This window comes from Pipistrellus hanaki, assembly GCF_964339955.1.
Source record: "Pipistrellus hanaki genome assembly, chromosome: 5".
NCBI classification, from domain to species: domain Eukaryota; kingdom Metazoa; phylum Chordata; class Mammalia; order Chiroptera; family Vespertilionidae; genus Pipistrellus; species Pipistrellus hanaki.
In genome coordinates, this window is record NC_140507.1 from 1,702,206 (window position 1) to 1,907,285 (window position 205,080).

A 205,080-nucleotide genomic window follows, 5' to 3' on the forward strand; every position below is an offset into this window, starting at 1 on the left:
GGCTAAGGTCACACTGCTTTGGCTAAGTGCTCAAGGGCATCATTCAAAGCAATCAGACTCATTTTCTTATTAATTTCAGAGAGGAACAGAGAGAGAGAGAGAGGAAAAAAAAAACACCACACACATTAGTGATGAGAGAGAATCATTGATCGGCTGCCTCCTGCACACCCACTACTGGGGATCCAGCCCGAAATCCTGGACACATGCCCTTGACCCAAATCGATCCCAGGACCCTTCAGTCCATAGGCCGATCTCTATCCACTGGGCCACACCAGCTAGGGCCAGACTCCTTTTCTAAGGGGACACCGGGGCTGAGAGACCTTAGAGGGTGAAGCCAAATTCAAGTCCAGACTCTCCATGGGTGTGGGGGCTTGGATTCAAACAAACAAACCAACAGCAGGCGCTAGAGAAGACAGGCAGGTGGCATCAGTAAGAACCGAGCTGCTGGAATCTGCTGGGGTGAGGTGACTTCCCGCGTGGGAAAACCCGCCATGTCTGCGTTTAAAGGACAGAAAGGTCACGTGGAAACTCTCCCCGCCTGGCGTGGGGCGGTCAGCAGGCACTTTTGTTCTGTGAGTGTGAGAAACACCAGACGCCACGTTATCTAGACAGGTCCAGACCGACTGTGCTTTTCTCAGCGCTGATCCTCACCCGGGGGATGGGAGGGGGAGGGGGTGGGAAGTGGGGAGAGAGGCCGGGGCCGGCCGGCCGGTCCAGCCGCTGGCAGTGTGTTTTCTCAAATAGCCCACACTGTCTGTCTGGGCCTCAGGATCGTTTCTGAAACTGTTTCACTAAAGCAGAGCCACAGCACAAGAGGAGCAGAGCTGGAGGAGTCGTTCTCCCTCAGCTCTGACTGGCCCTCTCTCCTGGCCTCACTCACATGCCAGCCCTGTCCCATCCGTCCCATCCGCCCCAACCTGTCTCCTGGTTACTGGACAACCCTCATCCCAGGCCCCCAAGACAGGAGTGGAAGCCCGGATCCAGCCTTGGAGGGTGCCCGTGGGTCTAATTGCTGGGCCTTGCTGCCCTCTGGTGGTCAGAAGTAGAATGATCACCGTTTAAAAAACAAAAAAAACGGGAGGGACCAGGCAACTGGCTCTGGTGGGGCTGAGGGTGGGGGACAGGGGCGGGGGTAGGGGGGCCCTTTTCTAATGAACACCCAGGGAGTTCCTCTCCAGACCCGCCTGAAACGTGGGGAGCAGGTGGGCCGGTGCCTGCAGAGGTGACAGTGGGAAAGGGAGAGAGATCTGAAGAACGAGGGGCTGGAGCGAGGCCGGCCCAGGCGGGATGGGGAGGTGAACACAGTAGAGGCAGGCCCTGGCAGGCCTGGGGAGGAGCTGGCTTTGACGGAAAGGGGGTGTGGAGGGTGTCCATACCCCATCCCTCAGGATGCCTCCCAGCCATGCTCTATGGGGCCCCCGTGGCCGGTTACGGAGGAGGTGCCGGACCTGGGGGGCGGGGCGGGGGTGGGGAGAGGCCAGGTGGCTGGTTTCTAACTGGATCTGGGAAGAACCTGCCTGTTTGCTGAGGCTGCGGAGACAAACGTGCAATGGGCAGTGCACACAGCAGTGCAGAACCTGCCCGCCCCCTGCAGTGACCAGCCCGCAGGCCGAGGCCACCGCCATCGGCCCCAAGGTCAGCAGCTTTCCCGTTGTCCTCTGCTGCGAGGACTGACCGGGACACCAGGCATGCTCCTCCCTGGTCCTGGTCCTTGTCCTCGTCCTCAGGGCCCACGAGGCCCTCTCCCCTGCCGGAAGCTTCTCCCGCCTCCGCACTCTGAGCAGTTCCCACCCTGAGCCCCCAGGCGGCGGGCACGGCCTGAGAAGGGAGGGCAATGCGGCACACTGCAGGGAGCGGTGGCCGAGCGCTGGGCGGGGCTGTGGGGAAACTCCGAGCCCATCGCAGGGTCCGTCCAGTGGCCGCTGGCTGCAGGCACAGGCGTCACAGGAGCAAGGCCGGTCCCAGGCTCACGCGGAGCGCACAGAAAGCAACAGGATTTGGGCCAATGGTAGCGCCCCAGCTCAGTATGTTGACGGCAACTTCGCTGCTTCACGTGGGAAAGACCTCTCAGGCTGTTGCAAGCCTCTAGTTACTGTCCAGGGTTCCAGGAGAGCCGACCGGGGTCCCTTTGTCCGGTTCTCTTTCGCCTGATGCTGGGCGAGCAGGACAGGGAGGCTGTGCAGCCGGCAGCAGAGAGCGCGCCCCCGCGTGGCGGAGCCGGGCCCCGCGTGGCGGAGCGGCATGCGCTTCGGGGCCTGCCGGCTGTGCTGGGAGCGCTCCCTCCCTCCGGGCATCTTCCCCGTGCCCTTGTGACGTCACTGCTGTAACCCTTGTTCTTGCCAGGAAACCGGCGCTCAGAGAGGTGAGGTGACCTACCTGGGACACACACCTTGGAGCACCTGAGCCAGGCTGTGGACTCAGTGCCCTCTGGGTGCCATGTGGCCTGGCCTGGCCTCTCTCCCATGTCTCCCTCGGGCATGTGCCTCCCCCTTTCACTCCAGCCCTCGGCTTCCTCCCTCCCCCCTGCCCCAGTGGCCTGGAGTTGAGGTAGGGAGGTGAGGGCCCCCGGGAGCGATTCCCATCTCGGAATGGTGCCCACGAGACGGGCACCTGCCAGGATGGCTCTGCTGTAACGGCAGCAGGAGGGAGGCACCGCCTCTCTCTGGGGTTGGCACCCGGCCAGGCACCTGGGGAATCCGGATGCGATGACAGAGGCTCCTGAGCATCCTTCTGCCCTCCACAAGCCGGCAGGAACTGTCCTCAAGGTGAGCTGGGGCAAGGGTCATTCGTGAGTCACACACACAGGTCCAGCTGGCTGGCACAAATCCAGCATGCTCTCCGACAGCACTTGTCCTTGCTTCCCAATGAAACCCAGAGAATGAGGGGAGGACTGGAAGGGAGGGGGCTTGGGTACTCGGCATGCGCTGATCGCTGGTTTCATGTAAGGCACATGGTTAGGCACTTAGGGACTTAGGAATCGGGGCTGAAGGAATTTGGCAGGTGCTGATTGTACAGTGCATATGAGGTGCCTCGTTAGGTGCTCAGGATTGTCCGGGCCACAGGTGCAGGTATGTCATACTCCGTCCACCAGTTGGGGGAGGGAGGAGGTATCAGAATTCACCTCCTCATGCACCCTGTGACTCAGATGGATGGCAGGATGGCCTACCTAAGACTCATCGTGGCTCCAGGGAACACAGCACGCCCCGTGAGTGGGGGTGTCATTCTGCAATAGACGGCCCGTGCCTGCCACCGAGGGATAGTGGTGTTTCCTTGCATATGTGAACGAAAGGAGCCACATGCTGACCTGACCAGCTCGGGGGAGGCCTGCGTGGCGGTCCTGCAAACTCAGAGACCGACAATAACCACAAAAGAGGGTTTGGAAATTAAATTTTTAAACTACAAACAGGTTATAATGGGTAGTCATGTCCTAGACTGATATTTTCCCAAAGATCATCCTAGATCTTTACCAAGCCCATTTGCCTTTTCGCCTCTAAGATAACATATCTGTGAGATGTCTGGTTAACTTATAACTTCCCTTTTTCCGGAGCCCCTGAGGCACAACCGAACGTGGTGGTCGCCAGGACAAATGCCTCAAATTCCTTCCTTATCATGTTAATTGTTCCTGCACTCACTTAAGTATGCGCGTCCATCACTTAACTTTTTATCCAATCCCAGGCGTTTCCCACCGCTTTGCTTTCTCCCCGCCTCCTTAACCCATCACCAATGAATTTCATGTAACCCACCTATGTCCCTCCTCTGATGGCAATGTATAAACAGAAACATAACCCGCCATTTTTTAGAACATTATCTCAATCCACTGAGGTTCTGCTTCCCGGCTTATGTCGACAGTTTGGGTAAAATAAACTCACAAAATTTTTTTACAGGTTTCAATGTGTGTTTTTTTTTTTTTTTCCTTTTCCGTTAACACATATTAGACTTAATAATCCCATTAAAAGATTGGTTGAATTTGAGATTCTAGTTCCCCAAGGACCCCCTATTACTCCAAGGAACAGAGTCATACTCCTGGTAAATTGAAACTTGTGCGTCTAAATAAAAACAAATAAATAAAAGGCTGGTCCCAGTTGTGGGTTCAGTCTTAAAACAAAACAAAAAAAAAAAAAAAAGGAAAGGAAAAAAAAAAAAAAAGGGAAAAGAAAAAAAGAGCCGAAATCGGTTTGGCTCAGTGGATAGAGCATTGGCCTGCGAACTGAAGGGTCCCGGGTTCGATTCCGGTCAAGGGCATGTACCTTGGTTACGGGCACATCCCCAGTAGGGGGTGTGCAGGAGGCAGCTGGTTGATGTTTCTCTCTCATCCCTCTCTCTTCCTCTCTGTAAAAAAATCAATAAAATATATTTTAAAAAAAAGAAAAAGAAACTGGTATAGCTACCTGAGAGCTAGTTTGGTGTCTTCATTTGTAGAAGGCAGAGAGAAGGGGTTACTAACCTGGATGGAATAATAAGATTCTGATGAGCAAGAAAACAATTGAGTGGCTTTTCAAAATGAAGTCCAGGAATGTACACACGGTGATTGACACATGGCGGGTCCTTTAATATTAAAAAAAGCGATGAGGGTGTACCTAGCGCTTACTCTCCCCCAAGCGCATGCGCGGCGCTCCAGGCGCCCCCCCCCCTCAAGCCCCGCCCAGCGCGCCCCTGTGCGTCCCCACGCTTGCGCGTGTTTGACCGGAACCTTAACCCGGGCCAGAGGTGAAGGGGCGGGACCTCCGCAGCACGCCTGCGCCATGAGAGGCCCGTGCGCCGAAGGGGCGGGCCGCGCACGCGCGCAGAGCGCCCCGGCTCCGGAGCATAAACAAGAGCGGGGAGGGATGAGGCGGCGATTGATCCCGGGGCGGCGGACAGCGGCGACTCCGGCGGCGAGCGGGGCCCGGCGCCGAGCCTGAGTGCACGCGACCCCCGCCCCGCGCGCGAGCTCCGGCCGGGGCCCCCGCCCGCCGCGCGCCCACCATGAACCTGGCCAGTCAGAGCGGCGAGGCCGGCGCTGACCAGCTGCTCTTCGCCAACTTCAACCAGGACGTCACGTAAGGCCGGGCCGGGCCGGGGGCCGGGGGCCGGGGCGGGGGGCCGGGGTCGGAGGGCCGGGCCGGGCCGGGGCCAGGGGCCGGGGCGGAGGGGCCGGGGTCGGAGGGCCGGGGCGGAGGGGCCGGGGTCGGAGGGCCGAGGCCGGGCGGGGCCGGGGCGGAGGGGCCGGGGTCGGAGGGCCGGGGCCGGGCCGGGGCGGAGGGGCCGGGGCCCGGGCGGAGGGGCCGGGGCCGGGGCCGGGGCCGGGGCCGGGGCCGGGGTCGGAGGGCCGGGGCCCGGGCCGGAGGGCCGGGGCGGGAGCCCAGGCCGGTCCCTGGAGTGGGCTGGGGCGTCACGGGAGGGGCGCCCTCCTCGGGGACCCTCGGGGCGCTGCCCCCTCCGGGCGGGGGGAGGGACGGGCACACGGAGGTGTTGCGCCCCCCGGCTGGAGGCTTCCTCTCGGCGGACCCCATTTCTCCCAAAGTTGGGCCGAACTTTGTGGCCCGACCTGTTGTCTCGCCCCCTCCGCCCCGGGGGGAGCGGGGAGGCTCCCACGCGCCGGCAGCCCCTTCCCGCCCGCTCCCCCCTTGCAGGCCCTTCTCCCAGTCTCCTCGCCCTCCTGGGGCCCCTCTCCCCGCTTTCCCTTCCTCCTCTCTACGTCTCGCTCTTCTTTCTGGCAGGAAACTTTGATGCCCTCCCCGGGCAAGAAACAAATTTAGCAATAATCCAATAATCCTGGCCTCCGGCCGGGAGACACTGAGCCTGGGGGTGGGGTGGGGGACAGGAACACCTGGGGAGCCGGAGCCGCGCCCAGGGGAAGAGGGGCCCGACGCCACGCCAGGGGGTCAGCCCGTGCCGCCTGGCGGACCCGGCGGTGGGATGGTACCAGATGAGGCCGGGAGCAGGAAGGATGAGTTGCGGGGCGGCCGGCAGGAGAGCCATCCTGGGGCGTGAGTAAGAGGAAGTGATGTAAGAGGAGGAGTGGGTCATTGGCTTTCCAGTGGGTAGTTGGTTGAGGTGTCACTGGTTGAGTGCAATCCCCAAAGTAGAAAACCAGGGTGTTGTTTTTTTTTTTTTTTTTTTTTTTTTTTTTTTTTTTTAAATTAAAGCTTGATTGTAGGCCAAATAGGTGAGGGAAGGTGATTTGACTTTAGGTGGGGGGCACGCACTGCGACATACAGGTCATGTCATAGGGACATACACTTGAAACCTCTGTGATCTTATTGGCCCATATCACCCCATACATTGAACTTAAAGAGCCATTAACTAAATTGGGGGGGGGGGGTTGGAACAACTTGGTTGGAGAAGGGCCAGCCCCAGGGCCGTGGCAGGCAGGTCCCCTGGTCCCTGGGGTTGTGACGGGAATGCAATGCCGACAGTCGCAGGCCGGGGCTGCATGGAGGTGGGAGGGAACAGGTGACTGCTCCAACCACAGGTGAGGAAACCCACGTGCAGAAAGGGCCCTGGGTCTTAGGATTGGCTAGTGGTGCAGCGGGGGCAGGACTGACATCCCTTTCCAGAATTCTCCATCATGTTCTTTCCACTGGACCACACCGATTATTCTCCCGCAGAGTCGGATTCTGAGGGGAGTGAGTTTAGAAGTCAGACTGTTGCAACCTTTAAAGATTAAAGCAGCCAAATACTACAATGGCCTGTGTGACCAAAATCCAGGACAGCAGAAGCAATTGGAAAATCTGGACAACTTGTTGCATGCGGTTGTATTTGGGATGGGCCCGTGGTCGGCAAACTCATTAGTCCACAGAGCCAGATATCAACAGTGCAACGACTGAAATTTCCTTGGAGAGCCAAATTTTTTAAACTTAAACTGTATAGGTAGGTACATTGTTATTAACTTAATTAGAGTGCTCCTAAGCTGGCCTTTGCTAAAAGCTCAAGGGGCCACAGAGCCGCCGTTTGGCAACCACTGGGAAAAGCTATGGTATCAAGGTAGGGAATAGGGCATTTCAAACCAACTGTGATTTGCTTTTTAAGCCCTTAGCATCCTGAGACCAGTAAAAAAAATGAAAATAAGAGTGGTAGATGGGTGGGGGTTTTTATGTCTTGTATAAATTAGAGAATTTGCAGAACATTTCCTATCATTCTTTCACTTCTTCACTCCGCATCATTTATATTGAAAGGAAGTAAAATGTGACCAAGCATTTTCTTTGCTGTCGTCTCAAATGGGCACCAAATTCCCTATATGATAGAAGAGTGTCGCTCTGTCTGCACTCTTTCACAGCTAGAAATCCTGGGCTTCCCCACCTTCTGGGCATCCTAAGTTATTAGTACAAGAAGATTTCTGTGTTATGATTGTTACTAGCCAAAGAGGCCTTGATAGAGTATGAACATAAGTCATAAGGGATAGCAAGTTAGGATTATACAAAACGTCTGTTGATCGAAGTGACTAATTTGTTTTAAATCCATACTTGGAAGAAATTCAGATGTCCCTGAGGAACAGCCTTACAGTTTACAGCGTTCCCTCCCCTGCCCGTTTACAGAATTATTTTAATAGAGGAACACAGCTTCTCACAAGATGAAGAACATGGGTCTGGGGCCCACACTTCATAGGAGACGTGTACATGACACAGTGACACCTAACATAGCACGCCTCACATCCCCACTGCTGCCTCTCATGTCCTGCTGATAATGGTTTCAGTGTTGTGGGTTTCCCCCTGTGACTCTTATCCTAAAAGTATCAAAAGTTTTATTTATTTTTTTGCCTTTTGTTTTGTTTTTAAGTAGACCAGAGACAAACCCAACAGCAGATGATCCCCCTCTTCTTGACCTTACGTGGTTAGTTCTGGTCCTAGATTCTGAAAGTAACACTGTGGAAGGCTTATGTTGGAGGAATTTTTGGCTTTTTGAAAGGGAAGGTAACAAACTAATGGGGCAGATATCAGTTGAATCTCAAATGGAAATATCGAAGATGGAACTCCTCCAGGGGGTACCACTGGTCTGTGGGAAGTGACTCGGCCATGTCTGGTTTAGCTCCATTTCTAATTGGGATGGGACAAAGAGAGGAACTTGATTTTCCCAGTCTTCAGTTTATACAAGTGATGTGCACATTTGGAAAAGTTAAGGTATAGAGATGATAGGGGCTCTTGTTAGAATTTATTGCTTTCTTCAGCCAGGGCTTCTCTAGGTTACAGGTATCACTCTGAGTAGGTCACTTCTGGCCTCCTTTTCCTCAGCAGTGAGTTGATGGGCTAAGGAGCAGGTGAATTTTAAGGGCTTTCCATCTTAAAGATAGAGCTCATTTTGCCCGCTGCGGGAAGTGTGTGAGGAGGCCGGGGGAAAGGGACTGCCTAGCTGTCAGGACATGGTGCGACCTGCTGAACATGTGATGTGTTGAAGGGAGAAGTGAGGGTTACCCCAGTCTCTGGTTTGGGTTTTGAGGAACAGTGATAAACGACATTATGGAAGAAGGATCACGAAGGAGTCGGTTTAGGAGGAACGCTGCTCTGGGAATCCCGCTGGAGGTCTATGATGGGAGTGGCTGAGCCGGAGACGAGCCTATGTGGCGATCAACTTAGTGAATAGTGCGCAGGCCCACCGGGTGGATGCCTCTTCATGAGTGTGGCACTTTCCTCTTAACACTGTGCTCTCTAATCTCTCTGACAAGGAAGGTAATGGGAAGGAAAGCCTCTTCAGACTGATCACTTGGAGAGGGTAGAGAAAAGAAAAAGGAGATAAGAAAAAGATACATGGAAGAAACCAAGATGGCGGCATAGGTAAACACCTAAATTGCTGCCTCGTGCAACAATTTCAAAACTACAACTAAAAGACAAAACGTCTATCACCCAGAACCACGGGAAAGCTGGCTGAGTGGAAGTTCTACAACTAGAAGAGAAAAAAGCATTGAGACGTGCATAAGCGCTGAAAAGCTGAGGTACGGAGGCTCGTGAACTGGACGCGCTGCTTTTTTCCAACCCAAAAGGAGACAAGCTCCCAATTACTCTGAACTCCAGTTTCTAGGGAGACGTGGGGGACCCAGACTCCTATGGGGAGAAGCTGGACTGTCGGCCATTGGGTCGGAAAGTGAGGGTGGCTTTCTTGCAGAGATGCGCCCAGCAATCATTGTTTACTGCAATGGAGCATGGGACATAGGGACTTGGAAATGCAGAAACACAGAGAATGCTGACTGGCAGCCATCGCTGTTTGCCACCCCCTAGTCTACTGACACCCTAAGACTCTGTCCCACACGATCTACAAATACACCCAAGCTCCATGCAGCGGCTTTTGCACATAAATGGCCTGCCCTGTGGCAGCTTAACCAAACTAACTGCAGCTCCAGTCAGACAGCTCTAAAACCTCCAAACCCCAAGCAAAGAGAAGAAAACTAGTTCTTGCTGTAGTTCCTGCTGGGTGGCCTCAGACAGTAGCTGACCTGCACCCCATTGGAGATCCAGAAGCTAGTGTATCTAATGGTCTGTGTGAGACGACACCAGATTTCAACTACTCATAAGGGACACATTCAAGAGGCAGACTCAGTGAGCACCAAAGCCCTACGGGAACAAGTCCTCTCCCATAAACGTGTCTCCAGCACAGCAATTCTCCCATTATAGGCACAGCGGGTCCTCACAGCCAATTGGCTTGGAGATCAATTCCTCCCAGTGACACCAACTATATCCACTGGTTTGGCTCAGTGTCAATTCCTCCCAGTGACACTTAACTATAACAAGGCTGTACACACAGTCCACAAAGGGGTGCACCAAAGTGTCCACCTCAGGTAACTGGGAGGCTGACCCATTGGACCACATAGGACACCCAGCACACAAAGCCACCCTACTAAGGGAAGCAGTGAAAAATGAGGAGACAAGGAAACAGATCACAAACGACTGGACATAGAGTTCAAAACCACAGTTATAAGGTTTTTCAAGAATTTCCTAGAAAAGGCCGATAAATTTAATGAGACCTTTGAGAATATGGAAAAGGACCAACTAGAAATTAAACATAAACTGATGGAATTAAAAAATATTATACAGAGACCCAACAGCAGACTAGAAGAATGCCAGAATCAAGTCAAAGATTTGAAATACAATGCAGCAAAAAACACTCAACTTGAAAAGCAAAAAAAAAAAAAAAAAAAAAAAAAAAGAATCCAAAAATTTGAAGATAGTGTAAGATAGTGTAAGAAGCCTCTGGAACAACTTCAAGTGTACCAACATCTGAATTATGGGAGTGCCAGAAGAAGAGAGAGCAAGATACTGAAAACCTATTTGAAGAATTAATGACTGAAAATTTCCCCCGCCTGGTGAAAGAAATAGACTTACAAGTCGAGGAAGCACACAGAACGCCAAACAAAAGGAATCCAAAGAGGATCACACCAAGACACATCCTAATTAAAATGCCAAGAGCAAAAGAATATTAAAAGCAGCAAGAGAAAAAAGTTAATTACCTACAAGGGAGCACACGTGATTGTCAGCTGATTTCTCAAAGAAACCATGCAGGCCAGATAGGAGTGGCAGGACATATTCAAAGTGATGAATAGCAAGAATCTATAACCAAAATTACTCTACCCAGCCAAGTTATCATTTAGAATTAAAGGTCATTAAGAGCTTCACAGATAAGAAAAAGCTAAAGGAGTTCATCACCATCAAACCAGTAGTATATGAAATGCTGAAAGGTGTTCTTTAAGAAGAGGAAGAAGAAAAAGTAAAGATAAAAATTATGAACAACATACATATCAACAAGTGAATCTAAAAATCAATTGAATTAAAAATCTGAGGAACAATAAACTGGTGAATATAATAGAATCAGGGGCATAGAGTGGGAGTGTATTGATAATTCTCAGGGGGGAAGAGGTGAGGGGGTGTGGGGGGTACGGGAAGAGGCTCGACAAAAATCGTACACCTATGGATGAGGACAGTGCGGGGGAGGTAAGGGAAGAGGGTGGAATGGGAACCGGGTGGAGGAGAACTATGGAGGGAGGGGAGAAACAGTTGTAATAATCTGAACAATAAAGATTTGTTAAATTTAACTTAAAAAAATATACAGTTTACATTTTCATTTTTTAGTGCAAGTCACTCTTAGATATTGAATACTCAAGTTTAAGTGCAGCGACAGACTTGCAGAAAAAAATGGTGGACCAAAGACAAGCATTTATTTTGGCTCCCTCCCAAAACACTAATAAAATGTCAATCAATAAAGTATCAAGAAGATGTTTATAGGATTTTTTTAAAAATCCTCACCTGAGGATACTTTCATTGATTCTGAAGAGAAAGGAGTGAGTCGGGGTGGGGGAGGAGAAACATCAATGTGCGACACAGATCAGTTGCCTCTGCATGCACCCCGACCATGAGTCAAACCCACAACCTGTGGTGCACAGGATAATGCTCAACCACCCGAGCCACCTGTCAGGCTCACAAAGACACTTTCGGAGGATTCAGGATGGGGAGAACGAGAAGGAGACACAGCAGCAAACTTTGGAAAGTAGCAAGTGGCCAAGGGGAGAGGCCCTAAGTGCCGGAGGAGAAGGCGGAGGGCCCGCCGCGTCTGCACCGAGGGCCCCAGGCGCGGGCTGGCAGCGGAGGGAGCTTCTGGAGTGGAGGGAGGGTGCTATGCAGGGATCGGCTCCGATGCACCTCAGGAGCAGCCACTCTCTTTCCAGGGCCTCTCCGAGGGTGCGGTGTGTCTGTGGGTTTTGACACCGGGCAGCTGAAGGCAGGAGGGCAGTAGTGAAATGGGGTGGGTGTTAAGCAAATGGATCCTTTTTTCTGGTAAGGTTTGCTACCCTCCCCTTGGTCAGTAGAAGGTATTCATTGTGTTGCCTTAAACAAACTTACCACATGCACATCATTCGGGAGTAACCCCTCAGGCCATTCGGGAGTAAGATTGTTGGGGGAATCTCAGACTTCCTGTCACTGTTCCTCTCGCATTAATATGCCATTGTATGGTCAGGAGAGTCCTGAGGGGTTACAAAGCAGAATCTCCACATGAGTGTGTGAACGTTTTTAACTGTTGGTGTAGGAGCTGAAAATACTTAACATCACCATTTAAAAAATATACACTCATATTATACCGTATACACATATCAAGGAATAATTGGAATATTTTTGTCTATATTTCTTACTGACTGCAGCGTACTGTTGCTTGGTAGACCACGTGGTTATCATTCTAGCTATGGATTTAATGCCCTCAATCGGTTTCAGAATATTTGGAAGGACGCCCCAGTTCTGATGTTCATCAGCGGAGTGCAGTGTCGAATCCTGCCTGATTGGAGAGCATCTGAGAACCAGATAGATCAAGAGCCAGGCTCTTATTAACGAATTCCAGCTCATCATTTGTCCATGAAGAGGCTTATTTCATCTATAATACTAACGAGCTTGGTGACTTGGCTTCTAAGTCAATAAGAAATTAGAAAGGGAAGGGGCTATTGGTGGTAGGGTCACAAGGGAAATCGTATATAATAAAAGGCTAATGTGCAAATCAACCAAACAGCAGAATAACTGGTCACTTTGATGCGCACTGACCACCAGGGTGCAAATGCTCAACCCGGGCTGCCCCTGGTGGTCAGTGCGCTCCCACAGGGAGAGCCATTCGGCCAGAAGCTACAGTGGCAGTGGCGGGAGCCTCCCCGCCTGTGCAGCAGTGCTAAGGACGTCTGCAGGGAGTGGGCCTACGCTGTCAGTCAGACATCCCCAAGGGCTCCTGGACTGTGAGGACACAGGCCAGGCTGAGGGACGCCCCCCTCTCCCCAGTGCATGATTTTCATGACCCAGCCCTCTAGTGATGATATAAAAATGGCTTAAATCAGAAATGGTGGGGGCAGGTTTTGGTGCTGCGCTAACACCCTTAGTTAGCTGGAAAAGGAAGTTCGCGGAAGTCGCGAGCATGGAGATTTTCTTTTCAGCCTCGGTTATTCTGGTGTTTGTGTTGGTTTCTTTATTACTTTCGAAAATTTACAGGTAACACTTGGTGATATAATTAATTCAATGTGTGAACTGTTTTCACAAAAAGGATGTGAGCTGAAGCAGGTTTGTTTCTGTCTCTGAGATAAACCAGGGCGATCCTAAAGGGTGCGCGCTGAGAGCTCTGTTCCTGGGCCCCGGGCGCCCTTGAGCAGCACAGGCTTCCCCAGAGGGAGCAGCAGCCCCTCTCCCTGGGCCCTCGCAGGTCGCAGCATCTGGACGTGTGGCTTCTGCCCACTTTCTGTAAGGGACCCGGGCCGCTGTGGATGTGGATCCATGTGGTTCCTGGAACCGGTTCCCTCACCCCCATTCCGAGGGGCGGCTGAGATTTGGGGGAGTCGGAGGCTATAAGCATTGTTACTGTGCGGGGTGGGCGCCCCTATTGTTCAGGGGCAGCTGTAGGTTTACGTGGGGAGAGGTGGGAGTCTGGGTTTTAGAAATGGCTGGAACCCTGTAGCACCAAGTGTCTGTCCTCACTTCCTGGGCTCTGGCTTCCCTTCCCCTCGCCTCCACCTTCGTGTCCTCCAGCACTGAGGACACCGGCCCGGCACCGGTTCTTTGCATGCCCACCGCTTCCTGCTTTCCTCCTCTTTCTGGAGGCTGTGCTTTCTTCTTTCTTCCCGGTCAGTCCCGTCCTGGCGGCAGGGGTCTGCTGAGGGCCCCTTCGGTGGGGTCAGCTCTGCTGGGGAGGGTCTGGAGAGCCGAGGCCCCCCGAGCCTCATGCAGAAGCAGCAGCGCCTCGCTGTGTCCTTGCGGGCCGGCTGTGCAGTCTCTCCTCAGTTAGCTTTGGGTCCGCTTTATTGCCTCCCACCGCCCGGCCACACGTGGTGGTTGGACTGCATTGGCGAGCCCGCCCTGCAGCGCAGAGGCCCTGTCCGCACAGGCTGTGAGCACCGTGGACAGAGTGTGCCCCCCGAGCCTGGGCTCCACAGGCCGGCACGTGCATCGCATCGCCTGAGAGACGCTTTGTTTTGAGGGGATCGTTAACTTAGGGCGTCATTCGTGTCACACTTACAGTTTAAGTTTTAAACAAGGGCACTATATGTTATTGACCCTCACCTTGTCCTAGTTGCGGGGCGTGTCAACTTCTTGCCCCCCCTTTTCTGCTCAGCCACACTCACCGGGTACAAGTCCAGGCATGCTGGTGCTGACCGGGGAGAGTGGCACTGTGACATGGAGCGGTGTGTGCATTGTCTGTCTACAGCATCAGCTCTTATTTCTGCATTTGGCTTTTTTGCAGGTCCCTAGCTGTTGGTAGTAAGTCCGGTTATAAATTTTTCTCCCTTTCTTCTGTGGATAAGCTGGAACAGATCTATGAATGCAGTAAGTGTTTGCTTTATTTTCCCCTCTTAAACCATATAGACACATTTAACGGGAATTGATGTGCATTCTTAAATCAGACACTGACTCACGTCCAGGTGCCCTGACCATTCTCTTCTTCCCCCTCAGTCCATCGCGCGGTGGCTGCTGGGAACAGTTGCGTGTGTCCTCCCAGATCTTCTCTGTGTATATGCATACTTACACATGTCCATATCTGATTTATGGGTTGGTTTTTCCAGTATGACATGGCGTCACACTATGTATATTACTCTGTAATCCCCCGTTTTTCACGCCATTCACACGCTCAGGTTTCTGCCAGGCGGGCTCCGGGGGTGAAGGTTCACAGCGTAGGAATGAATCGTTTTCTCCGGCTGCCGTTTCCTGGGATCTGCGAGGCCAGCTGGATTGTGAAGGGGCAGGACTGACTTCTTGCTCGTCACTGTGTGACTTTGGAGGGGTTACTTCACCTCTGGCCTCGGGGCTAAACACCTCATATTTGTTCTGGTTCCATCCACTGGGCAAACATTGCTGAGGACCTGCTGCCCGCCGGCCGTTGTGCCGGTGGAGACCGCGGTAGTGAGAGTTCTGCTCTCGTGACACTTACATTTAAACGGAGGAAGCAAAACCAAGTGCGCGTTTCTGTGCAGGCGGGCGGGGACACAAAGGCCAGCAGACACCAAACACACGGGCCATAGCGGGAGGTGAGGACCCCGGAGAAGGCGGAGTCTGGCCCGCCAGGAAGTGGGCCAAAGCCTCGCAGTCAGTCAGCTCCTGACTCCATTCCGCCTGGCAGCGCAGCTGGCTGGTTCTGCCCTCGGCCTGCCCTGGTACTCCCAGCTCCTATTCCCGCTGGAAGCGGACATGTGCTCTGGGGGCCCATCCGGTAGCTGCGAGCTGGCGCGCGCGCTCATCTCAAGTGGGTGTTCGTGTTTCCGAAACCCCCACTGGCTGCCTCACGAGGCCCGCGCAGGATCGCTCCCAGGAGGGTGTCCAGAAGGGCGGCTGGTCTCCGGACAGAGGTTCCCTGGGCTCTTCCAGTGACTGAGCAGTTATGAAGCTCACGCTGAGCAGTTATGAAGCTCACCGGGGCTGGGTGGTGCCGCTAATACACGGTTGCTGTGGGGACTGATCCTAGCTCTGAGACCCGCAGTTTCCCGTGTGGAGACCCAGTGCTTGTGAGAGTGCTGAGCTTCCCGCTTCCTCCACGGAGTCTGTTTAGTGACCAGTGTGTCCTCGGGAAGCTTATTCCCTGGTGCCTGGCACTTGGTTTCCCAGTGGTTTTTGGTGGAACAAAAGGTGTTATCTTGGTAGCATTGTTCAGAGAGTGTGTGATTGCCACAGACACGGTGATTTCTTTGTTCTTCTTGGTGATCTTTGGCCTTTAAAAACTAGGTGGCGAAATGGATGGAGAACTTTTTGGGGGTAAATACTTTATTTTTTTGACATTTTTTTATTGCTTTTAGAGAAAGAGGAAGGAAGAAGGAGAGAGAGAAACATGGATCAGTTGTCTCCCGTACACACCCCACTTGAGAATCAAACCCAAAACCCAGACGTGTGCCCTGGCTGGGAACGGAATCACGACCTTCCAGTGCGTGGGATGAAGCTCAACCAACTGAGCTACACCAGCCAGGGCTGGAGGGTTCATATTTGTTAAGTCCACATTCACTGTTAGGTTCTTGCCTCCTAGAACTGCATCCGCCTCTCCACGTTCACACTTGCCTCGAGTTAGAGAGAAGAGTTTCTCTTAGAAAACATTAGTTGCTGAGCCAAGATTGTTTTCTGGCAATTTTCTACACAGACTCAGAGCAAAGGAGAGGGTTTGAGGCCTCAGAATTCAGCCTTGGCTCAGTACTGGCTCACCCTCCCAACTCCTGACCAGCACAGGCGTCGGTCTGCTCTCTGCCCCTTGGCTGTTACCTAAGCGCCAGCCAGGGCTGGGCTGGGGAGGGCAGACTGCCGGCTGCCGGGTCTTTGTTTAGTGAAGGAAGGAAGCCTTTGCGGCTGCAGCGGGAGGTGGTGGTGTTGTTTTATGCGTCTGCATTGTGATTCCAAACTGAAAGGGGGGTTGGAGGACTCCCACTTACGCTGTGCTGTGCTTGGCTGTGGGCGCCCGTTTATATTCCTCTTTACGGCCTTTGTTAGTCAGAAGGTAAATAACATGCAAATCTGTGGTATCCCTTCCATGGAAGACTGCAATGAAGTCCTACCTGTTAGGCAAAATGTCCTTGCCTTTATTTTATAAGGTGCTGAGCTGGGAACCATCCCTCAGGAAGCAGCAGCTCGGAGTTAATAGGAGCAGGCTAATCCTTGCCTCCGCCAGAGTGACCAGCGCCTGCTTCCCAGATCAGAAGGCCTCCGCCCGGCCGGGTGGCCCAGTGGTTGAGTGTCCACCTGTGAGCCAGGTCATGGGGTCAGTTCCGGTCAGGGAATCACATGCTCGGGTTGCGGGCTCGATCCTTAGTGGGGGGTCTATATGAGGCAATCTCCTCATTGATGTTTCTCTCTCTCCCTCTCCCTTCCTCTCTGGAATCAATAAGAATATATTAAAAAAGTCAGAAGGAAATGCCTCCGGAGACACATGCGCCTTTTATCACGCAGGGAGCCGTCTCTGCCTTCATAGGCCTCGTCCTCATCGGGGTCTGAGAGGTGCTTTTTGACGTCGCTGAGTGACAGGCCGTGCCTGTCGGCACGTTTCAGTGGGACTTATAGGAACGGTCGTGCAGGGGGAACTCCAGCAGCCTCTGCTTAGATGGCTGTAATGGAAGCTGGGTCTCCCGGCCCCGGCAGCCGGAGTGCCGACTAGCTCTGTGACTTGGTAACGGGCCATCTTCCGTGACTGCAATGTCAGCCTTGCTTCTCTTCTTCCCGCGTGACAGCCGCCCCCTCGGTCTCCAGCCTGGTGCCTCACGCACCTGCACTTCCCCTGGCAGGGAGTGACTGCTGGGTGCATGGGTCTGTGTGTGCTCGTGTGTGAAATGTGCCTTGGATCCCAGATGGTGTGGCTTGGGGGTTGAGTATCAACCTGTGAACCGGGAGGTCACGGTTTAATTCCCAGTCAGGGCACATGCTCGGAGCTCGGCCCCCAGGTGGGGCTGTAGAAGGTAGCTCATCAGTGATTCTCATCACCGATGTTTCTCTCTGTCTCTGTCTCTGTCTCTGTCTCTGTCTTCCTATCCCTTCCTCTCTGAAATCAATAAAAAGGTGTGTAAAAAAAAAAAAAAAGTTCCCTGGGCCCTGGCCAGTGTAGCTCAGGGTTAGAGCATCATTCTTTGAACTGAAGGGTTGTGGGTTTGATCCTTGGTCAGGGTGTGTGTGAGGCAACCAATCAGTGTTTCTCTTTCTCTTCTTTCCTCTCTTTCTAGAATCAGTGAAAACATATCTTTGAGTGAGGGTTTAAAAATTCCCTGGGCCCTGGCTGGCATTGCTCAGTGGTTAGAGCATACCCCAGCATACCAGAGAGTCGGGTTTGATTTTTGGTCAAGAGCATGTACTTGGGTTGTGGGTTTGTTCCCCTGACCTGGTCAGGGCATACGGAGAGGCAACGGATCATTGTGTTTCTCTCTTTTTCTCTTCCTCTCCCTCCTCTTTGTCCCTCTCACTCTCCTCCCTTCTACTGTCCATTTAAAAAAATAAAAAGTCACTGGAAAAACTGTCCTCACTCCTTGGGTGAGGACTGACAACAGATTCCCAGGAGTTGGTGTAAGGACACGGGGAGAGCAAAGTGCTCGGAGAGAGGCAGTGAGCCTGGGCCGGCCCCGTGGGGGAGGGAGGCTGCTCTCAGGCGCCCCCTGGGCTGGGGCCTCGCAGGGACCCTTTGTCTGGTTCTCCCTGAGTGACAGGGATGGGTGGCCTTTGTCTGGCTCCTGGAGTTGAGGACACTCGGGTGTTTCCCAGGAAGCCCAGTGTTGGGGGTGTGAGTTGGCCCTGAAGAGCCCTCTGGCAGGCGAGTGTCCTAGGACCCAGGCTCTGGTCTCTGAGGAGACCCGGTGATTCCCGCCCTGACCCCTCGCCTCTCACTGTCCCTGCCGCTCATCCCCCCAGCCCTGCCTCCCCGGGCTTACATCCGATCTTAGTTAATTGGCCAGAATGCAAATGTCTGCAGTAGTCTGCCTGTGTGTGTTTTTAACAGTTGAGTCTAAGATAAGAAATATGTTTGTTGCCTCTTTTAAAAATACGTTTTTGTTGATTTTAGAGAGGAAGGGAGAGGGATGGAGAGAAATGTCATTTATATGCTACCAGAATCACCAGTTTTAAGTGTACAGTTCGATGGGTTTTAGTGTACTTACTAAGTGGTGCTGCTTCATAACCTAATTGAAAGCATTTTTATCTTTCCCCAAATGAAACATGAGCCCATCAGCGTCACTCCCCATTGCCCTCCGCCGCCTCACCCCTGGGCAAGTGCTGGTCTGCCTCTGCCTCTGACTCTGGAGATTGGCGGCTCTGGACACGGCAGATAAACGGAGCCCTGTCCGCCTGGCTCCTGGTACTTAGTGTTTGCAGGGTTCCCGTGTTGGAGCGTGTGCCAGCACTCCGTTTCTTTTTACCCTCAGTAACAGCGCGTTGTGTGGCTAGACCGTGTTTTGCTGATGGGCATTGGGTTGTGACTTAAAGAATGCTGCTGTGAACGTTTGGGCACAAGTTGTTGGGTGGATGTGTGTGTTCATTTCTATTTAAAAATATATCATGTTTTTGTTGATTTTAAAGAGAGGAAGGGAGGGGGAGGAAGAAATATTGATTGCCTGCTGCAACCTGGGCATGTGCCCTGATGGGGAATTGAACGGGTGACCTTTTGATACACAGGGCGACGCTCAACCAACTGAGCCACACCGGCCAGGGATTCATTTCTTCTAAGTAGATGGACAGATGCCAGGGGAGTTGAATTGCTGGGCGAGCATCTTTGTTTTGCCTGCTTGTGAGAACAGCTGTTAGGAAAACCAACAGAGACACTTTACAGTCGGTAGATAGTGCAAAGTTGTCCTTAAAAGGGGCAGGACCATGCTTTTATTAATGGTGCCAGCACCTTCCTCCTCTTTCCTGCCGCACAGGCATTACCAAACGTTTTAATATTATACTTGGGAGACGAGTCTAAGATAAGAAATATGCTTGTTGCCTTTTTTTAAAATTTGTTTTTATTGATATTAGAGAGAGGAAGGGAGAGGGGTAGAGAGAAATGTCAGTGAGAGAAACATCGATGGGCTGCCTCCTGCATGTTCTCTCCTGGGGATTGTGCCCTGTCTGTGAACCGAACCGTGACCTCCCGGTTCCTGGGCAGACACGCAGCCACCGAGCCACATTAGCTGGCTGTTCCTTGCCTTAACTGCGGGATTCTTTCCTTTGCCTGCTTTTCTGTTGGATTATTGGTCTCTTACTGATCTAAAACAATTGAACCATTGGCCGTGGGTTGCCAGTATTTCTTCTGGATTGGTGCTTGCTGTTGACCTTGTTGATGGTCTCTGCCGTTCTGAGGTCTGGAATTTCTGCCGATCAAGTGCATTTGTCTTCTCTTGTACAGCTTCTCTCCGGACAGCTCATCCTGACCCGGGCGGCCTGGGACGGGCTCCTGCGCCGTCTCCTGGTCGTTGGGGCTCTCTCCATGCAGCTCTTCTCCACCTGGAATTCACGTGATGGAGGTGTCTTCCGTTTCTAGTCACAGACTGGAGGGTGTATTTTTCCTGTGTCTTACCTGTTTAGAGGGGCTTACCAGACTGACTTACGGGGAAAGGTCAGGATGATGACCTTTGAAACTTTAGAAAAGAAAAAACAGGCAGAAAGTGAGTGTTGTTTAAATCAGGTGATGGGCCTATGGAGGGGTTCAGTATACTGTTCTCTTTAATGACTGTTTGCAGTTAAAAGTAGCTTTGCTGCCTGGCCAGCATGGGTCCGGGGTTGAGCATCGACCTATGAACCAGGAGGCCATGGTTCAATTCCCAGTCAGGGCCCAGGCCCAGGTTGTGGGCTTGAGCCCCAGGGTGGGGTGTGCAGGAGGCAGCCGATCGGTGATGCTCTTTCATCATTGATGCTTCTCTCTCTCCCTCCCTCCCTCCCTCTCTGAAATCAGTAAAAATATAGGAAAAAAATAGCTTTGCTGCCTCCATACACACACCCTCTGTTTTTAAAATTCTAGGAGTTCTCACCTGCTTTTTTTTCTTTTTTTCCTTTTAAAATTTCAAACTTGCTGTTGGGTGGGGAAGGTGAACAAACACCTGGCCAGTAGACTCCCTGTGACTTCCACGTGAGGAAGCTGGAGGCCGGCGTGGCCGTCTTCTTTGGGGGAGTTCACACACGGGCGTGTGCAGACCTGGGTGACCTCGTACGGCAGTTTGTGGGGTCTCTGCTTCACGGCCTCAGGGCCTTCCAGTTTTGAGCTGTTAAGATGAAGCTGCTGGGAGCATTCAGGCGCAGCTCCTCGGTGGACGCTGTCTATTTGCCTTAGGTGAACATCTAGTTTCCTCCCTGTGTGCCTTGTTCTCACCCCTGCAGTGCTGTGTGCAGGCCGGCGGCTGTGCCCTCGCCAGCACGGGTGGCGTCAGCCTTCCACAGCAGCCGTTCTGAGGTATGTGTGGCGGTTCTCACTGTGCTTCTGACTTGAATTTCCCTGATGGTGTCGGCACGTCCGTGTCCTTGCTAGCCGTTTGAATAGCTTTTGTGAAACGTCTGTTCAGATCCTTCGTTCCGTTCTAAGTCTGGTTGTTTGTCTTCACTACCCAGTGGCCAGAGTTCCTTAGCCCATCTGGTACCAGTCCTTGGTCAGGTAACGTCGTGTGAACATTTTTCCCTGTTCTGTGGCTTGTCCTATCTGTGAGGCAAACATGTTGACTTTTGATGAAGTCTGATTTTTTTTTCATTTATGATCTCTGCTTGCTGTGTCCTTTCTGAGAAACCTTTGCGAGCCATCCGGTCGTGAAGAACTTCTCAGTGCTCTCTGAGAGCTCGGGATGTGGCGTGTGACTGTCGGCAGTTAGAGCCGCTTTGCTGCCTGGCCAGCACGCTTAGTGTTGACCATTGAACTTCGTAGCTTCAGCTTTTCCATCAGCGCAGTGCTCCCCCCCTCGGTTTGTTTTGCTGGATGGTGTGAGGTGGGCGTGAAGGCTGACTTTTCCTGTTCGGCCTTTGAAAAGGTGTGTCTTTCCTTTGGATTGCCTTGGTGCTGAAAGGGCCCTGTGGTGTGGGTCTGCTCTGCGGCTCACTCTTTCCCAGGGGCCACGCCGTCTGTCACAGCGTGCTGTTGGGTGTAGCTTCCTCTACACACTACGTGTGGAAGTCACATGGCGTAAGCCCTTCCATCCAGTTCTTTTTCAAGAGAGCCTTAGATATTCTAGATGCTTTGCCTTTCTGATTTTGAAAGCAGTTATTGTCAACAAAAATGTGTGCTGGGATTGCGTTGACGGAAAGATTGATCGGAGGAGCCTTCTTGAGTGAATGGATGGGCACGTGCTCAAACCTGGCACTGCAGCCCCCAGCTCAGGAGACAGGCTGCAGGGAGAGGCAGTCGAGATGAGAATTCTCTTTGCATCTGGATCTGAACTTCCCACAGCGGGAAGGAGAGATTGGGGTGAAGGCAGACGGGGGCTGTATGAAGGGATGTCTGTGGAGGGTCCACTGTATCTCCGGGCAGGATGCTGTCTGCACACGTGTTTCACCAGTCTTTTGAGTGGGTGTCCCCTCTCATGGGAGCAGGGGGGTGGGTGGGGGTGGAGCTGACTCGGCTGGCATCTGCCACCCCTCCTGCAGGTCTGAGTGGCAGTCACCCCCTTCACACACGGAAAGTGAGACTAGGAGTGAGTTGTGGGAGCCTCGGAGGGGCCTGGCGTCTGTCAGTGTCGCTACCGAGGCCAGGGGACAGCTGTGAGCAGGAGGTGCGGCCCCTCCTCATGGGGCGTACAGCCCAGACCGTGTACAGGGGCAGCGGTGGGCAGATGTGCATGAGGACAGGTGGCTGCCGGGAGGAGGGACAGGGTGATGTGGAGAGCAGCCAGGAAGCCTCCCTTGGACAGGGAGGCTGCTGCAGGGCAGCGTCGGAACAGAGGGGCCCTCCGTGCAGAAAGCAGGGCCTTCCCGGCAGGGGGACCCCGAGAGCGGTGTGTCCGTGGCTCCTAAGCGGTGACTTAGACTCCGGTGCTGCCCTGGGACCGTCCCACAGCCCGGCCTGTCGCCCGCCCACCGTGTAGCCCCCCGCTCTGCTGTACATAGTCTGCACTTAGACACGTGTTCGCCTGCTGATGGTGCGTGTGTTTCCTGCTACAGCTGACACGGAGGACGTGTGCATCGTGGAGAGGTTGTTCTCGAGCAGCTTGGTGGCCATCGTCAGCCTCAAAGCTCCTCGGAAGCTAAAAGTTTGTCACTTTAAGAAAGGAACTGAGATCTGCAACTACAGCTACTCCAACACCATCCTGGCCGTGAAGCTCAACAGGCAGGTGAGCGCCAGCGCTGGGCACCAGGCTCGCTCTGCCCGGCGTCAGGGTGCGGGCGGCTGTGGCTGCGCGGTCACTGCCCTCCCGGGGGCCTCCGGCGCCTCCAGGACAGACGCGGTCCTGAGCCAGCGTTTCTGGCCCAGCCCCTGCTCGCTCACCCCCACCGTGCCTCAACACGGGCGCTCTGTGTTACTGGGACCACCCCCGGGGAACGCCCCTGCCCTCTGCCGCCCGGCACCCTCAGCCTCCGGCATGCGTGCCTGCAGCGCCCTCGCGGGGTCCTGCCGGCGCCGCGACGAGGTGCTGCGGAGCACGGCGCCTGTGTCCGTCCTCCCCCGGGAAACGGGCGCCGTCCACGTCCTGCAGGTGCGGGCAGAGCTGTGAGGCTGACCGATGTCCCCACGCACGGCATCCTTGGAGCTGAGTCCTGGTTTATTCAGCTTCCTTTGCTCTATACGTGTCCCTTTAAGAAATCTGTTAGCATCTTCTTCCTCCTTTTTTAAACTTAGTTGAACTTTTTGTTTAAGATGATGCACGCTTATGCCTCGGCCAGTAGTTCACAGTGGTTAGAGCATTGGCCCGTGCACCAGAGGGTGGTGGGTGTGATTCAGGTCAAGGGCACATACCTGGGTTGCAGCCAACCCATCGAAATGCCTCTCTCACATCGATGTTTCTCTCTCTCTCCCCCTCACTCCCTCCTCCCCACTCTCTGAAAAGCAGTGGGAAGATCATCCTCAGGAAAGGTTAACCACCCCCCAAAATATTGTTGTACTATCTTCCCCCAAACAGGAGTGTGGGCCTGGGCTCCCGGGGCTGTGCTCACAGACACGGCACCAGCTTACGGTTCACGGCGGAGGGCCTTGTGCAGGGCGGGCCGAGGGCCGTGGACCGGGCTGGGCGCTGCTGGCGGCTCCTGCCACGTGACCGCTGCCTGGCTGATTCGGGATCCGTCTAGTGACTGAAAACAGTGGTTAAAATGGGAGCTTATAAGGCATGACTTGTTGAACCTTTTTAAAGCTTAAAACACGTGGGTGCCCAGGGCAGCAGGTACTGAGTGCGTGCGTGCCAAGTGGTCTTTCCCTGACGCACCCCGCAGGGACAGCGTGTTGAGGTGCAGCGGGCACAGGGACCCCGAACACCAGCCGGTGCGGGAGGGTGTTTACCCTTCCCGAACTCCCCGCTGTCACTGCATCTGGCCGCGCCCAGTTCAACCTCAGGCGTTCAATCACCAACCACCCACGGCACCCAACGTGGTTTTCATGAGGGGCAGAGGGTGAGGGCTGAGAGGCAGACAAACCAGAAACAAATCACACTTTCTTTCCGCATTGCCCGTTTCTGTGACACGGACCCCCTGGCATGGCCAGCGGTGCTCTGTGGGGAACGCAGAGCGGCTCTTCACGCCCGCCTCCCCCTTCCCCTCCAGCGGCTCATCGTGTGCCTGGAGGAGTCTCTGTACATCCACAACATCCGGGACATGAAGGTGCTGCACACCATCCGGGAGACGCCCCCGAACCCGGCCGGTGAGCGCGCCGAGGAGGGTGGGCTTCTCGGGGTCCTGTTGAAGCCGGGGAGGGAGGGGCGTGGGGGAGCACTCTCCTTCAGAGCCCACAGAGGGAGGCAGATGGAAGTGTATCGACCTTAAGCCAGCCTCCCTTCCCCTGGCGCCGGTCCTGTGACCACACCGGTCAGTGGTTTGGTCAGCCTCCAGTTTTGAGGTCACTAATCACTTCCCACCAGAGGCCTTCAGTCTGCTCACAGCCCCGCTCTCACGGCGGGGGCCCTGCCCAGCCCTCCCCCCGCCCGTGGCTAAGTGAGTGCGCTGCTCAGTGTGTCTGAGGGCCACAGAGCAGCCCTCAGCCATGACCGCTCTGCCCCTGCTCCTAGGCCTGTGCGCGCTGTCCATCAACAACGACAACTGCTACCTGGCCTACCCCGGCAGCGCCACCATCGGAGAGGTGCAGGTCTTCGACACCATCAACCTGGTGAGGCTCCGGGGGAGTGCCGTGGGCCGGGCGCCCTGGCTCCTGCGGCTCGGCGCTGCGGTGCCCGCGCCGCCGGCTGGGGGGCAGGCGTGGCCGTGCTGCCCCCCACAGAGCTGCCCTGGTCCCCGGGGGCGCTGCCCGGGGGGCGCTGGAGGAGCTGGGGAGTCACGTCTGCTTCTCCTCCCACCAGAGAGCTGCCAACATGATTCCCGCTCACGACAGTCCTCTGGCCGCGCTGGCTTTCGACGCCAGCGGAACCAAACTTGCCACCGCTTCTGAGAAGGTAGGTCGGGCCGTGGGGACCACCCGGGCAAGCCAGGTGCCGGCGGAGCGTCTGTCCCCAGCCCTCAGCCCCAGAGGAGCTTGTGACACCCGGCAGCTGCCCGCCCAGGCTCGGTGCTGCCTGGGAGCGGGCTCCGGTGGGGCTGGCACGGGGGCAGGAGACGGAGCACCTGCCTAGCACACGCTCAGCACTGCCCTGACGGGACCGCCACAGGCTGCGGGAGCGGACGGGGGGCCGAGGTAAGGGGCTATGGGCCGGGCACATTCCATGTTCGCCTTTCACTCCCTCACAAAGCCGTGGTCACACTGTGTGTCATTAGCCTCCTTCTCCACTCTGCGTCCACCTTTCACACACAACCCCGGGCTGAGGGGTCAGACCACCTTCCCTGAGCGAGGGTGCCGGTAACAGTGGGCCACGCTCCCGTCCTCAGAGCTTAGCCTGTAGGCGGGCGGGCGGGCGTGTAAGTCCTGCCCCGAAAGCGGGTGTGCACAGCCCTGGTTAGCAAGAGAGGGGTGAGAAGAGTTTCTGGGTAAGAGCCCTGGCCTTGTCCGCTCGCGGAGAAAAGGCCTCATCAGTCCCGTCCGTGTGCCCCCGTCACACGGAGGGCCCCATACTCCCCCCTCACTGAACGGCTGCGTGGTTCCCTGCCCTTCCTCTTCTCAAAAACCCCGCCCCCTCTCGTTCTCCTGGCCGCTCCGTCCTCTGAGTGCCCGCACCTGCCCCTCAGCTGCCCGCTGCCTGGGTTCAGCCCTGGGTGTGCTGGCAGCAGGGGTGGGTCCCTGAGATGCTTCGCACCGAGAGCCTCAAGGCCCCGCCCCTCCGACGTCCCCGGTGCACCCCTGGACACCCCGCCGAGGGAGCCCCAGGCAGCCGCTCCGCTCCCGCTCCCTGCCGCTCTGCATTCTTGATCCTCGGCCCCATTTCTGCAGCAAAGATGCTACTGTTCCTGTCCCTGCCCTGAGTCCACAGACCCTTCCAGTCATTACCTCATTGACCCCTCACCCAGGGGTGCATTTCCCTTCCACGGGGAGAGCTCAGAGGGCGAGCAGTTTCCCAGGGCAGCGCTGGGCGGACACACAGATCGGACTCCCAGCCGCCTGTGCTGTGGACACAGGCCTCCCAGCACCACCGGCCTTGTCCTCCGCGGGAGCACAGCCGGCCATGAGGCCCTGTCCCCCTTGGCTCACCAAGCTCTGCTTTTCGGTTCTTACTGGTCTGGGCCATGAAGAGCAGACCCTGGTTAGCTCTCACACACAACCCCGGGGGAGGGCTCAGCCCACCGATGGCCTCTCTGCCCGCTGGGGCCTGGCTGGGCTGCCCTCCCTGCAGGCTAATCCTGCCTCGGCCGCCATCCGCTGCGAGCAGCAGCTTGTGGTTAGGGCTGCACAGCGGCCTGGCATGAAATGGAAACACGTCTAAGGAACCTGAGCGCTTAGGCTGCGGAGACAAAGCCCCTGCACGGTGTTTGCACGCGGTCCGACCCCCTGCTCCCCGAGAACCACAGCCTCAGTGGGTCCTCCCACCCCAGGACTCCGCTTACGGGGCGGCCACTCCCTCACCTGTTCTGACGGCCGGGCAGCACGGCCCGTCTGCTGCTGTGGCGCAGGCTCCGAGTCCTCACCCCGGTGGGCACCGCCCTCTCGGGTCCCTTCCTGGCAGGTCTCTCTCTCTCTCTATCTATCTCTCTCTCTCTATCTCTCTCTCTCTCTCTCTCTCTCTCTCTCAGACCCGGTGGGCACCGCCCTCTCGGGTCCCTTCCTGGGCAGGTCTCTCTCAGTCCCGGTGCTGTCGTGTCTGCTTTAGGAGGAAAGTGGCAACAAGGGCCACAGTGGGGTCTGAGACGGCAGACCAAGCATGTCAAACTCACGGCCCATCAAGTTAGGAGGTGCCTCCCAAAGCGTTCAGTTTTAATGGTTTCAGCTTCAAATGATGTAGGAAAAGGTAAAACTGGTGCATTCCATGTTTGACTTCAAGGCTAACAGCCTGTTCTCTCCGGCGCAGGGGACCGTGATCAGGGTGTTTTCCATTCCGGAGGGGCAGAAGCTCTTTGAGTTCCGGAGAGGAGTGAAGAGGTGAGTGTAGAAGCCTCCAGAACGGGATCTGAGTTCTCTGGGTTCAGTTTCCCATTCTCTGTGACCAACAAGTGGAAACGTGGCCACAGGGCACCAGGTGAAGGACAGGCGTGTTCAGCCCGACTGGATGGCTGAGGTGAAGGGACATGACCAGGCCGGCTCAACGCAGAGCGATGGCCAGATAGGGGAGCGGAGGGACTGGCCGAGCCGGGCGGCCGGTGCGCCCTGCCTGCCCCCGAGCAGCTGTGGACTCTGACCTGGTTCACAGGCTCCGTCCTCACTCTGCCCAGAAAAGGAGCGACCCTTCACCGCCCTCCCCCCCAGCCAGGGGGCGGCTCTGCCTTTAACAAGCAGAGCGTGGCCCGCGTGCCTCCCTCCTGCTCGCGGCCGCCTGCAGAGCTTGCTGGCCGTGCCGGTCACCCTGGGTCCTCTGCCTCAGGACCCGCAGGAGATGGGATCCAGGCTCCAAAGCCAGATCCCGGGGCCCCGCGGTAGCCGTGTGGCCTGGCTCAGCGGGACCTGACCTCTGGGCTCGGCTCCAGCCCGGGCAGCTCTGGTAGCCCGCCTCCCGGGCTGAGGAGGTCCTGCAGGCCCGTCACCTGTCCTTGCACCTCCTCCCTGCCCACGAGCCCGCCTCTGCTGGCACCACTCCCTCCCGCGGGCGGTTCCCGCAGGCGCGCAGTCAGCGTGTGTCCACAGCGAGGCGTCCAGCCCGCCCTTCCTCGCGGTGCCCCTCCCTTGCCCCTGCCCCGCTCTGCATCCTTCCTTCCCTCCTGCCCCGTCCCCGCGTCTTACCGCTCCAGGGAGGCTCTCCCCCGCAGCCACAGCCTCCCAGACGCGTCCCTGCCTGTGCCCATGTTTCTCCCCCGCCCCTGCCCCCTCCCGCGCCCTCAGTAAATACTGCCGCTGTCCCTCCAGCCAGAGGGATGCCTTTCTCTCGTTCAGGCACCTGTGAGGCCCGGGCACGTCGGCTTTCCCAGGGCTGCCCCCACTCCCCGTCTCCTCTCTGTCCCGTCCGTCCTCCCGCCCAGCTCACGCCCCCTCTGACCTCGCGCTCCTGTGGTTTCTGCTGTTGGCCCCGCAGGCCTCCCCTCAGATGCAGCTCTGGCTCTTTGGGGGCGAGAGTACAGGCAGAGCACACCCAGCCTCCCTCTGCCTGAGGCCTCACTCCAAACTCCTCATCCTCAGTGCACCCAGCCGCTGGCCGTTCATTCAGCTGTTGTATCTCCTTCCTGTTGCTCCCAGTCCCAGCCACTCCACATTCGGTTCCTCAGATGGCAACCCGTCTCCAGGGGGACGTGGCCTGTGCGGTCCCCGGTGCCTCTGAGTCTGCATCCGGGGTCCCTCGGGCCAAGCTTCCGGCGGAAGCACACCTGCCCCCCACCACACCTCTTCTGTAGTGTCTCCCACATGTGCCCCAGCGCCCCTTCATGGCAGGGCCGGGCGCGGGGCGCTCCTCGAGTCTGCACCCCGTGACCAGGGCCTTCCTGTGCGGCCGCGAAGGCCCCCGACTGGGAGGAGATGCGGGCTGTTTGCTGGCTTTAGGTTTTTACGTGACTTTACGGCGTACTGTAGGGTCTAGTGTGTTCAATGTTGAAGTTTACTTTGTTAAACATCACCAAAGTGGCCAGTTTCCCTCAGCATGTTAAGAATTGCTGTAATTTAAATGAAAGAAGATGGGCTGCTAAGAACACATTAAAGAATTGCTGCCACGTTCCCGCCGTTTTTCTCTCCATTGTCTGAGGAGGATGAGGAGGGAGGAGGGAGGAGGCTCCGGCGGATGGGTGGCTGTCGGGAACTTGCCTCCCCTCAGCGCTGGGCACAGGCCCTCGGGAGGTTGTGGTGGCCCTCGGCCCGGTGACAGCTAACCCTCCCGCCCGCAGGTGTGTGAGCATCTGCTCGCTGGCCTTCAGCATGGACGGCATGTTCCTCTCCGCCTCCAGCAACACGGAGACTGTGCACATCTTCAAACTCGAGACCGTGAAGGAGAAGTGAGTTGCCGGCATTCGGTGGTTTGGAAAATAGCGGAGACTTTGTCCGGCGCACACGGACGGTGCGCCTGGAGCCCAGACCCCGCTGCCTCCTGCTCCTGCCGGCGCAGGCCCCGGCGGCTCTGGACGGGTGTCCCCTGTCTGCCCGCGGCAGGGAGGGCCTGTCCCGGGAGGCGCTCTAAGCGGGAGGTGCTGTGCGTGAGGCTGGCGGCAGGGCGGGGGCCACCTGGTCAGTGCAGACGTCCGCCTCGGCACATCCCTGCGCACGGAAGCCCGTCTGGGCTCACTGCCCGCCCGGTGGGTGCCTTCCTGAAGCAGGTGATGTGGGCGTGTGTCCCTGCCGCGGGCGTGTGCGGCCCGAGCGCTGCTGCTGGTTCCCAAACGCCGGCCTCCCGGCCAGGCTCGCTCAGGGCTCCTCCTCAGGGAGCACGAAGGGCGGTGGGAAAGGAGCGGCTCGGAAGTGCGCAGAGGCTCTGAGGCTTCGTTAAAAAGACCCAGGCGGCGTGCGTGGGGCCTGCACGTCTGCTGTTCGCTGCTAATCGTTTCACCAACAGCCTCGCGGGAGGGGCAGGCTGTTCAGGCTGTGGTTCCTGCCCCTTTTCCTGAAGGAGGGGGTTCTCTGTAGATCTCGGGCTGGTCCCTGTCTGGTGGGACATGGTCCCCTCCGGAGGAGTCACGCTTCCGCTGCCCCCGCAGGCCGCAGGAGGAGCCCTCCACCTGGACCGGCTTCTTGGGCAAGATGCTCCTCAACTCCACCAGCTACCTGCCCTCCCAGGTCACAGAGATGTTCAACCAGGGCAGGGCCTTTGCCACCGTGCGCCTGCCCTTCTGCGGCCACAAGAACATCTGCTCCCTGACCACGTGAGTGCCGCAGCCTCCTCCCACCCGCCCAGCCTGGGAACAGCCGCAGCCTTCGGCCTGTGATGCAGCGGGGACTGCACAGGGGCACCGGGGTCGTCAGAGGCCAGTGCTCCTGCAGCTCCTCCTGCAGAGGGAGCTCCCTGTGTGTCTGGAGCCCTCGTGGCGATGAGTCAGGGCCTCGAGCCCTCGGGGAGCCTTGCTGCGTGGCTGGGAGTGCGCTGCCATGGCCTCGCTGTGACTCTGATGTTAGACTTTGTGTTCATCCTTTCCGTCCGCTGCCTGGTGGGGAAGCCTTGTGAAGCCGCCCGCCCTTAGTACTCGGGGAGCCGGGAGACCCAGTGCCGCCGCCTGCTCTCCCGGCCAGGGCGCCCTCGGCTTCCATGCTGGGGCCGCCGCAGCGCGGTGGGCAGGCCTCGGTCCCGCACACGCAGTGTCACTTGGCTGCATCTGCTCGCTCTGGGACAGGGACTCCCCTGGCCCAGCCAAGTTAGTAACTCCGTCACAGTGTGGTCCTAGAACGTGGCTGCTCTTCTTCCCACAGAATCCAGAAGATCCCCCGCCTGCTGGTGGGCGCGTCCGACGGGTACCTGTACATGTACAACCTGGACCCCCAGGAGGGCGGCGAGTGCACCCTCATGAAGCAGCACAAGTAAGACGGCCTCTTCCCTCCCACCCGCCCCCGGCTTTCTCAGCCAGGCTGCCGTCGGGCCCTGTGAGCGTGCGTTTCCTGAGAGACCGTGGCCCAGGCCGCCCCGAGCTCCGCCTTCGCAGACAGACAGTCCCGGTGTGGGCGCAGACGCCCGCTCCCACCCGTCTGCCAGGGACCACGCGCTGCCGGCGGGGATGGCGGAGGCGGTCAGCCCTGCGCCTGCCCTTCCTGGGGCGGGGCTTCCCCTCCCGGAGGGATGGGCTGCAGATGGACGGACGGAGGGGTTCACACTCACAGAAAGGGTGTCAGCCGGTCCGCCCGCACAGTCAGGGCGCATTCTGAGGGCCTGCGGTCTCACTGCGAGAGGCTTTCTCTTCGAAAGGAGGAGTTGGTGTTGGCTCACGGGGAAGCAGTGCATTGTGGGCTTTTGCTTTTCTGCTGCTTGTCGCCTAGAAGCGTCCCAGCCGTGCTGATGGTTGGGTGCGCGGGGAGTATTCATAGGGACTCCTGTTTGGCCACCAGCCCCCACGTGCACTAGCTGGTCTCAGAGGCCTGAGTCTTCCTGTCAGACTTCCCATGTAAAGTCCGAGTGAACACACACACACACACACAGACCCGTCCCCGCAGTGTTCGAGCGCACGTGCGTGTCCTGGCGAGTGGCCTCCGGCCCGAGGCCCTGCCATTGCCCGACGGTCCTCACTGTGTGTGTTCTGGTCCGCTTCACCAGGTTGGATGGCAGCATGGAGACAACCAATGAGATCCTAGACTCTGCCTCTCACGACTGCCCCTTGGTGACTCAGACCTACGGCACAGCCGCAGCCAAAGGCCCGCACGCGCCTGCCTCTCCCACGAGACTGGGTAAGGCTGAGGGAGACGGCCTGGGGGCGGTGAGGCCGGGACCTCCCCTGTGCTCGAGCTGCTTCCCTCCCCAGAGGCTGCCCAGCCTGAGGCGGGATCTGTTCTCTTCCGCTTTGAGAAAACAGTCCTGGCTCAGGCCGTTTTGGGTGGCTGCTCGCTGCCTCCCCAGCATCTGTGCTGGGGCCTTGCCCTCCACCTGTCTGACCTTCCTCCTGGCCCCGGGCCTGGGAGGAGGCGCGCTGTGGCAGAGCTGTCGGCGTGCGGACAGACAGGTGGCCAGTCTGGCCATGGCTGTTCAGCTGCTGGGAGTTACCTTCCCCCAGGCGTCAGCGTGCCTCAGGCTGCACGCGCTCCTCTCTGCAGGAGGCTGAGTGTCGGTGGTGTGAGTGTGGAGCACCCACGTCAGTTCAAGGCGCACTTCCGTGCTCCCACTCCCGGGAGAGCACAGCCTGTCCCGGGAAGCCCGTGCTCTCTGCAGACCCAATGGCGCCTCCTGACTGCCGCGGCTGCAGAGGGCTCTTTAGTCACAGAGGGAGCAGAAGGCAGTCTGCGCGGGGGGCCCCCGAGGGCCCCTCCAGCTCTGGTGACCTCTCTCTGCAGCCTACACGGACGAGCTGGGGGCCGTGGGCGGCGCGTGCCTGGAGGAGGAAGCCAGCGCCCTGCGGCTGGAGGAAGACAGCGAGCACCCTCCCATGATTCTCCGGACGGACTGAACTTGATCTGTGAACTCTGACCCCGCAGCAGAGAACACTGGCTGACAGGACTTTGTGTTATGCTGCTATGAACTTTGACCCGAGTTGGGGGAGAGGATGGCAGAGACTTAAGAAGAGGAAAAGGTGGTAGTTGTAGTCTCTTTCCTTCTGAGAAATACATGGTTGTCACTTCAGTGGCTTCTAATCTGCTCTGGATTTTAGCTTTCTGTTTGTTTTCTCTTTTTGCCAAAATTAACTGGTGAAGCCCTTGAACTCCTTGCTTTGTTTGCATGCATTCATGTGCCAAGCCAGCACAGGGCACCGGAGCCACGAGCTGCCAGCAGCTGTGGCTCCTCAGCCGGGCACAGGGCACAGTGCAGGGCAGGCCTGCCGGTCCAGCTGGTCCTGCTCCACCAGGGCCCGGCCCGGGCGGGGCGGGGCGGCAGGGGTCCTCCCGGAGCCCGCCTGGACCATGTTCTCCTCTTTATTTTGTTATTAAATTTTTTCCAAATTGGACTCTGGGATTTCTTCCACGGCGGGTTCTGCTTCCCGTCTTGTTTCCCACGTGGTGTGGACAGCGGTCCTTCCTGTGCTCGCACCCTTTCCCCTGCCGGGGAGCGGACTCGAGGGCCTGCCTCGGAGCTCCGGCCTCCTGTGACCCCTGGGTGTGCAGTGTTCTGTCTCTGACAGCAAGCGGAGCAGTTCCCACGTCCACGTGTAGCACAGGCTAGTGTCACGGCCCGAGCTGTCCCCACCGTCCCCCGGGCCCTCACCTGTGGGGGTGGGGACGGAGGAGCACCTTTGCGGGGTGTGTTCCTTATATTTCGAGCTTCCCGAGCTGTGCAGACTGAGGGGGCAGAGGCACAGAATTTAACCTCAGGGACCTTGCACTCTTCCAAACCAAGACGCGCAGGGCAGGGCTCCGGGGCATTTGCGTGGCGTTGGTGGCGTGGAAACGTGCTGGGCTCGGGACGTGGCCGCTGAAGGCACCGGCAGGAGAGCGGGCGTCCCGGGGGCGCCTCGCTGTCCCCTTCGCCGGGCCCTGGGCCCTGTACCAGCCAGCGGCTTGGAGGGGGGTCTCGGAGCCAGAGCTCCGTGCTTGCTCATACGTTCCTGGGCGGTGAATTACTATACAGCCACGTGTACAGCGTGGAAACAAAACCCCAACCCAACAGGCCAGGCTGTCCTGTCCCCACCCCTGTGGACGTGCCGGGAGGGGGTAGGAGCAGGAGGCGGCAGCAGGGCAGGTCGGAGTCTCTGCCACTGGCGGGCTCCAGCTCCAGCTCCGGGCCTCACAGGCAGGGACAGGGGCAGAGGGGGCGAGCACCTGCCGGGGACACAGCCGGTGCCAGGCAGTGCTCTAGCCCGGCGGGTGGGGCGGTGCCAGGACAGCGCCACTGTTTGCGCAGCATTCGGGAACAGATGGCTCATCGCCCCCGCGGAGCCAAACATTTTCCCTGGCTCCTGCTAATGGCTCAGCCGCCTCCCGCAGACCTGCCAGCCTCCTCCCGCAGACCTCCCAGCCGCCTCCCGCAGACCTCCCAGCCGCCTCCCGCAGACCTGCCAGCCTCCTCCCGCAGACCTCCCAGCCGCCTCCCGCAGACCTCCCAGCCTCCTCCCGCAGACCTCCCAGCCGCCTCCCGCAGACCTCCCAGCCGCCTCCCGCAGACCTGCCAGCCTCCTCCCGCAGACCTCCCAGCCTCCTCCCGCAGACCTCCCAGCCTCCTCCCGCAGACCTCCCAGCCGCCTCCCGCAGACCTCCCAGCCGCCTCCCACAGACCTCCCAGCCTCCTCCGGCAGCGAGGGATCCAGTCCCCGGAGCACCCCCCTGGGGGGAGGGGCGCTGGCTCGGCCCTAGGGCGTCTCTGGTCAGGCTCTGCCCGCCCAGCCCGGCTGGCCGCCCCGCCCCTCACGCTCTCCGTGCCGCTTTCCTGGCCAGGAAATGGGTGTTTTCAGAGCGCCTGGCGGGCGCTGCTGGGTGTGTGCCTGGGACTGGGGGCGCTTGTGAGTCGGATCCCCCTCCCCCTCCGTCTGGGGTCAGCACAGAGGGGAGCAGGCCTTGAGACTATGTCATTCTGCCCCCCACTCCTCTGTAGCCCCCAGCCCCCAGCCCCTCCCCTTACCAGCCCTCCCTCCGCTGGGCAAGTACCTCCAGCTTCCTGGGCCTGGGCCCCACTGTGAACGGGGTGTCGTGAGCCTCCCTCGGGTGATGCCTGACCCCCAGGGGGTGCCGGGCCCTCCGCCCCCTCGGTCTGGGAGGCTCCCTGGAGGAGGGGCTTCATAGGCATGGAGGGTGGGGTGGGGGTGTTGATAGGCAGGGGGAGGGAGCTAACCATGTGGGTAAAGGCTGGGGAGAGTTGCCTCTCGGGGGTGAAGCCGGTGGGAATGGGGTGCTGCTGGTGCACGGGGAGGCTGGGTGGGGGGGCAGGGAGGTGCTGGAAGGTGGTTTGGGGTCGGGATGGGCAGGAGCAGGGAAGGGTGGGGGCAGAGCGAGGGAGGCGGCAGGACTCCGGGACAGCACCTGCCCTGGGGCTCTGCCCCCCCCCCCCCCCCCCCCCCGCAGCACCTCCTGCAGAGCGGCCAGGGGCAGAGCTTCCTGCTGGGCTCCCAGCCCCAGGTGCTCCCGCCACGGCCCCCCCACCCCCCAGGGCCGGCCTCCAGCGCCCAGGCCCCTTCCTGCTGCACCTCTGGCCAGGGCGTCCTGAGCGGTGGAGACCGAGGCCACACGTGACTGGGGCACCCCGATCCCGGAAGCCTGGCTGGGTGCGAGTCCCTGTGACCTCAGACCGGGGGCGGGGCAGCTGCCGCCTCTGTGGCCTCCCTCCCGCGTGGGCAGTTCCCTCCCCAAGTCCCCATGGGGGGGAGGGGGGGGGCTGGGACTCACCAACCCCACCCTGTCCACTCAGCACTCGGTCCCTGCCCCTCTTGGGGAGGGGGGGGCTCATTGAGCTTCCTCCAGGGTCTGACTGCGATGGGTGCTGGGACGGGTGCTGGCGGTGCTGGCAGAGGGGGCGGACCCTCTGCCCTGGGAAGGGACGTTCTATTTTTTTAAAATATCTATTTATTGATGTCCGAGAGGAAGGGAGACAGAGAAACATCCATGATGAGAGAGCATCACTGACCAGCTGCCTCCTGCACACCCCCAACTGGGAATGGAGCCCACAAGCCGGGCCTGTGCCCTGACCGGAATCGAACCCGGATCTGGTTTCTAGGTCGATGCTCAGCCCCTGAGCCAGCTGGCCGGGCAGGAAAGGGACTTCTTGTCTTGGGCAGCTCCGGGGTCTTCTGTTCTGGCTGGGAACCGGGCTTTGCACCAGGGAGATGGGGGCAGGAGACCCCCGCCCTCTGCCACCGGCGGGCGGCCCTCCGCCCAGACAGGCCCGCGTGGCCTCCCCTCCCGCTGGGCGCGCCCTCCCCGTCTGGCTCCGCTGGGGTGCGGGCTGACGGGAAGGTTCTGGGCTGTGAGCTAGTAAATTGGGGATAATTAGGTTTGCGTGGCAGGAACACGGCCCGGGCGCTGGGGCCTGCCTCTGCCCGGGCAGCAGCGGGGCGGGGGGGGACCCTGTGGGAGGTGCTCGCTGCCCGCCGTGGGTGCGTCTGCGTCTGAGGGCGTCCGTCTCCTCACCCATCGCCGTCCTCTCCCCCGTGAAGGCCAGAGCCGGTCACAGACTGTGCGCTTGGCCGGAGCAGGCCTGGCGCCAGGCTGCGGTCACCTTCGCCTTCGCTTTCGCTTTTGGCTGTTTTGCTTTGTTTTAGACAAAATGTACCGACAGCGAGATGCGCACCCTAAGCTGAGCGTCTGCCGAGATGGGACAGGCGGACGCTTTCTCCCGACGCAGAGTGCACCCTTACCCCGGGCCCCCTCGCCCCCCCTCCCAGGCCATGGCCGCCTCGGCCACCGCGGATCCAGGCGGCTGGTCTCCAGTCCCGTGAACCGAGTCTCAGGCAGGTTCTCCGTGTCTGTCTGCCTGTCTCGGCGCCGGGCACGTGAGGTCCGTCCGGGGTTGGGGCCTCCGGGGCCCATTCCTTTTCTCATCACCCATCTCCCACCCGCTCCCCCTCCCCAGCACACGGGCTGCTCACTCTGACCTGAGGGTCAGGGGTCAGAGGAACAGACCCCCCCAACAGCGCGTGGGTGCGGCCCACCATGTGGACACATAAATTAGCCATCACGCACGTCACTGCGCCGTACACTTCTAGTTGTATTTTTAAAAAATGTTTCTAGCCGGAACCGGTGTGGCTCAGTGGATAGAGCATCGGCCTGCAGACCGAAGGGTCCCAGGTTCCATTCTGGTCAAGGGCATGTACCTTGGTTGTGGGCACATCCCCAGTGGGGGTTGTGCGTGAGGCAGCTGGTCGATGTTTCTCTCATCGATGTTTCTAACTCTCTATCCGTCTCCCTTCGATAAATATGTTTCTACTTATTTTAGAGAGAGAGGGAGGAGGAGGAGAGAGAGAGAAACATCGATCGGCTGTCTCCTGCACACCCCCTGCCGAGACCGAACCTGGAACCTGGGCTTGCGCCCTGACCGGGAATCAAAGCAGTGACCTTCGGTCGGTGCTCAGCCCGAGCCACAGCGCCAGGCTGCGCCCCACACTTTAAGAAAAACAACGATGCCTCTTGTCAGTCGCTCCAATCGGCACAGGCAGAGCCGCCTTCTCCTGGCGGCTGCGTGGTGTGGTCGCTCTGGCATTGCGGTGGCTCCGGTCTGCTGCCAGAGAAGGCCATCCACCATGTCCGGCCCCGAGAGGCACGCACGTCGGACGCTGTGCAGGTTCTCACAAGCAGAATCGGTGAGTAAAGGGCTTTCGCGTTCACACTTTCGACGGATGTGCCAAACCTGCTTCCAGAGCAGTGGTCGGCAAACTCATTGGTCCACAGAGCCAAATGTCAACAGGACAACGACTGACAGTTCTTTGGAGAGCCACATTTTTTAAACTTAAACTTTTTCTAACGCCACTTCTTCAACATAGACTCGCCCAGGCCGTGGTATTTTTTTTTTTTTTTATCAATCTTTATTGTTCATATTATTACACAGGTTCCTCATTTCTTTTTCTTTTTTTTTCTTTTTTTCTTTTTTTATTTTTTTAAATCAATCTTTATTGTTCATATTATTACAAAGGTTCCTCATTTCTTCCCCCTCCACCAGGTTCCCACCCCACCCTCTGCCCCCTCCCCATCCCCCATTGTCCTCATCCATAGGTGCACAGTTTATGTTCAGTCTCTTCCTCCCTCCCTCTCCCCGATAGTAAATCCCTTTTCAGATAGTAAATCTGTTACTTAGCATTTTCTCATATCAATAATACCTCCACATGCCCAATGATACTTCACACAAAAGACATTTCCAAATAGGTCAACCAGCCTCATCCAGGCCCCACCCAAGGCACTCACAGATCAACACCCCAGCGCTATACTAACTCAACACATCCAGATCTAAGCCTTCATCACTTGATTCAGCAGACCCTCAAGTTCCCGCAAAAGTTTCCAGCCATGTCTGAGAGGCAGCCGTGGGCAGGTACAGGCGAGGAGCGAGCTGTTTCGGGCCTGGCTGCTCCGGGCCTGGCCTCTGTTGCTCTGGTTCGTTCCACAACCAGCTGCTCCGGGTCTGGTCACTGCCGCTCCCGACCTAGTTGCTCTGGACTTGGCTGTTGCTGCTACAGGCCTGGCCGCACCCGACCCGGCTGCTCTGGGACCGGTTGCTCCGGTCCCGGCCGCTCCGGGCCTGGCCGCTCCCAGCCTGGCAGCCATTGCTCCTGGCCTGGCCGCACCAGACCCTGCTGCTCCGGGCCTGGCCGCTCCCAGCCTGGCAGCTGCTGCTCCGGGCCTGGCCGCTCCCAGCCTGGCAGCCGCTGCTCCTGGCCTGGCCGCACCAGACCCGGCTGCTCCGGGCCTGGCCGCTCCCAGCCTGGCAGCTGCTGCTCCGGGCCTGGCCGCTCCCAGCCTGGCAGCCGCTGCTCCTGGCCTGGCCGCACCAGACCCGGCTGCTCCGGGCCTGGCCGCTCCCAGCCTGGCAGCTGCTGCTCTGGGCCTGGCCGCACCAGACCCGGCTGCTCCGGGCCTGGCCGCTCCCAGCCTGGCAGCCGCTTCTCCAGGCCTGGCCACACAAGACCCAGCTGCTCCGGGCCTGGCCGCTCCCAGCCTGGCCGCCGCTGCTCCAGGCCTGGCCGCACCCGACCCGGCTGCTCCGAGCCTGGCCGCTCCCAGCCTGGATGCTCCGTGCTTGGCTACTGCTGTTCTGGGCCTGGCTGCTCCCAACCCGGCTGCTCTGGGCCGGGCTTCTCCGGGCCCAGCCACTCGGTGTCTGGGTGTTCCTGGACTGGCCACCCTGGGCTTGGCCGCCTCTGCCTCAGGCCTGGCTGCCACTGCCCCAGGTCTGGCTGCTCCAGTGCTGGCCGTTGATGCTCTTGTTCTAGCTGCTGCTGCTCTGGGGCCTGGCCACTGCTGCTCCGGCCCCAGCTGCCACTGCCTTGTGCCTGGCCACTCTAGGCCTGGTCGCCGCTGTTCCAACATTCTGTCCCTTTTTTCTTTTTCTTTTAAAAAAACAAAACAAAACGCATTTATGTTGCAATGTTGGCTGGTGCGTTGAGTTCTGACTAGTCTTTGATTTTTCAAGATCTTCTTTGTATTCTTTCTTAAGTAATTTTACTATCATTTGCTCTCACTTGATTTCTTCACATTGAGAACTTCTTTGGTTTCTTCCTTCTTGTCCTGGGAGCTCAGCAGGTTGGCCTGTGGCACCCCTTTGTTCTCCTTGGGCTCCCGCGCTGCTCCAGCCTGTTGCCGGGGTCGGCGCCGCCCAGGAAGCAGCCCCCGTCCTTGGCTCCGTTGCCAGCGCTCAGCAGTCGAAGGCTCAGGGGCACCCCCCCCCACTGGGGGCCCCGTCGCCCGGCTCCTTGCTGGCGCCCGGCTGGCCGGTGTCCGGCAGGGGCTCCTGCTCCTCGTGGCGTTCCTCCAGTCTGGGGCTTTCTTTCTCCCTCCCACTAGGGGAGTCCAGGATCAGAGTCAACAGACTGTCCTCTGCGCACAGTGTGCGCGACTCCGGGTGCTCGGCCTTTCGCTGCGCTCCCAGGACTCCACCTCACAGCTCCGTCTCCCCCTGCCCGAGCCTGGGTCCCCAGGGACTGGCCCAGACCTGGAGTTCGGGGCGGTCTGGACTGAGGCTCAGAGCTGCCGCCGGAGGCTTTGTTTCTTCCGGCTAGGGTAATCCAGCATCAGAGTCAACATTCAGTCCTCTGCGCGCCATGTGCGCGCGACTCCGGGGGGCCCCGCATTTCGCCGTCCCCCGGGATTGTCTCCCCCTGCCGGAGCCTGGGTCCCCAGGGTCTGGCACATAACTTGGGGCTCAGCGCTGCCGGTTCGGGGGTTCAGCCCAGGCTGGGGGTTCTATTTCCTTCCTGCTAGGGAACGCCTGGCAGCACCCAGCCCTCTCCTCCTCTCCGGCTGCGACCTCTCCGCGCGCGCGTGCGTGCGAGCGCGCAGCATGTCTCCGTACCTTAGGCTTTTTTTCAGCTCCTCTGATTTTCCTTCTGGTTTTCTCCCTCCTTCCTATTGTAGAGTTTTCAGTCAGTCGACTACCTGTAGCTCTGGGCAATGTCCACTCTACATTTTAGTTGTATTCCCTTGAAATTGTTGTGAGCTGCTGCGGCTAGGTGTATACCCGAGCAGCCATCTTGGATCCTCCTCCCACAGGTTCCTCATTTCTTCCCCCCTCCACCAGGTTCCCACCCCACCCTCCGCCCCCTCCCCATCCCCCATTGTCCTCATCCAAAGGTGCACAGTTTATGTTCAGTCTCTTCCTCCCTCCCTTTCCCCGATAGTAAATCCCTTTTCAGATAGTAAATCAGTTACTTAGCATTTTCTCATATCAATAATACCTCCACATCAGGCCGTGGTATTTTGTGGAAGAACCACACTCAAGGGGCCAAAGAGCCACATGTGGCCCTCGAGCAGCAGTTTGCTGACCAAAGGGGAGTATTTTTTAGGCCAATTTGCTTTCTGGAGAGTTGTTTCAGTTTGCACCCCAACCAGCAACTTAGTTTTCATATCTCAGGTCCCCGCACGCCCCCTCCTCCCAATAAGACGCCCCCTGCTGCCGCCGCCCCCTTGTACCCCCCACCCAGTGTCACTCCGGGAGGGCCTCCTCTGTCCCCCGCACCCTTCGCTCTGTCTTGAGTTCGAGGCGTGTTTCTGGCTCAGGAGTTCACACTGGCTCCTCCCTCTGCCCGGAATGCCCCGACCACAGACCTGCTCACACGGTGCCTCTCCGTCCCCAGGCCCCGAGCTCGTGTGTCTCTGTCTGAGGGAGCCTTCCTGGCCACGAGGGAGGGCACGCAGGTAGGAGCCGGCACACACCCATCCCCAGCGGCACACGCCTGCCCAGTCCACCCTGGGCAGCCCATCAGCTGCCTGTCTCCCCGGCCAGATGCCGCCTACAGGGACGGCTGGTTGACTGCCAGGGCCCCGTCTCAGACTGACACCCCGATGCGTCCCCTGCATCACGTGCCGGGCCGGGGAGGCCCAGGTGCTGGCAGGTCCTCACACAGCCAAAAGGTCGCTGGTTTGATTCCGGGTCAGGGCACGTGCCTGTGTTCCGGGCTCCATCCCCGGTAGGGGGGGTGCAGGAGGCAGCCAATCCATGATTTCTCTCTCTCTTCAAAAGATCTTTATATAGACAATAAATATAATATAAATATAAATATAAATCTCTCTATATAAAACCCTAAGTGACCGGTTGACCTTGTGACCAGTCACTATGACGTGCAGGCAAATGCTCAACGCGGGAGCTGCCCCTGGTGGGCAGCAGGTGCAGCGGGGCCAGGATGAGCCGGAGCGGAACGGCACCTGCGGGGCCAGGGCCCTCCCCGCCACCTGCGCTTCCCGCACTACCACACGCTCAGGGGATGTCAGACTGCCGGTGTCGGCCCAATCCCTGGCCAGCCGAGAGGCAGTCCGACATCCCCTGAGGGGTCCCGGGTTGGAGAGGGTGCAGGCAGGCTGAGGAACCCCATGGGGCGTCTAGTAAATAATAAATAAATAAGTAGATGATAAATAAGTAAAGCCGCCTGTCACACACAGCGAGTAGTGGTGACCCACCCCCAGGACAGCTCGGCATGGCTTCCGGCCCATCTCCAGGCCCAAGGCCTCAGACTCCGCCCTTTAGGGTAATGGCTTGGCCCTGGGCTGTCTGGCTCAGTGGAGAGCATCAGCCTATAGCCAAAGGGCTGGATCCAGGGCACACACCTCGGTGACGGCTCCTCCCTGCCCCGCCCTGGTCTGGTAGGTGGTGGCTATTTCTGTCCTTCCCTCTGAAAATCAATAGGAAAACACCCTCAGGGGGATAGAAACCAGTAAGGACCCCTGGCCCAGCGCGCGGGGGACATGCCCCACGCACACAGGCTGGGTCCCCGGCCGCCTCTTCACTGGCAAACACTGGCTCCTGTATCTGCCAGGCCGCAGCCCCGGCCTCTGCTCTGGGCACAGCACGTGAGCAGGTGCTGGCTGAGCTCAGGCAGAGGCGGCTGGGAAGGGGGGTGGGGGCTGCTGGGGGGCTCCCTGGAGATGCGGGGGGTCTAAGGCAGGAGGAGGAGCCGGTCTGGTGGAGGTGTGGGGGGGTGCACCTGACAGCACCTGCGGGACCCACCAAGCGGGGAGGGACCCAGCTGCTGCCCATGCTCAGCCTCAGCCGGGAGCACCGGGGGGCCCACAGCCCCTAAATCTGACAGGATCCTGGGCCCCCCCCTCCCCCCGGCACAGGGGCTTCCAAACTCGAGTCTGTCCCAGGACCATCCCACTCCCCTCCCCCCGCTGGTCTCCCGCGGACAGGGGTCGGAGGGCAAGGTGTCCCAGGCGGAGTTGGGGTGGGGGCGGGCCAGTCAGCCAGGGACTGAGTCACTGCACCCATCTGGGGTGCTGGGGTCCGGAGACCTCAGCCTCTATCTGTGTCCCCCCCCCCCCCCCCCCGCCTGTGCGGAGCCGGAGCCGCGGGCGGGAGGAGGCGGGAGGCAGGGGCCGGGGTGGGGAGGCGGGCGGGGCGGGGCCCCTGCTGTGCTCGCCGCCTCTGCACCCCGGACACGCAGGCGGACCCGGGCCGCCGACCGGACCCACGCAGGACGCCGGCCGCGCGGGGCGGGTGCGGAGGGGGCGCCGGGCAGGCCGGCGGGCGAGGTAAGCGGTGCGGCGGGCGGGCGGGACCTGTCGGAGCCTTTGTCTGCGCCCCGCTCTGCCGCCCAGTCCGGGCCGCGGGCGGGCGGGACCGGGGACCCCGAGCCCCACCACCCACCCCGTCCGGGAGGGCCTCCCCCCCCCTCCCCGCCGCCGGGGTGGGGTCCGGACCGGGCCGCCCCCGCCGCCCCGTCAGCCGCTGCGGGCGCCCACCGGCCGGGGAGCCGAGGCCCGGCCTGCCCTGCAGGCGCCCCCCCTCCGGGCCCAGGCTCCGGTCCCTCCACCTGCGGCTCCCGGGCCTCCATCGCGCCCCCTCCCGCTCCGGGAGGCCGCGGGCAGAGGCGGCCTGTGCGCCCAGGGCGGGGGGGGGGGTGCCTCGCAGTGGGGGCTGCCCTTTGGGGGGCCGGCCTGGGAGCCAACTTTGCTGCCGATGGGGATGGGGACGGGTCGGGGACAGGGACAGGGACGGGCAGACCGGGGGCGGGGGGCGCGGTGCCGGAGCGGCAGCTGCAGGGCCCGGGGTGGGCGGCTCCGGCCCCAGCCAGCACTGGGCGGGCACCAGCTGCCCCGGAAGCTCCGAGCCCACTGTCCTTGGGCAGGATGGGGGCGGGATGGGGGCGGGATGGGGGGAGGGGGGGGGGCTGGATGGGGACGGGATGGGGGCGGGATGGGGGCGGGATGGGGGGAGGGGGGGGGCAGGATGGGGGGGGGACGGGATGGGGGCAGGATGGGGGGAGGGGGGGGCGGGATGGGGACGGGATGGGGGCGGGATGGGGGGAGGGGGGGCTGGATGGGGGGAGGGGGGGGCGGGATGGGGGCGGGATGGGGGCGGGATGGGGGCAGGATGGGGGGCTGGCGCTGGGAGAGCAGCAGAGAGCTCCCTCCCGCCTGGGCACGGGGCGGGCTGCGGCCACCGGGTGCGCGGCCAGGAGGCCCTGCTGGTGGCTCTCCAGCCTGGCGCCTGGACCCTCGGTGGGCTCTGGGGTGGAGCAGCCCCCGAGGGGCCAGCCTGGCCGGGGGCCGGGCGTCCTGCATTCTCAGTGCCCAGGGCACCCTCAGAGCCAACATCTGCTCAGTCACAGCGAAGCTGGGGCCAGGGGGGTGGGTCAGTGCCGAACAGGCCCCGGGGTGGCTCTGCCCAGCTCCCTCCCACCGAGGTAGGCAGGAGCCCTCGGCCCCCTGTGCCTGGCCGGGGGCCGTGTGACCCCGGGCTGCCCTGAGGCGGGGACACTGGGGCCCAGGGGTGGCCGGGCCTCTCGGGGCTCCCTGGCAGGCACGAGGGGTGCCGAGGAGGGGGGGGCAGAGGAGAGCCCCGGCCAGTCTTGCCTCTTTCCGCCCCTGTGCACGCTCTCCACTGTAATTATCAGGGGGCTGGGGGGGGGGGGCTGGGCAGCCTGGGCTCTGAGCCTGAGGACCTGGGAGGGAAGGGAGGGCTGTGGCCTGGAAAGGAGGGGACGCCTCCTCAGTGCACTCCCCCCACCGCCCGGGCAGCCGTGATGTCGTGTTGGGGCCATGGGTCAGCGGCCGGGGAGTCAGGGCCCCCCCCACCAGGAGGGGCCGGGGCCCGTGTGCGTGGCGGCTGCCGGCTTCCCCCCTCCCCCCCCAGACCCGGGCAGGATGGGCCCTCCGGGCTGGATGCGGGCAGAGGCCTCAGGGTGGCGGGCGTGTCCCTGGGTGTCTCCGGTGCCCAGCGGGCCGGCTGCAGGGGGCAGCGCCGGGCCTCCGTCCAGCGGCAGAGCGGTGAGCTGGCCCGGCCGGCCCCTCACGGCGCAGGACTGAGGCCGTTAGAGGAACCGAGGACAGACGCTTTAACAAACAGCCCACAGGTGGGCGGCCAGGCCGCGGGGGCCTCTCCCTCGTGGACCATTAGCCCGTTCTGAGGCCAGGCCAGAGGGACTGGCTGCGGGGATGGGTCTCCGTGCCCAGGGCCTGGCTTTGCCTTGGGCCCCTGTTGCCGCCTGTGCAACCGGCGGGCGGGAGGGCGTTCACCCCTGAGGCTCAGGCTCCTCGGCCCCTCTCCCCGGAGGCCTTGTGCTCGGTGGTGTCTGTTCTGATGGCCGCCCAGCCGGCACCGAACCTCCAAACGCTCCCCCTCCACCTGTTCCCTCGTGCCCGCCACCACCCCCCGCTGGCCTCGCCGAGCCGGCCTCGGGGGTCCGAGGTGGCACGGAAGGCTCAGTGGGTGGAGAGCAGTGAGGATGGCAGGGGGCGGGGGCGGGGGCGGGGGCGGGGTGCAGGCGTGGGGCCCGGGCAGCAGCAGGGCCCCCCTCCCGGCCCCTCAGCCCCCTCTCTCCGCAGCCCGGGCCGCCATGGGCTCCGTGGGCAGCCAGCGCCTCAAGGAGCCGGGCACGGCGGGCAGGAGCGTGGTGACGAGCTTCAGCTTCGAGGGCTGCCGGCTGGAGGAGGAGGCGGCCGCAGGGGCAGCTCAGGGCGGGGCTCCGGCCAGGGGCACCCCGGTTTTCACGGACTCTGGTGAGTGAGGGTGCGGGCGAGGGGTGGCCGGGGAGCCCTCGGGAGGCAGTGTGGGCACCCCTGGGCGCGGGGCCGCGTGTGCGGGCAGAGAGGGGTGCGGCCATAACCACAGGCCAGGTCTCCCTTCCCCTCCGGCCGCCGCTCCGGGTGAGGGGCCCTCTGGGGGGCGTCCGTGACCCCGTCCAGGTGGGAGGTGCGTGGCCACGCAGGCGCAGCCATACACTGCCCTCGGGGTGACACGCCGCCTGGCACATCCACTGGCCACGGCCGTGCCTCCCTCAGCGGAGGGAGGGCCTGGGGAGGCCGGCGGGCGGGGCACAGCCTGGTTCTGGCTCTGGCCCGGCCACGGACCTCGGCCACCTGCCGGCCTCTCCGGGCTTCGGGGCCGGCCTGAGACCGGCGTGCTGAGCGGCGGCGTGTGGCGTGTGGTTCGCAGCGTGTGGCTCGTGGCGTGTGGCTCGTGGCATGTGGCGTGTGGCTCGCGGCGTGTGGCTCCTGGTGGCCGCGGGCTCACCGCCGTGTCTCCCACAGAGGGGCGGGCGCCGGACGACCGATACCACGCTGTCTACTTCGCCATGCTGCTGGCGGGCGTGGGCTTCCTGCTGCCCTACAACAGCTTCATCACCGACGTGGACTACCTGCACCACAAGTTCCCAGGTGGGCCCCACCGGACTGGCCCGGCTCCACCGCGGCCCGGGAGAGCGCTGCCGAGAGCTGCGGAGTGACCGGCCGCCCGCGCCCTCGGGGACATCCTAGTGAGGAGGCGGGACCAGGGGCTCCCTGAGCACTGCCCCCCCTTCCTCCCCACCCCCAGGGACCTCCATCGTGTTCGACATGAGCCTCACCTACATCCTGGTGGCGCTGGTGGCCGTGCTGCTCAACAACGCGCTGGTGGAGCGGCTGAGCCTGCACACGAGGATCACGGCGGGTGGGCCTCTGCCCGGGCCCCCCCGGCCCCTGGCCCCCGGCCCCTCGCTCCCCGGCCCCCCGCTCCCCGGCCCCCCGCTCCCCGGCCCGCACCTCGCCCTCCGTGGGACGGTGGGGACTCCAGGGAACGCGGCCAGGCGGTGGTGTGTGGGGGCCGCGCCCAGCACGTTGTGGTCCTGGGGCCCAGCTCTCCCTCCGCCCGTCTTCTCCCCTTCCCCCTCCTCCACGCTGACATCTGCTTCATGAGCCAGCACCTCCTCCAGGCAGCCCTCCGGGCCCCTCTCAGGCCCCAGGGCGTCCCGGCACCGGGCGTGAAGGGCGAGGGCAGAGGGAGGGGAGAGCAGAGCCCGCGCCCGCCCCCTGACCGCCCGCCGCCCGCAGGCTACCTCCTGGCCCTGGGCCCCCTCCTCTTCATCAGCGTCTGCGACGTGTGGCTGCAGCTCTTCCCCCGGCGCCAGGCCTATGCCATCAACCTGGCCGCCGTGGGCACCGTGGCGTTCGGCTGCACAGGTAGGCGGGGAGGGAGCAGGGCCGGGGGCCCTAAGATCCGGCCCGCCCCAGCCCCCTGGGTGTGGAAGGTGGGAGGCCCAGTCCCTTCCTTTCCCTCCACTTGTGCGACACCAGCTTCAAGGCCAGGAAGCCATTGGGTGTGAATTAAACCAAGGCTGCTTTTTAAAACATTTTTTTAAATTTTTTTATTGATTAAGGTATCACATATTTGTCCTCATCCCCACATTCCCATCCCACACCCCTCCCCATGCAGGCCCCCACCTCCTGTTGTCCTTGACCTCTGGTTAGGCTCATATGTACGTACCGAGGCTGCTTTTAAAAAATATACGTATATGTTTATTATTATTATTGATTTCAAAGAGGAAGGGAGACTGAGAGAGAGTTAGAAATATCAGTGCTGAGAGAGAATCACTGATCGGCTGCCTTCTGCACACCCCACACTGGGGATGGAGCCAGCACCCTGGGCATGTGCTCTGACCGGGAATCGAACCGTGACCCTCTGGTTCAGAGGTCAGTGCTGGGCAGACCCAGGCTTCCGGAGTAACGCCTTGCCCAGGCAGGGGCTCAGGTCTGTGTTGAAAACACAAGTGCGGCAGGTTATCCTGAGCCCGCAGGCATGGTTTTGAAGAACTCCAGAATTAATCATGTTTAGAGACACTGCAAGCTACCTTGGGTCAATCTGTTCCTTCTTGTTTCAATTAAACTGAATTTACACAAAAGAAAACAAAACACAGTGTGGGGGGAGCGGGCAGCCGCTGCTCGGGGCTGGCCCTCGGCAGCCCGCTCCCCCTCCCAGCCGCGTCGGTGAGGAGGGGAGCGGCGACGCTGGTGACCGGTGAGCCAGGAAGCTCAGCCGCTTAAAACCAGACTCACCTCCGGCTCCTGCTCCACCTTCCACCGGTGGGTGGAGCGTCCAGCACCGCCAGCCGCCCGAGACCCGCTTACCTCGGGGCCCTCCAGCCCCGCTGGGCCGGGCCGGGCGTCCCGGGCTCCGCTGCCTCTCACAGAGCGTGGTGTCCTTTCACCGCAGACGGGCCGGGCCCCTGCCGGCGGCCGGTGGAGGAGGCAGGTCTCGCCCAGCGAGGTGGCCGGCCCTGGGCCTCCTCCCAGCCGGGCTGACAGGACCTGTGCCCGCGCCCTCGCCCGCAGCGCGTCCGCCCTGGCAGTGCCAGCGGTGTCACGGCTGCTCCTCTCTCCCTCTCGCCCTCTCCCTCTCTCTCTCTCTCTCTCTCTCTCTCTCTCAAGTGCAGCAATCCAGCTTCTACGGGTACACAGGGATGCTGCCCAAGCGGTACACCCAGGGCGTGATGACCGGAGAGAGTGAGTGCGGGGCCCCGGGGTGGGGGCGATGGGGGGGCCTGGGCTGCTGGCCTCTGAGGCTCCTCCCAGGGACACGCCTGCTTGGCCTGCCTGGCTGGGGAAGCCGTGTCACCGTGTCTGTGTGTGTGTCTGTGTGCATCTGTGTACCTGTGTGTGTGTCTGTGTGTGCGCCTGCCTGTGTGCATGTGTGTGTCTCTGTATTTGCATGCATGTGTCTGTGTGCACACATGTGTCTATGCACGTATGTCTGTGTGTGCACGCCTGTGTGTGTGTGTGTGTCTGTGTGTGTGGGGGTAGCTCTCCTGTCCCACAGGCGCCGCTCCTCAGCTGGCTGTCCGCGGAGCAGGCCCACAAGCCCCGCACCCAGCACTCCTTGCTCCTCAGACCCCTTTCCCAGGCCGCCCGCCGTCTCCCGCCTAAGGGCGGCCTGGTCCCCGCTGCCCCCGCCACCCTGCCACCGTCCACATCCTCTCCATTGAGTCTCCACTGCCGTGTGCCCAGCTGGCACTGGGGAATGCTCTCGGAGCCGGCACACGTGGCAGCTCATTGCCTGTCTGGGGCCGAGCAGGGCTGGGTGGACTGGAGTGGAGGCAGAGGGCCCGGGGCCCAGGCAGGAGAGGGGCCGACGGGCTGAGACCCCAGGACCGGCAGGGCGGGGCGACTGTGCAGGGGGCAGTGGTGGCTGGGCGAGGGGGTGGGTGCAGGTGGGAGCACTGGTGGTGGGGGTGCAGGTGAGCGCAGTGGGGTGGGTGCAGTGGGATGGGTGCAGGTGGGCGCAGTGGGGGGGTGCAGGTGGGCGCAGTGGGGTGGGTGCAGTGGGGTGGGGGTGCAGGTGGGTGCAGTGGGGGGGTGCCGGTGGGAGCACGTGGTGGGGGTGCAGGTGGGCGCAGTGGGGTGGGTGCAGTGGGATGGGTGCAGGTGGGCGCAGTGGGGGGATGCAGGTGGGCGCAGTGGGGTGGGCACAGTGGGGGTGGGGGTGCAGGTGGGCGCAGTGGGGGTGCAGGTGCAGGTGTGCGCAGTGGGGGTGGGTGCAGGTGGGCGCCGGGGGCGGGCTGACGGGCGGGGCCCTCCCCGCAGGCACGGCGGGCGTCATGGTGTCCCTGAGCCGCATCGTCACCAAGCTGCTGCTGCGGGGCGAGCGGGCCAGCACGCTTACCTTCTTCCTGGTCTCCGCCGGCCTCGAGCTGCTCTGCTTCCTGCTGCACCTGCTGGTGCGGCGCAGCCGCTTCGTGCGCCACCACACCGGGCGGCCCCGCGACGGCCCCGCCGGGCCCCGGGGCTACTGCGTGCACCACGACGTGGCCGCCGGCGACGTCTGCTTCGTGAGTCCCGCCCGGCCTCCGGGGCCCGTCTCCGGACCGAGCCGTCCGCAGCCCCCGAGTCCGTGCCGGGCCTCCCGGGGCCCCGTCTCTGTGCCCGGGCCCTGCATCCTGGGATGCGGCTGAGGAGTCTGCCACCTGGTGGGCGGGCGGGAAGAGCAGGGTGCTGGCACAGACGCTGGCCCAGCACTCTCCCCTCAGCCAGGACAGGACAGTGAACCGGGACACAGAGACCAGGATGGGCAGCGAGCGGTGCACGGAGACCAGCCCCGCGCTGGGAAAGGACGGGGTTCCCCAGGGGGCCCAGGGCCGAGCCCCGTCTGTGTCCAGGGAGGGGGTGAGGGGCCGGGGCCGCGCTGGGAGCAGAGGGAAGTGGGAGCAGCAGGGCCCCCCAAACCCTGCCGCACCCTGTCCCCCAGGAGAACCCGGGCCCGGCCGGCGGGTCCCCGAAGGACAGCCCGGCCCACGAGGCGCCCGGCGGTGAGCGGGGAGCCTACACGCGGTTCGACGTGCCGCGGGCCCGAGCCGAGCGCAGCTGGCCCTCCGTCCGCGGTGGGTGCAGCTCCCGGGGCGGCGCGGGGATGGGGGGGGAGAGGGGGGAGCTGGCCCTCCGTCCGCGGTGGGTGCAGCTCCCGGGGCGGCGCCGGGATGGGGGGGAGAGGGGAGGAGGGGGGCAGGTGCTGACCGGCCGCCCCCCAGCCCTGCTGCTGCAGCGGTACGCGGTGGCCCGCGCCATCTGGGCGGACATGCTGTCCATCGCCGTCACCTACTTCATCACGCTGTGCCTGTTCCCCGGCCTGGAGTCCGAGATGCGGCACTGCGCGCTGGGCGAGTGGCTGCCCATCCTCGTCATGGCCGTGTTCAACCTCGCCGACTTCGTGGGCAAGGTGCGCCCGGCCGCGGGCCAGGCCACGGCCACGGAGGGCAGGCCACGGCCACTGAGGGCAGGCCGCGGCCACGGAGGGCCAGGCCGCGGGCGCGGGGAGCGGCCAGCCTGGAGGGCCAGCTGTGCCCGGGGCGAGCGGGAGCCCGAGGGGCAGGCCCGGAGCCAGAGCGGCTGGGCTCCGAGGGGGGGAGGTTAGGTCCGGCTGCCGTGGCCTCTTGGGGGTGGCCGTTTGCCGGAGGCCACACAGCGGGGGGGTCTGGGAGCCCAGGGGCGCTGAGGGGACCCCAGTGGTTCTAAGGTTCGAGGGGCCTGACGCTCTGGGCCCCGTGACCTCAAGCCTCAAGTGGGTGCCAGAGCTGCACCGAGGGCCCGGGGGCTGCCGGGACCCGTGCCGTGTGCGGACGGGTGGGCACCCGCAGGGGCTGCCACATGGGCCTCTGGGTTTTCGGGGACCAGGCGGGGCCGAGCCGGGGCTGCCGGGGCGGGGGGCGGCGGAGGCCGCGGGGCGGGCGGGGCCCTCACACCTGCCCCCGCAGATCCTGGCGGCGCTGCCGGTGGACTGGCGGGGCACGCACCTGCTGGCCTGCGCCTGCCTGCGCGTGGTCTTCATCCCGCTGTTCATCCTGTGCGTGTACCCCAGCGGCGCGCCCGCCCTGCGCCACCCCGCCTGGCCCTGCGTGCTCTCCCTGCTCATGGGCATCAGCAACGGCTACTTCGGCAGCGTGCCCATGATCCTGGCCGCCGGCAAGGTGGGGCCGCGGCAGCGGGAGCTGGCAGGTAGGCGCGGGCCCGGGTGGGCACCCTCGGGGGCGGGCGGGGCGGGCCTCTCGGCTCTCCCTCCGCCGCCGGCCTCACAGCGCCCGGTGCTGGCGACGCGGTGGTGACAGACTCCATCGTGCGTTTCCGGCACCGACGGGCAGGGGGACAGACAGACACAGAGTGACAGTGAGGCAGAGGAAGGGGGTGGCTGGCCGGGCGGGCGTCACTGCGGAGGGGCCTCTGAGAAGGGCCTGAGGAGCGGGGGGCAGAGGCGCGGGGCCTGGGGCGGGCGGGGGTTGGAAGGAGTGCTGGGCTCTGAGTGGACAGTGGTCCCCACGGCTGATGATTGGGCGGGGCGGGGGGGCGGGGCAGAAGGACTCGGGTTCGGGCCGGGACGATGCTCCAGGCGAGAGGCTCCCTTGCCCTCAGCGGCGGGGAGGGAGCTCTGGGGGAGCGGGGCCGGGCTGGGCTCCGGCTGCACCGTCCAGGCGCCCAGCACCCGGGGCAGCTGGAGCGACGCCCTCCGCCCGGTCTGTGTGATGCCCTCACCCAGCCCTCCGAGCGGCCGGCGCCAGGCCCGGCCCGGCCCGGCCCGGCCCGGGGGCAGGGGGGCTGTGGGCGCCCGGCCGCCCGGCCCGCACTCAGGCCGCTCCGCCCGCAGGGAACACCATGACCGTGTCCTACATGACGGGGCTGACGCTGGGCTCGGCCGTGGCCTACTGCACCTACAGCCTCACCCGGGGCGCCCACCAGAGCTGCCTGGAGCCCCCCACCGCCAACGCCTCCCTCGCCGCCGGCCTCTGAGCCGGCCGCCCGCCCACTGCCGCCTGCCGCCTGCGGGCCGGCTCCTCCTGTGCCAAGACCGCCACCTCCCGGGCCGCCCACCCGGCCCCGCGGCCCCGGGTCCCCCGAGGCCTCAGCCTCGACGCCACTGACCCGGACCCGCCCACACTGTGCCCCGCGCCTCCCGCCCTCGCTGCGTCCAGTCTGGTCCCAGCCGTCCCGCTGGGCGGGCGGGCGGTCACCAGCCATGTCCCTCCTGCGACCCCGCCCCCAGGTCGGCTCTGAGGGCCCCTCTGTCACCCCAATCACAGCGTCACCGCCCCCGAGCCAGCCCTTCATGTGGGCCCCCACCTAGCCTTAGCCCCGGCTTTCCCGAACCCGGGTTTGCAGGGAGGAACGGGGTCTGAGTGCAGGCCAGAGCCCCTGGGCCCCTCCCTCACCCTGATGCCACAGGCTTGGGGTCCGCCCGCCCAGGACCTGCCCCTCCGGCTGAGTGGGGCCCCCGGGCTGAAGTCCACGCCAGCCCTAAGCCTGACCCCCACCCGGCAAAGCCCAGGAGGGCCGAGTCCCCCCAGCCGGACACTCCGGTTGGCTCAGGACCAGTTGAGGGGGCTCTGGGGTGCCGTCCGCCCTCCACACCCACCAACCGCGTGGCGAAGCCCCTGCTGTGTCCCCCCCCCCCCCCCGTCTGTCACTGTACCGCACCGGCCATTAAACGATGAAGCAGAGCCTGCCCTGTGTCTGAGAGCGTGTGTGTGTGTGTCTGTGTGTGTGTGTGTGAGCGTCTGTGTGTGTGTGTGTGTGTGCGTGTGAGCATCTGTGTGTATGTGTGAGCGTCTGTGTGTGTGTGTGTGTGTGTGGTGTGGGGGGTGGTGGTGTGGGTGTGTGTGTATGTGTGAGCGTCTGTGTGTGTGTGTGTGTGTGTGGTGTGTGTGGGGGTGGTGTGGGTGTGTGTGTGTGTGTGAGCGTCTGTGTGTGTGTGTGTGTGTGTGTGTGAGCGTCTCTGTGTGTGTGTGTGTGTGTGAGCGTCTGTGTGTGTGTGTGTGGGGGGGTGAGTGTGTGTGTGTGTGTGTGTGTGGTGTGTGTGTGTGGGGGTGAGTGTGTGTGTGTGTGTGTGTGTGGTGTGTGTGTGTGTGGGGGTGTGTGTGTGGGGGGGGGGCGCACGCTGGGGGCAGAAGGCATGCCGCCCCCCCAGCGTCAGCCGGACTGCGGGCAGCTGCCCGCCGCTCTTGTGGCTCCACCTCCCGCTCTGGCCTGAGGGCTGGGCACACTGCGGTGGGTCCCTGGGAGGACAGTGAGGAGGAGAGACCAGGCACGGTGGCCAGGGGCCACCAGGGGGCGCCAGCACTCCGCTGCTCCTGCGTCTTGGGTCTGAATGAGCGGCTTCCCGGCCTGGGGCAGGGCTCCCCCTCCACCTGCGGCTCAGGCCATTCCCACCCCCCTCACCCCCGCGTCTGCCTCTGCCCGTGGGAGCGCCAGTCTCTGATGGAAAGAGAAAGGAGCTGCTGCTGGCCACACGCGCGCGCGCACACACACCATACACACACCACACACAGTCACACAAGCACACACACACAAGTACACACACCACACGCACACACAAGCACACACACACCACACACAATCACACACCACACAAGCACACACACACACGTACACACACCACACGCACACACAAGCACACACACCACACACAATCACAGAAGCACACACACATGCACACACACCACACACAGTCACAGAAGCACACACACATGCACACACACCACACACAGTCACAGAAGCACACACACATGCACACACACCACACACAATCACAGAAGCACACACGCACGCACACACCACGCACACGCACGCACGCGCGCACGTGCACACACAGGCGCCCAGAACCTCGGCGCTCGTGGGCGGGCCGGGCCGCTGCCACGCCGGCTGGTCACCGGTGGGGACGTGGCCGGTGCAGCCACGAGCTTTCCTCGTTTAAATGAGCTCCCACGGAAAGGGCCACGCGGGGGAACCCCAGCTCCTGCCCGAAGCCCGCGCCCCGTGCGCCCATACCACCCGTCCGGGCGGCTCCAGCTCAGCTTCTCTCTCCAGGAAACGTTCCCACAGAATTCGCCGCGAACAGCACCCCCAGAACCACAGAAAAGACAGGGTTCCCCCGACAGCCTGGCAGCCGCTCTGCTCCCTTAAGGGTGCCTGGGCCAGGGTCAGGGTCAGGGTCAGGGCCAGGGTCAGGGTCAGGGCCAGGGTCAGGGTCAGGGTCAGGGTCAGGGCCAGGGCTAGGGCTAGGGTTAAGGGATAGGGATAGGGTTAGGGACAGGGTTTGGGTTTGGGTTAGGCTAGGGTTAGGGTTGGGGTTAGGGATAGGGTTAGGGTTAGGGTTAGGGTTTGGGTTAGGGCTAGGGTTAGGGCTGGGGATAGGGATAGGGTTAGGGTTAGGGTTAGGGCCAGGGCCAGGGTTTGGGTTGGGTTAGGGATAGGGTTAGGGTTAGGGCCAGGGTTTGGGTTGGGTTAGGGATAGGGTTAGGGCCAGGGCCAGGGTTTGGGTTGGGTTAGGGATAGGGTTAGGGACAGGGTTTGGGATAGGGTTAGGGACAGGGTTTGGGTTAGGTTAGGGATAGGGTTAGGGCCAGGGTTTGGGTTAGGTTAGGGATAGGGTTAGGGCCAGGGTTTGGGTTGGGTTAGGGACAGGGTTTGGGTTGGGTTATGGCTATGGCTAGGGTTAGGGTTAGGGTTAGGGGCTATGGTCATGGTCATGGCTCTGCACTAGGGTTAGGGTTAGGGACAGGCTTTTCCTATTGGGGTCCTGGTTAGGGCCGGTCACTCTCGCCATCATTGAACCGCTAATCGCCTCCTGTTCCCTGTGATGCGGCCGTGGGGCAGCCAGCCTCAGCGCCATGGTTATGTGACTGGTTGTCAGGCAGGAACTTGGGTCCGGCTGGACCTGACCTCAGGGACAGGAGGGTGGCAGCGCCAGCACCAGGGCCTTCCTGACCCCACCCCACCCCCACCCCGCAGAGCTCAGAGCATGTCTTCCGGTGTGAGCCCAGCTGGGAGCTGTTTTAAATGTTAGTGAGGAGAAGTGAGCCCAGCCCGTGTGGCTCAGTGGATAGAGATTGCTCTCAGGCTGCAGGCTCTGGGTCCATTCCGGTCAGGGCACATGCCCGGGTTTTGGACTGGATCCCCAGTAGCAGGTGTGCAGGAGGCATCTGATCAATGATTCTCTCATCACTGAAGTTTGTCTCTCTCTCTCTCTCTCATCCTCTCTGAAATCATTAAAAATAAAAAATAGCCGGGACTGGTTTGGCTCAGTGGATAGAGCGTCGGACTGCGGACTGAAAGGTCCCGGGTTCGATTCCGGTCAAGGGCATATACCTTGGTTGTGGGCACATCCCCAGTATGGGGTGTGCAAGAGGCAGCTGATCGATGATTCTCTCTCATTGATGTTTCTAACTCTCTATCCCTCTCTCTTCCTCTCTGTGAAAAATCAATAAAATATTTTTATAAAAATTTTTTTAAATAAAAAATAAATAAAAAGCCGAAACCGGTTTGGCTCAGTGGATAGAGCGTTAGCCTTCGGACTGAAGGGTCCCCGGTTCGATTCTGGCCGGGGGCATGTGCCTTGCAGGGGGGGGTGTGCAGGAGGCAGCTGGTCAATGATTCTCTCTCATCCATGTTTCTAACTCTCTATCCCTCTCCCTTCCTCTCTGTAAAAAATAAATAAATATGTTAAATAAATAAATAGAAAACGCAGGCCCTCCCGCCCTGGCGGAGAGCTCCCGCCCTGATAGGCCGGCAGGAGCCGTGACGCCTGCTTTCCCCGAGGGAAACCCGGGTGCACTGGCACTCCTCCTCCTCCCCTTCCGTTAGCCATGGAGAGCCGTGGCCAGTGACTCCCGCTCCTGTGCCCCGAACGACCAGCGCTGCCCCCCGCCCCCCCAGCCCCCCGCGGAGCCTGTCCCCCCACCCCCCTTCCCCGCCCACCCCCCCGCGGAGCCCGTCCCCGCCCCCCCACCCCTTCCCTGCCCCCCCACCCTCCCCAGAGCCCGCCCCCCCTCCCCCCGCGGAGCCCATCCCCGCCCCCGCACCGCCCACCCCCCCTCCGGAGCCCGCCAGCCCGAAAGGAACCATCCAGACAACGTGCTTTCCAATTACAGCTTTTTCTTTTCTTTTTTGCTTTTTATGAAAAAGATCACACAGAATTCGCCAACAAACAAAATTCCAAAAGAAACTGAACAAATGAAACAATTCCCCCAAACGACAGAACCGAAGTCTGGCTTTTCTTTCCCTTAAGATTGTCTGGACAGCGCCGCCTCCGGGCGGGCTGCTAAGTGCTTCCGGCGAGCTGGGCGCTGGCCGCAGCCTCTGCTCCTCCTCCTCCCTGTGGGGGTGTACAGTACACCTGCCGGGCGGGCGGGGGTGCGGGGGACGGGGTGTGCTGGGACAAGGGGGGCCCGTGAAGCTGGGTGCTGGACACTCACAATCTAACAGGAAATAAAAATAATATTCTGCACGTCAGAAGGTTCGCTTTTTTTTTTTTTTTTTATAATTTCATAGCTATTTTTCACAGTTTTAAAAAGTTTATATTTATATATATTTATATATATTTATCTTTATATATAATTAAAAAGTGGACTCCGTTTAAGGGTGTATCATACAGGGGAGCGTCTCGGTACAATAAAACTGTACAGGTAAGAATGCCGCCTCCCTCGGGCTGGCCGCCAGGGTTTCAGCACCATGGGGTTGTCTGTAGTGTGAGGTCCGTGCCAGGCGGGTGGCCCTGGCCGGGGTCTCCGGGCACGCAGCCCCCTCCGCCTGGCGCTCGGCCATGCTCGGGCGCCCTCGCCTGGCTCTGCCCCGCGTCCAGGGCATCCTGAGAGGGTGGGGGCCGTCCCTGGCAGGTGCCCGCGCAGGCCTGGCCCGGTCAGTGAGGCCGGTGGGCGTCGGGCCGCCCCGCCCACGGCGGGAGGCTGAGGGCGGGCCCACGGCGGCAGGAACCGCAGAGCGAGGTCTGGCGGGTCCACAGAGTGTCCTCCATCTGAGGCACGGGCGTGCGGGCCCCGGCCTGGCCACGAGCTTCCCGGTGAGGGCGGCGAGCTGGGGCTGGGCAGAGCCCCGATCGCGGAGAGCGGCCCCCTCTTGGCAGGCACCGAGCGGGGGGAGCGGGGCTGAGACGTGTGCACATGCGTGCGCACACGTGCATGCACACGTGTCCGTGGCACGCTCGCACGGGCACCGCGAGGCCCGCCGGCAGCGGCACTGGCGCTCAGCAGAGCACGGGCACGCCGTCCGTGGAGAAGATCATGCCGGTGGTGGGCTCGTAGGTGCCGGCCAGGTAGTACAGGCCCTCGCTGTCCTGGTGCTTCTTGGTCTTGAGCATCTGCTCGTACTGCTCCAGACCCACCACCAGGCACTTGTGCGACACCGTCTGCACGTCGTTCTCGTCCACGTGCGAGGACTGGTACAGCGCGCGCTGTGGGCGGGGTGGGGCGTCAGCGAGGCCGCCAGGAGGGACCCCAGACAGACCCCGAGAGGGAGACCCTGAGGCAGAGACCCCGAGAGGGAGACCCCAGACAGACCCCGAGGCAGAGACCCTGAGAGGGAGACCCCGAGGCAGAGACCCCGAGAGGGAGACCCCCAGACAGACCCTGAGGCAGAGACCCCGAGAGGGCGACCCCGAAGCAGAGACCCAGAGGGACCGCGGAGAGGGAGGGCAGGACTAGAGGGACCCAGAGCCTGAGACAGAGACAGGAGACTGGGAGACCGAGAGACAAACGAACGAACACAGAACACAAGTGACCAAAGACAGACAGAGAATGAGACACAGAGAGACAGGCAGACAGACAGGACGGGGAATGACACCATGAGAGACCCGACACTGAGTGGCAGGCAGACAGACACAGCTGCTGAGGCTGGTGGCACGGGGCCGCCCTGGCCGGGGCGAGGTCTGAGGAGATGCCCCCCCCCCCCCCCCCGCCCTCCTACCTCCATGAAGTCCTTCCTCTGGCTGGAGGCCCGCAGCGCGGCCGGGAGGCTGCGGCCAGACTTGGGGTCCCAGTGCTGCAGGCAGACGCGGGCATGTGAGCCGGGCCCCGCCGCCCCCACCCCCGGCTGCCCCCCACCGCCCCCCCGGCCCCCTCACCGCCCCCCGGCCCCCTCACCCCCCCGGCCCCCTCACCCCCCCGGCCCCCTCACCCCCCCGGCCCCCTCACCCCCCCGGCCCCCTCACCCCCCCGGGCCGCCCCCGCGCCCACCTGGCCCTCGTGCAGGCGCCGGCCGGGGCTGGTCTCCTCGGGGTGGTAGAACCACTTGACGCGCACCACCATGTTGCTGCCCCAGGACTCCCACATGCTCTGGATGCGGCCGATGTAGGGCAGGTTGGGGCGGCCGGCCGACAGGAACACGGCGCAGTCGCCGATGTGGATGGTCTCCTTGCCCCGCACGATGGCCTTGTAGAACAGCTTGCGGGCCTTGCCCTTCATGCCGCGGCGCTGCGGGCACGGGGGGGGGTCAGGGCAGCGGCTGCCCCCCCTCCGCCTCCGCCCCCTCACCCCGGGCCTAGGAGGGTGAGGGGAAGCGGCCCCCCATGGCTCTGACAGGGACCCCCCACCCCGCCTGTGCTGAGGACCTGGAGCCCCGGCCCAACCCTAACCCCAAAGACTCCACGCCTGCTGCGGGCCCGGCAGACAGGAGCCCCGGGGTGTGGGAGAGGGGCTCGTGGCTGGGCCCCGACAGCACATCACTCAGCCCGTGGCTGCCTCAGGGGGGCCCAGAGCCCCCGGGCTGAGCCTCAGGGCCCGTACCCCTCGGACAGCACTGACATCACCCGAGGCAGGCCACTCCTCGCAGGGCTCAGTGCACCCTTTGTGCTTAAATCAGAGACACCCGCACACTGCCTTCCTCCGCACCCAGCGGGCCTTCCTCCCGGGACCCCGGACCCTGGGGGCGGCTCTGACGTCCAGGACACTGACCGCTGTGCCCACAGTGGCTCATTTCCTCCGTTCTAGGCCCAGCGAGAGCCGGTTCTGGGTGAGAGGCCGCGGCGGCTGCTGAGCCAGCTCATCTCTGACCCCAGTATGTCTCCGGCATTGAAAGGCTCTGCCCTTCCCACACCCCCCCTTCCCCCCGCGGAGCCACCCCCCGCACCGGCACAGGACGTGGTCTGGCTGATCCTGACCCCCACCCTCCTCCTGGCACCGTGAGGGGCTCAGAACCCAAGCCAAGGCACTGCACCAACTGTGGCGTGAGCCGGGAAGGAGGCCCTGTCCTGTCTGCGCTGGAGAATACACTGGAAGCGCCTGCTGCCCCAGGAGGGGGGGCTGCTGGGACGGAGAAACTGAGGCCGGGAGCACGGGTCGGAGAGGGGCTGAGGACGCCTTCAAACCCCTGGACCCAGCCGCACCTGAAGCCGCCCCCGCAGAGCAGAGCCTCAGCCACACCACGGGGCGGACGCGGCGGGTGCTAACACAGGAGGAGCTCCGCCGGGGGGCGCAGGACAGCAGACGCCTGTCCCGGGCCCAGAGGCGGGCGCCGGGGAGCCGGGTCTGCGTGTCCGCCAGGCGGCCTACCTGGGTGGGCTTGCCGAACCACTTCCAGAGCTGCCGGGCCGGCAGGAAGGCGGCGATCTTGGGCCGGTTCTCCACCGAGGGCAGGCGCTGCCGCTTGGCCAGCTCCTTGGTGGTGGGGAGGTGGACGCCCTCCCTCTTCTTGGGGCGGCTCTTGGCCCCGGGCCCGGCCTGAGCCTTGGGCGGCGGGGGCTGCGGGGGCTGCGGCGGGGCGGCCTGGGGCGGGGGCGCCTTCCCGCCGGGGGAGTGGGCCGCGGGCCGCGCCTTGCCGGCCGGCTTGGGAGCCTTGCCCGGGAGGGCGGGCGGGGCCGGGGTGCCGGCCGCGGGGGCGGGGGCCGCCTCCTCGTCGGAGCTGCAGGAAGACTCGTCCGTGGTGGAGGAGGACGAGGAGGACGAGGACGACGAGGACGACGATGAGGACGATGATGATGACGACGATGAGGAGGAGGAGGAGGAGGAGGAGGAGGAGGAGGAGGAGGAGGAAGAAGAGGAGGAGGAGGAGGAAGAGGAGGAGGAGGAGGAGGCCCTGGAGCTGGAGGCGGTGCAGCCGCGGCCGCCGGCCTGGCCATCCTCCTCGCCCTCAGTCTCTGAGCTGCTCCCGCTGCCGCTGTCGCTGCTGCTGCTGCTGCTGCTGCTCTCGGACTCCTCGGCCCCGTCCTGCTCCGCCTGGGCCTTGTCCGGGCTCTTGGGGACCCCCGAGGCCTCGAACGGGAGCCCGGCGCCCGGCTCCGGGGCCAGGTCGCCGGCGGCCGGGGCGTAGCCGCCCCGCCCCAGGAGGCCCTTGTCAGGGCGCCCGGCCGGCTCCTCGCGCTGCAGCAGCAGCGCCTCCTTGGCCTTCTTGCTCTTGGGGGACATGACGCCCTCGCGGTCCAGCTTGACCAGCAGCTCGGCCTCCTCGCCGGGCCTGCGGGCGCCCTTGCCGGCGGGCTCCTCGGCGGCCCGGGCCTTCTTGGGCTTGGGGCGGGTGGCGGCCATGGTGACGGGCCCGGCGGCGAGGGGGGCGGGCGCGGGGGCCGGGGCGGGGGCCGGCGGCTCCCCGAAGGGCTCGGGAGCCGGGCAGCCGGGGAACGGGGGCGGCGCGGGGCCGGGCTGGGGGGGTGCTGGGCGCGCCTTGGGGGCTTTGGTCCGCTTGTCCGCAGGCTCCGGGGGGCTCTTCTTGGAACTCGGGGTGCTGACTGGCTCCAGGGCCAGCGGGGCGCTGGGAGCCTCCTCCGCGGGGCCCCCCTCCTCCAGGGCGGCGGCTCTGTCTGGAGGAGGCGACAGGTGAGAGGAGGCCCAGCCCCAGAGCCCGCCGCCCGCCCGCCGGCTCCACAGCACGGGAGCCTCCGCTCAGCCTGAAGCCTGAAGGCCTTTCCTGCAGGCTCTGGAGCACTCACACCTGGAGCACTCACACCTGGAGCGCTCACACACCTGGAGCACTCACACCTGGAGCGCACACACACCTGGAGCACTCACACCTGGAGCACTCATACACCTGGAGCACACACACACACACACCTGGAGCACTCACACACCTGGAGCACTCACACCTGGAGCACTCACACACACCTGGCTCTGCCTCTGACATGAACGTGCCCTGAGCTACTCCCCAGCTGTGGGGGTCTCTGTGAAGAGCCATGTGCAGCCAGCCCCCACACCCGTTGCCAACGTACCACCCTTGGCTTTGGTGCTGGGTTTCCGCCCGCGCCCTCGCGCCTTGGTCCCCGGCTCCTCGGACCCGGGTGCACCCCCGTCTTTGCCGTCCCCGGTGTCTTTGCTGGTCTTCCGGCTGCGGCGCTTGGCGCTGGGCACTAGCAAGGCCGGGGATGGCTCAGCACCTGCAGGCAGGACAGAAGGGGTCAGGCCTGGCCTCAGAGCAGAGAGGGCAGGGGCGACAACACCAAGGAGCGGACCCCACGTGGGAAAGCCTGGGGGCAGATGGAGGGCCTGGGGTGCAGTGGGAGGACTGCGGGCAGACGGAGGGCCTGTGGGACAGATGGAGGGCCTGGAGGCAGTAGGGGGGGCCAGGGGGGGCAGGGGGAGCAGGGGGAGGGCCTGGGAGCAGGGGGAGGGCCTGGGGGGCGGATGGAGGGCCTGGGGAACAGATGGAGGGCCTGGAGGCAGTGGGGGGGGGCTGGGGGAAGGACCTGGGGGCAGGGGGAGGGCCTGGGGGCAGATGGAGGGCCTGGGGGCAGTGGGAGGGTCTGGGGGGCAGCAGGAGGGCCCGGGGGCAGCAGGGAAGGATGGGGGCGGGGGAGGGCCTGGGGCGGCGGGCACAGGACCGCTCACACTGGATCTTGTAGTCGGGAGGCAGGAGGCGGATGTGAGAGAGGGGGATCCTGCCGGTGTCTCCATCGTCGAACTCCACAGTGAGGAGGTCCCCATCGTCCTCCAGGCCCAGCAAGCCTGTGGGAGAGGCAGGGCAGGGCAGGGCAGGGCAGGGCAGGGCAGGGGCAGATCAGGGGCAGGGGCAGGGCAGGGGCAGATCAGGGTCAGGGGCAGGGCAGGGCAGGGGCAGGGGCAGGGGCAGATCAGGGGCAGGGGCAGGGCAGGGGCAGGGCAGGGCAGGGCAGGGCAGGGCAGGTCAGGGCAGGGCAGGGGCAGGGGCAGGGCAGGGCAGGGCAGGTCAGGGCAGGGCAGGGGCAGGGGCAGGGCAGGGCAGGGGCAGATCAGGGGCAGGGGCAGGGCAGGGGCAGATCAGGGGCAGGGGCAGGGCAGGGGCAGGGGCAGGGGCAGGGCAGGGCAGGGCAGGGGCAGATCAGGGTCAGGGGCAGGGCAGGGGCAGATCAGGGGCAGGGGCAGGGCAGGGACAGGGCAGGGGCAGGGGCAGAGCGCCCGGGCCGACCACCGACAGCCGGGTGAGCGCCCAGTCACAGGCCAGCCCGTGACAGAGCGGGTGTGGGGGGAGGAGGCCTGCGGGCACGTGGGCGGAGCGGGGGGAGGAGGCCCGCGGGTACGTGGGCGGAGCGGGAGTGCGGGGGGGGAACACGCACCTCGGACCACGGTGCCCGGGTAGAGGCACCGGTACTGCTGGCTCCAGTACGCCGCGATCCTGGTCCCCTGCGGCAGGTAGCGTGTGGAGGCCGGCCGCACGTCGATGATCTGAAAGGCCCGGGACTGAGCACCCGGCGGTGACCAGACCAGCCCGCCCCCCGCCCCATCCTCGGCGCCGCCCCTCACCGCCTCCTGCAGCAGCTGCTCCAGGCAGTAGATGTGGGGCCGGTTCCCGCGTTCCCCTTCCACCACCACTCGGTATCTGCAAGGCCGGGGCGAGGGTGGGTGGGCGGGCAGAGGCGGGACCCCGGACCCTCCCGCCCTGCCGGCACCAGGGCCCCTCCCAGGATGCCCTCTGGGCCTCAGTCTCCTCATCTGTACAACCGGGGGCTGCAGGTCCGAGCCGGCCCGCTGGCCCCCTGCCCTCCCCGCTGAGCCCCAAACCTGCTGCCCCTCCGAGAGGACTGTCCCCCGGCGAGCGGGCACCATTCCATCCGCCCGCTCCTCCGGGGGGCTGCTCAGAGGGGAGCCCGGCCGCAGGCAGGACGGCGAGGCCTGGGGCTCGGGCGCTCCCCCACCCTGCCCGCCGCACTCACATGTCGGGCGAGTGCACGGTCTGCCCGGGCCCGGCGTACACGGTCTGCCCGGGCCCGGCGTGCACGGTCTGCACGGGCCCGGCGTGCACGGTCTGCACGGGCCCGGCGTGCACGGTCTGCACGGGCCCGGCGTGCACGGTCTGCCCGGGCCCGGCGTGCACGGTCTACAAGGGCCCGGCGTGCACGGTCTGCACGGGCCCGGCGTGCACGGTCTGCACGGGCCCGGCGTGCACGGTCTGCACGGGCCCGGCGTGCACGGTCTGCACGGGCCCGGCGTGCACGGTCTGCACGGGCCCGGAGTGCACGGTCTGCACGTGCCCGGTGTACATGGTCTGCACGGGCCCAGCGTGCACGGTCTGCACGGGCCCGGTGTGCATGGTCTGCACGGGCCGGCCGCAGGACGGTGAGGCCTGGGGCTCGGGCGCTCCCCCACCCCGCCCGCCGCACTCACATGTCGGGCGAGTGCACGGTCTGCACGTGCCCGGCGTACAGCAGCTTGTCGTCCAGGGGGATGAGCACACGCAGGCCGTCCTTCAGCTCGTCCTTGTCGATGATGCAGGAGCGCGGGGCTGCGGAGGCGGAGGCAGCTCAGAACCTCCGTCCCTCCCTGCCCCCTCCCTCCAGCCCCCCCAGGCCGCCCAGTGCCCTGCGGGAAAGTGTCACGCACGTGTGCCCGGACAGGCCAGTGCAGGGACGTGCATGCAGGCACTTCTGGAAAGGCCCATGTGGGTGCGAACTGGATGCAGTCTGCTCACGCCGCCCCTCCCCATCCCAAGACCAGCACCCTGAGGCCAGGCATGAGGCCTGGGGTCGTCAGCACCCTGCTGCCTATCAGCCGCCCTCCCACCTGCCGTCCTCGAAGCCATCTGTTCTGCTGGAAAACAGCCCAACTGGCCGCCAGAGGCCTGAGGCCTCACCGGCCTCCACTCTCCCCGAGCCCCCAGCACACACCGTGAGCACACACCTGGCCCCTGAGCCCCAGCACATGGCCCCGAGGACACACCTGGCTCCTCTAGCACACGCCGTGAGCACACACTGGCTCCTCTAGCACACGCTGTGAGCACACACTGGCACCTCTAGCACACGGCTGTGAGCACACACTGGCTCCTGAGCCCCAGCACACGGCTGTGAACACACACTGGCTCCTCTAGCACACGCTGTGAGCACACACTGGCTCCTCTAGCACACGGCCGTGAGCACACACTGGCACCTCTAGCACACGGCTGTGAGCACACACTGGCTCCTCTAGCACACGGCTGTGAGCACACACTGGCTCCTCTAGCACACGCTGTGAGCACACACTGGCTCCTCTAGCACACGGCCGTGAGCACACACTGGCTCCTCTAGCACACGCTGTGAGCACACACTGGCTCCTGAGCCCCAGCACACGGCTGTGAGCACACACTGGCTCCTCTAGCACACGCTGTGAGCACACACTGGCTCCTGAGCCCCAGCACACGGCTGTGAGCACACACTGGCTCCTCTAGCACATGCAGTGAGCACACACTGGCTCCTCTAGCACACGCTGTGAGCACACACTGGCTCCTCTAGCACACGCTGTGAGCACACACTGGCTCCTCTAGCACACGCTGTGAGCACACACTGGCTCCTCTAGCACACGCTGTGAGCACACACTGGCTCCTGAGCCCCAGCACACGCCGTGAGCACACACTGGCTCCTCTATCACACGCTGTGAGCACACACTGGCTCCTCTAGCACACGCTGTGAGCACACACTGGCTCCTGAGCCCCAGCACACGGCTGTGAGCACACACTGGCTCCTCTAGCACACGCCGTGAGCACACACTGGCTCCTCTAGCACACGCCGTGAGCACACACTGGCTCCTCTAGCACACGCCGTGAGCACACACTGGCTCCTCTAGCACACGCCGTGAGCACACACTGGCTCCTCTAGCACACGCCGTGAGCACACACTGGCTCCTCTAGCACACGCCGTGAGCACACACTGGCTCCTGTAGCACACACCGTGAGCACACACTGGCTCCTCTAGCACACGCTGTGAGCACACACTGGCTCCTCTAGCACACGATGTGAGCACACACTGGCTCCTCTAGCACACGCCGTGAGCACACACTGGCTCCCGAGCCCCAGCACACGGCTGTGAGCACACACTGGCTCCTCTAGCACACGCCGTGAGCACACACTGGCTCCTCTAGCACACGCCGTGAGCACACACTGGCTCCTCTAGCACACGCCGTGAGCACACACTGGCTCCTGTAGCACACGCCGTGAGCACACACTGGCTCCTGTAGCACACGCCGTGAGCACACACTGGCTCCTCTAGCACACGCTGTGAGCACACACTGGCTCCTCTAGCACACGCTGTGAGCACACACTGGCTCCTCTAGCACACGCTGTGAGCACACACTGGCTCCTGAGCCCCAGCACACGGCTGTGAGCACACACTAGCTCCTCTAGCACACGCCGTGAGCACACACTGGCTCCTCTAGCACACGCCGTGAGCACACACTGGCTCCTCTAGCACACGCCGTGAGCACACACTGGCTCCTCTAGCACACGCTGTGAGCACACACTGGCTCCTCTAGCACACGCTGTGAGCACACACTGGCTCCTCTAGCACACGCTGTGAGCACACACTGGCTCCTGAGCCCCAGCACACGGCTGTGAGCACACACTAGCTCCTCTAGCACACGCCGTGAGCACACACTGGCTCCTCTAGCACACGCCGTGAGCACACACTGGCTCCTCTAGCACACGCCGTGAGCACACACTGGCTCCTCTAGCACACGCCGTGAGCACACACTGGCTCCTCTAGCACACGCTGTGAGCACACACTGGCTCCTCTAGCACACGCCGTGAGCACACACTGGCTAGCCCCCGGTGCAGAGGAGCGAAGTGGTCCATGCGCCCGGGAGCCTGGCCATCCCATAAACACGCCAGCAAACCCAGCCGGGCCAGCTCTGCCCCTCAGAGACGGAGACGCGTCACGGCGGCCGCTGACCACTGCACCCCGATGGGGGCCCAAGTGCTCCTCTTGCTCCACATGTGCCCCTAACATGCCACCTCCCCTCCGTCCCCCTCCTCCCGCTGCCCTCAGAGCTCCACAGCCCTCGCTGGATCCTGGCCACAGCCCCCCTGGACTTCCTGCCCCGGCACCACGCAGTCCCTTCTCGACGCGGCTGAGAGACTCGGAGCCCCTGACCACGCTGCCCCGCCCCCACGGGCGACCTCCGCAGCGGCCTCTCCTTCCGGAGAAGCCACAGGCCTCAGGGATTGGGAAAGGCTCTTCCCCAGCCCAGCCCGGCCTCGCTCACCACTCACTGCTCACCCCCGAGTCCAGCCCTCACTCACTGCTCACCCCCGAGCCCGGCCTCACCCACTGCTCACCCCCGAGCCCGGCCTCACCCACTGCTCACCCCGAGCCCGGCCTCACCCACTGCTCACCCCGAGCCCGGCCTCACCCACTGCTCACCCCGAGCCCGGCCTCACCCACTGCTCACCCCTGAGCCCAGCCCTCGCTCACTGCTCACCCCCGAGCCCGGCCTCACCCACTGCTCACCCCTGAGCCCAGCCCTCGCTCACTGCTCACCCCCGAGCCCGGCCTCACCCACTGCTCACCCCGAGCCCGGCCTCACCCACTGCTCACCCCGAGCCCGGCCTCACTCACTGCTCACCCCTGAGCCCAGCCCTCGCTCACTGCTCACCCGCAGCCCCCTGAGCCCAGCCCTCACTCACTGCTCACCCCCAAGCCCGGCCTCACTCACTGCTCCTCCCGAGCCCAGGCCTCGTTCACCCGCGGCCCCCCAAGCCCAGGCCTTGGCTTCCTCTGTCCACCGCAAAGCGGTGCCCTCTCGGCCCCTGCCCCTCGCAGGCCCCTCACCTTCCCAGGGGAGCCCCGCACCCCGCACCGCAGGCCTGGCCACGCGGCGCTGTGCACTCACCGGGCGTCAGCGGCCGCTCCGCGGCGGCCCCGCGCGGCAGGTGCTCGTCCTCGGAGAAGCTGGAGTCCTGGTTGGGCTCGAAGTCCTCCTCGGCGGCCATGCTCTCCATCAGCTTGCTCACCGCGCCGCCCTTGCCCCGGTTCTGGGGACGGACACGCGGGACGGGCTGAGGACGGCCGGCCTGCCCTGGGAGCTGGGGCAGCCGGGCAGCAGCGGTGTGGGCCTGTCCCGTGTGTCCCCGCCGGGTCACCCGGAGGCCGAGGGAGGACAGAGGGACCTCGCACGCTCAGTGCGGACGCCCAGTGCCGGGCACTGAGTTGGGCTCATCATCAAGACAGGCGCCGCGGGGCCCTCCTTGGGGAAACTGAGGCAGCCTGCCCCATCTGCGACGGACCCGAGGAGGCTAGCCGGCGTCTGGGGCAGGCACACCCGCACGCACCGTCTGTGCGCGGGACAGGCACGCAGCCGCGGGGGGACCCGGGGACCCGCGTGGCCCGGCCTGGAGCTCACCTCCTTCTTCACCTCCTTCCCCTTGGCCTTGGCCTTGCTCCTCTTGGCGGAGGCGGCGGGGGAGCCGGCGTGCGGGGCCCGGGCCTCGGGGGGCAGGACGGGCGTGCGGGGCGGGGGCAGGGCGGCTGCGGGTGCCGCCTCCTTCCCCTTCTTCTTCTGTGGAGGGAGCGACAGAGGCTGTGGGGGGCGGGCAGGGAGGGGGCCCGCCTGGCTCCTCCCCCGCGGCCGGGCCCCGGGCGCCCCCGGCGTGCCAATGGCAGCCGCACTGGTGACGCCGAGGCGGCGTGTTCCGGGCCATCGGATTCGTGTCTCCAAAGGACAGCACCGGGCGTGTCCGAGCGTCCGTGCGTGCATCACAGAGCCCTTCCGGAACCTTCCACAGCGCACACCCCGTGAGCACGAGGGCTGTGCGGACACAGTGCTTTGTAAGACGCAGCGGGCTGTTCAGACACAGATGGAAATCTACCAGAAGTCCCGTTGGCAACCCCCGGCCGGTGTGCCTGGCAAACACCGAGGGGCCTCTTAGTTTTAGCAGCTGCCACCGGCCCCGCACGGGCGTCCCAAGCAGCCGCCCGAACGGCACCTGTGTTCTCGCTCTTCCGAAGGCGCCGGAGCGGAGAGGCCGGCCAGCCTGGGCCGCCTGGCAGGAGCGGAGAGCGGGCCACCGCTGCCCACGCCTCCTGGAGGTGTTTTCCCGCCCACCAGCCCCGGGGCCAGGGAGACCACACCCCCTCCACGCCCCCCTCTACCCCCAACTCGACCCCCACCCCCGCTGGTGAAACGGGCAGGCCCCTTGGGGAGACTGGACGTGGCCCAAGGGCACATGCTGTGCACAGCTTCACCATCAGAGCCAGCGGCTGGAACAACCCAATGCCAGCCCCAGCCCGAGCCCCAGCCCCAGCCCCAGCCCCAGCCCCATCCCCAGCCCCAGCCCCTGCCCCAGCCCCAGCCCCTGCCACAGCCACAGCCCCTGCCACAGCCCCTGCCACAGTCCCCGGCCACATCCCCAGGCCACATCCTCAGGCCACAGCTCCTGCCACAGCCCCTGCCACAGTCCCCGGCCACATCCCCAGGCCACATCCTCAGGCCACAGCTCCTGCCACAGCTACAGCCACAGCCACAGCAATGCCTCGCGCCTGGGGCCGTCCAGCTGTCACAGCGGAGGGCCCTTCCCCGCAGACACGCTGTCCGGGAAGGGACACAGGGCACGTGCGCAGGAGCGATCCAGGGCGGCCGTGGGCAGCAGGGAGGTGGGGGCGGGGTCACCACATCAAAGGACTGAGCAGGTGGAATATGAAGAGAGAGAAAAGCTAACACTGGGCAAATGTTACTATGACAACAGCAAGGAGCGGAATGCAAAGCAGCAGCATTAAAAGGGACAAACGGAACGTCACAGGGACGAAAGGCAGCCGGCTCCGCCCGCGTTGGGGAGTATGTACAGGTCTGTGTACACATGGTTTCTGTCTGACGCTCATCTTGGGTCAAGGAGCGTCTTTAACGTGGGTGTCCCCTCCTCTCTCTGACATCTGTGATCTGGCAGTTCATCCCGGGGAGCACGTCTTTGAGCGCCCGAGGGAAGGGGGGTGACATAAAAAACGTTATACAGCCGGAACCGGTTTGGCTCAGCGGTAGAGCGTTGGTCTGTGGACTGAAAGGTCCCAGGTTCGATTCCGGTCAAGGGCATGTACATTGGTTGCGGGCACATCCCCAGCAGGGGGTGTGCAAGAGGCAGATGGTCGATGTTTCTCTCTCATCGACGTTTCTAGCTCTCTAACCCTCTCTCCTCCTCTCTGTAAAAAATCAATAAAATATATTTAAAAAAAACATACAAAAAGTTCGCTCAGTGGATAGAGTGTCAGCCTGCGGACAGAGGGGTCCCGGGTTCAATCCTGGTCAAGGGTATGTGTCTTGGTTGCGGGCACATCCCCAGTAGGGGGCGTGCAGGAGGCAGCTGATCGATGTTTCTCTCTCATCGATGTTTCTGACTCTCTATCCCTCTCCCTTCCTCTCTGTAAAAAACCAATAATAAAATATATATTTTTAAAAGTACTTAAAAAAAAGAAGTTATACCTGAGTGAATACATTTTGGTTAATCCTCACTAGAGGATATTTCTCCATTTATTTTTTTTAGAGAGAATGGAAAGGAGGGAGAGAGGAAAGGAGGGAGGGACAGGGCTTTCCGTCCGCCTGCTCTGCCTGCTGGTCCATCAGTGGGACTGGTCACTGGCTGCCCGTCGGGGAAGCCTGGCCGTTTTTTGGAGGAAGGCTCCATGTGTGACAGTGTGCACAGATGGGTGTGGGTTGCTGCGGGCATCGCAACAGCCCAGACCACCACCCGCCAAACCAGCAGCGGCAGGCGGCTGGCGGAGGCGGCGGGGCCCGGGCTGGCCAGAGGGGGCTGCTGTCCGGCCGCTCAGAAACACTCATTGTAAAAAGCACGACGACAGCTCTGCAGGGAACCACGACCAGAACGCACGCCTGCAGACAGGACGCGGAGCCCGTCCAAAGCAGCACGCGGTGACGGGGTTCGAGTCTGCCTTCTCCTGCTGCCCACTCCTTCGCCTGCTCTGGCCCCCTTCCTGCGCCCGGGACAGGCTGGGGAGCCTGCCCTCCCACCAGAGGCGCCGGGAGAGCCGAGGCCGGTGGCTGAACGCCCACAATGCGCTCTGGCCGCCCGTGGGGCCCTCGGGGATCAGGGACGCGCAGCTGCTGGGAGCCACGGCGTGTGGGCCTGAGCGCCCAGCCGACGGGAGACACGCTGGCCGCGCCCTGTGGCCCCCTCCCGAACCCCGGGAACTCCCTGGGTCTCCGGGGCCCGTGAGGCCACTCCTGGTCCCTGCTCTGGGGCCAGGAGCGAGGCTGGAGGCCGAGATCGTGGGGGGTCACGGCCATGTCATGAGCCTCCAAACGCCCGAGGGTGGGAGCTTCCGGGTGAGCACAGAGGTGCCGGAGGGCGGCGCCCTGTGGGTGGGCGGGAGGGGGGAGATGGGGGCTGCGGTGGCAGTGGCCTCGCCCCCTGCCCTGGCCTGCGCCTCTGTGCGGGCTGCCCCTGAGCCGTGTCCTCTATAATAAATGCCCGCACAGTGTTGTCCGGGTCTGCGCTGTGCGGAGTCCGCACACCTGGGCCTGGGACTCCCGAGGGCAGCGCCGGGGCACAGGTGCCCGGGGCCGGGGGCGTCCCCGAGGGGCGACCTGGGCTGAGCCTTCCCAGGGGCTCCGCGCCCACCCGCCTCAGGGTCAGAGTCTGAGGAAGGAACCCAGGTTTCCTTCGCCAACAAACCCGCACCGGGGCGCCCGGAGGAGGCACCGCCCCTCCCCCCCCCCCCCCCCCCCGGCTGCCTGGGTGAGGCCGTCAGCGTCCACCAGCCCTCCTGCCCGAGCCCGGAAGCCTCAGCGGACGAGCAGCAAGGGGTGCGCACGCCCCGAGGTGCCTGGGAGTGACCCAGCTGCGGCCCCGCCTCGCCTCACCCCTTCCTGCCCCCCGCTTCCTCCAGGCCCGGGCGGAGGCCCCAGGTGCAGCCCACTGGCCGGAGCCTTGAACGCGGCCCCTGAAGGGGACACCTGCCACCAGCCTCCTGGCAGCCGAGCGGAAAGGGCCCATGCTCTGGGCCCCCATGGGCGCTCTGGGCCCCCATGGGCACTCTGGGCCCGTGCTCTGGGCCCCCATGGGTACTCTGGGCCCGTGCTCTGGGCCCCCATGGGCACTCTGGGCCTGGGCACTCTGGGCCCCCATGGGCACTCTGGGCCTGGGCACTCTGGGCCCCCATGGGCACTCTGGGCCCGTGCTCTGGGCCCCCATGGGTGCTCTGGGCCCGTGCTCTGGGCCCCCATGGGCGCTCTGGGCCCCCATGAGCGCTCTGGGCCCCCATGGGCACTCTGGGCCTGGGCACTCTGGGCCCCCATGGGCACTCTGGGCCTGGGCACTCTGGGCCCCCATGGGCACTCTGGGCCCGTGCTCTGGGCCCCCATGGGCACTCTGGGCCCGTGCTCTGGGCCCCCATGGGCGCTCTGGGCCCGTGCTCTGGGCCCCCATGGGCGCTCTGGGTCTGGGCACTCTGGGCCCGGGCGCTCCACAAGCCACAGCGGTATGGACGGCAGTGCCTGGGACTCTGTCACCGGCAGAAACCCCGCCGCATGGCACATGGCTGTGCCGTGGGACCTTAGCACATCGTGTGTTACCACGTGTGCTGGGGCAGCTCTGGGCGGATCTCAGCGCCAGGAGAGGCACTGCGGGCGCCGCCTCACAGAGGGAGGTCTGGCGTCTGATAACTGCCGTTTCCTTTGGGGTCAACGCCCCTCACACACACATGTGCATGCATGCGCACACACATGTTCGCACGCGCACACATGCTCACACACGCACACATGCACACGCACAGACACACACACACGGACACACGCACACATGCACATGCACAGACACACTCACACACACATGCACACACACACACACGCACACACACGTCTGGTTGTCACTGAGTCGCGGGCAGAGGCCTGTGCGGGGAGGGAGGCCCGGCCGGCTGGGGCCTGTGCAGACACCGGGGCCACCTCCCGGGACGGCACGGAGTCCTACCTTCCGGGGGTCCTTCCGGTCGCGGGCGCGGGCCGTGTCCTTGCGGGGGCTGGGCGGGCCGGCCCGGGCGCCGCGGGGCTTGGCGGCGGGCGCGGGGCGGGGCGGGGCGGCGGGCGCAGCGTCGTGCAGGAAGATGCGCTCGCTGCGCCGCCGCGTCCACAGGTCGTCGTCGCTGGCCTCGGGGCCCGCCTCGAAGCCCGGCTCCCGGGGGCCGCGCAGCCGGCGGGCCTTGCGCCCCTTCTCCGCCGCCGCCTTGGCCTTGCCGGGGCTGGCGGGGCCCGGCTCCCCCAGGCCCTTCTTGGGCCGCAGCAGCCCGGCCGGCGATCGCTTCCGCACCTTCACCTCGCTCTCCGAGTCCGGGTACTCCAGCTCCGTGCCTGGAGGGGAACGAGGAGGGGCTGTGGACGGCTCCGGGCCCACTTCCCACGCCCGCTGCCTGGCCTCCGCCCGAGGCCACGGCCCTCTCCCTCCCGAGGACCCTCTGCCCGCGGAGCCCTCTCCGCTCCAGGGAGGAGCCTGAGGCGGAGGAGCCGGAGGGCTCACCGGGCGGCATGCCCCGACGGCAGGCCCTGCCCGCCCTCGCCCAGGCTGCCGCCACCCGCTCCCCAAGAGCCTCAGACCCGGAGTGTGGACGCCCCTGCCCTGTGCCCGTGGGAACCAGAAGCCGGGACAGGTGAGCGGGTTGGGCCCCCAGGACACCAACTCCCGGGCGGCGGGCGGGAAAGCCCGGGCGAAATCCCCGGCCAGCGGGGCCCTCCTCCGCCCCGGACCCACATCCCAGCCGGGAGTCCCTGGCACCACTCCCTGTACAGGGGTGGCTCACATGAACCCACGCCACCCTGGGGCCCGGCCCCGCTTCTCAACTCAGGGCCCGCCCCTCCCCTTCCTACCCCTGAGGGGCAGCCCTGAGCCAGACCCGCGAGGCCAGCCCGGAGGCTCAGGCTCTGACCGCAAGGCCACTGAGCTCCCAGCAGCCCCTCGGCCTTCGCTTCTGCCGGCCCCTCCGCCGCCGCCTCCCCCGGCCTCCGCCTGGGCCTCCGCCCGGGACTGCACTGAGGACCTGGGCGTGGCCCTGGGAGTCTGTGTGCTCGCCTCCATCACCATGGCCCTCACCACGCCCGCTCCATCCCCGTCTGCCCGGCCCGCTGCTCCAGCCCAGGACACAGCTCCCCGACCGAGACCTCCTGGAGCCCGACTCGTGGGGCTCAGAGCTGCCCAGCGCGGTGGCCGGGACCGTGCTGGGGACCTGCTGCGGACTGTGCTGGAGGCTGTGCGGGGACAGGATGGCGGTGACAGCCAGAGCAGACACGCGCACGGCCCGTGAGCCGAGAAGCCGGCCGAAGCCCGGCACAGGCAGCGCCCCGGCCCAGGGTGGACAGCGGCGCCCGCGGAGGGCCGGGCGGGCGGGGGCGGGCACACTTATGGGAAGGAGCCACTGCAAAGCTTAATGATCCCGCTAATTCATCTTTTGTTAACAGACCGCCCGCACAGGCAGGCAGCTGGGGGCTTTCACGGATGATTAGATGCGGCCCTAAAACAGGCTGCTGTTCTGCCGGGGTGAGGGAAGGACCCCCCTGCCGCAGCCGCCCCGCCCCCCAGCCCAGATGTGCAGAAAACTGCAGTCACTGCGCAGGGGCAGGCGATGGCGAGACTGACACGCCTGCAGGAGGAGAGACTGGAGCTGGGGGCGGGGGGTCAGAAGACAAATACCTCTGAGATGGGGAGGGGGGGGCATGAATGGCCTGAGACAGAGGGACCGGTCCCTGCCAGAGTGCCGGGGTGAGACAGGGAAAGGGCGCCAGGGCTGGGAGCAGGGCCCACGTCCTGACTCCCACCCAGCACCACGGGCTCCTGTCTCCGCCCACAGCCTGAGGCTTAGAGGAGGAAAAGGGGACAGAAGAGGGACGACACAGAGAGCTCGACTGTCAGAGGGTGAGGAGGAGAAGCCACATAAACAGGGGCCACGCGCCGGGCGGCCACGCTAATGACATCAGACAGAAGCCGCTCCTTTACACGGGAGGAGCACGGTTAACCCGCCCGGGAGACGTGACAATTACAAACACAGAAAAGAGATGAGGCATCCTGACCAAACAGGAATTCCCCCAAGAATGCCAGGTTGATTCAACACACCAAAAAAAACCACACACAAATCAACGTAAGGTTCCATATTAACGAAGAACAGAGGCCACGTGAACACCGGGACAGACACAGAAGACACTCCATGTTCACGGCCACGGAGACTCGCTATTGTCAGGGCGTCCGGGACTTCCCAACTTAATCACGGCGTCAATGCAATCCCAGCCCCCAGCCTAAGAGCTCAGTGTGTGGGTTCTGACGACCTAATCCTGACGTTTCTGTGGAGACGGAAGGCGCGGTCACCAGGTGGACACGGAAACAGAGCAGCAGTCTGAGGGCTGCTGCCACCCGACTTCCAGGCTTCCTGCAGAGCTTCCTGCAGAGCTGCGTGGTCAGGTCAGGGCCGTGCTGGCGAAAGGACAGGCAGGGAAAGCAACGGGATAGAACGTGGAGCCTAGAAACAGACCCCAAAACACAGTCCAAGAGCTGTGACAAGGGAGAAAGGACGGTCTTCTCAACAGATGAGCCGGACATCCACACGCAATAAAAACCACACACACACCACAAAAAGCCAGGAGGTCACCGTTTCATTCCTGGTCAGGGCACATGCCAGGGTTGGGATATGCAGCAGGCAGCCAATCGATGATTCTCTCTCATCATTGATGAGCTTCTCTCGCTCCATCTCTCTCTGAAATCAGTAAAAATATATTTTTCAAAAACAAAGCAAAAACACACACAGACCGTACTCCCTTCACAAAAAGCAACTCAAAACGGATCACAGACCGTAAGATGCAAAACGATAAAGCTTCTAGAAAACGACCTTGAAGAAAACCTAGGGGGCTTTGGGGGAATTTTTGGACACGACACCAAAGCACAGCCCAGGAAAGAAAGAGCTGATAAACGGGACCTCATTAAATCTAAAAAATTCTGCTTCGCAAAAAACGTCGCCAAGAGAATGAAAAGACAAGACGGGGCGGGATATCTGCAAAAGATACCACTGATCAAGGACTGCTATCCAAAACATGTCAGGAACTCTTAAAACCAACATCAAGAAAGCAAACAACCTGACCAGAAAGCAGGCGCTTCACGGAAGTCATCCCGTGGGCAGGGAGCGCCTGAGAAGATGCCCCCTGTGGGTCCTCGGAAAACGCAAACAAGGCGACCCACACCGCACCCCGAGGACACCGGCACCCCGAGGCCCAGACACGGACTCCGAGCCGGATCGGGGGCACCGAGCACATCCCCCGGGGAGTGGGCTCGGAGCAGCCTCTCTGGGACATGGTCTGACGGCTCCTCGCCCTCCGGCTCTCTCACCACCCGGCCCAGCAGCCACGCTTCCGGGTGTTTACCCAAAGGAGCTGCAACCTCAGCTCCACGTGAAACGTGCACACGGGTCTGCAGCAGCGCGGTGTGTGACGGCCATGACGCCTGATACGCTGTGCACGTCCAGGCCACGGAACACTGGGAGCCCCAGGGAGAAAGGCGCTCTCGGGCCACGAGGAGTGGCCACCGGCCTGGCTAACCGCGGAGCCGACCCCTTCCGCCGGTGCAGGCGGCTGCCCTGCGGGGCCTGCCCGTCCACCCCGGCCAGCTCCCACATCTCTCCCGGGTCAGCAGTGGGCTCCTGGACTCGCCGTGCTGGGTCGTGGACCCCGCACAGCCCACTCCCGGGTGCAGACCAGAGGTGCCTGCTTCCCAGACCTGCCTGCCGTGGCACCTGAGGGGTGGGCCAGGCCACGCTGGGCTGAAGGTCACTCTGCCCCGCTCTGGGGCCCCTCCTTGGGAACAGCACACCGGGGCTCACGTCACCAGCCTCTGCTCCGGGCAGGGCCGCCCCGCCGAGGGGCCCTGCGGGCTCTGCCCTGCCTCCCCGGGGCCTCTGTCTCCTCACCTGCAGGCTGGGCACGCGGCCACTCTGGCAGCACCGCCCCCACTTACCCATCAGACTCTGTCGCTCCTCCTTCTTCCGCGCCTTCTGCTTGGCCTCCAGCTGCACCACGGACAGCGCGGGCCCCACCGTGGGGCTGGGCAGGGCGCTGGCGGCAAAGCGGGCCAGCAGGCCCAGCCCGCTCTCCTCCAGGCCGGGCGACAGCGCTCGCTCCCGGGCCCCCAGCCTGTAGCCTCCGGCCTCGTCCTCCTCGTCCTCCAGCTTGTCCTCGCCCTCGTCCTCGGAGCTCTCATCTGGATGCAGAGAACAGGGGTCAGAGCCCGGCGGGGCCTGCGCCGCCCGCCCGCGCGCAGGAGCTCCGGCCTGGCTCCTCGCCCCTCGCCGGCTGGGGCGGGTCCCCCCACGGCCCGGTGCCCCGTCTACGCGAGCCCAAGCCACGGGCGTCCGGGCGGCCCAGAGCGGGCAGCGGCTTTGGGAACTGAGTGGGTTTCTGTCGGGGGACGGCAACATGCACGTGTGCTGTGGGAGGACACGGACAGGACTGCAGACAGCGCTCTACGGTCTCACACGCACACACACACCCCGTGAGGCTCAGGAAGGAGGCAGGAGAGGAGAGGACAGCGGAGGCCGCAGGAGGGAGGAGGGGCGGGAGATTTGGGCAGCCGGAGGCCTGGGGCTGGCGGCAGGAGGAGGTGGAGTTTGGCTCCTTCTTGGGGGTAGGGGGCACCCACGGCTGAAGCCCTGAGCGGCTCTGGGGTCCAAAGCTGGCTCCCATACCACCCCCTCTGGGACACCTGGGGCAAGTGCCTGGCCTGCCCAGAGCCCTACTTTCTTATCCGAGCACAGGGTGACCCTCCAGCCCACCCCAGGGAGGGAGGGTCCAAGCAGGACAGCACACCTGTAGGTGCAAGCGCCGTGCAGGCACGAAGAGAATTAGACACGCACAGAGCCGCCCTGTCCTGTGGAAACTCCCGCCATGGAGGGGGCCACGGGCCAGCCACGCCTCTGGGCCACGGGGGAGGGGTGGACAGGCCAAGGATGCAGGCGGGCTGCTCTGCACCGGGAGACGGGGGCCCAGGGGCTCAAGTGCTCAGGCAGAGAGGACTCAAACCCGGGGCAGGCTGGCTGTCCTGCCTCCAGGATTGTGGGAGAACTCTAAGGAAGCACCTGTGTCTCCAGCTGACGATTGGATGGACCAGCGGCCGCCAACCTTTCGGACCTCACGGACCACCGGTTGGTTGGTGACCGCTGACCACTGTGCCTCTCCCAGGACCTGGCCCTGCCTCCCAGGCTGTGCGGACAGAGGTGACGGGCTGAGAGGCAGGGGTGGGGCGCTCCTACATAGGAACCTCCACCACGAGTCAGTCTAGAGACACAGCTCGCTCTGACTTTCCCGGGCTGACCCAGGGCAGGTGGGGACAGAGCCCCCGAGGGGCCTGCCCGAGCGCACATCTGCTCAGAGCTCCGGGTGCCTGAGGGTCCCTGGGGGCCTCTGGCCAGGCAAGGGGGCGCGGAGGTGGTGCCTGGGGCGGGCCAGTCTGGGCCGGGCCAATCCCATGTTCTCCTGCCAGTGCCCCAGGCCGCCTGCTGACTTGAGTGCAACCAGCGGCTGAATGTGGGTGCCGACAGGGCCGAGGAAGGGCTGATCGGAAGGAGCCTCATTTCTGCCGAGTGACCCCTGGGCGCGGGAGGGGGTGATGAGGGTAAGCGATCGGGAAGGGAGCGGAGAGGCGGGAGGCAGAGCGAGATGCGTTAGGGGGGAGGCGGGCTCGGAGCGATGGATGAAGCGATGGAGCGGGCGGGCGGGCGGCAGGCAGGCAGTGCACACTTGCGGTCCATTCACAGTGCGGACGTCACGTTCTGTCTCCGCCCCAGCGGGCCACAGCGGCAAAGCAGGCTAAGTGTAGGCAGACTTTCGGCAGCGCCTGGGTCCCCCACATCAGGTCCCCTGGGGTGGCGGTGGGGGCTGGCCGGGCTGGGGATCGGGGTGGACAGGGGCCAGCCTCCCTGCTGCAGCTGCTCAGGTGTGGAGGCTCCGGGACCCGCTCCCCCGGGCGTCTCCACCGCAGGGCCCGGGGGGGAGGGCTGGCTCTGGTGTCTGGATGTCGGAGCGCCCACATCAGACCCGGAGAGCCAGTGCAGCCCCGTCCCGGCACCCTGAGCTGGAGGGGTGTTCGAGAGGCAAAAGCCAAGAGGGGGTGAACCTATCACCACTGGGGGCCACAGGCCTGTGGCCTCCCAGGCCCTCCCGCCTCCCCGCGGAGCCCGGCAGGCCCTGCTGGCTGCTCCCCCTGGCTATGGGGGGACCGGGCTACAGGGCGGGGGGACCCAGAAAAGAGCCTCTCGGGTGCTGTCCACACCTGAGGCCACAGCTCGCCAAGGGCGGGGGGAAAAGCCCCAACGGAGAAAGGCAGGAAAATGCAGAGAAACTTTTATTTAAAAACCAAGCGGAACAAAAAATTCCCCTCCTCGCTGTACGTGGGGTTGGCTGCTGTGACTCGGTTTGGTTTTCCAGAACCTGATCGATCAATGCCAAGCGACCCGCTGCTGCCATAGCCGATGGGGGCAGCCCCGAGGAGGGAGGGGCAGGGGGGACACGGGGGGGGGGTGCCTACCTACGGACCCACGAGCCAGGCTCGGCCCAGCTCTGACCCGCGGCGCCGTCTGCCCTACTCCCAGCCTTCGCTTTGCGTCCGAGTGCAGCGTGAGAGCGAATGCAAGAGACCAAAACAGACATTCAAAGCATCATGGGTAGGGGGCAAGGGTGAAGGTATGGTCAGGCTGCTGGGGGAGAAAGCAGACACACTAGAAAAGCCAAGCCGATTAGGGGTTTAGTGCTGTGTCAGTAAGGCCCTATTACCCAAATATCCCTGGGCAGACCCCTCGCCATGCGCAGTGGGCCCTCCCGCGCGCCCTCCACACCCTGTCTGTCCTGTCACACCCGGTCCTGGTCTGGGGTCCCGGGGCCAAGAGCCGCTTGCTGGACCCAGGGGACTACGGCTTCTCTACGGAGTGTGAGCTGAGGCGGGAGCGCCCCACAATTTGGAAGCTGGTGCCCTGGCTTGAGGAGAAGGGGAATATGTGGAAGGGAGGCACTTGGGGACCCAAGTCCAGGGGAGAGAGGGTGGAGGGGAGAGGGTGGTGGCAAACCGGCCAGGAGGGAGGGCCCATGTGGCCAGGAGGGGGGTGGCCCTGGGAGACGAGGCTGGCTGGCCAGCTGCCCGGGAGAATGTGCGCCCCAAGGGCACCTGGCTCCTGCGGTGCCGCCTGCTGGTCACCCAAAAGGGCTCTGGGCCACCCCGAGGGGAGGTGTGGGAGGAGGCAGACCAGGCGTGTGAGAGCCAGGCTGGGAGCAGGCGGCACTCATCCCGGGGCCGAGCAGGGCCGGTCCCAGCGGCTTGGACACGCCTGGGCTCTGGGTCCCTGTGTGAATCCACCCGGAAGCAAACCCTAACCCAGGGCAAGAAACACTGCGGAGTCTGCTGGCTGGGCGCTGACACTGACCTCTGACCTCTGACCCTTTGGCTGAGCTGGACTTGCGGCCGGAGCTCCCGCACAGCGCTGAGCTTTGCCCCTCACTTGACCCTGCCCTGCCCACAAGCCCCTCCTGGCAAAAACGTGTTAGCAAACGGGTTTGGGAGCGTTTCGAAAGCACTGATGCAGAGCAACTGAGCTTTAAGGAAACAAAACACAAACAAGCAGCTAAAAAAAAAAAAAAAGCAAAAGATGATGCTGGAGGTGAAAGCAGCTGGCTTTGGACCCGAACATGAAATGCATGCCTGCAGCTCCAGGGATATTTGGATAATAGGGAAAGCAGACTGCGTTACTCGGCTGCCCCTTCCGGGCGGGGCGGGGCGGGGAGGGGAGGAACGAAATGAGGGAAGCGGCACCTAACGGTCTAAGTCAGGACACAGCAAGAGAGACAAGGCACACGGTTTAGTTAAAAAGAACTCGATACGTTTAATAAAGCTTGGTGTCCCCGCCCGTACAAACATGGAGCCACACGCCCACACGACATCCCGTTTACAAAAGGTCCCTGGGGCCCTGCCGCGCCCACCCCGGCCTGCGTCCGGGACCGGGAGGCCAGGATGGGGCGGCGGGCGAGTGGAGGAGGTGAAGACTAAAATCAGTCCGTATAACGGCTCAAAAAGAGCCAGCCCGGCATCGGCACGGATCCAGGTAAAACACCCAGCAGAGCTGAACGGCAGGCTACCCGCCAAGACCCGACGGCCGCCAGCGGCGCCATCGCTCGCACCCGGTCGCTCGCTCCCGCACGCACTCGCACTCACGCTCACCCGCTCCACTCTCGCTGTAAGACACGGAAGGAGGGTGTGTGTGGAGCTAGTAACCTTGGTCAAACGAGTCCTCCGACGAATCGCTGAAGGAGGAGCGGGCCTCGACCTCCTGGAGCAGCAAGCAGAACGGCTGCTTCCTGCCCGCCAGCTTGGGTTTCAGAGTCCGGGCGGCCGCCAGGCCCCGCTTGGGCAGCGTGGGGCCCCCGGCCGGCGTGCCGCTCTTGGCCACCATGCCACACAGCAGGGAGGACGTAAGCTTGGAGCCGGAGGGGCCCTGGGCGGCCCACTCGTCCTTCAGGAACTCCTCCTCCTCCTCCTCCTCCTCCTCCTCCTCCTCCTCCGAGTCGGTATCTGCGGGCAAGGCAGTTGGTGAGAAGGTGAGTCGGGGCGGCAGGAGGGGCTGGTGTGTCTGTGGGTGATCAGCCGGCGCCCGGTGCTGCAGCTGAGAGGCCCCGGCCTGCTGGCCGTGCAGCGAGCGGCGGGCACCTCTCCCCTCAGAGCCGCGGGCACCACGCAGCAGCCACCTGGGCACACAGCCCTCCCAGGCCCGAGCGGGAGGAGCCCGCTCTCAGGAAACTCTCCCCGGCCACGGCCACGGCCACGGCCACGGAGGTCACCTCGGCCCGCCATCCCACAGGGCCACAGCAGCCCGGGGAGGGCAGGCCCAGAAGGGGACGGGCTCCAGTACCCTCCCCTGCCCCTCAAGTGCCAGCTCCCAGGGGCGTGGGGCTGGCGCGGGCGCTTAGCCGCGCACGACTCTTCCTGCTTGCCGCTCAGCAGTGTCACCGAGGCGGCCTGAAACAGGCGGGACACAGCAGTCATACCAAGCAAACTGGCAAACGATGCTCCTACTTGTTTCTATCTCCCTACCAGACAGCCGGTCACCCCACACCGCTGCGGGCACCCAGCCTCAGCCTCACTCCCGGGCGAGGCCAAGGTCTCCATCTGTATGAGGAGGACCCCCGGCTGCGGGGAGGGAGCTGTCAAGTGGGCATAGCTCTGCCCGCTGCCCCAGCATACACAGCTCTGACCCGTCTTACACAGGGGCTGTCGAACACAACTTCCTGAAGCACGGGCTCTGCACCCAGGCTGCTCCCGACCTGTACGTCCACCTGGAGCCTGGCCACAGGGACACCAGTGGCCACACCACAGCTCAGGTGTGCAGGCCACCTGCAAGGCCAAAAGCAGCCCCTCGGGCGGAGGAGAGGTCCTCCAGCTCCTCCTCCTCCATCTACGCCTCCCACCCCCACCGAGACCCGACGCAGGACGGCCGTCCGTCCGGCAGCTCTGGAAAGGACAGACGAGGATGAGCCCGCCAGGCCCTGCCAGGCCCCTGGCCGCGGCTCTGCCTCCTGTGAGCTCCATCCCGTGCTGGTAACCAGGGCCACCCTGGCTCCCCACCAGGCACGCCACCCAAGCCTACCTCCGGAAAAGAAAGGGCAGGAGGGCGGGGTCCTGCGGGCACAGCACAGCTGGCCAGAGCACCCCAGTCCGGCCTCGCTCTCCTCTGCCACGGCCAGCTGCCTCCTGCACCACCCGGCCCGCGGCGGCGCGATGCCAGCCCATCTCCCTCACCGGGCAGCGAAGACGGCACCGAGTAGAACTGGCAGCCTGACGTGGCCAGTGCTCACAGCTGCTCCGTGGACTCAGCAGCTGGGACAGGCCCCGGGGCTAGGGCCAAGCTCAGCGCTGGCTGACTACCATGTCCACGTGGAAGTGGGGGAAGGCTCAGGGCAGCCAGCCAGGCCACACCCACCAGCCTCCGCTGGGAAAGATCACAGGAGCAGCAGCCTCCCACCCTCTTCGTTCCACAACCAGCCGGGCGGGCGAGCCACCCAGGGCTAAAGGCCTTCCGTCCTCCTCCGGGCCGGTCTCTGAACGCCCGGGGCCGGCAGCGCAGCCGGATCACATCCCGCGCGCTTGTCCTCAGCACCGAGGCCCGGCCGGCCTGCCCCCGAGAACCGCCCTGAAGGCCATCGGTCACCGCCCGCACACCAGCAGCCCCAGAGCAGCGCCGCCTCCCGCAGGGCCAGGCCGGCCTTCCCCTGCGCGGCTCCCTGCCAGCGCACCGCGGCTGCAGGTCCGCTCCAACCCTCCTCTTCCGCCAGGGACACACGCTTGCTGGTAATGTCAAAGGCGTCCGTTTTGCCCTGGACATTGAAACCCCGTCACCCACTGACCCACAAAGCGCCGACCAGAAGCCCGGACGCAGATCCCAGCAGCCGCCAGGGGAAAGCCCTCCACCACCCACAGCCCGGGACCTGCACCGCCGCCCGCTGGGCTTCCCTGCAGCAGCCACGCCGGATCCCAGCCAGCCAGCCAGCCAGCCTGGGCACCGCGTCCCTGCCCACAACACCGACCCTGCTCCACGTCCCGCCGCGGGGCGGGCGCCACAGGCCGCGGGGAGGCGCCGGGCTGACCGTGACCCAGGAAACGTGGCCCGAGCTCCCGGGAAGGAGCGCCGGCAAATGGAGCTCAGCCCACAACGGCGTTCGGGGCTCAGCCGCCATCTGCGCCAAGCAGCGACCGTCCTGGGCCTCATCCTGCCCCGACTCCCCCGCCTGCGCGGCCAGCCTCGCCGCCTCAGCATGTCCTCAGGGACAACTTGGTGGCCGCCTAGATGGCCGTCACACACACAACGTGGAACGCCGCCCGCACCGCCCCTCGGGCGGCTCCCGCCTGGCGAACGCCCATCAGACGTTGTCATCGACCCGCGGCGGCGGGCAGGGCGGGGAGCCGCCCGTGGCTGAGGCGGCGGGGGCATCTCTATGGTCCTGAGCGGCCGCTCTAGGCAGGACAGCCCGAAACTCTATGGCACAAGGCCTCCGCCTTCACGCCTTTCCGGAAGGCCAGCCCCAGTGGGCAGGCGGACTTCCGCTCCCTCCGCCAATCACTGGAGGCCGCCCAATATGGCCGCAGCCACTGCAGGCACTTCCGCTTCACGGGACCCACTTCCGGCAGGGAACCCACTTCCGGCCTGGCGCGGAGCAGAGACAGGAAAAAGACCTTGGAGAACCCCAGACAGAGGAGACAGAAGCAGCGCACGGAGGGGGCGCGGCACCCGCTACTTACTGTAGGAGTAGCTGCTCACTTCCGAGGCGAACGGGGAGTGGGCCGACTTGGGCTGGCCCCGGGCCTTGAAGCCCACCTCCATCTTCCTGGCTCTGGAGGCCCGTTTGTGTTTACCTTCTCGGGAGGCTTTGAGCGACAGGCCGAGGCCTTTGGCCAGCGCCCTCCTGTCCTTGCCCAGCAGGCTCTCGTAAGGCGTCAAGTACCGGCCGCAGCCCCCGCCCGGCTTGGCCTTCCCCCCACAACTGTCCGAGAACTTGAAGGGGGACTTCAGCTTGTCCTGCTTGGTGAGGGACAGGGCCTTGTCCAGCTTGCTTGCCAACTGCTCCTGGTCGCTGGCCATCTTCTTCTTCTTAATCTTCAGCTGGAGAGGGAAGGGGGGAAGTCCTGGGTTAAGACACCAGACCCCCACGGGGCAGCCGGTCTCCGTGGACAAGCTCTGACGAACCCGACTCCGGCTCCTCTCTGCCTCTGGTTTCTGACACGCTGCTTCACTCCTAGCCTCAATTCTCCTACTCTGTGAAATGGGGACAGCTGTGGACGAGCACCCACAAGGTTGCTCTGAAGGGGAACCGAGGTAAGGCACACGGAGCCCTGAGCAAACAGCCAGGGACAAGGATCTGGCACTGGCCTGGCTCCCGGGTGCTGCCTGGTGCCTCCGAGGGAAGCACTCGGAGAAACAGCGCTGCCAACGAGCCGGAGCAGCCAGCTGGATTGAGGGAGAAGGACAGGACCCAAGACCGAACACCCAGATCACAGCCCGGCTCATCTGCTTATCACAGCCACCTAAACGGCTGGGAAGAGGCCTGCCTGGCAATCCAACTCCGGGCCGCGGCTGCCAAGAAAACGCCGGGAGCGTGCCTGGGACGCCTGGAGCCGAGCTCAGAGATTCCCAAGATTAAGCTCCCGCCTTCCCTCTCATCAGCTAGAGCCATTTGTGGCTGAAGTGAAATGGGCAGCTTCCAAGCCATTAATGCCCCTCATTTGAATATCTTAGCTCGATTTTCTTTAACCAGATAACATCTCGTAAGGAAAAAAAAAGTTGGGACAGCATCATTTAACAACCAAAGTGCCCTTCACCACTGGAGAGTAGAAAGCCGGTGCTGGTGTACCACTTGGCTCTTCCCCACCCCCACATCCCTGACTCTTCCCTCCCAGGGCCAAGGAGCCCAACAGCCCCCCCAGGGCTCTGCGGGAGGGAGACAAAGTGGACTGAGGACTGAGAGGCATGGGCTCTGAGGGGATGGTTTCCATGCTCTGCAGAAAGAAGGAAAATCAGCCGAAACCGGTTTGGCTCAGTGGATAGAGCGTTGGCCTGCGGACCGAAGGGTCCCAGGTTCGATTCCAATCAAGGGCATGGACCTTGATTGCAGGCCCTTCCCCCAGTAGGGGGTGTGCAAGAGGCAGCTGATCAATGATTCTTGCTCATTGATGTTTCTAACTCTCTATCCCTCTCTCTTTTCCTCTCTGTAAAAAAATCAATAAAACATATTTTTTAAAAAAATAAATAATAAATAAAGAAGGAAACTCAAGGAGCTGGCTCTCCACCCGCTACGTCTGCGGAGCTCACCAAGGAAATTACAACGGCATCAGGCCCTTATTCCTGCGAACTACAGGCCGGTGAAGCCGCTCATTAAACAATTATACCATTAAACAGTGTAATTGCGCTATCGGGTTAAAAACACCAACTGCAGGCTTCAGGCTCAGCTCTGCCTGAGGCCGTGCTGCTGTGGTAAGTCTCCGGGCCGTCATTTCCTCTGGACAAGGAGGCAGGCTGGAGACACAAAGTCTCTCTGCAGCACGGGGCTGCCTGCGGTGGGAGGCGGGCTCCTCACCTGACTCAAGAAGTCCGATGGCGCCTCGTGCTCGTCCCAAGGCTGGCTCCGCCCCCTCGCCTTCCCGGGGCCCACGAGGGCGTCGTGCTCCTCCTCCGGCCCCTTGTGTCTCTTCCTCACGCCCGCGCCCAGCTCGAAGGCCTCCGATGCCAGCAGGGGCTTGCTGCTCAGCCTGCAACCAGAGGCACCGTTGGTCAGCGCCCAGTCGGGCAGCGCTCAGGGCTGCAGCCCGCCCTCGTGGCCCCGTGGGCGGGCTCTGGACGGTGAAGCACAGACAGTGAGACACAGTACCCAGTCCTGTGGAACTATGGGCTGGGATTCGGGGAGATTTGTGAATGGGAAAGAAGGAAAACTCCACGGCAGTTGCCTCTGCTGGCCTTTCTCCCATGTCCCTCACACATGCTCACACACACAGCTTTGCATGGTCAGACGCCTCTTCAACCAAAATGTGCCAGGAGCAAGGATCAGAAATGCCCAGGACATCCACCCGAGGGGAGGGTGACCAAAACCCAGAGCTTACAAGGAAGCCCGACCAGCCTCCAGCCTCCGTACTCAGGAGTGAGCGCAGTCAGGACGGGTCCTGTTGAGGATTTCTCTTGGCTGCTCTAAGGAATATCCCTCACAAGGAATATTCCTCACAAGGAATAACAGGAAGAGCAGCTAACTTTCTCCTGGTGCCTGCTCTGTCTCCTCCGGTGTTACGCTTTATATTTTAGGCACAGGACAAGGCTTTATTCTCTGTGCTATTTTGTTGTTGTTGTTGATCCTCATCTGAGGATTTTTTCCATTGGTTTTTAGGGAGAGTGGGAAAGGGAAAGACAGAAACATGAATGTGAGAGAAACACATTGATTGGTTGCCTCCTGCACGAGCTCCGACCAGGGAGGAACCTGCAACTAACATATGTGCCCTTGACCGGAATCAAACTCAGAACCCTTCGGTCCACAGTCTGACACCCTATCCACTGAGCCACACTGGCCAAGCAATGTACTATTTTTCATAGATGCATCTGAGGCTTGAAAAAGCCAACACCTGGCCAAGGTCACAGCAAGGGTTGGAGCTGGGGCTCAGAAGCAGAAAGCGCAACCCCCAGGTTCCATGCTCCTACCCCGTGGGGTGCATACTGCCGGCCCGCCCGCCCTCCTCCTCAGAAGCTGCTCTCCCTCCTGCATGGCTGGTGGGCATTCCTCCTTCTCCCTCCTCCGTCAACCTCCTCCAGGAAAGCTCCGTGCAATCCCTGGGGCTCGGGGCTGCCTGCTCCTGAGGAGACCTGTGGCAGACCCCGACTCTCCGGTGCCCCCTGCTCCCTCAGGCCAAGCACCAGGCCACCTAGTGTCGCCTGCACTGAAGTCACAGGCTAGGGCGCACGCCACGCCTCCCTGATTGGGCCTCCTTCAGCTCCTGCTGCCCGGCACCAGGGGGGCCACAGCACCCTCCCTGCCCCCGCCCGGCCGGCAGGGAGGGCTCTCCCCCGAGGAGCCACCCGGAACTTCCACTGCCACTCCAGGGGCTTGTGCCCAGAGCGCACAGAGGTGGCGGCCAGGGTCCGGCCAGGGGGCGGGAATGGCACTGCCCGGCACAGAGAGAACCAGAGACCGAGTGACCGCACAAGCTGGAGCCCTCCCCCAGGACTGGGCTCGGCGGGCCCGCCACGCGAGGGGTAGGAGAAGAGTAGGAGGCTGGTTGCGAGCCACGGAGGAAGCAGGCGTGGCAGGACGAAGTGTGACGTTTGGGCAACGGCCCCGAAGCCGCTCACTGGGCCACCTGCCCGCGGCTGAGCGTGGGGCTGCGCGCCCGCGGGCGAGTCTGCCTGTGCGTCCCCATGCCCCTGGCTTGCCCCCTCTCCCTGAGAGCTAGCAAACCCGGGGCCAGGGCCCGAGGGACTCGAGGTCCCAGCGCCCTGACGCAGGCCCTGCGCGGGCCCGCGCGCCCCCCTCCGAGCTCTGCCGTCCCCGACCCCCGAGGGGCCAGCCTTACTTTCCGCTACTGTTGCGGCTCTTCCCTCTCTTGCGAGGGGGCGACAGGGCGCTCAGGGCGTGGGTCCGTTTCCGCGGCCTGCCAGGGCCTCTGCGTGCCAAGCTTCTATGGGGTTCCTCGAGCCTGTCCCTTAAAGAGAATCACACGCTGGGCTAGACGACGCGCCCACATCACTCGGTGCACACACACCTCGGCCGGCCTACACAGCGGACCTACTGAGCGCCACGAGAGGGCCCGGGCGGGGCGGGGCGGGGCGGCGGGCACTCACTCAGACTCCCGGCGCCGCTGCAGCTTCACCAGCTCCCGCTGCTTCTCCTTGTACTGCCGCTGCACCTCGGCCAGCCGCATGCGGAAGTCCAGCTCCATGGCGTCCATGTGCTCCAGGGAGGACTTCATGGCGAACATCTGGGGGGAGGAAGGAGATGGGGGTGAGGACGCCGACCCGCTGGCTCCCGCCGCCTCATCAGGCGCCTGCTCAGGGGGGCACGAGGCTTCATGGCCAAGACCAGGCGCCCAGCTCAGATCCCCCCCTGCCGCCTTCCAGCCGTGGCCTCCTCTGCGGGACAGGGACCGAAAACCAGCTTCGGCGGCTGCGTCAGGCCAGCTGACCGGAACAGCAGCTCAGGCCGCGGCCGCCACAGAGGGAGGCTCAGAGGCCGAAGCCACTGCCCAAGCCCCCGGGAGCCAGGGGCACAGCCAGGCCTCCTCTTCCGCCCGTCAGGCTGCCGCCACAGGACGCACCCACAGGTAAACCGAGGCCCAGAAATACGCAACAGCTTGCCAGGACCGCACGGCGAGGCGGCGGTGGGAGCTGGACCTGGGTCAGCCCTTCCAGCTCCAGGCCAGCCAAGCCCCAAGGTTGTCCCCGGGGGGACCGTCTCAGCCCCACTGCACAGGCCGACACCTCACCCGCTCCTCCTTCTTCTGCATCCAGCTGTACTTCTTGTTGGGGTTCAGCTCCCGCGGCAGCCGCAGGCTCTTGAGCGGGTCCACGAAGGGGCTGTCCAGCACCTCCTTGAGCATGTGGCTGCTGGCCGCCAGCAGGCTCTCCAGCGAGGGCCGCACCGCCAGGCCCCGCTCCGCACCTGCGACAGAGGCCGGTGAGCCGCCCCGCTGTGCGCCGGACAGGACTGGGGCGCTGCAGCCCAGCCCCTCGGACGCCCCAGGGAGGAGGAGGCCCCCAGGTCACTATCAGACTAAGTGAGCGGAGTTCTGACGTTTTCTCTGGCATGCAACACGTGACTGTCCCATGTGCACGGCTCCACGAGGCCGACATGAGTAATCTCGCTGCCAGACCCCGCTCCTCACCGGGGGCCCCTGCCCCTCCTCGCAGGCTCTGGGGGTGCTGCCGGGCTGCCTTCCCACGAGGTGTCAGCAGCGCCCCCAGCCGGACAGCCCTGTCACTGCCCACTGAGCCCCTGGCAGGCTCCTCTCTCTCCTGATGGAAACTGAGGCCGCCGAGCGCTGAACCCATCAGCCCCCGTGGGGGGTCACAGGGACCCTGAGGCCCGCCTGGAGGCGGCCCTGTGCAACACCCTTCAAGGCCTCCCAGGACCCGGGCTGCTGGGTACGGCTGCTCCGGGCAGAGGAGGGCCCACGGAGGCTTGTCATCCCTCCCGGCCAATGAGCCGGTCTTGCTGGGGCTCTCAGGACCGACACCCCAGTGCAGCCCGAGACCAGCTGCTACGGTGACTGTGTCCCCCCAAAATCACACGTTGAAGGCTGAACCCAGCCCCTTAGAATGTGACCTGACTTAGAGATAGTCTTGAAAGACGCGGGTCAAGGTAAAGTGAAGTCTGCGGTGGCCCTCAGCAATGTGACTACGTCCTCAAGAGGAGATGAGGCCACGGCCACGGGGACGGCCACGTGAGGACACGAGAACACATTCCATTACACGCAAGGAGCAGGCCTGGGAGAACCCGCCGCCCACACCTGGCTCTAGGGCCCCAGCCTCCGGGACCTGCGACCCCAGCTGCTGGTTTCCCTACGGGGGGGACCGGGCCAGAGCGCTGACGTGCGGGCACCCGCGGGAGGCTGGCAGCGGGGGAGGGTGTTCACTCGGTGGGCAGCCAGGTGGGAGGCCTGGTGGCTCATGAAATGGCGTGGCCATGGGTGGAGCACCCCATGCTCACCACTAGCCCCACTGCCCAGCTCTGAAGGGAAACCGCGGGCACTGGCGCTGTCCTTCAGCCACTGAGGGAAGCAGGGGCCGCAGCCCGCACTCCCCGCAGCGCCCGCCGCAGAGCCACACCCACAGTGCTTTGGGGCGCCTCAGAGCCCGCATCCAAACCACCTGCTGTTCTCCTGCCCAAACTAACCCCCACCCGCAGCTTCCCCAGCTCAGAGCCTCCCTCCTCACCTCCCGCACCCCGCCTGGCCTGGACCCAGGGCCCCGCCTGAGCCTCCACGTAGCCCCACCCTCCAGCTCACTCCAGCTCAGAATGGCCCTCGATGACTCTCCATTCAAAGGGAAAGCCCCCCAAGACTGCCCCCCCTCCTCCCCCCCACCCCTCCCAGGCCACTCCAGCCCCAGCCGCCCTGCTCTCTCCAACGCCAGACGCTCCCCTCGGCCTCTGCGCCTGCTGTCCTCTGGCCTGAACGGTTTTCCCCAGAAGAGCCGTCCGCCCTCGCCTTCCTCACGTCCCCGTATCAGGAGGGGCCTCCCTGGCCACCCCCTAGGAGACCCCCTGCCCCCTCCGCTGTGTCTCCATCCCAGTGGGTGCCCGCCTGCCCCCCAGGCCGTCTCGGCTCGTGCCACCAACACCGCTGACGCCTAACAAGCATCTGCTGACCGAGGGCCCCAGGGCCCCAGACAGGAAGCGAGGCAGGTGCGAAAGGAGCCAGGGTGAGTGGCGGCCCCCAAACTGCAGACTCTCCTCAGCCCCCTCGGGGTCCCCCCTGAAAACCCTCCACCAGCTGGTAGGACTTAGAGGGTTTTTCAATTTCCTCTGAAAAAAAACACACCAAACCATTTCAACAAAAGGCAGCAATGAACTCCGGAGAAAACCAAGCACACATCTGAGGGGGACAGGGCGCTGAGGGGGCCGCTGGACAGCCACCCCACCCCGGGGGCAGGTCCCCAGGAATCTCCGCCGGCCGGGCAGAGGTCTTTCTGCAAGGGCAAGGTCACAGCGCCCCCAACAGCCGGAAGAAGCAGGCAAGGAAAGGAGGCAGACGCCCAACCAGCGAGGACAGGCCGAAAACTGGGCAGTCCCTAAGAAACAGTCAGAAAACATCAACGCTGGCCTGGCCGGTGTGCTCAGTGGTTAGAGCACCAGCCTGTACACCAAAGGGTCTCGGGCGCCATTCCCGATCAAGGGCCTGTCCCTGGGTTGCAGTGCATGTGGGAGGCAGCCAATGTTTCTCTCACATCCATGTCTCTCCCTCTCCCCCTACCTTCTCTGAAAAACAATGGAAAAAAATATCCTCAGGTGAGGACTAGCAAAAAAAATAAAGTTAACTAAGTAAAATAAAAAACACAAATGTCCCAAATAAAAAACATGCACAGGTTTTTAAAAAATCTGAGCTGGTTAGTAAAGACCCTACAGGGAGCGGGAGCTGAGCACTGCTGACCGGACGGTCCCAGCTTAGAAACGAGAGCAGAAGCCGCACTAGAGAAAGCCGGCCCGGCGCCACGCTGCTGTCATCACCGCCACGGCCACTGCACCCACAGCCACTGCACCCACGGCCACTGCCGCCACGGCCGCCGCCGCCACGGCCACTGCAGCCGGCGCCCTCTGCCGCCATGGCCACTGCCACCGGTGCCCTCTGCCGCCATGGCCATTGCAGCCGGCGCCCTCTGCCACCATGGCCACTGCCGCCAGCGCCCTCTGCCCGCGAGGCAGCGTCTGACCCACAGCCCCCTCTCCACACAGTTCTGGGAGGCCCATGTTCTATGTTGCACTTTGTTTTGTGCCCAGCCCTTTCGCTGAGGGCACCCCGCTTCCGTCGGAGGCCCCCCTTCTCCTCAAGGTGGAGCATGCTCAGTCCGGTCCTTTCCATCCCCTGGGCCCCAAGGGGGCACTTCTACAAAAGGCGTGAACCCCTGAGCCAGCGGATGGCGGCCCCTTTGCCAGAGCTGCCAGGACTGGGTGCCTCTTCTGGAGGCGGCTGAGCTGAGGCCCTGGGCCTGGAGTGGATATGCCCCCCCCCCATGAGAACAGTGGGCCTGCCCTGAATGAGGCCAACAGAGAGGAACATGGAGCACAGGGAGGGAGGGACGAGGACAAGGTGGGCTCCTGATAACTTGGCTTGAGCCCCTGGATCCAGCCGTACCTGAAGCTATTGATCTAATCACTGCTGTCCCTCAGTTCCAAGAGCCAATAAATGTCCTGCTTTTTCTAAGCCAAGTAAAATGAATTTCTGCCCCTGGCAACCCAAAGGATCTCGCTAATACAAAACTCACACGGACAGAACAAGAGAAAAGTCACCACTGAGAACCCCACAACCTGTTGACCTGGACACTTGGAAACAGTCAAGGTGACAAGTTTTATGTATATTTTACCAAAAAAAAAGGTTTCAGTAGATACGAATAAGCCATGTCCTGGGTGTTTTTAAAACGTTTAAATCTTTTTTTTTCTTTCTTTTTTTAATTTTCACCCGAGGATATTTTTCCATTGATTTGTAGAGAGAGCGGAAGGGAGAGGGAAACAGAGAGACATGTCAATGCCGCCTCCTGCACCGACCTGGGCCTGGGCCAGGGAGGAGCCTGCGACCGAGGTGCATGCCTTAGACAGGAATCGGACCCTTCAGTCCGCAGGCCAACGCTCCGCCCCCGAGCAAAATCAGCCAGGGCCAAAGCGTTTAAATCTTGTAAAATCACACACACCCACACGCGCGCACACACGCACACGCACACCACCGCACCGCACCCAGCCCAGCTCACCGGCGCCGTCCTGGCTCCTCCGCTCCAGCTCCAGCTCGGCGATCTCGCTCAGCAGGGTGATGCCGTGCAGGAAGCTCTGCTCCAGCGCCAGGCTCTGCGCCGCCTCCAGCTGCTCCAGGGCCTGGGCTCCAGCGCCCGGGGAGGGCAGGGGCCGGGCCTGGGGCAGCTCCGCGGCCGCCGCCAGGGCGTTCATGCCGGCCAGCGGGTCCTCCAGGCCGGGCGGGAACCGGTCGGAGCCCTCCTCTTCCGGGAAGCAGGCGCTGCCGGGCTCCGGTGCCGCCTCCTGGGCCTCCTGGGCCTCCAGGGCCTCCAGGCCCAGACACTGTCCCTCCCCGGGGGGCATGTCACAGTCACCCAGCTCCAGGCTGGGCTGGGGCTCGCTGGGGGCTGCTTGGGCCAGGTCTTCCTCGGGCACTGCCTCCGCCACGGCCACGGCCACGGCCACGGCCACGGCCACAGGCACGTCCACGGGCACCTCCACGGGCTCCTCCTTAGCCTCGACCAGCATCTCTGGGGTCAGCCGGCCCCCCACGTCCGGGACGGCCGTGCAGGATGCCGTCCGACCCGGCGAGTCCACGGGCGCATCGGCCCCCTCGGCGAAGTCCAGGCCCCCGGAGGGCTCCGCGCCGCCCTGCCCACCGGCACCCAGCGCCTGAGCGTCCAGCAGGCCGCCGCCGCGGCCGCCCTCCGGGCTCGGGGCCGCCAGGGCCTCCTCGGGGCGCAGTGCCAACGGCGACTCCAGGGCGGGCAGATCCGCGGGGCCCTCGTCCACGTCCTCCACCTCCGCCTTCACCTCCCGCTCGGCCAGCGGCTCTGCGGCGGGGCCCTCCCGCAGCGGCGCCGGGCGCTCCGAGGGCGGCAGGCGGAGGGGCTTGTCCTCGGGCGAGAGCGCCAGGCGCTCAGGCCCGCCGGCAGGGAGCGGCACGTCGGGCGCCAGGCCGTCGGCGTCGGCGGCCGCGGTGGGCTGCAGCAGGAACGGGTAGGGCCTCCCGTAGTGCGGCGGCAGCGCCGGGAACGGGTACCGGGGCGGGATGTCTGCAAGGACACGGCGGTCAGCCATCCGGTCAGCGGGCCCCTCTGCCTGCCACGCCCGCCATCCCTGCACCCTCACCAGCACCTGCCCACCAGCCGAGACAGGCCACACCGCCCTATGCCCGCCAGGATCTCACCCCGGGGGCATCAGCCACCAGCCTGGCCCCAGGGGCCTTCAGACTCAGAGGCGGGACCCTCAGGCAGCACTTCCTCCAGCCCCGCCCCCGGCACCAAGGCCCGGCCCGGCTGGTTCGGAAGCCAAAGCCTAGTAAGACCCCAAACAGCGCCCCAGCCTGTGCGCCTCCGGCCTCTGTGCCACAGGGACCGCCCACCCCACCCGTTAGAGCCGAGGTGGGCACCCAAGTTGTTGAAAAACTGTAATACACCCCCCTTTACTCTGAACTCCCGCCCTCGGGTGAAATCTCCCCGCATCTGCCCGGCAACCCCAGGCCCCTGAGCCGGGCAAGTGGCAGGAGCTTAAGAGTAACCAGGGGGTGGGGGGGACGCGCACGCCCAGGGGCACAGAGCAGCCCGGGGCCGGCTGCGTGCTCGGTGCTGAGCGTTAGCGTGGCATCGAGCTCCTCAGAGAGGGCCAGCCACTGGCCCACCACCACACAGCATCCCGGTGGCAGACTCTGCTCTAAACTCAGTGTCCCAGGCACACGCCCACTCTCAGCCCCGGGGAGGACCGTGGGCCTGAGGCCCCACGCAGGCCACCTACGCCACATCCCCGCTGACAGGATGGGAAGAGCGTGTGTGCCTGCAGCACACGGGGTGGGGTCCCGCCGGGGATGGGAGTCCCCGCACTGCTGTCGGCGTGGCTGCCCCGTGGTCTCAGCGTGCGTTCTGCCACCAGGCCCGTCTCCCTGACACCACCGGGGACGAGTGGGGGAGGAGGGGGCTGTGCTCCCCAGGCCTCAGCAGAGCAGGGCGGGATGGGTCAATGACAGACTCGGGGACGGGCAGACGGCGTGGAGAGCAGGCCCACCTGAGAACAGGGCCTGGAAGGGGCTGGCGGTGTCCTTCTCCAGCTCCAGGTCCTTCTTCTCCACCACGTTCTCGGGCGCCGCCTCCTTGCGGGCGATGCCGGGCGCGGGCGGCGGGCTGCTGGGGTGGGAGCTGGGCGCGGCGGGGTAGGCGTAGGCGGGCGGCGGCTTGGTCACCTCCTCCAGCTTCTGGATGACCTTGGCCTTCAGGGCGGCCACCGGGGAGGCGCGGGGCGACGGCGGGGGGCTCACGGCCTTGCCGTACGTGCCCGCGGGGCCCGGGGCCAGGCCAGGCGGCTTCCGGGGCAGCAGCCCGGGGCCCGCGGCGGCCAGGCTGGCCTTCCCTGCGGCCTCCAGGCTCCGCTTGCTGACCTTCTCCTCCATCTCCGCCCGTTGCTCCTGGGCCTTCAGCCGCTCCTGCTGGGGAGGGGCCCGCAGGCGGGGTCAGCGCAGCGGCACCACGGCCCGGCCCCCAGAGAGCAGCAGGCGGGGTCCGGGGTGCACGCCGCCCACCCCACCCCCGGCCCGAGGCGGACATTCCGCCACAGAGCGCGTGCAACAAGCACAGTGTTCCTTCAGAACCCAGGAGACCAAGCGGGGCCTCCCGCCGGGCCTGGGCCCCTGGGCCCCCCAGTGAGGGCAAGGGGAGCCCGGGCAGGGGGGCTCCCCAAGACGGAGGGGCACGCCGGCAGGAGAGCTCCCTGCCTGCCAGGCTCCTGCAGGAGTCCTCTCAAGAGTGAAGTGACCAGACGTCCTGCTTTCGGCGGGACAGTCCCAACTTAAAAAATCGGGACTTTTTTAAAACACCGCGGGATGCGGGACAAATTGTTAAAATGCGGAATGTGCCAAAACCGGTTTGGCTCAGTGGATAGAGCTTCTGCCTGCGGACTGAGGGGTCCCGGGTTCGATTCTGGTCAAGAGCATGTACCTTGGTTGCGGGCACATCCCTAGTGGGGGCATGTGCAAGAGGCAGCTGGTCGATGTTTCTTTCTCATCGATGTTTCTAACTCTCTATCCCTCTCTCTCCCTTCCTCTCTCTGAAAAAATCAATGATACACTTTTTAAAAAAATTAAAAAATAAAAAGCGGATTGTCTGGGTCACCTTACTCAAGGGCAGCCAGTGGCCACGAGGCCGAGCCACACACACGTACACACACACACACACACACACACACACACACACACACGGGGAGGGGGGGGACACACATGGAGACACGCTCCGAGCGCCAGCCCGCACGGCCACTCGGCCTCACTGAGCAGCCACGTGACCCAGGAGCCGGCAGCCCCCTTTCCAGAGGAAACTGGAATCCCTGAGAGGGGAAGCCATGGTCCGAGGGCACACAGCCAGGCGTGCCAGAGTGAGGCTCACACCCACGTGCCCTCTGCTGCACGGGCCACCCGCCAACCCCCCCGATGGCCGCTGCACCGGGAGGAGGGACAAGGCCCGGCCGGGGACAGGCGTCCGGACGGCCTGCGAGGAGGCAGGGGGCGTGGGGAGCCCATCTTAGGGGATTCGGCAACACGGATGTCCGAGGCCAGCCCCAGCCCAGGGGAGCCCAGGCCATCGCGGGGACGGCCAGCAGGGCACGGGAACACCGCAGGAGCCCGCTGGGATGTCCCTTCGCGGTCCCATCCGAACCTCCCGGTTCACAGGCCGCCTCGCCTGCCACTGCTTCCCGCACCCCAGCCCCGCCAAGCTCTGCCCACCTCTGGGCCCGGCTCACACCGCGGTGCCCTCTGGCCAGGGGACCCTCCGCCACGGACTCCTTTAGGTCTCTGGGTAGACGCCACCTCTTCCAGGAGGCCCTCCCTGACCACCAGCCTCTCGTTTTCTCTCCCCCATCCCCACGGCCCGTGACCGTTTGGCGTGTCTGCTGGTTGACCTCAGTGACCCACTGAGCCCGGCGCCCCGCCCGCTCACCACCAGCTGGGCGCTCCGCTGCAGCTCCAGCGCCTGGGCCGCCTGCTGCTGCAGGTACAGGAGCTCCTGCTGCCGCAGGAAGTGCTGCTGGGAGAAGAGCTGCAGCTGCTGGGCGTGGTGCAGGGAGCTGCGGCCCGGGGGGTACAGGGCGGGCCAGAGGGGCGGCACCGCGGCCCGCTCCATCAGCTCCGCTGCGGGCAAGGGAGAGGCACAGTGAGGCACAGACCGGGCACCCGCCACCACAGAGGGCCTCACAGGGGCCCCGTCCGCCCCCCACTCCCCCCCGTCCCTGCAGCCTCAGGCTGGAGCGCGCCCACATGGGTCCCCAACCCTCCCCCCACTGCACCCAGGGGCTGCCAAGTGGTTGCTGAGGGAGGGGGCGCGGAGGTGGGGTCCATGCCCGTCCAGTGGCCACGTGGGTTCTGGGTGGGATCCCAGTGGCACTACCCCAGGACCCTGACTTTATCACATGTGGAACCCCGTCCGAAGGTCCTCTCTGAGCCTGCCTGCCTGCTGGGTGCCCGCCCCCCCGCGCCCCACAGGAGGCCCCGGCACTCTGGGTGAGGCCAGCACTTACCCAGGTGAGGCAGGTGGTCGCTGGGGACCACCACCAGCTGGCCGGACTGGGGGTCCCTGACGAACTGGTAGGCTGAGGGCAGGGAGCCCCCCAGGCCGGGCGGGAAGGCGGGCGCCATGCCCTGGTGCAGAGATGGGGGGGCCAAGCCTAGGAGAGATCCAGGCCCACGTCACTGCCCTTCCCTGCCCACCCCCCAGCCCCCGTGCAGGAAGCTGAGGGGCGAGGGCTGGCGGGACGCCCACAGCTGGCCACCCCGGGCACCACCCCCCAGACTGCCGTCGTCATCACCCTCCCGGACAAGTGAGAGAGGAGAGGAGGCAGCCCCCAAAGAAGGCAGCAGCCAGCTGAGCTGGCCTGGCCCTCCCCGCCCGCCGACACCCCGCCCCCACCGCCGCCCCTCCCCCCAGGGCAGGGGAAAGGACCCACTCACCGTAGGGGTGTCCGGCCAGCCACATGGACGTGCTGCTGGACCGGGGCAGCCAGGGGTGCGTGGCCAGGTGAGCGGCGGGGTCGGCGGACCAGCGGCCGGAGCCTGCCAGGGCCGGGCCCCCGGTCACCATGAGGTTGGGGTTCAGGCTGTTGGCAGCACAGCCGGAGGGGTGCAGCCGGGCCAGGTCGGCCAGCTCCTTGCTTTCTCTGGAAGGAACAGGCACGGGCTAGCCGGGCAGCCCGGGACTCGGCCCATGCGAGCTGCGAGGACCACACTGCACCCCGACTAGAGCCGGGCTCCGCTCCCAGAGCCGGGCAGCGGGGTCCGGGAGCCCTGGCCCAGGGTCAGGGTCCCGGGCTGGGGCAGCTCCCGCACGCAGCACATGGCGCCCGTGGCCGAGGAGCCAGGTCCCACGAGGGTCCCTCCGTCACCCCCAGGCACAGGGCCCGCACCTGCCCCCGCCCTCACCTCAGCAGCTTCTCCTGGTCCCGGTCCAGCCGCGCCCGCAGCAGCCGCTCCTCACGGTGCCGGCCGCGCTCATCCGCGCAGTCCTCGTCCGCCCGGCCGTGCCCTGCCGGGAGGGGAGGTGAGCCCGGGGGGTGCATGGGCCCTGCAAAGCCCTCCGTCCGTGCGGCTGCCCCACCACACACACACGCCCGCCAGGCACCCCTCCTTCCGGCCCAGAGCCTCTAACACGCACAGGCAGCCACACCTCCTGCAACACCTCATCACACCTGTCACAGGCCCGGCCAGTGCTGCCCACTGGTTAGAGCACCCGCCTGCTCCCTGAAGGGTCTCGGCCAAGAGCACACACCTGGGTGCAGGTTTGACACCTGGCCCGGTGGGGACCCATGTGTTAGGCAACCAATCAATGTGTCTCTCTCACATCAATGTTTCTCTCTCCTCCCCTCTCCTCCTTCCTCCCTGTTCTCTCCAAAAGTCAATGGAAAAAACATCCTCAAATGAAAACCTAAAAAAAAAACTAACTCTACTTACTACTTTGAGGTCAGCAAGGCAGGCTGGGGGGGCGGGGGGTGGTCAAGGTAGAGGGAACCTCAGCCCAAAGACATGGCTGCGGGTCCGGAGCACAGCCACACCCACGGGGCCGTCAGCGCCACACGGGGCCGCCGGTCGTGGCAGACACGTGGCTGCTCGGTCAGCAATCAGAACATCAAAGCCCGGGAGCAGGTCCCTGAGGGCGTGAGCGTGTGGGAGCTGCCACCACTCGCCGACGCCAGGGTGCCCGCAGGTGCCCAGAGGCTGGCTCAGCTTCGCCGTCCGCGAGGTCCTGACCCCCGCCCAGCAGAGGGCGGGTCCCCAAGCCCAGCCTGGCCCGTGCGGGAAGGAGTAAGGGGTAGAAGCCCATTGTCGCCACTGTCGCCCTCCCTGCCTGCACACACGCACACACACTCACACACACCACACACACATTCACACACCACACATTCCCACACATACACACACCACACCACACACTCACACACACCACACCACACACACATCCACACACCACACATTCCCACACTCACACACACCACACACACATTCACACATTCACACACACACACACTCACACACATCACACCACACACATTCTCTCACACACACACACACACACACACACACACAATCACACCACACACATTCTCACACACACACACTCTCACACACACACCACACACACCACACCACACACACATTCTCACACACACACACCCCACACACACATATTACACACACACACACACACCACACACATTCACACACACACCACACACATTCTCACACACACACACACTCACACTCTCACACACACATACACACACTCACACACCACACACACATTCTCACACATTCACACACACACACACTCACACACACATCACACCACACACATTCTCACACACTCTCACACACACACACCACACACACACCACACACACATTCTCACACACACACACACACCCCACACACACATTCACACACACACACACACACTCACACACACCACACCACACACACATTCTCTCACACACACACACTCACACACACATACCCCCCACACACACACACATTCACACACACTCTCACACACTACACACACATTCTCACATTCACACACACACACACACCACACACACTCACACACATTCACACACACACACACACACACACTCACACACACACACACACACTCTCACACACACACACCCCACACACACACATTCACACACACTCACACACACATTCACACACACACTCACACACACTCACACACACACTCACACACACACCATCCTGGTGGTCCCGGCGGCAGGGCCATACCTCGTGGCTGAGACGTGGAAGGGAGAACCTGTGGAGACTGGACTAACTACCTCCGGGGGCGGTCAGTGTCCTGGGGCGCTAGCCCAGGCCCCCCCAGGGCGCCCTCCTCAGGCAGCCTCAGCCCCCAGCCCGGCCGTCTCGGAAGAGGTACCCAGAGGGCACTGCCCCACGGAGACAAGGCCCCACCGGGCCCACCAGCCCCCGCGCCCGCGGGCAGGAGCCCATGTGCCAGGCCGCCCTGGGCGCCCCGCCGGTCTCCCCTCCTGCGGCCCCCGCACCGGGGGCTGAGCCAGGGCCCAGGAAGGCTTGGGGAAGGGGGATCCCACTGCCCCGAGGGCGAGGGGCTGGGAGGGCACAGTGCCCTGCCTGCCGGCCGAGAAGGCACAGGGGCAGGCGGCCTGGCACAGGGGAGGCTATCCCTGAGGCGGAGGGCCACCTGGCAGGCAGGCCGGAATGTTCCGGAAGTTCTGGGAAGTCCCCGGCTTAGGACCACAGGGGAAGCAGAGTGAGTTCAAGCCCAGAAAAGCCAGCTGGGCAGGCCAGGAGCGGGCAGGCCAGGGACACGTCCGACCTCCGTCTCCCCACTTCCTGCCCTGGCCGCCGTCACTTCAGAGGCTGTGGCCAGCAGAGGCCTGAGCAACGCCGTCCACGGAGCCGCCACCCGCTGCCAGCGGGCCGGGGAGGGGCGGGCGCGGCTGCGGCGGGAGGGCCAGCCCGGCCAGGGTGCCCGGCTCCTGTCTCTGCGGCTCCCGGGCCTGCTGTGAAGCCGGAGGGAGTGCTCCCTCCCCGGCTGCCGGGAGGATGTACTTTTGGGCTCTGCACAGACAGCGTCTGATGGGTAACACGTTCCTGCAGGCTGACTGCGCGCCCCTGGGCACCGGCGCCGTCGCCTGGGGCTCTCCGGTGGAGGTCACACCGGCCCTCAGTCCCCTCAGGGTCCCAGACCCCCTGGACCCGGCCAGACCGCGTGCGAGGACTCGGGCCTCTCCTGCAGAGCCTCTAAGGCCCTCACACCTGGACTGTGAGCAGAGAGAGAGCAGGCCCGTCTGTGAAGCACCTGCTGTGCGCCCGTCAGCCCACTCGGCCACTCCCCCGTGGTGAACGGAGAAGCGGCCGGGAGCTCAGCCCTCCGTTCACGGTCAGCAGCTGCGAGAGGCAGAGCCTGGCTCTGCGCACGCGCACGCACGCACACACACACACACACACACACACACACACCCCGCCCGCGACAGGCGGCAGGCTCCCTCCACAAAGCAAGAGAGGGGAAGCCACCAGGGAACCTGGGGGGCCGCCCACGTGGCTGGGGAGCCCCAGCTCCCCCCCTGGAGGCCAGGCTGCGAGAAGCCACCGCTGAGGGTGATCTCAGGAGGGAAGATCCAGAGCTGCCTGCCCGACGGTCACAGCCACAGGCAGCAGCTCCAGCGAGTCCCTGGAGGCTCGTCCCAAACCTGTCACATCCTTCCCAGCACACTCCCGTCCCTCCTCCCTCCCTCCCGGCCTCCCTCTCCACACTGCCACACGCTCACACACTACCTCTCCCACTACACACTCAATCACACACACTATCTCACACACTATCTCACACACACATACACTAACACACACACACACACAACCTCACACACTCACACACTATCTCAACACACTCCCTCCCTTCTGGCCTCCTCTCATTCACTGCCAAACACTCTCACACACTATCTCTCTCTCTCTCTCTCACACACACACACACTTAATCACACACACTCTCACATTCTCAATCACACACACACATACACTCAATCACACACTCGCACACTCAATCATACACAATCTTACACTCTCACACTCTCTCTCTCTCTCTCTCTCTCTCTCTCTCACACACACACACACACACACACACGGCTCCACGGCACAGGCCCGTGGGCAGGCACTCTGAGCTCCAGGATGAGGTCGGCCACGCTGTCCCATGCGCATTCTTGGTGGGAAAGGACCCAGGGAGAAGCCCAAACCTCTGCCCTCCGGGGAGGCCTGTCCACCACTGAGCCGCCGGCACCTGCAGGCCAAGGGCCACTCCCCTTCACTCCCAGAGGAGACAGGCCTGGCGGGCCCCCCTTCACTCCCAGAGGAGACAGGGCCTGGCGGGCCCCCCTTCACTCCCAGAGGAGACAGGGCCTGGCGGCCCCCCCCTTCACTCCCAGAGGAGACAGGCCTGGTGGGGACCTCGGGGCAGAGGAGACAGGGCCTGGCGGGCCCCCCTTCACTCCCAGAGGAGACAGGGCCTGGCGGGCCCCCCTTCACTCCCAGAGGAGACAGGCCTGGCGGGCCCCCCCTTCACTCCCAGAGGAGACAGGCCTGGTGGGCCCCCCCCTTCACTCCCAGAGGAGACAGGCCTGGTGGGGACCTCGGGGCAGAGGAGACAGGGCCTGGCGGGCCCCCCTTCACTCCCAGAGGAGACAGGGCCTGGCGGGCCCCCCTTCACTCCCAGAGGAGACAGGCCTGGCGGGCCCCCCCCCCCTTCACTCCCGGAGGAGACAGGCCTGGTGGGCCCCCCCCTTCACTCCCAGAGGAGACAGGCCTGGTGGGGACCTCGGGGCAGAGGAGACAGGGCCTGGCGGGCCCCCCTTCACTCCCAGAGGAGACAGGCCTGGTGGGCCCCCCACTTCACTCCCAGAGGAGACAGGCCTGGTGGGGACCTCGGGGCAGAGGAGACAGGGCCTGGCGGGCCCCCCTTCACTCCCAGAGGAGACAGGCCTGGGGGGCCCCCCCCCCTTCACTCCCGGAGGAGACAGGCCTGGTGGGGCCCTCGGGCAGAGGAGAGGGCTTCCCTGGCGGGAGGGGGAGGGGCTCAGTCAGTCATCCAACAAACATCCCCTAAGACTCCTCACTCGCACATCCAGGGCCAACAAAAACGCCACGAATATCAACCTCCCAAGTCCCTGGAGAGGTCCAACAGCAACTTATGTGAGACCACGGACACGCAGCAACCCACCCAGCTCACCCAGTAATAACAACGCACCGTCCACCTCCCCCGAACTCGGGGAGAGCGGGCCTGCGCACTGGGGCGCGGGTTCAACCCCAGCCCCCGCCAGGGCACAGGGGGGCAATCACTGATGTGCCTCTCACGGCCATGTCCCCCTCCCTCCCTCCCTCCCTCCCTGGAATCAGTAAGAAACACATTGAATAAAAGAAAACATCCGAGGAGGGGAAACGGCAATGCCTGGCGGAGAAAAGCCAGCAGGACGTGGTGAGAGCCGGATGGAGCGTCAGAGGCCGGGAAAGGAACCCTGTCGTAGGAGAGCTATGCCCGGGAGACCACGCTGTCCACGGGAGAGGCCGAGGTGCCGCGGCTGCGGGTGGAGCAAGTCTCGGGGAACACCTGGCGTGTTCGGGGCGCTGGGAGTGTAACGGTCCCTTTTCTCCCTTCTCGGGGGTTCTACAGCTTTCCTGTGCGCTCGACGGAACAGCAATCCGCCTCCAGCAGAGGGGACGAGGACAAGCGGCAGGAGGGAGGCGGGAGGTGGGGTGCACGGAGGCCAGACAGCGAAGATGCGGGAGGTGAGGGGGACCAGGACCCACCTTTCACGTTGCTCAGAGACAGGGAGCGCTCCTGGTCCGCCAGCCCGGGCCCCAGCCGGCCGCTGCCGCTGTCCTTCTGCCGGGCCACGGCCACGGCGATGCCCACGGGCGGGTGGCGCACCTCGGCCTCGCCCTGCGCGCCGGCGCCCTCGCGCCCGAAGGCCTTGGCGCTCTCGGGCCTCTCGGGGTCCCGCTTGAGCTGGCGGCCGGCGGCGGGGCCCGCGGGGGGCGGGGGGCGGGCCGGGGCGCGCGGGGCGCCGGCGGCGGGCGGCGCGGGCTCGGGCTTCATGGTGCCCAGGCCGCCGAACGGGCTCTTCTTGCCGCCGCCGGCGGCGCGCGGGGCGGCCTCGCGGGCGAAGCTGCCGCTGTACTGGATGAGGCTCTGCATGGCCGAGGCCTCGGGGCGCCCGGCGTCCAGGAAGGCCTTCTTGGCGGCGGCGTCCTCCTCGGCGCGGCCCGCCTGGTGCTGCGCCGCCAGCGCCGCCATCTGCGTGGCCGCGAACGGGCCCAGCTCGAACGGCTTCCACTTGTGCTCGGGCGCCGCGGGCGGGCGCGCGGGCTCCAGGCCGAAGAGCGCGGCGGGCGGCGCGGGGCCGCGGGGCCGCGGCTCGGCCTCGGGCTCCTTGGCCGGCGGGTGGGCGCGCGGGTCCGGGGAGGCGGGCGGCGGGCGGCGCGGCGCGCGGATCACCGAGCTCTTCTCGCGCGGCGCGTCGGGCCGGTCGGGCGGCGGCCGCGGGGAGCCCGGCGGCGCCTGCAGGACGCCCGGCCGGCCGGCCTCGCGCTCCCGCTCCCGCTCGCGGGCGTCGCGCGCCTGGGACGCGATCTGGATGGGCCCGGCGCGCTCGTCGAAGGCCTCCACGGAGGGCACGAAGGTGGGCGCCACCACGCGGTGCTCGCGGCCCGGCTCGCGGCCGCCGGGCGCGGGGAAGACGGCGAAGGCGGCGGCGGCGGCCGGGGGCGCGGGCGGGCCCTTGCCCGGCGGCGGCGGCGGCGGCAGCGGGGACGGGCAGGGCCGCGGCCCGGGCAGCAGGGCCTCCGCGCGCCGCAGCCGCGCGGCCTCGTCCCGGGCGCCGCGGGCGGCGGCCTCGGCCAGGAGCGCGGGCAGCGCGGCGTCCGCGCCATTGCACAGGCCCGGGGCGGGCGGCGCGGTCCTGGCCTTGGCGTCGGCGGGGGCGCGCGGCCCGGGCTCGGCCACGAAGGGCGACAGGCGCTCGGCGAGGCGCGCGTGCCCGCGGTCCGGGCGGTCGCGCGCCTCCTGCGTCAGGTCCACCACCCCGCGCGTCGCCGCCTCCTCGCGGGCGCGCGCCTCCCGCCGGCCGAGCAGCGGCGGCGGCTCCCGGGCCGCGCGCTCCCGGGCCGCGCCCTCCCGCGGGGCGCCCTTGGCCGCGGCGCCGGCGGAGGGGCCCGCGGTCCTGGCGGGGGGCGCCGGCGGGTGCAGGGCGCCGGGGCCGGGCAGGTAGAAGCCGTCTGCGGGGGGAGAGAGAGCGGTGGTGAGCGGGCCGCTCTGCGGTCAGGGTGAGGGAGGCCCCCAAGGGTGCGAGGGTGCCCTGCCACCCCAGGGCGAGGAGGACCCCCCACAGCCCTCCCGGGGCAGGCTCCCCGGGAAGAGGGTGGAAATGAATTTCAGTCTCGCTTGACTCCTGGTCCTGGGCCTCGGTTTTCCCATCTGTGAAAGGGGGAGAGGCCCAAAGAGCCCAGGAAGGCAGCCCAGCGGGCACAACGGGGGCGGGGTCTGCTGGGGGGTCCTTAGGGGATGGGTGCTGCCTGGGTTACGGGCTGGTCCTCCTCCGATACTGGGGGCCCTTGGGAAGGTCTCCCACCCCACAACCCCCATCCCGCCCCCTTCTGCCCTCTGACCTTTCTGCGAGTCGAAAATGCTGGGCTGGCCCAGCTGGCTGAGGAGGGGGCTCCCGCTGCTGGGGGGCTCCAGGTGGTTCAGGTGGAGGTAGGACGGGTACAGGCCGCTGGGCAGGTGGGAGAAGCCTGGAAGGAAGAGAGAGGCTGGGTCGCCTCCTGCCTCCCCCGCGGGCTCCTCGCCTCCCGGCGGGCCCCTCCCCTCCCCGGGGCTCCTCCCCTCCCCCACGGGCCCCTCCGCCTCCCCGGGGCTCCTCCGCCTCCTCCTCCCGGCGGGCCCCTCCCCTCCCCGGGGCTCCTCCCCTTCCCCACGGGCCCCTCCGCCTCCCCGGGGCTCCTCCGCCTCCTCCTCCGCCTCCCCGCGGCTCCTCCCCTCCCCCGCGGGCTCCTCCGCCTCCCCGCGGGCTCCTCCGCCTCCCCGCGGGCTCCTCCCCCTCCCCGGGGCTCCTCCTCCGCCTCCCCCCGGGGCCCCTCCGCCTCCCCCCGGGCCCCTCCGCCTCCCCGGGGGCTGCCAGCGCTGGGCAAGGGGCCTGAGTTCACCGCCCGCTCCCCAGGGCCCGGTGTGCCCCCAGCCCAGGGTTCAGCCTCCCTCCCCCTCCGGTCCCGGCAGCTCGCGCGGACTTGGGCTCTCGAATCCGTGAGGAAAGGATCCGATGATCCACGGAGGAGCAGTGATGGGCGTGGCAGGTCCCATCGTGAGCCAAGCATTTTCTTTTTTTTCTGTTTTTAATATATTTTATGGGTTTTTTTACAGAGAGGATGGGAGAGGGAGGATTAGAAACATTGATCAGCTGCCTCCTGCACACTCCGACTGGGGATGTGCCCGCAACCAAGGTACATGCCCTTGACGGGAATTGAACCTGAGACCTTTGGGTCTGCAGGCCAATGCTCTACCCACTGAGCAAAACCAGCCAGGGCGGGCCAAGCACTTTTAACTGCTTTGCCTTTGTTATTCTCGTTTAGATATCAAAAATTTAAAAAAAAAAGTGATCCTCTTTAATACGCCCATTTTATAGATGAGAAAACTGAGGCTGGGCGATGCCCCCTGCCCGAGGTGTCACACAGAGGAACCTGATTTTGAACCGAGGTCCCCAGGGCTCCTCCTAACCTCAACCCAGCACTGACCTGGCTTAACTGGTTCACTGGCGCCTTCTCTGCTGTGGGACCCTGAGCAGGCCCTGAGCTTTCCCTGAATCTCAGCCCCGCTGCATCTCTGCCGCCGGGAAAGAATGACTCCCAGCCCCTCCCCAGGCCCCACCCGCGATGCCCAGAACCAGAGCCTAGCAGGACAGCGAAGACAGGAGAGGCAGCCACGGAGGGAGACACAGATGCCTGAGGCCACAGGGGCACGGAGGCTCAGGCCCTGCAGCGGGCACGGGGCACGGGGAGGGCGGGCCTGGCGCTGCCGAGGCTGTGGTCCCCCCAGCGCCATCCTCCGATAATGACACTGACCCAGGGAGGAAGCCGAACCCACAGACCCCCCACGTTCGGGGGCATCACGGCAGAACTGGTCCCGCAATTAGCAAGCTGACCTCGCCAGGAGGGGGGCGGGCAGAAGCAGGCCCTGCCCTCGGAGCTCACTCTGGGAGCAAATGGTATTTCCCAAATAAACACAGATAATCGCAGTCACAGCGAGGTGAGGGCCCTGAGGACCGACAGGAGGGGGCGGGGGGGGGCCACAAGCAGGGGAGCCGCTGTGCGAAGGCCTGAGACGGGACAAGAGGAAGCACCGAGCATAGAAACAGCAGGGGCGCCAGGGAGAGGGCCGAGCCCCCCGGGCACGGGCACAGCCGGGAGGGGTGCCCTGGAGGAGGGGTGCCCCTGGAGGAGGAGGGGTGCCCAGCAGCCCGCGCCCGCCCGCCGGCCGCTCCTTACCTTCGTGGGCGTGGGCGGCCCACAGCTGCACCATGGGCAGGCTGCTGGGGGTGGGGGAGCGGAAGGAGAGGTCGGAGGGCAGGGGCACGGGGCTCCCGTGGGACGAGGCGGAGGGCCCCACCCCGCCGGCCACGAAGCTGCCCAGGAACGCCTCGCCTGCGGAGAGAGGGGCTGTCAGGCCGCCGCCCGCCCACCTCCAGGGAGCGGACTCGGGCGCGCCCCCCACCCAGCCCTGCCCCTCGGCCACTCAAGCACACCCTGAGGGACCCCCGGCCCTCAGCCCCAAGCGGGTGCCGGCCCCGGATCTGCAGACAAAAGCAGGGACCCCGTCAGTGGGGAGCAGGGACCCCGTCTCCCAAGGCCGCAGAGTGAGGAGGCAGAGCGGGGCTCAAGGCCTGAACCCCTACTCCTGTTGGGGGTTCCTAGACCGGGGAGGACACCCACAGTTCAGAAAACGGCCTCCCCACGGACTGCTCAGCAGCCCTGGACGGGCCCAGACGCCCTCCAGTCCTCGGCCGGCCCTCTGCACCCATTTAAGGGATGAGCACACTGAGGCTCGGGGATGGGAAGTGCCTGATCCCACAGCCAGTGAGCAGCGGGTCCAGGCTGCGGTGACCGTGAGTAAAACCCGTGAGTGAGAGAGTGAGTGAGTGAGAGTCGTGGGCGGGGCGTGGCCGTCCCTCCGGAGAGCAGAACCCCCTCCCCGAGCCCTCAAACAGGGCTGCGTGGCTGCTGCGTGGCCGCTGCGTGGCCAGCCGGCCAGGCCAGGGTGGAAGCTGCACCTCCTGCTGCCGGGCTCACCCCAGATGCCTCTCGCCCCCACCCCCCAGGGCACCGCCCCAAGATCCCGCCCGCCCCCAGGGGGAGCCGCTGGCAGACCTCCCAGCCCGGCAGGAGGGGCCTGGACGACCGGGGCCGGGCTTCCCTTCCTAGGCCTCCGTTTGCTCGTCAGCAAGCCGGGCCCTGCTCCCTCGAGCACGGTGAAGAAGGAGGAAGTGTTTAACAACAACAATCAATAAACGCTGGCAGCACCCATCCTCGGAGCACCGGGCGGCGGCTTCAGCCCAGACAGCCAGGAGGGTCACACACAGCGGGCACGGGCGTCCCCAGCACCCTCCGGCCGCCCTGGCAGAGGGCTTCCTGCCCTGCGCCCGCGGGAACCTGCGTGTGCCAGGCCCCGGGAAGTGCCTGCAGGGGGCACAGAGGACAGGTGACCCCCCTGTGCCCGCCCCCGGGCCCGCCCAGGCGGCCAGCCCAGCCCTGGGGCACACTCAGGGAAACAGGCTGCAGGGGCCGGCCCTCCACCTCGGGCCCGGCGTGGTGGCGGTGGCAGGCTGAGCGAGGGCAGGACACAGGCGCCGGCACCACCCCCGCATCGGGCCCCCACCCTGCCCGCCGCCCGCCCTGTGCGGCCGCTCACCGGACTCCAGCGCCCGGGCCTCGGGGCCCAGGGCCATAGCGGCCGTCTGTGCGGCCGAGCAGGGCCTCGGGCTCAGGCGGCCAGGCTTCCTCCGCGGCGGCTGGCGGGGGAGGCTCCGGAAGCAGCAGCTCGCAGGCTTACATCAGCCCGGCTCTTCCTGCCCGGGCTTGTGAAACTGCCCCGCGCCCAGCCCGGATGCTGCCAACGGCTCCCACCGCCACCGTTGGGGGCTCAACGGTGCCCAGACTCCCTCCCCCCAGACAGCAGGCACAGCCTGGCATCCACAGGCACAAACCCACTGCCCGCCCTCCCCGACCGCCCCCTCAGGGCCACGTGACCATCTCAGACACAAACTAGATAAACTCGGGGCTTCTGGAAACCAGGGGCCTCCGAAGCCTGCCGCCTTCCCTCCTGGCCCCGGGCGCCACCCCCAGAGCCCTCCTCGCCCCTCCCCACTCACTCCATCCGGGGCGTCCTGGGCAGCCTCGGCCACGGGACCCCAGCCCCATCCCGGCCCCCCGGGGGCGGGCGGAGCCCTGGCTCCTGGCCACACTCGGTCCAGCAGCGTCCACGTGGACGGAGCCCGGCCAGCTCAGAGAAGGCACGCCCCGGCCCCAGCCACCGCGTGCCGCCGGGTCCTCATGGCCGCCCCCCCCCCGCCCCGGGGCAGAGCACGGGTGGGGACCGCACCCCGTGTACCAGCACTTCCCGCTGCTTGCTGAGCCGCCCCTCGGCCCTGGCACAGTGTACCTGGCGCTCTCCTCCCCGCCGAGGTGTGCTCATCCCCCAGCTTCTCACCCCACCCTGGGGGCCTGGCCGGGCCACCGACAGGGACAGGGACAGGGACAGGGACAGGGACAAACCCCCCAGCACAGCCCGGCCGGAGGGTCTTCCGTCCTCACCACTGGCTGAGGGAAGGCCCGGCCCCACCCGCCCGGGTCCCAGGCCACCCCGGGGGACGCAGGCCTCCGTGCCCCCTGCTCACCCGCACAGCTCCCACCCAGGCCTCGGGGTGCCCGGAGGCCCAGAGCTTGTGGGGAATGTGGCCGGACCAGCCGAGGCCCCCCACCGTGCGAGCCTCACCTCCGCCTGCCCAGGCGTCCCTCGGCCCCACGTGGGGCACAGCGGGCCACGGGCGGCCACGGACCACGGACCACCACAGTCACGCGCGCGGGGCCGGGGAGGGCCACCAGGAGACGCTGGAGAGCGTCCCACTGTCCGGCCTGCCCTCTCGGCCAGACGGGCTGGCCCACGACCGGCAGCGCACGCCTGCTCCGGGCCTGCCCCGGACGCCACGCTCCGGCCTGCCCCGGACGCAGGACGCCACGCTCCGGGCCTGCCCCATCCGCCACGCTCCGGGCCTGCCCCATCCGCCACGCTCCGGCCTGCCCCGGACGCAGGACGCCACGCTCCGGGCCTGCCCCATCCACCACGCTCCGGCCTGTCCACCACGCTCCGGGCCTGCCCCGGACGCCATGCAGCCTCCGGCCACACGGGGGACCCGACTCCTGGCTGGTGAGGCGGAGGAACCATAACTCAGATTGTATTCACGTTCTGTTCGCTCACACGTAACTCAGCCACCGGCCGGCTGAGGCTCCTCCCTGTGGGGAGCGGGCAAACGGGGTGGGGCCGGGGCCCAGGCCTCAGACAGGCCAGCCCCCCCCGACAGGCTTTCACGCACACGCGCACACACACGCACACGCACACACTGGCTCTGGGCACGTGCCCGGATGCCCCCGGCTGCAGGAGGTGGATGGCAGGGCGACATGGGCCCCTGCAGGCAGACCTGTTCGTGTTTTTAAACGCCGTGAAGTGCCTGCATGGCCGCTGTCTCGTTACTGCTAGTCTCACTGTTCACAGTCACCAAACCCGGGGTCCGAGCGGGACTAGTTCCTCTTCCCAGGCTCCTGCCTCGAAATGACACGTCAGCTTTGAAACGAGAGCCGGTGTGACCCGGGACCAACGTGCTCGGTACAAACGAACTGCGCACCGTCACACGCACCGTCACACGCTGAACGAGCGGTGTGCATTTCTCCTTGATATTTCTTTAATGCGTTTTATCGATTTCTTACAGAGAGGAAGGGAGAGGAATAGAGAGTTGGAAACATCGATCAGCTGCCTCCTACACACTCCCCACTGGGGATGTGCCTGCAACCAAGGTACATGCCCGTGACCAGAATCGAACCCGGGACCCTTCAGTCCGCAGGCCGCCGCTCTAGCCACTGAGCCACACCGGTTAGGACTCTCCTCGACTTTTCTTTTTTTTTTAAAGCAACAGGTACGATCTACCCTCGGCCTCGGAATCCAGCCTCACAGCCAGTCACAGGCCCCAGTGCAACGCAAGTCCCAGGGGCACAGCCGGTCCCAGGCTGGCACCTCCCACAGTCCTGGGAGTGAGGCAGCCTGGTTACCCCATTTTACAGACTGAAAAACTGAGGCTGAGAGAGGCCGCTTGCTCAGCCAGCGCTACGAGGATTCCGTCACCCGGCCGTAGCTCCAGGCGGGCACGATCCCTCGGACCCTGAGCCAGGGGAGCCCCACCCCCACCCAGCACAGGCCCCGCCCCCGAGGTGCTCAGAGAATGGTCTTCTCTCTGGTCCTCGGTGCCCAGGAGAGGGAAGGTCACCCAGGGGCAAGCACGGGGACGCCAGGCTGGATACGGGGCCACGTGCCCCCACCTGCCATCGCCTGGAGGGGAAGCACAGGGGCCTCTGGGAGCGTCAGCAGCGGGGAGCTGGGCACAGACACCCTGCACCCCACCCCCGGCACTGAGCGAACAGGCCTCCCCTGCCTGGGACCCACAGACATCCCGCCCCTCCCCCACAACGTGCCAATGGCCATGGGAAGCCAGCGGGGACCATGCGATTGAGCTGCGGGCCAGCCTGTCTCACCCTGCGACCCCCTCCCCCACACCCACACACAGGACCCCTCTGCAGACCGGCGGCCGGCCAAGGTCACCGAAAGGCAGAGCTCAACTCCAGACAGACCCTTCGCTCCCCCTTCCTCCCCGCTCTCCCCGGCCCTTCGGCAGGGCTCCTGCACGCTGGGGCTGGGGCACCAGAGCCACCCAGGCCACCCTAGAAGGGGCCTCGCCAAGCCATCTGCTGGCAGGTCCCCGCCTGCTCTGCGGAGCAGTCCCCGGGGCCTCTGGGAGCTGACGGCAGAGCCGGCCCCCGACGCCCTCACCGCGGGGCGGGAGGGCCCTGAGCCTACGGTGGGCACAGAGGTCTGGGAGGCCGGCCGGTGGCTCCGTGGCTGAGCATCGCCCGTTCGATAGCCGGTCCGGGCACCAGCCGGGGTGCGGGCTCCGTCCCCAGGAGGGGGCGCGCAGGAGGCGACCAGCCGAGGAGGAGTCTCTCTCACGGATGTTTCCATTTCTCTATCCCGCTCCCTTCCTCTCTCTCTCTCAAACCAATAAAACCATTAAAAAAAAAAGGTTTGGTAAACACCCAGGGTTCTATCCCGTCCTCGCTCACGCCCGGGCGGCGGGAACAGGGAACGCCTGGCTCGGTTCCTCCTCCACCCGGCTTTACGCCTTCTCCGCCAGCTTGGTGACACTGGTGGACGTGGCCTTCCCTACCCACTCAGCCGCCCCAGCCGGCATTCTCCCCTCCACGGGGCTCATCGCCGACGGTCCGGCCACACAGGCCCTCCCCCCGGCGTTCCCCGTTCCTGTCCCTCCCCGCCCCCCGGACAGGAGCCCACACGCTCGGTCTTGAAAGGACCAGGTAATAAATACTTCAGGCATCACGGCCGATCCGCCAACACAGCCTGGACAGCACTGAACCAGCCGGCTCCGTGCCAATAAAACTTTATTGACAAAAACGGGGGGGGGGTTCCCATGTGGCCCTAGTGTGCAGGTGTGGGATGCCTCCACCCCCCGTGCCCTACACACCGCACACAGTAGTGCTCTGTCCATGTTTGCCGTGGGGGGTGGGCAAGGTCAGGGTCAGCGGGGCGGAGGGTCCAGGAAAGGGGCCCGTGGGGGGCTGGGAAAGGCTCCCAGGCCTCCGTGGGGAATGGGGTCAGTAACAGTGCAGGGACGGCGTGTGGTGTGAGGCAGGGGCTGGCCCAGCGGTCGGCAAGCTCATTGGCCAGCAGAGCCGAACATCAACAGCACGACGACTGAAATGTCTTTGGAGAAGCACATTTTTTAAACTTAAACTTCTTCTAACGCCACTTCTTCAACATATTATAGACTGACCCAGGCCGTGGTGTTTTGTGAAAGAGCCACACTCAAGGGGCCAAAGAGCTGCGTGAGCCGCAGTTTGCCAAACACAGGGCGAGACTTATCGGGGTGGTCACTCCACAAGCTGTGTCAGTGTCCAAACCCTATGCTGTACACCTGAAACCAACAGGCCGGATGTCAACTGTAATTTAAAATGTGTTTCTTTTTTTTAAAGCTTCAAGCCTTCCTGACACCCGCCCCCTCAGCTCTGGGAGGGCGATGCTTGTCCCTTTCACAGATCAGGAGACTGAGGCTCTGGTTCCAACACCCACCCGTCCTCCCCCGGCCACACCACCCGACAGAGACCCTCTTTCCCTGTGCCCTCCAAAGACCCTCATCCCGGACCAGACACAGACACTCTCCCTGTGCCGCCTCCGGCTCCGAGCGGGGACCCCGTCTCTGGAGGCGTCTGTCCGTCAGAGCATCCGGCCGGCACGATCGGGCCAGGGCCAGCCCCCGGCAGGAGCGCCTTCCAGCCCAGGCCACGTGACCTGAGCGTCTCCATGGCAGCAGCGAACACAGCGCGGACCCTCGGGACGGAGTGACCTTCAGGCTCCCGGCGCCGCCGCCCCCTCGGAGACTGCCCCTGAGCCGGGCGGACGCCCCTCAGACGCCCATCGCCCCCGCGCCCACGAAGAACGGCGCGAACACGGCTGGATTCGGGGAACGTTGGCTGCTCTCGGTGCTATAGAAGCTGTCAGAAAGGATGACGTCATGTTCACCCATCACATCGGCACGGGTCCGGGTTGGGGGGGGCAGAGCCGGCCCACGCGCAGCTGCTGGGAGACAGATGAGCAGAGCGTTCCGAGGCCGGGAAGGCGGGGACCAGTCCGGGGGCCTTCCCAGGGCCCCCCGCCCCGGGACGTGTGGGCAGACGGCTCCCCTCACCAGGACGCTCGGGGCCACCCTGTCTATCCCGGGGGACAGGCCGGGAGATCCTCTCAGGAGGACCTGGAGGAGTCGGGTCCGCAGGGACCACGGAGACGGGCCGCCCGGGCGGGGGCGGGTGGTAGCTGCGGCTCACGGGCCAGGGTCTCCGTCTGGGGCGATGGGCACGTTCTGAGGACGGCGGGCGGCGGCCACACAGCAGCGCGGAGGGCCCTGGGGGCGTTAGGCTGGCACAGTGAGCCGGCGGGAGAAAGATAAACACCACAGGATCTCACCAGTTTGCGGGATTATAATGGTCAACATACACGGACGGACAAAAACAGATCCAGAGACGAGGGGGGGGGACCGGGATCGGGGCGGGGGAGAGCAACCAAAGGACTTATTTGCATGCGAATTAGCATAACCAATGGGCACAGACACTGGGGCAGTGAGCCTGTCCTCAGGGTGGGAGTGGGGGGGGGCGTCAATGGGGAAAAGGAGACACATGTAATTCTTCAAACAACCACAACAATAATAAAAGAGCTAAAAATAAAAAAAAAGTGAATGTACGAAATGCCACGGAACCGCGCACCGAAAGCTGTTTAAAACGGTCCATTTATGTGCATTTAGGTTGATAAAAAGTCACACAGAGGCAAAGGACCAAGAACAGCCCCGTCCCCTGGAGATGAAGGACGGAGGAGGACTCAGCCAGGGGGCAGCCCCAGCCGAGGCAGTAAAAGCCGGAACCATGTGGTCTGGCCCTGCCACGGCCTGAGGGTGAGCAGCACCTGTGCAACCGAGGGAAGCGGACTGACAGCCCCTCAAATGATGCTCCCCGCACCCACTGGGCCCTGGCAGAGGAAGGTTCCCCGCCGTGCCGCGAGGGCGGCGAACACCGACAGGAGCGGCCCGCGCGGCACAGGCACGGGCACGGGCACAGGAGCCGGGACGGGGACGGGACGCCCAGGATCAGGCCTGGGTGCCGTGGGGAAGGCGGTCTCAGGGTCACCCACACCGGGCAGCGGGGTGTCCACAGGGCCAGCAGGAGTGCACCCCGCCACCGGCACACGCCGGGGTGCGCGCCCAGGCAGAGCCAGAAGCTCCCGGCAGACTCGGAGGAGCCCTCAGGGCCATGGCGGACACCGGCTTCCTCGGGACCAAAAAGCACCGGCCTCTCAGGCCGGCGGACACACGGCCTCCAGACAGCCCCCCCTGCCTCCCGTGACGCCACAGGAGCCAGAGGGGGTCCCCACCCCGGCCGGAGAAACACCTGGTGGCAGGTCCCCACGTGGCCCCGGCGTGGCTGGTATCAGAGTGAACAGAACCCTGCACGGCACCGAGGACAGGCGGGGGCTCCATGGGCAGCAACGACGGCGAGAGGGGATCCCCAAAAACACCCGCACGGCCCCCACCAGTTCGGATAGAGCATCGGCCTGCGGACTGAGGGGTCCCAGGTTCAGTTCCGGTCAAGGGCATGAACCTTGGTTGCGGGCACATCCCCAGTGGGGGGTGTGGAGGCAGCTGATCAGTTTCTCATCGATGTTTCTCTCTCCCTTCCTCTTTAAAAAATCAATAAAATATATTTAAAATAAACGCAAAAAAGAACAAAAACCCCGCACGGCCAGCAAACCTGGGCCGAGGCGCGCTGCCGCCTAAGCCAGGAGGAACGGGGGCTGAGCCTCCCGCACGCCCGCCAGGTGACAGGGACAAGGAGAGACGCAGCCGGAGGGGAGAGAGGATGACAGCCCGCCCAGAGCCTGCGGACCGCCACCCGCCGGCGCCCAGCCGCGCCCTCGCAGGCACACGCCAGCCCAAACCTTCCCACCGGCGTGTCACGGCAACCCGACGCCTATCTGCAGCTGGACACGCAGACATGGGCGGGGCCACGCGAGGCAATGCCTTCAGCGAGAATGACCACCACGCGGAACACGGCACAGACCATCTAGAACACGGCCCGGCCGACCTGGAACACGGCCCGGCCGACCTGGAACACGGCACAGACTATCTAGAACACAGCACGGCCAACCTGGAACACGGCATGGCCGACCTGGAACATGGCACGGCCAACCTGGAACACGGCACGGCCAACCTGGAACACGGCCCGGCCGACCTGGAACACGGCACAGACTATCTAGAACACAGCACGGCCAACCTGGAACACGGCACAGCCGACCTGGCACACGGCACAGCCGATCTCCGCACCGGCACACGCTGCGCTGGCCAGCGGGAAGCACGCACACAGACCTGGAACACGGCGCAGACTATCTAGAACACGGCACAGCCAACCTGGAACACGGCACAGACTATCTGGAACACGGCACGGCTGATCTGGAACACGGCACAGACTCTTTAGAACACAGCACGGCCAACCTGGAACATGGCACAGACTATCTAGAACACGGCACGGCAGACCTGGAACACGGCACAGCCGATCCCCGCACCGGCACACGCTCTGCTGGCCAGCGGGAAGCACGCACACAGACGGGGACCGGGATCACCCAGAGCGGCAGGCAGAAGCCCCGGGGAGGCAGGCGTCGGGTTCGTTTGAACCCTGTCCATGGAGGGTTCGGTCTGTGAGAAGAAATGGTTGGGCTGCCCAGGACGAGCCGTGCTCACTGCTCCGTGTGCCTGAACCACCAACTCAAAAGCAGCCTTTAGCCCTGATCGGTGCAGCCTGCGGACTGGAAGGTCCCAGGGTCGATTCCGGTCAAGGGCATGTACCTTGGTTGCGGGCACATCCCCGGTGGGGGGTGTGCAGGAGGCAGCTGATCAACGTTTCTCTCTATCCCTCTCCCTTCCTCTCTGTAAAAATCAATAAAAATATTTTTTAAATAAAAATAAAAAACAGCCTTTAAAGGAGATCAGGGGTGGGGGAGGGGCGGTCGAAACCCGAGCACAGTCGACGTCACAGTTAGTGTCACGTCAATGGACGTAATTTGCAAAAACCTAAAAAAACCAGCAAGTTAAAATGAGCCAAGAAAGGAAGCAGGAGAGTGACTACGATGCCCCACCCACCTCTCCTGGGCCCGGCCTTTGCTCAGGCCTTGCTCTCTGCTGTGTGACCTTGGGAAGATGACACGACCTCTCTGTGCCTCCCTTCCCTCTGCAGTGCAGGCAGCAGGAAAGGAAAGGCGCTGAGATGGGCCACCCTGTCCCCGGGGACAGCACAGCTGGGGCGCCGATCGCGGGGGGGGTGGGGGCTTACCCTGCTCCGTCTGGGAGCTGCGGGGTGGCCACAGGCCCGGCGGTGGCCAGCACCACCCCCACACGCCCATCAGTGCGGCAGAGGTTCCTCTAAGCCAGGCAGACACCAGGAGCTGCGGGAGCCGCCAGGCCAGATCCACTGCCAGGCCTCACCTCGCAGGCGGGCGGGAGGGAGGGTCCAGCCGGCCTGGGGCGGGCCGAGGGAGGCAGGGCCGCCCACCTCCCCACCCAGCCGGCCCAGCTTCAGGCTTTGTTCCTCCCTCTCCGCACTCAGCTCTCAGCAGAGCTCTCCTCTGGGCCGCTGACCTCCCCGAAGGGGTCAATCCCAGCAGGCACCTCTGCGCCTCCAGAGCCCCCAGCAGAGGTCCGGCAGCCCTCCCCATGCTGGCATCGGGCTGGAGCCGGATGGGACTGTGAGGGCCCAGCCAGACGCAGGCCCACAGAGCAGCTCAGACCCAAATACAGGGAATCCCGGCGCCCGGGGCAGACAGATATGCAAATGCCCTCCGCCTCGCCCCCGGCTCCCGCCTCCTCCCGCAGCAATTACCAGGGTCCCCCCGCCCCCTCCGGAGACCGGAGACCGGAGGTGCCCGCTGGGAACTGCTCCGCGGGGGAGGCCTCCAGTGCGGATGGGGAAACCGGGAGGCCAGCCCCGGCACGTGGCGGAGACAGGACTGACCCCGGAGGAAGGGGCCAGAGGACAGACCCTCCCAAAGGCCAGAGCCTGACGGAAAACCGCAGTAACGGGGCTGGAACAGGAGGAGAGACAAAACGAGAGGAGACCTCACACTTCAGAAGCGGAAAGCAGGGCGACCAAGATGAGCAGCTTGGCCGGGCGGGGAGGGGAGCCGTCCACAGACAAGCAATCCTGAGACACAGCCCCCGCCCCGCTGCCTCGAGGAGCAGAGGGTGCATGGAGAGCCCCCCACCCTCGGGAGGTGGCCGGATCCTCGGGGCTGGGGCTTGGGGCAGGTCGATCTTCACCTTTGATAGGTCCTCCCCGTCCAACAGTTGGGGGGAGCGAGGATCTATTAACCTGCACCCAGGTTTAAAGGCACAGGACCCCCTAGTCTGAGAGCAAAGGCCTGCAGACACACTCAGGCCTGGTCCGAGGCGCCCAGCGTGCGGACGGGAGCCGTGAAGGTGGGCCCCCAGCACAGACTCCACCACTCACACTGGAAGACACGCGGGAAAAGCAGAGGAGGAACTGCGGGAGAGGGAAACAGCAGGGGGTAACAGGCCACGTCCCCCCCGCCCTCCCCCCCCCGCCCTCCCTCCTCCCCGCCCTCCCCGCCCTCCCTCCTCCCCGCCCTCCCCGCCCTCCCTCCTCCCCGCCCTCCCCGCCCTCCCCCCCGCCCTCCCCGCCCTCCCTCCTCCTCGCCCGACCGCCCTCCCTCCTCCCCGCCCTCCCCGCCCTCCCTCCTCCCCGCCCTCCCCGCCCTCCCCGCCCTCCCTCCTCCCCGCCCTCCCCGCCCTCCCTCCTCCCCGCCCTCCCTCCTCCCCGCCCTCCCCGCCCTCCCTCCTCCCCGCCCTCCCCGCCCTCCCCCCCGCCCTCCCCGCCCTCCCTCCTCCCCGCCCTCCCCGCCCTCCCTCCTCCCCGCCCTCCCCGCCCTCCCTCCTCCCCGCCCTCCCTCCTCCCCGTCCTCCCCGCCCTCCCCGCCCTCCCCGCCCTCCCTCCTCCCCGTCCTCCCCGCCCTCCCCGCCCTCCCCGCCCTCCCTCCTCCCCGCCCTCCCGCTTCCCCGCCCTCCCCGCCCTCCCTCCTCCCCGCCTCCCCGCTCTCCCCGCCCTCCCCGCCCTCCCTCCTCCCCGCCCTCCCCGCCCTCCCCGCCCTCCCTCCTCCCCGCCCTCCCCGCCCTCCCTCCTCCCCGCCCTCCCCGCCCTCCCTCCTCCCCGCCCTCCCCGCCCTCCCTCCTCCCCGCCCTCCCCTCCCTCCCTCCTCCCCGCCCTCCCCGCCCTCCCACCACGAGCAGCAAGTCCCCGAGGAAAGAGGAGGAGAGGGAAGGAGCCACTCCCGCACGCTCCGAAGCGCCGCCTGGAAGTGGAAGACGTGACGCCGGTTAAAAATTAACCCGCGTGGTTAGAAGACACAGCTACGAGCCTCTCGAAAGCAGCCGCCGCCGCATAGAGGCGGGAGAGGGAGTCCACGGCCAGGGGAGGGGGCAGCGGAGAACAGCCAGCGTGCAGGCGGGAGGCTGCGGACGCCCGTCACGTGGACGGGACCAAAGCCCCGCCGACAGCAGCCTCATTCCCACCCCGCCGGCGGGCAGCGCCCACGGAGAACGCCCACGGCCGTAGCGGCCACGCAGAAAGCCCACGGCCACGGAGAACATCCACGGCCCGGAGCAGCCACGCAGAATGCCCACGGGCCCAGAGTGGCCACGCAGAACGCCCACGGCAAGGAGCAGCCACGCAGAACGCCCACGGCCCGGAGCGGCCACGCGGAACGCCCACGGGCCCACGCAGAATGCCCACGGGCCCAGAGCGGCCACGCAGAACGCCCACGGCCCGGAGTGGCGCCGGCGATGCGAGAGGAACGGCAGTAATAACGTTCTAGACGTTTCTGTTCATAAACTCACGTCGCCCTCACACAGGCCGTTCTGCCTTTCACAGCAGAGGAAACGGCAGCAGAGGCTGGGGCCACGGCCACGGCCACGTGGCCACCCCGTGTTTGCACGTGGCTCCCAGAGCCGGTGCTCTTAGCCGTGACGTGGTTCCAGGAGAGTTTAAGCCAGTGGTCGGCAAACTCATTAGCCCACAGAGCCAAATGTCAACAGGACAACGATGGAAATTTCTTTGGAGAGCCACATTTTTTAAACTTAAACTTGTTCTAACGCCACTTCTTCAACATAGACTCGCCCAGGCCGTGGAGGCAGGCAGGAGGCAGCCGATCCCTGGTGCTCTCTCATCATGGATGTTTCTCTCGTTCTCCCTCTCCCCTCCTCTCTGACATCCACAATAAAAATGAATTCAGAAGGAGGGATGGCATGGGAATCGGGGAACAGGTCTCACGCAGCAGATGGGCAAAGGGGGTCTGACGGCCGATGGCCCTGCCACAGGTCCCAGCACCAGGCCAACCTGCCCGAGCAGGAAGACGGAAAATTCCAGAAAAGGCATCTCCAGGAAAGGAGAGGCAACTCATTCATTACCCGCATGACCAAATGGAAGGTGTACCAGGAGCCCGGGAGAGGGATTCTGAGAAAAACCGGCAAGTGGAAAAAAGAAAAAAAAGAAAGAAAAAGAGGCAACAGCTACAGGAAATAAACTGTGTTGGCTCATAGATAAATGATCATCACAAAGCTAACGCCGTAAAAATAAAACCAGTTTAGACTGCACTCACACGTATTGGAGGACGGGGGAGGTACACCTGGGGCGGAGGGGGGCTGACTGCACCTGATACCATTCTAAATGCTCCATGTGTGTAAACGCTTCCTCCTCCCTCGGTCTCACGAAGTGGGTACGATCATCCCCATTTCACAGGTGAGAAAACCAAGGCAAGCTCGCCCTCGGTCTCCCGCGAATCACCGGGAGAGCCGGGAGTCGGACTCGGGCAGTCCGTGCAAAATCCCCCCCGTCCGTGAGTCAGCAGAGCAGTTCAGAAACACAACCAGCGGCAGACGCAGGCGATCCCTTAAAAACGGTGAAAAGGCCCAAATAGGTTTTTAGGAGTGGGAGCCAGCCCTGGCCATGTGGCTCAGTGGGCTGGAGCATCGTCCGTGCGCCCAAGGGTCGCAGGTTTGATTCCCTAGCCGCGCAGGGCACATACGCAGGCTGTGGGTTCCACCCCCAGCTGGGGGGCTCAGACTCCACGCTTCTGTCTTCCCCTCTCTTTCTCACTCTCTCTAAAAGCAATTTAAAACGGGTGGGGGTCAGGAATGGGAGGCAGGGGCAGGGAATTGTGGGTTTTCTCCAGAATCCTTTCTAAAGCTACGTTTTAGCCGGTGCCTGGCTTTTCCTCTAAAGTTTACATTCAGCAGAAAGCGGACCCAGACACTTCTGATGGGTGGATTTCATGGCCCGCAACGCATTCCTCAAACACGCCCACAAAAATAAACGAGGGAAAACGCCTAAAAGTGCACACACAGCCTGGGCGGTGTGGCTCAGTGGCTGAACGTCGACCTACGAACCAGGAGGCGGTGGTGTGGCTCAGTGATGGTGAACCAGGATGTCGCCGTTCGGTTCCCAGTCAGGGCACAGGCCTGGGTGCCTGGCTCGATCCCCAGTGGGGGGCGTGCAGGAGGCAGCCGGTCAGTGATTCTCTCTCATCGCTGCTGTTTCCCTCTCCCTCTCCCTTCCGCTCTGAGATCCATGAAAACATATTACTTTAAATGAGCAGACACTTGGCCTTACTGCAGACCGCCCGGCCGAGCGGAACAGACCCCTCCTGTGCTGAAGCCATGAGCCCTGGGAGCTGCCGGAGGCACCGTGTGCCAGCAGGGACCCCGCAGCCTAACGCCAAACCTGCACCAAACCTGCGGCGAGCAGGCCCGCCCCGGGGACCAGACACCCATCCAGAGCCACGCGTGCCTGTGCGCCCAGAGGCCGCGTTCACGGCTCTTCCCAGCAAACCTGGAACCGCCCGAGGGCCGTCCTCGCGGGTGGACACTGCAGCACGTGGTCCCGCCAAACAGCAGCCGGGACACCACGCGCCACAGTGCGGGCGGCCTCACAGCACAGCGCCTCGGGAAAGCGGGATCGGAGGGCAGGCGGCAGGACTCCGTTACAGGAAGTTCACACACGGGCAATGACCTCAGGTCCCAGAAATACGGCGGGCGGAGCAGACCCCGAGGAGGAGGAGGAGGAGGAGGTCGGGAGCCCTCCAGATGCTGGAAATGTCCCCATCCTGGGCTGGTTGGCGATCACATGGGTGGGACCATTGTGTGAAAATTTAGAGGGCCATGCCCTAGCTGGTGTGGCTCAGTGGATAGAGCGTCGGCCTGCAGACAGCGAGTCCCAGGTTCAATTACCGTCAGGGCACGTGCCAGTGTTGTGAGCTGGATCCCCAGTAGGGGCGTGCAGGAGGCAGCCGATTAAAGATTCTCTCATCACTGATGCTTCCATCTCTCTCTCCCTCTCCCTTCTCTGAAATCCATAAAAACATATATTAAAAAAAAAAGTTCAAGGGGCCAGACACTCAAGATGGAAGCATTTTACAGTATGGCTGTCACACTGTAAGGAGGAGGAAAATAAAGAATGACGACTTGAACCGAAACCGGTTTGGCTCAGTGGACAGAGCGTCAGCCTGTGGACTGAAGGGTCCCAGGTTCAATTCCGGTCAAGGGCATGTACCTTGGTTGCGGGCACATCCCCGGTGGGGGGTGTGCAGGAGGCAGCAGGTCGATGTATCTCTCTCATCGATGTTTCTAGCTCTCTATCCCTCTCCCTTCCTCTCTGTGAAAAATCAATAAAGTATATTAAAAAGAAAAAAAAGGACACACACACACAGGTCCGTGCCAGAAGCCAGAGCATCCCAAGCCGGTCATGTTCAAATCCAGACTCCCAATCGCCGGCCTCTCCCCAAACCTGGTCCTCCCCCTCGGCCACAGGACACTTCCCCGAAACCCAGGCGGCGGCGCCTCCTCTGCCCCCCACGTCTCTTAGCCGCCCACCCCCCACGGGCACCGAACCGTGGCCGCCTGGCCACCAGCAGCCTCGCTCCCGGTGACATCACCTCCACAGCCTCCTGCCCGGCTGGTCACCGGCTTCTCTCCCTCTGCCAGGCTGCCGGCCGCCGCGACCCACACCCACTGTTCACTGCCTCCTGGGGAGTCATCCGAACTCAGAGGAAAGTTCGAAACAGTCAACCCATCCCAGGGGACCTGCGTGTGGCCCGATGGCGTCGGCTGTGGCTGTCGCCGTGGACGCGGCGGGTCTCTGCTGAGCCGGTCCTGGGCCGGCGGCCCCGTGGGCGCTCTCCCTTCCTGAGACAGGGCGTCTTACACAACCACGGCCGTTATCAGCTCCGCGCGGCGGGACATTGATTGGCCCTATCAGCGAATCCACAGTCCACCTTCCAGTTTGGTCTTCGGCCCTGATGATGCCCTGGGAGCGATGTCCCCCTGACCCCAGACCCAGCGGAGGCTGCTGGCACATTTTTGCCTCTCTTAACCAGGATTGTCTCTGTAACCGGACCGGCTCTGGGCCGCCCTTTGTCTTGCATGCCACAGACGTTTTCAGAGTCCAGACCAGTTTCTGTAAAATGTCCCTCCACCGGAGTCACTCCCTCCACTGCCTTCAAATTCCAAGACCTCCTGGCGGGCTCCACCCTCCTCCCACCTTCCCCATCCCAGCCCCCCCCAACCCCCCAGCCCGAGCCCCTCACCACTCCCGCCAAACAGACCCTGGGCATTCTGCCTGCACAGCCTGCACCCCATTCCACACGATCCCCGCCCCCCACCCTGGTGTGTGTTTGCTGCCCGGCCCCACGCGAGGGCCCGGGATGGGACGGAGGCGAGGACTATGGTCTGTCCGGTGGCTGGCGGGGCCAGCGCAGTGCCTGGCACGCCGAGGCCGAGGCCCGGGAAACTGAAGCGAGTGAGCAGCCGGCAGAGAAAGTGCTGCAGGACAGGGGCTCCGAGGCTCCCCAGATTCCAGAGCCTCCCCCAGGCCAGAGGAGGAGGCCGCCAAGCTCCCTTATCTCCGGGATCACATCACTCCACCGCCAGCCCACACTGATTAACCTCTCCAATCAATCCCAGGAGGCTGCGGGGCTGGATTCCAGAGAGGGAGCTCCCTGACCCCGGGGAGGGTGGGCTGTGGCCCCCATTGTCCACCACCAGCCCAAAGCCGGTCCCCACCCCCCAACCCACTCCACCCAGCGCCCAGCCCAGCATGGGGGCAGGGAGACTCAACACCCAAGTGCAAAACCCTGCTAATGGCTCTGTAACTGCCTCCCAGCCCAGGGCAGAGGCCGGCCCACCCAGCGGCTGTACCCGCTTTTCTGTCTCCCTGAGGACTGTGGCCATTGGGGGCCCGCACAGGTATCAATACTCAAGGTTAGGGGAAGGGGAGCCCTGTACCCCAAATCCCACATACTCCTGATCTCACCCCCTCCTCGCACAAGGCAGGAGCCTGCACCCACAATGCAGAAGGCAGCGCCTCCCGAGACCCTGGCTCAGCCACTCTCCTGGCAGCGCCTCCCTGGGTGGGGGCCGCACCCCAGCAGCCGGGGCCCCTCACAGGAGGCGGTCAGCCAGGGACCAAACCCCGGAGTGAAGGGAGGGCCTCCAGCTCCCTCGCTGTGTGACCCCTGCCGCCAGCTCTGCCTCTCGGGGTTTCCGGGACAAAAATAAACAGCGATGGGCTGGTGGCCTGGCCGGACCTGAGGGCGCTGAGAGAGAAAAGGTAGCATCTGCGCCCCATAAAAAGGGGGAGGCCAGAGCCGGCGAAGAGTCTGCAACCCAGCCGCACCCAAGCAGGGAATGGCAGCGGCTCCCTGGCCGGCTCATGGGCCTCCCACAGGCTCTGCTCTGGGCTCTGGCCCGGGGTCCGAGCTCTCCAGCGGCCACTCGAGGAGGGGGCGCTCCGGGCGGCCACTCGGGTGCTGCGGGCTCCTCCGGGGCGGCTCGGGGCCTGGCAGCGGGCCCGCCACCTGCTATTTCCTCCATGACCTCAGCCGCCGAGAACGCAGAAGCCGGGCTGCTCCCAGCTCCCGGGGCGGAGGCCAGCCCCACGCCTCCCGCTGGGCTTCCCCGCCATCCACCTCCCGGCCGGCCTTCCGCCTCCCTCCGCCGCCCCCAGCTCCGGCCGGGACCTGGCCTCAGCCTCCCCGTCCACCCAGCGGGCGGCACCCGGGGCAGGGCCGGTTTCGCAGCTTCAGAGGGGAGCCCTAGGCCTGTGCGCCCGGCAGCTCGGCGGGGACCCCAGCACCCGCCCCCCCCCCTTTGGGAAACAGAGCGAGGACCCTGCAGCCAGGCTGGGCAGGGAGCCCCCTGACCTGTGAGACACGCAGGGGCACACAGAAGTGCCCCTCCCTCCCTGCCTGCCCTCCTCCAGCCTCCCCCCCAGGACTACAGCCCCCAACTCCCGGGGCCCTTGTGCCCCCCACCCAAACCCGGCCCGTGCACCCGCCAGGGGAGCTCCACGGCCCACCGAGCGCCCCTCCCCCGCCCGGTGCGCACAAAGGCCCTTTGTCCCGGGCCGGCTCCGTTCCTGAAAAGTTCCCGGGAGGACCGGGAGAAGCAGGCGGCGGCGGGCAGGCCGGCGGGCAGAGCGGCGGGCAGGCCGGTGTCCGCTCCCAGGACCCGGCCGAGCACCACCAGGGCTCCCGGCTCCCCAGAAACCCCGCGCCCGGACCACACCGTGCGGGAGGCGGGGGTTCCACAGGCCGAGCCGGGGGACGCCGGCACCGAGGCCGGAGGCGGCCGGCAGGAGGGGCCGGTCCAGGCCGAGGCCGGTGGCAGCGCGGGCGGGAGCCCCGAGCCTCCCTCCCCGCTGCGCCCAGAGCGGCCGGGCCACGTCCGCCTCCCGCGGCCCCTCGGGAAGCGGCGAGGCCGGCGCCTCCGGATCAGTGTCGGATCAGCCCCTCTCCGCCCGCTCCGGCCGCCCCACCGCTTCCTCCCCGGCCGGCGGCCGCGGCCCGGCTCCTCCGTCCGGGAGGACAGGGGGCTCGGAGGCCCGGCCGCGGCTGCCCTCCGGGCGGGTGCTCCGGGCACAGGGGCCCCAGGTCGCCGCCCACCCGCCGGAGGCTCGGGACGGGGCCGGGCAATCTCCCGGCACCCCGGAGCGCCCACACCGGAGCGGAGGAGCCGGGCGGCCGGGCCCGCGAGGGCGTCTGCCTGGAGCTCCGGGCACCGTGTCCCGGAGGAGCGGCCTGCCTGCTCTTTTCCCGCCCGGACCGGGAAACCCAGCCTCCCGGGCTCCGGGCCGGGATCGCTCCTGGCGGCTCCGTCCCAGCAAAGGCGAGCGCCGGGGAGGCCAGGCCGGGGCCGCGCAGCCCCTCCGCCAGCGCCTCCGGACCGGCCCCGGCCCCGGGTCCCCGCCCCGGGGATGAGGCCGCCCGCACCCCCCGGACCGGGCATCCCTGAGGCCGCGGAGCCCAGGACACACACTGGTGCCGGGCTCCGGGCGGAGCGCGGGGCGCCCGCGGCACTTACCGGGGTGCGGGTGCAGGTTGAGGCCGGCCATGAACTTCCCGGGCGGCAGCGGGCCCGGCAGGCCCGAGGCGGGCAGGCGTCCGGCGGCGGCCGCGCCCACGCGGTGGCCGTCCATGGCCAGGCCGGACAGCAGCGGCGGCGGGGCGCCGGGCCCGGACCGCGGGGGCCCGAAGTCTCGGCCATCCATCCTCCGCGGGCGTGCGGCGGCCGCCCGCACCGGGCCCGGCCGCGCTCAGCGGCGCCTACGCGCTCGGCCGCGGCGCGGAGCCGGGGTCCGCGGGCGGCCCCGCGGCGGGCATGGCGGCGGCCGGCGCGGCGGGCGGCCCGCGGCGCGGCGGGCGGTGGTCGGGCCCCTCCCGGCGGCCGGGCGGCGCGGCGCGGGGCGGCGCACTCGGCGTCTTGGCGGGGAGAGGAGTCGGGCCGCCGCGGGAGAAGGGAGAGGAGAGAAAAAGGGGAAGGAGAGAAAATAAACAAAAGCAAGTTTCAGAAAGTCGTTCTGCCGATCGGGGTCGGGGGCTGCGGGGGCGGCGGCGGAGGTGGACTCGGAGCGGGCCCCGCGCCGTGAACCGTGGAAACGCTCCGGCGGCGGCGCTGCGCCCAGCCCGAGGCTGCCGGGCGGCGGGCCGTGCTCGGGCACCGGCACCGGCAGCGGGAGCCCCTCCGCCGCCCCGGCCGCAGCACAAACCTCCGAAGGGTTCGGTTCCCGGGCCTCACACGCTCCGAGGTTTCAGGCCGGGAAACCTCTCCAGAGCGGCTCCCACTGTCCACCCCGCGTCGCTATCTGATCCGGGAGTTTAATGTTTAACCTCCGCGGCCCTCGCCGTCCCGCCGGAGCGCGGCTTCTCCCCGGGCCGCTCGCTCGGCCCGGCTCCGGGGCTTCCCGGGGGGAAGAGGGCGCGCGGAGGGGATCTGCCCGCGGGGAGCGCGGCCCTGGGCACTGCGGCTGCGGCGGCCGAGTCCGCGGGGACGTGGCATTCCCTCTCGCGCCCGCGGACTGGGAAGAATCCTTCCAAACAGCCTTTGGTTTCATTTTCCAACGCCCGGGCCTGGGAACCCCGCGCCCCGGGACGCGGCCTGGCGCGGGGGCCCGGGGGTGTCAGAGGGGAAGGCAGGGGGCTCCGGTCTGGCTCTTACCCAAGCTCCCCCCAACCCCCAAAATAACCACAAAGAAAGCCTCCCGCCGAGGGGCGGCTCCCCGGCTGGGCAAGCCCCTGCAGTTCCAGTTTAAGGCTGTTTGTTTAAAAGATTTGTCCGCTGACGATTCCCGCGGGGCGGGAGGGGTCTGGGCTCCCGGTCCCGGTCTGCCCGCAGCGGCTCCGTTCCCGGTTCCGGGAGGCCGGGGCGCCGGCTGCCTCCCCGCTGCAGACCCTCGGGCCCCCGACCCCGGCCTCCGTCCCCACCTTCCCCACAACTTCGCTCATTCCAACCCGGTTCTGGTTACCACCACCTCCTCCTCCCGCCTCCCGGGCTCTGGTTACCAGGTCCGCGTTTACTTTGGAAAAATTAAAACCGCCACATCCGAGGAGGATACGTGTCTCCGGAGGCGAGGAGCTTCCCGTGATTTTTTTTTTTAAACGCGCTTTGTGCCGCTCGCTCCCCTGAAAGCCAGCGCCCTGGGGCGAGCCCGGCGCCCGCTTCGGGGGAGTCGCGGCGAGGCCCCCGGAGCACCCTGGCTCGGGCGGAGCAGCTGGCTCGGCCTCTGCGGGGCCCGCTGCCTTCCCCCTACTTTCTCCCCTCTTCCCCGGAGTTAAAATGGCTGAATTCCGGGTTTTAATTAAAAACAGTCTAGGGCCGAAAACGTCTCGGGCGTCTCTGGCTCCCCCATCGCCCGCCGCCGCGAGCCGGGAAGGGGACCGGCGCCCCGGCCGGCTGTGAGGGCTGGAGCGGGGCCGGGGGATCCAGGGGAGCCCGGGGGGCAGCGGCTCACCCGCCCGCCCCCCCCAGGGCGCCCCCCCTCGCCCCCCCCCCCGGCACACCCCAGGGGGAAGCGCGGCGCAGGGCCAGCGGGAGAAGTTCGGAGACCGCAGCGCCGGCGGCATACCTGGCGCGGCGGGGCTCCGGGCTCCGGGGTCTGGCGACGGCGACTCGGCGGGCGGCCCCGGCTCCCGGCGCGGCTAGGCGCCCGTGCTGCCCGCCATCCCGCGGCCGCTGCCCTCCGCCGCCCGCAGCCTGCTCACACTTTTTGCCCGCCTTTCCTTTTTTTGGTCGAAAACCGCTCCCCGGGCCGAGCTCTGGGCGCGCCAACTCCTCCGCCCTCGCGCGGCCGGGCTCCCGCAGCCCCGGGAAAGCCAGCGTCCCTCCCGCCGCGCGCCCCGCTTTTTAATAAAATCCAGGTAGCGCCGGCCTAAAGAATCCCAAATCTCCATATACAGCCCGGGATTGGAAAAGGTACATTACACAACCCCCCTTTCAAGTTCCTCTCGCTGGATCTAAAAAAAAAAAAAAAAAAAAGCCAGCGGGGGGGGGGGGGCGGGGGCGGGGGCGGGGGAGGGGAGCGCACGGAAGAAACACGCATTGTTCCCGGGCGCCCGCCTCCCCCGGCAGCCCCGCCGCCGCCCATTGGCCGCGCGCGCCGCCAGTCACGCGCATGTAAACACCTTGGCCCGCGGCCATCGCTATAAAACCCGTGGCGGAGCCGGGGGCCCGGCGGTTTCCAGGCCCCCCTCGGCGGGCTGAATGGTCCGAACTGGTGGTGAGAATTTTTCCGGGCCGTTTCCAGGCGGCCCTCCCCCTCCGCCAGCTCCGACGGCCCCCCTCCCCCTCTCCCTCCTCCTCCCCCTCTTCCCCCTCCTCCTCCTCCCCTTTCCTCCCCCTCCCCCCGCGTCTGGGCTTAGCGATCAAAATAGAGGAAGATGGTTGTCGCCGCAATCCCGGGCTTTGCAAGGCGCGGCTTCATGGGCCGCCTGTCAGCTTCCTGCTCGTGGGAGGAGGTGACCAGCCGGGCGGACCGGGAAGGGCCTGGGGCCCAGCAGGCTGCCTGCACCCCGCGCCGGGGCTCGGGTCCCCCACCACCCCGGGGACGCGCCTTCTAGATAGAATGCGCGGTGGCGACGCCAAAACAGACTCCGGGGCTGCTTTTTCCTCCCCCCCCCCTTTTTTTTTAAACAAAGCAGCGATTCATTCCCTCCCCCCCAGCAGCGCGGTTAGGCAGGACGGGCTGGCGAGCAGGCCGGCGTCCTCGCCCGGGCCTGCGGTCCCTCCCCGAAGCGCGGTGTCAGATGGTCACTGATTAATATTTTGGAGAGGCCTCGGCGGCCGGCGGCGGGTGAGTCTCTCCTCTTCTCAAAGGGGTTCCTATAGAAACGCGGGTTGGGGCGCTCCCCCCTCCACGGCCCCAGACGGGGCTGCTGCGGTGCTTTGCACGGTGCGCCCCTCCCCAAAGCCTCTCTTGGCGCGGGCACTCCCCACCTTTTCCCTCCCTCCCCCCGAAAAAAATCAGAGCAGAAAAAAGGATTAGATCGGCTGAGCGCGAACCGACTCCCTCTCGATCCTGACATTTCAGCCTATTAGCATTTCTCCACGGGCCTTCTGAAACCTATTAAAGTGCAATATTAAAACCCTCTTGGCCGGGGCCTCTCTCGCCTTCCATCCGCCGCGCCCCCTCCGGGGAGGGGGAACCGGGGGAAAATCTGTTGAGCTCAGAGGAAGCAGCGGCCAAGCCCAAAAAGTGCTGGGCTGGCCGCGGCGGCCGGGGGAGGGGAGCCCCAGCCCCAGACTTTGTACTTCATTCTGCGCTTTCAGCAGAATGCTTTCTGGTCTCCGTCGCCGGAGCTGCCCGCGGCCACCACCACCACCACCACCACCCCACCCACCCACCCACCCACCCCCCCCCCCCCCCGGGCTGCCGGCGGGAGAGCGCGGCCGCGGCCGGCCGGAGGTACCCGCAGCCGGGCGGGGCGGCATGACGTACCCGATAGGAAGCTCGGAAGGGCAGGGATCCTGGCCGATTCAGCCCCGGAGAGCTACCCCGGTGGATTTTTTTATTGGATTTTAATTAAAACAAGAGGACCCCGCTCTTTCCCTCCCCCCCCCCGCCCCGCACTGCGGACTCAGCGTTTGGCATTGCTTGTTCCTTTTTTTGTTTGTTTGTTTAATAAAATTTAAGGCGACTTTTCTTGGGAGAGGGGGGATTAGCTAGTCAGCGCCCATTGGTTCTGGGGTTTTTTGTGTGTGTGTGTGTTGTTTTGTTTTTTTGGGGTTTTTTTTGCCCGCTTTTAGGGAACCAGAGGGGTGAGCGTCCTGAGCTAACGGGCCGCCTGGTCTGATCCCAGAATAAATTGGGGGGAAGCTGGGCCTCCAGAGGACGGTTTCAAGTTGCCCTCCCGCAGCCTGCGGCGCTGGTTTCTAGGCCGCCCTCTTTGGAAGCGGCGGCTCCGCGGGGGAGGGAGGGAGAGGGAGAGAAAGGAACGAAAATAGCCGGTCCGAGGGGAGCGGGCGGCGGCGGCCTCGCTCGGAGCGGGCGCGGGGCTCGGCGGCGGCCGGGCGGCGGGAGGCTCGGGCGGCCCGGCAGCGGGAGCAGGACGCGGAGGAGGGGTGGGGGAGAGAAAGGAGGTATTGTGTGTGTTCCTTGGGGAAGGGGGGGGGGTGGTGGCTGCAAAAATAAAATAAACGCAGTTGTGCTGGCGAGGCTGCTGGAGGCCGGGCGGGGGCAGCCCCGGTGGGCGCCGAGCAGCGCCCGTCTCCTCCCGGGCCTTTGTGGGCTCCCGCGAGCCGCCCCGCGGAGCCCGCCGCCCCCGCCCCTCCGCCGCCCCCGGGCCCTCCCGCCCCGGCCCGCCCCGGCCCGGAATGTTGCCTTTAGTCCGGCGCGGGGAGGAGTGTCTGAGCCCGGGCGGGCGGACAGGAACAAACCCGTTTTTTAAAGGTTTCGTGTGTTCACCCCTGGATGCTCGGGACGGCGGCCTGTGCCATAAATCACCCGCCGCCAATAAAGGTCCTGCCGTTCGCCCGTTTCCAATGGCGCTGCCTTCTCCGGGGAGCGCCTCGTGGCGCGGCGGCCGGGCCTGGTCTCCTTGGGGCCGCGGTCCGGGCGGGCGGCCCCCGCCCAGCCCTTCTCCCGCCTTTGTGGGTCCGGGCCGGCCCGCTCCCCGCACCCCCAGCGCCCCGGCTCCGGCGCGGGCCCGCGGCGGCGGCGGCTCCGGTCCCCGGGCGGGCGGGCGGCAGAGCGGGCGGCCGGTCCTCGGCGCGGCGGCGGCCGGTCCGGTGCGCGCCCCTCGGCCCCCGGCGGCCCGGGCCCTGAGCGGCGGCGGGAGCCATCTTAGGGCGCGGACAGCCCGGGGCTCGGGCCTCCCGCTCCGGCGCAGACCCCCGCGCAGGGCCTGGGGCACCCCCGGCCGGTCCCGGGGAGGCCCTCCCCGCGCGCCAGGGCCGCCCCGACACCGGAACCAGGCCGGCCGCCATCTTCGTCCCCTCCGTCCCCGGCGGCGCCCGCGGGGCGGGGGCGCGTGTGTCTGCGCCGCCGGAGCCGGAGCCGGAACCGGCCGGACGGGGCTCGGCCCCCCGAACCTCAGCCCCACGGAGCCCCCAGGCCTGCGCCGGGCCCCCGGGGCCCCGCCTTTGTGCGGCCCGAGCCCGCGGCGGCCATCGGACGAGCGGCCTTTGTCTTCAGCCCGAAGGACAGGCCAACCTTGGGCCCCGCTGCGCCCGGGCGGCCGTGCGTCCTTCCCCTTCCCCCTCCCGGGGACTCCAAAAACAGCCCCCTCCTGGGCGAGGACCCCGGCCCCGCGCCCCCAGGGCGCTCCTCTCGGCCGCGCCGGGAGGACGGGCGGCGGCTTTAGGCTCCGGGGCCCGGGCCCAGGCCCCGCATCGAGCGCTCCGGGCCGGGCGCCGCCAAAGCCCGGAGAGGCCGGCGGGAAGCCACGCTCGCCGGCCCCGGGCAGCCCGGCCTCCGGCTCCGCCAGCGGCTCGGCTCCGGCCGGTCCAGGCGGCGGCGGCACAGCCGGGGCCGAAGCTCCAGGCCCGCCCAGCGGATCCCGGCGGATCCCCGCGCCGCGGCTCCACCTCCGCCCCGGCTGCTCCCCGTTCGGCCCGGCGCGCGGGGCGGCCGTGGCCGCACATCTCCCGCGGACCCTCCTTCCCGGCGCCCTGCTCTCCGGGTCACAGCGGGAACCCCCTGGCTGCGAGGGGGTCCGGCAGGAGCCGCCCCTTTCGCCGAAGAGGGAACGGGGCCTCTCCAGCCCGCGCCGCCGGCCGCACGGGGTCGGGCGCCCGGCCGGCACGTCCCCCTCCGGAGGCTCTGCGCCCGGGACCGACTGCGGGGCCACCGCTGCCCCGGGGGACGGGGTCCGGTCTGAGCAGCTTTTGGAGCCCAGCCTGCGCCCTCCAAGACCCCCGGACCCGCGCCTTCGCCCAGCGCTGCGTGCGGGAGGGTGTTGGGTGCGGTGCGGTGTGCTGGGTGCGGTGTGTTGGTTGCGGTGCGGTGTGCTGGGTGCGGTGCGGTGTGCTGGGTGCGGTGCGGTGTGCTGGGTGCGGTGCGGTGTGCTGGGTGCGGTGTGTTGGGTGCGGTGCGGTGTGCTGGGTGCGGTGCGGTGTGCTGGGTGCGGTGTGTTGGTTGCGGTGCGGTGTGCTGGGTGCGGTGCGGTGTGCTGGGTGCGCTGTGGGCCCAGCAGGGGGTATGCGCACCGGCCGGGCCCTGTTTTCCTATTTGCAGGGCAGTTGGCACCCGCTGTCCTGCACATGGCCCGGCACCAGGACGGAGGGGTCGTGGTGCGGGATTTATTGGCGGTTTATTTGGAGAAATGCTATCGCTCCTGGGCTCCGGAGCAGCGGGCGGGGAAGGCAGTCTTTCCCCCTGGACGGTCCGGGCGCCCAGAGGGGCGTTTGCAGTCGAAACGCTTAACCAGTCTGTGTCCCCCACAGGCTGTGGCCCAGGCCTGAGGTGGGCCGCCCTGGAGAGGGTTCGCCGCCCCTGGTGCCTCCGAGGACCGGCCTGGTGCCGCTGCTCCGTCCGCACGTGCTGGGGGACGGGTAGGAGCCCCGGCTCCTCGGAACCCCGCACAGGGGAGGGCCTGGGCGGCGGGGGTGCTGAGCGGGAGGGAGAGGCCGCCGCCCCCGCCCCGCTCCGGAGGCGCCGGGAAAACAAAGCGCCGCGGCCGCGGCCCAAGGTTAAAGTCCGCGCCGCTCCGGAGCGGGGCGATGGCGGTCCTCCCGCCAACCGCCTGCTCCCGCCGCTGACCTTGGGGAGGGCTCCTCGGCGCGGAGGGCGGCCGGGGGGCGCGGAGGGCGGCGGTGGCCAAGGGCGGCCGTGGGCGGCCGCACCGTGTGCCCCGCGGGGAGGGGAGGTTTGGGGGCTGTGGTTATTGGGGAGCCCTCCGCGCTGGTGGTGGGACTGATGGGGGAACTGGCTGCTTTGGGGGAGACGGACCAGGGTCGGTGGGGTGCCTGCAGGGTCCCAGGCTCGCGGGAAGGCAGAGGGGCGCACAGGCCTGTGGGGGCCCCGCCTTTGTCTGGGTGTCCCTGGGTGTGTTCTGCGGGCGAGTCTGTGCGGGTGTGACTAATGGGATTCATGTCGGTCCGTGCCAGAGTGACTAATGGAGGGCCTGGCAGCACGTGTGGGGGGAGGGCTGCCTGCGGGGAGGGGCTGGCCTGGTGGGGAGTCTGTCCGGGAGGGGGGCTGCCGCTGGGGCACTGCCCCCTCCCCCCGCCCCAGCCCTCCCTGCAGGCCCGTGCAAGCTGAGAATCCTGGAGACATTCCACCGCCAGCCTGGCTCCCAGAGGGGCCTCCTCCCTCCCACCGCCTGACCCACGTGGCCCTCCGACCCAGGCCCAGCCCTGCCTGCAGACCCTCCCACCCCTTTCATGTCTGAGCATTCCTCTGTGCACATGGCCCCCTCTGGAGCCCCCCTCCTGAGCCCCCTGTCTGAGCCCCCCTTCTGAGCCGGCTTGGTGGGCCCTCTGCCGTGGCCGCCGCCTGCAGCTTCACAGGTGAGAAGCCGGTGCAGGCAGAGGTGGTGTTCACAGCTGAGAGGTGGCGGAGGCGGGTGGGGGCTGGGGACGCCAATGGGGAGCCCCGGCCCAGCCAGACCAGCTTAGAGAGGCAGCCTCCGCCCGCACCCCCTTTACTGCCCCAGCCCATCAATCCTCCTCCGAGTGCTCCCCTGTCCTCGCCTCGGGGGAGGTGACAGGTCAGAGGTCAGTGGGAGTCCATTTGGCCTGGGGCCACATGAGGTCAGGCTGCCCAGGCACATTCCTGGCTGGAGGGGCTGTGCCGGAGCCTCCCCCACCTGACGGCCACCCCACCCCTCAGGGCACCTGGAGTCCCGCCTCCCGGCTCCCCCGGCTTCTGGTTCTGACACTCTGGACCCCTGGGCGTTCCTTTCTGCTACTTGCACACCAGTCTCCACCCTGTGCCCCCGTCACAGACACTCTCAGAGGATCCCTGCGGGGTGGGGGCCCTTAAGGTCACCGGCGTGGGGGCAGCGAGCAAGCCCAGCCTCCACCTCTGCTCTCCCCGCGCTGCCCGCGGCCGTGGGGCATCTCAGCTCAGACTCCAGGGAGCGTCCCACACCCACAGGCTCCCAGGGTGTGTGTGTGTGTGTGTGTGTGTGTGTGTGTGTGTCTCTCTCCCAGGGTGTGTGTGTGTGTGTGTGTGTGTGTGTCTCTCTCTCTCTCTCTCACCACCACCTTCCCTTTAAAAAAAAAAAAACTTTCTCTGGCATTTCTTTCAAGCAGAAAAGAAAAACATTTCCCATGGCTACAGCTTTGAAAGCTTCCCTCTGCTGCCTGCCTCTCTGGCCCCCTCCCCCACTTCAATCCATTTCCAGAGTCAGCATCAAGTCAAAATCAAACGCGCCAAGATCAAGCCTGACAGGCCCTTCCCGCAGCCCCCCGCCCCCCACTTTCTCGGTGTGTCTCCAGGCACCCCCACCCCCAACACATGCACACAGGCGCTCCCACATCTTCTGCAGTCACATGTCTCTTAAGAACCTTCTAGAGGGGGAGGAGATGGCAGCGGAGGCACTCTCCCTGCCTCCCACAACCACAGCACGATTACGACTGAACTACAGCCATCCAGAACTGGGCAGCTGGTGAGGGAAGTCCTGCAGCTGGAGAAGGAGAGAAGGAGGCGCAGCGGGATGGTAGGATGTGTGGAGGGTGGAACAGGCTGGCCGGCACCCACGTGGGCCGCTTTTTTAAAGGGGACGGAGATCGCCCCTCAGAGGCCGTCTGGAGGAGCTTGGGGTCCCAGCCCCACACCAGCGCCCCCGCCCAGGGTCCCAGAGCTGGGAAGAGAAGTCCCCATAACCACAGGCTGTGATAATCAGTGCGGACTGGGGCTCAGGGGCAGGGGCTGCTAGAGACCCAGCTGTTCCTCTTAAAAGGCCGGCCCACAGACTGAACTTACAAGGTCCCACTTCCTCCGAGCTCCAGTGCCGGGCGAGGCTCTGGGGAACAAGAAACACAAGGAGGAACTGGACTGTCACATCCGGGCGGGAACTCGGGGCAGCTTTCTCCTGACGGAGGTGCTCACAGGGATTGTAGTTCCTGTGCTGGGAGCTCCCCAGTCACAGGGCTGACTGGCAGCCATTTCTGCTTGCCCCACCCTGGTGATTCCCTGAGACCGGCCTTATCCAATATACAGCCGCACCCAAGCTGTACGCAGTGGCTTTTGCATTTGAAGGGCCTGTCCTTGCTCAGGTTAACATCTGTCAAACAAGCTGCAGCTGGGTCAGGGAGGCCCAAACCTGTCAATAAAAGGCCCCAAAACCGGCACTAGCCTGCCTTGCTTCATAGCTGGGCCTCATCTGGGCACCTCCAAACCCGATACAAAGAGGAGGAATCTGCAGATCTCTCTGTAGCTCCTGCTGGGTGGCCTCAGGCAATGGCTGGCTTTTCACCTCCCTGGAGACCCAAGAGCCAGTGTACCCAGAGGTCAGTGTCAGACCACACCAGATCCCAACTCTTCACATCGATAGGTGACACACTCAAGGTCCCACTGAAGCAAGTCCTGCCCCATAAGGGTGTCTCCTGCACAGCAGCTCTCCCACGGTAGTCACAGCTGGTCCTCACAGCCAATTGGCCTGGAGGTCAATTCCTCCAGGTGACACCAACAGCAATCAAGTCTGTGCTCACAGCCCACAAAGGGGTGCACCTAGAGCTCCCAGTTCAGGTGACTGGGGAGGCTGAGTCACTGGGTCCTATAGGACACATACTACAACTCAAGGAGACATAGCAGCTCTACCCAGTACATGGGATCAAATACAGGGAAGCAGCCAAAATGTGGAGACAAAGAAACATGTCACAAATGAAAGAAAACAAAATACTCAATACAGTTCAAAACCACAGTTTCAGGGTTACTTAAGAATCTTCTAGAAACCTCCAAAAAAAAGAAAAAGGATGAGTTAGAAATTAAGCATACACTGACTGAAATAAAGAATAATATGCAGCCACTGGTTTGGCTCAGTGGATAGGGCATCAGCCTGCAAACTGAAGGGTCCCAGGTTCAATTCCAGTCAAGGGCATGTACCTTGATTCCAGGCACATCCCCTGTAGGGGGTGTGCAAGAAGCAGCTCATTGATGTTTCTCTCTCATTGATGTTTCTACCTCTCTATCCCTCTCCCTTCCTCTCTGTAAAAAATCACTAAAATATATTTTTAGGAAAGATTAATATATAGGGATTCAACAGTAGAATAGTGGATTCTGATAATCAAGGATTTGAAATAGGAGGAGGCAAAAATCACCCAACCAAAAGAGCAAAAAGAAAAAAGGATCCAAAAATATGAAGATAGTGTAAGGAGCCCCTGGGACAACTTCAAAGGTACCAACATCCGATTATGGGGGTGTCAGAGGGGAGAGAGCAAGATATTGAAAACCTATTTGAATAAATAATGACAGAAAACTTCCCCCACCTGGTGAAAGAAATAGACTTCCAAGACCAGGAAGCAGAGAACCTGAACAAAAGGAATCCAAAGAGGACCACACCAAGACACATCCTAATTAAAGTACCAAGGGCAAAAGACAGAGAATATTAAAAGCAGCAAGAGGAAAACAGTTATCTACAAGGGAGCACCCATACGATTGTCAGCTGATTTCTGGACAGAAACTTTGCAGGCCAGACGGGAGTGGCAAGAAATATTCAAAGTGATGAACAGCAAGAACTTACAACCAAGATCGTGTTACCCAGCAAAGCTATCATTCAGAATTGAAGGGCAGATAGAGCTTCACAGACAAGAAAAAGCTAAAGTAGTTCATCACCACCAAACCAGTATTATATGAAAGGCTAAAGGGTATTCTTTAAGAAGAAGAGGAAGAAGAATAAAAATATTTTAAAAATATGAACAACAAAATGGCAACCAATACATACCTATTAACAATTGAATCTAAAAGTCAAAATCAATGAGTAAGAAATCTAGTGAACAGAATAAACTAGTGAATAACTTAGAGGCATGGAAATGGAACAGGCTGACAATTCTCAAAGAGTAGAGTGGTGGGGGCGGGAAGAGATTAAACACAGATCTTACCTGCATGCACTACCTACCTATGGGCACAGACAACGGGTGGCCAAGGCCCAGGGCGAGGCAGGAAACGGGTGGAGGGGGTTCATGGGGGGAAAGAGGGACATCTGTAATAATCTCAATAAGATTTTTTTAAAAGAACCTTGTAGCCCTAACCGCTGTGGCTCAGTGAATAAAGCGGCAGCCTGCGGACTGAAGAGTCCTGGGTTTGATTCTAGTCAAGGGCACATGCCTGGGTTGTGGGCTCGATCCCCACTAGGTGGCGTGCAGGAGGCAGCCAATCAATGATTCTTTTATCATTAATGTTTCTCTTTTTCTCCCTCTCCCTTCCTCACTGAAAGAAAAAAACATTTAAAAATAAATAAATAAAAGAACCTTGTAGAACCAGCCCTGCCGGGAAGGACATGTCTGCATAGTCCCTCCCCCTCCCCTGGCCCAGCTGCTCAGACCCGCCCCCAGGAGGCCCTGGGGTGGGGGAGGCGCCACACCCCCGAAGCTGGCATGCTCAGGTCCTCACTGCCAGCACCCCAGCGGGTGGCCTCCTCTGGAAAGAGGGTCCTTGCAGGTGTAGGAAGTTAAGCCAGCGGTCGGCAGACTCCTCGGTCCGCAGAGCCACTATCAGCACAGCGACTGACATGTCTTCGGAGAGCCACGTTTTTTCAACTTAAACTTCTTCTAACGCCACTTCTTCAAAAGAGACTCGCCCAGGCCGTGGTGTTTTGTGGAAGAGCCACACTCAAGGGGCCAAAGAGCCACATGTGGCTGGTGAGCCACGGTTTGCCCGCCACGGGGTGCAGATGCGGCCACACGGGAGCAGGGGGCCCTCACCGCTGCCCGGTGTCCTGGAGGAGAGGACAGACGCAGAGGGCAGGCTGTGGCGGGCAGGCTGTGACGGGCAGGCTGTGGCGGGCAGGCTGTGGCGGGCAGGCTGTGGCGGGCAGGCTGTGGTGGGCAGGCTGTGGTGGCCAGGCTGTGGTGGGCAGGCTGTGGCGGGCAGGCTGTGACGGGCAGGCTGTGGTGGGCAGGCTGTGGTGGCCAGGCTGTGGCGGGCAGGCTGTGGCGGGCAGGCTGTGACGGGCAGGCTGTGGTGGGCAGGCTGTGATGGCCAGGCTTGGGGCACAGCCAGGAGACAGCACCGTCCGGGCACAGGGGGCGGCGGAGCGCCTCACCCTCAGGGCCCGCGAGCCGCCCCCCACAGCTGGCCTGGAGCTCCTGGCCTTCAGAGCTGCGGACAGCACACAGCCCGCGCTGCGGCCCTTCGTTATGGCGGCCTGGCCAGCCGATCCGTTACCCGGACTTACAGACCCCGGGCGTCCGGCAGGCCGGGAGCGGACGCGGACGGCAGGCTGTGCCATTGTTCCAGCGAAGCCGCTGTCAGTCAGCACGGGCTCGGGGACGCTGCAGTAACAACCCCCCACAGGACCCACAAAACGTCCGCAGGGAGCCTGGCCGCCCCCGGACACGGCCGCGGTGCGTGGTGCCGCCTGGGCCCGGGCACTGACTTCACCCCCTGTGACCCCGATGAAACCCCGGGGGTCCCCGCAGGGACAGTCTGCCACTGTGTATCCCACTCGCCACCCCTTCAGCCCAGACACCTGGACGGTGACCGTCTTCCTGAGGCCACTCAGGACGTCCTGGCCTGTGTGCACGCGTGTTTACACACAGACCGGGGCCGGCCCGGACAAGGCGGAGCGTACAGTGGGCAGTGCTCCTCACGGACCCGGACGTGTGGGTCACTCACCCCGGCGGGGGGGTCAGGGCCAGGGCCACGGCGGCCGGAGGGCACAGGGCCGGCCCCGGGGAGGAGGAGCCGCAGTGCGGGCACCGCTGTCTGCAGCAACGATGGCCCAGAGCAGGAGCCGGGAGTGGGCCCTGCCGGGGGCAGGGACACGGCTCTCCCTCTGCCTCTCAGTCTTCCTTCCTCTCCACGAGCATCAGTTTCCCCTGGAGGCCGGGGAGAGGGCTGAAGGGGGTGCAGCAGGACAGAAAACACCACAGGGGCCGCCCAGCGAGCCTTCTCTGAGGCCAGACCTCAACCCACCGAGGGGCTTGTCCAAGAGGCCAAAGTCCACCCGGACTGCGGGCCACAGGCCTGAGCGCCTTCCCCTGGCCCCCCCTCCGCTCCCTCTGTCACCCCCCGCCACCGGGCCACCACCCCCGCACCGGTCCCCCCTCCGCTCCCGCTCTGTCCCTCCCCCCCACTGCACCGGTCCCCCTGCCCTTCCCCCTGCCCCCCCCTCCGCTCCCTCTGTCACTCCCCCCCCCACAGCACTGGTCCCCCCGCCCTTCCCCCTGTCCCCCCCTCCGCTCCCTGTCACCCCCCCGCCACTGGGCCACCACCCCCGCACCGGTCCCCCCGCACCGGTCCCCCCTCCGCTCCCGCTCTGTCCCTCCCCCTCACCGCACCGGGCCCCCCGCCCTTCCCCCTGCCCCCCCCTCCGCTCCCTCTGTCACTCCCCCCCCCACCGGGCCACCACCCCCCTGCACTGGGCCCCACACACACACCGGTCCCCCCGCCGCACCGGGTCCCCCTCCGCTCCCTCTGTCACTCCCCCCGCCGCACCGGGCCCCCCGCACCGGTCCCCCCTCCCCCCCCCCCCCCGCGCGGTCACAGCTGCAGCTGCAGGAGGTGAATCGGGCGGGCACGGGCACTCTAGGTGCGGCCTTGGCCTTCCTCCCCGCCTTCCTCCCCGCGGCTGCGAACCCGCAGGGGGCGCCCTGCACGCAGGCCCCGGGCCCTGTGCCCTGTGAGCACCCAGCACCCCCAGGCTGCAGGGCCCGGTTCTGGAGCGAGGAGGAGCTGTGGGGGCAGCACCTTGTCCCCCCCGACCCAGGCGCCCCCCAGAGGCGCAGGCAGGGAGTGGGGGCCGCACGCCCTGGGGGGGGTCCCAGAGGCGCTGAGGACAGAGTGGGGGGCGGCCCGGCGTCTCCTGTCCACCCCCCCCTCTGCACCGCCTTCCGGCCCCTTGCCTGGACCTCCACCGGCTCCACCCTGGGCCCAGGGCTCTGGCCGGTGAGGAGCCGAGGCCGCACGGCCGGTCCTGCTCCATTCCGGGGCTCGCCCGGGACAGGCCCCTCTGGGCCTCAGCGTCCCCGTCTGTGACGAGCGGAGAAGGACCGGGGTGAGGGAACCTGAGGCCAGTCCGCACCCCACGTCCCTCCCTGCTCGGGCCGCGGCCACCCTGCCAGAGGGGACCGGGCTCCCCAGGTGGCCTCCGTGCCTGCGGCTCCCCGTCCCCTCCCCGACCTGCCCGCTAGGTGCGGGGGCCGGGTGCGGGGGGGCCGGGTGCGGGGGCCGGGTGCGGGTGCGGGGGCCGGGTGCAGAGGCTGTGTGCAGGGGGCCGGGTGCGGGGGGGCTGGGTGTGGGGGCGGGGGCCGGGTGCGGGGGGGCTGGGTGTGGGGGCGGGGGCCGGGTGCGGGGGGCCGGGTGCAGAAGCCGGGTGCGGGGGGCCGGGTGCGGGGGCCAGATACGGGAGCCGGGTGCGGGGGGGCCGGGTGCAGGGGCCGGGTGAGGAGGCTGTGTGCGGGGGCCGGGTGCGGGGGCTGTGTGCGGGGGCCGGGTGTGGAGGCTGTGTGCGGGGGGCCGGGTGCGGGGGGGCTGGGTGCGGGGGGCTGGGTGTGGAGGCTGTGTGCGGGGGGCCGGGTGCAGAGGCTGTGTGCGGGGGGCCGGGTGCGGGAGCCGGGTGCGGGGGGGCTGGGTGCGGGGGGCCGGGTGCGGAGGCTGTGTGCGGGAGGCCGGGTGCGGGGGCTGTGTGCGGGGGGCCGGGTGTGGAGGCTGTGTGCGGGGGGCCGGGTGCTGGGGCCGGGTGCGGGGGCTGGGTGCGGGGGTCCGGGTGTGGGGGCCGGGTGCGGGGGGGCCGGGTGCGGGGGCCGGGTGCGGAGGCTGTGTGCGGGGGGCCGGGTGCGGGGGGCCGGGTGCGGGGGCCCGGGTGCGGGGGCCGGGTGCGGGGGCCGGGTTCGGGGGGGCCGGGTGCAGGTGCGGGAGCCAGGCTGGGCTCCTGCGGGATCTGCCAGGACCGGCACGCGGAGTCTGAACTGCTCCTCCCGGCGGAGCGGTCCCGGGAGACCTGCTCCCTCGGGCCCGAAGGCTCCATCGCCCAGGGGACCGGCTCCCGCCCCGCGGTGCCAGCTTCCGTTCTAATTAAGAGCGTGTTAGCCCGGCGGAGGCCCCAGAGGCCCAGCCTCCCCGGTGCCCGCAGGAGCGGTGACGGGCGCCAGCCCTGTGCCCAGGCGGCCTCTGAGCCCTCAGGCCCCGGCCGGTCTGCAGGCGGCGGGCCCGGAGGGGCTGCTGGGAGGCAGGAGCCACCGAGGACACAGACCCGCCGCCCGGTCCTGTGCGCCCGGGGCGGCCGCCCCACCGCGCTCGTCGCTCGCCGCCTCCCATCCTGCGGCCTCACAGCCGTCCAGCTGACCGCCTGCCCCCGGCCCAGGGCTCGGGTCCCCGGAGAAGCCGCCTGGAGGCTGTGTGGCCTGTGGAGAAGGTCTTTGCAGATGGAACCGAGTGAGGATCTGGAGACGTGACCTTCGGGGGTTAGGTGGGCCTTACACTCAGTGTCCTTAAAGATGCACACACACACACACACGAATGCACACACGCAGACACATGTGCACTCGCCTGTGCGCATACACACGCGTGCGCACACACTGTGTGGAGACAGGGCACAGACTGCCGCGCAGCGTCCTCAGGCCACGGCCGCCCGCCAGCAGGAAGCTCCTCGGCTGGTCCTGGGCTCAGGGTGTGAGAGGGTCCATGTGAAGCCCCCCAGGGCCCCTGTGTGAGGGGGTGCGGGGGGGACAGGGAAGGTGCCCAGCACTGCCGCCCCCGCCCAGGGCTCCTGGCCCCCGGCCCCGCCAGCGCCAGCACAGTCTGTTTTCCGTGAACACCGCCGAACCCACTCTCCCCTTTCTCACCAGGGGGTGGAGCGCCCGGTGCAGGGGGGCGAGGAGGTGTGGGGTGTGCTCCTCCCCTCGGCTCTCTGCCCTCCTGCCCTCTGCAGTGGGTCTCTGCCCGCTGGGGGACCTGAGGGGGGCAGGGGGAGGCGACAGGTGCCCTGGGGCTTGGGGGGCAGAGGCAGCGCCCTGAGTCTGGGCCTCCCGCTCCGTGCCCTGTCCCCACCGGCCCGGCTGAGGGGGGTCTGCAGGGGCCTCCCCAGGAGCCACCAGCCCCCCAGGCGTCCCGGGAACAAATCTCAGAGCCCATTGCCCTGGCAGCTGCCCGCACAGCCGTGGCCGTGGCCTCGCTGTGGCCCGTCCGCGTGGCCAAGGGAACCGCTCAGGGCGCCGCCCACCCAGCGCCCGGCCCAGCGGGTCCCCCGCCTCTGCAGCCCCCCTTCCCTCAGGAGGGCCTCCCTGCAGCCTCTCCTCATGGCAGCCACACGGCAGCTCAGCCCCTGAGGCCAGAGCCCGGCCGGCCCACTCCCGCCCGAGTCCGGCCTGCCTGGCCGGTCCAGCCTGCAGCCTCGATGGGGGGGGCCTGCTGTGCTGGGGGTGAATTGTGCCCCAAAGACATGCTGAAGTCCTGCCCGGGGCCTGCTCGGGGCCCTGATTCGGAAAGAGAGTGTCTGCCGAGGAACAAGGCAGGACGAGGTTAGGCCCGGCCGGGCGGCTCAGGGGCCGAGCGCCCGCTCCTGTGGGCACAGGCCCGGCTGCAGGACAGGAGGAGCCGATCCACGTTCTCTCATCGATGTCTCCCTCTCTGTCCCTCTCCCTTCCTCTCTCTAAATTCAATTAAAAATTGTGTGTGTGTGTGGGTGGTGTGTGTGTGTGGTGTGTGTGTGTGTAGTGTGTGTGTGTGTGGGTGGTGTGTGTAGTGTGTGTGTGTGTGTGTGTATGTGTGGTGTGTGGTGTGTGTGTGTGTGTGTGTGTGTGTGTGGTGTGTGTGGGGGGTGGGGTGTGTGTGTGTGTGTGGTGTGTGTGGGTGTAGTGTGTGTGGTGTGTGGTGTGTGTGTGTGTGTGTGTGTGGTGTGTGTGTGTGGTGTGTGTGTGTGTAGTGTGTGTGGGGGGGGTGGTGTGTGTGTGTGTGTGTGTGTATGTGTGGTGTGTGGTGTGTGTGTGTGTGTGTGGGTGGTGTGTGTGTGTGGTGTGTGTGTGTGTAGTGTGTGTGGGGGGTGGTGGTGTGTGTAGTGTGTGTGTGTGTGTGTGTGTATGTGTGGTGTGTGGTGTGTGTGTGTGTGGGTGTGTGGGGTGTGTGGGGGGTGGGGTGTGTGTGTGTGTGTGTGTGGTGTGTGTGGGTGTAGTGTGTGTGGTGTGTGTGTGTGTGGGGGGTGTTGTGTGTGTGTGTGTGTGTGTGGTGTGTGTGTGTAGTGTGGTGTGTGTATGAGTGGGTGGTGTGTGTGTGTGTGTGTGTGTGTTTGTGTGTGTGTGTGTGTGTGTGGTGTGTGTGTGTGTGTAGTGTGGTGTGTGTATGAGTGGGTGGTGTGTGTGTGTGTGTGTGTGGTTGTGTGTGTGTGGTGTGGTGTGTGTGTAGTGTGGTGTGTGTATGAGTGGGTGGTGTGTGTGTGTGTGTGTGTGGTTGTGTGTGTGTGTGTGTGGTGTGTGTGTGTAGTGTGGTGTGTGTATGAGTGGGTGGTGTGTGTGTGGTGTGTGTGTTTGTGTGTGTGTGTGTGTGTGTGTGGTGTGTGTGTGTGTGTAGTGTGGTGTGTGTATGAGTGGGTGGTGTGTGTGTGTGTGTGTGTGTGGTTGTGTGTGTGTGGTGTGGTGTGTGTGTAGTGTGGTGTGTGTATGAGTGGGTGGTGTGTGTGTGTGTGTGTGTGTGGTTGTGTGTGTGTGGTGTGGTGTGTGTGTAGTGTGGTGTGTGTATGAGTGGGTGGTGTGTGTGTGTGTGTGTGTGTGTGGTTGTGTGTGTGTGGTGTGGTGTGTGTGTGTGTGAACCACTGGACAGTGAGGCCGGCCCTCCTGGCCCAGACGGGCCCGGGACCACGAGGCGCCCGGCCAGGCCCGCCCACCGCCGGGTGCGGGCCTGTGGGAAGCCCCCACCCCGAAGCCCTTCCACTGCTTCCGCGGGAACACACCCGGAGGCGGCGCAGCAGGAAGAGTGCAGCCTCAGCACCGCATCCAGCCAGGAGGGAGCGCGAGGCGGGCCCCTGGGATTGGCCTCATTCCTGCTCCCTCTCCGCCCGCCCTGGAGGCAGGCCTGCCTCAGTCTCCCCTCCGTCAGTCACACGGCCCAGCCGAGACGACGGGGTCCTGAGGCTCCTGCCCGAGCCCAGCCAGGCGCCCTCCGGGGCTCAGCGGGCACAGCGGGCCTCCTCCCCGGGCCGGGGCGACCCCTGGGCAAGGGCACCAGGGCCAGGGGACCCTGGGTTGAAAGGCAGACGGATCCTGTGTGGGCCGAAATGTGCATGTGCAGGGTACGTGTGCTCTGTGTGTGGGCCGTCACATACATGTGCAGGGTACGTGTGCTCTGTGTGTGGGCCGTCACATACATGTGCAGGGTACGTGTGCTCTGTGTGTGGGCCGTCACATACATGTGCAGGGTACGTGTGCTCTGTGTGTGGGCCGTCACATACATGTGCAGGGTACGTGTGCTCTGTGTGTGGGCCGTCACATGCATGTGTGGGGTACATGTGCCCTGCGTGTGGGCCGCCATGTGTGTGTGCAGGGTGTGTGTGCTCTGCGTGTGGGCCGTCACGTGCGTGTGCAGGGTGTGTGTGCTCTGCGTGTGGGCCGCCACGTGCGTGTGCAGGGTGTGTGTGCTCTGCGTGTGGGCTCTGTGCACCTCATTCCTGGGGCAGAGACACTCCTAGCGATGGGTGAACCAGGACAGCAGCCCTGTGTGCTGGCCCCGCTCCTCCTCAGCACCATTTCACAGACGGGGAAACAGGCTCAGAGACCGTGCCTGCCACAGACCGCGCAGCCTGGAGCGCGGTGTCAGCTGCTGAGGCTGTGCGCCATGGCCCTGGCGATGCAGGCAGGGCCCTGCTCCTGGCAGAGGTGGCTCCGAGGGCCCCTCTGAGCCTGGCGGTACGGGGGGGGGGGTCCTTCCTGGCCCAGGAGAGAGATGGGGTGCCCCGCACTTATCCACACCTGCTCTCCCCATCTCCGAAGGCTCTGCTGACACCTGCTGGCCACGCATCCCATCACCATGGCAACCCAGCGGGCTCCCAGCTCCCGGCGAGAGGATGGTGCGTGTGGACGCACAGGGGGGCCCAGCAGTGCCCGCCGCCTCCGGGAGCAGCTCCCATTCCTCCCCTAAGTGCTGTGCCCCCACCTCCCGGTCCCTGCACGCCACACCAGCCGCAGTCCGCCTGCGTCTCCTCTCCCACCCCCCCCCTCCTGCTTGACACCCCAATGCTCAGGGGGTGCGCCCAGCCCCCCACAGCTCCTGATCAGGAGCCCCGACTGCAGCATCGTCTCCTCCCAGGCTTCCCATCTCCAGCGTAGCGGCCCCTCCCACCATCGGGACCCCCAGGAGGGGGGGACCTCCCAGGACCCCAGCTTCTCCCGGTGCCCCTCCTCCATCCCTCTGCTTCAGGGGTGGGAACAAACAAGAAACCCACACCCAGTTGGCTGAGGGAACCCCTTTCACGTCCCCCGTGGTTCAGGGTTCGGGTTCTGGAGGAAGCTGCACACAAATGAGAGACTAGAAAAGTATTCATTTGGGAATATTAGGGGCCAGGCAGGAGCCCACCTCTAGGGGGAGGACTACCCTCACTCTGGGCTTGCAATTGCTTTTATTAAGATTTGGGACCCACCCACAGCCAATAACAGCCAATCAGCAAGGATTTACATAAGATTGACAGGTGGAAGTTGCTTCAGCTACCAACGTCTCAATCAGAGGACAATGGGCGGCTTCCGACAGTTGGCTAATAACTATCCCCATTGAGTTCTGAGGGGCTCTCCTGAGCTGCTGGATCAATCCTGTCCTGAAGTCCACCTATACCCTTTGTTCATTACAATAAACCCTCCTTGTCGTTACGCTGGTTTGAGTTAGGTTTTCTATTATTTGCTCCCAAACACATCCTAACAGAGGATTCCCCCGAGGCTCAGTGTAACGACGAGGCCCCTCCGAAGCCAGACAGCCCATTTCCAGGGGCAATACAGCAAGGAACCCCTCTCCCACAGCGGGGAGGGGGAGCTGTTGGCTCGCAAAGGCCTGCAATGCCCCAGAGGCTGGTGGGCGGCGTCTGTGGGCGGCGCCGGGGGTCAGGCCCCTTGCTCTCCGAGCCCGGCAAACAGCACCCACCCCGCCGCTGCCGCTGGCCGTGCCCACAGCGTGCCCGCCAGCTCTCCCGTGGAGGTGCCGCCAGCCTCCGCACCCGAGCGCTGGGAACCTGCCCGCAGTTAAGAGACGTCTCCCAGCAGACAGCACGCCGGGCTTATCTCCCCTTCCAGAACGGCTGCTCACTTCACTTCCTAAAATAAAACCTAAGCCGAAGCCACAGACTGAAAGCAGGTGGCTCCGGGCTTGGCTGGCTCGGCCGGCTGATAAGGAGCAGCCGCTGCCGGGAGGGAGACGCGGGGGACTCGGGGTGCCGGCTCCCCAAGGCCCTGCTCAGTCTGGAGACGTCGCACCCGTGCACGGGGCCACGGAGACGGGGCGGGAGGGGGGGGGGCCCCGGGAGGAGCAGGGACCGCCTCGTGGAGCAGACCTGCCACGCTGACGGCTGGGGGGGGTGGAGCATTTGGCACCGGGAGCGTCACCGGGCAGGATGCTCCAGCTGTGGGCCACACCGACAGGAGACACTGAGGGCCGAGCCCTGAGTCGCGGCAGGAGGCATAGGAGCTACGTGATGGCAGGTTCAGGGTCCAGTGAGGGCCCCTGCCTGGTCCTGTCAACAAATGTGTAACGGGCTCCCAGTCTAATTCCTGGCCCCCACCCTGCCTGTCCCCAACCCCATGTGTCCCCCACCTGCCTGCCTGTCCCCGCCCCCGCCTGTCTCCCCCTGCCTGTCCCCCAGCCTGCCTTTCACCCCCCGTCCGCCCCCCGTCTCTCCCCCAGCCTGCCTGTCTCCCCCCCCCCCCGCCTCTCCCCCTGCCTGTCCCCCAGCCTGCCTGCCCCTCCCCCCCGCCTCTCCCCCAGCCTGCCTGCCCCTCCCCCCCGCCTCTCCCCCAGCCTGCCTGCCCCCCCCCCCCCGCCTCTCCCCCTGCCTGCCCCCCCACCTGCCTGCTCCTCCTGCCTGGCCCCCAGCCTGGTCCTGCAGGGCTCCGCTGCGCCCTCTCCTGGCCGTATTCTCTCGTGGAAGCAGCGCTGTTCGGAGACAGCATGCTTCTGGGAAACTGGGCTGAGTCTTGTTTGTGCAAAGAAAATATTTCCTTCCCCACAGTCTGCCTTTAGCCCTAAGCCCCTCTGCCTGTCCTGCACCCCCTTCCCTCCGGCCCCTCCCACCTCCCGCAGCGGGGGGGCCCTCTGTGAGCTGGGGCCTCGGCACACAGCAGGCTGGTGCGGGCCTTGGTTTCCCGACTTTGACGGGGACAGCAGCACCGGCTCCAGGTCATCTGAACCCCCCACACCCCCACCGGGTGAAATTACAATGGGACACCACTTCTCTCCCACCGGCCTGGCAAACCCGAACGTTACCGAACATCCTCTATCGGCGAGCCCGGGAAACAGGCCCGCCTGCTGTTCCTGGGAGTGTGATCACCACCCCCCCAACGGAAGCCAATTTGAGCAGCATCGTCACAATTACAAACGCACATGCCCTCGGACCCAGCAGTTCCTCTGCCGGGGATTTCTGTTACAGACACTTGCTCAGGAGGACCAGGAGGCAGGTAGTTTGTCATAATAAAGTACGGACAACAATCTAAAGCCCAACCACAGAAAATGGGTTAAAGACCTTGTCGTTCGCCATCCAGCCTGGCTCAGTGGCTGAGCTTCGACCTATGAACCAGGAGGTCATGGTTTGATTCCCGGTCAGGGCACATGTCTGGTTACAGCTTGATCCCCAGTGTGGGATGTGCAGGAGGCAGCCGATCAATGCTTCTCTCTCATCATTGACGTTTCTATCTCTCTCCCTCTCTTTCTCTTTTCTCTCTCCCTCCCTCCCTCCCTCTCTGAAATCAATACAAATTTTTTAAAAACGAACTAAAATCCTTAAAAAAAAAAAAAAAGAGGTGTCACCCACCCAGTGGAATATTATATAGCCAGGAAAACGGGCTGGTCAGGACAAAAACAGTCAGGTTAGAGCCTTTCAAAGCTCATCCTTCAATAAAAGCAACAACAAAAACAACAGACTCAACTTCTTTGGAATATTCTGAAAATTACCCAGAGACGTGCGGCAACCTGGGGAGTGTGTATTCGGGAAGAATGACAGAGTCTCGGAGGAACAGCTCATGCGCGGGGTGGGGGGTGGGGGAGTGAGGACAAGAGAACGGGCTTCCACTAGGAACATCGCATGTTTTCATCGTTGGATCAGACAAAGGTGTTCTTCCTCCAAGAACTACATTTGAAACAAAATCAGTAAAGTAAAAAACATTGCCCTAACCCCGCGGTCGGCAAACTGCGGCTCAGGAGCCACATGAGGCTCTTTGGCCCCATAAGTGTGGCTCTTCCACAAAACACACGGCCTGGGCCAGTCTATGTTGAAGAAGCGGCGTTAGAAATGTCAATCGTTGTCCTGTTGGTATTTGGCTCTGCTGACTGATGAGTTTGCCGACCACTGGCCTAAGCGGTTTGGCTCAGTGGACAGAGCGTCAGCCTGCGGACTGAAAGGTCCCAGGTTCGGTTCCGGTCAAGGGCATATACTTTGGTTGTGGGCACACCCCCAGTGGGGAGTGTGCAGGAGGCAGCTGATCAATGTTTCTCTCTCATCGATGTTTCTAGCTTTCTATTCCTCTCCCTTCCTCTCTGTAAAAAATCAATGAAATACATTAAAAAATAAAATAAACATTTTTAAAAGAGTAATGTCTACAAATAAAGCTGTTCCCAGCTGAGTGCTCAGTGGGTTAATGTCCTGGAGGGCCGAGGCTGTGGGTTCACCGCAGTCAGAGCTCTCTTCCTCTCTCCCCTTCCTCTCTCTCTCCCTAAAACTAACAAACCAGTAAAACACGTTTAAACAAAGGCTGGTGTCCCAGGCGGATCACACCTCTGGGGCCAGTCCCTGACGTGCGGCGGGAGTGCTGGCCCGCGGGACGCGACCAGGAACTCCAGGTGGTGGGATTTTCTGCTCTCCCCGCACGGAGACTTCAGAGAAGAAAGGGAAGCGGGAGGCTCTGATCAGACTTAACAGATGACAAGGGCCCGGCCGGGGTGGCTCAGCGGGTGGAGCTGCTCCCTCTGTGGGCAGACGCGAGCCACACCGCCGACGGCTCTGCCCTCGGCCTCCTGCCAGCCGCCCAGCCTTCACACATCCAGCCTGACACCGAGGCAAGGACTAAAAATAGACGGAGGCTCCAGGCCAGGAGTGGGAGCACTCTCCCTGGAAGACTAATTAGAGGGGAGCTAATTACCCACAGCAGGGGGGGGGGGGGGGGGGGGGGGGTCAGCAACGCCACCCATTAAATGACGGTCTGGAAGAACACGGGGAGGAGGGGCCGGGAGCAGGCCCGCAGCCGCGGCAGCCACAGCCGCACAGGGCGGGCAGGCGGGCCAGCGAGGACTCTGGCGGGGCACCAGCTGTTCGGTCTCCGCCTGCGTCTCCTCTGCACGTGGCCGGACTGGGGCTCACCACTGGGTGTAAACCTGCCCGGTGGTGCTGTGAGTGCGGGCTGGTCAGGCCTCCATCCAGGGCCCTGATCTGACCGAGCAGCACCCACCCCGGCACGTGGTGGGCGGTGGGTGCTGGGTGCCCCTCCGGGGCTGAGGCGGGGTCACTGAGAGGGGAAAGGTCAGAGGGCCCGCCAGAAGGACCACAGCACCTGGTTCTCTAAACCAAGCCCGCTTTATTGGAAACGCCCGCATGCCACAAATGTTCGTGAAAATACCAAGATGTAGTTTCACACACACCCAGGGGCGGTGCCGCAGACGGACAGTGTCCCCGACAGGCATTTAGCACCTGGTCACACACAGGTGGACCCGCAGCCAGCCAGCCCCGGGGGGACTCGCCGGGCTCAGCTGTCTGGTCAGTCACGCTGACGGGCAGTGGTGGGAGGCACGGCTGTGCCAGGGCTGGCAGTGCCGAGGCCTGCAGGGTGTCACACTGTGCGCCCGCCCACAGGGGGCAGAGCAGGGGCCGCGGCTCCCGCTCAGGGCGGGCAGTGGGAGCCTTGCCAGGGTCACACAGTGGCACCCTCCTCCCCCCGGACCCACTCTGCCAGGCCCTGGCCGCAGTGCTGTGACCGAGCGTGGCGGGTCCACGGGCCTGGGGGCTCTGCTCTGTCCCCAAGCCCGCACCCGAGGCTGAGGAGGACACGTGCCGGCCAGACCACAGCTGTCCTGTGTTAAGTGTCTTGGGTACTTGTTCATCGCGCCCAGGGGCCGGATACTTCCGGTCAGAATCCTGATCCCAATGCACAGGGGCCTGGTGGCCATCGGGGCCCCGGCCTCCCTCAGTCCCTCCCTGGCCAGGGGGCTCGGGCGAGGCCAGGAGTGTGGGTGCCACGTCCCACCCACAGCTCCCTCACCTCACGTTCTCAGGCTGAAACCGCTGGGTCCCTGCCAACAGCCCGCTCCCGGCCCACTGACTTATCCCCCCCAGGTCTGAGCGATCTCCTCAGGGAGCGGCGGAGAGGCCAAAGCAGTGGAGGCTGCACCGGCCCAGCACCCGAGGGGCCATCAGGGCAGGGCTCCGGGCTGGGCGATCAGCGCCGATGCTCCGGCTCAGACCCCGGCCCACTCCCCCTCGGAGCCCGGAGCAGAGGGAGGGGGAGGAGCCCGTGTGGAGGGGTGTCCGCAGCCGGCCTCCGGGGCTGACGGGTGGAGGAGGCGGCCTCCGGGGCTGACGGGTGGAGGAGGCGGCCTGGGGAGCGGCTCCCTTTAAGGAAGAATAAACGCCAGACCGGCCTTCCTCCCTCCTCCCCGAGCGGCTCTCGCTCACACACACACCGTGCACACGAGTGCATACAGGCAGACACTTGATCATACACACAGGCTGGGGACCCAGATGCACGCACACGCCATGCACACGACTGTGGAGAACACACACGTGTATGCACAGACACGCACGCACACACGCCGCTCTGGCCAGGCAGCACATGGTCCTCTGCTTACAGCCGCCCTGCCCACGGGGACCGTCAGGGTGGGGTCCTCCCGGCAGTGAACTCCGGTGCCAACATGGCACTTAGCCGGGACAAGCGTGTTCTTGGCATCTGGCGAGCCCTCAGCGCAGGGTGGCGCGGTCCAGCTCCCAGTAAGAGGGTGGTGCAGGGGCACAGCTGCCCGCTCCCCAAAGCAGCGCCCCCCTCCAGAGCGGCCCCTCTGGCATCTGTGATGGCCCTGGGTAGAGTGCCTGCTCCTGAGACCACCACCCGGGGAGGGCGAGGGGCAGGCACACAGCCACCCGGGGAGGGCGAGGGGCAGGCACACAGCCACCCGGGGAGGGCGAGGGGCAGGCACACAGCCACCCGGGGAGGGCGAGGGGCAGGCACGGCCACAGCACGGGACCAGAGCCCGGCCCCTGCCTTCCCCGGGGCTGTGCCCATCCTTCCTGACTATCCTGGCAGGGTGGCCTCGAGGGCCACCTAAAAGGAATCCCAGACCTGGGGAGGGGTGCCCCAGACCTTCCCCTGCTGCAGAGGATGAGGAGCCAGGGCCAGGGCCAGGGTGCTGCTCTGGGCTGGGGGTGAGGACCCGGAGGCGGGCTGCAGGCCTGGGGGGGGGGGGTGCTGAGGGCAGGCAGAGCCGCCGGAGCCGCTGGGACGGAGGGAGATCCTGGCGGAGGCCTGTGCGCCCCAGGCCGGCCCTCGGCCAGACCCTCGGCCGGACCCTTGCCTGGCGGGCGGGCTGAGCTGTTTGCCCTTTGCGACCCCAGGAAGGGCCGGGGTCGGTACCAAGGGGCCCGGTGCCGTCCGTCAGCAGCAGGTGAACCGCAGGACACATAACACGGAAGGGGGTGCTGTCACCTTGGAAACGGAGTGGGCAGACGGCCGAGCCGAGGGCCAGGATGGGCAGTGGGTGTGGGCGGCCCAGAGGGGAGGGAGGTGGGGTGAGTCAGGCCCAGCTCGGGGAGCGGCCCCGCCCGGCGATGCCGTCGGAGGGCTCGTGTGAAGCAGGCGGCGGGCGGCAGGCGCCGGAGCCCGCACACGGCGGGCCGGCCATGGGTTCGAACGGCCGTGGAGCTGGGTCAGGTGCTGCGTGAGGGCGGCTCCAGGGCGATGCGATCATCCTCTCCTCCTAATGAAGCCACAGCCCGGCTCCCCAGAACCACAGCCCCCACCCCCGGAACTGCGGTCTGAATGCCGCCTGGGAGGCCGCCCCCTGCCCGCCCAGCTCCTGGCCCGGGACCCTGTCCCCCGCCCAGCCCCTGCCCCCCCGAGTGACACCACCTAGCTGAAACGCTCTGGACACGGGTGAGCCGTCTTCCTGGGCAGGAGCCCCACACCGCAGCCCCCCCACGGGCTCCCCGCTGCCCCTCACAGGGACCTGCGGGCGGCTTGTCGGGCTGGGCCCAGGCCGCCCTCCACAGCAGGTGACCAGGGACGTGTGAGCGGAGGACACTCTTGGGGGTGAAGTGAGGGCAGCACTGGGACCCGGTCAGAGCCCCGAGACACCGGGGCGCACATTCGCGTCTCAGCTGGAGAACGCTCCGGCCAGGCCTGCGCCGCTGGCTGCAGACTCCCCGCCTCCGCTCAGTCACACCGTCCACGGGAGGCCTCGGGGCCGGCGTGCGGGCACGGCCTCCTCTGCCCCCGGCCCGGGGCCGGACAGGCAGCGGCACCGAGGCGGCCCGGCAGACGGAGGCCGCACGCCCGCCGGGCAGTCCCGTCCTCGGAGCGGACACAGGAGGCGGACGCCGTCACCACCACAGGTTGGGCGGCTCCTCGGCCACGCGGCTCTTGAACAGGGTGATCTCGTCCAGGTGCGCCATGGGCACGTCCCGGATCACGTCCGCCAGGCCCTCGTGCAGCAGCGGGAAGATGACCACGTTCAGCGCGGGCCGCTCGGCCTGGAAACTGAACCAGAGAGGCGTGAGCGGGCGGGAGGCGGCCACAGGCCTCCGGGGCCGCAGCAGAGCCCCCCGACCCCACCCCACCCCCCGCAGACGGGGACCGGCCACGTGCCACGGCCCAGACACAAAGCCAAGTGCCCGGAGCTCAGGGAGAAGGGGGACCGTGGACCTCCCGGAGTGAAGAAACCAGAACCTCAGGTCTCAGCGCAGGAGGCGGGCTGAGCCGCACAAAGGAAGCTGGGCATCTGCCACCCAGAGAAGCCCCCTGCGCCAGCGCCCTCCAGGGGAGGCCCCCCACCGCACAGGCCCCGCCCTGGCTAACGGGCGGGGGGGGGGGGGGGCGAAGGTGGGGAGCATCGTAAAGCTGGCGTCTGGGCGATAAGGACGCGCCTCCCGGCCCCGCGGTTCCGCTCGAGGGGCCGGACCCACAGCCGCTCCTGGCTGCCCCGGCGCCCGGGCCACGCTGAACCAGAATCCCCTCAGAGGTGGGGCCCGAGGAAAGGCCCCTGTCCCCCCCCGCCCCCCCGCCCCGGGCAGTGAGGAGCTGTCAGTGCTGAAGGGGATGGATTTCTCAGCAAGAGCCAGGAAGGCAGCCGAAACCAGTGTGGCTCAGTGGATAGAGCGTCCTCCGGGGACTGAAAGGTCCCGGGTTTGATTCCGGTCAGGGGCATGTACATTGGTTGCAGGCACATCCCCAGTGTGGGGTGTGCAGGAGGCAGCTGATTGATGTTTCTCTCTCATCGATGTTTCTAGCTCTCTGTCCCTCCCTCTTCCTCTCTGTAAAAATCAATAAAATATATTAAAAAAAGAGAGCCGGGAAGGCAGCGCTGCATCCCCTTCCCCAGGTGGCCGGACGGCCCTCGGGACTGTGCAGAGGACACGCGTGGAGGGGCTGCCCCGACGAAAGCCGTCCCTCCCTTCAGCTCGCACCTGGAGGAGCCCGGCCCGGGCCCCGCGAGCACCCAGCCTCCTCCGGGAGCCTCCTCCCCGCGGGGACCTCCCGCTGCACCCAGAGCGGCTGGCAGAGTGAGCCTAGTCAGTGCCACGGCCGCGGGAATGGCTCACTTCCCAGGCGGGCGGGGCTCCTGGGAGGGAGGCGTGTGCGGGCCATGTGCTCATGGACTCTGCTATGTAACGCATGTATGTGTTCATTGTGCTTTTGCGTGACTCAAATGTCCTCTGAGGTTTAAGTGAACAGATTCCTGAGACAAAACAAACTCGTTGGAGGCTGGGCTGGTAATGCTCTGACTCAGGACCTGGTTCCCGAAGGGGCCGATCTCACCTCCAATGCTCTGCTGGAGTCCCCTGGAGCCGACAGTGCCCCAGGCTCCTGGCGCACCCCCAGGCCCAGCCCGCCTTCGGCGCTCTGCCCTGCACCGGACGGAGCCCTGGCCTCGGGTCTGGGCCCCCAGGGCTGTCGCTCGGGGACCAGAGGCAAAGCCTTCAGACCCAGCACCGCAGCCCGGCCCCTGCTCCCAGGCGAGGCGAGGCGAGAGGAGACGGGGCGGTCACCAGGGTCAGGGCTGCTCTGGCAGGAAGGCCGCCCGCAGGAGAGGCAGGGTGCAGGGCTCTGCGTAGACAGCTCCGGGGAGGCCCTCAGCACCCCGTTACCCTGCCGGGCGCCCGGAGCAGACCCACGGCACCCGAGCACGGCCTGGTGTTTCCTCCTGAGCGGCTGGAAGCAGTGAAAGCTGGCCTCCCCCGGTGCGGGGCAGAGAAGCCCAAGGGCAGGGAAGTCACCCTCATTGTAACGACAACGCTCAGGAAGCTCTGAGGTGCACGTGGCCAAGAGCCACAGCTGCCCAGCCGGTGTGGCTCAGTGACTCCAGATCAGCCCACAGACCAAAGGTCACAGGTTCGAGTGCCAGTCAAGGGCATGTACCTCAGGCACAGGCTCAATTCCCAGCCCAGGTAAGAGTGTGGGAGGCAACCAATCCAAGTGTCTCTCTCACATCAATGTTTCTCTCCCTCCGTGTCTGTCTGTCTGTCTGTCTCTCTCTCTCTCCTTTCCTCCCCTCCCCTCCCCTCCTTCCACTCGCTCTAACCATCAATGGGAAAATATCCTCAGGTGAGGACTTAAAAAAACAAAGAATCTCACAGCCAGCCTGGAACCCCCAGAATGCCACGCACGGCTGCCTGGGAGGCACCCCTCGGTGCGGGCAGGGAAGGGGGAGGGAAAAGAAAAGCGCAGAAGTGCTGTTCCTGCTCTGGCTCCACGGTGGCCACAGGCCAGGCCCGGAGCAGACAGCCCGGACGGAGCTCTGGTTCCCGAGCCAGGGCGCCACCTGCTGGCACCCGCCGGACAGCAGCAGAGGCCTCAGGGCAGGGCCGGGCCAGGCCTGAAGTGCCAATGGCTCTTAGAAAGATCATCTGGAGCTTTAATGACAGAAAACCCACGAAAGAGCCTTAAACCAATGAAGTCAGAGACGAAACCAATGAGAGCCCATCGCGGGCCGGGCCGCGTGACCTCCGCTCGGAGCCAGGGAGCCTTCCCTTGAAGAGCGTGACGCGCAGTCTGCACTTTCAAAAACATTACCAACCACACGATTCTCACCGCCAGGGAGGGCGGCCTCCCGGTTCCTCCTGGGAAACTCAGACCAGTGCAGCCGCCCGCCCCCGGCCGGACCCTGCCGACCGTCTGAGGCTCCCCCCCTCCCCCCCGGGGGGATTCGAGCAGCTGGGCCTCCCGGTGCTCCCCCAGCGGCGGGACCGGGAGCTGGAGGGCGCGGCCCCCTCCGGCCACGCTGAAAGGAGGTGCCCTCAGCCCTCTTCCGGGCCGGGCTTTCCTCAGGAGCCTCAGTGCTCGCTGCTCAGCTCCGCTCCCAGAGGTGCTCCCTCAGCCCGCAGCTCCGGGAGCCGGGAGCCGCTGGCCGGGGAACGGCCCTGGTGCAGGCGCAGCGGGAAGAGGGCCCGCAGCCCAGGAGGACGCTGTGCGTTTAAATCTATTTTCCTAGAGGCCCGGTGCACCAAACGGCCCCAGCAGTCCCGGCTTCGTCCGGACGGTCTTTCTGCTGTTTGGCTGTTCAGTCGATTTGCATATTAAGCTCTTATCATTATACATTGATTTCAGAGAGGGAGAGAGAGATGAAACATCAATGATGAGAGAGAGCCACGGATCGGCCGCCTCCTGAACGCCCCCTACTGGGATCGAGCCGACAACCCAGGCGTGTGCCCTTGACCGGAACTGAACACAGGCCGATGCTCTATTCCAAGCCACAGCGGCCAGAGCAGGACGGCTGTTTGTAAATCCCCGCCTGTGCCCACAGCCATCCCAGTAACCATCGCTACTCCATCTAAACGAGGCCGAGGCTGAGAAATTCAGTCCCCAGGTCCCCGCACCGGCTCACAGGAGCGGAAGGGGCCGGGGGTTCCGCGCTGGGCGGGGGAGCGGGTTTGAGGGGACAGAGCTCAGCGAGGGAAAATGAGAGGTTCTGTGATGGACGCACAGCAGTGGGGAGGTGCGGATTACCACTGAGCCGGCTCTTAAGACGGTTCAAATGCTACACTTTCTTACATACATTTTACCACAGTGAAAATAAATGGTTCGGCCGGCATGGTCTCAGGGGTTAAGCACTGACCTATGCACCAGGAGGTCATGGTTCACATGCCGATTGCGGCTCCATCCCAGTGGGGGATGTGGTGTGCAGGAGGCAGCCGGCCCGAGATTCTCTCATCACTGTTTCTAGCTCTCTTCCTCTCCGAAGTCAAGTAAAAATGTGTTTTAAGAAAAGAAGGCCGAGCTGTGCGAGGGGAAGAGTGAGCTGTGAGAGTGACTGAGGAGGGGTCCCAGAGGAACCATGCTGGGGGAAAGCAGAGGCAGAGAGAAGAGGTCGGCGCTGCCGAGGCTGCGGCTGGGGGAGCCTTCTCCAAGCACCCCTTAATTTATTTATTTTTTTACCAAGCACCCCTTTTAGAGCCGACTCAAACACAGGAAGACTTCGCACACCAAACACACACACGGAAATAAACCCAACAAGACGTGGGCGGCTGCAGCAGTAAGTGCCGGAGGGCCGGAGGGCCGGGGGTGAGGAAGGAGCCGGAGGGCCGGGGAAGCGGGTTGTGACTGGGTCCCATGAGGCTCAGCCAGAGGCACAAACTCTACCCCGGGTCTGCCTCTCCGGTGCAGGGTTAGCGAGCCCAGCACTGCCCCCCGGTCCACTAGGCGGAATAAACCCCACAGGCACTGCGGACGAGGACAGGCTGCTGGCCGCCGGAGGCACGGCAGAGGGCAGGCTCCGGGGGGCCTGTGCGCTGGGCGGAGGGGAGAGGTCGGCGGGAGCGTTTCCACCCACACGTGTGCACACGGAGGCACGGGAGAGAACGCGCGTGTGCGGCACTCCGTCAGCCTCCTGCCGCCTGGAGCAGAAGTGAGCACCCTAAGGCCGCCCCGGGCTCTCCACACTCTCCCCACAGGACAGCGTCCTGCGATGGCTGACCCGCTGGGGGACGGCCCCAGAGGAGATACCTGACCGCCCGGTAGTGACAGGGAGAAGGGAGGGGGGCAGGGCCGGCCTTCTCAGAGCAGACTCCGCTAATGGACACAGAAGGAAGAAGGAAGCAGAAGGCCATCCCTGCGCCCACGCCGCACGTTCCGTGTCAGACCTGCCGGTGCGAGAGCCGCTGCCCCGCGGGGACGGGCCTGGGAGACGTTCTTATGAGGAAGGGGGCGCCAGGGGCTTCGGCAGCTACCCGCAGCCCGGCAGAGAGAGGCAGGACACCGTGTCCCTGAACCGGACCGCTGGAGAGGAGGGCCGACCCCACCAGACGCACCCACACTGACGGCAGTCCGCCAGCACCTCCCAAGTGTGAAGGTCAAGGCAGGCAGGACAGACGGAGGCGACGTGACCGCTGAGCCGAGAAGGCTCTGTGTGGAGTCCTGGGACAGGACCGGTGGGGAAACCGAGGCAATGCTGAGCCCGAGGGGGACGGGCTGAACGGCATCGCCCGCCGTGTGATGGCACCACGGGGACAGGCGAGCTGCGGGAAGCGGGAGGAGCGCACGTGTGCGGGGGCCGAGGGAGAGGCCGCCCGGGGAGAGGAGAATGGAAACCAGCCGTTCCCGCCATGCGGCCCAGGGTTCTCCTCCAGGAAATGGTTGGGGCGCTCACTCAGTGACACCGGAGGGAGCAACAGCAACCAGGACGCCCGGCCGCTCGCTGGGCCGGCACTGCCGCCAGGCCCCCCCCCCCCCCCCCCCCCCCGCCGCGCCCACTCACCTGCGGAGGAGGGTCTGCTGCAGGCTCCTGCAGGCGGCCAGGGACTCGCCGGTGAACATGTGGCACACGACGACGTGCAGGCAGCGGGCCATGAAGGCCAGCACCGCCTCGGGCTGCAGGGTGCCGCTGCGGGACACCAGGCACAGGCGCTGCAGCGCGGAGCACTGGCTCAGCGCCTGGAAGAACTGCGCGTTGGCGCTGAAGTAGGGCTGCTCCAGCCTGGGGGAGGGAGGGAGAGAGGGCACGTGAGTCCGCGGAGGCCCAGGCAGGCTGCGGTGAGCGGGGCCTCCCCGTCTAGGCCCCCAGCAGACAAGCAGAGCCGACACAGGCATGGCCGGTTACACTTCTCGTCCCTCCATGTTCTAAGTGGCCCCCCACGGCCAGCCAAGCAAGTCCAGCTGGCCACCCCAAGGCCAGGCACCGTGCTGACCACTCGCTGTACCACAGCCAGGCCTGGGCTGTCTCTCCGGGCCACGGCCCTGCCCATGGAGCAGACACCCCTGGCTGCCCAGGCAAGACCGCCATCTGCATGCCACACCGAAGTCTGCTTCTTGGCAAGCTGCGGCTGCAGCGGGCACTCATCCTAACAGAGGGGCTTCATGATGGCCCGCCCAGGCCCCAAGTCCCCAGGTGGATGGGAGAGCGACAGGGAGGCTGACCCAACCAGGGAGGAGCAGTCAGCGGGTCCCCTCAGCCCCAACCCAAACCCAGGCCCGCACTGCAGTCCCCCTCCCCCGACACCGGGCCACGGGCCCCAGGCGGGGGAGGATTTACGTCGGGTCCGTGTGAACAAGGGCAGACCCGGGCCCCGACAGGCCTCCCACAGAAGCTCCTGAGGAGGACGGGGATCCGAGCCACCCTGTCTGGGAGCCACCAGGCACCAGAATGCCCAGTGAGGCCGGGCCTGTGCCGTCACCGATGCAGCGCTCCTGACCTGGTTGTGGAGGGCGCCAGTCCTCCTGGGGGTGCGCCTGACACGCCTGCGCCCTCCCGCCCACTCGGGGTGCAGAAGGAAGCCCAGCAGGCTGCGGGCGCGGACAGCAGGGAGACACGGGCCTGGCCCCGGCTCCAGGGGATGTTTCGTCCTGAAAAAGCCGGGAATTCAGAGCCGGGAGGGGAGGGCAGCACCTGAGATGCCAACTCACCAGCAAAAGCACACATTCTTTTTTTTCTTTTTCTTTTTTTAATATATTTTATTGATTTTTACAGAGAGGAAGGGAGAGAGACAGAGAGCCAGAAATGTCAATGAGAAAGAAACATCGACCAGCTGCCCCTTGCACACCCCCTACCGGGGATGTGCCCGCAACCAACGTACATGCCCTTGACCGGAATCGAACCCGGGACCTTTCAGTCCGCAGACCGACGCTCTACCACTGAGCCAAACCGGTTTCGGCAAAAAGCACACATTCTTAAAACACCAAGGGGAGCATCTCTGCAGAACGGAGAGTGGGGACAGGAAGAGCCACCTTCCAGACTGGGACTGCCCGGCCACTCATCACCTGCAGCAGCGGCAGGCGCAGGGCGAGGGGCGGGACGCAGCAGCGGGGAGGCCAGCCTGCGCCTCGGCCACTAGGTGGCGGTGCAGGCCTGCTCCCGCCCAGCCGTGGTGCCAACCTCCTGGCTCCACAGCAGCAGGCAGAGCGGGGCGGCTGGGGGCACATTAACCATGTCCTCGGCGAGCAGCCGCCCGCAGACGGCCCCCTGAAGGCGGCACCTGGCACAGGTGAGCAGGGCTGGAGGGAGGGTGCTGCCCATGGCGGCCGTTGAGGCAGCAGGGCTGGCGTGGCCACACCCTCCCGTCCCCTGGGTGGCTGGCAGAGGGTGGTGCTAGGGCAGAGGATGTGGACAAGGTAGCCCGGTGACGGGCCTTGCCTTGGGGCCTGTGGCCCTTGTCCCTCCCAGCCATGCTCAACCTCCAACCGGTAAGGCTCCGGCCTCCAACCCCCTGGCGGGGGCGAGGTCCCCCTCAGGCCCTGGCTGGTTTGGCTCAGTGGATAGAGCGTTGGTCTGGGGACTGGAAGGTCCCAGGTTCAATTCTGGTCAAGGCACATGCCTGGGGTGTGGTCTCAATCCCCAGTAAAGGGGTGTACAAGAGGCAGCCGATCAATGATTCTCTCTCATCATTGATGTTTCTCTCTCTCTCCCTCTAAAATCAATAAAAAAATATATTTTTAAGACAGGGCTCGGGTCTCCGGCCTCATCGGCCCAGCCAGCTCAGGCCCCGCAGCCCCAGGCTCTCGCTTCCGCCCAGACGCTGCTGTTCGGGTCACGGCTGCAGCACAGGGTGACTCCGGGTGAGGCTCCCCTCCCCACACACAAAGGCAGGGCTCAATCGCTTCCAGGAAAGACGGTGCCTTCTCTGTCCAGTCCGCAAAGCTCACTGCCAAGGCGCGCCTCGTCCAGAGCTGGCCAGGCCCCAGCAGGACGGTCCCCACGGCCTCCCCACAGGAGGGCCCTGCTGCACGGGGGCAGCCCCGGCGGGCACACAGCTCCCACTCACGGGCCTCACTGGTGGCGACAGTGGTGGCAGCGGCCTGGATCCCGGCAGCTGCCTCACAGCAACACCCGCTGGGAAGCGCAGGAGCTGCCACAGGCCTGACTGCCGAGCTGGACCACCACGTCCTTCCCGCGTCCTGCCCTCCTGCCCTCCTCTGCGTCCTGCCCGTCCCGCCCTCCTCCTGTGTGGAGGCGCCACCTGCTCCTCTCGCTCAGCTCCAGGCCGGGCGCCAGGGGAACGGGGCCACTTCGCGCGGCCGGCAGAGCCAGGGTCTGTTCTGAACAGGCAGTCCCGCCGAGCAGACGCGGGTCTCGGCAGCGGCGCGCACAGAGAGGCCATTATGAGCCGTGGCCAGGTTCTCGGCCTACAAAACCGTCCGAGTCCGCGGCCTCCCAGCCACAGAACTCATGCCACGTGCGCGGCCCTGCTCCCGGGGAAGACGCGGCCACAGGACCACATCCCAGGCCCGAAGCCCCTGGGTGACCACAGGGGCTGCGTTACCCTGTCCCCTGCTCAACCGTCCCTCAGCTGCCTGAGCCCCTGCCTCTCACCTGCCCCTCCCCCCACAGCCCTGCTTGGTCGCCTGTGCGGATTCTTCTCCTCTGGACAATTTTCTCCCCTTCAGGCTTTTTAAACTACATGAATGTGTCCGAGCTGGTGTGGCTCAATGGATAGAGCATCTGCCTGTGGGCTGAAGGGTCCCAGGTTCAGTTCTGGTCAGGGCACATGCCTGGGTTGTGGGCTTGAGTCCCAGTAGGGGGCGTGCAAGAGGCAGCCAATCAGTGATTCTCTCTAATCATTGATGTCTATCTCTCCCTCTTCCCTCCTCTCTGAAATCAATATATATATATATATATATATATATATATATATATATATATACACACACACACACACATACACACACACACACACACACACACGTATATCAAAGTAAAAAAAATAAAAAAAATAAAAATAAAAAACAAAGTAAACTACATGCACGCATTACTTTACTTTCGCTGGTTTGTTTTTCTCAGTCTCCCGGATGATGACCTAATGGTTTGACGTAGTCCAGTGAGAGAAGGTGTAAGGTTCACGGCTTGGCAATAAGTAAAAAATACAAATAAAAAGGGCAAAAGCAGCGGACCCAGAGGCCAGGAGCACTGTGCTCGGCCTCAGTCCCTGAGAACTCAGAGGCTCTCCGGCCCCGTGAAGGAACGTCCATTCCTGACCTCCAGGCTCCCGGGCTAAGGGGAGACCTGGCGGCTCCGTCCGCGGAGGGCACTCTGGACCCACTGGCAGCTTCAGCTCCACAGGCTCTGCCCACACCAGGCTCCCCATGGGGCCAGCGACAGGCCAGCTGAGGCGCAGGGAGGGGCGGAGGGGCCAGCGAGAGAGGGAGCTGGCTCCTAGTGCTGCCGGAGGGCTGGGCGAGGGGCAGGCTTGTCCTGGAAGGGGCGGGGAAGGGGACCGACTGCCGTGGCCTGACCCCGCCTCCGCCCCTGGCAGGAGAGGCCCCGAGGCGGGCCTGGACGGAACTGGCAGCTCCCCAACGCCTCACCTTGTCGCCTCCACAAGCTCCGAAGGTGCCGGGGCCTCCCGGGGTCAGACCGCGCAGCGCAGGCTGCACACCAGCCTCACCGCTCGCACTGTCTCCCTGGCCTCGGCTCTCTGCGCCGGGGCTGAGCGCGCCACGGTTCTGAGCACGGTTCTGAGCACGGTTCTGAGCACGGGCAGCGGGCGAGGCAGCGTAAGTGACGTCCCTGGCAGCACGGCTCCCGGATGCTCAGGTGAGCACGGAGCTGCCAGTCCGGGCCTGCTGACCCCACACGCAGGCAGCGCCGGGCCGCGTGCCCTCTCTGCCCAGGGAGGCCAGGCTGCCCGCTGGGCGGAGGGAGCGGCGGGGCGGGCGGCGCGCAGCCTGCTGCTCTGGAAGCTCCAGCTCCAGTCTGGCTCCTTCCTTTGGGGAGGCCTCCTGAGGGAGAGGTCTGCCCCGGGTGCACTGGACCTCAGCTCCTCCCCCAGCCGCCCTGCCGTCGGTGAGATGGGACCACGTGGGTGAAGTCGGCCAGTGCCCGCGAGCCTCAGCAAAGTGAGCACTGACTGCCTGGGGACAACACACGTGTAAGTGCCCCCGCGACCCTCTGAGACCACCTCGCTGGTCTGAGCCCCCGCCCTTCCTCCACCCTCAGCCCTCGGCAGCGGAGCGGGTGGCCGCAGAGCCGGGGCCTGCTGCCGCCCCAGCTGGGTAGTTTCCGGGAAATGCTACCATTTTTCAAGCTCAGATCAGTCCAGGTTTTCAAACAGGTCTCGGGTAACGAAGGCTTACCCTTCAGTGCGGGGCCCTCGTAAGACCCTTCAGGCCACCCGGTGGGATCCACGTGGTGCCACAGTAAGTTCTCCGAGGCTGTGGCTCTGCCTCCTCTCACCCTGGATCGGCCCTGCCATTCTGCCCCAGAGGGACCACGTCACCTCTCAGCAGTGGGCAGCCCCCTCCGAGCCGCCCGCCTCCCAGCCTCGCCTGCAGTCCGGGCGGGAGCAGTGGGCACGCCTCCCGGTGCTGGCTGAGGAGCACACAGCAGCACTGACAGCCGCAGGCACCACCGCCTCCTCACGCCTGCTGGCCCCACGCACAGCCTCCCGCGCCTCTGCACCGCCGAGTCCCATCCCCGCACGCAGGACCTGCCCAAACCCCACCAAGGCTCAGCTCCCGGCCGCAGGCATGCGCCGGCTCATCTGGGCAGGCACACAGCAGGGACGCGATCGCTTGCCAATGCGAGACCCTCTGCCGCTCCGGGCCTCCGGAGGCAGCCGCGGCCCGGAGTTCGCGCCCTCACCTGAGGTCCTTCAGCCGCGTGCAGTGCTTCAGCATGTCGGACAGGGCGGACATGTACACCACCTTCCCCATCATGCCCAGGTTGGCCAGCGAGAGGGACTGGAGCTGCTGGCACTGCAGGCCGATGCTGACCAGCCCGGAGCCCGTGAGAACGCTGGGCAGCTGGGCCAGCGTCAGGTGCCTCAGGAAGGCCAGCTGGCCGATGGCGGCCACCTCCGCGTCCCCCACGCTCTGCGCCCGGCTGCAGGGCGGCAGCGAGTTGCGGATGGCGGGCTCGTTGCGGGGCATGGCGGAGGAGAAGTTGGACCCGATCAGCTCGAGGCGCTGCAGGAAGGGCAGGCTCTTCAGCAGAGACCAGAACACGGAGGAGGGCTGCGGGCCCGCCTGCCCCGGGAAGGGGCTGGGACACGCCTGCACGCCGATGCGCACCTTCTTGCCGAAGCCGCAGGGCACGGCGTGCATGGCGGGCTGGGCGGGCTTGCGGTCGGCCCGCGGCGCCGAGTCTGCCACGGAGCAGACGGGCAGGGACAGGGAGCGCAGGTGGCCCAGCCGGGCCAGCAGCTGGCACAGGTGCCGGCCCGGGCCCTCGGCGCTGTGGTGGTGGGCGGCCGACAGGTTGAGGTGCCGCAGGTTGCGGCAGGCAGCCACCAGCGTCTCCAGGATGCCGCTGTCGATGTCGTCCTCCGCCCTGCGCAGCAGCGAGTCGGGGGCCAGGCAGTGGGCGCAGCCGCTGAGGTTCAGGCTGGCCAGGCTGCGCAGGTCCTTGCCCCCGTTGAGGATGTGCTGCATCAGCAGGCTGCCTGACACGGTGCAGCGGCTGAAGCTCAGGTAGAAGGGGTTGTGGAAGCGCATGTGCTGGAGCAGGGCCGAGCTGCTGAGCCAGGACTTGGGCAGCTGCAGGGCGTCCAGCACCACGTTGCGGGCCATGGAGTCCAGCAGGTTCTGGGTGGCCCCGCTCTCGGCGAAGCTGCCGGGCACGGAGATGAGGAAGGCGTGCAGGTTCTCGGGGGTGCGGTCGCTGAGCACGGCCAGGTACAGCCGCACCACCTCCTGGTTGATGTAACCGGGCGCCAGGCGGGCGTAGAAGACGCGCAGGTTCTGGTAGTGGGGCACGTTGCTCTGGCCCACCATGAGCTGGCCCGACAGGATGGCGCCCTCGCGCGTGCGGTCCAGGATCTCGAAGTACAGCAGCAGCTTCTCGAGGCTGGTGCAGCAGGGCACCACGCCGTACGAGGGCGTGAACAGCGTCTGCCGGAGCTCCCGCACGCGGCTCAGCGTGGCCTTGCACTCGCCGCTCAGCTGGCCGGCGTCGAAGCCGGGGCTCACGTCGATGGCCAGCGAGCGCAGGTGCTGCAGGGCCGACAGCACCTTGGAGAGGCGCAGGGAGGTGAGGTGGCAGCCCGACAGGTCCGCCTTCACCAGGCTGCGGCAGCGGGCCACGTGCTCGATGGTGGCGCCCGACAGCCAGTAGCAGCCGGCCATGTTGAGCTGCTGGATCTCCCGGCCGATCTCCCGCACGAGCTGCTTCACCTGGTCCTCGCCGGCCTGCAGGAGGGGGCGGGGGCGGGAGGGTGAGGCACCGGGTGTCTCCTCCACCTCAGGGCAGCCTGGCCCCGGAACATCGGGCCCGGGAGGCCCCGCAGAGGCCCTGCCGGCGGAAGGGACACCGGGAGCGCTGGCGCCCCTCCCCCACACACTCACCTTCAGCCAAGTCAAGGCCCCGCTGGCGGGAACGTCCATGGTCAGCCCTCCCCTGGGAAACCTTTGGTGGCTCCGCACACAGCTGCACGGAGCCCCCTGGCCGCCCCAGGCCACTCAGCCCGCTCCAGACACACCTCCACGGGCCTGCACCTGGGGCTCGGCAGGTCCTCCCCCCACGCTCACAGCAGTGTGACCCACGATGACCAAAAGGGGAGGCAACCCACGGCCCATCCCCGGATGAAGGATAAGCAAAACGGGGTCCATCTGTATAACGGATACTGTTCAGCCACGGAGAGAAATGACGTTCTCTACAACACGGATGGACCTTGGGGACATAGTATGCTCAGAGGAAGAAGCCAGCCACAAAGGACCATCTGGAGAGCCAAAATGGCAAACAGAAAGTAGAAAGGGGTCACCAGAGGCTGGGGAAGGGGGTTACTGCTAATGGCTCCCGAGTTCCTGCATGGGGTGGCGAGAGGCTGGGAGGCGCCCAGCACCCGCATGGCTAACTCTGCGTGGCTGACGCTGCGTGGCTGACACTGAATGGCTGACACTGCGTGGCTAACTCTGTGTGGCTAACAAGGCGGCTAACTCTGTGTGGCTAACTGTGTGGCTGACACTGCGTGGCTGACACCGCTGCGCTGGAGCAGGGTGGCAGTCAGCTCTGTCATGTGGTGCGTTGCCGCGCAGTGGAACCTGGAGGCTGGCCCTGGCCGGTGCTTTCCTTCCCATCGTGTGCGTCTTCACACACCAACTACCCTAGACGTGGGGCCCGCCTGCTGGGGAGCCACATGTCCAGACGGGCCCGGCGGCCAGTCAGCAGCAGATGGACACAGGTCTGCTACAAGCGAGGCCTTGGGACAGCACAGCATCGGGCACCGCGTACGTCACCCTCAGGCTTCTGACCCCTTCTCTGAGGTCAGCATCCACGCGTGGCACTCACAGGAGGACACGCACCGCGCTGGAGCGGCTCCTAGCTGTCAGCGCCGCTCCTCCCAGCGATAGCACCAGTCCCCTTCCCCAGGCCCCTGCGATCTGAGGGAAGGCCAAGGCCTCAGTGTGTTTTTAGCGCTAAGATTGGGTATCAAGCCAAAACCAGTGTGGCTCAGTGGATAGAGCGTCGACCTGCAGACTGAAAGGTCCCGGGTTTGATTCCGGTCAAGGGCATGTACCTTGGTTGCGGGCACATCCCCAGTAGGGGGTGTGCAAGAGGCAGCTGGTCGGTGTTTCTCTCTCATCGACGTTTCTAACTCTCTGTCCCTCTCAATTTCTCTCTGTGTAAAATCAATAAAATATATTTTTAAAAATGGTAATAATAAAATAAAATAAAATAAAAAACGGGTACCAACTGATTTCCAACCAAGGCTGCAAGGCCATGCTGAGGGGAGGCTAACCGTAGCCAGAAAGTGAGCCTCAGCCCTCCCTCCACAGAGAAGGATGAGCTCCCCACAGACCAGACTGCCCGTCAGGCTGGCCCCTGAACCTGTTCTCAGACCACAGGTCAGAGCTGGGAACCGGGCACCACATGCATGAGGACGAGCCAGGGCCATCTTACACTGAACGCAAAAATTAACTCAAAACGGATTAATGACTCGATGTAAAACCTGAAACCATACACGTCCTAGAAGAAAACACAGGCAGGAAGGGCCTTGACGTCAGTCTTGGCGATGATTTTTTGAATCTGACACCAAACGCAAAAAAAGCAAAAAACGAACAAGTGGGACTACATCCACCCAAAAAGCCTCTGCTCAGCAAGGGGACCCGGCCGCAAATGAGACAGCCTAGGAGAAGGGAGGAGCATCTGCAAATCACGTCTGTGAGGGGCTGATCTCTCCAACACACGAGGAGCCCATCCAGCAGCAGCAAACAAAACAAGCATCCAATTAACAAAGGGCGGAGGAGTCGAACAGACATCTCCCCAAGAAGATACACAATGGCCCGCTGGCTTGGCTCAGTGGCTGAGCATTGATCTATGAACCAGGAGGTCACGGTTCGATTCGGTCAGGGCACAGGCCCGGTGGATCCCTACTGTGGGGCGTGCAGGAGGCAACGGACCAATGATTCTCTCTCATCACTGATGTTTCTCTCTCCCTCTCCCTTCCTCTCTGAAATCAATAAAAATATATATTTTTAAAAAGAGATGATGACAAGGAGGAAATCTCATGACCTCAGGCTATACAAAGATTTCTTCAACAGAATACAACAAGCATGAATTCAAAATTTCAATCAATTGGATTTCACCAAAATTAAAAATGTACCTCCTCCAGATGTCACTGTTAAGAAAATGAAATGGGCCGAAACCGGTTTGGCTCAATGGACAGAGCGTCGGCTTGGGGACTGAAAGGTCCTGGGTTCGATTCCGGTCAAGGGCATGTACCTTGGTTGCGGGCATATCCCCAGTAGTGGGTGTGCAAGAGGCAGCTGATCGATGTTTCTAACTCTCTATCTCTCTCCCTTCCTATCTGTACAAAATCAATAAAATGTATTTAAAAAATAATAAAAAATAAATAAAAAAGAAAATGAAATGGCAAGCCACAAACGATGAGAGAAAATACTCGTAATAGGTGAATCGGACAAAGGATTTGTACCCAGAGCATACACAGACTCTTGTACTCACAGAGAGCAAGAGACACAATAAATGAGCAAAGCCTGGCACATCACTTCCGGAAAGACAGACAAAGGGCCACACCGCCGATGAAGACTAGACTAACAGCCTCGTCGGGGAAGCACAAGTGGGATCCTGTCCCGCCCCAGACTGGCTAGAACTGAAAACAGACAACACCAAGTGCTGAAGAGCATGCGGCGCAGCCAGACTGCGGGTCCCCCACTGGGGGTGTCCATGGCGCTACCTGCACCACTCAGAGCCCATGTGACCTCACAGGAGAGTGCCCCGATCCTGGGGCCGGCAATGCCCTTCCTGGGAGTCAACTGTCCCTGAGGCTTCCTCTCAGCGCGGCCTCCCCAGCAATGTCCCTGCCCCTGCCCGCCCCAGGCTCATGCTCCTGCCCCTTCTGGCCCCAGCTCTGCTCACATGAGCATCGTGGAGGCTGCCCCTGAGGACTCCGAGCCGGCCTCCTGACATGAGCTGCGTGTGCCCCTCTCGCAGGTGGGCGTTTGGCTGCTCCCCACCCCCCGCCCAGAGCCAGCACCCACACCGCCTCACCTCGTAGTCCCTCTGCAGCAGCACCGTGTGGGTGAGGCTCTTGTCCAGGCACAGCTCCGCCAGCTTCCGGCACGTGTGCCGCACGTTCACCACCAAGTCTGTGCTGGGCACATGGCTCAGGATGTGCAGGAGGATCTCGTCGGAGAAACCCAGCAGGTGGGCACTGCCCGCCACCGCAGCGGCCGCAGGGGGCGAGTCGCCATCACTGGGGAAGTCCTGCAGATAAGAAGCACCAAATTCCCATGGCATGCCCTTTAACCCTCAGCCAGCTCCCAGCCAGGGAGAGAAGCCAGAAGCCCCACCCCGTCCGTGGGAAAGAAGGTGCCTTTACCAGAAACCTTAACTGCAGAGCCGCTCAGCCTGCATGCTCAGGGGTTGAGCATCAACCTGTGAACCAGGAGGTCGCAGTTCGATTCCTGGTAACGCACATGCCTGGGCTGCGGGCTCGCACCCCAGTAGGGAGCGGGCAGGAGGCAGCCAATCAATGATTCTCATCCTTGATGTTTCTCTCTCCCTCCCCCTCCCTTTCTCTCTGAAATCCATAAAAATGTTAAAAAAGAAAGCAGCAGCTGGGGAAGCAGAGGGGTCTGCACCTCACGGGCGGCCGTGAGGGTGAACCGTGCGGCCGGTGACTCTGCAGCGGTCTCAGGCCGACAAAAGGAGAGGCCCGCCATGGAGGATGAGCCAAGCTCTCACAAACAAGACCGGCGCCGATCAGCCGGTAATGTCGCCCGTGCTCAGACTGTGACGAGCCACAGGGGCCGTTTCCCTGCCTCGTGGCACCCGGCGGAACGCGGTGTGACCACCAGCTGCGCACACGCGTCCTCGCACCTGTGTGCACGGCTCTCCTCGCCAAGGGCCGGCCTGCCCCGTCCCCCTGCCCTGCCTTTGATGCGCACACCCAGAGGACGGGGCTCCACCGAGCTCAGTGCTCACGGAATCCCCAGCTCAGGCCACAGGAGGTCAGGTGCTCCAACAGGAGCCCACGGGGAAGGATCCGTGTCTCCCCGACTCCTCCCCCAGCAGACCCTCCCGCCTCCAAACCGTCTGCGGGGGCGCCCCTCCGCTCCTCCGGGAGAGAACCCAGAATCCTCCCGCTGCCTTTCCCAGCGTTCTCCCTGCAGGGCCCCCTCCGGCCTGCCTTTCTGCACATGTTTTCGTGGATGGAAGCGCTGAGGCTTGGAAAGCCCTGCTGCTGCCATGGCAACTGTGAAGTCTGTGGAGGAAGAACCTGCCTGCAGCCCACGGCCGAGGCTCCGCGGGGCCAGGAAGGGGCTCAAGGAGCACATCCCGCTCAACAGCGCGGCCCCCCACGCCCTTTGCTTCAGAAGAGGCGCAGGCAGTGTCGCGGTGCTCTGTCCACCTGACTGCCTCGCTCCAGCTTCCTCCTCCACGGGCAGCGGGCAGCAGGCAGCAGCAGGCCCACGCCCACAGCCAGTCCGGGCGCTGCATTCCGGGCCCGGGGCTCCGGACCCCAGGGAGCTTCCTTAGACGCCCCCCAGCCTAATCACCTGTGAGCATCATTCCCAGCCCCTCGCTGGATGGAGGGCTCCACCTCCGGGAGAGGCGGGAGCAGGACAGGCCTTAGCGGGAAGCTGGCAAACAGGCCTCGGGCACCCAGAGGGTTGCCCTTCCTGATCCCCAACCTGCAGGTTTACAAAGGAAGAATGCCAACACGGCACCAACACCAAACCATAGCATCTCCAGGCACACTACTAATTCTAACCTTCTTTTAAAACCATCTAGAAATCACCAGGAAAAAAAAGATAGGAACTAAGTCCAGCTCCCTCCATTGGCTCCCTCCATCCAGTCTCAGCACCCCCCGCCCCCACCCCCACCCCAGGATGACTGTTCCCACAGGCTGGCCCGATGCCGGCGGCCTGGAGTACCTGCCCCCACGGGCAGCAGGTCATTTCAGTCCCCTGGGACTCAGGACTTCAGCTCAAATGCTGCCCCCTCCTGGCTTCACCAATACCCTCCTCCCCCAGTCTCACCAGAGGAACTCCACCGGCCTGCTGGCTCTTATCTCCTCACTAAGCCAGGAATGAATGGACCGGTTTTTAACGCCCAAGAGAAAGACACTGAACCAGGTGAGTCAGCGAACCACCAGCTTCAGAATCATTTGAAGCAGAACTCCATCCTCGAAAACTGGAGGGGGGGAGGGGAGGGACGGACACGACCCTGCACATCCGAGCTCTAAACCAGCAGTGACTTTCACAACCAGAACAGCCCGTTCAGGATCAGAGGGTGGGGGTGGCTGCACAGCCTCCTGAATGTATTTTTTAAAACCACTAAATTGTAGCCTTACCCAGTTTGGCTCAGAGGATAGAGCGTTAGTCTGCGGACCAAAGGGTCCTGGGTTCTTTTCTGGTCAAGGGCACGTACCTCGGATGCAGGCTCCTCCCCAGTCCAGGCCCTGGTCCGGGTGCGTGCAGGAGGCAACCAATCAAAGTGTTCCTCTCACGTCGGTATTTCTCTTTCCCTCACTCTTCCACTCTCTCTAAAAATCAATGGGAAAATATCCTCGGGTGAGGACTAAAAAGTAAAATAAAATCACTGAATTGTGCATTTTAAAAGTGTGCATTCTGCCCAGCTGGTGTGGCTCATGGTTGAGTGTCAACCCATGAACCAAGAGGTCGCCTGTTCAATTCCCACCCAGGGCACAGGCTGGCACTGCAGGCTCAACCCCCCATGGGGGCGTAAGGATGCAGCCAATTGATGTCTCTCGCTTCCTCTCTCTAAAATCAGTAAGAATGAAATTTCCAACTGTGGATTCTATAGTATGTGAACTATAACTCCATAAATAAGTAAAAAATTAGACCATCTGAGAGAGAGGGAGCTTGGTCTCCACATCCAGGGTGGAAAGAAACTCAAGCCACGCCCACAATGCAATAAGAGGCCTCCCTGCGCCAGGACCCCCATAAGACCCAGGAGCCAGACACTAGGCCCCTCCCCCGCCCAGTCCCCCCTCAAGCACACACAGTTCACCAGAACCTGTGAATACAGCCGGTCCCTGGGACTCTTCTCAGGAAGCTGCCATGGGCCTGCCCTTCAAGCCACCGCTGCCTGCAGGTGGGCCCCACAGCCTCCCCCTCAACCTGGGAGCCCTGGGGCCCTTCTGAGCCAAAGTCACGGCCAAGTCAGAGGAGCTGTGAGCTCCTCCCAGCCATGTCCCACACGACGACACACTCAAGCCCCATCACTCCAGTTCGCCAGCCCAGGCGAGCTCCTCAGAGGCACCATGCGCCAGCCCGGGAAGAAGACAGGGGCACACATAAAGGTAGTTGGGGAGCAACAAAAGGGAAGGCACCCTCAGGGTCCAGACCCCCACGCGGGCTGCAGAGGAAACAGCTTGCAACACTTCACAGGGCTTCGGTGGGTTCTCCCTGGGCTCAGGTTTGTGGAGCTGGAGCGTGGGGGAAGGAACTGGGGTAACTTCCAAGTCCCCCCGGGGAAATGGCTTTTCCTTTACCCCACACACACACACACACACACACCCGTCACACACCATGAGGCTCAGAGAAAAGCGGGCTGGATCTAAACTGCATTCCGAGACAGAGGATGGCGTGCGAAGAGGTGTGGAGGGAGGACCTCTTAGAGGCCGGGGGGCCCGGGGAGGCCCCGGAGCCTGGAAACGGGGCGGAGAGGCGGGAAGACCCCGGGTGGGCAGCCGGGCTGGGAGAGGCGTGGGAACCCGCACGAGGAGAGACCTGGTGCCTCGCGGATCGGGGCGACGGCCTGGCGGGCGGGAGGGGCGAGGCCGGGGTCGGGGCGGGAGAGAAGGGGCGAGGCCGAGGTCGGGGGCGGGACTGGGAGGACCAAGCCCGACCGGCGCCGGGGCCGGGGTGGAAGGACCGGCGGGGCCGGGGCCGGGCCGGAGAGGACGGAGCGGGACGGGGCGGATGGAGAGGATGCAGGGGCACCGCCGTCGGGACAGGGGAGGCCCCGGGGCGAGGCGCCGGCAGGAGGGGGCGGGAGGCGCCGCGTACCTCTCCGGAGCTGGCCATGTCGAGGCCCGAGCCGCGCCCGCCGCCGCCGGCCTCGCGCCTCCCGCCGTGGCGACCCGGGACGCCCAGAGCCGGCGCGTCCGCCGCTCCACAGCCCCGGCGGGGGCGGGGCCTCGCTCACTTCCGGCGCGCAGGACACGCACTTCCGCTCGCCCGCCGCTCGCCCCGCGCAGCCGCCATGTTGGGTGCGGCGCCGCGACGAGGCCCGGTGAGGGCGCGGGCGGGTCTGGGCAGACCCCCGCGGGGCCCCTCCGCGCCGGTGGCCTCCGCGCTCGGCTGCAATTAAGTAAAAGCCCACGCGCGGCCGTGGCGCCCGAGGGTGACGTCCGGGGGCAGGCCCATTCCCCGCGGCCTGCGGCGCCCCGGCCCCGAGCGGAGACGCCAACAGCAGCTGGCGGTGGCGAGTGCGCGGGGCGGCGGCCCCGGCCCCTGGCAGGGGTTCTGGGGTCCCAGCCGTGTCCTCCGGTGATGCCAGGCCAGAGCATGGGTTCGGACCCTGCGCTTGGAGCTGTCTTACCCTCCGAGCTGTTTCCCCACCGGCCGCGCCCCGACCCCGGGGCGGCGTCAGGAGGGAGGGGCGAGCCCCGGGCCCCAGCCCCGCCGCCGGCCTGGACCCCGCTCCCTGAGGCGCCCTCGGGAGCCAGAGCCGCCCCCCGGGGGAGCCCGCCGCCCGGAGAGGGAGCAGTGCCGTCCCGGCCGGAGGCTTAGGGGGGAGTCAGGAGGAAACCGCGTCCCAGGAAAGGTGTCTGGGCCCGTCCTGTCCCGGGAGGCAGGGAAGCCAGCAGGCAGCGGCCAGACACCTACCCAGGTGTCGGGGTCCACTCCCGCTTTCTCCCGGACCCGGGGTGTCGCCTGGGGCCAGCCTGCCGCCCTCGCTCAGCCTCGGCTTTCCTACCTGTGGGATGTGCGCCCGCGGGAGGCGGGAGGCGGGAGGCATCCTCCTGAGCCCGGCTGGGGCCCGGGGACCCTGGGCCTTGGCTCCCACCGGACAGCAGCAGAGGGCCAGCCCGCCAGGCCTGAAGGACTCTCAAGGTCAAACGTGTGTCTCAGCTGCACTGGCAGTTTTTCAGAGGAAAAGATGGATGGAGCGCCTGCTGCAGCTACCCCTCCACGGGCTGCGATGGAACTTTTCCAGGCTCCGGCCCAGCCCTCTTCCCCTTCCCCAGGGTGAGGGCTGTGTCCGGTCCCTCCGCATCTGCGACAAGCATGCCCAAACTCCCACCTGCTCGAATCGAGGTCTCTCGCTCCCTCTCTCTAAAATAAATACATTTTAAAAAGAAAACTTACTTTCCCTGAGCTCAGGATGTACTATCAACTGATTGGTCCAAAAGAGCCAGCACTGGCCCAGGAGAGGAGTGACTTCCTGTCACAGACCCTGCTTTCGGGGCCTCTGACACGGGTTGGGGATTCACAGGAGCGCCCTGGGCACTCTGCTGCCACGTCCGGACCAGCGACCAGCGGCTCCAGCCCAGGGGTCCCTGCTGCGGTGCCGCGGGGCCTGGACCAGGAAAACCCAGTGAGCCCGGGGAACCCAGGCTCCCGTCCGTTCTGGAAGCCATCACGAAGTCTCGGAACCGTCTCCTCACCGGGGAAGGGGCCACACTGACAGTCAAGCCACCGTCAGAGTGGGCCAAGCTCCACTCCCCTTCAGGACGAGGACCCGAGAGCCACAGGCCCCTCCGAGGAGGGGAGGACCCCCGAGAGCCTCAAATCTGGATTGACAGGCACCCCAGCTGTGCCACTCCCTCAGGAGGAATGGGGAAAGCCCCTCAGGGGGCCGCACCTAGTCCCCGCGGTGCCAGCAGCTGCTGGGGGGGGGGGGGGGGGAATAGGCCAGGCTTGTTCTCCTCCCGCACCATGCCCCCCAGACCCAGCCACTCCCGCCCTGCAGGGTCCCAGGACTAGGCCAGGACTGCACTTGACCATGAGAGGAAGGCATCGTCCTACAAGGTAAAACCCTGACACCCCCAGAGCCATCTCCACCAACCTGACACCCTGCAGACCCCCCAGACAAATCCCCTCTTCAGCTGTACTGGTCACTCCAGGTGAGGCTTCAGGCCTGTAACCTGTTCTCGGCCTCAGACCCACGGAGGCTAGGTACCCACCCAACCCCGAGGCTAGTCCCTGGAAGGGAGCCCCTCTGAAGGAGGCTAGGTACCCACCCAACCCCGAGGCTAGTCCCTGGAAGGGAGCCCCTCTGAAGCGTTTCCTTTCAAAGGCCTAGAGGCCAGGATCCTAACTCCTCCCAGACCCTCCCCTAGACTGGTCCCTGCCTGGTTCCAGCACCTCCCCCTCCCCCTCCCCTCCAAGTAGATTGTCTGGCTCCCACCCTTCCCCTGCCCGCACCCATTTCCCCCAACATCCACGCCAGAAAGCCAAAGTTCCTTTAAGGTGTGCACTTTATTGAACTGGTCTCAAGTCAGTGTACAGGTAAGCCCCGCTTGGCTGCCTCCACACCTCAACCCACTCCCAGGGGGACCAAAGCCTTCATACATCTCAAGTTCGGGACAAAAAGGGGGGCCACGATGGCTGGCCGTTCAAAATAAAACAAAAACAAGTATTAAGGCGAAGATTAAAAAATTTGGATTACATAATTTACACAAAAGCAATGCTATCACCCTTCAAGTGTGGACTCGGGCAAGGACTGGCCCTTCTTGGGGAGAAGTGGGCTGCTGTGGGCAGGCAGGTACTTCCTGTAACAATGCATCCATATCTGGAATGACTTAAAAAAAGAACAATGTACATCAAAGTCCTCGGCCACATTGTAGAACTTTGGGGATGCTCGCTCCAACAGACTGCTGTCACCTTCACCGTTCCAGTTTTTAAATCCTGAGTCAAGCGCCAAAAAAAAAGATCAAAAAAACAAAACAAAAACAAAAACAAAGCCATGCCAATCTCATCTGTTTTCTGCGCAAGTTAGGTTTTGTCAAGAAAGGGTGTAACCAGCTAAGGAACAGTCCGCCTAGAAGCACTTGCGGTGGACGATGGAGGGGCCGGACTCGTCGTACTCCTGCTTGCTGATCCACATCTGCTGGAAGGTGGACAGCGAGGCCAGGATGGAGCCGCCGATCCACACGGAGTACTTGCGCTCAGGGGGCGCGATGATCTGGGGAGACAAGGGGACCGTTAGCGTGAGGACCCCGATGGCACCAGAGGCCCCTCCCACCACGGCCAGACGGACTCCACTGGACCAGGCCAGCGCGCTGGGCGGGCACCCACCTTGATCTTCATCGTGCTGGGAGCCAGAGCGGTGATCTCCTTCTGCATCCTGTCGGCGATGCCTGGGTACATGGTGGTTCCACCGGACAGCACCGTGTTGGCGTACAGGTCCTTACGGATGTCGACGTCACACTTCATGATGGAGTTAAAGGTAGTTTCGTGGATGCCGCAGGACTCCATGCCTGAAGGGAAGGAAGGCAGGCTTAGCTCCTAGCGTGGCCACAAGGACGGCCTGTGGGGGAGGGGGGGGTGGGGCCTCACTCACCCAGGAAGGAGGGCTGGAAGAGGGCCTCGGGGCAGCGGAACCGCTCGTTGCCGATGGTGATGACCTGCCCATCGGGCAGCTCGTAGCTCTTCTCCAGGGAGGAGCTGGAGGCTGCGGTGGCCATCTCCTGCTCGAAGTCCAGGGCGACGTAGCACAGCTTCTCCTTGATGTCGCGCACGATTTCCCGCTCGGCCGTGGTGGTGAAGCTGTAGCCGCGCTCGGTGAGGATCTTCATGAGGTAGTCGGTCAGGTCCCGGCCCGCCAGGTCCAGACGCAGGATGGCGTGGGGAAGGGCGTAGCCCTCGTAGATGGGCACTGTGTGGGTGACCCCGTCCCCGGAGTCCATCACGATGCCAGTGGTACGGCCAGAGGCGTACAGGGACAGCACGGCCTGGATGGCCACATACATGGCGGGGGTGTTGAAGGTCTCGAACATGATCTGTAGGGAGAAGGGGGCCAGTCACACTCGGGAAGCCAGAGGGCACAGCAGTCAGGCCAGAGCAGGAACATGCAGAGAGTGCAAGGAACACAGGTTAAGTGTGCTGGGGACCCCAGGATGGGGAGTCACTTCAGACCTACTGTGCACCTACTGAATACACACTCCCAAGGCCTCATTGGCTTTGTCACTGAGCCAGTGTTAGTATCTACACCCACAGCACTTTACACTTTGAAAACCTAGTCAGAAAGCCAACACGAGAAAGATTCCATCTGGAGAAAAGCAAACAGAACCTGCAGAATTCCAAAGGAGACTCAGGTCAGAGAAGAAAGTCCTAGGAGAACGGCAGAGAGAGAACCAGTGAGAAAGGGCGTGGCAGAGGGGACAGGAAAGGATGGGGAGCTGTCCAGGAAGGCCAAGGGCTACCAACCTGGGTCATCTTCTCACGGTTGGCCTTGGGGTTCAGGGGGGCCTCGGTGAGCAGGACGGGGTGCTCCTCGGGGGCCACACGCAGCTCATTGTAGAAGGTGTGGTGCCAGATCTTCTCCATGTCGTCCCAGTTGGTGACGATGCCGTGCTCGATGGGGTACTTCAGGGTCAGGATGCCTCTCTTGCTCTGGGCCTCATCGCCCACGTAGGAGTCCTTCTGGCCCATGCCCACCATCACGCCCTGCAGAAGGAAGCGGCAAGGTGCCCTCAGCGTGGGCAGGATCCCCCGACTCGCACCCAGAAGGCTGAAGGACTCCCGTGGAGGAGCTGGCCCCATCCTCCGCCCCACCCACCAAATCAGACCCGAGGCTGGCGCCCTACCTGGTGCCTGGGGCGCCCCACGATGGAGGGGAAGACGGCCCTGGGGGCATCGTCCCCAGCGAAGCCGGCCTTGCACATGCCGGAGCCGTTGTCGACCACGAGCGCAGCAATATCGTCATCCATGGCGAGCTGCGGGGAGAGCGGGCGTGAGCCGGAGTCGGGCGCGGCTGCCCCCGCCCTGCCCACTTCCGGCGCGCCGCGCCTTCGAGCCGCCAGGGGGCGCCGGCGCGCGCCCGGATTGGGGACAAAGGAAGCCGGGCCGGCCGCGTTATTACCATAAAAGGCAAACGCCGCGAGGCGGCCCGCGGCGCGGCAGGAAGCCAGGCGCTCGGCCCCGCCCCGCCCCGTTCAAACCCCGCCGGCCGCCGGGCGCGCGGAGACCACACCCACGGGAGCCCGCGCCGCGGCCGAGTGCGCAGGCGCCTCCGCGCGCGGCAGCCCCACCCCTTCCGGCGGCCGCCGCTCCGCCGCGCCCGGCCCCGGCGCCCGGCCCGGCGCGCGCGCACGCACGAGCACGCGCAGCCCGTCCCCAGTGCCCGGTGCCCGGTGCCCGGTGCCCGGTCCCCACCCGGCCGGCCGGCGAGGCCCGCCGCGCCCACCCACTCACCCACCCTCCGTCCCTCCGTCCCTCCCTCCGTCCCGCGCAGTCACCGCCCGCTCGGCCCCGGGCCCCCAAGTCTTGTCGGCGGCGCCTGGGAGCGCGGCCTGAGCGCGGCCCGGCCCGGTCCCGCGGCCCCGGGGCTCCGGGCTGAGGTCCGCTCCCCGCGCCGGGCGCCGGCCGCGGGCAGGGCGAGGGCCGCGGGGCGCGGAGGGCCGGCGGGGAGGCCGGCGGGCCGTGCACGGGGCCGGGCTTACCGGAGGCGGCTGTCGGCGGCGGAGAGCGGCGGAGAGGAGAGCTGCGCGGCGGCGGACGGTCGGAGCAGTGGCTGCGCCGCGCGCCGCCGGGTTATATAGGGCGGCGCCGCGGCCGCTCGAGCCATAAAAGGCAACTTTCGGAACGGCGCGCGCTGATTGGCCCCGCGCCGCTCACTCACCGCCTCGCCGACAGTGCAGCATTTTTTCACCCTCGCCCTCCTCCCGAAAAAAAAAAAAAAGGAGAGGACTGAGCGAGAGCGAGAGCGAGATTGAGGAAGAGGAGGGATAGAGTTCTGCCGGGCCGCCCTGGGGTGCGGGGCCGCGGCCGGGGTGCGGGGCGCGCCCTGGGGTGCTGGGCCGCCCCCGGGCCCGGCGCAGCGCGGCCTCGGTGGCCTGGCCTGCCTGTCCCCCGTGTCCCCCTCCCCACCACTACCCCGGGACCCTCCGGTGTGGGTGCCACCGCGCACTGAGCTCCCCGTGGCCCCTGGTTGCTGTGGGTGCATGCTCAGGCTTAAACAGTTGTGGGCAAAGGGGTGCTCAGGGAGGGCCCCCCTTGCCAACCTTAGTTCAGCTGCCCAGAAAGCCTGGCTGGGGTGGGGTGGGGTGGGGCCCTGGCTGGGGGTGCTCCGCTCACTAAGTGTGGGGTCACTCTCCCCGCCTCTGTGGTGAGGAGGGTGGTGTGGTATGGGGAGCCGGGGGCCTCTGGAGAGCAGAGAAACTGTTCCCATGGAGACAGCTGCCCTCACACCCAGCCAAGGCGTCCTGGGCCTGAGCCAGGCGGCTACCAGGCACTGCTGGGTCCAGCAGGCAGGGCTGCCCAGCACAGCCGGGCCCGCGTCCATCCGCTCCGTAGCCACAGCTGAGCGGCCTTCATGGGGTTCCCGAGGCCTGGCAGGGACACTCAGCCAGAGATGAGCTGGGGGCCGCAGGGCCAGCAGCAGAAGGCCAGCTGCCCCGGGAGAAGACCCTCTCGTGGCTCTTGACTGCCCTGGGTCTCTCCCGACACTTGGCACGACCTGGGTGCCCTGTTCTGGGTGGTTCCCTGCGCCCAGAGCTGCCAGTTTGGCAGGCAGAGCCTGATCCAGCCGGCCCACAGTGCTCAGCGCATGGCAGCCGCAGCCAGGGGCCGTGGGACCCCTCGGTGGCCGCTCAGCCTAGAGGAGTGCACCTTCCTGGGGGCGGGGGGCGGGGGGTGTCAGGCGACTTTTCACCCGGAGGAGAAGGCGAGGTGGCATTGCTGGGGGGGGCCGTCCCCAGCTGCAGGGCTGTGCAGCCTGAGAGGTGTTCGCTGACTGTGTGTTGAAACCAGTGACCAGTTAGTCCATATATGGATGTGGAATGTGTGTCCAGGGGAGAGGTGGCTGGTCCGGCCCCGTGGAGGAGGCTGGTGGCAGGTCTCGGAAGGCTGCAGAGGCCACAGCCAGGTGGAAGGGTGACGGGCACCCGGCACAGCAGCGCCCGCGGGCTCCGGCCTCGGGCCAGCATTCCCAGGGGCCCCAGGAACTCACTGCAGGCCCCCGCCCCGCCCAGCCCCGGGCGAACCCTCTCACCCCATCCCCTCCTGCCTCCTGAGGGCCAGTCTGTCCTCCTCCCGGCCTTGTATCGCTCACCCAAGGGCGTCCGGCCAGCCACCTTGAGATTCAAGGACTGGTTGCGGGGGCGGGGAGGGGCACTTTTGGCTGCCTGTTGATGAGCCCGGAGGGGTGCTGGCAGGCTAGAACCAGGCCACAGGGCGAGGGAGGGGAGACCCCAGTGGCTCGCAGAGTTCCATGGGGTGAGAGCAGGCCTGGTCCGCCCGCCAGCAGGATGGTGCTGCCACCTCCCTCCTAGCCCAGGGGCGGGAGCTCCGGGGCCACCGGACCGCAGACTGGAACATTCCCGGCCCCGGCTCCTGGTGCTCTCCTATGCATCCTGCACAGCCCAGCCCAGAAAGCCCCGCGGCGGGAGCCCTGTAACCTCTGCCACGTGTACCCTCCCCCACATCAGACCACTGCGCGGGGCGGCCTGCATAGCTGAGCTGCCCCAGCCCCTCATGCATGTCCAGCCCGGCCTCAGCTCCCTCTGACCCGTACTGGGGGGTTAGGGGGTCTCTTCCCCTTCTCAGCCCCCCTCGGTTCCTCCCCCTGAAAATGGAGCTTCGGTCCGTTCTCAGCCAGCCTTCCCAGGGTCTCCATCACACCCCCTCCTCCTGCGGCCCGCACCCGGCGTCCTCGGCCTCAGGAGGGACGGGGCAGATGGGGGAGGGGGCAGCAGAAGAGAAGCAGCAGCTGGAGGAGGAAAAGAGGAAGCCCCGGGGGAGGAAGGGGGCGGGCCGGCGCAGGAAGTGAGCAGGTTCTCCTCTGGGAACTTTGCCCTTGCGGGGATTGCAGCGGCGAGGGGCGGGCACAGCCCGGAGCTCGGCCAGCAGCCGCCCCACCTGCCTGTCTGCCCCCTCCCCCCCAGGCAGGGACAGTCACCGCCCCGACCAAAGGACCACTCCCTCCCCCAACCACCGATCTCTCTGGGGGTTAGATCCCTCTGCTCACCCCCACCCCCCGCCAGGCAGGGACCCCACGCTCCCCTTCTCAGAGGCAGAAACTGCGGTGGGGCTGAGAAAGGGAAGAGAAACACACACACACACCCCCCGCGGGCGCACGCGCGCACAGACACACACACACACACACACACAGTCAGTGCTCAGCGACGGGCAGCCGAGGGAATGAGGGGACAGGGCTTCCAGCAAACACGCCCTTTTTGCAGAGGAGGAAACTGAGGCAGGCTGTGCCGGGCCCAGGCTCAGAGTCCAGCCTCACGGACTCCAGGCCCGGCTTCCAGAGGCCGCCCTGCCCCGCCCTGGTGAAGTGTCCGCCCGCAGGGACTCCGGCCGGAGTCTGAATTCCTGGGCCCCACCTCTGTCCTGGGCTCCGGCTTATCTCCCGAGGTCCAGAGGGGACAGCACCAGGCCCTGGCCGCACAGCAGCAGGCCCGAGGGCCTGAGCCTGCATTTCCAGACGCACGCGCGCACACACACACACACACACGTGTGCACACGCACGCACATGCACACAAACACACACGCGCACACACACGCTCCTCCCCTGCTCCCGCGACGGGCTCAGGAGGAAAGGTTGGACCCGAGCTCCTGCGGTCCTGGGCGGCTGGGGGCTGGGAGGCTGGGCTGGAGTCCTGCGGCTCCTGTCCAGCTTGACCACACTTTCAAGGTCAGCCCTGGGCCGGCTCCCCAGAAAGCCTGCCTGCCTCCCCCACCCTCAGAGCAGCTGCAGCTCTCCTGCCCAGAGAGGGCGGCCGCCCAGCCAGGCCACACAGCCGGGCACAGCCCGGCACAGCCAGGAGCCGGGCCCGGGGTGAGCCGGGCCAGACTGCTCCTGCAGGCCGCAGGCAGAGGATGGCGCCGGACAGGGGTGCGCAGCACCTGGACCTCAAACAGGCCAGCAGGGAGGCCGGGCCCCCTGGTGTGAGAGCGAGTGCCCTGAGGAAGGAGGAGGAGGAGGGCGGACAGGGAAGCCCCCAGGCGGCAGCCCCCAGGCGGGCCCAGAGCAGGAGGGAGGGACCGGCCAGTGTGCTCCCCTGGGCGCCAGCCAGGACCTCGGTCCCCACCCAGGCCTGGCGTCCAGCCAGAGTCCCTCCCAGGCCGTCAGCCTCCGCCAGCCCAGCCTCCCTGCCTCCCTCCCGCAGGAGTCCCCCGAGAAAGGGGGGTCCCTGCCCTGGAGAGGCTGGGGACTTCTGATGCTTCTTGGGAGAGTTTTGAAAAATCCTTAAAAACTCCCCCCCAATTCCGATCCCCCGGGCGCTGGGAGGAGGGCCGGGCACGGGGGAGTTCCCAGCCTCGCTCACTGGGGTTTTTCAGAAGAGAAATGGAGAACCAAGTACCGGGCTTCCCCCTACACACCCTGAGCCTTCCTCCCCCCGGCCTCCTGCTGGGCTCCCTGTCCCCCAGACCCAGCGGGAGGAGGGAGCGGACCCCTTGGGCCTGAAGATCCTCTCAGCAGCCTGGCGGGGGGCAGGGGCTGGGAGTCCCAGGTCTCCCCAAAGCCCCCGGAGGCCACGGCGGCTCCCAGAAGCCAGGCTCTCCGCCCAGGCCTGAGGCGGGGGACAGGGCGGACCAAGCGGGGTGGGGTCAGTGGCAACTTCAAGTCAACCCAAGGTTCTGGAGACTCCTGGCCTGACGCCGGTCTCAGCAGACACACCTGCGGGACCCCACACCGAGGCCTGCGCGGAGCCAGGGCGTGAGGAAGGGGAGCGGTGCCCCACGGCAGCCTGGGTGCCATCAGCGGCCGGGGTCTGAGGGCCAGGCCCGGTGGGCACCCAGGACAGCGTGGTCAGTGTCAGGGACTCAGCAGCTTTCTATCCGGGTGGCCTCCTCCCGGCATGGCCCACCTGGGAGCTGGGGGGAGGCCCCAGGGGCAGGGAGGGCGGAGGAAGTGAAAGGGGAAGGAGTGGGGGAGGGAGGTATTGGGAAAGTGCAGGGGGCGGGGCGGGGACAGGACAGGGTGGCTGACTCACAGAGGTCACCAGCTCGCCATTCGGGGTCCAGTCTGGCCCCTGGACCCCTGAGAGGACAGGCGAGGCAGAGGACCGGAGGCTGCCGTGGCCAGAACACTCACTGCCAGCTCAGCTGGAGTCTCCCCATTTCCCAGACAAGCAAACTGAGGCCAGGGAGCTGGGAGCCTCCGCCCTGCAGTGGCCAGCACACCGTTACCGGAACGTGCTGGACCGAGGAGTCCAGAGCCGAGGGCCTCCCCCCCCCCCCCCCCGTCCTCCAGCCTCAGCGGTCACTGTCCTCAGCCGGGTTCCACTGGGCAAACTGAGGCTCAGCGTGGCCGGCGGGCGCAGCAGAGGTGTGCCCCCCGCACCCTGCCGGGCCGGCACACACGGGCTCCACGTGGGGCGCCTGTCGGTGGTGCCACTCCTCCGGCCGCGGGGCCTGGGGCCCATCCAAGCGGAAACCCGATCATCGCGCAGCCACGTCGCCGTGTAAGCAGCCTCCGCAGCCAGAAATCTCGGCCCCGCAGGGCTCGCCAGGAACTGGCAGGTCCCGCGGCCCGGGCGTCCTGGCTGTTCTCTCCCCATGCCCAGCCCGGGTCAGCTGCCGGGGCGTGCGGGACCCGCCAGCCTGCACCATCCACTGAGGACTCGGTGACACTCGTGGGCTTGGGTTTGATGGCCAGGCAAGGAGGCCACTGTGAGGCCTGGGGGCAGCCGCCAGGGCGCCCCTCAGTTCCTGGGTCGCTGGGGAGGAATCGTGCCTAGGTGCCCTGAGCTGCTGAGACCCCTGGCATTGGGGCGACAGCGTGGGGGGCACACAGATGGGCTGAGACGCGTGTACCAGAGCGCGGGACGCGGCAGGGGCAGGGTCCCGGCTCAGGGAGGACTCCAACAAGCCCTGTGCCCAGGGCGGGCGGTGGGCGGGCGCAGAGGCCGGAACAGGGCCCACCTGCCCTCAGCGAGGCCCGAGGAAGAGCCCAGAGCAGGCGCAGGGAGGAAGGAGTCCTGCTTCGACCCGCCTTCCCCCGGACACTGTCCGGCCCGTTCTGTCACCGGCCCTGAGTGTCCTGGAAGGTGACGCAGGGACTCGGAGCACCAGGGTCAGCGCGTGCGGAGGGCACCTCCTGGGTGGCTCCTGGGCCTTCCGGGAGAGTCAGACACCCTGAAGCTGGCCGCCACCTGTCTCCTTAGGAGCAGAAGCCAAGGCCACAGCACGTGCAGGCCCCAGGCCGGCCGGGGGGCCGAGGTGCGCCCTGTGTGTGCCCGGGGCCAGGCGGCCAGTGCAGCGGGGACAGGACCCCCTCCCGGCCAAGGAGGAGGAGCTCTACGGCGGCCTGAGCGCCCCGGCTGCCCAGACGCCCTGGTCCAGCCCTGCCTGCAGAGCCTCATCCTCACGCCTCCCCGGTCAGAGGGCCCTCAGGGCCCTCACAGGGCCAGGCTCAGGTTGGGGGACACTCCTTGCCACCCCCTGCTTGGACCTGAGGACTCGCTGTGCCCTCTCTGCAGGCGGGGCAGGGTCAGGGGCAAGGACTGGGGCAGGGGCGGGGCAGGGGCACGGACTGGGGCAAGGGCAGGGGCAGGGGCAGGCGGGGCAGGGCAGAGCAGGGACAAGGACAGGGCAGGGGCAGGCCCGGCTGGCTCATCGTGGTCCCGCACACAGTGGGCAGCCGCGGACGCAGAAGCAGCCGGAGGTGAGATGCCCGCCTGTCTCCTGCTGAGGACACGGCCAGCGGACTGTGGGTGGTGGCCCCGGCAGGAGCTCACCCAGGTCTCCGAGCTGCAGGGAGGGGACAGCGGAGGGAACAGAACGGCTCAGGCCAGGCCTGCCCAAGGCAAGCACAGGGACCGCACGCTGGTGGCTGTGGGCCAGACACGGGCAGGAAGCCCTGATGCCTCAGCTTCCTCTCCGGACCCGGCTGTATCCCAGCGAGAGGACCGGCCGGCACGTGGGCCGGCAGGCCGGGTGGGGCGGGCAAAGGCCCCGGTCAATCGATCTGTCGGGTGCTGTAAACAAGAGGCCACCCGGATCTGCAAACCGGCCACAGAGAGAAGGCGCTCAGCATCCCAGCCCGGAAAACACGCCACCAAAACCCCCAACTGTGCCGTGCCAGCAGCGGGCAAAGCGAAGGCTGCCAACGGTGTGTGTGTATATGTGTGTGCATGTGTGTGCATGTGTATGTGTGCATGTGCGTTGTGGTGAGGTGGGAGACCTGTAACTCCATCCGCAGCTGGATGGTGTGAAACTAATCGGTCAGTTCCATGCAGGTATTTATTTACCCACGTGTCCACCGATAATGTACAGGAGTGGCCACACAGATTCACGGAAAACATACACATGTTCACACAGCCCACACTCGGGGCGCCCAGGGCACGCCAGCACAGAGGGGCAGCTGGGAGCCGTGTGTGCAGAGAGGGAGGGAGCTGAGGGCCCGCCAGCTCGCCCATCTCCCACAGGAGACGCAGCGCAGCTGACACCGCGAGTTCACTGCGCCGGTCAGGGCAGTGCTGGCCCTGGGGGAGGGGACTGGCCAGGGCGTGGGGGCTCCTGGGAGCTGGAAACGTATGTGGAAGCAGCCTGCTTGGGGCCGTTCGTGTGGCTGCCCCCGAACGCCCCGGCATCGCTGGGTGGAGAGTTTGGCCCTGGCCGTCCGGAGCCGCCTGTCTCAGGCCTCACGCTCGCTCTTCTGGGTGCACAATGGCCCCTTCTCCCTCCGCACAGCCTTGCTGCGGCTGTAAGCTGTGTGCTCTGCAGGGCTCAGGGGAACACTGCCTCCTCCAGGGAGCCCTCCTGGTCCCCATGCTGCTCACATCTGCTGACCAGAGGCCCTCTCCCTCCCTGCTCCGCGGGCAGGGACCGCGTCTGTTTTGCTCACTGTGGGGTCCCCAGTTCCTGGGGTGTCATTAGTGAGGTTTTCGGCTCCGTCCGGGGGAGGAAGGAGGACGGAAGGGGGACAGGCGGCCGGAATGGATGTGCCGTCCCCAGGGTGTGAGCATCCTGTCCCAGCAGGGCGTGGGCGGGCCTGGCAGGAGCAGCGGCCGGGGCTGCCAAGGCTGACGAGGGACGGGCCCGGGGAAGCGGGCAGGGCCGGCTCGGGCGCACACCTTCCAGCGGGAGTTGGCAGAGGGCGCGGAGGGTGAGTGTCACCGGAAGTGCTCGGTCTCGGCGGCAGCTGACTCACCGGTGGCTGACGATGCTCACAGGTCAGACTGAGGGAGGTCCAGGACGCAGCCTGACATCCTGGGTGTGGAGGGGCCGCCTGGAGGAGGCACGGCCTGCGGTCCGGGGAGGCTTTCCAGGGAAGGGCTTTTTCCGAGCGGGCCATGACGTTTGAATAGGAGTCCACCAAGGAGACACTACAGAGAGGGCTTTGGCAGAGGGCATGATGGGAGAGCGGCAAGCATCTTGGGAAATTGAGTCTGTGGGACCCTCCGTGGGGAGATCTGGGCCTGTCTCTGGAACTTCAGGCTGCAGACCTGAGGCTTATAACCAGGGCTGTGAGTCCGGGAGCACCCCGAGGCCCAGCAGGGAACTGGTGGGAACTGGGTCTGGAACTGAACCAGGCCGCCCGGGGGCAGCTGCAGGGCCTCCGTGCTTGCCCCCCCTGAAGCTGGCCGTGGCCCCCTCCCCTCGGCCTCCGCCGGGCCCAGGGAGGGCGGGAGCCGCAGGGCCACCGGGGAACGGGGCTCTGGTGCCCAGGCGGGAGGTGGCAGGCAACGTGCTTCCTGAGCCTGGCGATTAGCTGGCGTCCAGCATGCCCGGGGCAGGCGTGTGCTCGGGGACTGGCATGCGCCCAGAGCGGGACCCGGTCCTGCCAGGGAGCCAGGGCACAGAGGCTGCCGGCCGGGAGAGGGGGAGCAGGACGCAGATGGCTCCAGCAGCCGCAGCCCCGCGGGGCTGATTCCTGCCGCCCCAGCCGGGCAGGGGTTTGTAACGGAGACGCGGAGGTGGGCGTGTGGCCACGGCCACAGTGGGGTCCGGGGCCTGCCTGCTGCTCTCCTCTCCCGGGCTCTGGAGTTCGATCGGCCCCGTGGCCACCCAGGAGGCAGCAGGCAGCCGTCATTGGACAGCTTTAAGCTTGCGGGTCCCAGGCTCACAGTTGGGGTCCGACGCTGCCTGCGGGGGTGCGGCTCCCTCACTCCCACAGGGCTGTGCCCTGGAGGTGAGGTGCTGAGCTCCCCACCCCCATGGCCCCCGTCCCTCCCTGGGCACTCCCCATCCGCTGCCCTCGAGGCGGGCCTCTGTTCCCCAATCACAGGCCAGGCAGAGGGGGAGGGGACCTGCCGAGGGACGAAGGTGAGATGGGCAGGTGTGCCCTCTCTGTGAGGCCTCGTTCCTTCACCTGTAAAGTGGGGACACATGTGCCCCCCGTTGCTCCGGCTCCCTGCGGGCCAGTGGCCTCTCCCCTGGGTGTGGGAGGAGGAGGAGGAGGGTGTGTGCCATCAGCTGGCAGACAAGCTGAACTTCCTGGCCCTGATCCCAGCAGCCCCCTGAGCAAAGGACAAAGAACAAAGGGCAAAGGGCAAAGGGCTGGGCCTCTCCCTGTCATCAGGGGCCACTGGCTGGCCATATCTAGACTTAATCAGGACAGCGCCTTGGCCCAGGGTGCGCTGGGGCTGTGCCAGCCTGTGAGCCCCCACTGCCTCCCATAGCCATGCCAGGCCGGGGCGGGGCAGGGGCCGCCGTCTGTCCGGGCAGAGAGAAGGGGCCCAGAGACCTGTCGGAGCACAGGGACACGGGCCAGGACCCCCGGACCCCGAGGAGAATGGCGCCCGGACCGGCTGGGCCCGCCTGCTGTGCCCCAGGCTGACTTTCAGCTCCAGACTTGGCCACGTCTCTGGGAGGGCTGGGAGTTTCGGGGGGCCTAGGAGAATCAGCCTGTTGCAGGCCACTCGTGGGGTCCCCGTGGGAATACCTGAGACAGCACCCCAGCGTCCACGCCCTCAGGCCGGGGGAAGAGCAGGGCCCCGCCCCGGCCCGCGCGGTCTCCGGCCTCAGTGTGCCATTCTGCAGAGCGGGCCCAGGGCCTCAGCTGGCCTCCCAGGTGGACTCGGCCCCTGAGGGCGCTCAATCCTGGGCTCTCCCTGCGGCCGGGGCTGGGGGGTGGCAGTTGCGGGGGGCACCTCCTCTGGGGGGATCCGGGCCCAGACACGGCGCCAGAACAGAGGGCCGGCTCTCCCAGGCTGGCGGGAGCAAGCCCCAGGCTGGAGGGCCCACGGGAGCCCAGGCAGGTGGCGCCGAGGTGAGGCCTCAGACCGTTCCCAGTCCCGCCGGGCGGGTGGGAGCCAGTGCCGGCCGCGTGGCCGGTGCCATTATCTGGTGCTCCCAGCCCCGGGGCTCACGTGGCCGCCCGGAGATAAGCGCTAAGGCTCCCGTGTCCAGCCCGGCCGCTCCGGAGCTCCCTGCAGGCCCAGCCCCCACGCCCTCCGGAGGCCGGCCCACTTGGCCCGCTTCCTCTCCATAAAAGGAGAGGTTTGGGAGCCCCGGAGGGGGCGTCGGAGGGTGGAGGAGCGTACCTGCCCCCTCCCTGCCTGCCCTCCCCAGGGCCCGCAGACCAGCCTCGGGTTTTCCTAAACCCCTGCCTCGCCCCCCCTCCCCCCTCCCCCCCTGTGCCCCCGACCAAGGTCCTCCTGGGCCTGCCCCCATCCTGGTCACTGCGTCCCGTTTGCGTTGGAGCAGAGACCCGAGGCGGGGCCGGGCTGGGGGCCGGGCGGGCGGGGCAGGGGCGCTGAAGAGCCCCAGGAAGCGCCGATGTGCCCAGAGGGTCACGTGGCCGCGAGCTGGGGCACACGCCCAGCGAGGCCGACTTCCTGTGGGCTCTGTGCAGCGGAGACTCGGGGGCGGGGGACCCTCCCAGGCGCACGGTCAGGCCCCACCACGCCACCTCGCTCCTGCGCCCTGGGCTCTTTTTATTTTATTTTTTATTGATCTTCTACAGAGAGGAAGGGAGAGGGATAGAGAGGCAGAAAACATCCATGAGAGAGAAACATGGACCAGCTGCCTCCTCCACACCCCCCACTGGGGATGTGCCCACAACCAAGGTACATGCCCCTGACCGGAATCGAACCTGGGACCTTTCAGTCCGCATGCCGGCGCTCTATCCACTGAGCCACGCCAGTTAGGGCCTGCTCACAGCCTCCTTCTCACCTGCTCGCCAGGGCGATGCTCTCGCCCGCTGGTGCAGCTGTAAGGCCGGACACTCAGGGTTAGAGGGAAGGGTTGGGGGCAGCTGCCTCCTGCCTGGCACCCCCGAGACCCCTCCCAGGGGAGCGGCGGTGAGGAGGCAAACAGTGGGCGCTCAATACCTGCAGCCGCCCCGCCCTGCCCGATGGGCCTGTCTGCCCGGGCCGGGCCGGGAGCAGGGCCTGGGTGTCACCTGGCCCCGCGGCCCAGGTGTGTGACCCCACCGCCCTCCTCTCCCCGTCCCTGTGAACGCCGGGGGCCCGGGGTCGCCCGGCCGCGGGCGGGTGAGAGGAGCCGCCGGGAAGGTCGAGCCGCGCCCCCTCCCAGCCCCGCGGTCACGGCCGCCCCTCGGCCCCACGTCCGCTCCCACGAGGCGCCTTAAAAGGAAAGGGTGCAGGTCCCGGCGAACTTAGTCATCGGCCCGCAGGCTGCGGCCCCGGCTTCCTCCCCGCTTCCGCCTGCGAGGCCCGAGGGGCTTTCGAAATGTGCTGGCTGCTCGGAGGGCCCGCCGGGCGCGCGGGGAGGGGCCGGCCTGGAGGGGGGCCCCCGGGCACGGGGAGGGGGGGGCCGGCCGGGAGGGGGGCCCCGGGAGGGGGGAGGGGGCCGGCCTGGAGGGGGGCCCCGGGCGGGGGCGGGGGGCCGGCCGGGAGGGGGGCCCCGGGCACGGGGGGGGGGGCCGGCCGGGAGGGGGGCCCCGGGCGGGGGGAGGGGGCCGGCCGGGAGGGGGGCCCCGGGCGGGGGCGGGGGGCCGGCCGGGAGGGGGGGCCCCGGGCGGGGGGAGGGGGGGGCCGGCCGGGAGGGGGGCCCCGGGCACGGGGGGGGGGGGCCGGCCGGGAGGGGGGCCCCGGGCGGGGGGAGGGGGGGGGCCGGCCGGGAGGAGGGCCCCGGGCACGGGGAGGGGGGGGGCCGGCCGGGAGGGGGGCCCCGGGCGGGGGCGGGGGGCCGGCCGGGAGGGGGGCCCCGGGCGGGCGGGGGCGCTGTTGGAGAGGTGGGGGACCTGGCCCTGGGGGGTCCCAGAGCTGGGACCTGCGGGAGACGCCCCTTCCCCCTCTGCCCGCCCCGGGCGTTTTAACCCTGAAGCTGCCAGGCAGCCAGAGCGGGCGTGGTGGGCAGGGCGGGCTGAGCCTGGGTGCAGGGTCCGACAGGTGACCGCCCGCCGCCCAGCGGGCTGCTCCGGTCACCCTCGGCGGTCCCTGGGGAGGAGCGCGGTCCCCACGTGCAGGCGTCCGGTGTAAGGACACCCGGCGGAGCACCGGACACGGGCGGGGGGACAAGGAATGCGGGAACTGAGCCGGCCGGTCCCCGGCTGACCCTGAGGCCCCGCTCCAGGCACAGCTCACGGCCGGGACAGCAGTCCGGGTGGTGATTCTGGGGGGCAGATCACACTGGGAGCAGCGCTGTGTGCCGGCTGGGGGGATGGCTGCTGGCTGACGGCGGACGGTGCTGTGCAGTGAGGGGGGCGGTGACTGTAGGGGCAGAACACGCAGGGCAGGACGGTGGAAGCACACATGGGACACGCGTGTGCGGCGCGGGGCCGGCGGTGGGGCGGGGGCTCAGGCGAGGCGGAGGGTGCGGAAAACCAAGCTGAGAGCAGGTGGGCCCTCCTGGGGCCGGAGGGCAGCAGGTCCCTCAGTGCTTCCCGTGTATCTGACACGTCTCCCGCTTTCCCCAAAGCAGCAGGCGGGGAGACGGGATCAGGAGTTGGAGCTCTTTTTTAAATTTTATTTATTTTTTTACAAAGAGGCAGGGAGAGGGACAGAGCTAGAAGCATCGATAGAAACATCATCCTCCTGCACACCCCCTACTGGGGATGTGCCTGCAACCAAGGAACATGCCCTTGACTGGAATTGAACCCGGGACCCTTGTGTGCAGGCAGATGCTCTATCCACTGAGCCACACCGGTCAGGGCTGACCCTGTTTCTTGTTCGGTGCACACAGCCCTCAGGAGGTTCCCGCAGCTCAGGTGCTCAGCAGGGCCTGGTGTGGCCCCCTTTTCCTCAGCGCCCGGAGAAGGCCCGGCTGGCTGGAGGGCGGGCTGGGCGGGAAGGTCTGCCCGCAGCTCCTGAGGCCCGTGGCCTGGCCTGGCCTGGCCGGGAAGGCTTGTGTTTCTGACAAATGGGGCCAGCCAGCCCCATGCCCTGCGCCCGCCCCGCCCCGCCTGCCCTGTCCCCGGGGCCAGGGTCACTCCAGGTGAGGCTCGGGGACAGCACACTCAGCAGGACGCAGGTCACCTGGCCGCCGGCTCCCAGCGGCAGGTCCTCAGCAGCCTCCGCGGGCGCGAGGCAGCCTGGGCGGTGGGTGCCGCCTGCGAGGCCAGGAGCCCAGCCCCGGGGCCCGGCTGGGTGCTGAGGGCCCTGAGGCCGTGGGCAGCTGCTGGAGCCAGCGGGGGGGGGGGGGGGGTTAAGAAAGGGCAGCGGGGGAAGGAGAGGGAAGGAGGAAGAGAGAGCGAAAGGCGGGGCCGCCCCCAGCCCCCGGTGAAAGCCTGTGACCGGGGAAAGAATCTTCCAGAGGCAGAGGTGGAGCCACCGGCCAAGGTGACCAGATGGCTGCAAGGTCGGGGGAGGTGTGGGCAGGAGACTGGCAGCTGGTGGGGGTGGGGGACCACAGAGCTCTGCAGAGGGTGAAGCTGCCCAGGTGAAGGGGCGCCTGGGGGTGAGGAAGGAGGGTGGGGCCCAGAGGGGGGGAGGGCGCAGAAAGAAGTGACGGGCTCAGGCAGGACCCGCTGGAAGACGCCTCCCTCTCGGCGCCCTCTAGCGGGGACCTCTCACCCTGCCAGGTGGACCCGCCTGGCTCCATCCAATGGGACCAGCTGGGTTCATGGGTGCGGCCCAGCCCCCTCTGGCTCCCACCCAGCTCCCCGCACCCCTCCGCAGGCTCCGGCACCAGGTCTCTGGACAGGTGGCTGCTGGGAGCACCAGCCAAGGGGAATGTGCTCAGTGCGGGGCCGCTGCGGCCTCCGGGGACCCTGTTGTGGGCACATGTCTCTCCCCCTTTTCTTTTTAAAAAAATATATTTTATTGATTTTTTAAAGAGAGAGAGAGTTATAAACATGGATCAGCTGCCTCCTGCACACCACCTATTGGGAATGTGGCAACAACCAAGGTACATGCTCTTGACCAGAATCGAACCCGGCACCCTTCAGTCTGTAGGCCGAGGCTCTATCCACTGAGCCACACTGGGCAGGGCTCTCTCCCTTTTCCAGAAGAGGACGGAGAGGCTAGAGGGTCACAGGCACCCCTGGGTGCACTTATGCACCTGAGTCCAGACACCCGGGTGGAGCAGTCCCCTTCTGGGCACTCAGCCGAGGGACCCTCTTGCAGGCTCCACCCCGTGGCCTTCAGCCCCCGAAATGGGGTCAGATCCCAGCATGCCCCGGGGCTGAAGCGCGGACTGGAGGAAATAGCTCCCACTCCAGAAGGAAGTCAGATGCCGCTGGTTTCCCTCAGCAGGAGACTCGGCGGACCGGCCGGACTGACAGGTCTGAGCGGCCTCCCAGCCCCAGGGGGCCCGGGCAGGGCCTCCGCAGCGGGCTGGCGGGAAGGCTCAGCCCATCGGTGGCCTACATTCAGGGGGCAGGCGTGCCAGGGGCCCGGGGCAGGGCCTCATCACGGTGACCTGCTCGCCCTGTGAAATGTGTGGGGAGGCACCATCGTCCCGGACTCTGCGGTGTCCTCCCGGCCGGTGCCTCTCGGGGTTCCTGATCCCAGGGCCGACGGCACCCCAGCGGCACAGGCTGAGCGGCGATCTTAAGCACGAGAGACAAAGTGGGCAAATGCCACAGAGAGGGAGCTGTTCCCAGAGTTCTGACTTGGGGGGTCTTTGGTGGAGGGCAGTGATCGTGCTGAAGCATCACTTGGACTCTGTGACAGGAAGACCCCAAGTCTGGGGACAGGCCGGGTCCAGAACAGCAAGTTTCTTTTTTTCAAATATATTCTTATTGACTTTTTTAAGAGAGGAAGGGGGAGGGGTAGAGAGTTAGAAACATCCATCAGCTGCCTCCTGTACATCCCCCGCAACCAAGGTACATGCCCTTGACCGGAATCGAACCTGGGACCCTTCAGCTTGCAGGCCGACGCTCTATCCACTGAGCCACACCGGCTTCGGCAGAACAGTGAGTTTCTAGGTTTGAAATATGTAACAGAATGCCTTCAAAGAGAAATTCGTGTGTTACTGTCTCACAGTTTGTTCTTTCAATTTGTTGACAACCCTAATCCAATGATGAAGTTTCCTTTATCTTCCAGAGCATTTTATCTTCTGTATTTAAATGGGAGTTCAGGGCCAGGTTCTCTCTATGGAGCACACCGCCTTCCCCACCGCCCCCAGGGTTCTCCCTCCCCCCTCCCCTCTCTCCCTCCCCCCTCCCCTCTCCTAAGCTCCAAGAGCCCCCTTTTGCCTCTGCACCTTGTTTCCTGAGCCCATTTGTTCTACTTTTTGTACCTCTGCGAGTTTTTAAATAAACTTTCTCTTAATAAACCAATAAGATAAAAGCGCCGCTCTGACCAGCGATAAGTGGATAAGCATGTGGCATGCACACACGGTGGGGTCTAGTCCCCCCTGAAGGAAGGAAATGCTGATCGGTGCTATGACGAGGACGCCCTGAGGACCTGTGCTGAGTAAGCCAGACAAAAGGGCAAGCGTGGTCCTTACAAGAACTGCCTGAGCGTCAGTCCTAGAGACAGCAAGCAGAGGGTGGCTGCCAGGGGGAGGGGAAAGGGGGAATTTAACGGGGGCAGAAGCTTCATATTTGCCAATGAAAAAGGTCTGCCTGGCTGTTTCACAAGAGTGAAAGCACTTCATGCTACTAAACCCTAAAGTGAAAAGTGGTTAATTTTACGTTGTGTATTTTTCTTAAATGATTCTTTTATATATATTTTTAATTGAATTTTTGTTGTGTATTTTTTAATGGTTCTTTTATATATATTTTTTAAATTTATTTTTCAGAGAAGGAGGGAGAGATAGAGAGCTAGAAACATCGATGAGAGAAAAACATTGATCAGCCGCCTCCTACTGGGGATGTGCCCACAACCAAGGCACATGCCCTTGCCCGGAATCGAACCCGGGACCTTTCAGTCCGCAGGCCGACGCTCCATCCCATCCACTGAGACACAGAGGCTTGGGCTACGTTGTGTATTTTGCCACAATTTAAAAAGCACAGGGTGCAATAAAAACACAATGTAAAGGCTTAAACATTTGAAAAGCAGGATGCTTGGCCGTTAGCCGGCATTCCTAAGGTTCACAGGCTCCGCAGTCCCCGGGCCCCCAGAAAGGGGGAGACCCCCAGCGCCCCCTGCCGGCAGAGCCCGGCGGGAGTTCTGGGCGCCGGGGATTCTGGGAATTGTAGTTTGCAGTCCTGAGCGAAGCCTCGCCGGGAGCAGGGAGACAATAGATCCGGGGCCGCCGCCCCCGCCCGCAGGGAACGCGCAGGCGGCGGCCCCCACGCAGCCGGCGCTCCCAGCCTCTCCCGGGCGCGGGGGCGCGGGGGCGCGGGGGCGCGGGGGCGCGGGGGCGCGGGGGCGCGGGGGCGCGGGGGCGCGGGGGCGCGGGGGCGCGGGGGCGCGGGGGCGCGGGGGCGCGGGGCGCACCTGCCCCTCGGGCCGTGAAGCTCGGCGCCCGGGCCGTGCGCACCGGGCGGATCTGCCCATCCAGTGCCCCCCCGCGGGCCAGGCTCGGGGTGCGCTGCCCCCGGGGCAGAGGCCGGCAGGGCCGCGGGGCGGCGCCGAGGGTGAATGACACTCACTGTTCGCAGCGGGCCAGCTGCGGCCGCGGAAGTGACTCAGCCGGATTCCTGGGAACCGGGCGGCGGCGCGGGGGCTCCGGGCGGGGAGGGGCGTGGCCCGCGAGGCCCCGCCCACCCGACCACGAGGCCCCGCCCACCCGGCCCCGCCGCCCCAGGTTTCCCCACCCCCTCCGGCGGCAGCGGCGCCGGCCCGGGGCTGGGGAGGGGCGTTGGAGATGGGGTGCGGCCCGAGCCGTTGGGGAGGGGAAGGGGGGAGGGGGAGGGGGAGAGGGGGAGGGGGGAGAGGGGGGAGAAGGGGGAGGGAGGAACTGGAAACCTGGCGGTGGGGCGCGGGGATTTCTCCCGATCTTCCGGGAACCCCGCCTTGGAGCCTGGCCTTAGGTGGGGGTGAGGATGGGGTGGGGTGGGGGTTAGGATGGGGTGAGGGGGGGTTAGAATGGGGGGGTGAGGATCTGGGGTGAGGATGGGGTGGGGGGGTTAGGATGGGTTGGGGGTTAGGATGGGGTGGGGTGAGGATGGGGTGGGGGAGTTAGGATGGGGGAATGAGGATCTGGGGTGGGGTGGGGTGGAGCGGGGGTGAGGATTGCGGGGGAGCTCGTTCCAACCCCGGGGCAGGCGTTTGGCGGGAGGCGGGCGGAGCTGTCCCGCCTGGACTTCCCGGGACCGGCTGGGCCCCGGACTGAGGCCTCCGCCCACATAAGGGGTGTCAGCCGCCCCCGGGGACACATCCCGGCGGACTGGGCGCTGCGGCGGCTGGAATGAAGGTCTGAGCGCTGGACGGGGCAGCGGCGCAGTATCTAAGGACTGAGCCTCAGTTTACCGAATGCGGACACGGGGCACCCGACCCCCGCCGGCCTGGGGCCCTGCACTGCGGGGCGCACTGCGCGGCGCGGGGCTCCCGGCCCGTTCCCTCCGGCCCCGCGGCCCCGCCTCCCTCCGCCCGAGGAGGCTGCTGGGCGCCGGGCGGCCGCCAGGTGGCGCCGGAGACGCGCCTGCCACGCCGGCGGGGCGGGTCCGGACCAAACAGAAGGCATTTGTTCCTGGCCGGTGTGGCCCAATGGTTGAACGCCAATCCGGGTACCAGGAGCCACGGGTTCGAGTCCCGGGAAGTGACTCGTGCCCGAGTTGTGGGCTTGATCCCCAGCTGGCCGATGTTTCTCTCTCATCAATGTTTTTCTCCCTCTCCCTCTCAAATCAATAAAAACATTAAAAAAGTAAATAAAAAGCTTATTGGACAAAAAGAAAAGTGCTGTGTCCAAAGCAGGTCCGTATACAAGTGACACTGTCATTACACCTGAAAGCAGCAGCATCGCAACTGAACCTGCCTCTTCCCTCCCGAGGTGGGACCTGTCCCTGCTGGGTCGGACAGGGGTCGGCAAACTGCGGCTCGGGAGCCCCAGGCGGCTCTTCAGCCCCTTCAGTTTTTAGCAAATGCCAGCTTAGAAGCACCCTCACTAAGTTAATAACAATGTGCCTACCGATATAGTTTAAGTTTAAAAAATTGGCTCTCCAAGGGAATTTCAGTCGTTGTGCTGCTATTTGGCCTGTTGACTAATGGGTTTGCCGGCCGCTGGTCTGGGGGAAAGCTGCGGTGATTCCCAGAGTCACGGGTTCCGGCCACAGTGCGGGGGGAGCAGGGGAATTCCAGGCGGGTATGGAGCTCACCCAGCTGAGTGGGGGGGTGGAGTGGGCAGCGGAGCAGAGGGTGGGAGTGACCCGTGTTGCCCAGCGTGGGACGGGCCAGCGTCTGTCCCAGAGTGGTCTCAGGGACACGCGTGGAGTGGCCTTCCCTGCGGCGTCCAGCCTCACACCAGCCTGACAGATACTGCGGGCCACCGGGCCCGCCCGGCCCTGCCTCCCCGGCCTCACATCCTCATGGCTCCCAGGCCCCGACCCACCGGGCCCACCCGGCCCTGCCTCCCCGGCCTCACATCCTCATGGCTCCCAGGCCCCGACCCACCGGGCCCGCCTGGCCCTGTTGGCCGCTGGCCCGGAGCTGGCCTGGCAGACAGGGAACCTATGGGTGCAGGGCCAGGGGGGGTTCGGACCTCCGCGGTCCTGGGGTCAGAAAGGCGTCCGTGAGGGGTGTCTGCCCAGATGTCGGGGTGAGAGGGCAGCGTCTCTGACGGGAGCAGTGGGGGAGCATTCAGGGTGACCCGGGCCTTGACCCCACCCCCGGCCCAGACGTGACCGAGGCGGAAGGGCCCTGTGCAGGTCCCCAAACGCTGACACCACGGCCTCGTACAATCAGAGGGTCAGCAGGTGTCAGACTCAGTTTGGCTCACTGCAGAGCAGGAGCGGGGTGGGGGGTCCGAGGGGGGGCGGGCTGTGGGTCCCTGTTAGAAGCCAGGCAGGATCCCCAGCGCCGTTTACGATCTGATGCTCCACCAGACGCCAGGAGCAAGCTCTGGTTTGTATCAGGCACAAACCATGGTTAACCTGCGGCTTGGCCAACCGGAGCCGCCATTAATGGTGATGAGCAGGCAGGCGGGAGCTTCCTGAAGAGAATCCGAGGAGACACCGGTCCCAGAGGACACGCCGCCGGCCAGCAGACACTCACCGTCCCCACGCATCAGCGCCCGGCCGGGACGGCCCAGCGGGGGCCGTGCGGAGTGACGAGTCAGAGACCCCTCTGCTCCCTGCGCCGGTCCAAACCACTAACCGAACAGACAGCACAGACCGGAGTCACCACACAGAACGTGTGCTGGTGCCGGGTGCGCGGTGTGTGCCCACCGTCATCTAGGAAACACGCACACAACACACATACAGACACACCGACATCACATACTACACACACCGACATCACATACTACACACACCGACATCACATACTACACACACAGCACACACACACACAGCACACACACCGACATCACATACTACACACACAGCACACACACACACCACACACACCGACATCACATACTACACACACAGCACACACACACAGCAACACAACACACACACCAACATCACATACTACACACACAGCACACGCACACACACACACCACACACCGACATCACATACTACACACACAGCACACACAGCACACACAGCACACACAGCACACACACCAACATTACATACTACACACACACCACACACACACACACACCACACACACCGACATCACATACTACACACACACCACACACACAGCAACACAGCACACACACCAACATCACATACTACACACACAGCACATACACACGCACACCACACACAGCACACACGCACACACCAACATCACATACTACACACACAGCACATGCACACACACCACACACACCAACATCACATACTACACTCACCAACATCACATACTACACACACCAACATCACATACTACACACACACCACACACACCGACATCACATACTATACACACAGCACACACACACACACAGCACACACACAGCACACCACACACAGAGACACACCCACCACACATACATACACCACACACACATCACACACTACACACACACCACACACAGACACACCACACACACACCACATACAGACACACCACACACACATACATACACCACACATCACACATTACACACACACCACACACACAGAAACACCACACACACATACATACACCACACACATCACACACATCACACACACAGACACACACACATACATATATACACCACACACACACACCACACACAGTACACAAAACAGTACACACACACAGCACACACCACATAGACCACACACACAGCACACACATACCACACACACACACACACCGCGTGGGGAAGGCCTGAGGGCAGGTGCTGCAGGAGCCCTGCACCAGCCCTCCCGGCCGGGACCCCTCACCTTCCTGCCGACAGGAGCCCCCTCCCCAGCCAGCTCCCCACGGGGCCTCCCCTCTGCGCTCCCCACGGGGGCGTCCCCACTGCCGCTCAGGAGGCGCAGGGGGGCAGGAAGGGGCAGGAAGGGGCCTGGCTTTGGCTCAGGTCACGCTGTGAAGCCCGCCCAGCGGCCACGGCCCCCAGGGCTCGGCCACGGCCCCCAGGGCTCGGCAGGGAGAGGCGGCGCAGGGGGGCAGGAGGGGGCTGCTCCCGGGCCTGGCTTTGGCTCAGGTCACACCGTGAGGCCGGCCCAGCGGCCACAGGAGTGCTTCCTGCCGGGCGGGCGGGCTCTGTGCCCGGAGGTGCTGGGGGGGAGGAAAGAGGGGGTCTGGGCCCGCGGAGAGAGCCTGCTGTCCCTCCCTCCTTCCTCCTCCTTCCTCCGGAGACAATGGACTGGAGATAAAGAAGGGCCGGTGCGGCCAGTCAGCCTCCAGCCCCTCTGGTCCGCACTCCCATCCCGAGCCATTCCCGGCCCCCTGCCCGCTCCAGGACCCAGACCCACAAGGAGAATGTTCGTCCTTTAGTTTTTAAACACTTCGGTGAACCCTCACCTGGACATTTCCCCGATTCTGAGGGAGAGTGGGAAAGAGGGAGAGACAGAGAGGAACATCCGTGGGAGAGAAACACATCCATGGGCCGCCTCCTGCATGGGCCCGACCAGGGCTGGGCCCGGGGAGGAGAGTGTAACCCAAGTACCTGCCCTTGACCGGAATCGAACCCGGGACCCTTTGGTCCGCAGGCCGATGCTCCATCCATTGAGCCACCCCGGCTAGAGCAGCCTGACTGCTCCTGAGCCTCAGGCAGGGTCACCGGTGAGGGCGCTGGTGCTCCCGGCGGGGCCCGCTTGCAGGGACTGAATGAAAAGGGTTTGTGGCCCAGCCTCGTGGCTCCGTGGCTGAGCGTCTACCCATGAACCAAGACGTCATGGTTCGATTCCTGGTCGATGCCGGCTGGACCCCCATTAGGGGGCGTGCAGGAGGCAGTCAATCGATGAATCTCTCTCATCTGTTTGTTTCTTTCTTTTTAAAAAAAAATATATTTTATTGAATTTTTACAGAGAGGAAGGGAGAGGGACAGAGAGTTAGAAACATCGATGAGAGAGAAACATCCATCAACTGCCTCCTGCACACTCCTTACTGGGGATGTGCCCACAACCAAGGTACAGGCCCTTGATCAGAACCGAACCTGGGACCCTTCAGTCCACAGGCTGATGCTCTATCCACTGAGACACACCGGCTATGGCTCTCTCATCTGTTTCTTTTTTTTTTTTAATCCTCACCTGAGGATGATTTCTCATTGATTTTTAGAGAGTGAAATGGAGAGGGAGAGGCAGAGAGAAACACGGATGTGAGAGAGACACATCAATGGGACCGGGGCCAGGAACCTGCAACAAGGTATGTGCCCTTGACCTTCAGTCCACAGGGTGGGAGGTGGAGGACAGGGGGAGCAGAGGCTCCACCAGGCCCGTGGCCTTGGCCTCAGCAGGGGTGCAGCTCATGCTCCCCTCGGCCGGCTCCTCCGGGCTCAGAGCTCTGCCCCCGCGGCTGACTGCTTCCCAGTGCCCCTCCGGCTCCGCCTGGTGACCGGGCTGCCCCTGCCCTGCCCCTCACCTCTGCGCCACCTCAGCCGCAGTGCCCCTCACCCCCCCCTCACACCGTCCAGGCTAATCCCTGAGCTCAGACCCCCAGGTCTGTCCTCCCAACACCGGCTGCTCCCCTGCACCCAGGTCCTGCTTCAGGGGCCCTGCACCAGTGCCCCTGCCGGCTCCGGGGACCCATCGCCCCCTCAGGCCATGTCCCCACAGGCCGAGAGGGAAGCAGCGCTGCACCCATTTCACGGAGGACAAACTGAGGTGAGAGAGAGGGAGAGGGAGGAAGCTGGAGGACAGGCCGGGCTGAACCCGGGAGGCCCTGCACCCCCTGCCCTCAGCGCCTGCTGCCTCGTCCACGTGCAGCCCATTTCTTCGTGGGCAGCGGGCCTGTGCGCCCAGCTCTCCGCCGCTCTGTGTGGGCTGTCCCAGTCTCCACTGTCCTCACTGCTGGGGCACCTTAGTCACCAGCAGGCCAGGCCTGGCCAGTTCACCAACGCTGTTCCCATCACCACCCCCCAGTCCCTGCCCCCCGCTCCCCCGTCTCCGGGAAAGCCACTCGGAGGGGACCCCGGGGCATGGAGCCGGAGTATGTGCCCCTTCGCCTGCCTCCTCACTCAGGTGCCGCCCGCGCGGTCCCCTCCTGCTGTGGCCAGTGTGACAACGTTCCTCCTTCGGAGAGGAAGGGAGAGGGAGGGAGAGGAACATCCATGATGAGGGAGAATCATGGATCGGCTGCCTCCTCCACGCCTCCTATTGGGGATCGAGCCCACAACTCCGGCACATGCCCTTGGCTGGAATCGAACCCGGGACCCTTCAGCCCGCAGGCCAACGCTCTGTCCACTGAGCCACACCGGCCAGGGCGGGATGTCCCTCCTCTGTAGGCTGATTGACAGTGTGCTGTAGGCAGAGACTGCAGTTTGCTTCTCCGTGGACTGGAGGATGGGCACCAGCTGGCTTTCGCCTCTGGCTCTTGTGATGACGCTGCTCGAACCCGGGCGGGCCAGTGTGCCGGAGCCCGCCTCCGGCTCTTCCGGGCATGACCCGGCCGTGGCACCGCGGGGCCTCCGGGCATCGGGGGGCCGGCTGGAGAGGAGGCTTCCCTCCCGGCGGCGGGCGAGGACGGTGGCTGGAGGCCGGGAGCGGCTCTGGACGGACAGACCCCTCTCCCCGCAGCGGCCGGCGGGGCCTCGGCCTCCGCATTCCCTCCGGGGAGCGGGGCGAGCAGCACGCGGGGCCTGCGGCTCGGTCCCCGGGACTGGAGGCCGCGGCACACTCCCCGCGGCTCGGCTCCAGCGCAGCGGCTCCCAGCCCCTCGGCCGGGGGATGTGCTCAGAGCACACGCAGCTCCGGCCAGCACGGGCCCCCCGCACCCCTGCCTCCCAGCGCGGCCTGCTTCCCCGGGGGCTCCTGGGCGGCCCCGCACCCCCCCCCCCCGCACCCCTGCCTCCCAGCGCGGCCTGCTTCCCCGGAGGCTCCTGGGCGGCCCCGCACCCCCCCCCCCCCCCGCACCCCTGCCTCCCAGCACGGCCTGCTCCACCGGGGCTTCTGGGCGCCCGGGGCCGGGTGGGTGCGGGGAGGCGCTGGCCGCCCTGCAGCCGCCGGGGACTGGGGCTCGGCGGGCAGAGCTGGCGGTGAGGACGGGGAGAGGGGAGCCCGGTCATTCCCGGGCAGCAGTGAATCAGCCGGGAAACTCCCCCAGACTCCCTTCTCGCCGTAACCAGCGCCTTGTTAAGCCGCTGAGTCAGACAGAGTTTTCCTTTCAGTGTCTTCTCACCGAGGCTGAGGGGTCCCCGGGGTCCCGCCCGTCCGGGGTGAGCGGCGAGGACATGCCCGAGGCGCCTGCGGGCGGAGGTCTGGCGGTGGTGTCCCCTCCTCCAGGCGCCGCGGGGCGGGTGCGGCTCCTGCGGGCAGCCCAGGGCCTGGAGCAGGCGGCTCCGTGGCGGGCACTGGGCCTGCGGAGGGTCCTCACAGGGGCCGCTCTGGAGGGAGACTCAGCCCACACTCCGTCCCGGCCCCTGCTGGCGAGGCCTCACTTCCTCCTCCGGGACCCTGCAGATGGGCCTCTTGTTCGCGCCCCAAAACTGCCCTCCTCCTCCCACTCAAGGAGCCCTCAGTGCCCTCAGCCCCGCGGTCCCGGACAGGGACCTCAGCCCCGCGGTCCCGTGCCCGCTTAGCGGACTGCGGGGTCTGGAGTCCCGGAGGCTGAGGGCAGGGAGGACCGAACCAGGACAGCCCGGAGGCAGGGGACAGGGAAGGCCTGGCCCCCGGCCTCTGCGCCCCCCTCTGCCTCCACTGGCCTGACTGCGGCCACAGCCTGGCCCAGGGGCACACACAGCCTGCCCACTGGGGCGGCAGGAGGGCAAAGAGCAAAGCCACTACTAGTTGCTGGGGTACCGGACCTCCCTCCAGTCTCCGGGCCGTGGCAGGGCCCCGGTGCCTGGGCCGTGGCAGGGCCCGGTTCGCCCAGACCGTGCCGCCCAGTAGGGGTGGCACTCATCATGCGTGGCTTTGCCATTTCAGTTATTCCCGGTGAAGTCAGCTCCTCGGTCACACAAGCCACCTTTCCGATGCTCAGTGGCCACGTGTGTGCCTGGAGGCTCTCGGATTGGACGGAGCAGATTCCAGAACATTCCATCATTGCAAAAAGGTGTACTGGGTCGCATGCCTGCCCTGACCCCTGGGACCCCTAGTCCTGGGTCAAAAGCACCAACACTGGCCTCCGCGGGCTCCAGGGCGGAGCGGGAGCCTGCCCGGAGGAGGTGTGAGTCCACCCTTAGGACCAGCAGGGTGCTGGCAGCTGCAGGGCCCAGGAACAGCATGTGCAGCGCCCGCCCTGTGGATGGGCGTGAGGGAGTGCGGGGCGGGGCGGGGCGGCGGAGGTGGGCGGCTCTGGGCCCTGGGCCCTGGGGTGGGGCAGGGACAGGGTTAAGCTGAGGGAGCAGGACCAGACCTGCAGGGAGGAAGCCTCACTGCCTGGGGGGTGGGGGGCGGGATGGAGCCTGAGGGTGGTGGAGGCGACTCCTGGGGGGAGAGGCGGGGGGAGGGTGTGTGTGTGTGTGTGTGTGTGTGTGTGTCACAGACTCAGAACCCGCCAGCTGGGAAGAGCGGCTCTTGATGGCCCAGCTAAGCCTGGAGCTGAGGGACCGGGGGAAGGTGACCTGCCATCTGACAGTTGACAGCGGAGGTGAGGCTCGTGGCCTTGCTGCTGAGGTTTCCCGGGGCAGGTGCGGCGCCTGGTGCAGGGGTGGGGGTGGCAGCCGGAGGGGAGGCAGCCGGGAGGGGAGGCTGAGCCTGGCACCAGCCAGCAGTCTGTCCGGCCCGGGATCGGCCGCTCCTGGCAGGGACATGTTGGCAGGCCCGGGCACTGCGGGTGCTAATGTCCTCTTAATTAGCCGGGCGCTTGCCAGGCACCCGCCACGCGGCTCCGTGCAGAGCGGGCCGGGGCCTTGGCTGGGGCCGGAGGGCGGCCGGGGGCCTCGGAGGGGGGCGGCCTCTGTGCTGGGGCCGGAGGGCGGCCGGGGCTCGGAGGGGGGCGGCTGGGGGCCTCGGAGGGGACCGGCCTCTGTGCCGGGGGCGGGAGGGCGGCCGGGGGCCTCGGAGGGGGGCGGCCGGGCCTCGGAGGGCGGCCGGGCCTCGGAGGGGACCGGCCTCTGTGCCGGGGCCGGGGGGCGGCCGGGGCTCGGAGCTGCTTGCAGAGGCCCCTCAGGCCCCCGGCGTCGCTGTCCGGGGAAGCCAGGGAAAGGGCTGCTGGGTCAGGGTTCCAGGACCAGCACAGGGCCGGCCGGCGTCACCCCTTTGCTCCAGCAGAGCCGCCCCGCCCCCTCAGCTGTGCTCCCCAGCAGCGCATCCCTCCTCCTGGGGACCCTCCTGGAGCTGTGGTAACTCTGGGGTCCCCCCCAAGACAACAGCTCCTCCTGGGGCCTCTGCAGAGACGGTGACGGTGCGGCCTGGATGGCACAGCTGGGGGCCCGCGGGCAGCGGGGAGCCGGCCTGCCAGGACCCGCCCTGGGCTCCCGCGGGGGGGCACAGTCGTACCAGGCCGCACCGCGGGCACCGCGGGGGCAGCGAGAACACAAGAGCCATTCACGGCTGGGCCCAAACCGAAGAAACAACAAAAATCTCCAGAAACAGAGCGACGCCTTTCTCCATCTCAGTGCCTATCAATATCGCCACATGGCTGTCAACCAATCAATCAATCAATCAATCAGGAAACTCTGCCTGCTCTGCACCACCCGGGCTCCCTCCCCGGCTTCCGAGTCTCCGGACACTGGACACTTCCTGTCGGGCGAGGTCACCGGGCCCCGCCTGCAGGCCCCGCCCGGTCCCTCCGGGGAGCGGGGACAGGACGCCATTGTTCCGGCCCCACAGGAGCCACCACCCGAGCCGCCCCGGAGCCAGGGCACGCGGGGACTGGGGGCCGGGCGGCCCTGCCGGGCTGGAGGGAAACGAGGCCGCCGGAGGGCCGGTGAGCCAGCTCGGAGCCGTCTCCGAGCCTGGAGACCGGGGCCCCCCCAGCCGGCCGCCTCGGAGAATTCCGTGCCCACGGCCGGGCAGGGCTGTCGGCGTGAAATCCCCAGGTGGCCCTGGCACAGAAGCCAAGGCTGGGAGCCGAGTCCGTGGCACGGAATTGCCACGAACGAGGAACAGTGCACGCCCATCCCGAGGCCCGCACGCCGGGACGGACACATGCTTCCCGTGGCGTGTGGGCCACGCGGGGCGGAGACACGCACACAGCGTCGGCTTGTGGCTGGGGTTTCCCCGTGGGGGGCGGGCTGTGCCGGCCACGGCAGGACACAGCCCAGTGCCCGTGCACACGCAGGCACAGACCCCGTGCGCCAGGCAGTGGAACGCTACGCGGCCGTGAAAAGAACAGGCAGCCGCTTCCGTGAGAAAAACGGCTGAGACACATCTGACAACAAAAGCAGGTTGAAAACACTGTTTAAAACGGAGAGAAGAAAACTAAGAACAAGAAACAGACCGCGCTTGCTTGTGTCTGTGTACAGAGAGGAAAACACAGAAAACAAGCCTGACAGCAGGTCCCGAGGCGGCGGCGGGGGGGACGGGGAGGGGCATGAAGGCCCTTTACATTCTTGGATCTTTAAACTCCACATTGTCTATTTGGAACAATCCGGCACCTTCCGGCCATGTCCCAACCCCCCAGTCTGGCACCCACAGCCGTCCCTAAACGCCTGCTCTCACCCAGCCCCTCACTCTGAGTCTGGTAGCGGCCGGATGTCCGGTCTCCCTAACTGGACCCTGTCTTCCTGGGCCCTGAGAGGTCGGAGACCGCGTCTGAGAGGCCCCAGGGACGCTCTGACCCCCTGGGTGGGGGGTTTATATCTCTTCTACAAAAAAGAGAAACGAGGCTCAGAGAGGTTAAGTAACTTGCCAAAGTCACACAGCCAGTGAGATCCTAGCTTCAAGCCTCAAACCGAGCCGGTGCTTTCCCGGCCCGGGAGGGTGTGCTGTGGGGGGTGCTATGGGTGTGCCAACCTCGGCCCTGGCGCTGCCAGTGAACCCACGGAGGTGAGGTCACTCCTGCTTCCCTGGAGAAAACCCCCGGAGGGGGTGCCAGGGGCGGCACAGGCCCCGGGGGCCAGCGGGGGAGCCGGGCAGTGCCCTGCTTTCGCCCGGAGACCGCGTGGGCAGCCTGTGGGCAGCCTGTGGTCGCGCTGGCATTCCAGGGGCCGGCCTGGCACGCGGGGAATGTCCCAGCCAAGGCCTTGCCTTCGGAGAGGCCCGGGAAGGGGAAGTGCCCCGGACAGCACAGGGGATTCCGCTGCAGGGGGTCCCCCTGAGGGTGGGGAGTTGGCGGCCTGAAGGATGAGGGTGCCACCCGCCCTGCGTCCTCTGACCCTGGGGTACCGGGTACAAAGCGGAGGGCACCCTGGCCCAGAGGCGGCCCTGGGCTCACCCTCCCTGCCCTCACTGTCACCCACCGCCCCGAGGCCACAGCCCCGCTCCTGCCACGGAGACCAGGGGGCGGCCCGGCTGGGCGGGGCCGGGCCCCGGGAGCTGGTCTTCACGGCGGGGTCCTGGGAGGGGGCCTCAGGGAAACCCCATCCCCCCCTCCGCCCC

General features: G+C 64.9%; 5 protein-coding genes and 1 long non-coding RNA gene across 12 annotated transcripts; 3 read left to right on the plus strand and 3 right to left on the minus strand.

Moving 5' to 3' along the window:
- Positions 1-4,769: 4,769 nt before the first annotated feature.
- Positions 4,770-32,564, plus strand: WIPI2 (WD repeat domain, phosphoinositide interacting 2). 2 transcript variants are annotated; one of them, XM_084883949.1, is made up of 12 exons: positions 4,770-5,039; positions 14,170-14,252; positions 22,494-22,663; positions 24,084-24,180; positions 24,545-24,642; positions 24,833-24,925; positions 26,927-26,997; positions 28,881-28,988; positions 29,685-29,849; positions 30,391-30,498; positions 31,226-31,356; positions 31,957-32,564. In XM_084883949.1, the coding sequence occupies exons 1-12, from the start codon at positions 4,966-4,968 to the stop codon at positions 32,067-32,069; spliced, it is 1,311 nt and encodes a 436-aa protein (XP_084740075.1). In that variant the 5' UTR covers positions 4,770-4,965; the 3' UTR covers positions 32,070-32,564. The 2 variants fall into 2 exon arrangements, with proteins under 2 accessions (XP_084740075.1, XP_084740076.1); XM_084883950.1 differs by lacking the exon at positions 14,170-14,252 and having other exon boundaries at positions 4,771-5,039.
- A 9,553-nt stretch (positions 32,565-42,117) lies between these two features.
- Positions 42,118-51,908, plus strand: SLC29A4 (solute carrier family 29 member 4). The gene is made up of 11 exons (XM_084886183.1): positions 42,118-42,213; positions 44,509-44,682; positions 45,214-45,339; positions 45,497-45,610; positions 45,991-46,119; positions 47,365-47,439; positions 48,517-48,761; positions 49,178-49,310; positions 49,458-49,645; positions 50,181-50,421; positions 51,065-51,908. The coding sequence occupies exons 2-11, from the start codon at positions 44,520-44,522 to the stop codon at positions 51,205-51,207; spliced, it is 1,557 nt and encodes a 518-aa protein (XP_084742309.1). The 5' UTR covers positions 42,118-42,213; positions 44,509-44,519; the 3' UTR covers positions 51,208-51,908.
- Positions 51,909-55,330: 3,422 nt separating this feature from the next.
- Positions 55,331-127,149, minus strand: TNRC18 (trinucleotide repeat containing 18; the record flags this gene model as incomplete). 6 transcript variants are annotated; one of them, XM_084886121.1, is made up of 30 exons in its annotated part: positions 126,757-127,148; positions 124,716-125,113; positions 105,904-106,059; positions 104,032-104,157; positions 102,175-103,641; positions 96,763-96,865; positions 96,295-96,500; positions 95,865-96,011; positions 95,288-95,478; positions 93,369-93,783; positions 91,349-92,383; positions 87,373-87,548; positions 86,732-86,868; positions 86,464-86,592; positions 84,489-84,660; positions 82,657-83,017; positions 79,639-79,935; positions 75,340-75,582; positions 71,326-71,702; positions 66,753-66,908; positions 66,243-66,384; positions 62,772-62,889; positions 61,911-61,986; positions 61,724-61,832; positions 61,020-61,136; positions 60,404-60,568; positions 58,755-59,998; positions 57,441-57,677; positions 57,172-57,246; positions 55,331-56,659 (listed from the first exon to the last, which is right to left on the minus strand). In XM_084886121.1, the coding sequence occupies exons 2-30, from the start codon at positions 124,900-124,902 to the stop codon at positions 56,453-56,455; spliced, it is 8,571 nt and encodes a 2,856-aa protein (XP_084742247.1). In that variant the 5' UTR covers positions 124,903-125,113; positions 126,757-127,148. The 6 variants fall into 6 exon arrangements, with proteins under 6 accessions (XP_084742247.1, XP_084742246.1, XP_084742249.1 ...); XM_084886120.1 differs by having other exon boundaries at positions 93,369-93,786; positions 126,757-127,147; XM_084886123.1 differs by lacking the exon at positions 86,464-86,592.
- Positions 127,150-136,790: 9,641 nt separating this feature from the next.
- Positions 136,791-137,831, plus strand: LOC311624022. The gene is made up of 3 exons (XR_014795236.1): positions 136,791-136,880; positions 136,917-137,065; positions 137,276-137,831. It is a non-coding gene; the product is annotated as an uncharacterized lncRNA (long non-coding RNA).
- A 14,045-nt stretch (positions 137,832-151,876) lies between these two features.
- Positions 151,877-171,671, minus strand: FBXL18 (F-box and leucine rich repeat protein 18). The gene is made up of 5 exons (XM_084886170.1): positions 171,534-171,671; positions 167,545-167,760; positions 162,682-164,225; positions 157,366-157,584; positions 151,877-152,153 (listed from the first exon to the last, which is right to left on the minus strand). Exons 1-5 carry the CDS (start codon positions 171,549-171,551, stop codon positions 151,997-151,999), a joined length of 2,154 nt encoding a protein of 717 aa, XP_084742296.1. The 5' UTR covers positions 171,552-171,671; the 3' UTR covers positions 151,877-151,996.
- A 2,261-nt stretch (positions 171,672-173,932) lies between these two features.
- Positions 173,933-177,379, minus strand: ACTB (actin beta). Its single transcript, XM_084886193.1, has 6 exons — positions 177,137-177,379; positions 176,282-176,410; positions 175,902-176,141; positions 175,036-175,474; positions 174,771-174,952; positions 173,933-174,657 (listed from the first exon to the last, which is right to left on the minus strand). Exons 2-6 carry the CDS (start codon positions 176,402-176,404, stop codon positions 174,514-174,516), a joined length of 1,128 nt encoding a protein of 375 aa, XP_084742319.1. The 5' UTR covers positions 176,405-176,410; positions 177,137-177,379; the 3' UTR covers positions 173,933-174,513.
- Between the last annotated feature and the right edge of the window lie 27,701 nt (positions 177,380-205,080).

Coding starts and splice junctions, on each gene's coding strand:
- ACTB (XM_084886193.1), bottom strand. CDS start 176,404: ATGGATGACGATATTGCTGCGCTCGTGGTCGACAACGGCTCCGGCATG. Junction 176,142..176,281: donor TGGGGCGCCCCAGGCACCAG/GTAGGGCGCCAG, acceptor TTCCTTCTGCAG/GGCGTGATGGTGGGCATGGG. Junction 175,475..175,901: donor ACCGTGAGAAGATGACCCAG/GTTGGTAGCCCT, acceptor TTCTCCCTACAG/ATCATGTTCGAGACCTTCAA.
- WIPI2 (XM_084883949.1), top strand. CDS start 4,966: ATGAACCTGGCCAGTCAGAGCGGCGAGGCCGGCGCTGACCAGCTGCTC. Junction 24,643..24,832: donor TCTTCGACACCATCAACCTG/GTGAGGCTCCGG, acceptor TCCTCCCACCAG/AGAGCTGCCAACATGATTCC. Junction 29,850..30,390: donor AACATCTGCTCCCTGACCAC/GTGAGTGCCGCA, acceptor TTCTTCCCACAG/AATCCAGAAGATCCCCCGCC.
- FBXL18 (XM_084886170.1), bottom strand. Junction 164,226..167,544: donor TGCTGCAGAGGGACTACGAG/GTGAGGCGGTGT, acceptor CCCCTCCTGCAG/GCCGGCGAGGACCAGGTGAA. Junction 152,154..157,365: donor CAGCAGACCCTCCTCCGCAG/GTGAGTGGGCGC, acceptor TCTCTGGTTCAG/TTTCCAGGCCGAGCGGCCCG.
- SLC29A4 (XM_084886183.1), top strand. CDS start 44,520: ATGGGCTCCGTGGGCAGCCAGCGCCTCAAGGAGCCGGGCACGGCGGGC. Junction 47,440..48,516: donor GGGCGTGATGACCGGAGAGA/GTGAGTGCGGGG, acceptor CCCTCCCCGCAG/GCACGGCGGGCGTCATGGTG. Junction 49,646..50,180: donor TCGCCGACTTCGTGGGCAAG/GTGCGCCCGGCC, acceptor CTGCCCCCGCAG/ATCCTGGCGGCGCTGCCGGT.